A 260,332-nucleotide genomic window follows, 5' to 3' on the forward strand; every position below is an offset into this window, starting at 1 on the left:
TATTTTGAGGACTTGCTTATTTTTAATGTTTGTAAATTTTGTGGTTATTATTGGGTTCCTCATGGCTTTTCATTTCTTTAAATTGCTGTTGCTCTTTGTATCACCTATTAGAAAATAATTCTAATCTCTTTTAGCTGAGTATAAGGGAAACAAATTTTTTTTTCATAGTTAGGACAAAGAGAAAAACTGAACTATAAAGGTCAAGAACTGTAGGAGTCAAAGTGATAGCTGTCACAAAGAAAAGCAAGAACTCAGGAGGAAGTTTATAGAACATTTAAATGTCATGCTTGGACATCTGCAACCAGAGGCTTTCTTTACTCAATCCCAAGAGAGTTTTGTATTTTTATATGAGCAACCCGTTTGGGTGCTCCACGCTTCCTTGTTCCAGATCAGGTGTTTCCAGGAGGGAAGGGTACATTTCGTTGTCTCAAACTCTTAATATGTAGAGGATATGGTCTGTAAATACTTGTGTACTAGCAAATTGTTCTATTTGCTGGATATGTTAGAGCAGGAGGCATAGAATTCCCTCCACCCTCAAAGAGCTTACAGTCTAGTGTGGCCCATAAGCAAGTGAACAAATTGTTAGCAATGGTTTGTTAAATGCTACGAGAGAGTGATAGGAGAGCTAGAAAGTAAACACGTGGAATTTCATGTAAGGCTTTGTAGAAGAAGTTCAATACCAGCTGAAAGGGTAAGGCAGAAAGAAAAGTGTACCCAAAAGCCCAGCAGTGAATGATACACATGAACTGAAAGGAATTTAGTATAACCAGAATGCAAACCAGTGAGGTGTTATAAGCCAAGCAACCATATACATTAACAACAATGATTTAGGGGCGCCTGGATGGCTCAGTGGGTTAAAGCCTCTGCCTTCGGCTCAGGTCATGATCCCAGGGTCCTGGGATCGAGCCCCCCACATCGGGCTCTCTGCTCCGCAGGGAGCCTGCTTCCTCCCCTCTCTCTCTCTGCCTGCCTCTCTGCCAACTTGTGATTGTTCTCTCTCTGTCAAATAAATAAAATCTTTAAAAAAAAAAATGATTTAAACTGAGATATATGGCCACTCTAATTATGGTGCACACTAAGAAGCTTGGACTTATGTTGAAGACACAGGAAGTCCTTAGGAGAGTTATAACAAGAACACGGCATGATCACATTTGTATTTTAGAAAGATAATTGTGGCATCTCAATAGGTTGAAGATGCCACACTGGGAGAAGACAGAGCAACTGATAACTGTTCAATAGTTCAACAGGAAATGAAGGTTAATTAAACTAGAGAGATGCCTTTAAAAAATGGAGGTCATGATGAATTCCAGGGCAACACAGAGGTTGACTTGAAGTCTATCTGGGTGGTATGGAAGGTGCTACCAAGGCCCAAGAGGGAGAGTGCTATCAAAAAGCTGTGTTAGACTTATGTCACCTTCAAAATCTGGCAATCCATTCATGGTCATAACTTTAATTAAGGAGAGTTGATTAGCTTATGTTTTAAGTAAGTAAGAATCGACCATGTTACATATTGAAAACAGAAATAACTCTGTTACTAACTTCTGAGCTCCTTCAGAAGTTTAACTGATACCATAATAAAATAATATACTTTATACAAATTGGGAAGACTAGATGTCTCAAAGTTCTAATATCAGTTTTTATTTCATTTAAATTCACCCTGATCAATCTCAGTTAAAAATCAGTTTCTTTGACAAAATAAAGGAAGAATGACTCATAGAAGAAAAAATTAGTATGTTGAAGTTCATCAAAATTGAGACTTCTGTTCTTCACAACATTGGGGTTTTTTTTTTAAGATTTTATTTATTTATTAGAAAGAGACAGAGAGTATGAGTGGGGAGAGAGACAGAGTGGAAGGGAGAGGCATGCTCCTCTCTGAGCAGAGGGCCCAGTGCTGGGCTCCATGCATGGCTCTATGTGGGACTGGATTCCAGGACTCCAGGATCATAACCTAACCTGAAGGCAGATGCTTAACTGACTGAGCCACCCAGGTGACCCTTCAAAAGACACTGCTAAGCAAATGACAAGAAAAATGAGACTTGGCCGGAGGTCAAGATGACGGAGAAGTAGCAGGCTGAAACGACATTGGGTAGCAGGAGATCAGCTAGATAGCTTATCTAACCATTGCGAACATCTACAAATCCAACAGGAAATCGAAGAGAAGAAGAGCAACAATTATAGAAACAGAAAATCGACCACTTTCTGAAAGGTAGGACCTGTGGAGAAGTGAATCCAAAGCAACGGGAAGATAGACCATAGAGGGAGGGGCCAGCTCCCAGCAAGTGGCAGAGCAATAGAGCACAAAATCAGGACTTGTAAAAGTCAGCTCCACTGAGGGACATCATTCCAGAGGCAAAACTGGGGGGAAGCCCACACGGGGTCAGCATAACCCAAGGTCCCACGGGGTCACAGAAGGACCGGGGGTGTCTGAAGGTCGCAGAGCTTGCAGGTATTAGAGCAGAGAAGCTGGCTACAGTGACAAAGCCAAGGAGTGAGCTCTCAGCTCGGGGTTACCTTGAACCGGGCACAGGCTGGGTGAGCTCAGAGGACAGCTGGAGGCCAGGGAAACTGAGTGACTGAGCGCTTTTCTCCAAGCGTGACCAGAGGCCAGGGAGACAGGAGCAATTGGGCACTTTTCTCTCAGGGCACACTGAGGAGCAAGACCCTGAGCTCTCAGATCCTCTAGTCCTGAGATTGGGAGGCCACCATTATCATTCTCGTCCTCCGAAACTCTACGGAAAGTGTTCAGGGAACAAAAGTTCCGGAAAGCAAACCCGAGCGGATTACTTAGCCTGGCCCCTGATAAGGGTGGGGCAATTCCTCCTCCAGCAAAGATACTTAAGAATCACTACAACAGGCCCCTCCCCCAGAAGATCAACAAGAAACCCAGCCAAGACCAACTTCATTCACCAAGGAGAACAGCGGAATTCCAGAGGAGGAGAAAGCAAATCCTATCTGGACAAAATGATAAGGCAGAAAAACTCACTACAAAAAAAGAACAAGAGGGAGAGGAGTCAAGATGGCGGAGAAGTAGCAGGCTGAGACTACTTCAGGTAGCAGGAGATCAGCTAGATAGCTTCTCTAAAGATTGCAAACACCTACAAATCCAAGGGAGATGGAAGACAAGAACAGCAATTCTAGAAACAGAAAATCAACCACTTTCTGAAAGATAGGACTGGCGGAGAAGTGAATCCAAAGCGATGGGAAGATAGACTGGCAGGGAGGGGCAAGCTCCCGGCAAGCGGTGGAGCAACGGAGCACAAAATCAGGACATTTAAAAGTCTGTTCCGCTGAGTGAAATTGCTCTAGAGGCTAAACTGGGGTGAAGCCCACGAGGGGTCAGGGGGCCTCAGGTCCCACAGGGTCACAGAAGGATCTGGGGTGTCTGAGTGTCGCAGAGTTTGAAGATATTAGAACGGGGAAGCTGGCTACAGAGACAGAGCCAAGGAGTAAGATCTCAGCTCGGGGTTACCTTGAACCAGTCGCAGGCTCAGTGAGCTCAGAGCGCAGCCGGAGGGCAGGGAGACAGGAGTAAGTGGGCGCTATTCTCTAAGGGCGCACTGAGGAGTGGGGCCCCGAGCTCTCGGCTCCTCTGGGCTGGAGACTGGGAGGTCACGATTTTCATTCCCATCCTCCGGAACTCTACAGAAAGCCAGGGAACAAAAGGTCCTGAAAGCAAACCTGAGCAGATTGCTCAGCCCGGCCCCTGGTTAGGAGAGTGCAATTCCGCCTGGGGCAAAGACACTCAAGAATCACAACAACAGGCCCCTCCCCCAGAAGATCAACAAGAAATCCAGCCAGGACCAAGTTTACCTACCAAGGAGTGCAGTTTCAATACCAAGGAGAGCAACCGAATTCCAGAGGGGCAGAAAGCAAAGCACGGAACTCATGGCTTTCTTCCCATGTTTCTTTAGTCTTGCAGTTAATTTAATTTTTTTTCTTTTTCATTTTTTTCTCTTCTTCTGCTAATTTTTTTAACTTTTACCCTTTCCTTTTTTAACTTTTTTAGCTAGTATATCTAATATATATTTTTTTGTTTTTATATTTTTTCTTTATTCATTTTCTTTTTTTAATACTTTTTTTTTCTTTCTTTCTGAACCTCTTTTTATCCCCTTCCCACCCAACACCATGATTGGGGATCTCTTCTGATTTGGTTAAAGCATATTTTCCTGGGGTCTTTGCAAACCTTTTAGTATTTTACTTGCTCCTTCATATACTCTTATATGGACAAAATGACAAAGTGGAAAAATTCACCACAAAAAAAAAAAGAACAAGAGGAAGTACTGAATGCTAGGGACCTAATCAATACAGACATTGGTAATATCTCAGATCCAGAGTTCAGAATGACAATTCTCAAGGTACTAGCTGGGCTCGAAAAAGGCTTGGAAGATATTAGAGAAATCCTCTCGGGAGATATAAAAGCCCTTTCTGAAGAAATAAAATCTAACCAAGTTGAAATCAAAAAAGCTATTAATGAAGCTCAATAAAAAATGGAGGCTGTCACTGCTAGGATAAATGAGGCAGAAGAAAGAATTAGCAATATAGAAGAGCAAATGACAGAGAATAAAGAAGCTGAGCAAAAGAGGGACAAACAGCTATTGGATTATGAGGGGACAATTCAAGAGATAAGTGACACCATAAGACGAAACAAAATTAGAATAACTGGGATTCCAGAAGAAGAATAAAGAGAGAGGGGAGCAGAAGGTATACTGGAGAGAATTATTAAAGAGAATTTCCCTAATATGGCAAAGGGAACAAGCATCAAAATCCAGGAAGTGCAGAGAACCCCCCTCAAAATCAATAAGAATAGGTCCACACCCCATCACCTAATAGCAAAATTTACAAGTCTTAGTGACAAAGAGAAAAACATGAAAGCAGCCTGGGAAAAGAAGTCTGTAACATACAATGGTAAAAATATTAGTTTGGCAGCAGACTTATCCACAAAGACCTGGCAGGCCACAAAGAACTGGCATGATATATTCAGAACACTAAACGAGAAAAACATGCAGCCAAGAATACTATATCCAGCTAGGCTATCATTGAAAATAGAAGGAGAGATAAAAAGTTTCCAGGACAAACAAAAACTGAATTTGCAAACACCAAAACAACTCTGTAGGATATATTGAAAGGGGTCCTCTAAGCAAAGAGAGAGCCTAAAAGTAGTAGACGAGAAAGAAACAGAGACAATATTCAGTAACAGTCACCTTACAGGCAATACAATGGCACTAAATTCATATCTCTCAATAGTTACCCTGAATGTTGATGGGTTAAATGCCTCAATCAAAAGACACAGGGTATCAGGATGGATAAAAAAACAAAACTCTTCTATATGTTGCCTACAAGAAACTCATTTTAAACCTGAAGACACCTCCAGATTTAAAGCGAGGGGGTGGAAAACAATTTACCATGCTAATGGACATCAAAAGAAAGCAGGAGTGGCAATCCTTATATCAGATCAATTAGATTTTAAGCCAAAGACTATAATAAGAGATGAGGAAGGACACTATATCATAAACAAAGGATCTGTCCAACAAGAAGATCTAACAATTTTAAATATCTATGCCCCTAACGTGGGAGCAGCCAACTATATAAACCAATTAATAACAAAATCAAAGAAACACAGCAACACTAATACAATAATAGTAGGGGACTTTAACACACCCCCTCACTGAAATGGACAGATCATCCAAGCAAAAGATCTACAAGGAAATAAAGGCCTTAAATGACACACTGGACAAAATGGACATCACAGATATATTCAGAAAATTTCATCGCAAAGCAACAGAATACACATTCTTCACTAGTGCATGTGGAACATTCTCCAGAATAGACCACATCCTGCATCATAAATCAGGTCTCAACCGGTATCAAAAGATTGGGATCATTCCCTGCATATTTTCAGACCACAATGCTCTGAAGCTAGAACTCAATCACAAGAGAAAATTTGGAAAGAACCCAAATATATGGAGAATGAATAGGTCAACCAGGAAATTAAAGAAGAATTGAAAAATTTCATGGAAACAAATGATAATAAAAACACAACGGTTCAAAATCTGTGGGACACAAGAAAGGCAGTCCTGAGAGGAAAATATATAGCGGTACAAGCCTTTCTCAAGAAACAAGAAAGGTCTCAGGTATACAACCTAACCCTACACCTAAAGGAGCTGGAAAAAGAACAAGAATGAAACCCAAGCCCAGCAGGAGAAGAGAAATCATAAAGATCAGAGCAGAAATCAATGAAATAGAAACCAAAAAAACAATAGAACAAATCAACAAAACTAGGAGCTTGTTCTTGGAAAGAATTAATAAGATTGATATACCCCTGGCCAGACTTATCAAAAAGAAAAGAGAAAGGACCCAAATGAATAAAATCATGAATGAAAGAGGAGAGATCACAACCAACACCAAAGAAATACAAACAACTATAAGAACAAACTATGAGCAACTCTACTCCAACAAATTCGACAATCTGGAAGAAATGGATACATTTCTAGAGATATATAAACTCCACAACTGAACCAGGAAGAAATAGAAAACCTGAACAGACCCACAACCAGTAATGAGATTGAAGCAGTCATCAAAACTCTCCAAACAAACAAAAGCCGAGGGCCAGACGGCTTCCCAGGGGAATTCTACTAAACATTTAAAGAACTAATTCCTATTCTCCTGAAACTGTTCCAAAAAATAGACATAGAAGGAAAACTTCCAAACCCATTTTATGAGGCCAGCATTACCTTGATCCCAAAACCAGTCAAGGATCCCATCAAAAAAGAGAACTACAGACCAATATCCTTGATGAACACAGATGCGAAAATTCTCACAAAACTACTGGCCAATAGGATCCAACAGTACATTAAAAGGATTATTCACCATGACCAAGTGGAATTTATTATAGGGCAGCAAGTTTGGTTCAACATCTGCAAATCAATCAATGTGATATAATACATTAATAAAAGAAAGAACAAGAACCATATGATACTCTCAATAGATGCTGAAAAAGCATTTGACAAAGTAAAGCATCCTTTCCTGATCAAAACTCCTCAAAGTGTAGGGATAGAGGGCACATACCTCAATATCATCAAAGCCATCTATAAAAAACCCACTGCAAATATCATTCTCAATGGAGAAAAACTGAAAGCTTTTCCGCTAAGGTCAGGAACACGGCAGGGATGTCCATTATCACCACTGCTATTCAACACAGTACTAGAAGTCTTAGCCTCAGCAATCAGACAACAAAAAGAAATTAAAGGCATTCAAATCAACAAAGAAGAAGTCAAACTATCACTCTTTGCAGATGGTATGATATTTTATGTGGAAAACCCAAAAGGCTCCACTCCAAAACTGCTAGAACTTGTACAGGAATTCAGTAAAGTGTCATGAAATAAAGTCAATGCACAGAAATCAGTTGCATTTCTTTACACTAACAACAAGACAGAAGAAAGAGAAAAGAAGGAGTCAATCCCATTTACAATTGCACCCCAAACCATAAGATACCTAGGAATAAAGCTAACCAAAGAGGCAAAGAATCTATACTCAGAAAACTATAAAGTACTCATGAAAGAAATTGAGGAAGACACAAGGAAATGGAAAAATGTTCCACGCTCATGGGTTGGAAGAACAAATACTGTGAAAATGTCAATGCTATCCAAAGCAATCTACATGTTTCATGCAATCCCTATCAAAATACCATCGATTTTTTTCAAAGAATGGCACAAATGATCCTAAAATTTATATGGAACAAGAAAAGACCTCAAATAGCCAGAGGGATGTTGAAAAAGAAAGCCAAAGTTGGTGGCATCACAATTCCAGACTTCAAGCTCTATTACAAAGCTATCATCATCAAGACAGTATGGTAGTGGCACAAAAACAGACACATAGATCAACAGAACAGAATAGAGAGCCCAGAAATAGACCCTCAACTCTATGGTCAACTAATCTTCAACAAAGCAGGAAAGAATGTGCAGTGGAAAAAAGACAGTCTCTTCAAAAAATGGTGTTGGGAAAAGTGGACGGCCGCATGCAGAAAAATGGAACTGGACCATTTCCTTCCACCACACACAAAAATAGACTACAAATGGATGAAGGACCTCAATGTGATAAAGGAATCCATCAAAATCCTTGAGGAGAACACAGGCAGCAACCTCTTTGACCTCAACCGCAGCAACTTCTTCCTAGATACATCACCAAGGGCAAGGGAAGCAAGGGCAAAAATGAGCTATTCGGACTTCATCAAGATCCAAAGCTTTGGCACAGCAAAGGAAACAGTTAAAAAAAAAAAAAAAAGACAACTGGCAGAATGGGAGAAGCTATTTGCAAACCACATATCAGATAAAGGACTAGTGTCCAAAATCTATAAAGAACTTAGCAAACTGAACACCCAAAGAACAAATAAGCCAATCAAGAAATGGGCAGAGGACATGAACAGACATTTCTGCAAAGAAGACATCCAGATGGCCAACAGACACATAAAAAAAATGAAAAAACATCACTCACCATCAAGGAAATACAAATCCAAACCACAATGAGATACCACCTCACACCAGTCAGAATGGCTAAAATTAACAAGTCAAGAAATGACAGATGCTGGTGAGGATGCAGAGAGAGGGGTACCCTCCTACACTGTTGGTGGGAATGCAAGTTAGTGCAACCATGTTGGAAAACAGCATGGAGGTTCCTCAAAAAACTGAAAACAGAGCTACCCTATGACCCAGCGATTACACTACTGAGTATATATCCTAAAGATACAAACGTGGTTCTCCGAAGGGGCACGTGCACCCAAATGCTTATAGCAGCAATGTGCACAATAGCCAAACTATGGAAAGAACCTAGATGTCCATCAACAGATGAATGGATAAAGAAGTGGTATATATATATATATATATATATATATATATATATATATACACATTGCAGCCATCAAAAGAAATGAAATCTTGCCATTTGCGATGACATGGGTGGAACTAGAGGGTATTATGTTTGGCAAAATAAGTCAATCGGAGAAAGACAACTATCATATGATCTCCCTGATATAAGGAAGTGGAAATGCAATGTGGGGGGCTTGGGGGGTAGGAAAAGAAAAAAATGAAAGAAGATGGGATCTGGAGGGAGACAAACCATAAAAGACTCAATCTCAAAAAACAGACTGAGGGTTGCTGGGGGGAGGGGGGAAGGGAGAGGGTGGTGGGGATATGGACATTGGGAAGGGTATGTGCTATTATGAGGGCTGTGAAATGTGTAAACCTGGCAATTCACAGACCTGTACCCCTGGGGATAAAAATACATTATATGTTTATTTAAAATTTTTAAAACTAAATATAAAAAAGGAAAAAGAATGAGATTTGGTGAAATGTTTTTATGTCACATATCTGAGTAAAGACTTGTTTTCTAGGGGCTTCTGGGTGGCTCAGTCAGTTAAGCAGCTGACTTCGGCTCAGGTCAAGATCTCACAGTCCTGGGACTGAGCCCCACATCCAACTCTCTGCTTAGTGAGAAGTCTGCTGCTGCCCCTGCTTGTGCTCTCTTATTCGTACTCTCTCTCGCTTTCAAATAAATAAATAAAATCTCTTAAAAAGAAAAGACTTGTGTTCTAAATACCATTTTTTAATACTCTCATAGCTCAATAATAAGAAAGCAAATAATCCAATAAACAACAAAAAATTTGAACGGGAACTCCACCAAAGATGATATATAGGTGGGCAAATAAGGACATAAAAAGATATTTGACATCAGTAGTTGTTAGGAAAATGAAAATTAAAATGGATTCACATTTATTATAATGGCTAAAATTGGACCAAAAAAAAAAAAAAAAAGAGTGACCATACCAAGTTTTTGACAAGGATGTGAAGAAATTAGAACTCTCATGCACTTCTCATAGGAACATAAATCACTTTGGAAACAGTTTGGCTGTTTCTTAAAAGTCAAGTCTTTCATATATTCATTCTACTCGTAGATATTTATCCAAGAGAAGTGAAAATATATGTCCACAAAAGGATGCATACACAAATGTATGGCAGCTTTATTTGAAATAATTAAAAATCAGAAAAAATACAAATGGCCATCAATAGGTAAATGTGTAAAAAATTGTAGAATATCCATATGATAGAATACAACTCAATAAAAAACGGAAAGCAACAAATATGGAAGAATCTCCAAGAAACCATATTTTTAAAAAGGATAATATACAGTATGATTCCATTTATACAAAGCTCTAGAAAATACAAAACACCAGATCAGTGGTTGCCTGGGGATGTGCAGGGAGCAACAGATATATTGATTATGTTGTCTCATAGAAGTATACATTGGTCAAAACTTATCAAATTTTATGCTCTAGATGGCCAGTTGTTGTATATAAATTCTACCTCAATAAAGCCCTTAAAAATAAAAAAAGAAGAAAAAAATCAGTCACCAAGAGTGCTGGGACTTACTGATGAGTTGAAAAGAAAAGTCAGAAAGTCTTTTGTGACATCATCACCTACACTGCAACTCACTATCTATTTTTACTCCTACATACGAGCAGAAAGTACAAGAATAAGCCTGAACAAAAATGGGCTATTAAGTAAGGTGATCATACCTCCCAGTTTGCCAAGGGCAGTTCCAATTTACACCTATTATCTGGTATAATTATTAATTAAATGGCCTTGCATTCTCAAAAGTGTCCTGATCTGTAAACAATCTAGTACAGATATTCTCCCACATTCCAAAATTCACATTACGCTACTTTGCTCTTATGAAAGGCCTACGTCAGTACCTGTTTTCAGTAACCAAAACAAATCCAAAGAGGATTTTAACATTTGGAAAAAGTGAAAATAACATTCAGCATTTGTGTTGCAGTGAGCCGGTAAGAAAACTCCTGTGCACCACAAGCAATGAGGGTGGCGCCCCCAAGCGCCTCCCCCGAGAACTACACTAAGCTGCTCTGCATTGAAGGGCCACAGCTTTGAACTGTTATCTGTGAGCATCTGTGCTTTACCTTGATTAATTTTATGCAGCCGTTAGCAAGATGGGCCATAAGGCATAAAAAAAAAAGGCCTAAGGTTTGAGGATCTGAGGATGTATAAAAAAATTTCCATGTAAATGAATGATAATAGCATAGAATTTGGTTTCCAAATGCAAATAAAATAAAAGCAAGACATAATCGGAATTTAAATGAAAAATCAAAATATGAACAGAAGGGGCCTGCCACTTGGGTTTTCAGTCCCTGAAGTTCTCTCAGCTAAGTCTTCCCGCCCCCCTCAAGGGGGTGGGCTCTGAGGAAACTGGTTTTTTCAGGCTTTTGTTCTCTGGAGGATTTTATATTTGTTCACTTTTGTTTTTCTCTCTCGCCTTGACCGCTTTTGATGGTTTTTGTAGGTTTAGAGGAAAGCAAACTGCACCCTGACCTCCCTCTCAGAGAGAAGCCTCAGTCCGACTTCAGAGCCCATATAAATCCCCCCTTGGCCACTGGCAGAGCAGATTCCCAGTCTCGGTCCCTGGGGACTCAGGATTTTTTGCTTGTACCCAAAACCACAGCAGCGGTGGCGGCTGTCTGGGCAGCTCCAGACTGCCAGAGAAGTTCCAAGCAGCGATCGCACACTGAGATTTTCCCACTGGCCCGGGCTGGGAGTGCCTGGTCTTTCCAGTCCAAGAGCACCCGGCTAGCGTTTTTGTGCACCTCTCTCAGGGGAGAGCTCGGGGCACGACTCAGACTCTGATGGCACAGCAGGGCACTCGCGTGGGGACTGAAAAAAGGCTGTGCTTCTGTTGACTGGCGAGGCTCCCAGCCCCTCACCCAGAGCCTGCACCACACACTCTCAGGCAAGCTTGTGGTTCAGGGACCAAGACCTGGTTTCTCTGCCGCACTCTCTCTGGCTCTGCGCCAAGGGTGGCTGTCCTGGGTCTGGGGACTTAAGCCCCAACCCTAACACCCTGATTCCCGCAATTTTTCCCCTGGTGATCCTTTGCTCTTTTTGAGTGCTTTTTACCAGACTCCCGAGTTAATGCTGGTGCCCAGGTGCAGGGCACTCTTGTATTGGGATATTACTTTCCAACGGGTGGCCTCAGGTGGCTCCCTCCCCCTTTTGTTTATCTTCCGGTATCAGTCCGACTTTCCCACTCCACTTTACCTGCCCACTGGCATCTTCTGTTCCAGTAGAGATCCAGACGTGTATAATTCTGATCTCAGGCTGATTTCGTGGGTGACTAGAGATCTTTGGAAGGTAATCAGCTCACTTTAGGGTGCAGGTTGAATGGGCGCCTCCTCCTACTTCTCCGCCATCTTGTCTATACAGCCTAGAGCAATCTATATTTTTAATGCTATTCTGATCAAAATTCCACTGGTATTCTTCAAAGAGCTGGAGAAAATAATCCTAAAATTTGTATGGAATCAGAAGAGACCCCGAATCGCTAAGGAAATGTTGAAAAACAAAAATAAAACTGGGGGCATCACGTTACCTGATTTCAAGCTTTACTATAAAGCTGTGATCACCAAGACAGCATGGTACTGGCATAAAAACAGACACATAGACCAGTGGAACAGAGTAGAGAGCCCAGATATGGACCCTCAACTCTATGATCAAATAATCTTCGAGAAAACAGGAAAAAAATATACAGTGGATAAAAGACAGTCTTTTCCATAAATGGTGCTGGGAAAACTGGGCAGCTCTATGTAGAAGAATGAAACTCGACCATTCTCTTACACCATATACAAAGATAAACTCCAAATGGATAAAAGACCTCAATGTGAGACAGGAATCCATCAGAATCCTAGAGGAGAACATAGGCAGTAATCGCTTCGATATCAGCCACAGCAACTTCTTTCAAGATATGTCTCCAAAGGCAAAGGAAACAAAAGCGAAGATGAACTTTTGGGAATTCATCAAAATCAAAAGCTTCTGCACAGCAAAGGAAACAGTCAACAAAACAAAGAGGCAACCCACGGAATGGGAGAAGATATTTGCAAATGACAGTACAGACAAAAGGTTGATATCCAGGATCTATAATGAACTCCTCAAACTCAACACACACAAAATAGACAATCATATCAAAAAATGGGCAGAAGATATGGACAGACACTTCTCCAATCAAGACATACAAATGGCTATCAGACACATGAAAAAATGTTCATCATCACTAGCCATCAGAGAGATTCAAATTAAAACCACATTGAGATATCACCTTACACCAGTTAGAACGGCCAAAATTAGCAAGACAGGAAATAACAACATGTGTTGGAGGAAATGTGGAGAAAGGGGAACCCTCTTCCACTGTTGGTGGGAATGCAAGTTGGTGCAGCCACTTTGGACAACAGTGTGGAGATTCCTCAAGAAATTAAAAATAGAACTTCCCTATAACCCTGCAATTTCATTCCTGGGTATTTACCCCAAAGATACAGATGTAGTGAAAAGAAGGGCCATCTGTACCCCAATGTTTATAGCAACAATGGCCACGGTCACCAAACTGTGGAAAGAACCAAGATGCCCTTCAATGCACGAATGGATAAGGAAGATGTGGTCTGTATACACTATGGAGTATTATGCCTTCATCAGAAAGGACAAATACCCAACTTTTGTAGCAACATGGACGGGACTGGAAGAGATTATGCTGAGTGAAATAAGTCAAGCAGAGAGAGTCAATTATCATATGGTTTCACTTATTTGTGGAGCATAACAGAAAGCATGCAGAGAGGGCATAGAGAGAAGGGGGTTGGGGTAAAATGGAAGGGGAGGTGAATCATGAGAGACTATGGACTCTGAAAAACAATCTGAGGGGTTTGAAGTGGTGGGGGGGTGGGAGGTCGGGGTACCAGGTGGTCGGTATTATAGAGGGCATGGATTGCATGGAGCACTGGGTGTGGTGAAAAAATAATGATACTGTTATGCTGAAAATAAGTAAATTTAAAAAAATTTATATAAAAAAATAAAATAAAAATAAATATATATATATATGAATAGAAGGGCCAAGAGCCATCTCAAGGATCAATAGCATGTTCATTTGCTTAGCACCCACTAAGTATCAGGACTATGCTGAATGCTAGGAATACACATTTTGAATAAGTACCCTGAGCAAATAAGATGGTTCTAAAGCAATATTTCAAAAACATGCACAGACTGGACCAGCCAGTTCTTTTTTTTTTTTTTTTTAACATATAATGTATTATTTGCCCCCAGAGTACAGGTCTGTGAATCGTCAGGCTTACACACTTCACAGCACTCACCATAGCACATACCGTCCCCAATGTACATAACCCCATCAAACTCTCCAAACCCCCTCCTCCACTAACTCTCAGTTTGTTTTGTGAGATTAAGAGTCTCTTATGTTTTGTCTCCCTCCTGATCCCATTTTATTTCATTTTTTCCTTCCCCAACCCCCAAACCCTCACTTTGCCTCTCAGATTGCTCATATCAGGGAGACCATATGATAACTTTCTCTGATTGACTTATTTCAATCAGCATAATACCCTCTAGTTCCATCCACATTGTTGCAAATGAAAAGATTTCACTTCTTTTGATGGCTGCATAGTATTCTATTGTGCATGCGTGTGTGTGTGTGTGTGTGTGTGTGTGTGTGAGAGAGTCTGTGTGTGTGTGTGTGTACACACCACATCTTCTTTATCGATTCATCGGTTGATGTTTGATGGACATCTAGGTTCTTTCCATAGTATGGCTATTGTAGACATTGCTGCTATAAACATTCAGGTGCATGTGCCCCTTCAAATCACTACATTTGTATCTTTATGGTAAATACCCAGTAGTGGGATTGCTGGGTCATAGGGTAGTTCTATTTTCAATTTTTTGAGGAACCTCCATGCCGTTTTCCAGAGTGGTTGCACCAACTTTCATTGTTGTTGGTGCAACTTGTGTTGCACCAACAGTGTAGGAGGGTTCCCCTTTCTCCACATCCTCGCCAACATCTGTCGTTTCCTGACTTGTTAATTTTAGCCATTCTGACTGGTGTGAGGTGGTATCTTATTGTGGTTTTGATTTGTTATTTCCCTGATGCCGAGTGATGTGGAGCACTTTCTCATGTGTCTCTTGGCCATCTGGAAGTCTTCTTTAAAGAAATGTCTGTTCATGTCCTCTGCCCATTTCTTGATTGGATTATTTGTTCTTTGGGTGTTGAGTTTGCTAAGCCCATTATAGATTCCGGATACTAGCCCTTTATCTGATATATCTTTGCAAATATCTTCTCCCATTCTGTCAGTAGTGTTTTGGTTTTGTTGACTGTTTCCTTTGCTGTGCCAAAGCTTTGGATCTTGATGAAGTCCGAATAGCTCATTTTTGCCCTTGCTTCCCTTGCCCTTGGTGATGTATCTAGGAAGAAGTTGCTGCGGTTGAGGTCAAAGAGGTTGCTGCCTGTGTTCTCCTCAAGGATTTTGATGGATTCCTTTATCACATTGAGGTCCTTCATCCATTTGTAGTCTATTTTTGTGTGTGGTGGAAGGAAATGGTCCAGTTCCATTTTTCTGCATGCGGCCGTCCACTTTTCCCAACACCATTTTTTGAAGAGACTGTCTTTTTTCCACTGCACATTCTTTCCTGCTTTGTTGAAGATTAGTTGACCATAGAGTTGAGGGTCTATTTCTGGGCTCTCTATTTATTCTGTTCTGTTGATCTATGTGTCTGTTTTTGTGCCACTACCATACTGTCTTGATGATGATAGCTTTGTAATAGAGCTTGAAGTCTGGAATTGTGATGCCACCAACTTTGGCTTTCTTTTTCAACATCCCTCTGGCTATTTGAGGTCTTTTCTTGTTCCATATAAATTTTAGGATCATTTGTGCCATTCTTTGAAAAAAATCGATGGTATTTTGATAGGGATTGCATGAAACATGTAGATTGCTTTGGATAGCATTGACATTTTCACAGTATTTGTTCTTCCAACCCATGAGCGTGGAACATTTTTCCATTTCCTTGTGTCTTCCTCAATTTCTTTCATGAGTACTTTATAGTTTTCTGAGTATAGATTCTTTGCCTCTTTGGTTAGCTTTATTCCTAGGTATCTTATGGTTTGGGGTGCAATTGTAAATGGGATTGACTCCTTCTTTTCTCTTTCTTCTGTCTTGTTGTTAGTGTAAAGAAATGCAACTGATTTCTGTGCATTGACTTTATTTCATGACACTTTACTGAATTCCTGTACAAGTTCTAGCAGTTTTGGAGTGGAGCCTTTTGGGTTTTCCACATAAAATATCATACCATCTGCAAAGAGTGATAGTTTGACTTCTTCTTTGTTGATTTGAATGCCTTTAATTTCTTTTTGTTGTCTGATTGCTGAGGCTAAGACTTCTAGTACTGTGTTGAATAGCAGTGGTGATAATGGACATCCCTGCCGTGTTCCTGACCTTAGCGGAAAAGCTTTCAGTTTTTCTCCATTGAGAATGATATTTGCAGTGGGTTTTTTATAGATGGCTTTGATGATATTGAGGTATGTGCCCTCTATCCCTACACTTTGAGGAGTTTTGATCAGGAAAGGATGCTTTACTTTGTCAAATGCTTTTTTCAGCATCTATTGAGAGTATCATATGGTTCTTGTTCTTTCTTTTATTAATGTATTATATCACATTGATTGATTTGCAGATGTTGAACCAAACTTGCTGCCCTATAATAAATTCCACTTGGTCATGGTGAATAATCCTTTTAATGTACTGTTGGATCCTATTGGCCAGTAGTTTTGTGAGAATTTTCGCATCTGTGTTCATCAAGGATATTGGTCTGTAGTTCTCTTTTTTGATGGGATCCTTGACTGGTTTTGGGATCAAGGTAATGCTGGCCTCATAAAATGGGTTTGGAAGTTTTCCTTCTATGTCTATTTTTTGGAACAGTTTCAGGAGAATAGGAATTAGTTCTTTAAATGTTTAGTAGAATTCCCCTGGGAAGCCGTCTGGCCCTCGGCTTTTGTTTGTTTGGAGAGTTTTGATGACTGCTTCAATCTCATTACTGGTTGTGGGTCTGTTCAGGATTTCTATTTCTTCCTGGTTCAGTTTTGGTAGTTTGTATGTCTCTAGGAATGCATCCTAGATTTCTTCCACATTGTCAAATTTGCTGGCATATTGTTTCTCATAAAATATTCTTACAATTGTTTGTATTTCTTTGGTGTTGGTTGTGATCTCTCCTCTTTCATTCATGATTTTATTTATTTGGGTCCTTTCTCTTTTCTTTTTGATAAATCTGGCCCAGGGGTTTATCAATCTTACTAATTCTTTTCTTCTTTTTTTTTTTTATTTTCAGCGTAACAGTATTCATTGTTTTTGCACCACACCCAGTGATCCATGCAATCCGTGCCCTCTCCAATACCCACCACCTGGTTCCTCCAACCTCCCATCCCCCGCCCCTTCAAAACCCTCAGATTGTTTTTCAGAGTCCATAGTCTCTCATGGTTCACCTCCCCTTCCAATTTCCCTCAACTCTCTTCTGTCCATCTCCCCTTGTCCTCCATGCTATTTATGTTCTACAAATAAGTGAAACCATATGATAATTGACTCTCTGCTTGACTTATTTCACTCAGCATAATCTCTTCCAGTCCCGTCCATGTTGCTACAAAAGTTGGGTATTCATCCTTTCTGATGGAGGCATAATACTCCATAGTGTATATGGACCACATCTTCCTTAATCATTCGTCCATTGAAGGGCATCTTGGTTCTTTCCAGTTTGGCAACCGTGGTCATTGCTGCTATAAACATTGGGGTACAGATGGCTCTTCTTTTCACTACATCTGTATCTTTGGGGTAAATACCCAGGAGTGCAATTGCAGGGTCATAGGGAAGCTCTATTTTTAATTTTTTGAGGAATCTCCACACTGTTGTCCAAAGTGGCTGCACCAACTTGCATTCCCACCAACAGTGGAAGAGGGTTCCCCGTCTCCACATCCTCTCCAACACATGTTGTTTCCTGTCTTGCTAATTTTGGCCATTCTAACTGGTGTAAGGTGGTATCTCAATATGGATCTCCCTGATGGCTAGTGATGATGAGCATTTTTTCATGTGTCTGATAGCCATTTGTATGTCTTGATTGGAGAAGTGTCTGTCCATATCTTCTGCCCATTTTTTGATATGATTGTCTGTTTTGTGTGTGTTGAGTTTGAGGAGTTCGTTATAGATCCTGGATATCAACCTTTTGTCTGTACTGTCATTTGCAAATATCTTCTCCCATTCCGTGGGTTGCCTCTTTGTTTTGTTGACTGTTTCTTTCCTGTGCAGAAGCTTTTGATCTTGATAAAGTCCCAAAAGTTTATTTTCACTTTTGTTTCCTTTGCCTTTGGAGACATACCTTGAAAGAAGTTGCTGTGGCTGATATTGAAGAGGTTACTGCCTATGTTCTCCTCTAGGATTCTGATGGATTCCTGTCTCACATTGAGGTCTTTTATCCATTTTGAGTTTATCTTTGTATATGGTGTAAGAGAATGGTCGAGTTTCATTCTTCTACATATAAGCTTGCAGCCTTCCCGTTGAGATCAGAAACACAACAATGATGCCCACTCTCACCACTCTTGTTCAACATAGTATTAGAAGTCCTAGCAAGATCAGACAACAAAGAGAAATAAAAGATATCCAAACTGGCAATGAAGAAATCAAATTCTCTCTCTTCGCAGATGACATGATTCTTTATATGGAAAACCCAAAAGACTCCACCCCCAAACTACTAGAACTCATACAGTAATTCAGCAACGTGGCAGGATACAAAGTCAATGTACAGAAATCAGTGGCTTTCTTATACACTAACAATGAAAATACAGAAAGGGAAATTAGACAATCGATTCCATTTACTATAGCACCAAGAACCGTAAGATACCTGGGAATAAACCTACCCAAAGAGGTAAAGGAATTGTACTCGATGAACTACAGAACACTCATGAAAGAAATTGAAGAAGACACAAAAAGATGGAAGACCATTCCATGCTCCTGGATCGGAAGAATAAACATTGTTAAAATGTCTATACTGCCTAGAGCAATCTATACTTTTAATGCTATTCTGATCAAAATTCTACCAGTATTTTTCAAAGAGCTGGAGCAAATAATCCTAAAATTTGTATGGAATCATAAGAGACCCCGAATTGCTAAGGAAATGTTCAAAAACAAAAATAAAACTGGGGGCATCATGTTACCTGATTTCAAGCTTTACTACAATGCTATGATCACCAAGACAGCATGGTACTGGCATAAAAACAGACACATAGACCAGTGGAACAGAGTAGAGAGCCCATATATGGACCCTCAACTCTATGGGCAAATAATCTTTGACAAAACAGGAAAAAATATACAGTGGAAAAAAGACAGTCTCTTCAATAAATGGTGCTGGGAAATCTTACTAATTCTTTCCAAGAACCAGCTCCTAGTTTTGTTGATTTGTTCTATTGTGGGGTTTTTTTGTTTTGTTTTGTTTTTTTGTTTCTATTTCATTGATTTCTGCTCTGATCTTTATTAATTCTCTTCTCCTGCTGGGTTTAGGCTTTCTTTGCTGTTCTTTCTCCAGCTGCTATTTAGGTGTAGGGTTAGGTTGCATACTTGAGACCTTTCTTGTTTGTTGAGAAAGGCTTCCATCACTATGCACTTTCCTCTCATGACTGCCTTTGGTGTGTCCCAAAGACTTTGAACTGTTGTGTTTTCATTTTCATTTGTTTCCATGAATTTTTTCAGTTCTTCTTTAATTTCCTGGTTGACCCATCATTCTTTTTTTTTTTTTAAGATTTTTATTTATTTGACAGACAGAGATCACACATAGGCAGAAAGGCAGACAGAGAGAGAGAGGAAGGGAAGCAGACTCCCCGTTGAGCAGAGAGTCCAACGTGAGGCTTGATCCCAGGACCCTGAGATCATGACCTGAGCTGAAGGCAGAGGCTTAACCCACTGAGCCACCCAGGTGCCCCAAACCATTCATTCTTTAGAAGGATGCCCTTTAGCCTCCATGTATTTGAGTTCTTTCCAACTTTTCTCTTGTGATTGAGTTCTACCTTCAGAAAATTGTGGTCTGAAAATATGCAAGGAATGATCACAATATTTTGGTAAAAGTTGAGACCTGATTTGTGACCCAGGATGTGATCTATCCTGGAGAATATTCCATGTGCACTAGAGAAGAATGTGTGTTCTGCTGCTTTGGGGTAGAATGTTCTGAATATATCTGTGATGTCCATCTTGTCCAGTGTGTCATTTAAGGCCTTTATTTCCTTGTAGACCTTTTGCTTGGATGATCTGTCCATTTCAGTGATGGAGTGTTAAAGTCCCCTACTATTATTGTATTATGGTTGATGTGTTTCTTTGATTTGTTATTAATTATTTTATATAGTTGGCTGCTCCCATATTAGGGGCATAGATATTTAAAATTGTTAGGTCTTCTCATTGGACAGACCCTTTGAGTATGATATAGTGTCCTTCCCCTCCTCATCTCTTATTATAATAGTCTTTGGCTTAAAATCGAATTGATCTGATATAAGGATTGCCACCCCAGCTTTCTTTTGATGTCCTTTAGCATGGTAAATTGTTTTCCACCCCCTCACTTTTAATCTGGAGGTTTCTATGGGTCTAAAATAGTTTAGACCCAAAATAGTTTAGTTTATTGTAGTTTGAGTTTATTGTAGACAGCATATTGATGGGTTTTGTTTTTTTAACCATTCTGATACCCTGTGTCTTTTGATTGGGGTATTTTGCCTATTTACATTAAGGGTAACCACTCACTGAAAGATATGAATTTAGTGCCATTGTATTGCCTTAAGGTGACTGTTACTGTATATTGTCTCTGTTTCTTTCTCGTCTACTACTTTTAGGGTCTCTTTTTGCTTAGAGGACCCCTTTCAATATTTCCCATAGGGCTGGTTTGGTGTTTAAAAATTCTTTAAGTTTCTGTTTGTCCTGGAAACATTTTATCTCTCCTTCTATTTTCAATGATAGCCTAGCTGGATATAGTATTCTTGGCTGCATGTTTTTCTCATTTAGTGCTCTGAATATATCATGCCAGTTCTTTCTGGCCTGCCAGGTCTCTGTAAATAAATCTGCTGCCATTCTAACATTTCTACCGTTGTATGTTACAGAGTTCTTGTCCCGAGCTGCTTTCAGGATTTTCTCTTTGTTACTAAGACTTGTAAGTTTTACTATTAGATGATGGGGTGTGGACCTATTTTTATTGATTTTGATGGTGGGCCTCTGTGCCTCCTGGATTTTGTAGCTTGTTCCCTTTGCCATATTAGGGAAATTCTCTACTATAATTCACTCCAATATACCTTCTGCCCTCCTCTCTCTTTCTTCTTCTTCTGGAATCCCAATTATTCTAATATTGTTTCATCTTACGGTATCACTTATCTCTCGAATTCTCCCTTCATGGTCCAGTAGTTGTTTGTCTCTCTTTTGCTCAGTTTCTTTATTCTCTGTCATTTGGTCTTCTATATCACTAATTCTCTCTTCTGCCTCATTTATCCTAGCAGTAAGAGCCTCCATTTTTTTATTGTACCTCATTAATAGCTTTTTTTATTTCAGCTTGGTTAGATTTTAGTTCTTTTATTTCTCCATAAAGGGCTTTTATTTCTCCAGGCAGGGTCTAATATCTTCCATGACTTTTTCAAACCCAGCTAGCACCTTGAGAATCATCATTCTGAACTCTGGATCTGACATATTACCAATGTCTGTATTGATTAGGTCCCTAGCCTTCAGTACTGTCTCTTGTTTGTTTGTTTGTTTTGTGGTGAGTTTTTCTGCCTTGTCATTTTATCCGATAAGAATATATGAACAAAAGAATAAAATACTAAAAGGGTGACTCCAGAAAAATGTACATTAACCAAATCAGAAGAGACCCCCAAATTTGGGGGAGAAAAATGGGGGTAAAAATAAATTTTAAAAAAAAATCTATATATATATATATATATAGAGAGAGAGAGAGAGAGACAGGGAGAGAGAGGACTGATGACCAGAACATAGCCACCCTCTTGATTTGGGGTATATTTTGGTCTCTTGGAAGAAAATACCTCCCACAATTTTAAAGAAAGAAAAACTTATATATATACAAAAATAAGGGCAAAGACAATGAAGGGATGTAAAATGACTGTAAAAATGAAAATTTAAAAAATAATTCTAAAAAAGTAATTGATAAGGTAAGTTGGTTGGCAAAAGAAAAAAAAGAAAGTGGAGAGAATTTGCTCAGGCTGGAGACTAGAACAAAGCCCTTTGCTAGATTTACAATTAGAAGAAATTGTATCCCAAATTTTTTTAGAAGAAAAAACCCTATATGTATACAAAAAATAAAGTTAGATGGCGATTCATGGACCTGTACCCCTGGGGATAAAAATATATGTTTATAAAAAATAAAAAATTTAAAAAAAAAGAAAAAAGAAATAAATAAAGTTAGATACAACGAGGGATAGAATATGACTATAATAACAAAGGTTTAAAAAGATTTTTCTTTTTCAGAAATGGGCCAGGTAGTTCTTAATAGTAAATCATTTCTAACAGTGTCAAAAAGTCTTGAGGACAGGGGTAGGACTCTTCTGCAAGAATTCTGAGCTCAGTGCCTTCCATTTCTTTCAAGGAACTTTTTGTTTTGGCAATATTAGGCACTAAGTAAATAATTACTAAAGAACAAATTAGTTAATTAATTTTCACTCAATGTATTTTCTTAGGCTAAATTAACAGCTTTTGCCAAAGGCAAGCATTAGCTTGCTATGTGGACAAAGCCTCCTTATGAGGTCTATGTACAAATACAGTAATAGGTATAATCAGTTTTATTCTCCTGGTTATTACATCATCGGGTTTGTGGGAAAATTAAATTATATGTGGAAAAAATAGATATTAAATGCACAAAATAAAACTGAGTAGTGTTGGTGAATTTGTCAGAGTGTTGGCAGGAGGCCAAATCAATGACCTTGGGCTTTGATCTCTTCATACCCACCAAAAATCCTTCACAGCTGAGGATGATAAAACATAGGTACTGCCCTTGGGTAAGGAATGCCTTCACCCCAGGTACGCACCCATTTACTGCTCAACACTTTGCCAGGAAGAAACCTTGGACCACAGAGGTGTATGATGCATATGCTGTTTGTTTCTGTCCTCATGACATTCAAATTTGTCTGAAGAGATGAGTTTAGTATTATGTCAAATTCTCTTAACTCTAAAATGTCAAAAGGCCTATTTACCTAGCTGTTATTAGAGACACTCATTTTCAACGAACTAAACCAGATATGATTGTGAAAGATGATGGCAACAAATATAAACCTTGTGATCAGTCCATATATGATAAAATCTGTGCAGTAGCTTTTTAGAAATAACAAAAATAAGTGCTAAGGGATAACTCTGAATGTCATAAATTGGCAAATTAATTTACCTCGTCTCATCCATAGTGATGGGGAATTCCATGCCTCTAAAGAAGCCATGGCAGCACAGGTGAACTGGTCTCATTCATTCTGCTTAACTTAGAGGTACAAGCAGAGCTTTTCAGGTCTTCTCTGAATCTTATCAGGATCCCTAAAAGACCAACCACATATGAAAAATAGAAAGAAAGAAAGAGTGAAAGAGAGAAAGAATACTCAGAAGGAGCCTGATCAGGCCAGTCAAGAGGTACAAACACTAGCATACTTTTCTCATAATTTTGGAAAGTGAGCGCACATGTGGAACTGCAAGCTTTTCAATGGAGTTTATGATCATCTCAAACATTCACAGCAAATACCAGGTGGGAAGTGCTGATAAACATGAGACACTATCCCCCAAGTTCTCTCAAAGAGCCCTTAGACACTGCAGACAAAAACTGTATTTCACTCCATTGTTTTAAAAACAATTGTTCGACTTTAATTTGCATATTTTACTTAAGAATTGTGTAATTTCTCCATCTCTCTGAATAATGCATTTCTTCTTACTGTAATTTACTTAAATCCCCATGGTAGGTGAGGACACCATTTATGGTTTAAGAAAATTGGGGGAAATAAAAGGTCAGTCTAGAGTTAGTTGTGGTAGTGGAAAAATATCTGGCCAGCATATTTCATGGAATGTTTGCAATCACTTTTAAAATCTCTGGAAAGCTAACGCTCAAGAACTTTATAGAAATTAAGGAGTTATTGGCAAGCCCTGTTGACTGAGACAGCTCAATGGAAATATACCAATCGCAAAAAATAACCATAATTCTCGTTCCCCTTTTTCTTTTTCTAGCAATCACCTGCCATCTAGTGGATATAATGCAATCTAGTCATAAATCACTTTCTTTAAAAACAAACAGCAGTACTCATTGAATAGTGTACTAATGTTTTTTAAAATAAAAACAGGAGCAGGAGCTTATACCACTACACCCCCCAAAAATAAAATCTATCTGGTAAGGACATAAAAGAGCCATGGTGGGGTCCTTTCTTATCAAGTCTTTCAAAAAACATATTTTTCCATGCTTGACTAATTAAAAGCCGATTCCCATTAAATCCAAGCAAAATCAAACTAAGTTTTAAAAAAAGGAAAGAAAGAAAGAAAGAATTGCTATTGGGGTGCCTGGGTAGCTCAGTTAGTTAAGTATCTCTTTTTTTTTTTTTAATTTCTTTTCAGTGTTCCAAAATTCATTGTTTATGCACCACACCCAATGTTCCATGCAATACATTCTCTCCTTAATACCCACCACCAGGCTCATCCAACCCCCCAAACCCCTCCCCTCTAATACCCTCAGTTTGTTTCTCAGATTTGACAGTCTCTCATGGTTTGTCTCCCCCTCCGATTTCCCCCATCTCACTTTTCCTTTCCATCTCCAAATGTCCTCCATGTTATTCCTTATGTTCCACAAGTAAGTGAAACCATATAGTACTTGACTCTCTCTGCTTGACTTATTTCACTCAGCATAATCTCTTTCAGTGCCATCCATGTTGCTACAAAAGTTGGGTATTCATCTTTTCTGATGGAGGCATAATACTCCATTGTATTTATGGACCATATCTTCTTTATCCATTCGTCTGTTGAAGGGTGCCTTGGCTCCTTCCACAGTCTGGCGACTGTGGCCATTGCTGCTATGAACATTAGGGGACGGATGGCCCTTCTGTTCACTACGTCTGTATCTTTGGGGTAAACACCCAGTAGTGCAATTTCAGGGTCATAGGATAGCTCTATTTTTAATTTCTTAAGGAGTCTCCACACTTTTTCCCAAAGTGGCTGTACCAACTTGCATTCCCACCAACAGTGTAAGAAGGTTCCCCTTTCTCCACATCCTCTCCAACACTTGTTGTTACTTCTTGTTTATTTTGGTCTTTCTAACCCATAGGAGGTGGTATCTCAATGTTGTTTTGATTTGAATCTCCCTGATAGCTAATGATGATGAACATTTTTTCATGTGTCTGTTAGTCGTTTGTATGTCTTCTTTGGAGAAGTGTCTGTTCATGTCTTCTGCCCACTTTTGGACGTGATTATCTGTTTTGTGTGTGTTGAATTTGAGGAGTTCTTTATAGATCTTGGATATCAGCCCCCTGTTGTAGTGTCATTTGCAAATATCTTCTCCCATTCCATGGGTTGCCTCTTTGTTTTTTTTTACCTTTCCTTTGCTGTGCAGAAGCTTTTGATATTGATGAAGTCCCAAAAGTTCATTTTTGCTTTTGTTTCCTTTGCCTTTGGAGACACATCTTGAAAGAAGTTGCTGGGGCCAGTGGTGAAGAGGTTACTGTCTATGTTCTCCTTTAGGATTTTGATAGGCTGTCTTAGTGATCACAGTTTTGTAGTAAAGCTTGAAATCAGGCAGCATGATGCCCCCCATTTTGTTTTTCTTTTTCAACATTTCCTTAGCAATTTGGGGTCTCTTCTGGTTCCATACAAATTTTAGGATTGTTTGTTCCAGCTCTTTGAAAAATGCCAGGAATTTTTATCGGGATGGCTTTGAAAGCATAAATGGTTCCAAGCAGTATAGAAATTTTGATAATGTTTATTCTTCCAATCCATGAGCATGGAATGGTCTTCCATCTTTTTGTGCCTTCTTCAATTTCTTTCATGAGTATTGTGTAGTTCTTCAAGAATAGATCCTTTACCAGGGTGCCTGGGTGGCTCAGTGGGTTAAAGCCTCTGCCTTCAGCTCAGGTCATGATCCCAGGGTCCTGGGATCGAGCCCCGCATCGGGCTCTCTGCTCTGCAGGGAGCCGGCTTCCTCCTCTCTCTCTGTCTGCCTCTCTACTTGTGATCTCTGTCAAATAAATAAAATATTTTTTAAAAAAAAGAATAGATCCTTTACCTCTTCGGTTAGATTTATTCCCAGGTATCTTATGGTTCTTGGTGCTGTAGTAAATGGAGTCAATTCTCTAATTTCCCTTTCTATATTTTCATTGTTAGTGTATAAGAAAGCAACTGATTTCTGTACATTGATTATGTATCCTGCCATATTACTGAATTGCTATATGAGTTCTAGTAGTTTGGGAGTGGAGTCTTTTGGGTTTTCCATATAAATTTGATTTTAGCTCACGTCTTGATCTCAGGATCCTGGGATCAAGGCCCACCACCCCCATTCCCAGCCCCACTCCCTCAGTGGGGAGTCTGCTTTCAGGAGTCCTCTGCCCTCCCCCCATAAACACAACACAAGAGCAGACTCTCTCCCTCAAATAAATCTTTTTTTTTAAATCGCTATTTTCACATTTTTGTGTTATTTTTGTGTTTATTAAATAAATGAATTTATTTCACTTTAAGGTACTATAATTTTAACATTTGTACCAAAAATCATAAAATCAGTAATTATTTATTGAGCATCTCTAATGATGTATGCTATGGGGAATACAAAAAAGTAAGAGACGTAAACCCAGCTCTTACATTTACAATCTAGTCAGGGAGAAAAAAAATAACCTAAATGGAGTAATTAGCTACCATGTCAACTTACTTGGTCCAAAGGAAGGAAAGATCAGTGAGGACTGGAGTACTGGGGCAAATGAGATAGTGACACTTTAGGTAACTTTTAAATATATATTGGAGACAAATGATCAAATCCTTGGGCCGATAGACAGTGAAGATACTTCTTTTTCCCCATGGGAATCGGGAATTAATATTTTAATATAAAGGAAAGTAAAATGGATCTGTAATGATATAGACTCATGAGTGGCCTCATATGTGAAGCTGTGTCATACAGTGCACTGATCAGGTAATCAGTTATCACCTGAGCAAAATCTCCAACATCAAGAAGATATGTATGAAAGAGTTAAGTTATATTGCTACTGCCATCTGAGTCATTAGACCCTTCCTTACTTGCCCTCAGCTGAGCAACTACTGGATGATAAATGGAATCAAATTCCTGTAATTAGTAAAAATACTCTTGCAAGCCTTCCCATTCATCAAAGAGAGGCTCCTCATTGCCAGACTCTTACAATGTTCAGAAAGGGAAACTAGAGTTCATAAAGCCCATGCATTAGTGAACTCCCTACCTACCCCTCCAGGTGAGGTGTTCCCTCTGTCAAAGGGTGGGGCCAGCCTGCCCTTTGGAGATGCAGGCTGCTCCCTGGAAGGCCAGAGTGGGAGCCCCTCACCCTAATCAAGGACCACCAACTATTCTCATTCCCCACTTAACACCACCATCACCATGGCTTTTGTTACTTATAACTGCTATTGATCTCACCATAACATGAATTTTAATGTGCTTTACATTTTAAAGAAATTCTTGATTCTAGAGTTAATTTCTCTGTTCTTATCTACCTATTCTTCGACTTTGGGGCCCTATGTATTTATAGCCCCGATATAATAATAATTAAAATTACCATTTGTTGTCTACTATATATTCTCACTTGTGTTCTTTGATATTAACAAAAGTCCTAGAAGATTATTATAGTCTCACTTCTGTAGACAGGAAACTGATGTTCAGAGAGCTTCTGTAAACTGCACAACATTACACTGAGAGAAACAAAATAGAGATTTGATTTTAGATCTTTCTGACTTCAAATCTTGTCTGTGTGTGTATGTGTTGTTTATTTTACTGGACTCTACTGCTTCCTGCTACAGAATGTATTTTTAAAAACTATTTTATCTTCTTTTGCTCTTTCTCTGCTGGAGGTATCATCTCTAGAAACATTTCCTCACAATTCACAGACCTTGATTTAATCAAATGAATTAGATTTGGAAAAAGACCTTTTGGGTCAGGGAGTACAACTACCTGCCAAGAACATGATTTTCCCCCACAAAGCATTTATTGCTCAAACACATTTATAATAAATATCATATTTTTCTATTGCATACCCCCTAGGAAGTCATCCCGCCAATACCTAAGATTACCATGTAATAAGTACTATCAAATATTCGCCATCTCCCATCTCAAGCTTCTTGCAACTATAGTTTCCTACCCTCCAATGTCTCTACTTCCCAGATGGAAATATTCTGCCATTTCTACCCAAGAGAATCATTTCTTCAGTAAGCTAAGCTGTCATTCGATTCCAGTGGAGGAAAAAGGTTAACAGAAACAAGGTTTCTGTTACAAGCTAAAGACGTTCACAAGGAATAGAATAACCTAAACTCACACCTGGTGAGCAGCTAGATATTCCCAGAAGCCCTGTTAGCTGTCACATTTCTGGCAAGCACTTGCCTCTAAAGTTCTTTAGGAAAGAAGAGTGGGGAAAGAGCCCATATGAGTTCACAGGCCTTGGAATTACTTGATATCCCATGGAAACATGAGCCAGTGAAGAGTTCTTAAGGAGAAGAAAGTCCTGGTTCCCTATTGAGCTCAAACCACCCAATTACACTGAAAAGAACTTTTATTATATCCCAAACAACTTCTATCACGATCAAAGTAGCTCAAGATTTTTCTAGTTAATGAACCCAAAGTCAAAGTTGCAGATTCTACCACTAAATTCTCCTAATTAAGCAAGACATTTATAAAAAGGTACTGGAGATTTAGAAAACCTTTTTAAAACCTACAATAATGTCAAATACATACTTTAACTCAATAAACTTGAAAGGGACACTAGGTCAACTTGGTGGGGGGTTAATTACTCTGGTAATGCTGGTCTGAAGGGAGATCGCACAAATCATGGAAAGCAGAAGCCACAATTGAAGTATAGAGGGAAAAGTTGCTACCTCTCCATTAGCACAAGGCATATCCAGGAAAACCAAGTATTCTCTTTACTGAAAATCTATATTGCAGTTAACAAAAGTTAAAAGATTTTTCTGAAGGATAACTGGGGCAGGGGCAGGAGATAAGATAGAACACATACTTTGAAATCTGCCATACTTGAAGCAACTGAGATTCTGTAAAGAAAATTTAGCTTTTTCTTTAGGGTAGCTAAGAGCACAGAGCCAGACAACCCTGAGTTCAAATCCTAACTCTGCTACTTACTACCTAAGGAGATGTAACGTGACCTTGCCCTACCTGAAAACTGGACTGTTGTAAGGATTAAATGGCATAATGTCTAAACACTTGGCACAAGGCCTGGTATATCTACCTGCTCAATAAATGGAATTTACAGAAATAGAGAGGGCTTTTAGTGTTGTGGTCATCACTAATGGTCTGGTGACCAAAAGAGAAAAAATATCTAAAAATTTTAAGCTAGTAGAGCAGTCTTTGTCCATCTTGACCAACAAAATCACCCCCTTCAGACACTCCAGAGGGCTGCTTGATATCTCACTCACCTACCACCTCCAGAATCACATCAAACAGGCCATTTCAACACACTCATCCACAAAGTCAGCTTGAAATCTCTAAGCCATAAGATGTCCTACTTGTAAGAGTTGCTAACTCCTCATCAGGTAACAACCACCTGGGACACACCTGTGGTCTGACAAAGTCAGATATATTGACTGGATCCAGCAAGGGAGGGTGCTCCAGGGCTACCACGGAATGACACACCACAAAATGAGGAGGGGTACATTTTATCTGAAGTCTGACTTCTGTGAAGGGTTCTGAGAAATATATAAGGGAAATAGGGGCTATTTTGGTGGCTGTTTCTACGACAAGATTGGGAAAAATGGAGATTTAACAAAAGACTGGGTGCGGTCATGTGGTAAATACTGGATACTTCCATTATTAAGTAGGTATAAAAAGCCAACTTGGGAGCATCATTCAGAAAAATGCATTTACTCAAAGAGTGGGTTATTACAGCATTTGGAAGCTGTTGCATGACCTTGGGAGCAATAATGTATCCTGTTAGTTTTGCAACTAACTTATCTGGATCCATAAGAGGGCTGCTTTTTCCTTTTCCATTCTGCGTTGATTCTGACACTCTCTCCTGGATAGATTTTTCCTCTTTCTAGGTGGCCCCCTAGAAACCAGGTGTGGGGTTGACTAGAAATCTGTTCTATCTCTGCAACTTTTCTGTAAATCTAGAACTATTCTATTTTTTTAGATGGCCCCTCCACAATCACTAACGGATGCTTACTCAACCTTCCTACATGCACCATTTCACAGGTAAGTAACTCCATTTCATGTTTTAACACCTAAAATTCTTAATTTTCATTTTCAGCCAAAACATGCTTTGTCCAAAGCTACCCTTCCAAGGTCCAAGATAGGTTTCTGTAAAGCTACATGGAATAAGTGTACTTCCTTTTCCAAAAGTTGGTGTTTGTTTTTTTTATTATGATTTTGTCCTTCAAATTCTTTTCCAAAGTAAATCTCTACCTCAACCCCTACTTGCCCATCTCTGGTTTCACATCCAGATGCTAGGAGACCCTCTTGAAACTAGGCACCCTACCAGACAGAGCACTCTATGTGGTCTGACCTTGCTGGTTTGGGGAATTCCACTGTGGTGGTAAGGTCCATACCCACGTCACCCTTTTCAGTAATAAATTGTGCCATTGGCTCATGTTGCACTTGTGGAAGTAAAAACCCCTATATCTTTCCCATATGAACTGGGCCAGAGCCAACTTTCCTCTCCACATTTCTAACCAAGCTATATTCACACAGTTTACTTTTTAAGCCAAGCACAGAACTTTACTGGTAGCCTAAGTTTCTCCTACCTGTCAGAACTGCAACAGAATTGAAAAAGACAAGGAATCAGAAGTTCTGGGTACAAATTCTACTTCTCTAACTACTTGCAAACTTTAAGCAAGTCATTCTATCCCCCTTGGTCTCATTTCCTTGCCATTAGACAATCTCTAAGATTTCTTCTTTCCCCTCCTACCCCTGTCATACTAATAGTCTGTTGAACTATGTTTCATCTTCATTTCACTGAGGAAAAAAACTGATTCAGGGGGGTCAGTTAACTTGCCCAATATTTATAGTTCCAAGATTCTAGCAAGCACAGCCAAAGGCTAAAGCCTGTGCTCTTTACATCACTGATCTCTCCTCTGCTTTGGCACACAAGAGTATCAAGAAGCTTCTTAGCCTGGGAAAAACTGTCTATCCCCAGCTAACCTCCACTAGCTGCTCCATCCTATTCCCCACTCTACCATACACCTGCTCAAGTGCCATCTGTACCCCTGTTCGCATCTCACTGTTCACTTGTTTCTTTGTCCTCTGAAACTCAGGATTGTATTCCTACACACCACTGAAACTGGTCTCTCAGCCAGTACGCCCAAGGCCTTATCTCAGTCACTATCACGATTGACTTATCTAAGCCCACTTTATTCCCCCCTACCCCGAGTTTCCATAAGGTTTTTGTTTGAACTTTTCTCATTTCCAGAAAGCTTCAACTATCATCTCTACCCAAACAACTCCCAAATCTGCATTACTAGCTCTGACCTTCAGACATATATGACAGTTTCATTAATTGTGATACTAACTTTAGATGGACTGTCCCTGTATTTTCCTTTTCTGCTATTCCAAACAGATAGCTTGGCCCTTAGAGAATTCTACTATGTGGAAATGTGAAGGCCCTACTGGATAGAAATTCTGTACAATGACTATAGGCAGGCTTGTGGTAGCTTTGTCCAAAGCACTATTAATAACTCAAAAGCTATAAAGCAGGTAAAAATCTACAGTGATATTTAGCAGGAGGTCAGAGTACTAACAGGCATTTTGCCAACCTCTCATAAAAGCACAAAGATATTCTCCTTTCAGCTAGAAGAAGAACAAGTGATAAAGCTTAAGAGGAAGTCTGGTTACCTAGATGTGTAAATAAATATGGTTTGTTTTAGGGCTGAGAACATTTTTCAAAATCCTTGTCCATTTGCATGTCATGGAAACAGTCAAAACAATCCATATGACAACCTTTTAGTGCAAACAAGAATGTGCTGCACACATTGCTGAAACAAAACAGAAACACACCAGGAAAAAAGTGAGAGACAAGCTCAACTGAGGGCACACCATGTATTTAAAAAGAAAGAGAGAGAGAAAAAAATGTCCTCTTCATTCAATGATGTACTTATGAACACTAATTAAATGTCCTTCAATGTTGTGTGAAACAGATGGGAAGTTTATTTGGTGTGAAAATTTAGAGATAATATGAAATAGAAGAACAAAGCCAAGAAACCCAAAGTCCCCACCACAACCACCCATTCCATCCCCCAAAGTTCATAGTCAATAAAAAACTAAATTTAGACAGACATTTTTAAGAGACTACAACAATTTAATTTTATAGTACAATAAAAGCTAAAGATTAAAGATTAGGATATTTCTATAATCCATCTATAAACTCTCATATAAATCTTAGACTATTTTCTGAAGAGCTTCTCATTTATATTTTCCAGAATATTCATGCCAGCATGAAGATAGATCAGTTTAAAATCCATACCACTTGTTGCAATGGAATAGATTTTTTTCTTTTTTTAGTTAGATCATGTAAGGATTATTTAAAGACAGTTTTATTTTTCCTTTCTCTTAAATCCTTTTTTTTTTTTTTCATTAAGAAAACACATTCATGGTAATAGTACCATATTAGTAAAGAATTTCCAACCTTGGCCTGCTGGTTTAGAAATCTTACTACCTGAGGTGGGCCCATTTTTCAATTATGTGAGTACATAGACTTCAGGTTGGCAAATTGAAAAGAGTGTGTTATGTATATGAAAATATTTTTAAACTAAGTAACATCACATAGTGAAAACTAAAAAATATGGTTCTGACCATTCTGGAGAGAAAAAATACATTAATGGTGGTAAATTCGAATTAGCAAAGTAAGAAATAATTTTTAATTGCATTCAAGCAGAGAAACTAAGAAAGAGGGCATGTGGGGACATTCAGAGATTACAGGTTGCCCCTAATATCCATTTTTCCTCTTCTTTCATAGTTGACTTTTATGTGCTACCCAATGAGAATGTAGTAGAAGTTCCTGTGACAGCTTTCAGGAATCCTCCTTAAGAAAAATCAGTATTAGTACCATCCTGCTGTTGGAATGCAGATATAATGGTTTGATCTCCATTTCAATCTGTGAGAACAAGTGGCACAACCTCCTCTGAATGACAAAACAAAAGGCTAGAGATCAAGTCTTGAGAACTTTGTGGAGCCAACTGCTATACTAGCCATGGATTACTATAGCCATTCCCTAGGGCTGCCTTAACAAACTACCACAAACTGTGTGGTTTGAAACAACAGAAGTTTATTCTCTTCCAGTTCTGGAGGCCAGAATGGGAAATCAACATGTTGGCAAAGGATGCTCCTCCCAGAGCCTCTTGCTAGCTCTTCCTAGTCTCTGGTAGTTGCTCATATTGAGGAAATGTAACTTAAAACAAAATCTTCTCTCAACCCAGGAAACCTTTACATAAAGGTAAAAGAGAAAGAATTTTATTGTTGAATAAGCATTCAACCAGAATGTGATGCACCTCACTAGCAATCCACTTAGAAATGGCAAAAAAACAGAAAGAAAGCTCACCAAGCAGACCAAGTCATTCCATGCATGTTCTTGAAATAAACAACAACTGGTCCTCAAGTAAGAAGACTTGACAACTCCATTTGTCACACATACCACCTCAGATCCACCCGGTGGTAGCTGAGGTGGCCATCTATGTTTGTAAATTGGCTTTATCCAGAGGAAAAATATCTCACACTTTTATGGCAGGAGGTGGTTTTAGAGGAAGGTATTTACTCACCCAAGGAAACTGGGAAAAGGAAATGCTGTCTTAATGACTGCATCTCAAAGAGATGGCACTCAAATCCTTGAGAAAGACACTACTGTGGGGCATAAATCTGGCAAGAGGTTTATTTAGCTTTTAAAGAGATTGACAGGGGTGCCTGGGTGGCTCAGTGGGTTAAAGCCTCTGCCTTCAGCTCAGGTCATGATCCCAGGGTCCTGGTCCTGGGATCGAGCCCTGCATTGGGCTGTCTGCCTACTTGTGATCTCTGTCAAATAAATAAATAAAATCTTTTTTAAAAAAATAAATAAAGAGATTTACATACATTTCAAAGAGATAAAGAACATAATTAAAAGTTTTCTAAAGTAAATACTGTAATAAAAAGGAGGAGCAGGGAGTCTCTTATTTTCATATGAGGCCTCTTATTTTTAATTTATACCTGCCCTTACATTGGCAATCTTTGGCATTCCTTATCTTGCAGACCCATCAGTCCAATCTCTGTCTCCAGCTTCACTTGGCATTTCCTTGCGTGTCTCTGCATCCAAATTTTCCTCTTCTTACAAGAATATCAGTCATTGGATTAGGGCACACCCTAATCGAATATGACCTCATCTTAACTTGATCATATCCACAAAGACCCTACTTCCAAGTAAGGTTACATTCACAGGTGCCAGGGGTTAGGACTTCAAAATATCTTTTGGGGGGACACAACCCATAACAATGACCTTTTCACAGAATTGTACGTTGCAGAAAAATTCTAACATGGTTAAGGTACTATTATTTGTGGTCTTTGTTACAGAAGAATAGTTCTGGGTTCTGGAAGAATCTGATGACAAAATGAGGTCTTGCAGAATCCTTTATTAAACCAGGTCAGCTTCTATCCCTTGGAGCGCAGGAAACACTCTTGAGAAGATGCCCTGGGCCATCTCATGTCACTTACCCCCTACCACCCCAACCCCCATCCTAGTTACCCTTAAAGCACCAAATCAGTTGCAACCTTGAGGTGTTGTCTACATTTTATCTCACCTAGCTGATACCTAAAATTGTTTGAGAGGAAAAATAAAAACTTTTAATTTCTTAATTAGCATAAAATCCCTAGCAGACATATGCTACTTGTGGCAACATTTTACAGTGAATGAGTTTCAGTCAAAAGGCAATCAAGCCATCAATCAAGAGATATCAATTACTTGAAGTGAAAATCTTGGCTCTTTTTCTAGGGAGAAGTAAGTGTTGAGAGCAGGAAAGTTCTGTTTTCCAAAGGTCATATCCAGAATAATACAATTAAAGCAAAAGCAATTTTTTAAAAGATAAAATGGAAACTAGATTTAAACTTCAAAAATATTTAAATATTAAAAATGTATTATTAGACCAGCTAGTGAAATTCTGAACATGCCATCACAACAAAACAAAAACTCCCTTGTTTTGGTCCTGTGGTAATTCCAAACTGCCTGAGGCAGAGTTACTCCTCTTTGTTGCTGTAAGACTGTGGAACAAAATTTACTCCAGGGCAGAAAAGTGAAGAATTTAGAATGAAACCAGATCTGCAGAGGTAACATATGTGTGCAGATTACCCATCAGGAGGTCACCTACAGCAAGCATGGGGGATGGAACATGTCAGCTGGGCTCTCCATTGCTTAAAAAGTCTTTTCACAAGCCCATACATTTAAAGAAAAAGAATCTCAGAATTCTAGACCTACACTGGGTTTAATATCACCCATGTAAGGTCCAAAGTAGTACAAGCAATCTTCCAGAACTCATATATCCCAAATGCACAGGGATGTGAGGGAGCAGACAGGCTGGTCAACAAACCCATGAGCAATAAGACAACACACGGCCATGGCAGAGATGGCAAAATGATATGCACTCCAGATAATTTTTTTAAGCTTTTATTTCAATTCCAGTTGGTTAACATACAGTATAATATTAGTTTCAGGTGTACAATATAATGATTCCATACTTCCAAACAACACTGGGTACCCATCACAAGTGCACTCCTTAACCCCCATCACCTATTTCACCCAACCCCCCACCCCTTTCCCCTCCTGGTCATTTTAACCTCCTTATAACATGTTCTCTGAAGCCTCCTGATGTTTCTAGGGTCCCCACAACACAAAGCTATTTTCTAACCTACAATGTTAATAGGTATCTCCATTTACATAACATATGCAGTACTGAAAAAAAAAAGGCTTTGAATTCTCTATTTTATTAGACTGAATTACATTTATTAAATTTGCTAATATGAGAATAATATTCTAAGTCATTTCACAATGCAAACAACACTATTGGAAAATATACGGTTACCTCCTACTTTCTTTTCTGTGTAGACCTGGACTGTCATATTTGCATTTTGCTCAGTAGACAGGAGACACATAAGAGCTTCTCCAAAAAAGGCATCTCACATGAAGAGATCTAAAACTCTTTGTGGCAAAATAATGAGATTATTACTGAACAACAGAGATTTGCTTAAAATTCTCTCTTCCCCTCTTTCTCTGCTCTTCCCCCTCCCCTCTGTCTCTCTTTAAAAAAAAAAAAAAGAAGAAGAAGAAAGAAGAAAACAAAAGGATTGCTTGACAATTACAGAACCCACACTACTAAATGCATTATGGGTATTTTCCAAATATCTGATATTCAAGCAAATACTATAAAAGCAACAAAACAATATTTATACATGCCTATTAAAGGCTGGTGTTACTAATTCTTTTTTTTAACATTTTATTTTAAAGTAATCTCTATGCCCAACATGGGGCTTGAACTCACAACCCCAAGATCAAGAGTCACACACCCTACCAACCGGTAGAGCCCCCCTCTTTATAACTGGAATATCAATGAGATCCTCAAAATAAAAGAAGTAAAGAATGTCCTAGACCTATTCAGATCCTCTTCTCACATCATCCACGTCATTACCAACCTCCAAGGATAGGTCATTGAAACACGTTTGCCAAAAAGCAAACTATCAAACACAGGAAAAGAAGTCCAAGAAACTGCAAGCTAGAGGTCCTAAGCCAAGGACAAACGAAATAGCAACAGGAGGTCAAATGTAGGGGGAGCCAAAAGCTAGAGAAAGTAAGGTCAAGATTAGAGATGAAGACTACTTGGTGGTAACTGTGTGAATGCCAACCGTATGATCAGTATCTGTGGGTCAGCATGTGGCACTGGAATAAAGCTTGACTCTTCAAGGAGTTAAATATGCTCAGACACCATCTTTGCCCTCAGACTCCCTACCACTATACAAAATGCCATAAAGACAACAGAAGGAGGCTGATGCCTTCCCAACTTCATTTTTTGTAAAACTCTCTTATAGTCCAGGGCTCATTTATATTCAGCCAGAGGCTCCCATATATGCTTCTTCAGTCTGCATCTGTGAGGTCCCTCAAGCCCCACTGGACCAGTTCTCTTCAAACTACTGCTCCCAGACACTGCATTTCCTCCATGGACAAAAGGCCATTGCTAGCATCTCTGATTCTGGCTTCTCCACCCTGATATCTGGGAGTGGACGGGAGATTAAGCAAGTATCTGCTGCTGGCCTGGCTAAAGGCAGTAGACCCATGAATAGGGAAGGTGAATATCATAAGCTGTAAGAATGACCCCTTGTTTCATGGAACCAAGGTACAGGAATTGTCCTCTCGATCACAAAGGACTAGGGCATCGAGGTACAACAAATAAAAGACCCTAACCTGGCTCTACTCCCAATTACTGTCCTGTTTCCTGATCTTGATGGCCAAAGCCTAATGGCAAAAATATTTCATGGAAATGTGAATTTTTCACCAGCTAGCCTACTTTATAGTCTTCCTTAATTATAAGTTTAAGTATAGCAGTCAATAATGATGACAATCACAAATACTCGAACCAGGATGACAAGCCCTTCTATAAGGAACTTCATGATTTCTGCACATTTTAAGCTTCACTTACTTTTTTACTCCTTTCTTGGGTACCATTTGCTTTACCTCAACTGCAAAATAAATGAGTTGGAAGAACATAAACTTTCCTGTCACCTCTAGGTCATTTCTACACATCCCTCCCCCTATTTTCTCCCTTGACCACTGCAAGGCACTATATCCTCACCTAGCCAGACCCCAGCCCTGAGCTGTTACATTCCAGTGCTCTTCTCTCCTATACACCTTGCTGTCACATTGCATTTTTCTGTTGAACTTACTCTTCATAAGTTCTCCAATATGGTGCTCCAATATGGAGTCCTCCAATATGGTTCATTCCTCCACTTTCCATGTTTCTTCCCTATTTACTATAACCATCACCTAAAAAATCCCTTTACTAAAACCCTAAGTCCCTTGCCATTTGCTATTCCTTTTTGACTTCTAAAATATCCCAATGCTGGACCAATCCACCTATCCATCTTCTTCATTCCATATATAAGTTGGTAAGTGCCATCAGCTGAAAAGATTTCACAAATGACCTATGAGAGAATTTTAACACCTACATAATTGTGATCTAGAACCCACCTGGATTTTCAATGCTAACAGACAATTCTCTGTCCTTGAGAGGATTTTTCCATATTCTATCTTAAGGATATCCCAGATCCTTATCAGTCTAATTAAGTACTCAGTGCTGCTACTTCTCCCTTACTTTCCCAGTTGATGAACTTACCTACTGCTCAAAGAAAATAAAAGTCAGTAACATTAGCTGCTATCAGTGGGTTTTCTGGTTCTACCCAAGTTGATGCCTATGCATAAGCAAGACAGATTAAAGGAATATCCTAGTCCATGACCTTGCTCTGCATGGCCAGTGTTTGAAGTGAGAAAATCTATCCTATTTTTCCCCTTCATCTTTATACTATTGTCTTCCATTCTGTTTGTAGTGAATCCCTCTGCTTTATTCTATATTCCTACCCCCTCATCCTCTTCAGAAGCCCTAGCCCATCTAAACAATCTCATACTTCTTCCTCACACCGTCTTTTCTTCTTAACCTATACTCATGAGCAAGGCCATGTTTAAGACTCTCCTCTTGACTCGAAACCTCCCCCAAACAACAGTCTGTCTCTTCTTCTCCCTTCTTAGACAGTTTTTTAAAAGAGCAACCAAGAAAAAAATATTTATCATATTTTCATCCTAATAGTAACAGTTATGTCTTCATTTTTAAAACTCTAAAAAACAAAGGAAATAAAAATCACTCTTAACCAACCGTATAGAGAAAACCACATTTAATATTTTGATGGAGTCTTCATCAATCATTTACATCTCTACATTCCCAGCATCTAATCCTATGCCAGATGCCCAATGCCCATTTGAAGAACAAATTAATAAGTAAATGAATAAACAGATGAATCAATAAGCTCCTCTTATTATTAAAAGGAAATAGAATTTTTACTATTCAAAATTCACAACACATTCTCACTGCCAGCTGATTGTCATTTTGCCCAGTTGGAATAAATTTCTCTAACAGTCAGAGCAAAGACCACCCATGGGCCTGCTGTTCTCAGAAGGGAAAAAAAAAAAAAACAAAAACCTTGTACCTCCCCATTTCCCTCAGCCCCTAAAGATGGTGGAAGATGAAGAAATATGAAGTATGAGAACAGTTGGGCTCTTCAGGGTGATATAATATGACTATTTGGGAAGTAATACAGCTCATTTCCACAAAACTTCTAGAAGAGAGACATTTAGGCCCAATTGGTAGTTATATTCTTGCCCATGATTGGCCCTCAAAAAGTAGAGAATATGGGTTTGAGACTGAAGTGGGAGAATTTCATGAAATAACACATTGTCAGGAAACCTGATTGTCACAGAATGGCATTCACTCTACTAAGGAGAGTCACCTATCTTAAATTTCTCGCCTTGCACTGCTCAGAATAATTGAACAATCACCTGTTGAAGACTAAGCATTACAAAATTCAAATGGAACAGGATACATGAAGGATTGTTTTTAGCACACTAAACGTGATATCTGAAATGGCATCTTCTACTTTCCTTCCCAATGATCACCCTGCATAAACTGCTGAGGGTAAAGATACTAGAATGTAAAATGTTGGTTTCATAGGACACAGTGAGAGGTGTGAGGCAGGGTAAGAGGTAGGAGAAGTAGGCAAATCCAAAAATGGGGCATTCCCCCCTGCTGTTACAGAAGGAGATATAAAAAACAAATGGGAGAGGAAGCAGGGGACTTATAGAAGAGTGTCAGAAGTGTGAAGGGTTTGTCCCTGTTACCACTGATCATCTCCACTCCCCACTTCTGAAGCTGATTGAAAGGTGGGTGATTCAGAGAAGAGATGTAGGTACAAGTGTGTTTCCTATGAAGTTTGGGGCTCTATGGAACAGGGGGAGCTGTATTCTAAAATAATCTCAAAAGTTTCTCCCACCATCAAATTTGGTATAGGGAAATCTGCATTTATTGTGGGCCCAAATTTCACCAAGAATAAGCCAACAACATATCAGCAATCCAGTCGGAAGAGTGGTAGGGATCCTAGTTTTTAAGGCTGGCGCGGGGAGTGGGGAGGATCAGGAATGCTACACCTATGGGAGCTAACCTAAATCATGTCAAGCAACCATGCAGGGGTCCCAGAGGAAACCCGCACATAGTGGAGCCTTTTGGCCACATGGTGGAGCCTATATGGAACACCACCTCCCACTCAAGAGATCCTAGTTTATGGTGACACCAAGCAGGGGACAACAGCAGAAAAGCAAACACAGACATCAAACAAATGACAAGCCTGTGAGACCAAGGAGATAAATCAAAACCTGGTACAATGGGACTTCAAACCATGAAGTCACAACTCCTCTGAAGTATTTTACTATAAATCTAAATATATTAAATTGGATTAACAATTAGAATACTAAAGTTTTTTAAGCCAGTCATAAAAAACATGATCAAATTATAAGAAAACAACTAAAAAATCAATCCACCTACTTCTCCAGTACAGTTACTGTGTTAGCTGACTGCATTGCTCATTGACAGAGGTGGACAAGACAAAGTCCCCAAATTCCAGTAGGTTACTCAACCCCTTATAGCACAAGAATGCATAGTAATAGCAAATAACAACACTCTGGCAAAATTAAGAATTATGTAAAAGATTTTGACAAGGGAGACATTAATCAGGTCTAAATAGCAAGGCAAAACTTCATAAAAGACACAGGAACCAAGCTGAATCTTGAAAAGGTGGCTTAGGATAGTTCTGGCACAGCCAACACACTACAGAGAAAGAATTAAAATCAAGGATGTCATCTCACTGCTTTCAACTTTATCATGCATGGCTATTTTTATGTAAATAAGTGGAAAATAATAAAAAAAATAGGATATATTTGACATTTTAGCTCCTACCATGGTTCTACAGATGTTAAATAAAAAATAAGAAGGAAAAAAGAAAGAGAGAAAGAAAAGCAGGATAGTTGCATGTAAGGCAGAAAAGTTCTAATCCAAGAGCATAGAAGAGAGTTTATTCAATTTAAAGTCCTAGAATAAAATTCTTAAAATAGGAACCAAGTCAAAACATTACTATGTATATCTATTTGTAAGTTTTTTGTGTAGGGATTATGTATGTCTTGGAAAAGAAGAGAATTTTCCTAAATGAAGCCTCTTACTCTGTATTATACCCCAAGGGACTATTATAAATGCTAGTGCTTGAAACATTTTAAATGAACCAAGATTATCACTGGCAAATGCATTGTGGGAATAGCTCTGGTGCTAGGCAGGATGAAATCAGATGATCTAATGGTGGGTCTTTTCCTGTCCAAAAATGATGAGTCTGTAAAGTGGGCTAATCATTTTTAAATGAACTTTAAAAAAAAAAAAAAAGCTGGAGAAAGAAGAATGAAAGCAGTTCTTCCATTATAATGCAGATGACTTCAAAATGTACACAAGGGATAATTATACTCCAATAAAAGGCAAGGTCCCCAAGTTGATTTTTTTTTTCTTTTTGCCTGGGAAAGAAAAAATGGAAATATCCAAAAGGAGTCTGATTTACATGCAGTCTACTAGCATTTCAGTTAGGATGGAGACAGGAAGGAGACAGTTTGGGGGAAGATTAAACCATGAAGTACACAGGAAACAAAAGAAATTCCATGGATGTTTCTATCGTCAGTAACAGATACGTGGACTTAATAGAAAGTGAAGTGTAAGGCTTGTTGTGCAGATGAATACAGTACAAGAAATATAAGTTAGCCTTTATGTATTTGAACATGGTCTGCATGAGTATTGGGGCTGAACTATTCTACAGAGAGCATTCTAGCAACAGAAGCAGTCCTAAAACAGAAGGGGACAAGGCTCAGTGCATACCTGTTGAAAATGCCCATAAGTTCAATGGTTTTGTTTGGTTTGGTTTTCTACCACCTGCCTCTTTCTTAGATAGATGGTATGCAGTATGTGCAGCAACATGACTTTTGAAGCATAATTCATACAGAAATTATACTCTGTCACATCTGATAGCTGATCCTTTTATTATACGACCCTGAATCAGCTTCAGCAGTCACCACTCCCCTGACTTGAGGATTTAACACCCAGGCAGTACTAGCTGTCCATGCTAGGGAGGCAGCTTGCCCTCCCAGAACTGAGAAGACTAGCCATTCCTTGCTTGAAGCTCACGTAGTATTTCACCAAGGGCAGATGTCCTGCAAGGGTGTCCATTCTTATCAAGACCCACCCCAACTATCCTTCGCGGCCATCACACACATAAGTAGGGTCATATCTCATCATGTTCCAGAAGGGAAGGACAAAGTTTGACCTAAAAGGAAATAATAGCACATATGCCAAAAGATTGCAAAATTCTACTAATACTATATATGTATTCACACATGCACTCATACTTACATATACCTGAGACCAAAGAAAAGAGACTATGACCTTGGATCAGGCGAATGTTTTAGTATGGGTGCACTCACCTGAGAGTTTGGGTTAAAGGCTATAGGTTACACAGCTGGAAGGGGTTCCAACAGCAAGGTCAATCAAGTCACAATTAAAGTCTGAGTCTAAGGCCTTCTCATGGACAAAGTCTATAAAGATTCTTCTGAATCACTTCTGACTATCACTCTTTAGCATACGCTACAGGTGACCTCTGCTCTTTACTACCCAGGATGATGATTTTAACTTTTTAGCATCTTAAGTACATAGGATTTCAAATCATAGAGAAGATATTGGTTCTATTTCCTGTTTATTTTTCCCTTAATTGATTTTCTCATCCAGTGAAGTTAAATGATCTTTCCTTAAAGCTAGACAGGTTTTTGACAGGCAAGTGTGGCCTATCTGTGCAATAATCCCTCATAACACATGAAAAGATCATAGCAACCTCTTCTAGCTTTGAAAATTCTGTGATCTACTGGGACATTCTCGGCAATTTCTGCAATTTCTCATTGCATTTCCTATAGAATAACATTCATTCTTTGGCACAAATAACTTTGTGCATTGCTGCTTCATTTTGGTATGAATTTTTTCCAGTACGTGTGTGTGACAATGAAGGATCCAGATTTAAAACTCAACCGTGTGTGTAGGTAATCATGGCATAATTATGCTGAAGTGATAATCATAAGAACTGAGGACATCTCTGCATAGCACAGTCCCTGCGATGACTAGGTTATGAGTTCTTCTTATTCCTGGCAGATAACTTTCCACATTGCATTCTAATTGCAGATCTGTTAAGAAGAGGGAAATGCACATCTTGGAACTGTGGGAATTTGATACCTATATATATATATTTTTTTTAACCTAGATACAATCTATTACTGTATACATAGTATACATAGATCTATCTACACATTCTTTCTAGAAGGGTATTTTATAAAATGGATATATTGGTGCACCTGGGTGGTTCAATCAGTTAAGTGTCTGACTCTTGGTTTTGCCTCAGGTCATGATCTTGCATTTGTAGGATCAAGCCCCTTGTCAGTCTCCAAGCTCAGGGTGGAGTAGGCTTCAGATTCTCTCTCCCTCTCCCTCTCTGCCCCTCCCCCAGCTCATGCTTGCTCTCTCCAAAATAAATAAAATCTTGAAAAAAAAATGGATATATCATATTTACTTAATATCCAAAAGTATGTGCATTTTATTGTTTTAATTACAGACAATTCCAAAATGAGCATCCTTATGCAAATACAATATAATAAATTTCTACAACTGACATTACCGGTTTCAAGAATCTTCATGTTTTTAATCTAAGTTGGAACTGCCAATTTGCCCTCCAAAGATGCTGTATTAATTTACTCTCCAGGGGCGCCTGGGTGGCTCAGTGGGTTGGGCCTCTGCCTTCGGCTCAGGTCATGGTCTCAGCGTCCTGGGATCGAGCCCCACATCGGGCTCTCTGCTCAGCGGGGAGCCTGCTTCCTCCTTTCTCTCTGCCTGCCTCTCTGCCTACTTGTGATCTCTCTCTCTCTCTGTCAAATAAATAAAATCTTAAAAAAAAAAAAAAAAATTTACTCTCCATCCAACAGTCTATGGACAGTTTATGTTTCCCCATATGCTTGCCCTTATAACTATATCACTAACCTTTCAAATGTTTACCAGTCGTTAAAATGGTTACAATGAGGAAAAAGGTATTACCTCATTTTACTTTAATTTACATATTTTTCAAGTTTCTTAGCCATTTATATTCCATCTGAATTATCTATCTTTCACCATTTTGCTATTATATTGACAGCTTCTTTAAGCATGACATCTGTATATTTTCTGCATATTAAGCTTTTACTTTATATGCTACAAATATGCAATCTTGAATCTCTGTCAGTTTCCTAACACTGATTATGGTGTCACTTGCCAAAGTTTTAAATTTCATATAATTAAATCCATCAGTATTTTTCTTTGTGGCTTTCAGTTATCTAACTTTTCTAAGTCTTCCTTAACCAAAAATTATAAACATGTTCATTTTGTACTAAATCCCTTTAAGACTGAAACATTTAATGTTATTTAAGTAATATCTTATAGGCTTTTTGTGGTATTAAGGCATCTAATTTTCACTTACTTCTAATAGATGATTATTTTAATTTTTATAGAACTCATTAGTACTCTTTAAAATATATTGAAATATATTTTTTAATTTCCAAATGTATACGTTGTTTTAAATCTTTCTACATCAGCTTTTACTTTCCTTTCTTGTGTTGAGAAAATATAGTATGTACTATTTTTACTTTACAGAAATCACTGAAATTTTTGTGTAACTAACACAAAGTTAAAACTGTTTTCTGATAAAATTACATTCTGCTTGTTCTGAGTCAAGATTTTTCAAAACACTTTTTGAGTTTATATTCAAAGATTTGGAAAGAATCACTATTATAGTCTTCCTATTTTCCCAATTTAATAATTAATGGCTAAAGTCATATCAGCTATTTTGTTGAGAAATCAGGTGAATCTGAAAAAATACTTTATCAAACACTTTTTTAAAAAAGATTTTATTTATTTATTTGACAGAGAGACAGAGATCACAAGTAGGCAGAGAGGCAGGCAGAGAGAGAGAGGAGGAAGCAGGCTCCCTGCTGAGCAGAGAGCCCGATGTGGGGTTCGATCCCAGGACCCTGAGACCATGACCTGAGCCAAAGGCAGAGGCTTTAACCCTCTGAGCCACCCAGGCGCCCCTATCAAACACTTTTTAACAAATCATTTATATTACTAAATTTTGTCTAATCATTTATAACCCTTCTTTGCCTATGCCTTAGCAGTAGTTTTCATGAAACCATGCGATCTCATAGGACAAGGCTAGTACAGTCAGGAGAACAGGATCTCATCCCTAGCTCACAAATATTACAAATATTACAAATATCACAAATACTACATGGTCTTTGGCAAATCATTTCACCTCCTTAAAGTTTGGTTTTCTTACCTGATATGGGGGGAATACCCACACAGAATGTCTGTGATTATGATCAACGAGAAATTATATTATTGTTTTATTTAATGAATGTTACATTCAATAACAGTTAATCAGTGGCTGATCAATACTAACTGGTTAATAATGAAGACCACCTACTAGACCACTAATCAAGTTTCTTACTTAAGTGAACACAGAGATGGCTCCTAGTTTCATTTCTTCTGACTTTGTCAAAGTGACATCCTATCACTACCTTAATACACTATTTTACCAACTGATGATCAAGACAGAAGAGGAATAAATCATGGGTAGAATTTTTTATAATTCTGTTAGAATAATTTTTATGTGGGCAAAGAGTCATCAAAATTACCAATCTTTACGGAAATATTGCTTTCTATACAGTATTTCGTTCCCTGATGTGTCACTAAGTCTATGTAATGAGTGATCAACACACTTCAGATGATGAATTTCTTAAAACAGTTCTCCCCCCAAAAATACTCCAACCACAAAAAATAAACTAGCTTCTTGCACTGTCTTCTCTTTTTGAAATCTTTTTCAGTAGTCCCATAAACTCTACTGATTCCAAACAAGCACACTAAATTCGGGAACCATGTCTCACAAACTGTATTTTCATCCCTAAGCAGAATACGCAGTACACTGTCAAATTCAGTGGGACTGAGCAGCATTACAGCAGCATATAGTCTCTGGAAGAAAAGAAAGAAGGAAAAAGAGAAGGATAAGGAGAGAATTATCAGCCAATAGTGGAGGTAGTTCTTCCACCCACTGTAGCACATATCTGTATCTATCTACCCATCCAGAGAAAGAGAGAGAAAGAGAGCGACTGAGATTTCTAAGTGAGTCTGGAATGCAAGGTGTGAACTTGCTTTTACCCCCCGTTCTCGGTTTCTGGCAACCTTTCAAGGTTTGAGCATGTACTGAACTGAGTGATTTTAGCATTGAAATATTCATATTTTTCATACAAGATGACTCCAGAGTAAAGCCAAATATGTCATGCAGTTCTCAATTTTTTTAAAAAAAGCACTATCTGTTCCAATACCAGAGGTAAAACTGGTTGTGCTAAATTTCATAGAAGATGTGAGTTCATCCCCAAGGTGGCATTTTGGTCTTCACTGCCTAGCTTTTCCTGTTTGTTTTTAAATCTTTGCCAGTTGGCCGCTTTTTTGTTCCCCTCTCATGTCCATCCTACTCCCCTCTCCTACTGCGGTCTGTATTTCAGGGAACTACAGCTCCTAGAGTCTCTTGCCCTATGCCTTCCGGGTAGGTCTGGCCAATGGAAGGTCCTGGCAGGAGATCAGAATGCTTGAGTAGTGAAGCCAGAGTCTTTCTTTTCTCTTTGCCTCCTTCTATCTCTCTCTCCCTATTTTCAGTGGTGCCACTGGAAATGGCTGTTCCTCCAGTGTGGATCTAGCTCCCACAAGACCTTCCACCATGGTTCAGAGAACCTCAAATTTTAGGATATGGAAACCCCATTTCTGCCCCCTCCCTCTGACAAGATGAGGGGAGCAGTGTGCTATTCTTGTTCTCTGGTTTGCCTCCCCGTGACCTGCTTGGCCGCTGAGTTCTTTCATCCCCTGTGTGACCAAAGGTTTTGTTAAATTCCCTCTGCTGAAAAGTCTAGATTGTTTCCTAGCTGGATTCCGATTGATACAAAACCTACCTCATATACAAAATGAGATTACCCTGCAACTTTTATTTCTCATTATGATTATTTTTAAGTAACTAGGAAAGAAGAGATACTGAGCAAAAGAGTGAAGGAAAAAATGAGTGGTAACATAGCAGCAGGAATCACTCTATCTTTTCACTTCTGAATATCTTATAAACAAGCATTAAGAATCTCATCTGGGAATAGGCAATCCCATATGGGACCCAGATTCTCTTCAAAACTTGAATGCCCAAATATGGAAATGTGCTTTTCTTTTTTTTTTTTTTAAGTAACATATGTTAATACTAGAATACTAACTTGAATTGGACTGAAAAAGTACTGTAAGTCTAACTTCCACTAAAAACTGCATGATTTTACAATTAAAGTCGTTTGGCTTCTCAGAGACTCAGTTTCCTCAACTCTGTAATCTAGGAAAATTAGACTTGATCAATGGTTCTTAAGTTTCTCTTTTTTTTTTTTTTTTAAGATTTTATTTATTTATTTGACAGAGAGAAATCACAAGTAGACTGAGAGGCAGGCAGAGAGAGAGAGGGAAGCAGGCTCCTTGCTGAGCAGAGAGCCCGATGTGGGACTTGATCCCAGGACCCTGAGATCATGACCTGAGCCAGAGGCAGCAGCTTAACCCACTGAGCCACCCAGGTGCCCCGGTTCTTAAGTTTTGGGGGGATACTGACTCACTTGAGAATCTGATGAAACCCATGAACTCCTTTCCCTGAAAAATGGACTTAATCACAATATTCTGAATACCATTTCAGGGATTTTCAGATGCTATGAAGTTCATCTGTGGTTCTTCAAAAAGCTTATGGACTGATGTTTTGAGCTTATGGACTAGATCCTAGACATCTCCAAAAGTCCATTTATCTTTTTTTTTTATTTATTTTTTTCAGCATCCAAAGGTCCATTTAATCATTAAGGTTTGTTAAGATGACGTTTACTGTCTTAATTCTAGATGCTGGAAGTCTGAAAGCAAGATGTTAATAGGGCCATGCACCCACTGAAATCTGTAGAGGTAACTTCCACGTTCATTTCCCTGTATCAGGTCAGGAAAACTGAAGAAAAATGATGAGAAGACTGTCATGGTTATCTTCGATGTTTCCTAATAGGATGGGCTGACAAGGATTTTCCCGGTCCTAAGACATACTCTCTCCCAAGAGCCTGAGGTGAGATCAGCTTCTTGGAGTTACAAACTTGCTGGCAAGCATGGGGAGCAGGAGGGTGGAGATGCAGGCTCACTGGGACTGACAATGGAGCAGGCTGCTTGCCACTGCCTCCCTAGTCTGTAATAGGCAAGGATAAATGCCTAAGGTAAGTGCAGAATGCTAATATTTCCAAATAACAGGACAGAAATAGCTGTCCCATATCGTTCATCTAGAAAGCTCTTTCTCTGTTCCCATTCTTCCTCTCTACTCACTCCCATCCATAGATCTCCTGGTCTCCAGCTATTTCTGGATTGCTTTCTGCATGGACAGAAAATGTCAAAATCTAATGGCAACACTTCCCTTTCCTGAAAAGCAGATATAGTTCCAATCAAAAAGAAAATGGTAACAATTCTAGAGAGTGTTATTCAGGTAACAGAAAGAGCACTGGTTTTACATTTAATTTAACCTTCTAAAACACAGGCCTAATTGCTTTGTTTGGCACAATGAAAACATAATTTTAAAAGCCTTTTTTTTTAAACAAAAGTTGTATAAAACAGTTGACAGAAACCATGTTCAGCTTCAGAAGACCTGAGCTTTAAGTTTAGGTCTGCCATTAATTATTTGACTTCAGGTTCAGCTTCAGAAGACCTGAGCTTTAAGTTTAGGTCTGCCGTTAATTATTTGACTTCAGGTAACTCAAAGGCTCAAAATTGGGATAAATCATCTCTGAATTATATTTCAGCTCTAAAAATCCTACCATTCATCTAGCGTTTCTCTAAATATGTTCTGGAGAACACTAGCCCGCAGGAGGTTTCCTCAAAATAAAAAGTGTACGTATATAAATAACCTTGGGAGACCCCATAAATCTCTATCTCCATCCTGTCTGTTAGAGATTACCTATATATGTGAACATATTAAGACTATAGGAAGTCTTGCAAGGAAGAGAAACATGCTTAGCTTTGTCTATTTCACCATTTCCCAAACGTACTTGGCCTCAGAAGTCTTACAGTAAATCATACCTTTTGACAGCTCAGCGTATACACTTTCAGAAATAATGTTAATTGTATTATCAAAACATTGGCATTTAAAAATTATGCTCAAGAAAGTGGAGTTATTAAAAAGTAGGAGGTAGAGGTTTTAGATAATGTGTAAATAAATAGGAAAAGAACTAGCATTTTGTGACTAAAAGTCAATGCTAATCAAGCTAAAGAGCTTTGAGTAAATCCCTTGGTAAAGTATTAAACTTAATGAGGGACAAACTTTTTTGAAACTGGAAGGATTGGCTGGGAGGGGAAAGCATGTCCAAGAAATGACCCTGCTACCTCCCACCAAACTGTTTGACCTCCTGCACGTAATACCTTCAGACCGCATAGAGCTTAAAAAAAAGTCTTAAGAGGAGACAAAATATAAAAATGAAGGAATGAAGAAACATTGGAAAAAATAAATGGAGATAAATGTCTTAGTATTTAAAAAGCTGAAATATCTTATATTGGAAGTGTCAATTCTGTGCCAAACAGAAGAACAGAAGAAGAAGGAAACCACACATTGATATGTTAAAGTGAAATTAGAATATTAAAGACGGGCAAAACTTTTAAAGATTCCAGAAAAAGCAGATCACCCGTAAACGTACAAAGGAACAAGAATCATATTGATACTGACTTCCTCAACAGCAGAATTAGATGAATTTTAAAAACTGACATTATCTCTTAAAGTATTAAAGAAGCAAAGATCTGAACCTGGAATTTTATATCCAGTCAAAATGTCATTCAAAATGTTTTAGTAGCACTATTGCTGTTTCAGCATCAGCATTCATGGTTCTATCAGACGTTCCTCCTTTTGTCCTTCTTTATCAACTAATTCTGTACCCATCCATGAACAAAAGTCTCTCCATGTAGTTGTGGGACCCAGCACCACACTCCTAGGAGGAGGCTCACCCTCCTGTGCATTAGGTAGAGGCAGGCAGACCCCAGTAGAGGCTGCAGAACCAGCAGGAGTTTGTACACTGTCCACAGCCCCTGTCAGCTGCAGTTGGGGAAAATTAGGAAAGTGATGACTTGGGTAGACACCTATGGATGACAGAGCCTTTGCAGAAATCCAGCCTTTCCAAGGAGAGGTAATAGCATTCCAATGGAAAAGAAAAGTATGAGTCTGGATGCACTGGAGAGGGAAAGGGGAACTTTGCCAGTACTGCCCCTCTTCCAAGGTAGCACAGTGCAGGGCTGAACTAGCCAGAGACATTCTATTCCACAGGGGAAAGGCAGAGTGATGAGTAAATGCTCAGCTGCCCAGGGCTTGGGACACTGCTGGATAAACCTGTATCTTTCCAGCTCCCTGTCATGATTGGGGGGAGGACGATAAGAAAAGAGGAAGACAAGAATACAAGGAATACAAAGGACACGAAAGGCACACAGTTCTTGCTAACTCTCAGGGGGAAACCTGCCCACAAGCCACTGGTATAACCTCACCTGAAGATCCCCACACCTGCGGGTACCCCCAATGTCCTCAGAGCTAAACCCACACCTCCCCACACTTCTATTCAGCCAGCTCTTTGTGTATGCCTCCAAGTAAACAGGGAGTCCCCTTAAAAAAACAGCCCAGGGTCTGGGGGCAAGGGAGAATCCACAATCTTGAACTTCATTGCCACTTTCTGAAAAAAAGAGAGAGAGGAAGAGACAGAGAGATTCCCAGCACCAGCTGGATGAGTTGTAAGAACCAGAGACAATATACAAGCTTAAAAATTCTGCAATAAGCAGAAGAACTGTGAGCAGGTGTATCCATACAAGGTTGGAGAAAGTCTAGATATAAACAGGACCAACGAAAAATATGTCTCACCCAAAGACAAGTAAAGATTTCACGAGGTGTCTGCTATTTTAAATGAGAAAACTCCAGGGGCACCTAGGTGGCTCAGACAGTTAAGCATCTGCCTTTGGTTCAGGTCATGATCCCGGGTACTGGGATCAAGCCCCACCTTAGGCTCCCAGCTCAGCAGAGAGCCTGTTTCTCTCTCTCCCTCTGCTGCTCACCCTGCTTGTGTGCACTCTCTCTCTCAGCCAAATAAATAATCTTTTTCACAAAATTATTAATAAGGGGCACCTGGGTGGCTCAGTGGGTTAAAGCCTCTGCCTTCAGCTCAGGTCATGATCCCAGGGTCCTGGGATTGAGCCCCGCATCGGGTTCTCTGCTCAGCAGGGAGCCTGCTTCCTCCTCTCTCTCCATCTGCCTGCCTCTGCCTCTCTGTCTACTTGTAATCTCTGCCTGACAAATAAAATAAAATCTTTAAAAATTAATAAATAATAATTAAAATAATAATTAAATAAATGAATGAATAATAAAAAATGAGAAAACTCCAAAGAACATGAAGAAACAAAGAAATATATCAACAGCAAAAGATAACAATAATCTTCCATTAACTAAATTCAAAGACACAGAATTCTGCAATTAGGTGACAAGTCAAAATACCTGTTTTGAATAAACTCAAATTTTTCCAGAAGTTGGTCTATCTTATTAATCTGTTCAAAGAACCAACCAGCTTTGGTTTTGCTACTATTCTCATTACTTAATATTTGTTCTCCATTTTACTGATCTTTCTGTCTTTATTATTTCTTTGGTGTTTGCTCTTTTAAGTTTACTCTGTGGCTCTTTCAACAACACCTTGAGTTGAATGATTTGCTAATTTATTTTAATCTTTCTTCTTCCTTAATAAACGTATTTAAATTTCCCTTTAAGTACTCCTTTAGCTGTCCCATGGATTTTGAAGAACAAGGTTTTCCATCAGTTCTAAATATTTCTTGACTTCCTTTTAAAAACAAGGGTAATATGGCAATATATATTTCCAAACATACTTTTTAAACTATTTATAATTAATCTTTAACTTTATTGTATTATGATAGAAGATGTGGTATGCAAAATATTTATACCATGAAATGTACTAGGGCTCAATTTAATATTTAATTTTTTAAATGTTTATAGTATGTAAAGCTTCGATATTCTCTGTTAAGTGAAAAGTTGTCTATCTAATAGTTGAGGCTTATTTTTTACATTGTTTAGGTCATAGACATTACTGTATATTTTTTCCCTGCTTGGTAGGTATGTTAGTATATTAAAATCTACCATTAAAATTATTGATTTATCTATTCTTATGGTACACTTATTCATTCACATATTTCTGCTATTCCTGGGTTTTTTTTAAGTAATATTTCTCTTTGTCCCCTATGATTGTTTTAATAATACATTTTAATTTTAATTTTTTAGATATAATGTTATTCCATTGTTCTTATACTTATCTGTATAATATTCTTATCCTTCTCAATTTTTCTGCATCTTATTTTTCATATATTTCTTACTGACAAAACTATATTTTAAATTTTCAACCTAAAGACCTGCCTTTTTATTTGACAAGTTTAACCATTTGCATTTATTATAATTACTGTTATAGTAGGTATTTTTCTATTATCTTATTTTGTATTTTTCCATTAAAAATATTTTCTACTTTTTTCATAGACTTTTTTCTCCTTTCCAGTTGTCAGATTGATCAAGTGTTTTTCTTCTAGTTTAAATATTATGTATTTTCTAATGAATTACTGTATACTATATCAAAAATTAATGATGTACTATATGCTGGCTAACTGAACATAATAAAAAAATTATTTATTTTATTTTTATTCTGACAGTGATTTTCTTTAACATAAGATTCATCCATGTTTATTAATTTCTATTGGTTTCTTAAACTTATCAGTATGTTTATCTTCCCCTATTACTCGTTAGTAACCACCCACTCAGGTTCATTTGATTTTCAGTCTCTTCTCCATCTTTCTCCAGATAGTAACATTTTCTAGTATTTGTTTCTTGTTTTACTTAATATATTTTCTTTTTCTTCTCTTGGTTTTAGATTTTTTTAAGAGGATTCTTACTTCCCATATATTTCTTACAGATCACATGCATTTTTCTTCTTTCATTTGAAAACTATTTTAAAAAGTCTGCAATGGGGATATTTGGTTAGCAAATTTTTTAGGGCTGCATGGAAGAGAATATTTTTAGGATACAAAAATATTTTTTTAAAATTTGAGATATAACTTACATATAACATTGTGTTAAGGATGTCCAATGTGATTTGATACATTTATAAATTAAAATTACAATAGGATTACCACCACAGCACTAGCTAACACCTCTATCATGCCACATAATTATCATTTTTTTGTGGTGAAAACAATCAAGATCTAGTCTTTTAGAAACCTTGAAATTTTTAAAACAGTACCGTTGACTACAATCACTGTGCTGTGCATTATATCTCCAGAACACATTTATCACTTGTTACAGGTTTGAACCTGTAAACATCTTCCCAGATCCCCCAAGTTCAGCCCCTGGCAACTACCATTCTATTCTCAGTTTCTAAGAATCCAGCTTTATTCACATATGATACCACACCAATTTGTCTTTCTTTGACTTATTTCACTGAGCATAACGCCCTCAAGATCCGTCAGTGTTGTCACAAATGACAGGATTTCCTTCTTCCTTGTAGCTGACAAGTATCATTCATCTGTTGATGGATACTTATGTTGTTTTCACGTCTTGGCTATTGTGACTAATGCTGCAATAAACATGAGAAAGCAGATTTTTTTTTTGATATCCTGTTTCCATTTCCTTAAGATATTTACCCAAAAATGGGATTACTGGATCATACAGTGGTTTACTTTTAATTTTTTAAGTAAACTCCAACTGCTTTCCACAGTAGTGGAACTGATAAACATTCCCACCAATAATGCACAAAGATTCTTTTTCCACATCCTTGCCAACACCTGGTGTCTCTTGTCTTTTTGATGACAGCCATTCTAACAGGTGTGAGATGATATCTCATTGTGATTTTGATTTGGATTTCCCTGATAATTAGTAATGTTGAGCACCCTCGAATGTGTACCCCTGGTGTCATATCTAAAAAATCATTGCCAAAAAAATCACTGCCAAGTTCAAATTCAAGTAGCTTCTTCCCTATTTTTCTTCCAGGAATTTTACAGTATCAGGTCTTATGTTTAAATCTTTAATCCATTTTGAGTTAATTTTTGAGAGTGGTATAAGATAGAGGTCCCATTTCATTTTTCTGTCTGTGGTTATACAGTTTTTCCAACACCATTTATTGAAAACACTATCATTTCCCCATTCAATGTGCCTGGATCTCTGGTCCAACACAAGCTGACTGTATGTGCATGGGTTTATTTCTGGGCTCTCTATTCTGCTCCATTAGTTTATGTGTCTGTTTTATGCCAGTACCATACTGTTTAAATTACTATAGCTCTTTAGCATAGTTTGAAATAAGCCACAGGCTATGCTCCACATTGGAGAGGTTGTTGGCAGGGCTCCCTGGTCAGACGGGGCCCTCAGATACATAGCTGGATGAGGCTGGAAGCTATGCTGCATCATCTAGTGGGGTCACTTTCCAGACTCCCTGGTCAGGTAGGCTGCAGGCTATGTTGTGGAAGTAGCTGTTGTCACTGGCTGAGCTTCACCCATTCTGCTTCATTCTGCTTCACTCCCTTCTCTATTTTCCTCCAGATAGTAATATCTTCTAGAATCTTAGTTTCTTGTTTTACTTAATATATTTTCCTTTTCTTTTCTTGATTTTAGATTTTTTTTTAAGATTATTCTTACTTCCCATATTTTCAGAATAGGCTTCATTCCAAGGCTGCCCCAGGTCACTGCTTCCCAGGTCAGGCAGAGGAGGAATTTATGTTCCACAGCTGGGCAGGGTTGCTGACTTAGTTTTTTGGCCTCAGTGGAGCTGTAGAATGGGCTCTGCAGCTGCCCAGAATCTCTAGCCAGCCTTTCCAGTCCACAAGGACTAGAGGGTATGCTCAGCAGTTGGGCAAAACTGCCAACTTGCTTCCCTGTCCGAGTGGGGACACAAAATGGTCTCCACAGCCAGTTCAGCCCATTGGCTGGGAACCTAAAACAGACAGAAGTGCTGACCAAGTTCCCTGTCCAAAGGGGACTGCAAATGGGTAAAGCCACTGACTGAGATTTCTGCTCAGGTACCACCACCCATAGAAATGTGGTCCACCAGAGTCTACAGGTAATATTAAGGGTAATATACAAAATATATAAAGACCTATAGCTTAATAGAAAAAAAAAACCTAAACCTACTAAAAAACAGGCAGAGAATCTGGATAGATATTTTTCCAAGGAAGATATACAGATGGCTTACATGTAAAGGTGTTCAACATTACTAATTATCAGGGAAATCCAAATCAAAAATCACTGCTGTAGCCCCTCCCCACTTTTCCATCTCTGTCTGATCCCTGATGGTCCAGCCCCTGGTGATCCCTGTAGGGCAAGATCCAACTAGGCTTTCTAGAAAGTATGCAGAAGAAAATGATATCATCTTGGGCTTTTATCCCTGGAGAAACCATAGGCCCCATGGGGTCTTATCAGTGTAGAGCTTTGTCATTCTGGGGGAGGGAAAATGCAGTCAAAATGAAAACACTCTTAGTGCCCTTCTAACACAGCCCTTCTTGGTCTCTGTGGTCCATTGGGTGCTTCAGTCTCACCCCTAGCTCTGAAATATTCACAAAGTTGTCTTGTCTATAGATAGCTTGCTAGCTGGTCTTTCTACAAGAGGGAGGGTTGGGGATCATCTATTCTGTCACTTTGCTGATGTTCTGTATTTTGTTAATTTAAGGAGAATGCCAACAAATTAATAAAAATACCAACTGCAAATCACACAACTATATCATTTTGATTTGATGGGTACTGAAATGACCTTATATAAGAAACATCTCTCCAACAACTTTGAAATTCTAGGTAAGTGCAAAAACCAACAAGCTATTTTATTACACAAAAGTATAATATACAGATAACATGTACGAATGAAAAGACTGCTTTATTACATTCATTTCAGTTACTCAATACCATCCACCTTCCATGATGTAAAAATCCAAAGAAACAAAATATCAAAGGGCAACTGATAGGGGCAGGCTTTGTTCCCAGCAAGACTGGATGCTGCAGCCAGGTCAGCAAGCCTGTACTAGGTCCCTGGAGTAACAACCTTGCTGACTCTATGCAGACTGACCCTGCTTACATTCCAAAAATGTTAAAACACTAAAACATGTTCATCACCTCTACCAAAATGGCTCCTGGGGGCCAGGGAGTGCTTAAAGGCTAGGGCTAATTTTGTATTCTTCATCCTGGTCTGAGTAATTCTAATTTTTAAAGAGGAGAGAAAGCAGTTTTCTAAGAAGTTATTCCATAACAAAGAAGCATTGTTAATTCCCTTCCTTTGTGTCCAGAAAAAAGTGGAGCAGTACTTAGACTAAATATCAGACCACATCCTGTGTCATGGGGAGTGGTACAGAGCAACGCCTGATCGCTGGCACCAAATGGCAACTCTTTGGCAATAAATCTTACTCATTTGTCCTTTTTCAGGCATAATTACTTTAAAATTTTAATGAAGCTAATTCTCCAAGAAAGAAGGCCAGACCAATCTATCCTGCCAGGCAGACAAAAATGAATTCCTCAATCCCTTAATCTCCTTCCACCCTCCCTCTACACACACACACACACACACACACACCCTAAACCAGGGGCACTATACCAAAGCATCACGCTCCTGGCACAATCACAAGCCACACAGCACAGAGTACAGAAGGCACCAAGATTCGGGGATGCCAAATCACAGCTCAGGATTTCCTTAGTTCATTCTCATTTCTTTCTGCATTTCAGGTGGAGGCCAAAGGAAGACCAATCTTTAGTTGAATGCTGTTTCTAACCAGGTGCACTGCTACCAGGGTGAATCAACTCTACCTCTCACCTAAGTAGAAAAAAATTTTTCCCTTAAAGTTTATAGGAAGTTTGTGTTCCCTTGTAAAAAGATGAGGCAAGAATAAGAAAATCCTAATAAAAAAAACACACACGGGGCACCTGGGTGGCTCAGTGGGTTAAGGCCTCTGCTTTCAGCTCGGGTCATGATCCCAGGGTCTTGGGATCAAGCCCCACATCGGGCTCTCTGCTTGGCAGGGAGCCTGCTTCCTCCTCTCTCTCTGCCTGCCTCTCTGCCTGCTTGTGGTCTCTATCTGTCAAATAAATAAATAAAATCTTTAAAAAAAAAAAACACACACACACACCACACAATGGCAATCTTAGGCCATTTGATATCAATTTCATTTTCATTTCCTCAAATTTGTTTTTACTAAAATCAATATAATTTTTACATATATCTTAAAATCCGCAGGATTGTATGACAAGAAGTCCAAATCAGGACCTTTTATAAATAAGAAAGCTGCAGAGAGACTCAAAAAGTCCCTAGCGTTAAGGACAGAGCCGGGACTGGAACCCGTATGTTCTGACCACCAGTCCAGAATTTTTTCTACTCTATAAGTTTCTTTTCTGATAATGATGCATATAAATATTTTTTAAAGTTTTTTTTTTTTAAATTTATTCGAGAGAGAGAAACAGAGACAGAGCACAAGCAGGGGGAGAGGCAGAAGCAGACTCCCTACTGAGCTGGGAGTCAGATATGGGAGTCTATCCCAGAACCTGGAGATCATGACCTGAGCCAAAGAAAGACATTTAATCAACACAGCCACACAGCCACCCCCATACAAATATTTTCTTTAAGATTTTTATTTATTTTTTTGAGAGACAGACAGTGAGTGAGTACCAGCAGGGGGAAGGATCAGAGGGAGAAGGAGAAGCAGACACCAAGCTGATCAGCAGGGTGCCCTACATGCGGCTTGATCCCAAGACCCCTGGATCATCACCTGGGGTGAAGAAGACAGATGCTTAACTGACTGAGCCCCACATATACACCCCACATATACATATTTTTGAAGATAAATTTTTAAAGAAAATCTCATTAAAGTCATCTTGTTTCAATTCACAAATAATTTTGCTTAACAATTAGAATACATGTGTCTCCCTATAAAACCATCAGTGGTATTTACAGATTTATTTAAATAAACACAACAGGAATAAATTACAGCTAACCAGAATTTCGTGCCTGGGATTTGTACTAAATAGGCCAATTATTCTTTCATTTATTTGGAGAAAAATCACCTTAATGCTTCTTAACATTTAGAAATATAAGAAAAATAAAAATTCATTTTCTTAAATGGTGAATATAATATGTTACAGAGAAAGTAGAAAAGATCTAGTGTCTAATAAAAGTGACTTATACCTGCCCATGTAAGTTACACATCATGTTACATCTTCATTTGTCAAGCTGCTGCCACAATCCACAAAGACACTACTGTAAGTGCTTTTCCAACTACTCCATTCATTAAGCACTGCCATTACTTTGTTTATTCATTTGTGATAGATTTAAAAAGGGAAAGAGGGGTAAACTGTCAGCATCTATAAAGGAAGCATTGCCTCCTACTACCTTCTATTTGCAATTCTTCTGTTAACCTGCCTACCAAGCCTAGTGACCCCTCGAAGATTACAATCAGATAAAACTAAAAGCAATGGCCTACGGCTAGAAAGAAGAGAAACAGCCATACATTCTTTGACTTAGAGGGAAGAGTTCTGCCTACAGCATATGATTAAAAAAAAACCTTCAAGTCTGGCTCCAAGTTTCTCAGCCGGCTTGGACTAGCCAACTTAAGTCATCAACTAGGTCCCAAATTAAAGGAAAATTCCTGTATTGACTAGACAGACAGCTGTCTGTTCAACAATGAAAGCTGTTGGAAATTGTTTCCTATCTCAAATTCCCTCCAAGCTCTTCCTATAAATGACTGAGCGTAATCAGTTCATCAATTAACATGCCACACAATGGCTTAAAGGATGTCCTGTTTTTTTTCTAAAGATAGGTTTTAACATGTCTGTTTATATGCACACATTACACACTCTCTGCTCTGTATTTCCTCTTACATCGAGCTCACAGAATTTCAGAAGTCCCTTGAGACCATCCAAGTTATGCCACCGGACAGATGAGAAAATTGAGATAAAGAGACCTTTAGACTGGCCCATTTTTTGCTCCCTGACATTTTATTGAGTTTACCCATTCTCATAAGTAACCATAAGAATGTGCAGTCATCTAACAGTAACATAAAAAGTGTTACAATAAAAACAGTTCATTTCATTATCCTACATTAAAGTATACTTAGGTAGTTCCAGTTCTTATCCAAATGGCCCAGGTTTTTTAAAGATCGCTTGATTGATGAGAGAAAGAGAGAGAGGGAAGGAGGGAGGGAGAAAAGGAGAGCATGAGCAGGGGGAAGGGCAAAGGGAGAGGGAGTTAATCCTCAAGCAGACTCCTTGCTGAGTACAGAGCCCTGCTCAGAGCTTGATCCCAAGGACCCTGAGATCATGACCTGAGCTGAAATCAAGAGATGGATGCTTAACTGACTGAGCCATCCAGGCACTCCCAAATGGTCCAATTTTAAAGAAATATTTGACCATAAAATTTTAAGTCAAAATATTTGGGTGTCTCCTTATAACTAGTTGTGATTACATGTAATTTATTTATTTATTTAACCACCACTTTTTGAATACTAGCCACTATTCCAGGAGTTACAAACAAAATGCAAGTTGGTGCAGCCACTTTGGACAACAGTGTGGAGATTCCTCAAAAAATTAAAAATAGAGCTTCCCTATGACCCTGCAATTGCACTACTGGGTATTTACCCCAAAGATACAAATGTAGTAAAAAGAAGGGCCATCTGTACCCCAATGTTTATAGCAGCAATGGCCACGGTTGCCAAACTGTGGAAAGAACCAAGATGCCTTTCAACGGACGAATGGATAAGGAAGATGTGGTCCATATACACTATGAAGTATTATGCCTCCATCAGAAAGGATGAATACCCAACTTTTGTAGCAACATGGACAGGACTGGAAGAGATTATGCTGAGTGAAATAAGTCAAGCAGAGAGAGTCAACTATCATATGGTTTCACTTATTTGTGGAGCATAACAAATAGCATGGAGGACATGGGGAGTTAGAGAGGAGAAGGGAGTTGAGGGAAATTGGAAGGGGAGGTGAACCATGAGAGACTATGGACTCTGAAAAACAATCTGAGGGGTCTGAAGCGGCCAGGGGTGGGAGGTTGGGGGAACCAGGTGGTGGGTATTGGAGAGGGCATGGATTGCATGGAGCACTGGGAGTGGTGCAAAAACAATGAATACTGTTATGCTGAAAATTAATTAATTAATTTTTTTTTTTTAAGTAACTCACCGAATTTTTTACAAAAGTAAATCACTGAGAATGTGAGGTAAATTTATAAAGGAATTTGTATCAGTTCAAGTAATGACAAGGACTGCATAGAAATAAATTAGCAATACAACAGAAAATAATCAAGCAATGTGGAAGATGGGATAACCTTAGATTGAGTCAACAGAGAAACCCTTTCTTTCATAAAAATGGAATCTAAACCCAAACCTGAATGACAAGACGGAGATAGAGGAGTATTCTAGAGGAGATACCAGGGTAGATTTTTATCTATGAGATAGCACACATGTCCTCTCAAAGTAGCTTTTCTTCAAACAGCGGGTCATGAAGCAAACTCTATCTCTAGGCCTGCTTCTGGGCATTGGATTAAAGCAAAATTTTCCTGGGAGTCTGAAATCTTTTTACCCATCCTTTTGTTCTCTCTCTACCCTTTATGCCGAAGCTTTTATCAGGCTCTACAGCTATTGCTACGAGGAAGATATGGAACCTATAAATTATAAGTCAGTCTCTGGAGAAATAGAGAGTCTGAGTGGTAAAATCTGTGCACAAGTAACCATTAGAGAATCATCAAGAGGTACATTAACCATATGGTAGAGACTAAACACACAGTTAAACCACATTAATATGAGTTCTTAAAAAGGAGACATTGCCACAGATAGAAAAAAGATGTATTAAACTAGGTACATTATTTTGACCCTATGTTTTATAGCCTTCCCTCCTTCCTCAAAAGAGAGAATCGCATCTCAAATTTCTTTATAACTCTAAGCCCCTCTTAGTGTTTTCAACATCCTGAAGGCTCTTATTTCTTATTAACTAAATAATTTTGAGCAATACTCTATCTTGCCATTGTAACAAATTATCCAAAACCTTCACCAGTTTCACCTAAGATCCATACTTGATCTTAAATAATGAGGAAGAAGGAATGAGTGTATTAGGTCATAAAATATTCACACTAGCATTTTTTTTTACAAAGTACTCACATAGCATTACCTCATTAATCCTTAAAGAAACTCTTAGGTAGTCATTATCATCCCATTTTACAGAGAGGGTAGTTGAGGCTTAGAGAAATCTGTGATTGCCCAAGAAAAAGGCACACTCAGGCCTTCTTGTTCTTCTTCTGTCCACTGAATTGAACCATGACTTACTACAACTTAACTTCCTAAGTACAATTACACAGAACTGGTATAGTATCATATAACCTTAAAAAGCAGTTGCTGAGGATGGATAGGAAAAAATGCCTCATAAGATTTAATCAAGAAGAATTAGGATGAAACCTCAAAGGCACAGAGTCAGAGCCACAGGGACTGGCGACAACACACACAGCTCAGAACACAGCCTGAAAAGGCAGATTTTCCAATTGTCCAAACTTACTTGAAGGTATCATTGACATTCTCAACTGCACGAACTGAAAAGTTGCCAAACATAGCTATGGACAGTTGTGTGACCATGGGCAAGGTCTTTAACTACTCCAAAGGGAGTTTTATGATTGGATGAGTGAGGTGAGCACACTGAATTCAATTTTACCTCCATAATTTTATAATCAATCAATGTAGTACCACTGAGTATCAGAATGTTCCCTTAGAAAGAGGACAGTAAAAAAAAAAAAAAAAAAAAAGGTAGAAACTGTTTTTTTTAAATGCACTCAATGTACCAGAAGTCAAAAAACCAATAGGTGAGTCATAAATATTTATGGATGCTGGAATTACACATGATCTACTTTCCTTCTCTCCTTATTCTTTCTCATCATCATTTTCTTTATACTCTATATTTCAATAATGTGCATTTATTACTTTTAAAATACAAAATACCTTCTTAAAAGTGAAGGGTTAAAAAATAATAATAAAAATAAAAATAAAGGGTTAGGTGATGACTATGTATGGCAATAATGGTAAGACCCTCAAGATTAGCTGTTCTTTGTGCCTCATGAAAGCCCAGAATCATCAGAGGTGTCCATTTCTACCAAGAAGGCTATTTGCCTCAAATCCAACTTCCACCCTCACATTTAAGACAAGCTTGCTCCTTGGTCTTCATTGCCTTCTGGGATGGAGAAGGGTGGGACCTCTCTGTCCTCACAAGGGCGAGCCATTCTGGTTCTGCCTGATCAGGACTGATGCCAATACTCCATGGCTTGCTCTGAAAACCAAGTGTCAGAGCCCCACTCCACCACTTGGTTTTACTACAACTACTACTACTATTATCATCATCACTATTAACATTTTTTTTTAAAGATTTTATTTATTTGACAGACAGAGATCACAAGTAGGCAGAGAGGCAGGCAGAGAGAGAGAGAGGGAAGCAGGCTCCCTGCTGAGCAGAGAGCCCGATGCGGGGCTCGATCCCAGGACCCTGAGATCATGACCCGAGCCGAAGGCAGTGGCTTAACCCACTGAGCCACCCAGGCGCTCCACTATTAACATTTTTGTAATAAAGTTTATACTTGGGAGTTCAAAAAGGGCTTGAAGCATTTCTAACCTATTTGAGGTACTTCTGCTAAAATAAATATACTGAAAAATGCAGTAAGTAATGAACAGGGTGATAAACTGTTTACACAAAGAGCATTAAGTGGTAGCCTCACCAGCGGCTGCGTTTCTTTAGGATTTCTTCTTTAGGAGTTCAGAGGATCCAGTGACTGAAGCTTAGGAAGGAAAAGGGAGTTTAGGAAGAGAAGCTGTGTAGTCTATTCCCCATGGAAGAAGTCAAGGGCCCTGGATCCCAACTACCCAAATGCAAACCTGCAAGCCACACACTCCCAGGGAGCATTTAAAGTTGTTTACATGTGCCTGGTAAGGAACTGAACTTTGAAAGAGCCTTTGATGAAACTTGGCCTGGCTTTCTCAGGTCTGAGACAGTGGCATCTGGGGCTTGTTTATGCTTAGTGGGATAAGGAGCTATTTACATTTCAAATACATATTTGCTTTTAAAAGAATCAACTTCAGATGGTTTGGAGGTTTCATTTGGAGACCCAGCCAAAGGGGCACTACCATCCTCCAGCTTTGATTGTACAAGGCATTGAGTGGTGTTTCCACAGGCATCTCAGTGTTTGAAAATCACTCACGGAGCCAACCAACATGCAAGGGAGAGTCACACAACCAAGAACTATCCCACCCAAAATACCAGTGAAAAAAAGACAGACACTTACGATTCTACTCATATGAGGTACCTATAGCAGTTAAACTCACAGAGATAAAAAGAATGGTGATTGCCAGGAGGCTGGGAAGAATAAGGAGTTATTATTTAATTATTGTTGAACCGAAACAGAGTTTCAGTTTTACAAGATGAAGAGTTCTGGAGATAGACAGTAGTGATGGTGGATGTGAATGCATTTAATACCACTGAACTGTACCCTTAGAAACAGTTAACATGGTAAACGTATGTGTATTTTATCACAATTAAAAATAATGTTTAAAAATGCAATGGCACCTCCAGCTGAGGTATACTGAATCTCAGCCCAATCCCGAATCTACTAAAGTGAACATAAGAGCCAAAGAACAGACTCTGTTCTCTTGATCACTTAGCACTAACCAGGAAAAGAGTTCTAGGAATCAGCTGTCATACAAGGCCTGAAGCCAAACGGGCTCACGTCCCGCGAAATATAAACAATTAATAAGTGAGCGCCCTTCAAACCCTTGTGAGCTACATGAAGAGACTTCATTCCATTTGGTCTAAGAACTCAGAGAACACCTCACTTGGTACCAAATGTGAATATGTGTATAAAATGTCCTTTTAAATTGTAAAACAATACATAAATAAGGTATGCTTTTTATTCAATACAGATTCTCCATCCTGTTCCTTCAAATTAAGACATTCTACCACAAGCAGAATTGGAAGGGCTTTATCTGGCCTAAGTTTCTCAGAGCACAAGAGTTACTCTATTAGGGACAGAACACACATTAATTTTGCATGATGGCATGCACTATCAAATTTGGTGTTTACACTCTTACAAATCAGTAAGGAAAGTATGACATGTCTACAGGAAAATGGGAAGGAACCCGAACAAGCAATTTTCGAAAGATACACAAAGTAGCAGACAAATGTACCGAAAAGTGCTCAATTTCATTAGTAATCCGAAAAGTGCTAATTAAATAATTAAGATATTCAGGCTGGTTGGCAAGATCGGAGATGATATAACTGGACTGGCGGCCCTCCTCTTGCCCTCCTCCAGATGAAAGCAGAGAATAAACTCCTTTTGCTAAGAAATAGCCTCTCTAGAACTGTCATCTCACAGACCAACTTTGTATATGCAAGGAGACAGAAAAGTGAATTCGATCCTTTCCTACTCCTGCAGTCCCTAAGGCACATGATCTGAAAACAGGAATACAAAGAATACTTGCCTGCACAGAAAGAGAGATTGCAAACTGTAAGACAAGAAAACGATTTCTTCATAGGAGTTCAGACGATCCAGTGCCTGAGAATGAAGCTTTACCTTGGGAAATATGTGAGTACCTGCGGCCTTTCCACACGAGTCATCGTAAAGAAGTAAGGCTGCAGCTTACTCACCACCCACACAAAGGCCACACAGGCTAGAGAAAGGTGCCTTCACTTACCCCAAACCCACGGAGAATCTTGTGCTGCACACCCTTGTGCTCGGGCAGGGGAGGGGGGAGGGGTGTAACTTCTTCTTTATATTTACTCCTGACCAGACGGAATAGGGAAGCACCGGCTATTTGCAGGAGGACCATACACCGAGGAACCGAGTCTGACCCCCAACAAACGTGTGACACCTCTGAGGCTTCTCACCGCCACAAGCAACGTGCAGCTGGTACGGAAGTCCATGACACGCATGCGCACAAAGACCTAGTTAGCCGGAAATCAGAGTGCGCCTACGCATAGTAGGAACCGTAAAGCATGTGTAACGTAACGCAGAGCTCCTAGAAATCCTGCCAATTGCTCCAGGGCCTTTCCTAAATGCTTTACGCCTCAATGATAACTTCCCATAAAAAATCAGGGTCTCTCATCCCCAGGTTGTGACTCAGATCCTCTTTTGGAGTATATGGGCACACTTTCGCCCCGCATTTGCAGTGTGTGGTCTTGCTTTGCAATGAAGTTTCTTCTGCTATGCTTTACTCTGCTCCTTGAATTTTTTCTCCCGCAAAGTGAAGAACCCTGGCACCGGTTGACGTCGCAGGTCCCCAGAATTCTCCCAGTCTCCGGTATCACTGACTGTTTGAGAAAATCTTCCTAAGTGCGCTGTTTTACTTTCTTCTTCCTTTGTTTAGATTCCCTTCTATTTAAAAGATTGCCTGGGCCCTTAGATAAAGAAAACGGAAAACACCTGAACAGCTAGCCGGTGGTTTTAGCGAGACTGAGACACACAGGATTCACATGAAGAGTCTCCACTGAAGCTTGTGGGGTACGGAAGGGGATCGGTGATCTAGCAAACAGATCATGTACTATAAAGGTCCAGCCAGTAGCCAACAGTGGGAAGGCCTCACCTGCACTATAGATCTTCCACTGGAAGAGAGTAATCTCCATTTTTGTATCTTGTTCAGGATTAGACCCAATCAATGCCTTATCCATAAGCAATGCTCAATTCTTCCTAGATCCACTTTGATGGTAACTATCAAGTGGGATTTTCCTCTAAACAACACAAAAACTCTTAGTTTCTTCCAGACATTTCCCTCCTAACTGGGAGTTTATTAAATTGTTTTATTAATTAAAATATTTCAGTGATGGGTTACAAAAGATCCTGAGGACAAGACTAGGAAAGTCCCCTGAAACAAAAACATCCCATCCTCATTTCTTCTGGGGTGAATTGTACGGGGGCCCAGTTTTGGTCAGGACACCTTACATCACTTACAGATTGTAAAGCTGTGTTTCATTAGGAGATGGCTGGGAATTTATGTCAATCTGGATTCTGGTCAGGTTCTGGAAGCCAAGTGCTGACAGTGGGTGAGACACTATATGCCCAGCTCTCCTGGAATGAAAGAAGACAGCTGTGTTTGTAGAAAACAGGTGGACATCATTAACATGTTGGCCAAATATTCATTGGATAAAAAACAATTTCTCTCCTTTTACAGGAGGCAAAAAGATGAGTGTATCAGGGAATGCTCTTTAAATTGGGGTTTAGAAATTTGGAGAACCTCTCTTCATTACTACTACCTCCCTAGAGTCCACTTTTAATAATGACACATCTAGTGGCTCCAGTGCCATTTAGTTTTGAGAAATAAGTGGAATTCCCTGATGTAATATTTTCCTTTATTTAAAATGTTAGCCATTTGTCAAGAGCATGGTCTTAGCACCAGATGTCTAAAACTAGCTTCAGGATGGATGGTACCTCAGGCCAGGAGCGCATCTTTCAAGTACTTGAGAGGGGAAAACAGACACACATTCCAATGCCGTACATCAGAATAACTCAAGGCATGCTAAGAATCTTCCATGACATCTGTTACAACCACTCCACTAATAAATGTCGCCTAATAAATGTTTTCCCTTTGGCCCCTTAGGTGATGCATCCCTCCTTGTCAAGAGCCATAAAGGCAGAGAGAACGGAATGGGGAGTATTCATAAGCACATGGCAGGACTGCTTTGTAGGAATTGTCCCACTGACCCTGTCACCTGTTCATTTTAACTCTTGTAAATATCTCAGGAAATACGCCTTTTGTCCCTGGCACCTCCCTGGCCTAGATTACTGGAATAACCTCCGCAAAACCCTACACCCACTCCAAATAGAGCCTTATATCTACACCAAATCAGCCCACCTACCGCATTTGCGTTTATTTTTGAAGAAAAGTTTACAAAGGTTCAACACTCTCCAGCTCAATAATGAATAATTCACTAATTAATTAAATAAATAACAACAATAAAGAACAGTGCTTGTAAAGTCCAAATGCATCACCACAACATCCAGGTGAGCTACCCTTCCTATCCTAAAGGCCCACCCATAGGATATTTGGGTTGGATCACTAGACAGAGCTCACCTCAATGGTGCTAAACACAAAGTTTGGTCTGACTGCCTCAAGGGGGATTGGATATCTTTAGGCATTGGTGGGCAATCGGGACTGCAACAGAAGTAAGGTCTCCAACAAAACTGGCCTTCAGTACAATGGAAGGGCAAATGGGGAGCAGCATGAGTAGGGCTGTGAACCCTCTGTGAAGGACTTGGGTGAATCAAATGGTGAGTAGTGAAATATAAGGGATAAGCTGATCCAAGTGACAAGTGAGCTTTCCTAGGCAGCCTAGGGACACAATAGAAGCCAGTGATCTACTAAGGCAGGATAGGGTAAGGATTCAGTCATTGGTAGAATAGATCCTTCTCTGGTCCTTTAGCTTGTTGTGTCTCTCAGCCAAGTCGGCAAGGCAGCAGAGTCCCACCTGTGCTAGTGAGCCCTCTCAAGTTTCTGGATTTAACTCTTAGTGCTGGGACTAGGTAAGCAGCACTAGACTGGCTGCACAAAATTTCATTTTGCATGTCCAAGGAGCAAGCCATGGCATGACCACCCTCAGAGTTTGTCAGTATGTCTATAGTCACCCACAGGCAAGAGCTATCAAACAGGTTCTGAATTGAAGCACACATGAGAGAGAAGCTTTCCCCAAGAGGCAGACTTTACATGCCAAAGCAATTCCACACAAAGAAGTAGTGGGAACAGCTACTGGGGCACAGGAAAAAAATGGCTGCCAACGAGAGAGTGGTAGGGCTGCCACACTGCAAATTTCTATAAACTTCACAAGAAGAAAACAACATCTCAAATACCACTTTCTAAGAGTGGGAGAAAAGATGGATTTTTCCTCCAAACAAAGTGGTGAGAAATTTCTCCCAGCTGACTTTAAGTCATTGTGGTTTCTGAACAACAGGCATTAATTGACATCCCCAAGAAACTAGAATCAAGTGTTTGTTGGTGTCATTTGTTTGGTTGGTTGGTTGGTTGGTATTGCTTTGTTTTGTCTACATTCTTTGCCTCAGATACTATTGGGTTTCTTTCATGACCTTTGGCAATACAACACAGCGGACTCTGGGAATATAACTTTGCATAGGTTATTTGCTGAAGTTCTTGGGTTAAGAATCAGTACTATGAGGTCCTATCGACTCATTAGACCCCCTTTTTAAAGGAGGTTTATCAGAGAGTTGGCATCAGAGCTTCTGAAACCCTGAACCAACTCTACTCAATTCATGCAAATGACACACAGATCTAGATGTCTACACGGTGAACAAGTGCTGCTTCCCTCTGTCAAAGCAAGCAAAATGCAGTGACTTAGGTGATTACCAAATGTGGGGAGTATGCCCAACTCAGTCCTTTCCTTTTTTTTTGGAATAAGCTCCTTATGGACATCATCTGCTGTGCTACCTTTCCAGAAGTCAAGTAGCAGGGATTTAGGCTCTCATAATGAACTAAAATCTCAGGCTTAGCCTTTATCTGAGTTCAAGATGTCGATATCATGGTTTCTCATCTACTCCTTTGTTTTATTTGTTTGTTCAGTAGGAGGGAGAGAAGAGGCAGCACAATTTATTGAGACTTCTGCTCCTCTTCCAACATGCCAAAGGCAGGCCTACTGTTGATTCTAAGCTTTTTATTAAACAGTTCCACCTTCCTCAATAGTATTTCCTTTTCATTTTCCAATTCAAGACTCAACTCTACACATCTTCTCAAACATTCCTACACCCAGTACCCCACCTAATTTCCACTCTAGCATTTACATTAATGCAGAGCCATTATATATGGGTTTTTTTTTAAGATTTTATTTATTTATTTGACAGAGAGAAATCACAAGTAGATGGAGAGGCGGGCAGAGAGAGAGAGGGAAGCAGGCTCCCCGCTGAGCAGAGAGCCCGATGCGGGACTCGATCCCAGGACCCTGAGATCATGACCTGAGCCGAAGGCAGCGGCTTAATCCACTGAGCCACCCAGGCGCCCCATTATATATGGTTTTATCTTCTCTTCCCAGATGTCCAGTTCCTGAGCAACTGATATCTTGCTTACATCGACTTGTAATGCCTCTATGTGTGTGCACTTAACACAATGTATGCGTGTTGAAAGCACTTGTTGAATTATTTTTTTAAATAAGTGAATACTTACTTTTCATTTCCCTAACATATAAAAAAATGCTGAAAGACTTCCTTTCTATGTAACAGAACAATAATAATTTTAGACATTTGAATGTTTGGACCACAAAAAGCAAAATACATTGCTTTTTGCAATATGTATAAATTGTGTGTGATAAGTCAAAGGAATTATATATTTCTACAAACTGAACCCTGGAAATTTTTTGCCATTCATCTCATATTTATCTACTGAACACCCGCCATACGCCTAGCCCCATTCTAGTAGAGGGAATGCAAAGAAGAAAGTTAGAGCCTGGCTCTCAGAGAGAGCACTCTTGACATGAATGAGATTTCAAAGTGTGGTCCAAAGGCTATCTCATCAGAATCATCACCCTTTAAACATTCAGACACTCAGGTTGCAGGACCTATTGAATCAGAATTTTCAGGAGAAGGCCTAGTAATCTCTTATTAAATGAGTTCCCTGGATGTATTTAAGCATGTTTAGAACCACTGCTGCAGAGCAAGATGGAGACAAATAAGTGTTGTACCTGAGTTATGAATCTGATACTGTAGGAACACAAGGAGGATCTGGACTGCTTTTGCGGGGAAACAGGAATCTTCTGGAGGGAAGTGATGCCTAAAGCAGAGGCTGATGCTGGATAAAGAGTTAACCAAATGGCAAAAGGGAGAAAGTAGTTCCAGCAAGCAACAAAGTTTGTTTTATTTATTTATTTATTTATTTATTTTATTTATTTATTTATTTATTTTAAAATTTTATCTGCAATGGTTCTTCCTCAAAATAAATTCACCCAACAGGATGTTGTTTTTGTAATTGTGGTGGTGGTTGTTAACACCTGCTAGCTGGATAATTCAGCATTCCATTTAATTCTCACAACAACCCTCTAAGAAAAGCAGAGCTAATATTTTTTCAACTTTTTTTAGTTAACATATTATGTATTAATTGCTCCAGGGGTACAGGTCTGTGAATCATTGGGCTTATATATTTCACACCACTCACCACAGCACATACCCTCCCCCCTGTCCATAAGCCAACCACCTTCTCCCTCCCCACCACTCCCCAACAACCTTCAGTTTGTTTCCGGAGATTAAGAGTCTCTTATGGTTTGTCTCCCTCCGGATCCCACCTGTTTCATTTTTTCCTTCCCTTTCCTCAACAACCCCCCACCCTGTCTCTCAAATTCCTCATATCAGAGAGATCATATAATAATTGTCTCTGATTGACTTATTTCACTTAACATAATATTTTTAAATCTATTTTATAGACAAAGAAACTAAGGTGAATAGTTGATGTGTCATATACCCGGCAAATGCCAAAGCCAGGGCCAGAAGAACTAGTTTTCTTATCCTAATACCTGTGCCTTCTACTTCACCATGACATGCCATCTCTTCAAGAATTTATACCAACTATAAAATGCATTCTATCAACCTGTCTCTCCCCTCCAATTAGGGATTCAAAAAGGATTTATGCATGCTAGATTACCTTTGATGTCCACCCAAGCACTAAAATTCCACAGATCTGTGAAAAGTTTTAAACCTTGTTAAAATGAGAGACTCATTCATGAGACACTGACCTTAGTTTCCAAGCATGTGTTTATTTTCAGGCAAAAGCCAGTCAAATTGGGAAATGCCAGCTGGTGTTTCAAAATTTTGAAATATCAAAAATTAATGTCATGATTCAAGTAAGAAGGCAAAGATAAAAGAAAAAGGCCACCGTGACTGAATATTGTGACATGACATGATATCATATGAATATTATCCTAATGCCAGTAAATTTTTAAAAGGAAAATGTTTAGCTCCTTGTCGAGTTGGTTCTGATTTTGAAATCATTTATTGGACTTAAGACATTGCCTTTATTATTTTGACCTATTTCAATCTGATAAATGAATAGTGCCAAAGACATACCTGGGTCCATCTTTCAAAGAGCATTGGTATTTGCTTCAGGTATGAATATTTTTAATTTTTAATATGGACTAATTCTTAATATTCAATTTGTTTCAATAAAGTGATCTTTAAGACTGAAGAGTGGGAGGAAGAAAACAGGATAAGGCAAATCATTTAATATGCTTTTAACTTAAGTAACTGAAAACTTCACTTCAATTGATTCAATCAATGAGGAATTTATTATCTCACATAATAAGAAGTCAAACTACAGGACTGATCTATTCAGCAGCTCACTCGTATTATTAATGATCAGTTTCTTTCCCCTTTTTTGTTTAGCCTTCTTTAGCAAATCACCTCATCCACAAGAAATTGGAAACCGCAGTTTGTAGACATCTTATTTTCACGAGAATGGTCAGACACAATTAACTGTTCCTTCTCATTTAACAATGTGTTAAAATTTTTCCAGAAGCACTCCAGCAGACTTTCTCTTTCATCTTATTGGTCAGAATTGTGTTAGATCCCCATGCCTACATCATCATTGGCAAGAAGAAAGGGACCTCTGTGATTGTCCTAGATTGATGGTTCTCACATGGGACTACAACTACCCAACCCCTCAGCATGACTTTTTAGTCTCTCCTTCCATTCCCTGCTCACATGGAACATCTAGAAATATTTTGGAGCATTTCTAGCTGTCACAGTAATGGAAGATACTTTGGAATCTAAACAATGAAGACCAAAGATGTTAAATGTCCTGCAGTGCCTAAATCAGTCCAAAAAAAACCAAAGAATTAGCCTACCGAAAAGGTCTAAAATAGGCTCCTTCCAACTCTGAAGATCACCAGCATTGACCACTGGGGCGGAATATGGAGCCCGCCTTCCCTGAAATACATAGGCCTGTGAAGGGTGGGTCCTAGACAGAAGTTAGGTTTCTGCTGTGTGAGCAGGTACTATCTGTACCTGGTATGGAGTATGAGCTAGTAAAACCATTAGGACAGTGAGAATACTGGAAGTAAATTCAAGGTGTTCTCTCTTCCCAAGCTCTTAGGTTTATACTTCATGTCTTGCAAAGTTTTTACACAATCAGCACTCCAAACATGATATTGTGGAAAAGTCAATGTTCTAACATAACGAAACAATGATCATAGTGACCTCCACACTTAGTCCCTACAATTTTGACAAGAATGATAATTACCAGTGCCCTGCTTAGTTGTGAAATAGCAAGTTTTGCTCATCCCTAAATTGCTACAAGAAAGTATATATTTTATTTACCCACAAGAGCCAACGTCTTTCCAATAAAAGCAACAAAGCACTGTAGGCTATGGAATTTGGACTATACCTGCACTAGGCTGACTAACAATAGGAGTTGCATGAGGCAGTGGGATGGGGAAGCTACACCTGGCTGGTAGAACCAGCAAACCTTGTTCTGCTTTATGGCATGGGAGAACAGGTCCTAAACTCTGCCAGTTCTCCTTGTTTGCCTTTTCTGCCTCATTCTGCCTTTTGAATTGAGCCTTGGGTTATAGTGATGAAAGATTCTAATTTATGAAAATAAAATCATAAATATTTGAGGGCCAGTTTTTAAATATTTGAAGGCCAGTCACATGGAAGAAAGAGAAGACATTTCTCTATAGTGCCAAAGGATGGGACCAGCATAAGTAGGTGATGATTTTCTAGCAGATAGAGCTTTCTAAGGATGGAATGATAAGCCTTAGGTAAGAATGAGGATGTGGGTTTGGCAATCTTTGTAAGAGAGAGTTAACAAATTTTGGACTAGACGAAATTAAACATGCCAGGGACCTTCTATTCTAGCCCAGTGATTAAGTAGCCTAAATGAAAACTTGATTTGGGACACCAATTTCCACTCCCCACTGCCTGGTCCCATATTCTACTCTGAATTTCATCAAATCTCTTCAGTCAAAATCCAAAAGATAGCACTAATTTATATCACTTTAAAGAACTAATACATTGTAATAGAACTGTAAAGTTTAGCTACACAGAAAGAAAGGATGTGTTTAACTCACTGAGCCACCCAGGTGCCCAGAAAGGATGTGTTTAGAACATCTTGCTTATATTTACCTGGTAAGTTCAAACAACATTCACTATTACATATACATAATTATATATACATATATATATATATAATTATATACATATATATATAATTATATACATTACACATACATAATACATATACATAATTATATATTACATATACATAATCATATATAATATGTTAAGAAAAATTTTCACAAATAAAATCCAAATTTGTTCAAATATTCTGCCTAACACAGATTTTGGGAAACCATTCAAAATTCTTATGAATCACATGTAGTTCCACGGCATTCATCTTTTATGGCCTTCAGTAATTTTTTACTTCTCTAGTCAGTTATTAAAAGCATCACCTCATTGTCTGCCTTTGGCTCAGGTCATGATCCCAGGGTCCTGTAATTGAGCCCCACATGAGGCTCCTTGCTCAGCAGAGAGTCTGTTTCTCCCTTTCTCTCTCTCTCTGCCTCTCCCCCTGCTTGTGCTTTCTCTCTTCCTCAAATAAATAAAAATCTTAAAAAAAAAAGTATCAACTCACATATTTGAAACATTCCCTTAGAATGTTAGATATTTAGCATTCCAATACATCTATCAGAGCTACAGATAGATATGTAGATATACATGGTATTTCTTTAAAAGTGTTTAAGTGACTTGTCAGTGCTCTGGCTAGAAAAATATAATATAAAATTCATGCTTATCTGAGATAGCTTAGTAACTACTTATATAAATTCATTTTACGTTTTCCTATTTAAAAGGCATAGTTCTCAAATAATATTCTCTTTTCTAAGTACTCATACAATTCCAGAAGAAAAAAATACTAAGTGTATTCAGGAAAAGTAGATGTGATTCATATTTTACCAAAACCAAGCATTTAGTATTTAAAGAAATTGACAAATATTTAGATACAAATACTTGGTCAACACCCTTAACTATAAAAAGTATATCTGGAAGCTTCATTTATTTCTAAAATGGAATTTTTCAAAAAAAATTCTGACAACTTTAATAGAAATCCATGACATAATGTTTCAAATATACTCTTACTGAATTCGTGATTAAAAAAGAAATCTAAAGTTAAATAAGCCAGTCACAAAAAGAGAAAAACATATGATTTCACTTATATGAGGTACATAGAGCAACATATTCATAGAGACAGAAAGCAGAATGGTGGCTGCCACAAACTGGGGGAACAGGGCAGTGAGAAATTGTTTAATGGGTGAAGTTTTAGTTTTGCAAGATGATAAGGGTTCTGGAGATTAGTTTCACAATAATGCAAATGTACTTAACACTATTCAACTACACACCTAAAAATTATTAAAATGGTAAATTTTACATGTATTTTGCCACAGTTAATAATTTTTAAACTTTAAAAAAGAAATCAGGGTGCCTGGGTGGTTCAGTCAGTTAAGGATCTAACTTCAGCTCAGGTCATGATCCCAGGGTCCTAAGATCAAGTTCTGTATTGGGCTTCCTGCTCAGTAGAGTCTGATTCTCCCTGTGCCTCTGCCCCACCTCCGGCTCATACTCTTGCTCGCTCTCTCTCTCATAAAGAAATAAATGTCTTTAAGAAGGAAAGAAGGAAGGAAGGAAAATATATTCCTAATTCTGTTAAAAGGGCCTAGAAGCAAAGACAACACAGTAGTAGTGAACACAACTGACATCCAGTTTTTTGTTTTCTAAATCCCATTTCCAACTAAAAGGAGAGAGGCCAATAACAGGGAAAGTACATGTCGAACCCTGGAATATCTTACTGTGCCAGCCAGCAAGGTAGAACTCAGAAACTGATGGGAACATTGCAAAAGGTCACAAGAGCCACTCACACAGGGTTCCCAGTGCCCAAACATAGAATAATTTTAGTATAAAATGAATCATGAAAGTCATGGATTATAGCACAATGAATAAAAATAATCTGTGAGTTCATACTGATACCAAAACAAACAAAAAGTTACCAAAGAAAAAAACTTTTTTTAAAGTAAATAACCAACTATTAAGTGTACAGGGAATCATAGAGCTAGAAAATTATTCTTTCATAATCATTATATTAATAATTGGTTCAAGCAAGAACCATCACTGGACACTAAAATCATTGGATACAAATTTATGTGGAACAGATTATTTGCACAATCATAAAATGTTCCCCCATAGAGAATTTATTAATTACCTAGAGGGGAAGTGATGCCTTTATGTGGAGGAATCTGGAAGCTAGCACCCTAACCTTGTGATTAAAATGATCATCAAGGGGTGCCTGGGTGGCTCAGTCCTTAACTAGCTGCCCTTGGTCCAGGTCATGATCCCAGGGCCCTGGGATCGAGCCCTGCATGGGGATCCCTGCTCAGCAGAGAGCTTGCTTCTCCCTCTTCCTCTGCCTGCTGCTCTGCCTGCTTGTGCTCTCTCTCTAGCTCTCTCAAATAAATAAATAAAATCTTAAAAAATAAAAAATAAAATGATCATCAATAATGGTACCAACTGATTTTGGGTACTTCCTGGTATAATGCAGTGAGAAAGACACAGCACCATTTACATAGCAGTCCCTCTACTGAAGATGTACAACCTAAGGCAGAACAGGAGTACAAATCCAAAGTGAGGGAGAGTCTGCAAAACAACTGGCCTGCCCTTTCCCCAAACATCAATAATAAGGGACAAAAAATACTGAGAAAATATTCCAAATTAAAGGAGAAAAGGTAGATACAACATGTTATAAATAGCAATATTGGCACAATTGGCAAATTTTGAATGAGGACTATATTTACATGATATTGTATCGATTTAAATTTCCTTAACTTAATCATTATACTTATTATGGCCATAACTACTGTTGACTTCTGAGTTAAGGTGATGTTTTGATTTTTGGATACATGATGAAATGATTACCACAGTCAAGCTAATTAACATATTTATCACCTCACTTAGTTACCTTTTTTGTGTATATGTTGAGAACTCTGGAGACCTACTCGCTTGGTAAATTTCAAGTATACAATAAGACATTTTGTTCTAAGCCTTTTCTTAAATCAGGATATTTAACAGGGAAAAAAAACAAGAAAATAATAGAGAATTAACAAACACCTGCCCCCCTTCTCTCTCTCTCTCTCTCTCTCTCTCTTTCTTTCTTTTTTGTTTTTGTTGTTTCTGGTGTTGTTGTCTTTTTATTTTTGGTCAGTCAGTCCACATCATGTATTCTCCAATGGTGGTTATGGTTATATAAGAGAATTACTTGTTCTTAGGAGGCAAAGAAAATAAGTAAGCATAAAACATGTAACACATACATGTTAAAAATAGAAAGAAAATGTTAACAGTTTGTTAATTTAGTTGAAGGGCATACAGTAATCACTGTTCTCTATTGCAAGATTTGAATATTTTTTCAAAACAAAAAGGTTAAAAGTCTTAAATCTGAGGACAAAGTCACAGGTCTTAATGCAGGACTCAAGGTTCTCCTTTCTAAAATGTGAATGATTTCAAAATCAAATACATCTTTAGACGGACTTTCTAAGAACATCTTAAAAATATGATCACCGCTTCTTACTGCTTTTTAAATTATTAAATTTTACCCTGAAAAAATAATTAACCTTATTGGCTAAAGCAAATATTATATAATTTTTAGGCTATTCTTCCATATAAAATTCAACCACTCTGTGGCACCCCAGTAGTACCTTTGACATGAGCTATTTAACTAATGATCATTCACTATATTCATGTGTTTTATTTCAGAAAATATGACTGAAAAGAAAGTATATCTGAATAAAAAGAAGAGCTTCTATTAATACCAGATGTTCTGAAAACTTAATTTCAAAGTACATTCTATGATGAGAAAAAAAAGCACATTCAGTGAAATAACTATCCCTGATGTCATGGGTGTCAAAAGAAAATACAAATAATTATTCAAGTCCCTCAAAGAGCACAGGGGATTCACACACTTAGTTCATGCTCTGCCAAGAGTATGCCCTCAACATGTGCACCCCAGGGTTTCTCCAACTCAGCACTACAGACTTTGGGGGTCAGATAATTTTTTGTTGTAGATGACCATTCCATGTATTGTAGGAAGTTTAGCAGCATTCCTGGTCCCTACCCACATGGCCAATAACCACGAGATGAAGTAGCACCTTTCCCAGTTACAAGAGGAGTTGTCAAATGTCCTTTGGAAAGACAGGCAAAAGAAACTCCCTTTTTAAAAACCAATTATCTAGACTGATTAAAAAAAGAAAAAAGAAAAAGAAAGCTATTTACTAATTCTCTACTTTTTTCTTGGTTTTATCCTGGCAAATACCCTGACTTTTGTTCAAAATTTTAGAATATAAAATACACTTGAAATTTGCCAAGAGTGTATCTCAAGTTGTCATACCAGCAAAGAAAGGAAACTATGTGGAGTAATGCATACATTACTCCAAATTAGTTTGACTGAGGCAATCACATGTATATGTATATCAAAATATCATCTTAGATATAGACAATTGTACATCTTAAGTATATATGCTTGCATACCTTAAATATGTACAATCTGTTTCAATCATAGTTCAATAAGCTGAGAGAAAATTTTCAGAACAAAAGTCAGATCTCAACTATTATTCAAGAAGAATTTGTACATTGAAGTAAATGAAAACAATTGAAAACTTAATCAATCTTCCTAACCCAACCTTCATTTTGTATCTCCTCTACTCAAAGCCAGCAACAGTTCCTGCCAAAGTAAGTTCAAATTCCTAGTCCTGCATTTGAGACTCAAGACAATTTCATCAACTTCCCTTTCTAGGCTTATCCTGAAAACCTCCTGCTTGGATCAAATCCCTCTCAAAGGTACACACAGAGGCCATGTTCCAATCCCAAATCCCCAAACAATAACTTTGCAGACAGAAAGGGTAATTCTTCTCCTCTTGGTTGTGTGGGTAACCTTGCAACTCCAGCAAAGGATAAAAATAATTATAGAGATTATGAAGAAATAAATCAATCACATTGTAATTATTGGGGGTGGTGAATTAAATACTAGTGTTCATAAATTTTGTAATTATTGTGTTACTTTGTGTATACTTCATTTTTTAAAGAATTTTGAAAACACTAAATGTGAACTGATATACCAAGCATATGAAGCTTATAAGCCTGATTCATAATATTTATAAGATACTTACAAGCCTACTCTAAGTGTATAAGATAGATTATGCATTTTAACTGTATATGTCACACAAAGGAGTGTAAAAGTAGTATGCTATATAAAAAAGCACATGTGCTGTAATAAGCAAATGAAAGGAATTCTTTCATACTAAGCACTCAGTAAATTTCTCTGATGATTACATAATACTTAACAGTAGAGATTCATCTTGTTATGTTCACTTTTCCTATATATCACAGCCCACATTTTCAGTATTAATAGTTACACTACAAGCATTTAATTGAAAATGTCAGCTTTGAGCTAGAATCACATCTAATCAATCTAAAAAACTAATGGGCGTAATTTCCAAAAGATGTATCAAACCCATTTTATGGAAGGCAGATGATCTGCATGAACGTTAACTGCCAAGTTTAGCCTTCACAATTCACAGTTTCTTATTTTTGAACTAAGCTGAATTCTTTGATGTTATAGTTTGGCAGCCCTTGACTAAGTAAAGACTTCCTAACTTCTGAATCAGACTCCAAAACGGCCAAATTTAAATAATCAGGAAGGAGCCCATCATTCTTGGATCGAATAACTTGGAAAAAGTAACCTTTGAGATTTTAAGTGTAAATTAAACCCCTGCCAACTCTAAGATTCTCTGTTATGTGAGTGAAAAATATACAGAGTCTATTTCTCCTTCAGAAGGAAGAGAATTTGTTTAGAATTATGGGTTTTATCTCCACTTTAACATTTGAAAAATTGAACTAATCCTTTAGAATCTAGGTTCATCAGCAAACTGTTGTGGCATGTGCTATATAGAAAAGGATATCTTATTTAGGAAGTGATCTAAATTACCCCCTTTCCTATAAAAAAGAGATGGAAATATTAGCTCTAAAAGTAGAAGACATTCTCTAATTTTGGCTTATTTTACTATGGTTTCTCATAATTGAAATGTGTGTAGCCATTCTATTCTTTACTTTTTCCACATAAAAAGTAGAAAAACTTTACAAATTAGATGAGTAATAAAATTAAAATTAATGTGCTCTAGACAAAAATTTTATTTTACTTGCATGGAGCACTAATTTCATTTCCAAAGTCCAAGTATTTGGAATTAATTCATAATATTTCCCACTCTGATATCATTCACAAGCTCTGGGGACTAAAGAAGCCAAATATAATTTTGACAAAGAATCTTTTCTAGGACTCCAAAAACATATATTCAATACAATTAAAAGAGACCTAGCTGAAAAAGAATGAGATTAATTTAAGAGATGTAGCATATGAGAGATTTCAGATAACCTTAAGATAACGTGACAATATACAATTTCATTTAAGAAACATGTATATGATTTCTCCTTTAATTAATCTGATATAACTAATTTTGCTCATTTGGAAAGTACATAATGGTCAGTACCCTATGCTACATAGAAAGTGACACATCTGTTATAGAAACGGCTCCTTATAAAAATTTAAATAATTGAATATAGAATTTGGAACATATGCACTTGATTATATGTGCCTTGATAACGGCCTATATACTTTTATTCTTTCCTTAATATACAGCATTAAGAGCCACATTACTTTTCTCTAGATGAAACCTCTAGAAGCAATATGTTTAACATAATTATTATGGAATTATAACCATTTCTGAAGGGAATTTTAAAAGATAAGTATTCTATTTCAAGTACTTTGAAGACTAATTTTATGATCTTGGTTGAACAGATCTTCTAAATTCTGTTGTAATATCAAGGAATCTACAAGGCTTAAGATAGGACCATCTCTATAATATAAATTCACCAACCTCTTCAATCATCTGCCACATCTCGCAACTTTATATAAGGCAAAATGAACACTTGAGATAGCTTTGAAGGGAAAAGTAATCACAAAGAGAAGCATAAAAGAAGGGTAGAGCTGGAAAAGGAAAGGAAAAAGTCCCACCTATTTTCTTAAAAAAATGTTTAATGGACTAAGTTATGCCAACAGCTAAAAGAAAGAACCCACTGCTTCAGTGAACCTCTATCTTGTCACTCCCCTCAACACAGCACTTCGATACTACTCATGAATGCATTCTGTGGAGCACCTTGTCCTAGATACTATCACTGCAGGTGCCAACTATCATCCAAGCCTCTCTGTCACACTACCTCTCTTACGATGTCACTCTTTGGCTGACCAAACACTATTGTTATCTAAGCATTTCTAATTTCACATGGAATACATACCCTTATTTATTCATATCTGATTCCAACTTATATCTTGAATATAAGGTACAATTATAGATTTCTTATCTCCTCTTCATAATTTCAGTTACAACAGCCATAATGGAAACAAATTCCAAACTGTTCCCCTGTCACACGCACATCACCTTGAAATTCCAGAAATCCACATAGTCCACTAAGCAGATACATGTTGATTAGTAGTAGAAGGAAGGAAAAAAAGACAACAGGGTCAATGGACTACACAGTACAAATAAGAGCCACAAATAAGAGTATGAAAAGCCTTTGAGCCAGGAATTTAAAGGTGGAAACACCAAATGACAATACTAGATTCAAAAACAAAATCTGAGAAATACACATAAGCCTAAAGCAGAGATCTCCAGAGCACCCTAAGATTGATTATGAAAGGCAATGGCAGCTAATTCACATCAGTTCTGCATTCCATGTGTTGTCATTCATGCAGATCACACAGGTGTCTTTACTTAGCTAGAATTCACCATAAAGGAATTGTTTGGGATTCTGATATTATCCAACCTCCTCACATTTCTTGCTCAAGAAGGTCAACTTTCTATGATTGTTATTTCTACAAGCTAACGTTCTTGTCTCACAGATTCATTGTTGGAAACTATAAGGCTTGTCTCTTCTCCTTCAGGAAGTAACCCAAAAACAACTAGGAGAATGAGAAACAGAAAGCTAAGCTCCACTTTTAATAAAATTCAGAGACTTTTGTAATTTCAAAACATAATATGTGAAGATGAGCTGCCAAATGCATTAAAGGTCAAATAGAGGTATGGGAAGACACCCAGAGAGGAAGTCCTTAGCTAACAATCTCAAACAAAACAAGCCTATCAGAACACAGGCCTCCAGGACCAGTAGGACAACCTGTGAGGGTATATAGTCTGTATCAAGGAGGAACAAGGAAGGTAGGGAACTAGGAATCACTCACACACTCCATATTTTTAGGAAGCTTTCAAAAAGTAAGGCAGAATGGAGTACATTATGGGCAGTGCTGTGGCTTCCAATCACAGGTGGTTGTGAAGAAATAAAAGCTAAAAGAATTTACCCACACAACCTTATATCATAAGGAATTCCATTGTAATAAAAAATTTTTCAAAAAAAAATTTCTACAAGCTCAAAAAATTCCCTTCTTACACATAACCTTCATGTAATATATAGTACAGAAAGAATTCTACTCATTATGAAGAAAAATTTAAAAGGAATCATTAAACAAACTTCCCCAAATTCCACCAAAAAGTTTGTGAGAGAAAGATGGAGAAAGAGAGAGAGAGGAAGTTGGAGGAAAAATGGAAGAAAAATAATCACAGGAAAAATATTTTTGTGGAGCAGATAAAAGCAAATTTTAAAAATTAACAAACTACATCTATAAAACAGGGACTCAAAGCAAAGATCCAAGAGTTCAAGCAAGACAAAATCCCAATGACTTTTTTTTGCAAAAATAGAAAAATCCATCCTAAAATTCATATGGACTTTCAAGGGACCCTGAATAGCCAAAAACAATCCTAAAAAGAAGTAGAAAACTGGAGTCCTCACACTTCCTAATTTCAAAATTTACTCAAAGTTATGGCACTAGAATAAAGACAGACATATAAATAAATAGAATAGAACAGGAAGCACAGAAATAAACCTTCATATATATGGTCAAATGATTTCAATAAATGTGCCAAGACTGTGCAAAGAGGAAAAGAGTCTTTTGCAGCAAGTGGTATTAGGGAAACTGGTTACCCACATGCCAAAAGAATGAAGTTGGGCTTTTACACCATACACAAAAATTAACTAAAAATGGATCAAAGATTTAAACATAAGAACTCAAACTCTTAGAAGAAAACATAAGTGAAAAGCTTCATGACATTGTATTTAACAATGATGTCTTAGATATGACAGTAAAAGCACAGGCAACAAAAGCAAAGTAGAGAAGATGGACTACATCAACATTTTAATAATGTACCTCAAATGACACTAGAGATAGTATGAAAAGGCAACACATAGAATGGAAGAAAATATTTGCAAGCCATATATCTGATAAAGGATCCAGAATATATGAAGAACTCCTATAACTCAATAACACAACCAACATCCAAAGAAAAAGTTGGTGCTTGTAAATTGTGTAAGACTGATGAATCACGGACCTGTACCCCTGAAAAATAATACGTTATATGTTAAAAAAGTGGATGCTTGTAGACATTTCTCCCAAAAAAGACTTAACAAATGACCAATAAGCGTGTGAAAAGATGCTCGATATCATTAGTCCTTAGAGAAATACAAATCAGAACCACAATGTGATATAACTTCACATCCATTTGAATGGCTATTATCAAAATAACAGAAAATAATAAGTGTTGGCAAGGACAGAGAGAAATTGGCATCTTTGGGTGCTTTAAGTGGGAATGCAAAACGGTGAAGCCACTATGGAAAATGATATGGCAATTTCTCAAAAATTTAAATCACTGAATTCTCATATATTCCAGCAATTCCACTTCTGGGTGTATACCCAAAAAATCTAAAGCAAGGACTCAAATAGATATTTGTATACCCATGTTCATGTTCATAGGAGCATTATTCACAATAGCCAAAATGTGGAAACAATTCAAGTGTCCATTGATGGATGAATGGATAAACAAAATGTAGTATATGCATTTGATGAGATTATTTAGCCTACAAGGGACAGAAGTCCTGACACATGCTGTAACATGGATGAACCTTGAAGACATTACATAAGTGAAATTAGTCAGTCACAAATGGACAAACACTGATGATTGCACTTATAAGTAGTCAGAGACAGAATTCAGAGACAGAAAGTAGATTTGTGGTTAGGGAAAGAGGAAAATATGGAGTTTAAAATAGTAAGTCCCCTATTTAATGGGTGCAGAGTGTCTGTTTAGGATGAAAAAAGTCCCAGAAATGGATGGTGGCCATGAATACCCAACAGTGTGAATGTACTTAATGCCACTGAATTGCACACTTTAAAAATGATTGAAATGGTAAATTTTATGTTTTATATATTTTGCTACCATAAAAATGTGACTATTTACAAATGATCAGAAGCTCAATAATTGAGCAAAAAGGCAGAGGAGTCCATCAATGCCAAGGGCAGAGTTATAAAAATCCTAGGGAATGGATGAGGAAAGGTGATGACTAGAACACTGGAGAGAACTAAAAATTTCTATTTCTCATCTCTGCCACTCTTTAGCATCTGTCTCATTATTCTCTTTCTCCAAAGTCCCAGTTTAAACCTTTGTTTCGGAAAACATCCAGCTGTCTAGAATCTCTTGGTTTCAGAGATTTGAGAAGGGACATATCACCCCACCTTTACCCAGTCAGCTGTGAAGGCAAATACATGTTGTGTGAATTGGCTTCTCCCCACTGTGAGCCAGAAGGGCAATTGCATGAATGTCCATTCCGAGTCTACATACATATTTAGACTTTCCACTTTTTCAAATTCCACCGCCACCAACACTTACTCCTATTACCACCCATTTTCTTCAAGATTTTCCCACCCTTCAAGCTCATTGACCTACCCATTCGTACTTAAAGTGATATGTCTGCACTGGAAATGAATATACCTATCCCAGAACCCTTTCACCATGGGCTCTGCCCCACTCTCTGTAACTTGAAAGAACTCATTTGGCTAATATGGCACTCCTACTAAATGATCATCATCCAGGGATGACCTTATTTGCATTTTCAGAGAATTTTCAGATATAATACTTTCTTTCTCTATGCCATTAACAAGCATTTTAAAGCTGCTATGTCCTCAGATCATGCCATGTGGAAAAAGTGACACTGGCAAGGGAGTTTGGATCAGTTTTGTTTGACAAATCCACAAGGATAATTGTAGGGCCAAAAATTTATCATTTTAAAGTTATTTATCCATATATATCATTTTCCTGAAAATACCCATCATAGTGCTATATAGCTTCCATTATTGTAGTGAAAAAATAAGACTTCAAAGTAGTAAAACATGTATTATTAAATTAACTACACAAAAATTGGTTTCCATAGGAAAAGAAACTAAAACAATAAAAATCTCATAGAGGAAAGAGTTTGAGCAAATCAAAGCCAGATGATGAAAGCTGAACACTGAAGAAAGAAAGAATGGTACACAGATGGTTCAAGAGCAGAACAGAATCAGCAAAACAAAATTCAGGAACAGAGAGACCAAGACTATACCTCTCCCAGTTTTTCAGGAAAGCTAACTAATTGGAAAGATGTCTATCTTGAACTACAATAGGATATCAGTATAACTCATTGGTTAAGAACGTGGGCTTTGGGGTCATACAGTGTTGAGTTCAAATCTCACTTCTGCTTTTTAAGAAGCTGAACAACACTGAGAAATTATTAAATAACCCTAAACTCATCTGTAAACAAGGGACAATAATATTTACCCCATTTGGTCACTGGGTGGATTAAGAGGTACTAAATAATGTTTCAATAAATATTAGCGGTATCATTTGAAAATGATATTGATGAGTTTGATATAAGGAATGATTTCCCAGGTCACATTATTCTTGAGTTGGTATTAGAATGATTTTATCATTAAACTCTAGTTTTCACTTTGGACTACTCTCCCCAAACAAGAGTAGCTTTCATGTATGTGATCACATCAGAACCTAAGGGACTGTGGATTAAAATCACCAAGACTTAATCCAGATCCATAGGGTTTCACGGAAGTCCAATGAATGCCACCAGGTGACAATACAGTGTAGTAGTTAGGAGCACATGCTCTGGAACCAGAACGCTAGGATCTGAGTGCAGGCTTTCTACTTCCCATTATCATATATACTTCTCCTCATTTTGTCAGCATCTTCTTCTGGAATACTGCACCTGTCTTACAGGGCATTTGGAAGAATTATTTGACATAAAACATGTAAAGAACTTAGAACAATGCCAGGCACAGAGTAAATAGGCAATCTGTTGTCACAAATGACACACGCTGGCCACAGAAAGGTGTCATGCAGGAGGACAGATGTTACGGAAGAGCAACCAACAATCCCACACAGTGATTTTGCTTTTTCACAGGAACACAGGGGTTCAATAATACATATTACTAAGTAATTGTCATCAACATCTTGGTGTTCCTTTCCCACAAGATGAACTGCACTGAGGAGGAGAAAATGGAACACCCTGGAGCTCCCCCTCAATGGCCCCTTGCTTGGAATTAAGGTGGCTCACTGCTTTCACATTTCACAAATTAACAATAGAAAGGACTTTGCGCTTCAGTGTACTGGATGAAGAGTGATGATTCCATGTCCCCTGGTCCAATATTTCTTTCCCAAGGAGGCAATAAAAGGAGTCTCTCTCTCTCTCTCTCTTTCTTTTTCTCCCTCTTTCTCTCTCTCTCTCACACACACACAGTCACATACACACCACACACGCACACTCCTCTAAAACATTCATCTTTTCACAGTCTCAGGGTTTGGCTGTGGTAATCTAGGAGAAACTTCTGCATCTGTCCTTTCAACCAATGAGGCACACAGCTCAAGATCCCAGAGTCCTTAGAAGAATTCCACTTTCAGTACAAACCTGAAGACCATGCAGTTAATATCTGATACTGTTTAGCACAGCCGTGGGTGGGAAAAAAAGAATTAGTAGAAGCCTTCTATTGGACTGCAGAGTAAGACCTGGCCAACAAAGTGGACACATCCCTGTGTGGGGCAGTGTCCCTGACACTCAACTTCCGGTTTTCAATGCCGCTGTTTATTAAAGCCATCACCTCCACACTGGCCTCACAGGGAGGCATGGTTCTCACCCTACAGTTTAAATTTTTTAAAATTCCCTTTAGTGCAACTAAAATAAGGCCAAAACATTTAGAAATCACTAGCATCTAAAAGTTAGCAGGAAGAGAGTAAGTGGGAATCCAGTTTACATAGTATAATTCACTCATCTGTAGCCTCCTCCATCTCCTAGCCTTCCTCTGTCTGGCAGAGGCCATCCTAAACCCTCCTGAGAGCATCCTCAAGCATGTCTAAATAGCCTCCAAGTCCAAACCCAAGAAAGTACTATCTAGAGAAAAGCAAGAATTCCCTCTCCCAATCCTATTATCCCTTTTCCTGTCTGAGGACCCACAGCTTCTCCTGACGATGGCCCCTGGGAATGACAACCCCCTTCCAGGGAGATGCAAACCCCACCCTAGGATCCTCTCACCGGGAAAGTTGTATGACAAACAAGAATGCACTCTAGGGAAGGGAAGAAGAGAGTAGATGGGCGCTGTGGAGGGGAGATCCCATCAGTACAGTATCAAACTGATAAAGCTCTTTCTCATTAGAAAATTTCTAGACTATTCTCTCAGATGAGAGGGGTTTCCTGGATTCTCATGAAACATTTTTATTTAGATAAGCTAGTTCACTATGAAAAAGAACATGTGGGAGCCTGGTGCTATAAGTGAAGACAGCCTTTGAGAAGCTCACCAGGCAACCAAACCTCCACTAACAAGCCCATTTTGTTCTCCTGTTGGTTATATTTGTTCTTCTCCAGCTGTGATTATGAAAGAAGCAGCACTGGGAGGAGAGAAAATACTTCAAGTGCACAGCAGAAGTCAGCAGAGAAAGAAAGTAATAAATATATGCTAGAGGATTAATGGAGATTCTTTGATTCCAGTAAGAGATTAAAATTCCACAAACTAGGTCAAACTTGAGTTGCCATAACTTATTCCTTAACCAGAATAGGCTAGAAGAATGATAGCAGAATATGGCAATGGTATTTCTTTCTAAATTTCCAAAAGCTAATGCTCTCTTAGGTTTTTTAATATCAGGATTTGTTTTCATAAAATCAAAAAGCAGCTCCCACTCTGGATATGTTTTTTACTCTAAAAATAATAAATTATTATGCATAAATTACATGCCAAAGAACAAAATGCATCCTCAGACGTATACGGTAGTAAGCAGAATATCTTAATAACTTAATTCTCTGTTTGCACAAAGAAGAGAAAAAGCTCAGGATCCCATTCCATTTTTAGTTCACAACAGGAATTTTTAAATTAGGCAAATTGGGGGTTTTCTTTGTTCTAATCCTCTTCTGCCCCCTAGTGGCAGCATATTTTTATGTAATTTTTCCAGCTTCATTGACGCATAATTGACAAAAATTGCATATATTTAAGAAGTACAACGTGATGATTTGATATACATAGAGATTGTGAAATATTTGCCACAATTAAGTTGTTACATCGATTCCCTCATACAATGACCATTTTTGTTTTTTGTTTCATTTTGTTCTTTGGTGTGGGGAGTGCCGTGAATATCTAGTCTCCTAGCAAATTTCAAGTATACAATGCACTATTATTAACAAAACCACTATGCTGTATGCTAGATCCCCAGAACTTATCCCTCTTATAACTGAAAAGTTGCCCTTTAACTAATATCTCCCCATTTCCCCCACCACTAGCCCCTGGTAACCATCATTCCACTCTCTGGTTCTAGAAATTTGATTTTTTTTTTTTTTTTTTGCCATTAGGAATATTTGATTGTTACATTTCTGCCATTAAAGCAACTTTGTCTTTTATACCTATTATAAACCTTTAAATCAACTTCGTAAACACATTTGACCATGTGATAAAACTTTATGATAAAGTTTCATGATCATTTTGGAACTTAAGTATTGTATATTAATTTACAACAGCTTTTCCCAAAGTATTTTCCCTGGAAAACTCTCAGAAAGAAATATTCTGAGAAAAATGGCATTCATGTACTTGTTTGAAGGTCTGGAAAGCACAGAATATCATGTCCTCCTTTTAGAATTCAAAATATACATGACCAAATTAAAGATAAATCCTACAACTGTGACACTTTTTTGCGATTGCCTGAACTTTGCCATTAAACACTTTCTCCACATTAGAGCTGTTGTCATTCTGTAAATTACAATTTGGGAAGTGTTGGTATATAGGCATTGTTCCCAACCCCACTGTTTCCTCCTGAGCATGGCTAAGAATTTCCCTTTTTATGATTCTCTTCCTTTGCCACACTTATTATTCCTATTGTATCAACTTGAATTCATTTGAACATTTTACATCGGGTTGGCAAGGCTATGCACACTCCATACCTAGAAGTCCCACAGGCTCTCAAAATCGAATCTTGTGATCCTAGTCAGCAGTAAAAGGGAATGAATGTTGATACATAGAACTGCTTGGATGATCTTAAGAGTGTGAAGCTGAACAGGGAAAAAAAACTCAAAAGGTTTCATACTATATGATTCCACTAACACAACATTCTCCAGATGAGACTTACGGAGACAGAGAACAGATAAGTGGTTGCCAGGGATTAAGGAAGGAGAGGAACAGTAGGACTCTAAAGTCACAAGAGGGAGTTCTTTGGAGTGATGAAATGGGTCTGTGTTTTCTTTGTAATAGCAGTTATTCAAATTTGTAAGTCTTAGTCCAGTCAAGCTTCTCTAACAAAACACCATAGACTGGGTAACTTATACACAAGAAGCATTTATTTTTCACAGTCCTAGAAGCTGGGAAGTCTAAGATCGAGGTGCCAGCAGATCTGGTGTCTGGTAATGGCCTGCTTCCTGGTCCATACATGGCTCTTTTTTTTCCTCCCTGACCTCACATAGCTAAAGAGAGTAAGGGATCTCTCTGGTCTCTCTGATAAGGGCACTGATCCCGTTCACAAGTGCTCTCCCCTCATGACCTAATCACTTCCCAAAGGCCCCCATCTCCTAATAACATCACCTTTAGGGTTAGGTTTCAACATATGAATTTGGGTGAGACACTTTCAGACTATAGCACTATAAAATGTCCTAGGATTATAAACAAAAACACATAAGAAAATAGTGCATGTAGAAAGATCAAGAAAATGAAGTAAGGTCTGTTGTCCAGCTAATTGTATTGTGTTGATCAATGTCCTTACTCTGATAGTGCACTATAGTTAATGTCACCACTGGGGGAGCTAATGTCACCACTGGGTGAAGGGCATACAGGCCTTCTGTGCGGTATTTTGCAACTTGTGAGTCTATAATTATCTCAAAATAAAAAGTTTTTAAAAATCAAATCCTATGGTTCATACCAATGAGTTTGCTATATGAATTCTTTTGGATTTTTCTAAATTTCTCTGGATTACAAAAAAAAATGGGAGTAGATTATTTTATAGGAATAATTAGGTAATATGGTGCTGTTATTCTTTGCATTGGTAATATTAGAAGATAAATCTGAGGCATATTTTAAAATTTTAAGTGTATTTGTATGAAAAATTGATTCTAATTGGGCAGCATCTAATCTAATAGAAAGGTGACCAGAAGAGCTGTACAAAATGAAAGATTTTATAGCCAAGAGGGAGCAGGAACAAAGTAATCATCCTGATTTTAAAAAACAATAAAGTAGGTTGGTTATTGCAAGGTTTTTTCTTAAGATTTTATTTATTTATTTGACAGTGATCACAAGTAGGCAGAGAGGCAGGCAGAGATAGAGAGAGGAGGAAGCAGGCTCCCTGCTGAGCAGAAAGCCTGATGGGGGCTCAATCCCAGGACCCTGGGATCATGACCCAAGCCAAAGGCAGAAAAGCTTTAACCCACTGAGCCACCCAGGTGCCCCAACAAGGTTATTTTTCTTTAGGACCTGGAAGGGGTCTATCATGAAGATTACTTAACTAGTATTGACCAGAAAATTCCCGACTGATTGGTTTAAGAGTCCATTTGGAGAGTCAATGCTGTAATTAAGCCTTGGTTTGGGGACATGAGGCTTAGCACAAGCAACTCCATTTGGAAACTGTTCTCTTGTTTTTGTTGTTGTTGTTGTTGTATTTTTAAAGATTTTTTTATTTGACAGAGAGAGAGATCACAAGTTGGCAGAGAGACAGGCAGAGAAAGCGGGAAGCAGGCTTCCTGTTGAGGAGAGAGCCCTATGTGTGCCTTGATCCCAGGACCCTGAGATCATGACCTGAGCTGAAAGCAGAGGATTAACCCATTGAGCCACCCACCCTGCTGTCTTGTTTTTAACAGCAAATCGCTAAGGATCATAAATATATGTAGTTCCTCTTTGCTGGGAACGGAATGAGGTATAATGCCACAAAATGGAATCTTTGAAACACACACGCACACACCTTCCTTTATCCAGTCTTTTTTTCTTCATCTCAGTAAATGCCTCCTCTTAGCCCCCATCACCTAGTTGCTAAGGCTAGACTTTTCTGACCCCCTCTTTTCCTCACCCTCTATGTCTAATCTATTCCAAAGTCTTCCTGTTAATACCTCCAAAATATCTCAAGTCTGAATTTCAAAAATATACAGAGGGAAATGGGAATTCAAAGGATAAAAATCAGGAAAGTGTGCAGACAAATAAGACAAAGGGCAAAGAAGACCCAGGAGGGAGAGTTGTCGGAATGTCAGAGGCTCCTAAGATGTCAAGAAGAGAAGGAAGGAGAATGTTCATTAGATGCAGAGAAGAGAGCAGATCAGTTGATTCAGAGCATCTTCTACAGAGTAAGACGGAGGTTCAGAGGTTTGAAGAATGGATACAAAATTACAAAGTGTAAAATAAATATAGAGAATTCTCTCAAGAAGTTTGGCTGGGACAGAAGAAATAGAGCAGGACAGAGTTTTTAATATGTGAGAGCCTTAAGATTAAACTAAAGATTCTCCTAATAAGGAGGCATGATTACTATTCTTTCATAGACTTTATTTTAATATACTCAGTACTTTCAGTATATTCAGTGATGCATAACTATGACATTCTTTCCCTAAATCAGTTAAAATTAAGAAGAATCCATCTATAAAGAAGATGTGGTATATATACACAATGGAATACTATGCAGCCATCAAAAGAAATGAAATCTTGCCGTTTGCGACAACATGGATGGAACTAGAGCGTATCATGCTTAGCGAAATAAGTCAAGCAGAGAAAGACAACTATCATATGATCTCCCTGATATGAGGAAGTGGTGATGCAACATGGGGGCTTAAGTGGGTAGGAGAAGAATCAATGAAACAAGATGGGTTTGGGAGGGAGACAAACAAGTGACTCTTAATCTCACAAAACAAACTGAGGGTTGCTGGGGGGAGGGAGGTGGGATTATGGACATTGGGGAGGGTATGTGCTTGGGTGAGTGCTGTGAAGTGTGTAAACCTGGTGATTCACAGACCTGTACCCCTGGGGATAAAAATACATGTTTATAAAAAATAAAAAATTAAAAAAAAAAAAAAAGAAGAAGAATCCATCTTCCTCTTGCACGCCTGCGCAAGGACAGCCAGAAATTAGCTAATGCAGTAACACAGAGAGCCACAGTTACTCATCACTTTATAAATGAAGGTTAACTTCTTACTCAGCACTTAAAACACACGACTTCAGTATCTATAGTGTTTGGGAATTTGCCAAAATTCTCCAAATCCCCGTAATTGAAACTTAGTAAGTCAAATAATGATTATGCCTAGAATTATTTCCTTATTTCTCCATCTCCTGCATTTCTTTCTTTCTTTCCTTTTCCCTCTTTACTTCCTCTGTCTCTAGGCCTGTATCTTCTGTTTATTCACATGGAAAGTCCTTAACTGTAGGTTCTTCAAATTCTATTTTTCAGTTAAACATTTCTGAGTATCTACCATGTCAAAGGTAGTGTTGGACGTTGTGAGATAAAGCACAAATATGATATTATACTGTGATTTGGGGATATTGTGATTTATAAGAAAAATACATATTTGATCTTTCTCCATAGTTCCTAGTTCCCAGGTTCCCCAAACCCTTGGAATTTCTTAAGTGCTGGGAGTGAGAAAGGTTTCTTCTGTTATGTTAATAACGTGCCCTTTAGCACACAGAGCAATGAGGCCTAGTTGCCAGTGAAGCCAAACATGGGGTTAGAGAATTGGAACCTTCAGTCTCACCCTCACCCCCCCACCTAGGGTAGGTGAGGAGGGTCTGGAGATTGAGTTCAACCACACCAATGGTCAGATTTATATCAGTCATGCCTGTGTTATAAAGCCTCCATAAAAACGGAAAGGGCCAGGGTTCTGAGAGCTGCCAGGTTAGGGAACCCACGTAGGTGCTGGGAGACTGACAGGCCTGGGGAGGGCTGGGCAGCTCCAGATGCTTGCCCTGTATCTGGCCCTATGCCAGTCTTCCATCTGGCTGTTTCTGAGTTTTATAATAAACCTTGTCTAATAAACCAGTAATCTAGTAAGTAAACAGGTCTTCTGAGTTTGGCGAGCCTTTCTAACAAATTAATTGAACCCAAGTAGGGGGCTACGGGAGTTTCCAATTTGTGGCCTGTCAGAACAGGAAACAGCCTGGGCTTAGACTGGCCATTGGCATCTGAAGTGGCTTGTGGGACTGAAGCAGGAACCCTCGAAGTCTGATGCTATTTCTGTCAGAAGTGAGTTCTAGACACCCAGCTACTGACCCAGAATTGCTTGGTGGTGTGGAGAAACCCCTGACACACACTGGAACTGGTGACCAGGACATTTGGTCTCTAAACAAATTCAGTGAGGTCCTGGAGGAAATCAGGCAATGAATGGGCCTGAAAAATAAGTAATATTGTCTTTGTTCTCAAAAAAAAGCTAATATTTTGCTGCCTCTCATATTGAGTAGCTACCATTTGCCAAACTGTATAAATGGTGAAAATTAAAAACTAAGTAAGGCATAATCTCTGCCCTTCAAGGAACCTGCTTCTCATTGCTTCTGGATACATGGAGTAACGATTAAGGCAATATGAGAAGTGAGCATAGGACTTTCTGAAGATACTGAGAAAAATGACACAGAGCTAGTTTAAATTTCCCAAGAATTGAGGAAAAAAATCTGGTATGCTTCTTTAAGATAAATGAGAAAAATTAAAACCTTCAAATTATGAGCTTGTACTTGCCCAATTTACCAAACTATCTTCTTTGCCTGAGTAACTCCTCCTGTTTTTCAACATCTGTTAACCAGTTCCTAAGAAAACAAAATCTGCAACTTGCAGAGAAGAAAAACTACTAAACCTGAAAAAATCAAAGCCTTAAAAAAAAAAATAAATTGTCCACTCTCTGGGGTGCCTGCGTGGCACAGTGGGTTAAAGCCTCTGCCTTCGGCTCACGTCATAGTCCTGGGGTCCTGGGATCAGCCCCACATTGGGCTTTCTGCTCAGCAGGGAGCCTGCTTCCCCCCCCCCATCCACTCTGCCTGCCTCTCTGCCTACTTGTGATCTGTCAAATAAATAAATAAAATCTTTTTTAAGAAAAAATTGTCCGCTTTCACTTGTTTAGAATGCTAGGACCTTTATTGCTTAACTTTATTATTATTTTTGTTGTTCTTTCTGTCTTGATAAATCTATAGTTCAAATCCTACAGAATGCACCAAGTACATCCAAAAGCACTTACCATAAATGTGGCGAAAGAGGTGGATGATAGAGACATCAAATATATATAGACAGTCTATGGTATGGGGTAGAAAATTCTAAAAATTGAGTTTTACAATGTAGTAAGTAATCAAGATCTGTACCAAGAAAAGCAATCAGCTCACAGTGCAGGACAATGTAATTAAATGCTACATTGTACAGTACAGTCCCTAAATCAGGAATGGCAAATTCCCAGCTCAAGGACCCTGCATTCTCCTACCTACACATTAGCTAAGTGTGGGTCTTGTTTCCATGAGGTTCAGAAGTGGCCTCAAAATCCCTGTAGAATCCCCCCAGGCAATTATTTCCAAATGAAGTCAGCTGGTATTCATGAAAAAATCTATTGGCCATGACTTCCATAAGGGTTGTTTGTTTTTAAGATCTCATCTATTTGACAGAGAGAGATGGTAAGAGAGGAAACACAAGCAGGTGGAGTAGGAGAGAGAGAAGCAGGCTTCCCGCTGAGCGGGGATCAAGACCTGAACCAATGACCCCCAGAGCCACCAGGCGCCTTGCCATAAGGGTTTATACAGAAGACAGTAAGTACAGCTATAACGGAGGGCAATTCCAGCCCTCCCACCTGTGAGTGAAGGCATGGAGGGAGGAATGCCAAGAGTAGAGGGTAAATGTTGGGGGCTTAGTCACCAGCACCAAGCCCACAAAAAGCAGGAGCTAGGAAAGCCATCACCATAGTAGAATCCAAACTCAAAGTAAAGCAGTGGGTTAATTCATGCCACAATATTTATTTAGTGCCTGATACTCACCAGGTAGAAGTCCCAGTTTTGCTCTTGAGAGCTTGGGGTGTGGGGGGACGGAGAAGCTGTAGAACCTGTGTAAGCATTTAACATCTCAGGGTCTTAGTAATATTGGGAAGCCACATCTGTTTACGACTGCTACAACAAAGTATCACAAACTGGGTGGCTAAAAACAACAGAAATGTATTGTTTCACAGTTCTGGATGCTGGAAGTCTGAAATCAAGGTGTTGGCAGGGCCAGGCCTACCAGAAACCCTTCCATGCCCTTTCTAGTTTCTAATGTCTTGCTGACAGCCTTAGGCATTCCTTAGCCTTTGTCATCACATGACATTCTCCCAGTGTGTTTCTGTCTTCCCTTGGCCATCTTATCTTGTAAGGACACCAGTCATACTAGTATAGGAGCTCTCCTTCCTCTAGTGTGACCTTATCTTACTGAATGACACCGGCTACAATCCTATTACAAATAAGGTCACATTCAGAGCTACTGAGGGTTAGGACTTCAACATTCTTTTTTGGGAAACACAATTCAATCTAAAATGGGAGCTCAACAAGAAAACCTCTTGACTCTTAACAATTTTAACACTCAATGCAAAAAAAAAAAAAAAGTAATGGATTCTGTACCATTTTATAAAGTCCACCATTACTGATCAGCTTCTGCCAAACCTGTGTAGTGACCATGTAGTCACTGTCTTCTGAAATAACGAAGTTCTGTTTAATTCCTCCCAATGTTGTGCCAAAATCTAACCACTTGCAACAATTCTGCAACGTGAGCTTGCAGGTGACAGCCTTTCCCGTATTTAAAGAAAATGTTGAGTCCACATTGTTTCTTTCACCAGCTGAACACTCCCAAACCCAGGGAGGTTTCATCTGACACCGTTAGGGCCACTCTGCCCCACGTGGACCCCAGGTGCTCTTACCTTCTTAGACTGTGACCTTAGTATTGGGTGCAACACCCTGAAACGTGCAGGCTACCACAGAACCAATACCTCCCTTGCTGAGCAACTGGAGGCAGTAGATGTCTGGTCACTGACTCATACTTTGCTTAACCATCAAGTTTTGTTCATGTATTGTGCCATCTAATGTCTCCCTCATCCTGAATTTATGCAGTTGCCTGACCTTTTAGATCATCATCAGGATAACAGAAAAGGGAATAAAAGCAAACTACCAATCAGAGCGGAGAATCCATAGGGTCTTCATCACTCCTCCACTCCAGGGACCTGACCCACCGGCAGAACAGGCAGAGGACAGAAAGCTCTCGCTGGCCGTGCACTCCAGACCAAGAGAAAACTGAAGACAGGAGGGAAGCCTTGTACTTGCAGATTTCTGAGAGGAGAAGTGGATCAGGTGGGAGCTTCAGGATGAAAAAGAGGGATAAAAATGGGGAGAGAAGGGGCAAGGGGCTAGAGAAAGCTTCGAGAATCCACCCACTACTTCCTTTGCTGACAGCGTCCCTTGTGAGGATGCTGCAAAAGTCTGGGGGTGATGCCACATGTGCCTGAGCAGCATGACTAGATCAAAGGCCACAATACCTCCACCTCTGAAGCCCCTTAATCTGAAGTTATCATCAGTGACTTCAAATAAATTGTTACTTGAACCTTATTCAGGTCCATTTGTAGATCATCTTAGCAGAAATGATAACCCAAGCCATAGTGGGAGGAAAAGAATCCAACAGCCCCAAGCCAAGGACCACCTCTACTGTGAGAATCAGAAAGTAGCTCAGACTCAAAGGGACCCACCCAGAGACAACAATCCATGCCTCTGCTTTCCTGTGTATGCAAACTCTGCATTCCATATTTCTGTATCATTTCCACAAGCTGAGTGAGTCCTCACCTCACATTCTTTACTGGTCTGTCATCTACCTCTCCACAGACTCCACTCCAGCCCCAAAGCAAAGCATGAGGAGGGAGGTGGAGCAGGTGGGCGGCTGTTCCCTTCACCTCACTCATGTCAGACTCCTGTAACAAAGAAACCCACTCTCACAATTAACAGGTGTAGGTAAAGGGGATGTGTTAGAGACATGATTGAAACTAAAATAAAAGAACACTGATAGTAATAGGTGGGAATTTTAATTTTTATTGATAAACCATGATTTCCTACTGAATATATGAGAATACAATTCACAACATAACATTCTAACATTTAAAATTTAAACTTTCAGAATCACTTTGGTCAACATGTAATGCTTTAATTGGGGGGAAAATAATGTTTTATTTCAACAGTATTCTTCTCATATGCAAAAAAGATTCTTAAAATAGGGGATTCGTGAGTAACATTTTATTAAGCTTCCTGTGTAGAAAATAAATTGACTCTATCAGATCAGCTACCAACGACCCTACTAAAAATCCAAAACAGAAAGGTAAGAAGAATGAAAATAGAGCCACATTCTCCCGAAGCTATCAAAGATAAATCTTAAAGACCAACAAATGGAACATGATACTACCCTCTACCACAAATTCAATGCACTGGGCAGAAGAGTGTTAAATCATAGCATCATGACAACATGAGATAAAATTATTCCTAAATATGAAGCCACACGTCTATCGATATCATTCATCCCTACTACAGAGATAAGCACATACCAATGTATAAGTGTCCTTTGAAGTGAAAAGCTCCAAAATCATCTTTACAAACTATCTATTTTCCTGGGTGAAGACTGAAATGAAAATAACATTTTATGGAATGACACAATGTGTTTGGATGAGGCAGCTGAAAACACACTGGCTAGAAATCGTTTTGAAACAAGCCTACTCTCACTAATGCATACTTCATTAAAAATGTATATTTACTGCTTAGTTTCTGGAAGAAAGTGGGATAACAATCCTCTATTCAAAGTAGTGATAAAAATAATTACACCTCAGATTCTCCCAATGTAACTTAAGATATTTACTATTAACATAAATATCATTTGAATAGGTGATACAAAATTTTTAAGTTCTTAAAAGTGCTATGCTTTCTTGGAGTCTGAAAACAAAGGAAAATGAGAAATACACACTTTTGTCTAACAGAAGCCTCTACTGAGGCTAGAATAGTTTCTGAAGCTAACCCAAGAGCAAGTTCAGTTACTGTAAGTGTCTCAGACTTCTACTGTGCCAGAAAATGATGCACTTTGCCACTTGGCAAACTCAAATAAGTACTGTCTTCGTCTTAAGAATCCTTGTCAAGTAGGTACTTACAACATATTTCTACAGAAATCAGTATTAAACTTCAATGGAGCAAATGAGAAAAAAGTAAGGCTCTTACAAAAAACTCCAGATGATATGCCAGAGGTAAATAAAATGCTTTGTTCTAAAAATTAAAAAGAGAAATGATAGCTCCAATTTTCTTTAAATGTCATCGGACAGCCAGAAATGTTGAATTAAATAACTAAATTATAGCTAAGATAATTGGTATTCTAATGCCAGACTATTTATAACTATATTTTACATAAACAGAAAATAGGGCTCAATATAAATTTAAAAAAAAAAAAAAAACTATGCCCAGGCTCAAAAGGATGGGAGCAGGGAGAATTATGCTATCTACACTCCTAAAGATCCCCATGTGTAGGATATGATATTGCATATTTAAGTAACAAGTTGTTAGGTAATAGACGTGTATATGGATTTCATATATGTACGTGGATTTCATATTAGCACAACACTCTTCAGATTATACTATACCCAAAATTCTAAACCAAAGATACTATTGTTACAGTGTTTTGAAAAACATAAAGTATAACAGAGTAATACAGTCAAAAAAAGCATTTCGGTAACTGGGCATTTTTCTTTTCTGAACTCATAGAGCAAACAAATCGTTAGTTGCCTTCATTTCTTTTTCAGAATTCTACCTGAAGGCGGTAGGATGGGGAAACTGAATATAAAAGTGTTGTTCTGTCTTTGAATTGTTTGGCCACTAGTGCATGGGTCAGTGTCCAGAACCACTGGTCAGTGAAAACTGCAAATGGGAGGTGCTATTGTCTAAATAAGGTTCCCACTCGGTGAAAGAGAAGTGGAGATGTCAGATTAGTTCCAACTTTGGAAATGAGATGGACAGCATTCTAAATGGAAGAGTCTCAGCGCAAGCAAACTTACAGGTAAAATGGGGGTTTTTAAATATAATTATTCATAATATGATTATTCATAATATAATTATTCATAGCATATGCAGTCTATACTATTAATTTTTACTCCTACACGGCTTCCTATTCCCTTCTGCCTGTGGCTTTCTCATCACTTCTAATGCAACCCCACTGCCTGCAGCAAAGCCAGTGTTCGAAGAAAGATACGGAGGACGACGAGAATGCAGCCCATGCACTGGGAAGCACAGCTGACGGACCTTCTCCTCCTCTTCTTCCTCCTCCACTTTTAATAAACTTATAATGAAAAGAGATGCATTACAAGAAGAGTTACTGGATGACTTGTTAATCTGAAAACCTCAAGTACTTCCCAAAAAAGTATTAGAGTTCTAGTTTTTAACTGAGGGAATATGGCCTGAGAATGATACAAACTGTCTTCCACTGGCCTTTCCAGTCTAGCTGTTTCCCAATTTCCTACACTCGAAGTTCAGAGTAAATTATTTACTGAAGAATCTAAGGTACCGATGGTCGGGCAAGGTTCCCTGGGCAAGCAGGCGAGGAGGACTCCCTGTGCCAACACCCTCCCCCGACTTCATCAGAAGATAATTTTCATCTTAAAGAAGTGCTAGGATGTAAAGGCCAGAAATACCATACCTGAAGGCCCAAATATGACAAGTGCTATTTTTCGGTAAGATTCTTTCAAAGCTGTAACAGAACTACAAACTTACACCCACCAAAAGTAAATACAAGAAGATTATTTATTTGATATTTAACTTCCCCGCCTCTATAGACCACTCTCTGAGGATCTACTTTCTACATCTAGGTTTCAAGTTTTAAAATACTGAATGTTGGTAACTCCTACCTTGGTATTCAACTCAAAATATCCAAAAGCAATATATGAATATCTACTTCAGTACAATTTCTTAAAATTCACTAAGACTTTTTTTAAAGTTTTAAAAATTCCTCTTAAAATATATTATTTGCATCCTTTATTTCTGATGGATTTATTTTTAAATGATTGAAATACTGTAATGCAGACTTTCTGGAGCTTGTGGCAATTATTTTTTCCATGTTCACTTGAGAGGAATGCCATGGAATTAAGCAGCAAAATTAAATCATTTCTAGATTTAGTAAGAGATCTTTAGTTGACTTTTGATATACCTAAAATATTTCAATGTAGGAAAAGAAGAAAGGAAGAAGGGAGGAATGTAAGAAAGAAAGAAGAGAGAAAGGAGGAAAAGGAGGAAGATGGAAGGAAAGGAATTTTTCTTTAAAATTTTCACCCAGATAGAAGAATATTACCCTTTAGAATACAGGGTAACCAATTATCCAGGTGCTCAAAGTTCAGAAATCTTAAAGATTCACACAAGCATTCACGCCAGACAGCCGGCTGTCTGACGCTCAGACTCCTGAGCCTAGAAGAGCTTTTACAGGACCTGGTAACCCCCAACCATACTTGAGGTCATCAGTCATGTTCACCTCTCTCAGTCCCTGCTAAGGCCCAGCTTCTTGCCCAGACCACAGGGAGTCAGCCTGTCCGTCTTCGATAGTATCGTGTGCCCTGGTTAATCGTCCCCCATTGCTAACACAAAGCTGCATCTTCTGGTCTCAGGCACATTCTGCCATGGCCTCGGACTCTCATCCCAGAACCAGAGCCAATGTGTGGGGCTGAGGGAGAGGGAAGGCAGGGCACCCATGACTCCTTAGGGCAGTTTTCCGTACACTTCTCCAGCTCTGAATCACACATTCCCTTTCTCCTTCTCTCCAGAAGAAAAACAGGAAGGGTAAAGGTTGGAGGATGAGATTACAATTGGAGTGAAATAAAACAAAACACTTGGCTTAAAAAAAAATAAATTCACCCCCTACTAAAAGGAAGAAGAATATTATTCATGAAGGATAGACTGAGACCACTGGGGGTGAGGCATGGGGGAGGGCAGAGGTGGGTGGATGTAGGAAGGGAACAGAGCAAGCTCCTCCTCTGGTTGGTGCCTCCCAGTTCCCAGACATCTGTCTTTAATGCTAAAGCCAACACCGCTGTATAGTAATGCTTAAGAACCCAGGCTCATTTCTTCTAGAAAATAAAAAGAATAACTAATCTAAAATAACGCATTTATTCTGGGAAAACAACACCTCCATGAAACACACCTGAACGATTTTTAAGAGGGGGAAATAAAGACACACGACTGCGAAACTCTGAGATTCTGTTCCACACAGAAGTCAGTGATGACATCTATGCCTCTAGGACCTGTTGTGCACCACCCCCCACAACCCCACAAAGAGAAAAAAAAATTGTTTTTCAAGAACAGAGGCAATACTTGATAACGAAAACAAGACGTGTGACTTCTGGAAATGTCCATGTTCCGTGGAGTCCTTAAAAAATGAATCACAGCCCACACTGCAAAGAGAAGAGCAGCGCGACCCCGAGCACCACGATGGCCGAAGCGGGATAAAGGGAGGCCGCAGCTCCTCTCTCGCAAGGACCGCAGCCGTGAACGTCCGCACAGAGGTCACAAGAGGACAGCTTCACTTCCGAGTTGTAACTCCTCACCGTGTGTCTCCCTGTGCAGAGGCAGACACCAGTTTACACAGATCCCTTGTTTAGAAACGTTGACTCCACCAAACCTTACCACCATTTCAATACACATCTCAGAGTTTTCCATTCTTCACAGTTTTATTTTTCTTTACAAGAAACAACTGAAATGCTCAGGAGGGTCTCACGCTCCTAACCAAATCCAAGAGAGAAACAATGCCTTCCCTGCACTGTGGCCCTCTCTGGGAAGATGGTCAGGGGCGAGGTGGGTGGGAACGGACCACAGCTGCACTCTGCGACTCCAATCTGGAACAGGAAAGACTTGAAATGGAGGCTTGTTTTACCTTCTTGGAGTTTATTTTCTAGTGTCATTTTCTCTGCATTCAAGCAAAGCTTATTAGAACTCCCAAAAAGAGATTTACTGTGGGCTTTATTAAAAAAATATAAAAATACAGAGTGCCTGAGTGGCTCAGTGGGTTAAACCTCTGCCTTCAGCTCAGGTCATGATCTCAGGGTCCTGGGAAAAAGCCCCGCATCGGACTCTCTGCTCAGCAGGGAGCCTGCTCCCCCCTCCCTCGCACCCCACTTCCGGCCCCACCTGCCTCTCTGCCCACTTGTACTCTCTCTCTGTGAAATAAATAAATAAAATCTTTAAAAAATATATATATATAAAAATACAAAGGGAAGCCTGCCTTTGTAACAAGTTTCAATGTTTTAAAACGTTGAGCATATAGCATCTAATTTTATAGTACAAGCTAATATTTGGGGGTGAATTTTATAGCATAAGCTAATATTTTCTAAAAACTGCATAAAGTACCTGCAGCACTACAGTAAACTTACCGTACATCACAAATGATTTTTATTTTTACAGTTTTAAAAACATATTCTATTTTCAAATTTCTTCATGATTTTTTGATATTGTGTTTTTAAATATTTTTATTATCATATTTTTTTAATGTTAGAATCTTTAAAACTGGGTTGGTAAGGTTTTTACTATTTCTGATCTTTCCCATATTTTCATTTAAAAATGTCCCCCTCCTAAGTAAGTTGCTTCCCTCACATACACACACACACACACACACACAAATATACAAACTGTATCTTTTTTATTTTTCAAATGTTTAAAATATTCTCCATTTGCGGAAGAAACATCAGTTGGAGACTTCTGCAACTAGTCTGAATTCCGAAGTTGGATAACTGGGCGCTACCATAAAGTCTCTACCATATATTCCCGCCCTTCCACAGAAAAGAAGGGCCACCCTCAGTGTTTCCCCAAACCTCCCATAAGAACCTGAGCAAATGCTTTTCCCCAATTCCACCAAGATGCAGAAGATGAGAGGAACTGATTTGTTGACTCAGAAGGAGAAAGAACTGGTGTTCTTTTTTTTTTTTTTAAAAGATTTTATTTATTTATTTGACAGAGAGAAATCACAAGTAGATGGAGAGGCAGGCAGAGAGAGAGAGGGAAGCAGGCTCTCTGCTGAGCAGAGAGCCCGATGCGGGACTCAATCCCAGGACTCTGAGATCATGACCTGAGCCGAAGGCAGCGGCTTAACCCACTGAGCCACCCAGGCGCCCCAGAACTGGTGTTCTTAACCTTCATCTTCTATGATACTCTATCAAACACTACTGACCACATGAACAAGTTCATTTCACTTTAGAGTGTACCTACAACTCCTAAGTACATCAAAACGTTAATGATTCTCACACATTCTGATGATTCTGAGCCACCAGGAGTACCCACTCAGAATGAGATCTATTACAATTACAGAGACCATATTCTCAACAGAACTTCGCTCTGTGACTGAGTGTAGAAGTAGTCCTAATTAACCTGGGTGATCTACAAACCAGATGTCTGCTTTCACAACCTAACTTTTTAACATTTTATAAAGTAAGAAGTGACCAGTAAAATCAAAGAAGCTCAAGTTATTTTTCAGACAGACTATATTTTTCTTGATCTGCTAATCAAAAAAACCTGATATAAATATATAAATTTTAGCAAAACAACAGCCTCAGCTAAACCCATCCCAGTCTTTCATACTGCAAATGAGGCTCATGTTCTCTCCTGAAGAAATCCCATTTTAAAACAGAAAACAGATGGAAGGGATGCTTGGAACGGAAGCAAAATCCCGGAAACTGCATATAACTAGACTCACGGTTAGGTCACTTTTTCTTTGTAAATTTTCTAAGTGCGAGTTAAAAACCTGAAATATGAGGAAAAACCTAAAAATATTAGGAAAAACATCACTTTTGTATTCATCTGCTCAATGCTATCATGGGACTTTTTAAAATTATTAATTGTCTTCAGTTAATTGAAAAGGTCACCTCCTACGCTCTCTTATACTTTCCCCACACCTATGATCTCCCCAAGAACACTCCTCACACACAAGATACATGGCCACGGTAAACAAATGAATGAAGGAACAAATGAATAAATGCCTGACTTAATTTCTAAGATATCAGAAACTCTAGAACACACTTACTCGGTTCATAGTAATCTGTGATGGACACCAAAGCATCTTGCGTATTTGAAACTTTAAAGTTTCTGACAGCAGGAATATCCACACAAATCTGGGTTTCATTTACCTTGAAAAATACAAAAGACTTAAGGGGGTGACAGACAATGTGTTCATGATAAACCAAACGACATTTCTTTTTCTTATCATTTATGGAAACTAACATTTAGGGAGGATTTCTACATTCCCGGTGTTGTGGTAAGCCCTTTATATAAATTATCTCATATAGCTCATAAAACAATTCTTACAAGATAGGTACTGTTCTCACTTCCATTTTACCAGAACAATATTGAGAATCAGAGGGTTAAGGAAGCAGCAAGTCCAAGGATGCACATTCCTGGCCCAGGTGCCTCACTCAGCAACATACCCACAACATACCCACCCTGTCGCTGCTGATAGCTCCTGGTAGCCCCCCTCTCTGAAGAACTGCCCTCAGCTCACAGAAGCAACCTCATGGGTTACTGTGAGGTAACCCCATAGCCAAAAATTTATATGGGGTGCAAAAGGTAAGCTCCTTGCCTCCAGGAGGGGCCAATGTGACAACCGATATTGTTAAAGGAACCTGAGAATTGATAAATTCCTTCAAATATTCCATTACGGGCCAATAGCGGTAAATGAAAAGTCAAATTAATCAGTCAGAACATACTGCACACTCAAATTAAGATAACCATCAAATAAAAACATATGTAGATACACACATACATACAAGTACATCATAGATACAGGACAAACTCCAAAACCAATTGCATTATTAGATACAAACCTCAAACTTGTTTTTCAAGTTCGAAATCAAACCCTTGGTATTCAAGCAGTACGTAATAATACATGAAAACTCCTGAACAGAGAAAGAAGCTAGAGACTTTGGACAAGTTTTAACAAAGTTTTGGCCAAAGTGGCTTTTGACGTCTTAAGACAAATGAGAACATTCAGAAACTAGTTGTTTTTAAAGTATATCTATTGCGAACGCAATATATTTCCGATTCATACCTGGCAAAACTGCAATAAGAAATGTAGGGGATTCCCCCAACATAACATAAAAGCCTAAAAAGACTTAAAACTCTATTTTGATTCAACCTAAGAGTTTCATATAGATGTTTGAAAAAAAGAATAAGTTATATGCCAGGAGTTTTGAGACATAAGTACGGTCAAATTTTCACGTAAGTCTCTCTTATGCACCTTATTCTTGGATCAGTAAGTTTCATATAACAATGAGAAGAGTATATGAAAATTATATAATAATTTGTGTGAAGACCAAACCTCTGAGAATATTCTTCTATGATTTAAGCACCTAATATATTCATTGCAGGAATATTAACCCTATTGGGATTTATTAAAATTTCTATGAAAGCATTGTAGAACTTGTAATTAAAGCTTTCATTATCAGCATTTAAAGAGATAATTTTAGGGATGCTGAGTGACTCAGTCAGTCAAGCATCTGCCTTCAGCTCAGGTCACGATCCCAGGGTCCTCAGATCGAGTCCCACATTAGGCTCTGCTCGGCAGGCTGCCTGCTTCTCCCTCTGTCTGCTGCTCCCCCTGTGTGCGCATTCTCTCTCTCTCTCTCAAATAAATTAAATTTTTTAAAAAATATATAATTATGGGGTGCCTGGGTGGGTCAGTGGGTTAAAGCCTCTGCCTTCAGCTCAGGTCACGAGCCCAGGGTCCTGGGATGGAGCCCCACATCGGGCTCTGCTCAACAGGGAGCCTGCTTCCCTTCCTCTCTCTCTCTGCCTGCCTCTCTGCCTACTTGTGATCTCTGTCAAGTAAATTAATAAAAAATGTAAAAAAGATAATTTTAGCAATTCCCTAAGGCAGAGGGTCCTCAAACTGCGACCTGGACTGAATTTTTGAAAATACAATGTGACAAGTTTCTATAGAGTTTACATCTGGCAAGAAATAATAATTTAGTTGTCAAGACTTTCATCAGGCTCATCATTAACAGTATTCTCTTTATGTTGATTTTATAGTGATGTCTTTTTAGTGGGGATAAATATACAATTGCCACGTTAGGATCATTCGGGAACACAAAAAGCTGAAATAAAGACAAAGGAAATAGGTCTAGCATAAGGCAGTCTTTCCAAGACAATAAATGGCATCTTGTCACCAGTCACCTACATGAAACTTACGTTTTACTACTTACAGAATCTAAATATAGGTTGACTTTTCCATGATCATGTTCCACTTTCCTCACAGTCTCGCTCAGAGGAATTGCGTCCGAAGGCACGGTGAAACCACTGAGGAGGTTCACTTCCATCAAGGCCATGCCGCTTCTAGCTGGGCCCAAAAACCTACAGTAAAGAGGAAAGGATGGAAGGGAAAAACCCTTTAGGAAAAACCTCAAGCTGTTGGCAAACTCTCATCGCATAAATATTAAAACTGCCAAGTGTTATTCCAAATACTTGGGGTTTAGTTGAGGTTAAAAAAAATCTCTATAGAAAATTATTATAAAACCGGTAATCCTTTCCTTCCAGGTAGGTATGAAATTCTTATACTTTTCAACCATATGAGGAATAATAATTTAGCAATGCATTCACATGATGCGAAATGCCTTCAGAGTGTCAGCCTTGTGCCCACAGAGTTGTAACAAGTACAACCAGGACGCCCTCTCAGTGGGCAATGATGTCTTCTCGGGGTGATTCCAAACTGAATCGCATTTTTCATTTTCTCAGAAGTTGACAGCTCTGAGCTTTCCAACTGAAAGCCAGGACCCAAAAAAGAAACTGAAAACTTGACCACTTAAAGCAGGAGACGACCGCCAAGTCTTTACCAATCTTCTCATCTGGTTTTAGAAAAAGAAGACCAGTAGGGAGGGTCCTTCCCTTTGTTCTCCAAAATGTACTCGGAGCCCATTTTGTGTTTTCTTTGGCCACCTGGCGAGAATGCCAAGCCTTGGAAAATTCTGTGTCACCACCTTGTTCTCTCACCCTGTTGTACACAACATGAGCATCAAAAGGATCTGGGCGCCAACGGGCGTTTTGTCTCCTTTAAAATAAACGGTTTTCGGCAATGAATAGGTGGCAAGAGCTTTTTGCTTGGAGCAGTTAAGAACCCAATGTGGTTATAGAAAGGAGTCTGCCTACAATGTGAAAGGATTGCAGCACTGTTAGGTGAGTTCCTGTTGTCCTTGCAGACGGCAAAAGCAAGAAGGGCTGGTAGAGAATCTTGCTTCTGAGAGCAGCAAAGCAAACCAAGGGCTGCCAAACCCGTCTGATTGAAAAGCCACACAGCACAAGGGCCGACGACAGCTGGCTCAGCAATCACAAACAAGGGAAACCATCTGCAGAGTGATGCACTTGGCCAAGAGAGGTGTCGTTGAAAACCAAGTGCCTTGCAGTTAGAGGTGTTTGTGTCAGAGCAAACACTGAAGCAAACTTTAAGCCAATCGGCTTAAATACAATGACTTTCTCGGACAGCATCAAAAGCGCCTCTGCTGACCTGGTCTTTCTGTCAGCCCCTGGGAGAATTTGTTAAATGTCTACACCACACACAGAAAACCTCCTCTAAATTGATTAAGGGCTTGGACCCTATGGATGGGAATAAAGCACCTAAAATATCGTTTTTCTTTTTCCACTAAAAATTTTCACTAAAAAATGTTAATTGTTTCATATCAGATTTTTCTCAAAAGACTAGTAGAGCATCCAAATCCTTTTTACCAACTGCTACTCTCACATGAAAACAGTTCCCTTCTCTAGTTTCTCTCCCCCCAAAAAGGAAAAAAGATATATATATCTTTATCAGACTCTGTCACCCATCTGATTCCTGATGACAGGTTAAGAGTTGGAATCCCACATCCTTTCATGAGCCCTCGTAAGCAATGAGGCCCCATCCTGATAGGAATTTTGATTTCACCTAATTTTCCTCATCTGTTTCTTCAATTGACCTCCCTAAGAGGTAAAATCCCTCTCACAGTTCCAAAGACCTTTTTCTTTGCCCATTTCAAAACCAGAATTTTATACTGATTTAGAAGATTTATTTTTATTAGTTTCTCTCTGTCTCCCCTCCAAACAGTAAGCTCCATAAAGACGGGGCCTCTGTCTTTTTTAGATCACTGTTATATTCCAACATCTGACACTGTGCTGGGTACAGAATGGAGACTCAACAGATATTGAATGAATGAATGAGTGAATGACAAAAGCAGGGATAATAATGCCACCTACTTTATAGAGTTAGTGTAACAATTAAATGAGATGCATGTGAAAGTGATTGATACGATGCCTGGCATGTAAGTTTGTGATAAATACAGCTTATTATTACTTGAAATAATAAAAACTTGATGCTGTTATTCTGGAAAACAACCTAATCATAAGCTTCATAAAGAAGAGTGGGAGTCCTACTTTCTTCTCAGCTGAAAAGGAGGCCACTGAAGGAATCCTGCTCTCCCCCTGCAGTGCGTCCGAAATGCCCAGGAAGGGAATGAATGGGACAAACACAGGTGACATTTTATATCAAAATCATGAACATGCAGGCCCAAAGGTAGTAGAGATGTTAGTAGTAATGGAGGACAGTGTATTCATGCCATGCCTAAAGAGGTTGGCCCCCTGGAGAAACACCCAGTGATGACCTTGAAGAACATCTGGGGGGTACTTAAGAAGAGCAGACAGTGCTCCTCAATAGCAGTGTATCTTCATAGTAACTCCCAACTTCACAGCAAATCATGTAGAGGTAAGAGGCCAGACCGACAAGGAAAAAATTGTAAAGTCTCCTGGCTCAAGAACCTGTTACAGGAGTTGCTCTGTTGCGCCCCACCCCTTTTCCTTTTGACTTAACAAGATCCTCAGATATTTTGGATACAGACTAAATTTAAGAATTAAATTTAAGAATTCTTAAGTTGAAGAATTAAATTTTATTTAATTTCTTAAAATTAACTTCTTAAATTAAATGTAAGAATTCTTAAGTTGAAGAATTAAATTTTATTTAATTTTTTAAATTAATTTCTTAAATTAAATTTAAGAATTCTTAAATTTAGGAATTAATAAGAATAAACCTTATTAAGTACTCCCAGAAGCTAAAAGTGCCTATTTATCTAAGGTGAACACCTTCTAAACTAGAATATTCTCACTGTGTCTAAAACTCTATTCTCGGGGTTCCTGGGTGGCTCAGTGGGTTAAAGCCTCTACCTTCGGCTCAAGTCATGATCCCAGGGTCCTGGGATCGAGCCCCACATCGGGCTCTCTGCTCAGCGGGGAGCCTGCTTTCTCCTCTCTCTCTGCCTGCCTCTCTGCCTACTTGTGATCTCTGTCTTCAAAAAAATAAATGAAATCTTTAAAAACTCTATTCTCTTCATTAAACTTGCATGTTCTTATAAAGTCTTGGTTTAAAAGCATAACACTAAAGGTTGAATATAAACTTGGAATAATTACTTAACAGAAAATTACTAACCAAGTAATAATGAATTTTAGAGTATTAAACATGATTGGTTAATTTGAAGTTTTCATATATTAAGACCTACATTTTATTAAAATTTTCTATTCAGTTATTATAAATATAAAAAACTTGTAAATTATTTTGAGCACATTGAGAAGTACTTAAACTTAATTAAGCAGTATTTCTAGTTTATAATCTGAAGTACATTAAATAACTGAAATATTTGTTAAATGTAACTCTTTATATATGTATTTTTAAGATTTTACTTATTTATTTGACAGAGAGACAGAGCGAGCACAAGTAGGGGGAGCAGCAGGCAGAGGGAGAAGCAGGCTCCCCACTGAGCAGGGAGCCCAAGATGAGACTTGATCCCGGGACTCTGGGATTGTGACCCAAGCCAAAGGCAGAAGTTTAACAAACAGAGCCACCCAGGTGCCCCTGTAACTCCTTATATCTATATAGTTAGATAACTACATATATATAATTTCCAAATCTGGGATGTAGATGGCCCAGTCAGTTAAGTGTCTGACTCTTGATTTTGGCTCAGGTCATGATCTCAGTGTCACAAGATCAAGCCCTGTCTCAGGCTCCAAATTGGAGCATGCCAATTGGAGCATAGAGCCTGCCTAGGGTTCTCTCTCTCAGTCTCCCACGGCCCTTTGCCCCCCCCCACAACCCATCACATGTGCTCTCTCTCTCTCCCTCTCTTTAATTAATTAATTAATCTTCAAATCTATTTAAAAGAAAGAGAAAGAAAGGACTTAAAGCAATACCAACCTTGTGCACACATTCAAATTCAAGTGATTAGTATCATCTTTATTGTCTTTTACAGCAACGTCTAAATCAAAAGCTTCTTGGTCTTGAATAGATCTCCGTCTTCTTGGGGAACCCGAATCTTTCACATTATAAATAACATTAAACTGTAAACAATAAATTAGCATAAATAATAAGCTAGTCATAAATTATTAGCAATAAATTGCTATCACCATAAATTCTAAATATTAGGTACTGATTTTCTTTGGGATAAACACAACTAGATTTGTAATCTTCAACCAAGAAAAAAACTAGTTTTACTAGTCAAAAAGTATCATTATTAACAAAAATTATAAAAGTTTATAAGCAATAATTTTTAAAATTGAGAAAAGTTTTATGTAATACTCCAGAGCAGGTATAGACCTTCATGATACTCATAGGTATTTTTTTTTTCAAAGAATGTAAAACATTCCCTTTAGGGAAAAAATGAAACTACTGCCTATTTCTTTCTTGAGACCATCCACTAATTTCTAAGCTCTGCTGCCCAAGTGATGTCGTTTTTCACAAACCGGAATCTTAGAAACTCATTTCAAGCCCTGATTGAACAGAAACTTGTTCAACTGCTCAGTGTTCTTTTGGTTGTACAATACTTTCAAAACATGATAAAATAAATGATGGATTTTAAGACAACTGGGTCTTTTTCAGCTAATTCTCTGTGCCTACCACTAGTGAAAGGTACTATGGGGACACTGGGCAAGTGTGAGGAGAAGTTTTTTGTTGTTTTTTTGTTCTTTTGTTTTTTTTCCCCAAAGGGTTCCTAAGATCAAAAGCTTGGAATTTACTCAAAATTTCCTACACTTGCCTCATACCAAGCTGAATTGGAATCTATTTCTTCTTCCTTTTTTGATACCAAGTTTCATAAACTTTACTGTTGCTATTTAATGTGTTTTTTTTTTTTTCTTTTTTTTTTTTAAGATTTTATTTATTTATTTGTCAGAGGAAGAGAGAGCACAACGAGGGCAGAGGCAGAGGGAGAAGCAGACTCCTCACCTAGTAAGGAATCCAATGTGGGACTTGATCCCAGGACCCCGAGACCCGAACCAAAGGCAGGTACCCAACCAACTGAGCCGCCCAGGCATCCCATAATGTTGTATTTTCTTATACTTAAATCATACTAACACACACACACACACACACACACACACACACACCAGAACTAAGCATCCAGTACCCTCTGTAGATTTTCACACTCTAAAAAATCATCTTTCTGGGGTGCCTGGGTGGCTCAGTCACTTAAGGGTCTGTCTCTTGATTTTGGCTCAGGTAATGATCTCAGGGCCAGGGGATTAAGTCCTGATTTGGGCTCTGTGCTCAGTGTGGGGTCTGCCTATCCCACTCCCTCTGCTTCTCCCTGCCCCCCACACACTCTATTTCTAAAATAAATAAATAAAAACTTTTTTAAAAAAAATAAAAAACTTTTAAAAAGATGGGAGTTCCCAACAACTCACATTAATCCTATCTAAAGAATTTAATATTAACTTCAAAAAGCTTATAATACTCAAAATCTTCTTTCTAAGCCTTCATCTTTCAAACCTAAGAGTTACAACTTTTCATTCTTCTATACCTAGCTTGTATAATCCCTTCGTCCCCTTGATCATTCTGGTTGTCTCCAACTCTTCCTTAAACTACAATTAAAATTTTAGAATATTCTTGGAGGAGGTGAAGAATAGTTTCACGTAACTGGAGAGATGGTCTCTGCTATTTCCATCATCCCCTTTGCAGGGGCATGCAATCGTCCTTTACAGACCAATGTCATCAGGAAACAAACAAGAACTACTAGATTTTGTCCTCTGGGTCATAATTAATACTTATCTCTAATGAAGCATTGGGCTTAACGTTTGACCCATGAAAAGCCCAACTGCTCATTCGGCGAACTCTCAGACGTCTTGCAGTTTATTTCCAACAGCTTAGTATTTCAGTACTTAATATGGGGTTAATCTCTGCAAACCTCAGAGATTTCTTTCCTTTCTTTATCTAGAACACTTAACAAAAATATCAACTAAAAGAATCTCAGTACCCATTCCGAGGTGTCCAACTTGTTAGCAATTTTCTCCATCCTAACAAGTGCCTATCGGTCCCTCCTTTTTGTTTTCTGGAAAAGGTTCGTTTGGAGTCTTCTCCAAAAAGCCAAAAGCCTTCGTTTGGAGTCTTCTCCAAAAGCCTTCTGACCAGTACGTACCACATTTACACTGTGTCCTTCAAAGCTCAAGTAAAACTCACTTGGCTTCAGTAATTTATCTACATTTGCTTTAATCGAGAATGAATTCCAACCAATTAGTGATATAAGTATGTGTGATTTTTCAGTTGAATCTAAACTATCCTGTGTACTTACTTTTGGATTTGCTGTTTGCTTTGAAAGACAGTTTGAGAGTGAGAATTTTCATGTGGCCTTTGTTAGTAAAGACAAATAGAAATTATTCACTCTTCTTTTTCTATTCTTTTTGTTGAATACTGTTCCTTTCAACTGTGATAATTTTCCTTGATTTTTAAAAAAACATTTACTACCATGTTTTGAATATTATACAAAATAATCTTAGAATTACTTGGAAGTTTTGAAATGATACCTGACCATCTATCTGCAATACTTAGCAAGTATACTTATTCTTTTAACTATAACAGTTGTACTGGTTTCTGGAAAAGTACTTTTTCCGTATAACAGCCTTTTTTTTTTTTTTAACTTTCTCGATAAATCTTTCAGGGTTTGTTTGGTTTGTATATTCTAACCAAGCACGTAAAGATTTTTGGTCCTATAACATATGATTTTTGTTTGCAATAAGATTATGTCAAGTCCTTATAATTTCCAGTGTATTAAATATAATAACTATTCCATTCAGGATTTTACATACTACCTCCATTTTATTCTAATGCTATTGCACAATTAAAAGTAAGTTTATTTGGATTTTTCTTATACCAAAGCATTGGATATATCATGCTCTAATTGTTTTATTTACTATTATGTAAGACTTTATTTTTTAATTTAAATTCAATTAGCCAACACTTACATAAGAATTTACATTAAAGGGACACATTTCCTATCTTCAAATCTATTCCTTATAATACCATGTTGAACTTTATATTGTTAAATGAATATTAAGAAGTTATGGGCAAAAAGTATTGTATTATCAAGTCTTAGTAGAAACTCTACCAGCATTACAATTTCTGAGCTGTATTTTCACAAAAAGATGGGCATTCCCAACAACTCACACAATCATATCAAAAGAATTTAATTCTAACTTCAAAGAGCATATAATACACAAGGAGTATTTTTCCAAGATTATCAATCCATTGGTTGCTTTCCACTAACTAGTAGTGACATCTCTAATACTTTTTATTAAAGAGAGTGATTTATCTTACCTAAGTCACAGATAGAGATCCTTAAGAATTTTATGCATTATCTGTTACAGATTTAGCAGTACCCCAAATGAAAGAACTGTTCTAACATTTAGAATTATTGAACTAAACAAAAATGAAAATCGTTACATACCTGACAAATAGCAAATCCAACACCACTTGCGGAAATATTAACAGCAATTGGCTGAGCCACAGCAAGCTGAATGAAGATGGGGGGAAAAGTGAATAAGACTAATCTTCCATACCTCCATCTTTCTAGCAAGCACAGGATATCAGTGTCACCCCTCACTAGGAGTGTAAGCCATCTGTGAAAAGCTCTAAGAATTCACACAGCTTCCCATGTCAAAAGCCAACCAGGTAAGAGAGGTGAAGGCAGAGGAAGGGTCCACTCTCCACACCCCCCCACCTCTGCCTTTGAGAGAGGAGATAGGGCTGCCCTCCTAGAGGTGCAGAAGCGAGAGAGACAAGAAACAAAAGTCCTGGGGCGCCTGGGTGGCTCAGTGGGTTAAAGCCTCTGCCTTTGGCTCAGGTCATGATCTCCGGGTCCTGGGATTGAGCCTCACATCGGGCTCTCTGCTCAGCAGGGAGCTTGCTTCCCCCTCCCTCTGCCTGCCTCTCTACCTACTTATGATTTCTGTCAAATAAACAAAATCTTTAAAAAAAAGAAAAGAAAAAGAAACAAAAGTCCTCTCACTCCTCCATCTCCCTTAGTGCCTAATCCGACTGATCTGTTGGCCTTCCTATGAACACAGAGGCACATGATCAGGGACTAGGAGTCACACTACTCCTTTTCTTTTGCCACCAGCGCTCTTCCTCAGTTTCTAGCCCTGAAGTTATCACTTTCATCCATTACTCTCAGCTTCCCACAAGGTTAACCCCAGGAATAAAGTGGGTGTATGATAAGTCTTTATTCCATTTTAAAGTAAGGATTTAGTCCTGATTCTATCAATTCCCCTAAGAGGCCATGTGGTACAGCTGGAAAGAACACAGTCAGAAACACAGGTTCATATCCTAGCCCTGCTATTTCTCCCAACATGATCTTGAGCAAGTTACTTAACCTTCCTCAGCCTCAGTTTTATCATGTGCATGGTAGAGATGAAATATTTTCTTAGTGTTGGTTTGAGAAGCAAATGCAATAGTACATGTGAAGAAATCTGGCACACTGCCTGCAGAGCACAGGAACTCAGCAGGTGTTCACTCATTTCCCAATATGATAGAGCCCGTATTTTCTCCTTTTCCAAATCTTTCCAAAGTTCCCATCCCCCGCTCTCCCCTCTTCCCCAGCTCAGCAAATTCAACCAAAGGAGGGCACTCCTTCCTCCCAGTCTCTTTACAGGGTTCTAGGAACAAGCTTCTGTTGAAGTTAACAGAATGGAAATAAATAATAAAACAACATTCCAGCATAAGGAATCACCTGCACATAATTGTAAATAACCACCCCCTTGTCCACACCTCTGATGTCTGGAGGAGAAAGCGGTTCTGTGTGTCAATCCAAAACTTTACAGGACTTGGTGAACTGGGCCCCGTCACAGTCACTTGGATGTTGGTCCTGTCTGTGTTCATTAGGGCTGCAAATTCAGATAGGGCCTTCAAGGCTACAACGGTGTCCTATTGAGGAAAGAAAAACATGTGTGCATACAAGCTTATATCAGTGTCACTGAAGAGTCTTTAAAGTGGGTAATTAGGAGACCTGCTATGTAGTCATCCACCCTCCTTGGGAGTGGAGTTCTCCTTTATTCATTTCTGAAGGTCCGAGACATACAGTACAGGAAAGGCTCGGAAAGTATCTGCTGACTGACACTGAGTATCTGCTCCATCAGTTACCACGCAGGAAAGATGGCCTGGATACATGGGGAACTAATTTTTCCCACATACATAGCACAGATGATGTTTACATCCGTGATGAGAAAAAGATGAAAATTAGTAACTTAGACCTTTGACTTACAGTACTAAATTTTTCAATTGCCAATTTTATGAAGTCATGAAGAAAGCAACCACCTACTTCCTTTAAAAAATTACATTTATATTTAAACTATATTTAGTTTAAAAAACGAAAAACTATCATCACTCACCTGGGTAGATGCAAAACCTCCCAAGCTATTTCTTTGGCTGCTGAGCCACCTCATAATTGGGATTCCCTCAGACACCTGATACTGCAGGAAGTGTGAGAGCAGTGCGTAGGCCGCAACCTCAATATCCAAGGAACGTGGCTGCCAGGATTCAGAAAGTTTAGGCTCTGATGATACCCAGAATTGCATGCCTCCTGTAAGAAACAAATGGTAATAGTCTGACCAATGGAGCAAAAATTTTATTTTATACCATTAAATATTCCTACACTGGTCCAAGTCCTACTTTACAACATATATATATATTTCCAAATATGAATATATTTATGCCATGCAAATATATGTGTATTCACAAACACAGACACATATGTAAACATGTACTTATAGGTCAGTTTCTAAACTAATGCAACTTATAAATTTTCATCCATTTCCTTGTATTTGAAGATATTTTGATGAAAATAATTTCCCAAGGGAAATTCCACATGTTTGGCTCAAAACTAAACAGCTATAAATAAAAGAAAAACATACTATACTCCAGAAGATAATGTACATAACTTTTCCGACCAGGCCATCCTAAAAATATTTTAGGACACATTAGAAAGAATCCCGTTCTGGGAATCTGCCATTAACCAGCTCTAATGTTCCCGGAAACCTCTCCTTTTTTTCATTATCTGAAATTTGGTGTTATAAGTTCAAAAATCCAAGCCCCGAAGGAAAAAAGAAAAAATGAAGGACCCTGGCCAGCTCAACAATCTTCCTAGAGATATTCCTGTTACCCTCAGAGGAACATCTTACTGGGCGTCCCCACTCCCCGCTCAAATATTATTCTTTAGATGATCACACTCAGGTGGAATAATAACTACCACTTAAACAAGCAGAGAAGAAATATCAAGACCTACAGTCTCCAGGTAACAATCTAGTGCCCAGCACTGCAAAAGGCAGTAAAGATAATAAGAATGCAATCTAAATTACTGCTAAAAATAATGCAATGTTTTTTACAGTCTTAAAAAAAATCTCTAAGCACTTTCAACATTTATCCTTTCTTGAATTAACAAGGCTTCAAATCAGTGGACATTACTTATTTCTGCCCACTCATCCCCATCTCTGTCTACCCTTGTTTCTCTCACACGTGTGTGCACACGTGCACACAGACACATACACACCTGGATCCCAACCATAGAGGTCATCCGGGAAGTAGCAACACCTGCACTTTTTTTCTTGTTGTAGCCCATTTAAAAAAAAAAAAAATTAGGGCACCTGGGTGGCTCAGTGGGTTAAGCCGCTGCCTTCGGCTCAGGTCATGATCTCAGGGTCCTGGGATTGAGTCCCACATTGGGCTCTCTGCTCAGTACTTATAGGTCACTCTCTGCCTGCCTCTCCATCTCTCTGCCTGCCTCTCCGTCTACTTGTGATCTCTCTCTGTCAAATAAATAAATAAAATCTTTTAAAAAAAAAGTCATCCAACTCACTAACAGCATTTCTCAGCATTTGCATTTCTATTAAATAGCATTTTAGTTCAAATTTTGAACATTTGCTAGTTGTTATTCCCATTTTATAGTTAGGAAAACTGAAGCTCAGAAAAGCAAGTAGTATTAGAATTTGAACCCAAGTCTCTCTACAACTTTTTGTCCTAATGACCACTCAAGGCCACCAAACCAGAAATGGTATCAAAGAGCTCAAAAGGTAACTGACATGGGGCAGAACATATCTAAAACAAGGAAACACACAAGCCCTGAAATTCTCTAGAAAACACAGGGAGAGCAGAAGCAGCCATGTCAGACTCATCTGATCTCATCTGCATTTCATTTATCATCCCATTCAGAAGAGGTAAATGTTATCAACTTCCTATCTGGCTTACAAAACTTTCTCACATACTTTGTATATTTCATAATGCATAGTAGTCTAACAATCTCAAACAACCCCATGCATTACCTTCTTGTTCTGCTCTCCAAGTCAGCATATTCAAAGCTTCCTTGGCTTTAGGGCTCCCCACGGATGACAGTGCATAAGTTATAAGAGCTAAAGTATAATTGTCTGAAATTCCTCTATTAAATTCAGACTCCAAAAAGTTGATAGACTCTTGCACATCAATATTAGGCTTGAAAAAAAAACATATGTTTTACTATACAAAGTAACCCATTACCACACATTTTTTAAACAAAAAGTATTTCCAAACATTCATTCAAAAAGTAATTTCAGAGTGTGTTTACGTATCTGACTTTGTCCTGAGCAATGGGAATCAAGGATGATCACTGACATTTAAAGATTTGCTATTCATTTTGAAAATAATACTGCATTTGAAAGAAAAATGAAGGAATCATACCTATTTATAATTGCACCAAAAAGAAGAAGATACCTAGGAATAAACTTAACCAAAGAGATGAAAGACATGTACTCTGAAAACTATAAAACACTGATGAAGAAAACACAAAGAAGTGGAAAGACATTCCATGCTCACATGGAGTAAAAGAACAAATAATGTTAAAATGTCCTCGCTACCCAAAGCAATCTAGATATTTAGTACAATCCCCATCAAAAGTACAATCCCTACCAACAGCATTTTTCACAGAGCTAGAACAAACAATCCGAAGATTTGTATGGAACCACAAAAGACCCCAAATAGCCAAAGCAATCTTGAAAAACAAAAGCAAATCTGGAGGCATCACAATTCCAGGCTTCAAGTTATATTACAAAACTGTAGTAATCAAAACAGTATGGTACTGGGGGCGCCTGGGTGGCTCAGTGGGTTGAAGCCTCTGCCTTCAGCTCAAGTCATGATCTCAAGTCCTGGGATCGAGCCCTGCATGGGACTCTCTGCTCAGCAGGAAGGCTGCTTCCTCCTCTCTCTCTGCCTGGTTGTGATCTCTCTCTCTGTCAAATAAATAAATAAAATCTTAAAAAAAAAAAAAAACAGTATGGTACTGGTACAAAAATAGACACCTAGATCAACAGAAGAGAATACAAATCCCAGAAATAAACCAGCAATAACAATATGGTCAATTAATCTCCCCAAAGCAGTAAAGAATATCCAATGAGAAAAAGACAGTCTCTTTCACAAATGCTGTTGGGAAAACTGGACAACCACATGCAAAAGAATGAAAGTGAACCATACACAAAAATAAATTCAAAATTTATTAAAGACCTAAATGTGAGACCAGAAACCATAAAAATCCTAGAAGAGAACAAAGGCAGTAATCACTTTGACCTCGGCAGTAGGAACTTCTTTCTACATATGTTTCCTGAGGCAAGTGAAACAAAAGCAAAAATAAACTACTGGAGCTACATCAAAATAAAAAGCTTCCACAAACCAAAGAAACAATCAACAAAACTAAAAGGCAGCCTACAGAACGGGAGAAGATATTTGCAAACAACATACCTGATAAAGAATTAGTATCCAAAATATATAAAGAACTGATTCAAATCCACACCCAAAACCCAAATAACCCCATTAAAAATGGGCAGAAGAGGGGCACCTGGCTGGCTTGGTCATGGAACATGCACTCCTGATCTCAGGATTGTGAGTTCAAGTCCCATCCTAGGTGAAGAGATTACTTAAAAATAAAAAGGCTTTAAGAAAAAAAAGTGGAGGAGGGTGCCTGGATGGCTTGGTTGGTTGAGCATCCAGCTCTTGATGTCATGATCTTTGGGTCTTGGGATCAAGTCTGTACTTGGGCCTGTGCTCAGTAGGGAGTCTGCTTCTTTCCCTCTCCCTCTGTCCATTCCTCTGCTCACATGTTCTCTCCCTCATATAAATTTTTTTTTAAATGGGCAGAAGACGTGAATAGACTTTGTTCCAAAGAAGACATACAGATGGCCAACAAACATGAACTAAATATCACTGATTATCAAGGAAAAACAGATCAAAACTACAATGAGTTATCACCTCACACCTGTCAGAACGGGTAAAGTCAACAACACAAGAAACAACAGGTGTTGGTGAGGATATGGAGAAAGAGGAACTCTCACACACTGTTATTGAAAATGTAAACTGATACAGTCATGGAAAACAGTATGCAGGTTCCTCAGAATATTAAAAACAGACCTACCGTATAATCCAGCAATTGCACTAAGAATACAAAAGTACTAATTTAAAAGAATACGTGCACCTCAATGTTTATAGCAGCACTGTCTACAACAGCCAAGATATGAAAGCAGCCCAAGTGTCCATCGACTAATGAAGGGATAAAGAATATATGTGTGTGTGTGTGTGTGTGTGTCTGTGTGTGTGCACGTGCATGCGTGTACACAATGGAATATTACTCAGCCATAAAATAAAATGGAATCTTTCCATTTACAGTGACATGAATGAAGCCAGAAAGTGTTACGCTAAGTGAAGCAAGTCAGTCAGAGAAAGACAAATACCGTATGATTTCACTCATATGTAGAATCTAAGAAATAAAACAAATGAACGAAGAAGAAAAAAAGAGAGAGGCAAACCATGAGCAGACTCTTAAGTGTAGAGAACAAACTGATGGTCACCGGAGGGGAGGTGGCAGGAGGATGGGTGAAGCAGGTGATGGGATTAAGGACTGCACTTGTCATGATGAGCACAGGGTGATGTATGGAAGTGTGGAATCACTATGTTGTATACCCGAAACTAATATCACACTGTATGTTAACTACCCGGGATTTAAATAAAAAGAAAGAAAAGATTTTAAAAGGAAAGATTTAAAAACAAAGAAAAAACACTGCTTTTCAGTTTTTATGAGTAAATAGGCACCATTTCCTAGAAGGAATAAGAAATAAAAAGTAGAACATTTGCCAATGCTTCTACCACTGAATATCATGAACTTGGAGGTGAGCACAAAATATAGTTTGAGAAAAATATTATTCATATCTGATCTCATGTTTTGAACCTCTAAGCTTAAGGGAAAGTTTATCTTCCATGTGTCTAAGACTGGACTAGGGAAACAGTAGGAGCTTACTATGAAGAATGGCTGTTTTTGATCATGTGAAATGTTGTTGCCATTAAAGCAGTAAAGGCATCAATCACTGAAACAGTTCTGAAGCAAAAATAAGTTCATTAGCATAACTTTCCATGCATACTCATTCTCATCCAGAATTCACGCCCCTTTAACATGATTTTTAGAGTGTGGGTATACTTTTGTACTAAATTAGCAGACATTGTCATCGCTCCATGATATTTTAGAAATAAAAAAAAATTCTTCAAAACCTAAATCTGCTAGCATACGTTCCCAAATTCTGAAGGATTTTCTGTCCCCTAAGAAACTAATCTTTTCAATGATAAATACAGACGAGATCGGGCGCGTTCAGGGTGGTATGGCCGTAGACTCAATGATAAATACATATTGATTTATCTTACCAATAGCAAGTATGCCATTTATACAAGAAAGCATTCTTAGTTATTCTGAAAGAGCAGGTTCATATTTTCATTCTCAGATTTTAGAATATGGTCACAAAGGCAAAGCAAAAAGGTACCCAAACTCAGACTTCAAATGTGATGTAAAATTGCAGAACTCTTTTGGTTTCCAGACACATTCTTGACTCATCAAGACGTAACTTGCTTGTGATTTCCCATCCATCATTTATTAAAGATTAAGTACCTGATACTTTTTATATCCCAGGAGAGAAGTCACAATATAAGCTGTAAGCGTTACTGGACTTTTATTGCCACCTTGAAGCTCACTGTGGATCACTCTTCCTGGCTCCCAAAATTCACCATTGGATTTCTGACGTCCTTTAAGCCACGTATATGTTCTGTGTAACACATTCTGATCAATATCTATGTAAGGATCAGCTTCAAGGAAACATCTTAAAACAAAAGCTGACAACCTAGGTGAAAAAAGGAGAAAAACTGCATAAAATACACTTTATAAAGTCCTCTAAATAACACTGAGCAAGAAAACACCAACAGTAACATTTCTCCCCAACCAAAAGACTCACAAAAGGATAATCATGGAAGAAGGAACAAAGGGATAAAAGGCAACAAGGAGGCAACATAAACATCTCAGCCGAGCTGGTAGACATGGTTCCCACTTGAGGATGGCCAAGAAATTCCAGGTCAACTTCTAAAATATCAGATTTGGAAAGGAATTTAGAAGTCATCTAATTCCATGCGCCTCCCCCCTCACTATTTTATAAGTTGAGAATTCAACATTCCAAAAGAATTAAATTGTCCAAGGTTATCATTTTTGGAGTGTTCTAGGTATTTACCAAGGAAGATCCCATTACACACTTGGCTTAGCCCTAAAGCCATGGATGAAGTACATATAGTTCACAGTCAAACTGTAGCACTCTTAACTAGAAATAACGGATAATTTCTCTCCGGCAGGACAGGAGTCAGAAAATTACAGCTTGCAGACCAAATCTGTTTTGGTCAAATCTTGTCCTTGTGCCAAATCCAGCCTAGTGTCTGTTTACATGTGTGTCCCTTCCACTACCCTCCACCTGAGAATAGTTTGGGAAGGGAAGAGAGAAAGGAAGGAAGGAAGGAAGGAGGAAGGAAGGAAGGAAGGAAGGAAGGAAAAGGAAAGGAAAGAAGGAAGGAAGGAAGGAAGGAAGGAAAGGAGAGAAAGGAAGAAGAAGAAAAAGGAAAGGAAAGGGGGGGAGATAAGAAAGACAGACAGACGGACAGGAGGGGAATTAGCATGCAACAGAGACTCTATGTGGCCTGCAATGCCTAACATATTTACTGTCAGACCTTTACAGAAAACGTTAGGCAATGCCTGCTACAGAACAATAAATATTTAGGTGAAAAGATCATCAAGCAATAAAACACTGAAACCTTTCTATTTATGGATCTATATCCTGACACAGGCCAAAAGAGAATTTGAAGTGAAGCCAATATGTCTCATTCTATGAACTGTTGAGGTGTGATAAATATTACTAGTATTCAGTAACAGCTGATCCTCTTTTACTTTGAGTATGCAGAGAAGTTCACTTTTCCACCCTTTTGAAGTTAAGGACGGCCATGTGACCTGCTCTGACAATGACTCAGTGAGGAGAAATGCTGCACCCAGGCTGAAGCTCCTAATTACCGGTGAGGGGTCCACCAGCTTTCTCTTCCCAGACTCGCGTAAGCCCGGAGCGTCCTGGGAAATGGTGTCGGCTGAGGAAGAACTACAGCGCCCCCCGCTGACCAATAGTGGACTTGCAGCATGAGCAAGAAAGAAGCTCTTGTTAAACTACTGAGATTAGGGGGTTGTTATCACCACGTGCCTTGTCCAACCTGACTGCTACAGTTAGTCAATCTTCTGGGTGAAATGAAGAACTGACAATAGTACAAGGAGAGAAAATAATCATCCAAAATCAGCCGCACAGAAATTCCATTCTGGAGGAAATCTGGTTGCTTATTACTTAATTCCATCACAGTTTTTCACAAAAAATAACCTTAAAGAAACCTATGTTGACTGTGTTAATACAAAATTTGTATTGATCATGTATAACTAAGAAAAAAACTACATCGGGGTGCCTGGATGGTTCACTGAGTTAAATGTCCATGCACACTGGGCGTGGAGCCTGCTTAAGATTCACTCTCCTCCCTCTCCCTCTGCCCCTCCACCCCTGCACTCGAGCTCTCTCTAAAAAAAAAAAAAAAATTAAATTAAATAAACAACAACAACAAAAAAGCTATGTAATAATCACTCAGTATTTCTAACCAGTTTTTCTTGTCAACTGCACCATCATCATAAAGTATTTTTTATTACTTTTCCCACAAAAAAAGGATTTATAGCTTATCTTTTCTAAATAAAAACATTTTACTTGTTAGTGTTTTAAAACCATATTTAAAAAAGAAAATCTCCCTTAAAGACAGGCTATAGGAAAAGCAACCTATGAGCCCATATACATAGGGACACATCTGTCAGTTTCATGGCCATTTTGCCTGAATAAGAGCCCACTCCTGAAAGATTTGTTCTATTAGTAAAAAACACTTACCAAGTGGGGGTCCTTGGGTGGTTCAGTTGCATAAATGTCCGACTCTTGGTTTCAGTTCAGGTCATGATCTCAGAGTCTTGAGATCAAGTCCTGAGTCAGACTCCAAGCTTAGCGAGAAATCTGCTAAAGTTTCACTCTCTTTCCCCTTGTGCCCTTCCCCGGACTCACTGGCACTCTCTCACTCAAATAAATAAATAAATAAATCTTAAAACAAAAACAAAAACACACTTACCAAGTGCTCCCGGAAGGGTCATCATTCCCAAAAGCACTGAAAGAGCCATCTTCCCTCTGATAGAGAAGTTCTCTCTGGTAACCTGTCAGACAAAAAGGGCACAGATGATCGATGTCATCACAACTTGAAATGAATGGAAGTTTCTAATCATGATTTCATATTACAGAAACATAAACAAAGAATGGGAAAGAAGATATTAAATCAGCAACTGATACTGAATATTTTCTATATTAAGTGCTGTGAGAGAGTAAAACTATCAAGACTTTTCAAGCAGAATGTGTAAAATAAGAACTGTGATAGCTCCAACTAAATTCAGAAAAATACCAAAACAGAGACAACAATTCTAGCCACTTAAAGGGAAGCAAACTGGTCTCTTGATTTTGGCTCAGGTCATGATCTCAGGGTTGTGAGAGCAAGTTAAGATTCTCTCTCCTGGGGCGCCTGGGTGGCTCAGTGGGTTAAGCTTCTGCCTTCGGCTCAGGTCATGATCTCAGGGTCCTGGGATCAAGCCCCGAGTTGGGTTCTCTGCTCAGTGGGGAGCCTGCTTCCCGCCCCCTGCCTGCCTGTCTGCTTACTTCTGATCTCTGTCAAGTAAATAAATAAAATCTTAAAAAAAAAAAAATTCTCTCTCCCTGCAGCAGCTCTTTCTACCTATCGGTCCTATCATTGTGCTTTAATAAAATCACCTTTTTGCACCACACACACACAAAAAAAAGGTAGGGGGGGTGCCTGGGTGGCTCAATCAGTTAAGCATCTGCCTTCTGCTCAGGCCATGATCTTAGGGTCCTGGGATCAAGTCCTGCAACAGGCTTCCTGCTCAGCATGGAGTCTGCTTCTCCCTCTGACCCTCCCCACTGCTCATGCTCGTGTGTTTTCTCTCTCTCTCTCTGTCCCTCTCACAAAAATAAATAAATATATCTTTAAAAAAAAAAAGATTCTCGGTCCCTATGTCCCTCCCCAAACTCGTGCTCTAAATAAATAAATAAATAATAATTTAAAAGTAACAAACTAAAGGCCAAGCTTTATTTAACTTTGTAGGGTTGACTACAATAGTTTCCATGCTTAATCATCTAAAATTGTTTGCTACCTAAGAAAAATGCTATCTAGAGTATCAAAATCAAAGTTTTGGGCTAAAATAAAAAGTAAAAATAATTTCTATTTTTAGGCCAGCAACAGAATGGGAAAATTGTTAAATAATCTAAGACAACAGCTTTAAAATATTTTGGCAATGGCCAACTGAAGTAAACCAAAGAACCAACCTCTCTGCCACCACATCAATTCCAAATTCTCAAAAAAAAAAAAAAGAGAAGAAGCCAGCAATGGTAATGAAGTCTCACCTTAGAAGTAAATTGAGAAGGGGGTTAAGGCTCATATAGTGACTTTAATAAAAGCAGATGTTTCATATTTGCAAATAAATGGCTGCAAATAAGGCAGGTGTTTCATATTTGAAAAGCAATGGACGTAGGTCTCAAAGACCAATGACTGAGATCACAACAAGATTCACCAAACAACCCACAACAAACTAAGCTGCTAAAAATGAAATTGAAATATCAATAATTAATCATTAGAAAGCAAGCAGAAGAAAAAGTGAAAAGTTGTTCCAACACAAGGCATTATCAATGATTCTCTGGTAACCAAGAAGTATTCCTGAAAATTACAAGATTCTAGTATAGGCAGGTGACATCACACAGTATGAACTTTGCAGCATGGTCACATAAAGCCTGGCAACCATAAGCATTTACAAAATGTTGAATTCAATCTCTAGTAAACTCTAGGAACAAAAAAAGTTTTACTCTATGAATACCACATTTTAGAAGCATCAATAACTATAAGAAATTAATTCATATTTAACTAACAAAACATGAGCACTGATGGTTTAAAATTACAGTTGATCTGCTCTTGCCATGTCCCAAACTTTCCTCCTTAAGCCCTTCCCCAGAAACTCCAGATCTAATTAAAGCTGCAATAAGACAAAGCATGTAAAAAACAAGACACTGTGTCATGGTGATCTTTAAGACCTACAGGAAAAGAAATATAAAAAAAGAAAGAAAGAAAGAAATATAAACAACATTTAGGTGATGTCAGAATTCTGCTTTAATTTAAAGAATGGGGTTATAATCTTGATATTTAAAATTGAAATATTATGGTACAATAATTAAATATCAAATCTTGATCCAACGGTGATTGTATGTCAGGAACTGTTCAAAACCCTTTCACATGTATGAACCCAGGTAATTCTCACAACTCTAGGATGTAAAGGCTATTTAGAGATAACATCATCAGAGATGAGGACACTGGAACTCACAACACACCAAGTGCAAGGTCATGCAGTTGGGAGGTATTGAAGCCAGAAACTAGTCAACTTCCATAACCAGACATAGCCAAGGTCTAGGTCTCCAAAGCTGCTGTTTCCCGCTAACTCACAGAGCTCCTTCAGTTAATGTATGAAAAGTCCTCAGCACAGAGCACAGCACCTTTTATGTGGCAAGCCCTCAGTAAAAAGAGGTATCACTCCATACCACAGGCATGGGAAAAGGCTTTCTAACTCCCAATTTTTAAGAAAATATGTAATAAATAGGACCATAAAAAATTATTTTAAAGTTTTCCATGGCAAAACACAGGATGATGAATTAGAAGAAAATATGTGCCACACACAGAAAAATGGCTAATGTCCCTATATTAACATATAAATTATATATATTTATATATTACTACTACATGGCTATACATATACTTATATAAAGTACCTTTTAAGTTTAGAAAAAAAAGAGTAAAATCCTATAAGAAAGAAAATGGACAAACGACAAGAAACATTTCACAAATGAAACCAAGGGAGATGGACTTCAATATATGGAAAAATGTTCAACTTCATACTAAGTGCAATGCAAATTAAAACTACACTGAGATACCATTTATCACGCATCCTGTTAGCAAAGATTCACGTCTGACCACCCATTCTGTTGGGAAGGCTGTAAGAACACCAATACCTTGTTCGATGCTAGAGGGAACTCAGAACAGTACAAGTGCTGTGTAAGGGAGTGTCTATGTCTTTTGACCCAATAATCCAACTTTAAGGATTCTACCCTGAAGATATATCTCTAACAATATATAACGAAAAAATGTGGGGGAGGAGTCAAGATGGCGGAGAAGTAGCAGGCTGAAGTACTACTTCAGCTAGCCGGAGATCAGCTAGATCGCTTATCTAAAGATTGCAAACACCTGAAAATCCATCGGCAGATCGAAGACAAGAAGAACAGCAATTCTGGAAACAGAAAAACAACCACTTTCTGAAAGGTAGGACCGGCGGAGAAGTGAATCCAAAGCGACGGGAAGACAGACCCCGGGGGGAGGGGCCGGCACACGGCAAGCGGCGGAGCAACCGCGCACAAAATCAGGACTTTTAAAAGTCTGTTCCGCTGAGGGACATCGCTCCAGAGGCTAAACCGGAGCGAAGCCCACGCGGGGTCAGTGTGACCTCAGGTCCCGCAGGGTCACAGAAGGATCGGGGGTGTCTGAGTGTCACAGAGCTTGCGGGTATTGGAACGGGAAAGCCGGCTACAGAGACAGAGCCGACAGTAAGCTCACAGCTCGGTGTTACCTTGAACCAGTCGCAGGCTCGGTGAGCTCGGAGCGCGGCCGGAGGTCAGGCGCGGTTCTCTGAGGGCGCACTGAGGAGTGCGGCCCTGGGCTCTCCGCTCCTCCGGGCCGGAGACCAGGAGGCCGCCATTTGTATTCCCATCCTCCGGAACTCTACGGAAAGCACTCAGGGAACAAAAGCTCCTGAAAGCAAACCCGAGCGGATTACTCACCCCAGCCCCGGGTAAGGGCAGTGTAATTCCGCCTGGGGCAAAAACACTTGTGAATCACTACAACAGGCCCCTCCCCCAGAAGATCAACAAGAAATCCAGCCTAGACCAAGTTCACCTACCAAGGAGTGCGGTTTCAATACCAAGGAGAGCAGCAGAATTCCAGAAGAGGAGAAAGCCGAGCACGGAACTCATGGCTTTTTACCTGTGATTTTTTTTTAGTCTTGCAGTTAATTTATTTTTTTTTTCATTTTTTGTTGTTTTTTTTCTCGCCTTCGGGTAAAATTTTTTTTAACTGTTACCTTTTTCTTTTTTAACGATTTTTTACTAGTTTATATAATATATATATTTTTTCTTTTTTACATTTTTCTTAGGTGTTTTCTTTTTTTTAATTCTTTTCTTTTCTTTTCTTTTTTTTTTTTTTTTTTTTCTTTCTTCCTTTTTGAACCTCTTTTTATCCCCTTTCTCCCCCCTCACGATTTTGGATCTCTTCTAATTTGATTAAAGCATATTTTCCTGGGGTTCTTGCCAACCTTTTAGTATTTTACTTGCCCCTTCATATACCCTTATCTGGACAAAATGACAAGACGGAAAAATTCAACACAAAAAAAAAAAACAAGAGGCAGTACCAAAGGCTAGGGACCTAATCAATACAGACATTGGTAATATGTCAGATCTAGAGTTCAGAATGACAATTCTCAAGGTTCTAGCCGGGCTCGAAAAAGGCATGGAAGATATTAGAGAAACCCTCTCGAGAGATATAAAAGCCCTTTCTGGAGAAATAAAAGAACTAAAATCTAACCAAGTTGAAATCAAAAAAGCTATTAATGAGGTGCAATCAAAAATGGAGGCTCTCACTGCTAGGATAAATGAGGCAGAAGAAAGAATTAGTGATATAGAAGACCAAATGACAGAGAATAAAGAAGCTGAGCAAAAGAGGGACAAACAGCTACTGGACCACGAGGGGAGAATTCGAGAGATAAGTGACACCATAAGACGAAACAACATTAGAATAATTGGATCTCCAGAAGAAGAAGAAAGAGAGAGGGGAGCAGAAGGTATACTGGAGAAAATTATTGGGGAGAATTTCCCCAATATGGCAAAGGGAACGAGCATCAAAATTCAGGAGGTTCAGAGAATGCCCCTCAAAATCAATAAGAATAGGCGCACACCCCGTCACCTAATAGTAAAATTTACAAGTCTCAGTGACAAAGAGAAAATCCTGAAAGCAGCCCGGGAAAAGAAGTCTGTAACATACAATGGTAAAAATATTAGATTGGCAGCTGACTTATCCACAGAGACCTGGCAGGCCAGAAAGAGCTGGCATGATATTTTCAGAGCACTAAACGAGAAAAACATGCAGCCAAGAATACTATATCCAGCTAGGCTATCATTGAAAATAGAAGGAGAGATTAAAAGCTTCCAGGACAAACAAAAGCTGAAAGAATTTGCAAACACCAAACCAGCTCTACAGGAAATACTGAAAGGGGTCCTCTAAGCAAAGAGAGAGCCTACAAGTGGTAGATCAGAAAGGAACAGAGAACATATACAGTAACAGTCACCTTACAGGCAATACAATGGCACTAAATTTATATCTCTCAATAGTTACCCTGAATGTTAATGGGCTAAATGCCCCTGTCAAAAGACACAGGGTATCAGAATGGATAAAAAAAACAAAATCCATCTATATGTTGCCTCCAAGAAACTCATTTTAAGCCCGAAGACACCTCCAGATTTAAAGTGAGGGGGTGGAAAAGAATTTACCATGCTAATGGTCATCAGAAGAAAGCAGGAGTGGCAATCCTTATATCAGATCAATTAGATTTTAAGCCAAAGACTATAATAAGAGATGAGGAAGGACACTATATCATACTCAAGGGTCTGTCCAACAAGAAGATTTAACAATTTTAAATATCTATGCCCCCAATGTGGGAGCAGCCAACTATATAAACCAATTAATAACAAAACCAAAGAATCACATCAACAATAATACAATAATAGTAGGGGACTTTAACACTCCCCTCACTGAAATGGACAGATCATCCAAGCAAAAGATCAGCAAGGAAATAAAGGCCTTAAACGACACACTGGACCAGATGGACATCACAGATATATTCAAAATATTTCATCCCCAAGCAACAGAATACACATTCTTCTCTAGTGCACATGGAACATTCTCCAGAATAGATCACATCCTCGGTCCTAAATCAGGACTCAACCGGTATCAAAAGATTGGGATCATTCCCTGCATATTTTCAGACCACAATGCTCTAAAGCTAGAACTCAACCACAAAAGGAAGTTTGGAAAGGACCCAAATACATGGAGACTAAACAGCATCCTTCTAAAGAATGAATGGGTCAACCGGGAAATTAGAGAAGAATTGAAAAAAATCATGGAAACAAATGATAATGAAAATACAACGGTTCAAAATCTGTGGGACACAACAAAGGCAGTCCTGAGAGGAAAATATATAGCAGTACAAGCCTTTCTCAAGAAACAAGAAAGGTCTAACCTAACCCTACACCTAAAGGAGCTGGAGAAAGAACAAGAAAGAAACCCTAAGCCCAGCAGGAGAAGAGAAATCATAAAGATCAGAGCAGAAATCAATGAAATAGAAACCAAAAAAACAATAGAACAAATCAACAAAAGTAGGAGCTGGTTATTTGAAAGAATTAATAAAATTGATAAACCCCTGGCCCGACTTATCAAAAAGAAAAGAGAAAGGACCCAAATAAATAAAATCATGAATGAAAGAGGAGAGATCACAACTAACACCAAAGAAATACAAACTATTATAAGAACATACTATGAGCAACTCTACGGCAATAAATTTGACAATCTGGAAGAAATGGATGCATTCCTAGAAACATATAAACTACCACAACTGAACCAGGAAGAAATAGAAAGCCTGAACAGACCCATAACCAGTAAGGAGATTGAAACAGTCATTAAAAATCTCCAAACAAACAAAAGCCCAGGGCCAGACGGCTTCCCGGGGGAATTCTACCAAACATTTAAAGAAGAACTAATTCCTATTCTCCTGAAACTGTTCCAAAAAATAGAAATGGAAGGAAAACTTCCAAACTCATTTTATGAGGCCAGCATCACCTTGATCCCAAAACCAGACAAGGATCCCACCAAAAAAGAGAGCTATAGACCAATATCTTGATGAACACAGATGCGAAAATACTCAACAAAATACTAGCCAATAGGATTCAACAGTACATTAAAAGGATTATTCACCACGACCAAGTGGGATTTATTCCAGGGCTGCAAGGTTGGTTCAACATCCGCAAATCAGTCAATGTGATAGAACACATCAATAAAAGAAAGAACAAGAACCATATGATACTCTCAATAGATGCTGAAAAAGCATTTGACAAAGTACAGCATCCCTTCCTGATCAAAACTCTTCAAAGTGTAGGGATAGAGGGCACATACCTCAATATCATCAAAGCCATCTATGAAAAACCCACCACAAATATCATTCTCAATGGAAAAAACTGAAAGCTTTTCCGCTAAGGTCAGGAACACGGCAGGGATGTCCATTATCACCACTGCTATTCAACATAGTACTAGAGGTCCTAGCCTCAGCAATCAGACAACAAAAGGAAATTAAAGGCATCCAAATCGGCAAAGAAGAAGTCAAATTATCACTCTTCGCAGATGATATGATACTATATGTGGAAAACCCAAAAGACTCCACTCCAAAACTGCTAGAACTTATACAGGAATTCAGTAAAGTGTCAGGATATAAAATCAATGCACAGAAATCAGTTGCATTTCTCTACACCAACAGCAAGACAGAAGAAAGAGAAATTAAGGAGTCAATCCCATTTACAATTGCATCCAAAACCATAAGATACCTAGGAATAAACCTAACCAAAGAGACACAGAATCTATACTCAGAAAACTATAAAGTACTCATGAAAGAAATTGAGGAAGACACAAAGAAATGGAAAAATGTTCCATGCTCCTGGATTGGAAGAATAAATATTGTGAAAATGTCTATGCTACCTAAAGCAATCTACACATTCAACACAATTCTTATCAAAGTACCATCCATCTTTTTCAAAGAAATGGAACAAATAATTCTAAAATTTGTATGGAACCAGAAAAGACCTCGAATAGCCAAGGGATATTGAAAAAGAAAGCCAACGTTGGTGGCATCACAATTCCGGACTTCAAGCTCTATTACAAAGCTGTCATCATCAAGACAGCATGGTACTGGCATAAAAACAGACACATAGATCAATGGAACAGAATAGAGAGCCCAGAAATAGACCCTCAACTCTACTGTCAACTAATCTTCAACAAAGCAGGAAAGAATGTCCAATGGAAAAAAGACAGCCTCTTCAATAAATGGTGCTGGGAAAATTGGACAGCCACATGCAGAAAAATGAAATTGGACCATTTTCTTACACCACACACAAAAATAGACTCAAAATGGATGAAGGACCTCAATGTGCGAAAGGAATCCATCAAAATCCTTGAGGAGAACACAGGCAGCAACCTCTTCGACCTCTGCCACAGCAACATCTTCCTTGGAACAACGCAAAAGGCAAGGGAAGCAAGGGAAAAAATGAACTATTGGGACTTCATCAAGATCAAAAGCTTTTGCACAGCAAAGGAAACAGTTAACAAAATCAAAAGACAACTGACAGAATGGGAGAAGATATTTGCAAACGACATATCAGATAAAGGACTAGTGTCCAGAATCTATAAAGAACTTAGCAAACTCAACACCCAGAGAACAAATAATCCAATCAAGAAATGGGCAGAGGACATGAGCAGATATTTCTGCAAAGAAGACATCCAGATGCCCAACAGACACATGAAAAAGTGCTCCATATCACTCGGCATCAGGGAAATACAAATCAAAACCACAATGCGATATCACCTCACACCAGTCAGAATGGCTAAAATCAACAAGTCAGGAAATGACAGATGCTGGCGAGGATGCGGAGAAAGGGGAACCCTCCTACACTGTTGGTGGGAATGCAAGCTGGTGCAGCCACTCTGGAAAACAGCATGGAGGTTCCTCAAAATGTTGAAAATAGAACTGCCCTATGACCCAGAAATTGAACTATTGGGTATTTACCCTAAAGATACAAATGTAGTGATCCAAAGGGGCACGTGCACCCGAATGTTTATAGCAGCAATGTCCACAATAGCCAAACTATGGAAAGAATCTAGATGTCCATCAACAGATGAATGGATCAAGAAGATGTGGTATATATACACAATGGAATACTATGCAGCCATCAAAAGAAATGAAATCTTGCCATTTGCGACAACATGGATGGAACTAGAGCATATCATGCTTAGCGAAATAAGTCAAGCAGAGAAAGACAACTATCATATGATCTCCCTGATATGAGGAAGTGGTGATGCAACATGGGGGCTTAAGTGGGTACAAGCAGAATCAATGAAACAAGATGGGATTGGGAGGGAGACAAACCATAAGTGACTCTTAATCTCACAAAACAAACTGAGGGTTGCTGGGGGGAGTGGGTTTGGGAGAAGGGGGTGGGATTATGGACATTGGGGAGGGTATGTGCTTGGGTGAGTGCTGTGAAGTGTGTAAACCTGGTGATTCACAGACCTGTACCCCGGGGATAATAATATATGTTTATAAAAAATTAAAATTAAAAAAAAAAAGATTGAAAAAAAAAATGTATGAAGATGATAAGATTATGCACTGCAGCATTATTTGTAATTGCAAAAGTACAGGAAGTACCTAGATGCCCCCAGATTGGAAACTGGTTGAGTAAACTGTGGTGCATAAACAAGTGGAGACTATGCAAGTGTGAAAAAAATGAGGATGTCCCTCTAAACTTATACAGCATGATTTCCTGCATGCACTTTTAAGTGAAAAAGGCAGTCTAAAATAGTATGTATGGTATACTACCTTTTGTGTAAGAAAAAGAGGAAATAAGAAAATATATATGCATATGTTAATTTCTGCACAGAGAGAGAGGAAAAAAAACTAGAAATTAATGAAGTTACCCACAAAGGGTTGGGAGAAGGGGTACAGGAGGGAGAGATAACCCTTCACAGAACAGAGTAAGTTGGTTATTCACAAAAAGAGTAATAAGTTGCTCTTTGGGAAGCATATTAATGTTCTACATATTCAAAAAAGGAAACAAACAAGAATAGAAAAAAATGATAGGCATTACTAAGACTAGATCATTTCAACATGTTTTAGTTTTCATAAACCTTGAAAAAAAAAAGCCAGTATATAATCTCTTCCTTTTTCAGAGGCCGTCAGGGTTCACGGAGAAGCAGAAAAACTTTCTAGTGTTTACAAAGGAAATTAGCGAAAGAGTCCAAGACATTCTCCTTCAGTTTCCCGTTCAGGACTAAATCCACCAGATAGAATTTAACTGTGAACTCAATCTGACAGAAAAGGGGAAGAGAGAGAGGGGTGGAGAGGATAGGAAAGGAGAGAAGAAAGAAGGAAAGAAAGCTTTCAGGACCCCCCATCACTACAGGAAATGTCTCTGTGAGAAGGACGACCAGCTTCTAAAGAGAGGACCATGTGCTTCCAAGCCCCCAAATCACGTCAACAACTGCAGTTCCAAGTATGAGTTATTGTAAAACCAGAGAGATGAGATCATGCAGATGAGATCACTGCTTATGGAAATTACCCCTCAGGTGGCTGACCTCCAACAGTCCCCATTAATATCAACAACTAACACCATTCCTCTACCGGGGGCAGCCAGCCCGGAGGAGGGGGAGGACTCAGACAATCTCCAGTTGTGGAGTGCATTTCTTGAGCTGGTTTAGATGAAACAGAGACTCCAAATCTCCAGCTCTGCTCCCATGGCAAAACAAAGGAGAGAATCAGGACATAGAGAAAGGAACTTATATGAGTCTCCCAGTAGGAATATCCTGTGAGACAGCCTTCCTCACCTAAATCAGCCATGCATCGTTAACCCTCAGCTGCTTCTCCTGCAACTCAACCACTCCACAAGCAGTAAAAGACACCGTTGACTCGTGACGTTTACGGTTAACACAATTCAACATTCAAGTGTAGTCACCTCAGCTGGAAATTTTCATAATAGGTGGAAAAGGTATTAAGATGCTTTCCTCCAAAAGTTTATGAGGAAATAAGAGTATTGCCTGAAGATCATAGTTTCGTGAATAGCTCTTGAGTTAGAAAGCAATAGTATAATAGGAATTAACAGACACTTCTGAAAATTAAAATACAGAAGCCGTCAAGAGACTGTTGGGATAATGACCCATGAACTGTTGTTTATAAAAGGCCAAAAAAGCTACACATTTCCTGGGTCATGAATTTTCTTTGGAGTAGCCATGGATGTAAAATAGTTACTATTTATCATAATAAATATGAAAATACTGTCAACAGGGGCGCCTGGGTGGCTCAGTGGGTTAAAGCCTCTGCCTTCAGCTCGGGTCATGATCCCAGGGTCCTGGGATCGAGCCTCACATCGGGCTCTCTGCTTGGCAGGAAGCCAGCTACCTCCTCCCTCTCTTCCTGCTTTTGATCTCTGTTTGTGAAATAAATATATAAAATCTTATATAATATATATATTATGATATATAAAAAAAGAAAATACTATTGATAGAAAGACTAGAAAGACATAAAAAAAAACCCTGAACATAATTTGATTTGGTTTACCTCAAGTGTCAAAATTACATATAAGTAAAAGAAGTAAAATCAGCTCCTTGTGACTCCATCACTCACTTTCTCTGATAAAAAGCTGATAAAAATAGTTTCTGTACTAAAAGAAAAGTATCATTATCAATGTCCTTACTCTGTATGATATGGAATACGGAGATCGAGAACTTACTTCCCCAGGTTTTTTAGTTTTTCAGTAATTTCACTATTGCTTCTAGCCATTCTTGTGACTCCCAGAGCAGCATCAGAATTTTGAAACCTAGGGGCACCTGGGTGGCTTAGTCAGTTAAGCACCTGCCTTTGTCTCAGGTCCTGATCTCAGGGTCCTGGGACTGAGTCCTGTGTTAAGCTTGCTGCTCAGCATGGGAGTCTGCTTCTCCTTCTCCCTCTACCACCACTCCCCATATACTCTCTCTGGTTCACTCTCCAAATAAATTTTTTAAAATCTTTAAAAAAAAAAATTCTGAAACTTATTTTTCCTGTTTTTCTTTTTTTTTTTTTTAAGATGTTATTTATTTATTTATTTATTTATTTGACAGACAGAGATCACAAGTAGGCAGAGAGGCAGGCAGAGAAAGAGGAGGGGGAGTGGGCTCCCTGCTGAGCAGAGAGCCCAATGCGGGTCTTGATCCCAGAAATCTGAGATCATGACCTGAGCCAAAGGCAGAGGCTTAACCCACTGAGCCACCCAGGCACCCCTCCTGTTTTTATTTCAACAGAAAATAAATATAATGTGTTTTCAACAAGGTTCGGTCTGAGTCTCACTTCAAAAATGGAGCCACAGGTTCCATTTTTAAATATTCAAGGAAAACAAGGGGTTTAAATCTCTAATTAACAGCATTTCCAGTCCTTATCAAAAACAGTTTTCATTTTACAGGTTTTCTTTTTGACAGCAAGAGAGACTTCGTTCAATGATGAAGCTGTTGTTTTGACCAAAAAAACAATGGGTTAGGTTACAGGGCTCCTGGGCCAAGCATGATTTAAGTAAAACAATGCGCTGTTCATAAATGACATTTAAATAATATAATCATGACTCATGCCAAAGCCACTTTAATTTCTTAAAAAGTAAAAACAACTACAGTGTATTTAAAGGACTTTGGCAAATGTGATGGCAAAAGAAAAAACAAAGTCTCTGAAATGAGAAACTGATTTCATAATGAAAATCATTATACCAAGAAGCTTTTGTCCACGACTTTGAAACATAAAAATTGAGTTCAGCGGGTGAAATGATGTATTTGGGGGAGCACCATTGTGTCGACTTCCATCAGCCACCTCGCCAGCTCGGAAAGTGAGTCGAAACCACTGACCCCTGTGCCTAGCTCCTAAGAAAAGGCCCAGGCCAGATAGAACCTTGAGTGTTTAAAACAATCATGGCATTGTGCAAGTACCTGAGAGATGTTCTGGACCCAGCCCCTGCATTAGGATGAGGAGTCCGAGGCCCCAGGAAGTGAATACTGACAGTAACTCCTTCATCCAGGCTGCATTTAAAGCAGGGCTCATATGGCAATATGATGGTGAGAAGCTTAAACACGGAGCTTACACAGGTAACAGGCAACTTAGAACACTGCACATAATGCTAAGTGCGGAAAGAAAAGGAAATGAGAGCTCCTAAATGGGAAGCGAAGGCCACTGCGAGGGAAAACACTACTTAAGTGATGAGAAGGAGCCAGCCATGGGAGGGTCCCAGGAGAAGGAAGAGCAAGCTTAGAGCCCTGAAGCACCATGGAGGCAGGGAGTGCTCCGGATCGAGCCGAGGGGGCCAAGACGGGGCAGCCTCAGTGAGGTGAGAAATGGAGGCCAAGGCCAGGTCACCCGCTGCAGAACCCACTAGAGAATTTTAAGCAAGGAAGTGACCATATTTTAACATTTTCAAAAGATCCTTTTTATTGGGGCCCCTGGGTGGCTCAGTCGGTTAAGCTCATGGTCATGATCCCAGGGTCCTGGGATCCAGTCCCACACTGGGATCCTTGCTCAGCAAGAAACCTGCTTTTCACCCTGCCTGCAGCTCCCCTGCTTGTGCTCTCTCTCTCTCTCTCAATCTGACAAATAATTAAAATCTTTTTTTTTTAATCCCTTTTAGGGGTGCCTGGGTGGCTCAGTGGGTTGAAGCCTCTGCCTTCGGCTCAGGGTTCTGGGATCAAGCCCCGAGTCAGGCTCTCTGCTCGGTGGGGAGCCTGCTTCCTCCTTTCTCTCTCTCTCTGCCTACTTGAGATCTCTGTCTGTCAAATAAATAAATACTTTCAAAAAAAATTTTTTTTAAATCCCTTTTATTATATGTGGAGCTTGTATTGAAGGGGAATGAACATAGAAGCAGAGAGGTTTTGTAAAAAGAAGCCACTGGAGTTGTCCAGCTGAGCAATGATGGTATGTGAGTAGAAGGATTCGCCATGGGATGGAAAGAGCAGAACCTCACATCTGTTTCTGAGGCAGATGGACAGGGATTACTTGCTGACTGCGGACCCTAACTCCCCGTCAGATGCAACTGACTGTATACACTCCAGCTAACAGTTACTGGGCATTTGTTGCGTTAAAGTGCTAAAATGTCTTATTTCATCTTCAAAACAAATCCCGTGAAGTGGGTACTTTATGACCCCTATCCTATAGGTGGGAAAACAAGGCTAAGGGAAACCGGCCCAAAGCAGGAGGCAGGATTCAGAGCCCAGGTATGACCGGATGCACAGTGGGAACTGTCACCACAGGGTTCTCCTGTCCCCCAAGGTGAGGCTTGCCTACTTCACAGCAGTAGTGTTCTTCAAGCCTACAGCAGCTTGCAAGACTATACGGCCTTCAGAGAACCATGTTTTTTCTGCCCCCTGGCCCTCTGCACCTTCAAACAACCAGCAAGGGTGAGGAAGGCTCTCAAGCATCAAGGAGATGCAGCCCCCAGGAAAACAGCTTTGAAATACAGCAGGCTGGCGCTTAGCCTGGCTAGGGCTGGCCTGAGGGACGAGCGCTCCTTTTGGGAAAAACAAAAAAACCCATACAAAGGATTTGGAACATTCATTTTTTAGGACCTCTGCTAACCCAGAGCAAAGTATCTAGAACACAACTCAAATTAAGGGATGATTTATCATTTTATCATTCCTTAAGGAGTTCAAACTAGAAAATTCATTCTGTCTTTTTAAAGCACTGATACTTGGCTAGACAACATTATAATTCATAAAGCATATAAAATACAGAATTATGGGGCACTTTCTAAAATATTTTATCTTATTTTATTAAATTATTCCAAAGAATGTGTATCATATTATAAAGCAACAGCCTAGTTCCTACCTACTTTCTACTTGAAGCCAGTCACCCCAAATCTTGAATACAAGTCAGCATCTTGTTTTTAAAAAGGTGCAGTTGAATTACGACAATCCCAAATATTTTTCAGCTCCTTAAGTATAACCATTATGGCAACGTGTGAAATCTCAGTTTTCCTTTTTAGCATGGCACACTCGGTACCACTTCTTAAACCTTATAATAGAACTTGAAAAAAGCAGCTCTTGAATTTATACGTTGAAATATGACTGATCCACAGATACATGTATGAAGGAGGATAATTTTAAATAGGCAGCTCTGTATGGAAAGTTCCAATTGGTAGATCTCTGAGAATTTCCTGAAGACCTAACCACATTGCAGGCCTGCGGGGCCTGGCTCGAACCCGAGGGAAAATATACCGCTCTCACCTTCTCCACGGCAACACTCAGTTTCCCCTCAGCTCTGATTCCAATCCCTGGTCTCCCCCAGTTTGTCCTCTCATGCGGTACGTGGTTCCTGACTCACAACCCCCTTCCTCACTCTCAGCCCTTGTTCGTGCCGGCCTACCCCAGAGAGAGCTTTCGACCCTCACCAGCTCATCCTCATGGATCCCACATCTTACAGCTCATTCTGCTCTAACTGGACACTTCAGGTGTCTCTGCTGTCTCCTTCCTGATAGAAGCCCATGTTCCTCCCTTACTATTTTTTTTTTAAGATTTTTATTTATTTATTTGACAGACAGAAATCACAAGTAGGCAGAGAGGCAGGCAGAGAGAGGAGGAAGCAGGCTCCATGCTGAGCAGAGAGCCCGATATGAGGCTCGATCCCAGGACCCTGGGACCACGACCCGAGCCGAAGGCAGAGGCCTTAACCCACTGAGCCACCCAGGCGCCCCCTCCCTTACTATTTTATCAGAAGCCCCTTTGAGACTTCTTGCACACTGGCCATACTCAATCACCTTGGCCAATTCCTGGACATTTTCCATCCTGTTATGGCTTTTAACAACCTAAGAATGTTACAAAGTAAACTTATTCCAATTGATCTGAAGAAGAACATGAATTCCAGAACCAGATCACCCAGGAGTAATCATGCGTAAGTTATGTAACCTCCCTGTGCCTCAGTTTCCTCACCTGTGAAATGGAAATAATATCAATACACCCATCTCCTAGGGTTTTTGTAAGAATTAAATGAAAACATGGGGCACCTGAGTGGCATAGTCAGTTAAGTGTCTGACTCTTGGTTTCAGCTCAGTTCATGATCTCAGGGTCATGAGATTGAGCCCCTAGTTGGGCTCCATGCTCAGCTCAGAGTCTGCTTAAGATTCTACCTCCCTCCCTCTGCCCCTCCCCCAATCATGCACACACTCGCGCACACGCACATGTGTGCGCTGTCTCAAATAAATAAATAAATGGGTAATCTTAAGGAGAAAAAAAGAACTAAATGAAAACATTTGGAAAGCCTTTAAACAGGGTTAATTATTACCATTATAATATAAAATTTAGTTTAGGATAAACAAGTCCCTACACAATGAGGGAACCTGGAAGAAAAGCTCACATCAAAATAGTGTCTTTAAGCTTTCTAATTCTTAGCTGTGGAGAAGTTAGCAAAAACACTAACAGCTTGCCTCTATTTGCATGTAACCCATTCCTTCCAAAAAAATAAATAAATAAAACACTTAGGAGTTGGGAAGTATTGACCTGATTTTTAGATTACACTGAACAAGGGGTTATTTTTTTAGCATTTTACATAAACCATTCTATTCCTCATGAGTTTGAGGGGCAGCAGGTATCCCAAACTGTGTGCAGATAAACTCAGCCACATAGAGATTTTGCTACAAGTCCCCTAACGTGGAAGTGCAAAGCCGAGCCTGTAACTTTGGAGTATTTGAGGAAATCAAATTCACATTATTATTATTAAAAATGCTTTTGTTTTGGGGGTACCTGGGTGGCTCAGTCATTAAGCTCCTGCCTTCGGCTCAGGTCATGATCCCAGGGTCCTGGGACTGGGCCCGCATCGGGCTTCCTGGAAGCCTGCTTCTCCCTTTCCCATTCTCCCTACTTGTGTTCCCTCTCTCTATCTTTCTCTCTTTGTCAAATAAATAAATAACATCTTTAAAAAAAAAAAAGTTTTTGTTTTGTCTAAGTATGGACATGAAGTTTATGAACTCTGAGGTCAGGGAATGGTTCCATGTGTAATGGTGAGCACGCTGGACTCTGAGGTCAGGGAGTGAGTTCAAATCCCAGCTCTGCCACTCACTTGCTGTGTGACCTTGGGCAAGTTAATTAACTTTTCTGTGTCTCAGTTTCCTCATCTGTAAAAATAGGAGGACAATACTAACACTGTGAGCATTAAATAAGACATCAGGTATAAAGTTCTTAGAACACTGCCCGGCACATACAAGGTCTCAGCTAATGACAACTGTTGTTACTTACACGGCACAAAGCATCTGGTGTCTGCAGACGGTGTCAGTCTCTCTAGGTGTTGGGACAGTAACCACCAGTGTGGCATCATCTGGGGGGCCAGCAGGGCCTCCCCGTACAAATGTGCCCTCCTAACTCCCACCTACCTGACACTTCAAATGCACTGAGAAGGTGCGTGCCCCACTACACCCCATGTGTGTATGTACAAACAGTCTTTCCTGACAGGGAATTCCTTGAGAAGAAATGCCCTGACCTCCTGTTTCCTCAGCAGCAGAGCTGACGCAGGCACCAACAGGTACTCCATGAATGGTGTGATGAATAAATGAACACTCAGTCCTCTAGATTTTTAAGTAGCTTTAAATGTCAGGTCCCTTATGAAAATAAAAACCCCTTGAGACAATAACTCCTTAACGTGTTAGCAGCCGTTATTGACAATTAGCTGCAGGAAGAATGGTGACAGCTTCCCACGGCTTGAACTTGTAGCACTTTTCAACACCATCTAGTCCTAAAGTCACATAGCAAAGACAAATTGGACTGACTGAAATATGGACTCTGCCAAGGTAGAATGAAAGGAAGGAAGGAAGGAAGAAGTGAAGGAAGAAGTGAGGGAAGAAGGGAGGGAGGGAGGAAATGAAGGAGTGAGGAGGGGAGTGAGGGAGGGAGGAAGAAATTAACTTATAAATGAAACTATATTTCTAAAATGCTTACCTTGCCTCATAAATGAAAGGGCTTTTTCTTTTAAGTCTTCCGTCAGTTGTCTCTTTTTAGTCAGGTAATCCAAAACATAAATATTGGGAGCAAAATTTATCATGTTCTGTTCACCACAGCCGTAAGGCATCCGAATCAGTGAGGCTAAGCCATTGATGGAAGAACCGAGGATGTCTCCTGAAAGCACAAGATACTCCATACATTCAGCACATAGTCCTGGTGGCCAGGACACTTCCACGGAGGACAGAAGGCAGCTGACATTGAAGTGATGAACAGAGTACAAAGTCCACGTCGAGCTTTTAGGAAGACTGGTCAAATAACTGATAACACAGTGGCAATGAACTCACATAGATTACAGGACAAATCAGATGTTTACCGCAGGTAAAGATGTGGCATACACTAGGCAAAAAATAAGTTTAAAAATCACTCTCTTTTTTTTAAGATTTTTTATTTATTTATTTATTTATTTATCTGTCAGAGAGAGAGCAGAAGCATGGAGAGCTGCAGGCAGAACAGGCAGAGTAGGCAGAGGGAGAAGCAGGCTCCCTGCTGAGCAAAGATCCCGATGTGGGACTCGATCCCAGGACCCTGGAATCATGACCTGAGCCGAAGGCAGACACTTAACTGACTGAGCCACCCAGGTATCCCTAAAAAATCATTCTTGAACAAAAATGTCAGGAACTGATTAGGAAACCATTATTTTTATATAGGAAAGAAATGTTTTATTAGTAGTATTCTTCACAAAAGTAGAATTTCACTCTGATTTCTTATTAATACACTATAAACACTTGAAAAATGATTTTTTTTTTCAGGGCAATCAGCAAAATGCCTGATTGTAGTATTTTTCAGTGTGTCATTTTTCAGTGTGTTCTCTTTAGCAAAAACAAAGTAGAAGTAACATGCAAAAATATGTCAATGAGGGGCTCCTAGTGGCTCAGTCGGTTAAGCGTGTGCCTTCAGCTCAGGTCAAGATTCCAGGGTCCTGGGATCAAGCCCCGCATCAGGGTCCCTGCTCATTGGGGAGCCTGTTTTTCCCTTCAGTATTCCTCTGTGCTCTCTCTCTCTCTCAAATAAATAAATAAATAAATAAAATATTTAAAATATATATATATAGATATTTCAATGAATCTCAGGATCAAAAAGGATTATTACTATTCTTCAAAGTTAGTAAAATAAAATTAGACAAAATCCCTGCTTAAAAGACACCTCTACCCACATTTTAACACTATGACTCGGGGAAATAAGTAAAACTTCAGAAATATAGAGGCTGAGTTCTAATTCTGACCCCACTCTGAGGGAGGGCTAGGTGGCCAGTAGGTTAAGCACCTGCCTTAAGCGTGTGCCTTCAGCTCAGGTCATGATCCCGGGTTCCTGGGATCGAGTCCAGGACCCGGCTCCTTGCTCAGCAGGCTGTCTGCTTCTCCCTCTGCCTACCGCTCCTCCTGCTTGTGCTCTCTCTCACACACACACACATAAGTAAATAAATAAAATCTTCAAAAAAAAAAAAAAATCAAACCTCAAGAGTATTTCAATAACCAAAGACAGACTCATTCCAACGTAGGAAGGAGTGGTGGTATACATTTGAAATTCAAGGCTTCTTCCCTGTGTGTGTGTGTGTGTGCACGCGCGCAAGCCTGTGGACAGTATCGCCCTCCCCCCCACTCCCCCCACCCGCCATGTATGCTGCACCTCCCAGCACCCGAACACTATGAGAGAATTTATTCGCCTAAGTAGAGGGCTTATTTAATTCTTCTTAAGAATTACACCTAAGGCTCCCAAAAAGTCTCCTCCAGAGGGACTGGTTGGTTGAGTTATATTGGAAAGCATTCCACATACAGATGAGATTTAAAAGAACCTCTGAAAAAGTGCCTTAGGTCCTGACAGCCTGAAAACCTAACGAACTATTTAGATTCATTAATCTTCATTAATCTAAACATTTCCTCCAGTTATTTGTGAAGCTCAGCTATATAAACAAAGCGCTTGTGTGGAAGCTATGTTTAACAGCTGACGAAAAAGTACTTTCGGGTTGCCAGAAGTTCACAAGGAGAGGGTGAAGTCAGGGGGCCGCTTCCTGCTCTGAAGGTTATCTGCACACAGAGATCTGCTCTCGGCAAACAGCGCTCAACCTTCCATCCTCACAAGGCTTGTGAAACCTTTTCAAAATATACGCACCATAGCCATAGCTAAAAAATTCTGATTATGTAGGTTTCAAGGGGAGCCTGTGTTTTTATGAAGCTCCATAGAAGATTCTGATTATGTACCAGTGGTTGAGAGCTTCAGAGGGCAGAAGCTCTTGCTCTTAGAACTAACCCCTCCCTCCAGCCCCATTATAGTGGGCCCTACTACCCAGAGAGTGGTCTATCTACCGGAAGCATCGGCATCAACTGGGAGCCTGTTAGAAATACATACCCCAAGGCCCCACCCCAGGCCTACTACACCAGCATCTTCCTTTAGAAGAGATCCCCACGATTCATATGCACACTGTGATTAAGAACTGGCCTAGGACACATATCTGCTACTCTTTCTATTGTAATCATCAGTTGGTACCAACTAAAAATTTTGGCAACATCTTCTCATTAGGACTAGATAAGAAAATGCATCCAAAAATAGATATGTATGTAGTCACATACAAATAAACCAGCAGTGATGGTGATATACTGTGTTCTTACCAATAGCAGTGATCTGAACTCGTTCACTACCACTCACTGTGTTGGGAGGAAATGAGAAACTCAGAGTTTTCAGGAGAGTTTGTAACTTGTTGTCAGTCAAGTCTAACAAGATGGATTGTGAATATGATTTTTCTATTCCTTCAGCCTGTAGGAAAAAAGGAACACGATTAATATCAATTGACATCATCTCAACTCCTCTGTTTACAGAGAACTTTATGAAAATAATAAGATAAACATCTTGCCTGCTGTGTTCACAGTATGTATACAATTAGATAAATACCTACTATTTTTTATTCCTGCTTCAAATCTGTTAATAAATGTTTACTTTCTAGTTAGAGTAAACAAAACATTTCATGAAATGGCAAAGAAGAAGATGAAAAGGTGATGAGAAAAACCCTCTGAGTAAATCCTATTCTTATCCAAAGACAGACTAAATACCTTGTCCAAAGTCACACTTGACAGAGCTGGGATATGAACCTAGGGCTGTCTCACCCCAGAACACAAGTGCTTATCAACAAGGCTGAGTTGTCTTTTTCTGCCTTCTCGGAAAAAAAAAAAAAAAAAAAAAAAAAAAAAAAGAAAAAAAAAATTCTATCGAGCGCCTGGGTGGCTCAGTTGATTGGGCAGCTGCCTTCGGCTTGGGTCCTGGGAATGAGTGCTGCATTGGCTCCCTGGTCAGCAGGAAGTTCACTTCTCCCACTCTGTCTGCCCCTCCTGCCCCACTCATGCTCTCTCTCTCTCAATAAATAAAATCATTAAAAAAATTTTTTATGAAATCTCTTCTAACTGTATTAAGGAATTCCAAAATTCAAAATCTACATATCAACTTGGGGTCATTTAACAGGACTCCAACATAACACAGTTTTTAAATGTAACTGACAGCAAAAGAGATTTGCTGTAGGGGCATACCATAAAGCTAAAGAGGTAATTGGCAATTACTTCCAAAACATATTATAGATCTTTACACACAGATGAGAAAACAATCACACAATACCAGGAGGGTGGAGGGGATGACCTACTAGATCTTGACAACAAATTTAACCATGAGAAAAACCATCTTCTGTTTCTCTTTTGATTATATATTTCCATCTCACTTATTTGAGACTTCAAATATTTACCTTGACTAAAATCCTCTGGGTGACGGCATCAGAAGCAGCAGGAGAAATGGCTGTGACTGTGATAGGAATTTCCCCCAGATGTGTGGGTTTGACCGGAAAAAGAACAGTTGCCCCATCCTCACTGGGAACCAGAATGGTCTGCTGGTGTCCTGTGGCATTTATTTCATTTGAAGTCATTAGAATATCAAATTCGTCACTTTTCTCAATGATTACTTTAACCTGGAAAGAAAATTATCAAAGTTTTACATAATAAATGCTCCTCAGGAAAGTGTTGCTTTATTACTACAGTAAAGGTTATTAAATCTGCGAGGCTCAAGATGAGAGGAAAGTGAGACAGATGCAGCCAAGAACAGGACAAGAGGGTTATCAGGGAAAACGTCATTTCTCTATGCTCTCCTCCTCCACCTCAAGATGTATGGAGAAAGGGCACCCTTCAGTTCCGTTTCTAATATTAAACTCCTACTAACATTAAATTTTGTTATTATCCGAAGACTTTGAGGGGAAGGATGGCCCAGAAAGGTTATTTCATGTTATGGTATTGCCACAAGCCTGGTTTAACTGTGTCATCTTAAGACATCGGTCCCATTAGAAAAACCTAAGACACACATGATGAAGTGTTACTACATCCACTGAGAGTCTCTGCTAAAATTATCCCAAGGTGGGCACCTGGGTGGCTCAGTGGGTTAAGCCTCTGCCTTCGGCTAAGGTCATGATCTCAGGGTCCTGGAATCGAGTCCTGCATCGGGCTCCCTGCTTGGCAGGGAGCCTGCTTCCTCCTTTCTCTCTCTCTGCCTCCTCTCTGCCTACTTGTGATCACTCTCTGTCAAATAAATAAATAAAATCTTAAAAAAAAAATCTTTAAAAAAAAAATTATTCCAAGGAAAGAATGATGTAGACATTAGTCCTGAAGCATATGTTGGTTGTAAAATTTAGTAAAGTATGTCAAAGTTGCAAATCTTACCAAGAACAGTATTTATCTAGGACTTACACTTTATGAACTGTTTCCCATTTATTTTCTCATCTGTTTCTCAAAATATCTTCTGTAGGGATAATTACTAGTCCCATTTTGCAGGTGAGGAAACTACTATTAACTTATTTTCTGGTAAGTGTTAGAGCAAGACATTGAATCTGGCCTTCTGATTCCAGATCTTTTGCTCTTTACAATGTTACAATTGTTGACTAGGTAAAAAAGTACAATTTAGAGGCCGTGGATGGCTCAGTGGGTTAAGTGTCTGACTTTGGCTCAGGTCACGATCCCAGGGTCGGGGAATCAACCCCCACATTAGGTGCTTGTCCTTCTCCCTCTCTCCACCCCTCCCCCACTTGTGCTCTGTCTCTCTCTCTCAAATAAATAAACAAAATCTTACCCCCCCCCAAAAAATTTTTAAGTACAATTTTAAAGTAACAGTTTATAAACATAGTGCTTAAAGACATTGTACCATTTTCATATAATGAGATTAATAATCCCTATTTACTCTGGGGGGGGTGAAATCAGTCACTTGGTTAGTACTACAGGGAGCACAACACCAACAGTGGCCTAATCCTGCCTTCCAGGGAACTAACTAAGGAAACATAAAGCACGTGACTCAATAAACAAAGCCTTGTTTTGAACACACGGTATTCAGAATCAAATACACTATATAAACATGGGAACAACACATAACAGAATAGGTGAGGAAAGGCATCCTAGCTTCAAGCCAGGTCTTGAATAAGTTCTTGCCAACCGCAAGGAGCACAGAAGGGCAGTGAGAAGAAGCAACCCCTTCCAAGAGCAGGGAGGACGAGGAAAAAGTACAGGGAGGCAGGAAAGAGAAAGACCTGCCTCAGAGACCTCAAGGAACTTATGCGGCTAAAGCGGAAAACCTGTGCTGGAAATAAAGAGAACGTGTAGATGCTAAGACTCACCTTTGACATTAATTAAGTAGAAGAAATCACTGAAAAAATATGTATAAAAAGCTCAGATTCCCAGACATCCAAACATTAACAACCCAATCCCTGTGTGTTTTCTCTATTCTTTCCTGAAGTGTGAATGATTAACAAAACCTTAAATATATTACCTCAGTGGCTTCTTTCAAATAATTGAATATGGTTACTTCCAAAGCAAATTCTTCACCTCTGATAACAGAGTAGGGAAGATTCAAAAATATGAAAAATGGTTGGAAGGCTTGTAGCTGGAAAGAACACAACAAATACATACTTTATTCAAGTCAAAATGCTTCACATTTCATACAATTAAAAGCAAATCTCACAAAACCTGTGAAGCCTATAATTCCACATGGAAATGTCCACTTGCCTATCAATGGAAAACAAACAGCCAACTTATTCCAAGTCAATGTTGATGAATTAATGTGATTTATGTTATTTAACATAATTTAACTAGTTAATTAAGTGCCTACTCGGATCCAGGGTCTTTATTTTTTTTACCTTTTTATTTTATTTTATTTTCATCATGGTAAACATACTCTTTACTCCCCATTCCCTATTTCCTCCATCCCCCCACCCATCTCCCCTCTGGTAACTACCAGTTTGTTCAATAGTTAAGAAACTGCTTCTTGGCAGGGGGGGGGGGGGGGGAGCTTTTGGGCGGCTCAGTGGGTGAAGCCTCTGCCTTCTGCCCAGGTCATGATCTCAGGGTCCTGGGACCGAGCCCCACATGGGGCTCTCTGCTCAGCAGGGCGCCTGTTTCCTCCTCTCTCTCTGCCTGCCTCTCTGCCTACTTGTGATCTCTCTCTCTGTCAAATAAATAAAAATCTTTTTTAAAAATAATACATAAAAAAGAAAAAAAAAGAAACTGCTTCTTGGTTGTCTTTTTTTTCCTTTGCTCATTTGTTTTGTTTCTTGCATTCTACATATAAATGAGACCATATGGTATTTGTCTTTCTTTAACTGACTTATTTGACTTAGGATTATACTCTCTAGCTCTATCCATGCTGTTGCAAATGGCAAGATTTCATTTTTATGGCCAAATAATATTCCATATTTTATTATTTCTATACTATATCTCCTTTATCTATTTATCTATTGGTGGACACTTGGGCTGCTTCAATAGTTTGGCTATTATTGATAGTGCTGCAATAAACACTCAGGTGCATGTATCCTCTGATTTAATGTTGTTGTATTTGGGGGATAAATATCCAGTAGTGTGATTCTTGGATCATAAGGTAGTTCTATTTTTAGTCTTTTGAGGAACCTCCATACTGTTTTCCACAGTGGCTGCAAGAATTGTCATTTCCACCAATGGTTCAAGAGGGTTCCTTTTTCTCCTCATCCTCACCAATACTTGTTGTTTCTTGAGTTTTTTATTTTAGCCATTCTGACAGGTGTGAGGTGGTATCTCATTGTGGTTTTGATTTGCATTTCTGTGATAATGAGAAATGCTGAGCATCTTTTCACGTGTCTGTTGGCCATCTGGATGTCTATTAGGAGAAATATCTGTTCGTGTCTTCTGTCCATTTTTTAATTGGATTATTTGGTTTTGGGGTGCAGAGTTTATCAGTTTTTATATATTTTGGATACTAACACTTTATCGGATATGTCATTTGCAAATCTCTTCTCCCATTCAGTAGGTTGCCTTTTAGTTTTGTTGGTTGTTTCCATCACCATTCAGAAACTTTAATTTTGATGTAGTCCCACTAAAGTTTATAGATACTTTACACAAATTATTTCATTTAATCTTTACAACTCCAATGAGGTAGGTTCTATGTTCATACTTTACAGAAAAGAAATCTGTCCAGAATCTCTGTAACTAGTACAAGGTCACATCAATAGTAAATGGAGAAGCCAGAAAAGGACCCCAGCATGTCTGATGCCAAAGCCAAGCTTCTCACCTACTATGCTATTATGACTCCAGCCATCTGCTTGAAAAGCCACTTGCCAAATCCAACATCCCTGTTTGAGACTCATGTGCAAAGTCTAGATGATGTGCTGCTTACTACCTTCTGACATATACACGTGCATGTACTTTCTCATTGGTGACCCAATTCTGAGATTGTCAGCCGCCAAATGCTATAGGGAAGCTGAACCGCTACCCCACCTCTGAAAATAAATCTTTATTAGTTTAGGCCAATGGTTGCCACTGGCAGCAGTAATTCCCTCTAGAGGTTTACGTAGACAGTTGTGGAACTGTCTTAGATTGTCACAATGATTGAAGGGTAGTGGGTGAAAGTCTGTGACGCTCAGGACAGTCTCAGACAATGAAAAAGTGTCCCCCATCCCTCATGATTCCTGAATATCTCTTCAGACATTCCCATAAAGTACCTGCTTATAATGATCTGAACTTACAAGCTATTTCCACCTTATATGTAAACCCAAAGCATTTTTCAATACACACTGAATTTTTTGCAAATACAACTATGTTGTAAATCAACAGAAGACCACACTTTGTTTTGTTTGTGACTTTACCAAAAGTTGTTCATGGTTTCAAAGACTGACATCACCACAGGCAGCACCACTCAAGGTTTTTGAGATGCTAAAACAATACATACATATCAAACTTCACTTGCAGCTGTTACACACAGGGTGCTTCTATATGCATGGAGTAAATATTTGAAGATTTATGCCGTCTAGTACAGCTACGTCTGACCACTTATATACTGTAATATATATATATATATTTTTTACTACACATTACTTTCCTTTAATTTTTCCTTAATATTTCACTTTAGGCATCATATTGATTTTTTTTAACTAAGTATATAAGTATACCATATTTCCCATGACTTTCACTCCAGATGGGGAAGAGGAAAACAAAGTATCTGTTATAAAAAGGGGACTTTAGTTATGACAGAGGTAAGAGCTACTGGTCTAAGACCAGACATGCTCATAAAATTCTTCTTGCCAGCGACTGGTTTAAGAAGTAACATGTGTATGCTGAAAAAAATTAATTAATTAAAAAAAAAAAGGAAGAAGTAACATGTGATGCAATTTGACCAGAAATGGTGCCATAGCACATCTTGAGAAGGTCTGCCCATCCTTTGCAGAGGGAATACACAGAAACTACCTCTCTTCTGGCCTTTGGAAATAGCTGAATTCAGTCAATAATGAAGTTTTATCCAAATCTTAATTCGGACGTAGCACATTTAGGAATTTAATACAGCTCGCATTCTAAAGTATAAAACCAACGAAATACAAAAAGGAAAAGCTAAGGAATCGCTAGACAGTGATCAACATCATAAGGAATCATATTTTGAAAATTCATTGAAGAGTTGACACTTTCTTTGCTTTGGGAGCTTTAACATTTGCAAGTAGGTCTTTAATACACTACCTCCACTGGAGAACTTGTTAGTCCAAGACCTAAATCTTCAGAGATCACGAAAGCAGTGGCCACCCAAGAAGTGATAGAATCAGGCACAGTAAACTCAAATTCTTGGTAAATCCTAGAACTGAAGTCAAGATAAAAATAAAAATCACTTGTGTAAGACTGAGGATTCCCAGACCTGTACCCCTGAAGCAAATAATACATTATATTTCAATAAAATTTTAAAAACTAAACTTAAATAAATTAATTAATTAAAATCACAACACCAAGGACTGACATATTTCAAAAAAAGTCAACATAACCTAAACCACTTTTAGAAGTTTTAATTTTCCAAATTATTTACATATCTAATTTTTTTAAGTAACCATGAAAGAGAAGATCCTAAATTCTTAGGAATAGTTCAGTTAATAAGGCTATAACATTGCATCCTTACCCAGAGACCACTAAAAATTTTCTACAATGTTTATACCTTCAGAATGACCATAATTTTCATAAATGTTGTATATACAATAAGTATCTATTTTCTAATTTAACTCAATTTATTTGTCAATTTGCATAGAAGTTTCCCTCTGTATCTCAGTCAGTGCTATTTTTTTTTTTTTGAGGTTTGACTTGTGTCTTATTTCAAGTTTCCATAAATGGCTGACCATAAAATATGTGAAGATTGCATGATTCATCTGCTCAGTCATCAGGCCAGAAAGCTCAGGGTTGGTCAACTAAGCTGAATCCTCCCACCACCTGTGCTCCTTCTTCCTGTGGCTTATGGGGGTGTTTGACAAAGAGCCACAAGGTAGAGAGTAATTACAAGTGCTTCCCACCCTAAGGCAATAAGCATACTCTCAGCAATTTACTCAAACAAGTACCATGAAACTTGAAGGAAGTTAAAAACACCCTTCATTAGAAGATGGTCTATCTTCTTAATGATACTCTCAATGCCCCAATTTGCCTGTGGCTTTCTCAAACATTACATTTAAATATAATAAAGATTCTAAAATAAAAACCTCTTGGTCTATTTAGTTGTTCATCACAATACATTTGTACTTAAAACATTAGAAAGAACACAAAATTTATTTAAAATGAACACTAAACAAAAGAGGTATGAGCGAAGAACATTATAAATCTTTACCCCATGTTGGTGTCTAGCCAAATCCACGTCTCTGGAAAATGCTTTCTGATACGTGGGTTACTAACCGAAGAGAAGTCATGAAAATCTACCAAGTATCCTTCAGTTTCCTCCGCAAACCTCTCAAGAAATTCAACACTGTCATCTAAAAATCAATATTGACAATGGTTGGGGAAAAAGTCACTGTAGCAGATGATTATAAACTTAGTCCACAGGACTGCAACACCTCTCAGCTGAATGGGACTTTAGAGTTCATCTTATTCAACCTTCTCATTTTACAGATAAGACACCTGAGACCCCCTGAAGTCAAGTGACTTACCCAGGGCTCTGAGGCCAGTTACAGCAGCTCAAAAACTTTCAAAAAAAAAAGGAAAATGTTCCCTGCCTGTACAACCAATACCTGAAAAACTACTTACAGCTGAAAAAAAAAAAAAAAAAAAACAAATTAAATCACGTTTTTAAAGTTCCCTCCAATTTTTCTCTTCTCTTTTTAGTTCCCTAGTGATCATTACCATTGGTCATACCAGCCCCAAGATGCTACAATCATCTAGTTAACTAGCTTAAAAATAAAGTCATGTTGCCTGGCAAAATGACACATTTCCAGAAAAGTCAATATAATCTAAACCATTTTTGGAAGAGTTTTCATTTTCCAAATTGTTTACATAACTAAATTTTGTTAAAGTAACCATGAAACAGTAGATTCCAAATTCTCAAGGAAAGGTAATCTAGTAAGGCGATAACACTGCATCCTGACCCATATTCCACCAAAAGCTTTCTTTCTGTTTCTATCATCTACTTCTATTTTTTTTTCAACTTTTCTGTAAGTTTAAAACTATTTCAAAAAAAATGCAAAATAGGGGCACCTGAGTGGCTCAGTCATTTAAGCATCTGCCTTCAGCTCAGGTCATGATGCCCGGGTCATGGGATGGAGCCCCTCATCAGACTCCCTGTTCAGCGGAGAGCCTGCTTGTCCCTCTCCCTCTGCTCCTCCCCTCTGCTCATCGTGCTTTCTCTTTCTCCCTCTCTCAAATAAATAAAATCTTAAGAAAATAAAATAAAATGAAAAATATTCAATAAATGAAAGGGAGCAAAGGAATATACAAGGTATAAGGATAGGCATTTGAATTCTAAAAGTAGAGCAGAGTTCCAGTAATAAAATGGCCTTGAGTAACTACTGACAGCCATCGTGGTGACTGCAAGACAGTACACATTAAATGGATCAACCACACAGACGTCAAATCCTCAGGATGACAATAAGAGTAAGACTTCGAATATCTTGTGAGAGTCTTCAATGCACACAGAAGGAAAGGGAAAGTAGGGGACCTAAATGTTGGCTGAAGGATCTATAATGGAAATTTTTGAGCTTCCAATGATAAATGGCTCTTAACTGAGGGTTGCTGAGCAGTGACACTGAAGTACTCAAGAGAACACCGAACACTAGGGACTTAGGAAACTTGATCCAGAAGAGAAGCAGAAAAATTAATGTCAGTCACTTGAGAAGGTTTCTAAGGACACAGTATCCTAGTAAGAGTATCAGGTTTCTTCTGTTATGTTGTGGGGGAGGTGGAAAGGTAGAAGAAAGTTCTCAGGAAAAGGTAAAGGATACGATGAGTATAACTAACAACAGAATGAGTATTACAGTGGAAATCAGGATTTCATAAGATGAACAAAGATAGGTAAAAGCTGATACTGGCAAAGAGAGAATGGAAAAACATTGCTTAGAAGATGTCCAAGATGGATGATTATAGGAAGAAAGTAACTGTACCATATTGTCTTTAATACATAGAGATCATAATGACTTCATAAAAATTTTAAAGCTATAAAATTATCTTTTTAGCTTCAAGACAGAGGCTCAGGTATCCAGTGGTGTTGAAAACCAACCCAAAGCTGGACAGCCTAGGGTCAGTATGGAGTAACTGAGAACAACCGACAGGCATAGGGAACTCAGAGATAGAAACTATGACATTAGCATGAGGTTTCCTGAAAGAAAAGAGAACAACTTCTAGAGTTAACCATTCTCATTTATGCACAGTTTTCAATACAAATTGGAAGCACTGGATCTTCCAATATGTCCAAAAATATAACCATCCCAAAGAACTACAGAGAGAAAATAGCAAGCATTCATTTCAAAAATCTAGATAGAAGCCCAGACAAACATTCCATGTCACGGCTCAGATGAACATTAAACACCAAAGACTTTAGGGTAAGAGAACAGAAAATGAAAATCATGATATCCATGTCCAACCAGAATGTATTCATACCTATGTGAATAATTTTAAATACCTAAAAGACTTAAATACTTAAAAGCACACTGCCAGGTTTTACTTACAAACACCATCAATGTAATCCTTCAAAAGGTTTGCATCCGTCAATACCCAGAGGCCACATTCCTAGAAAGAACAAGTTTAATTTTCTTTAAAAATAAGTTTAAATGCTCTGTAAAATGTCCCAGCTGTCTCCCATACTTTTAATTCACTCTTGTGCATTCATTTTTATGCACATGTGAAAGGGTTTTTTTACTCTATCTCATTTTTGAGAATTTACATATGTACATGAGCATTCTCTCTCCCTTTCCGTACACAGAAACACACACACACACACACACACACACACACACACTTTTTCCATTTGCTTTTAAAATTGGAAGGATAATTATCTTTCCATTTCAGATTACACTTATATAACACTCCACTTCAGCAACACATTTAAGTAAAAGGTTAACATTTCATAATCCAGATAATTAATTCTGAAAGTGTTTGCAATAGTAAAAGATATTAATATCTTTTCAAAGTCTGTAACAAATTAAACATACCTGAAAAACGGCAAAAGAATTCATGAACATGCCTAAATAATAGCCAGTGTTATAAAGTTCCAGCTCATGGACCACCTAAAGAGAAGATAAAATACATGCAATGAATTGAATCACAGCAACCTGTTCTACCCCTGTCATATTTCTTGTATGTTGCTTAGACAACACAGGGCCTACAAGCTTAAATGAAAATGACATAAATGGAGGAATAAAGAATACTTGAATGCCTTGTTCATGATTCAGTCAGTTAAAAATACACAAACCATAAGTGACTCTTAATCTCACAAAACAAACTGAGGGTTGCCGGGGGGAGGGGGTTTGGGAGAAGGGGTTGGGATTATGGACATTGGGGAGGGCATGTGATTTGGTGAGTGCTGTGAAGTCTGTAAACCTGGTGATTCACAGACCTGTACCCCTGGGGATAAAAATATATGTTTATAAAAAAAAATATTTAGGTAAAGTATTACATAAATATCTGCACTAAATCACCCAAAAAAAAAAAAAATACATTTCCTCTCTTAACTTATTTTTACTCTGTTCAGTGATAGAGAGTTCCTAAGAGGTATATGCTCAGGGGCACTTGGGTCATTCAGTTGGTCAAGCAGCCGAGTCTTGATTTCAGCTCAAGTCACAGTCTCATGGTCCTGGGATCAAGCCATGTACCAGGCTCTGCACTTAGCTGGGAATCTGCTTGTGGATTCTCTGTCTCCCTCTACCTCTGTCCTTCTTCCTGCTGGTTTTCTCTCTCTCTCTCTCTCTGTATCTCTCTCTTTCTATCAAATAAATAAATAAATAGGCATACCTGGGTGGCTCAGCTGGTTAAGTGTCTGCCTTCAGCTCAGGTCATGATCTCAGAGTCCTAAGATCAAGCCCCAGGTCTGACTCCCTGCTAAGTGCGGTGTCTGCTTCTCCTCTCCCTCTGCTGCTGCCCCCTGCTTATGTTCTCTTTCTCAAATAAACAAATTAAATATTCTTTAAAATAAAGACATAAAATAAAATAAAATAAACCTTTAAAAAAAAAGAAGTGTATGCTTAAGTTTTGCCCAGGAAGAACTTAAATATCACCCTTGACTAAACCAACACATAGGGGTCAGCATTGAAAACAACCCATACTTTTGGCAGATAAATGGGTTAAATTTGATGGATAATATAAGTTCTGCAAAATGTCAGTTAACTATATTTTTTAAAATAACAAAAAGAGGCAATTCACAAAAAAGAAATAAAAATTATTAATAAGCAGAAAAAAATATCCAACCTCATTGATAATCAAAATAATGCAAATTATAACATCAATGAGATAGCTTTTTCAATACCGAGATATTTGCATTATCACATTAGCAATACTATTTTTTTAAGAACAGCACTCCTTGCTAGCAAGAGTGAGTAAAATAGGTTAAAAGAGTGAGTAAAGGGCACCTGGGTGGCTCAGTGGGTTAAGCCTCTGCCTTCAGCTCAGGTCATGATCTCAGGGTCCTGGGATCGAGGCCCGCATCGGGCTCTCTGCTCAGCAGGGAGTCCGCTTCTCACTCTCTCTGCCTGCCTCTCTGCCTTCTTATGATCTCTCTCTATTTCAAATAAATAAATAAAATCTTAAAAAAAAAAAAAAAGAGTGAGTAAAGTTGGCAGCTTCTAAAAACACTAAACATAGGGGTGCCTAGGTGGCTCAGTCATTAAGCATCTGCCTTCACTAGGATCATGATCCCAGGGTTCTGGGATGAAGCCCTGCATCAGGCTCTCTGCTCTGCGGGAAGCCTGCTTCTCCTTCTTCCACTCCCCCTCCTTGTGTTCCCTCTCTCACTCTCTCTCTCTGTCAATAAATAAATAAAATTTTAAATAAATAAATAAGCTAAACACAGATTAGAATATAACCTGGCAACTCCATTCCCATGTACATACTGAAAAGAATAGGGACCCAAAGAGTCTAACATGCCAACAGTCCATTGCAGCATCAGTCACAATAGCCAAAAGTCAGCAAGTTAATGTCTATCAACAGAAGAACGGATACACAAAATGTGGTAAACACATGCAATTGTATACTATGCAGCCATAAAAAGAAATAAAGTTCTGACAGGTGCTACTACATGGATGAACCCTGAAAACCTTAAGCTAAGTGAAAGAAGACAGACACAGAAGGACAAATTTTATATTATTCCACTTACATGAAATATCTAGACTAGGCAAACTCATAAAGACGGAAGTAGATTAGAGACTGCTTGGCGGGGGTGAGGAAAGGGGGAAATGGAGGATCATCACTTCATGGTTACAGACTCTCTGGAGTGATGAAAAAGTTTGGGAAACAGATAGTGATGATGCTTGTACAACATTATAAATGTAATTCACACCAACTGAATTATCTTTTTTTAAACAGTTAAAACGGCAAATTTTATGTTATCTATATTTCACCACAATAAAAAATTAAGATATGATACCCTTTTTGGTAACTATTCCAATACATCTCCTTTATTTACATTAGCATTAACCAGAAAACTTAAGACAAAGGCAGGAATAAAAACCATGAAAGATTCTAAGTCCAAGTTTAAAAAACACACCCGTTTAAAATGAAACACGTGCATCCAGTGTTTCTGCCGTGCTAAGCACCACCACTGCTACATGCATGGTAACCAAACATGGTGCCAGAAGAGGCACCAAGAAGAAAACAAGTGAATGAGAGAACAGGAAATGTCAGATTATCTCAAGAAGTTGGCAAACAGGCAATGGACCCAGAACCAGACATAATAGAGAGAAGGTTTTAATCCCATGACTCAAACTCTGCTACAGAACACAAATGCATGCAGGATCACCTTCTGCTGACACACCGGCATGAATCATTATCATGGAATATCGTGGAATTATCGAGAAAGAATCAACTACCTCCAAAAAAGAATCTCCTTTTCTCAGTGGCTCAACAAAAAGGAACTGCCAAAGCTGCAGCAAAGGCCGGTGTCTGAAAATTATTTCCAGAAGGTCTAGCACACTTAAATTTTCTCAAGGTGTTCAAGAGTCTCTCAGCACCACTTATAAATTTAACAAGAACAAAAGAAACCAAAATGGCCTGTCACTACAAGCTCCTGACACCCTCCCCCAGAGCCAACTCTGGACAAACAATAAAAGCAAGTAGGAAACTTGGATGAGTGGGATGAGAAGACCCTGGGAAGAGTGAAGGATATCTTGAATTGGTGTGTTGGGAGGAATTGGGTGGCAGAAAGTGTTAGAGGCAGACAGTCTGGGGAAAAGGTTCTGCTCTGACTTCTTTCCAATGGGTAGCCTCAGGACAATCATTCCCCGCATTTTCACTGCCGAAATCAGTAGCTGCAGCAGCAGCCTACACTTCCTGTTGCAAGGTGTCGGGAAAATAAGTCAGCTCCTCTGCCCTTCTGGTGTGAGAAACAGGAGAACCTGTGGACAGACCCATGGCCCCAAGCATTCTCTTCCTCTTGTCCTCCAAACTCTCAGGGCAGCTGAATCATAATCTCAAGAGATTGTCTCTTCTTGGTGATGCTTTTCCCTAAGAGCTTTAAAGTGAAACATGGAATGAAACCCAACATCACACAGGGAGGATCAAGAGTAGTTTTCTAGTCCCTGGAGCTTAACCCCATCCTCTCTTTAAACTCACAAAACACACAGATTGGAATGGGGCATTGAGCCTTCCTCAACAAGACATTATCAGAATAGCTGCCAACCGAACTACATCCAAAGAATATGTCTTCCATAAAAGATATCCAAATAGACAACACATAACATGTGAAGCAAAACACTGAAAAGTCCAGTTCAAGAATTTAAAATAAACATGGTAAATATACATAAGGAGATAAGGAAAAATATGGATGATATAAAAAAAGAACAAAAGATAAGAACCAAATGAAAATAATAGATATTAAAAACATAATAGCTGACATAAAGAACCCAATATAAGAAATCAAAGTAGGATAGATACAACTGAAAAATGACCAGTGAGCAGAGTCACATGAGGAGCTCTCTCAAGAAACACAGAAAAAGACAAAGAGATAGAGAACATAAAACAAAAAGCTAGGAGATATGGAGAAAGAAAATAGATATGCCAATCTCTGAATAATGAGAGTCTCAGAAGAAAAGAAAAAATTTAAATGGAGAAGAGGGAATATATGAAGAAGTAACAGATGTAAATTTCCAGAATTAAAAAATGAAGGAAGAGCATAGATCAAAAGGGCAATCAATAATGACACAGAATTACAATCCCTCACAAAAGCAACATGGTCTGGCCGGGGTTGGAGAAGAAGATGGCAACAGGTGAAAGACAAAATGTATATGCAAGAAAATGAGAGGATGCGAAAATGCTTGTTCTGTTAGATAAAGATACAAATATTGATAGCTGTAAGAAATCAACATGATAAATAAATATGCATGGTTCATGAATTAAGGGCATGTATCATAAGAACAAAAACAGAATGTAAAACTTCAAAACCAGAAGAACAAAATTTTATCTAACCCATGGAAAGAAGAAAAATGAAAAGATGAAAAGAGAGGGGGAAAAAAGAAAGTAATCACATTTAAAAGTATGAAATAAAGTAGAAATAAATCCTAATTAGAATAAGAATTACCACACTTGTAAATGGGTTAAATAAGCTTATTAAAAGACATGGACTACCAGACACTAAAAAACAAAAGCAAGGGGCACCTGGTTGGCTCGTTAGTTAGGTGTCTGTCTTTTGCTCATGTCATTATCTCAGGGTCCTGGGATTGAGCACCACATCGGGCTCAATCGGAGGGAAGCCTGCTTCTCCCTCTCCCATTCCCCCTGCTCTGTTCCCTCTCTTGCTGTGTCTATTTCTGTCAAATAAATAAAAATAAATAAATAAATAAATAAATAAAATGGATTTTAAAGAATTAAATAAATAAATAAATAAAATGGATTTTTTAAAAGTATCTTTATAGACTGAAAATTATATATAATTTTTATCAAGTGGATTAATTTACAACAAAATGATCAAGTCAACCTAAACATTTATATCTTTCCTCCTATATGTACTTAATCAATTAATGGATATAGGTTATACAATCTAGATTTCAACTGACAATGGCACAAAAGAATATATCAAGAACTTACAAATTAACATGGAATGATTAATGAATAGGGAATTAATTTATGTAACACTAGATGTTTCCATATTTCTTGATATATAAGTTTTCTGTAGATTAACATGATTTCACTCCCTCAATATACTACAAATTCCAGATTCAATAAGACTATACTTATATATGACACTTAGGTATAACCAAAAGAAAAAGTATTTCAAAATTATCTAAAGTTCTCTTCTCCAATGTCATCCACAATTACACAAGTAAATTTCCTAGTACTTTCTCGAGAGTCTTAAATTCAAATACAGTATGAAAATAAGAGAAAACTTCAGATGGCATCTCTCATGTAAAACAGCAAAGACTCTTCACCATATGAAGCCCCTTTCCAACAAAACAACCAGAATCCAAATCCTTTTTATTTGGAAACTTTACTGATTACTGACTTAAGAGGAACTAATGAAATTTCCTTTAGATATTTGAACTAAGGCAATAGGTTTCCTTTTTGCTCTTTAAACATGTATTTTGTAAGGAAAAAATTGCTAAACTCACATTTTCCATTGTAATATCATTTGAGACATTCATCAGATTCACACTTTTGTCAACGGCTACAATCCCAACTGTTGAGTCTGGCTGTGTCACGGAGATCCTAAGAGAGACTCTCTCAGATGGTTCAGCCTGAGTTTTACTCCAAAATAGCTTTATCTAAGAAAGGGAGAAAAGAGGACTGATTTATTTGACTTTTTAAAAATCATTACTTACATGTCTTACTAACTCAAAATCTAGCAAAGATTTTACATTTGCCTTAACTCAGGGATAATTCTGAAACCATACATAAGCCTTCTGCAGGGAAAGAAAAATTTTTTAAAAATTTAAATATATCCTCTTCAAATTTGTAGTTTCTTCATGAGTAATGTAATAAAAATTATATAAAAAGAAAAAAAAAGAACGGTGCCTGACTGGCTCAGTCAGTAGAACATGCGACTCTTGATCTCAGGGTTGTAAATTCAAGCCCCACATTGGGTGTAGAGATTACTTTAAAAAAAAAATGTAGAGATGCTTTGGTGGCTCAGTCGGTTAAGTGTTTGCCTTCAGCTCACATCCTGGGGTCCCAGGATTGAACACATCGGGCTTCCTGCTCAGCGGGGACCCTGCTTCTCCCTCTGCCTGCCGTTCCCCGCTGCTTTTGCTCACGCTCTCTCTCTCTCTCTCTCTCACTCTGACAAAAAAAATAAAATATTTTTTTAAATGTAGAGAAAGCTATGTCTTCACAAATATAGCTAAAACTATACTTCTTATCTTTCATAGCTAAGAAATTTCTTGGAATTGTGCTTTTATACCTAACCCCCTGAGTGTCTGGTAAGCTTATTTAAGCCATGTCTTTTAATAAGCTTATTTAACCCATTTACAAGTGTGGTAATTCTTATTCTAATTAGGATTTATTTCTACTTTATTTCATACTTTTAAATGTGATTACTTTCTTTTTTCCCCCTCTCTTTTCATCTTTTCATTTTTCTTCTTTCCATGGGTTAGATAAAATTTCGTTCTTATACCTTGGAGTTGTGCTTTTATACCTAACCCACTAAGCCACCCAGGTGCCCCTCAGTCAAAGTCTTAAAGCCAAGAATCTTAAAATAAGACCCACACTGCCCAATAATTCCACATGTGAAAATATACATGTAACAATATGAAAAGGTTCAACCATAGTTCTGGAAATGAATATCAAGAATATTCATTTTGTTTATCTGGGGCGCCTGGGTGGCTCAGTGGGCTAAAGCCTCTGCCTTCAGCTCAGGTCATGATCTCAGGGTCCTGGGATTGAGTCCCGAATCGGGCTCTCTGCTCAGCAGGGAGCCTGCTTCCCTCTCTCTCTGCCTGCCTCTCTGCCTATTTGTGATCTCTCTCTCTGTCAAAAAAATAAATACAATCTTTTTTAAAAAAAGAATATTCATTTTGTTTATCAATTGAATAATTGATTCAATTTTGAATCAATTTTTTTAGTGATACTTTTTTTTAGTGGTACTTTTCTAAAGAAATAGTAACATTTCTCAGACTTCACTAATATGAAGTTTTCTTCTAACATCATTCATTACCTTTAATCTTACCTTATTTTTAAAAACAAGCTGAACATGGAGTTTTAGAACATCATTTATAATTTCCCCATCATCCTCAATATAATACACAATAATGCAGGCTTTTGGAGCCCAAGAATTTTCTGGTGTTAAAGAGAAGGTTGTTGAATTTTGCTTGCCTACAGCCACCAACCGTCCCCTGGATACGACCTGAAAAGAAGAGTAGAACAGTTTCATTTTATGCCAAAGCTGGTAAGAATCTTAGCTGCAGCTATAATCATCATAACTTTAACCATACACACAAATTGTTTACTTAAACCAACTTCAAAGCCTTTATGAATGCAAAGAAACTTCCCTGACCAACACAGAGAGGATAAGCTAGGAGACAGAAAAGGATAAAAGAAATACTGATTGAGACAACAGTAGCTTCACAGTCAAGAATCTGTTTTTGAGTGGGAAGAATATAGAGCACCACTGGGGAGGCCAGAATGAGCAAAATTCAAGGTATGTGTAGCAATTCTTATTTATTTATTTTGTTTTTCTCATATTTTATAATTTTCTACAATAAACTCAGATGGATTATCTCAAAAAAATTAAATTTTAAACATAATGCAAGATTTAATTATCCATCTTAAGTTGGAAATGCAAATACAGGTGAAGGAATAAAAAAGAAATTTTGACTGTAATATGAAAAGGGCAGGCTAAAGGATATAAGACTGAATTTTAAAAAATTAATGAGTTTAGACATAAGGTAGATATCATTCGTGGTGATCCTATAAGAGATAATAAATTCAAGGGGTGCCTGGGTGGCTCAGTGGGTTAAAGCCTCTGCCTTCAGCTCGGTTCATGATCCCAGGGTCCCGGGATCGAGCCCCACATCGGGCTCTCTGCTCAGCAGGGAGTCTGCTTCCCTCCCTCTCTCTCTGCCTGCCTCTCTGCCTGCTTGTCATCTCTGTCTGTCAAATAAATAAATAAAATCTTAAAAAAAAAGAGAGAGAGATAATAAATTCAGATTCTATAAGAGATTACCATGTAGCTTAACTCCTTCAATTGCTTATTGCCACTAACCACCAACTCAAAAGGTGATCCCACCTAGAAAAAAAAATCTTAATTAATAAGCACATATGAATGGCAAAAGAGAACAATTATATTGTAATTATAAGTGACTGTAGGCTTTACCTTTACATTCTCATCTCTTGTCTTTAGCTGGATGTATGTTTGACTGGGAGACTTAAACATACCATGAACTGCCATGCTACTCACACTATTAAGAAAAGAAGCCTATAATAGAAGAAAAGGGAGCTATAAATTTTCATCTTCAGTAACACCCTGAGAAAGGATACTATCTGTTGAACAATTCCTGAAAGGCAAATTCACTTTTACTCTTTTTTCTTGCAGAAAGAAAAAGTGTGTTCTCCAGACATTGGATCTTCACTTTATAGTTTATAAAGAAAGTGACAGCTTTAAAACACAGAAGGGGGGGCGCCTGGGTGGCTCAGTGGGTTAAGCCGCTGCCTTCGGCTCAGGTCATGATCTCAGGGTCCTGGGATCGAGTCCCGCATCGGGCTCTCTGCTCAGCAGGGAGCCTGCTTCCTTCTCTCTCTCTCTCTGCCTGCCTCTGAGTGTACTTGTAATTTCTCTCTGTCAAATAAATAAATAAAATCTTTAAAAAAAAAATAAAAAAAAAATAAAACACAGAAGGGGTCTTCATCACCATAATCTATGAGGAAAAAGCATAGTCCTAATTTATTTCAGAAATGAAAGTACATTATCTAGAAACACAATGAGAAGAGAGAACAAAATGAGAAAGGACTCCTTTCCTTCTCTCCACAACACAGAGTTTATTTACAAGCAAAACATCAGACCAACTCATGTATCTACCACCAATAGTCAGAGTAAAACTCAAAGGACCAAACCTGTGGCAGGGTTGAGCAATGAAAAGAAAGATAGCAGGAATGGTTGAGGTGTCCCAAATGACACCCTCTGAGAAGAGTTCATCAAAGGAGCATAGGTTTAAAAAAATGTTTTCCTCTTCATTTCAGCTCCTGCCAAAATACACTTTTAAATGATTGAAAACCAACCTAGGCCGGGAATCTGAGGAGTTTGATCATATCTTCAGAGCACTATATTTTACTATGCTCTTTAAAATAAATTTACAAGGAAGTACTTGGTCCATCCCTCAAGCCGCTGTTACTAAATTGTTTATAACGTTTTCCTCCATTTTTAAAAATAGAAACATGTGTCTACTTCCTACTTCCTGTGAACTTTGACCTCTAACGGTTTGAGTACCTACCATGAGATTACAATTTTAATGATCTTATAGTAACATAATGATGAAAAACAAATGGTACCTTCAACTGTAGCTCATTGGAATCATCCAAGATTGGGAATTCAATCTTAAAGATTCCATTTTGGGGGAGGGTATAATTTATGATCTGGACAGCTCCTGTTTCCTGATTTCTGCTATTCCATCTGTTCCAGTACTCAGAAGAATTTTTCTGTGTCACTGTTATAACTACATTATTTCTTCTTTCTTCAAAAGTCAGTTGATTGCCATCAGCACGGGTTACCTTCACCTAATTGTCAAAACACAACATTTTAAAAACAGGTAACAAGAAAAGCAAAGCTTTTAAGTTCAAATGAATCCAGTCCCCATCTGTGGTATTCTGATGAAAATGAATTCTCAAAAACTGATGGCAGTACCCTAACTTCCAGATGAAGTAGTCTCTCCCTAGGCTTCCAACACCACTGACCATTCCCTTCTTATTAGTATGGCTTCTCTTGCCTTCCATGGCTCCACAACAACCTTCTTTATTTCAGAGCCCTCTTTCTGTGTCCTCACGTGACCTTTTGGGTTCCACGTCCCTCTTCCTAAATGTGGAAACTTGTCAAGGCTAAATTATCAGTTACCTGTGCTTCTCTTTTTCTCAAAGGTCTCAGCACTCCTACTGCTTTCTTCACCTTCCTCTGGAATTCATACTCAACACTTCCAATTTCCACTTGCAGACAACTTCTACTTAAGTATCCCTGTCAACTCGAATTCAGTGCATCTATCACTGAGCAACCATCCTGCCTCTCCTCTTTTTGCTAACACCACAATTTTGCCAGACTTCCCATCTCTCAGTTACCCCTCCCTTTTCCCACCTCCCAGATCAAATATACACTAAGTCTTGTACTTCTGTCTTGCATCCTCTCCATTAGCACATCCCCCCCTCAAGCTTCCTCACCACCTCCCACCTCTGAGCTGCAGCCATCCTCCTACATACAGCCCCATCCGTCTCCCTGGAATACGGCTTTCTCCATACCCTTCCCACACTCGTAAGGCTCCTAGGCTCTTCACTGCCTAGAGCATAAAGTACAAAAACATGCATGTGCCATTTAGGATTCTTGACAACTTCCCACACTTTGCCTCCTGTTTTCTGTCTCACCACCCCTGGACACAACTCCCTGCTACAACTGTACCCATCCAGGTGAATGCACCTGAACTTGGCAAAGAGGGGCCTTTACTTGTCTCAGCTCACCTTGTTCCCCACCTTTCACCTCCACACTAAACATTTACTAATATTGGGCACCTGAGCGGCTCATGGTTTAGTGTCTGACTCTTGGTTTTGGCTCAGGTCACAATCTTATTTAGGGTCATGGGATCGAGCCCCACGTCAGGCTCATACTCAACATGGAGTCCGCTTGAGGTTCTTTACCTCTCTCCCTCCCTCCCCCTCTGCTCCTTCACCAGCTCATACTTGCACACTCTCGCTCGCTCTCTCTCTCTCTCTAAAATAAATAAATGAGGACGCCTGGGTGGCTCAGTGGGTTAAGCCGCTGACTTCAGCTCAGGTCGTGATCTCAGGGTCCTGGGATTGAGTTCTGCATTGGGCTCTCTGCTCAGCAGGGAGCCTGCTTCCCTCTCTCTCTCTGCCTGCCTCTCTGTCTACTTGTGATCTCTCTCTCTGTCAAATAAATAAATAAAATATTTAAAAAATAAATAAATGAATGAATAAAATCTTTGAAAAACTAAAATAATACCCTTCTGATATTTTAGCAAATAGCTTAAATCTTCCCCTTCCATAAAGCATCCTTTAATGACCCTCCTCCCTATCCCAAGCCAACTCCTCCTCCCAGACTCTTACTGTCTCACTCTACTCATTTGGAAGTTACCATTTGCAGCCTCAAGGGTTTTTTTCCTTACTTTTTCAAACTAAATTATGTGATCATTGAAATCAGAAACTATCTAAAACTTTTCTTGATCCATTCAACAAGAAGTCATACCTTCCTTCTTTAAACCAGAGGTCAGCAACTATGGCAGGCAAGAAAGCCGAATCCAGGCTTTTTGTAAATAAAGTTTTACTGGAACACAGCCACCCTGACTTTGTTACAAAGTAGTTAAGGCTGCTTTCATGCTATAATGGCGGAGTTGGGTAGCTGTCACAGAGACCATATGTATCACAAAGCTAAAATTATTTACTGTCCAGTCCTTTGCAGAAAGTTTGCCAACCCCTGCTTTAAATCACTAGAGAAATGTATGCATGACACTGACCTTATCCTCCTTAAATCATACTTGTGTGTATACTTTCTTGTCACCATCACAAAAACTGTAAATCCGGGGTAGGGACTGGATTCTTCTTAGTTCTATAAGCCCCACCCAGCATCCTGCCTTGCACAGTGTCAAAATTCACTCAATAAGTGTTAAATTTTTTTTTTTTTAAAAAAGAGTAATTGTTGATAATTTTTAATGCAACATCTTTGCTAGAACTAAAATTAATCTTTATGGAAAATCAAACTGAAATTGAAATTTTTTGACTGGCACTTAATTCTTTCAAGTAATTTATAAAAGCTTCAATGTAGCAATCCAAATCTAACTTAAATTCCTTATTAAATACATTTTGAGGAAAATACGTTTGTCGGAAACTACTTTTTTAAGTAAACTTAGACAAAGGTCATTTGGGAACAATTCTACATACCTCATATATCTAAGAGGGAAAAAGTAATCTATCTACTTTGAGTTTAATATTTTTTTGAAAAGCACCAAAAATATTAACTGCCATTCTGTTTCATTAAACTGAACTTGCTGCTTTAGATCATTAATAAGCATGCCAACTTACAGTGGCTGTGAAGTTGAGAGATGGCTTCAAGACAGTAGCATAATCAAAAAATTCAATGATGTAATCATGTTGCTTGAAAAATACATTAGAACTTGCATTTCTTGAGATACCTGTTTTGGAAATTGCACCATTTAGAAACCAAATGTTATTGTTCACCAACAGCCTCTATTCATCCAATTTTTCTATCTAAGCTACGTCGCCAAGAAGTTAATGGGGCACAGAAGCCTCATTCCCACACTGGTTTGGTCATAAAGAGAACCATACGGTTCTATTACAGCTTCCAGGGACCCGTTCTAAGCACTGTTACTGCTGTGCCCATCCGCAACATGGACACTGAAGACTAAGGCCACAGACTGAATCATTTTTTGCTCCTTCGAGGTCTCGTGAAAGCTGTGGATAGCAACAGAAAGATCCAAGCAAATTAACCTTTATTTTATTATTGAAAAGAACTGTCCATGAGCAGACAAGAGCTCAGAAGATGTTAAATGATTAAAAACACACCCACATACACACAAAACAGAAGGTGGTTAGTCGGCTGAAAAAACAGGCCTTTCCATGTGGTTCCCAGGTTGAAAAGAAAGGAGAAATGGAGAAAATTACAAATACCTATTACATGTGGTTGAAGCACAGACTGTGGTAGAAAATAGGTAATCCCCCCCCAAAATTTAAAATGAAAATGGAAAGAAAGAAAAGAAGTTTCTCCTTCATAATGAAAACATTCTGCAAGTGACACTAATTAACAGATATGACAATTTCAGAATTAAGTAGCATCTTTAGAAAGGCTCCCAAATGAACGTGCTAGTCGTAACAAGAAAGGAGAGAGAGCAGCACCACATAAGCAGCTTTACCTTCACTTCAACGTCTACAAACCTGTAAGTGATTCTGTCACTGTGGCTAAAATTTCTACCGGCCCAGGGGAAGACAGATACATGTGTTCAGAAAGCCCTTCTGAAAAATCCATTACTTTTTTCATCTCTTCATCATTAAAAGAGAAGTTTGCAGATCCATTTATCTGTTTTGTTTAAAATAATTCAATTTTATTCTTCACTTTAGCAATTCAAATTTTAGAAATAAAATTCAAACTGAGTCACAAAATATGATGGCTCTGGAGTATAAATGGGTAGATTCTCATCTGTCCAATTCTCAAAAAAACTCTTTTCTTACACTCAATCTTTGTTAATTCAGTATGAAATCTTATTTCTAGTAAAAGTATACGTATAGTGTTTCCCCATTTGAGGTCATAAGATCTCTGTAAAAGTTACCTTAAAATTTTTTGTAATATTTTTCTTCATGCCCCAAAAGGATAAAGGTAAAAATGTAAGTGTTACATCTCCTTTCACGGGCTTCCCATACGTATACCTGAAAAATAATAATTTTTTTACATTTTCAACTTGACAGTATCAAAACAGCACATAAAAATATGACTTTCCAAAAAAGAAAATATTACTTTTCAATAACATCACTAGCAATCCAACTTAAAAAAATTATATTTTAAAAAATACTCTCACTGCAAATTTTTAAAACTAATCACAACTAGGAATATCCTTAATCAATGGTGATCCTTGAAATTAAGTCTCTGAAATGAGAAGACTTTTAATGACAATACTTCAAAAACAGTTCATAGCACCTACTTCACCTCTAACCATTTTAGACACTGCAGAGAAAAATCTGATTATAATTGCAAGTGCAGTTTCCTGTCCAAAGATTTTTTTTTTTTTAAGTTACGAAAACGTTTTATTCCTAGAAATCTAGACTGGCCCATTAACTGCATGTCCAGGACACTTTGCTACTTTGCTACTTTTGAACATTTTTAAATGGTAGTTGAAATTGCAATCACCAAGGCCCACTGTTGCCCGTTCCAGTATTACCCAGAAGGGTTTATTAGACCAAACACACTGCGGGCACCAAATGTGCTCAGGGTTATCAAAACTTGGCTTTGTGCAGAAAAATATAAAAGAAGAGTAATTTTTTACCCACAGTACCAAAATTATTTTCTGGAGTCATATCTCATCTCTGCTGCTTTACATTTTATGTATTAATTTTTAATCCTCTCTCATGATGGGAAAATCTCTTCATGTGAAAAAGAGAGGCAATCTTTGGTAAACCATTTTACTGCCAGAAAGCCTTTTTTAAATGTGTTTCCTGGGTTCCTTCCATTTCTATTGTGTAATAAATACTCAGCCAAACGTGGAAGTCAGTGTTGCTCCGCACTCTATAAATCTAACAGTAAACTCCTGTTTCCTGAATCCATTAGTTGAACACAGAAATGCCTCCTCATCTGGATCAACTCAACTCAAAAGCCAATGGTGAAATGCAGTACATTCCAAATTGAGGAGAATGAAACAAATACATTTTCAAATGTATCACCTTCCAAATGAAAACAGTCAAGTCAGCTGCAACCCTGGTCAGCAACTTCAGCACAAAGTTCATTCATTCAAAAGAGAGTCCTCAAAACTTAACAGTTCTTGCATCTTGTTAAAAGCTTAAATAAATGCATAAGGTTACCAAAACATTATATTTTAAAAGAGTTCTATCACATGAGGTACTGGGGGCTTGAAAATCCAGACATCATTTAATGTATTCTCAGATACAAATATTTTTTTATTTTTGTTTAAATGTGAAGCAGATTTAGCCTTCTTTGCCTCAAGCTAATTATAATAATTATGAAACAAGGATACTGATAATTATTGTCCTAAAGTCGGGAAGCATTTGGAATAAACTAATGACTTAGAAAATAATAGTTTGACAACATTTTAAAAAGCAAATGGAGCATATTCTAGGGTAGTGCCATTAACAAAACAAGGATTTTTTTAATAGCCATAACCAAAGGTTTACAAAATGATACCTAAAAAATTGAACCGGCCAGTTATAGTTCATGTTTCTCCCACTCTTTTTTTCATGTCATTTCAAAGACACATGTCTCAATTTATCAAATAATAAATACACTTAAATAAACCTTAGCCTAAAAAATATGTTTTTCAACTTTACTATCTGCAGAATATATAGAAATAACTAGATGTGTGCTATGTTATTTTCTTTACAATCCTCTAGAACCCTCTGTGGTCAGTGGGGAAGAGTCTACTATTTCTTTTAATGAGGTGGGAATAGTGAGCAGATGTTCACATCAAACCCAATAAATAAATGCAGATTTTTATTCAACTCAGTTAAAGATTTCTAATCTAGGGGCTCCTGGGTGGCTCAGTGGGTTAAACCTCTGCCTTTGGCTCAGGTCATGATCTCGGGGTCCTGGGATCGAGTCCCGCATTAGGCTCTCTGCTCAGCGGGGAGCCTACTTCCCCCTCTCTCTCTGCCTACTTGTGATCTCTTTGTCAAATAAATAAATAAAAATCTTTTAAAAATTAAAAAAAATAAAAATAAAAAAGATTTCTAAGCCAAAAAGAGACTGTTAACCTTCTTCTCTGGGAAATTCCCAGCAATGTTCCTCACCTTAACCATGCCTTGATGGACAGATGGCTATGACCAAAAGAAAAGCCCAAACTGTTTATTAACCACTCATAGGATCATCATCTTCATCAACACATCTCGATTTTTTGCGGGACACAGTATTTATAGAATAGGTCTACACCAATTTTTATAGACTGATAAAATACTCTGCTGGTCAAAAGATTTCCTTAATCTGTTGCAAAGATGTAAAGAATATCCTCAGTGTGAATGTACGCCAGCCCCCCCACAATCATGTAAGCCCGTTCCTGACAACAACCTCTTAATATGTATCTCCTACTGGCTCTACTTCTGCGGAACCTTAACTGCAGGCGTCCTAAGGAAAAGGATGCGAGTAGGATGTGGTGAATGCTAAAAAAAAAAAAAACCAGGGGCCATCACAATGGCCATGTTGTTCTCAGACAGTGGTATTTCAAAGAGGCTCAACAAATGAGAATCCAGATGAAACTAGAGGAGTTCTTTTTTCTTTTTTTTAATCTAATTGGCTTAACTAAGCAACTCCTAAATCGGCAGCATCCCTTCTAGCACCTAAAGAGATACTCCTATAAGAATTCTTACCGCAGGGAGGAGGGTATCAGGGGATCCTCACATCCCACCCCCCAAAGTTATATATAAAACTTTCTGAAGAGTTACCAGAGCTCAAGAATCACTGTTCTAAGTGATTGTACTGAATCCCTGGCATAGCCCTGAAAACCAAAAACCAGAAGCGAAGAAGGTTTCCACACAACCTAATCCACAAGGACGCTGATGGTTTGTGTGGATTTGCACTCACTGTTCTAAAAACTCTCGTCAAAGAACTCAAAATAAAACTCAGAATCCTTAGCCTTCAGCTAAGATCAAGGACAGGATAATAATTTTGTAAAATGCAGGCATTTACTTGTTTTCTAAACCATAAATCCATCCACAGTACCCAAATTCATATTAGAAGCCACCTCTTGGTTGAACACAGGCAGAACACTAAGTTGGTATATAAATTGTAGACACATATTTGCCTTTGTGTCACAGGATTTTCACATGGATTAGTTTTTGTGTTTTGTTTTGGTTTTGTTTTTCCAAATAAAATCTGAAGCGGAAGTCCTCAGAACGTTTTGTCTGTGGGTTTCTTCCACCAGGAGACTGACTGCCCGTCACTTGCCACCGTCACAAACCCTCACCAAGAGAAGATGAGAAGTCAGTGAGAGGGAGTCCAGTATTTATCTGCCATTACAAATAAATTCTGAAACTAAATAAATTTCAGGAACCAAAGCACAGCTAGTCACACATCAAAAATGAAAGCTACAGGACGCCTGGATGGTTCAGTGGGTTAAAGCCTCTGCCTTTGGCTCAGGTCATGATCTCAGGGTCCTGGGATCAAACCCCACATCGGGCTCTCTGCTCAGCAGGGAGCCTGCTTCCTCCTCTCTCTCTCTCTCTCTCGGCCTGCCTCTCTGCTTACTTGTGATCTCTGTCAAATAAATAAATAAAATCTTTTTAAAAAAAAAAAAAATGAATGCTACGTAAGATCAGTTCTGGAATAACTCTGGTAGGCTGGGACTCTCGGGATGCTTTCTGCCGCCCCAAAATGAAACCCTCTGCTGTTCGAGCCAGCGGATCAAAATAATGAGCGCCATGATACACCTATATATGGATGGGCTGGAGTCTCTCTGTGTTCATCCACTGAAACAATGAGGAGGGAGAACTTCTTCCTTGTTTGCTAATTGCATTAAGACAACCAAATTCCTCCCTCAAGATTCAATCTCCATTACTGACAGAAAAAAAATTAAGATCGAAGAAGACCTAAGTAGCCTCGATCCATGTCAGCTGAATGAGGGATAAAGATACAATCTGGAACAATCAATAATGTAAATCCCCCGACTAGTCTCAGAAAGATCCTCGTCTGTGGGAAATACTTCAGGATTGGATCAGCGTGGAAGCAGGCAGGTGGATACAAAGACCTGTACAGACAAGTTCCGTGCTTAATTAGTTATTACAGATATTTGTTTCCTGCTCATTGTGGTATTTTAATAAACAGAACATGGTGCTAATATTATGGAGTATATAATGAGCTCTTGGTCAGTTTTATAACAGGATATAGCCATTTTTTAAAAAATGATACTTACTTTGCTGTGACAGTACCATTTAAGCTCCTAGAATTCAAAGAACAATATAATGGTGTCTGCAAAGTAACTTCAAATTTGGGTAGTACTGAAAAAGAGAAGCAAGCGTAAATATCTCAAAGAATCTATTTTACTATCATTTTTAACTTAACAAAATAAAGACTAAGTTGTTCCAAAGAAGTCAACAATTGGTACTATTTGAACTTGGATTCTTTAGACTCCAAAGACACGTTAACACACAGATAGATGAAAAGCACTTCATTTCAGCCAAAATGAGAAACCCTTATGAGGCTGATGACTAGACAGTGACAGTGGGGGCCAGTTGCTCTGGACACTTGTGTCACTGGAAGTTTCTCAACAGTAGAACCTGTGTTGTATCCAGAATCCTAGATGCTAAGGCATCTGGATGGTGGGAGACCAGGCATCTCCCATTAGTGCTCCCTTACTGCTTGTTAAAATACTCCCATGCTAGGTGTTAAATAGTTGCGTCTAGAGCAGCCCTTTCCCTAGGAGCATTCTCCAGTGTGGTTACTAAAAGCACATCCTAGGGCCCTAAGACTCCCCGTCTGCATGGTACCATGTATGCAGTCATACAGAATCCTTATTCTTTGAGACAATCAAAGAATCTGGGGGCAGTTAAATGTCATGGAACGCAATGAAGGGAAAGTTGTGTAGTAGGATTTCTGAGTTAATCATTAAGATGTGACTACAAAGTAATGATGCTTTTCTTGCATGACAGTGATTTCTGAGGGCAATCTCAAAGTAAAAAAAATCCCTACTTTGGTCAGCATTTATATAATTAGGATGTGAAATATTTTATAAATATGAACACTATTTGATATAAAGCATACCACCAGAGTAAAAAAAATATTGTATCCTTCCAGTCTATAGAAATTTTTTTCTCAAACTTCACTAGCTCAACAAATAGATCAGTCTCATTACGAACCACCCCACCATTCAATTAACACAAGAGAAGTGTCAAGAAGGTCAATGCGTCAACAGTATAGATCAAACCTCCAGCTCCAGACCAGACCAGGCCAAAGGCCATTAGTACGTCAAGATAGTCCTAGACAAATCTAGGACTGGCGGGCCAAGAAAGCCATATGATCCACTCAGAGGTGGAATTTCCTTAGAACAAAGAATTCAAATGTCCATTCCTCAAACTTCATAGGTTGGCAATCAGTTCCCCACCTCCACCATATCCAATTCAACAACATATAACCACCCAGCACCACCTCTATATGAAATGAAAATAGCCTAGATAAACCTTGGCCACCTCCAATTCCTTCTTCTAGATCAGGGTAATCCAAAAGAAATAAAATGTGAGCCACATGTATGATTTTAAATTTCTAGTAGCCACATTTAAAAAGTAAGAGGAAGCATGTGAAATTAATTTTTGTAGTATTTTATTTGATGCCATATACCTAAAATATTATCATTTCAACATGTGCTCAATACAAAAAATTACTACTAATGAGCCATTTTCCTTTCTTTTTTTTTTTAACTAAGTTTTCAAAATCTGATCATTAACCCACTTAGAGCACATTTCCACTTGGACTAGTCATACTTCAAGCACTCAATAGCCACATGTGGTAAGTGACCCCCAATTTGAACAACACGGTTCCAGATCAGGGGTCAGTAAATGACAACCAGCATGAGCTAAGAAGAGTTCATAAATTTTTAATTCATTGGGGGGGGAAATCAAGGGAATATTTTATGACATGTAAAAATTATAGGAAACTTTCATTTCTGTGTCTCTAAATAAAATTTCATTGGGTCACAGCCACATTCACTTACATATTGTCAACGGCTACTTCCTACAACCATAGCAACACTGAGTGGTTATGACAAAAATATAAGGACCACAGAGCCTAAAATTTGCTGATCCCTATTCTCGTGGATTATGAGACTTAGGAGTGACCAGTGCTATATGAGATATGTGGACTCTGAGTCACTGAGGTGTGAACAAACCACTTTCCAGAATTTCTATTGCCTGAATGAGACACAGTGTCAAAAAGCGACACAAATCAAATGAAAAAGTTCATGTGTAACCTCAAAATAGTTATCCAAATTATAACGAATAGTCAGATCCTATACTAACAAATGAGATCCTAGTCTTATCTTTCCTTCCTCTCCATCCACCAACAAACTAGTTGGGCCATGCTATTTTTATCTATGTATATCTAACTGTTATATAAATGTGACTCCTGCAAGAAAAGGATTTGCCCAAGTCAAACAGACCATCTTTACCAAAGCAACCAAATGAAAAATAGGGGAAATAACTGTTATGTCAAAAACATAACATGGGTTAATGCCTCTTAACATGGGTTAATGCCTCTTGCCTTCAGCTCAGGTCATGACCTCAGGGTAGTGGGATCGAGCCCCACATCGGGCTCTCTGCTCAGCGGGAGCCTGCTGCCCTCTCTCTCTCTGCCTGCCTCTCTGCCTACTCGTGATCTCTGCCTGTCAAATAAATAAATAAAATCTTTTTTAAAAACTTGCAAAAACTAAAATATGTTAAGATCACAATGAAGTAGAAAAACAAAAAAAATATGCATAAGAGAGACAACATAATGGGACTCCAGGTGATCTGTTCTGCATATTTTTCTTTATAATAACCTTTTATATCTTTTACAAAGGAAAAATGTGTTTAGGTAGGCCTATAAGAAACATCAGGAATTCACCCTCACTAGCATTTGTACTTTAAATAACATATCTCTTGGAAATTTCTCTTATCTCTGTGGAAAGTAACAAATGTTTTTTTCTTTCAGAATAAATTGAAGAACTCTTACCATATTCTGAAACCTGAAATGATTGATAATATGTCTGGTCCTATTGGGAAGAAAAAAAAAGACAAGAAAACATGTGAGTTCTTATTTAATTATTTTGCTTGCTTACTTACATAGAAAGATTAAGGTAATTATTTTTAATTGCATTTATAATGATTTAATGAGCAAAACAGTTAATTTTAACTTGTAGAAGTTTACTCTTAGTCATCCGTGACATGAAGCCTATGGGATTTCATTTAGTGTTTCTTGTCAATTCACTAACATAAAAAGGTGACCTGTCTCTATATTTCACTGCAGGTCATGTGAACAAACTGTTTAATTTGACTTCCATCATTTGTGAAATGAAAACTACATTAAATTAGATGTTTTATAAATATATGAAGCAAGAATACCACATGCCAAACTATGACTTCAAATTTGTTTTGAATATCACTCTCAAAAAAACCAATGGATAAAATAAAGTTACACATATTTTAAGTATTTATACATAATCAAAAATACAAAATCATCTTGGACGAACATCTTATACCTTTCATTTTCTTGTGCAGATCTTAAAACAATACAATATATCCTACCCTATTTTAACAAATATTGTTAACTGTTTCCTTTTCCAAGATCAACGAGAAAATATGTGGCCTCTTGTTATATCATTTTTTCTAGTTTCCCATATTTCTGTCCACCCTAAGTCCATAAGTAACATTAACTAGAACTTCTTTGATATCACTAAGTAGTTCTACCAATAAAATTTGTATTCTAAATCTGATTCCCTATGTTTATCAAAGCAACTACACAGATCCAGCTACAGAATATTGGTTTTTAAATCATCCTTTGTTAATCTAAATCAACTGAACAAGTTATTTTTAATCCTAAAAGGATAGAGTACAATCAAAGTACGAAACAAAGGTAACTGCTTATATACCAACAAAATAATTGTCTAAAACTTGATCTCGATGATGTCATTTAAAGTAGATCCCAAAGAAATTGTGTTGATCATAGTCATAAGAATCTACATTTGTGGCTTCTATCTTAAATTGTTTTCATGTCCTATATAGGAATGTTACAAATTACCTATATTAGGTTCCTTTATAAATTCTAATTTGTTTCCAGTTTCATGCACTGTGCTTTGGCTCCTACTCTCCCCTAAGCTTGACCTACACATTACTTCCATCCCTACTCATCTTCCAAGACTTAGCTCAAAAATTACTGCTTCCCCGAATCCCCAACTTAAGAGCAATCTCAGCACTCTGAGCCTCCATGCTCTTCAGTTCTTCCTTCTTTCCCTTCGCACCCTGTAAAAAGTGTATCATAAATATTTAGGGATGTAGTTTATCTTGCCGCAAGTTCTTTGAGGGCCAGGTCCTTGCTTGACATTTTTACCCCTCATAGTTTATCCCTTGAGCTGCCAGCCTAAGAGTGTCTAATACCAAAAAAGCACTCAATCAATATGTGTTAGGTATATAGTAGTAGATTTGACAAATGCAGGAAATCAACTAATTCGTTTGGGCCTACATTAAACAACAGCCTTGAAACCAAGTTTTCGGAAATTATTTAACAGATACGTAGTTATATGAATTACATTTGCAATGAATTCTCCTTTCGTGCTTCCTGCATTATTCATCATCCCTGATAACTCCTGATTTTCCATCTCTCTGTTTACTATCTCCTCTTTCATTCGGTCTATAAAATTTTCAGCTCTTTTGTTCTCCTGATACTCCCAAGTATCTTTCTGACTACTTTCTTGTTTCTTTAGTGGTCCTCTTTTTCTGCTCCCAAAATGTGGGCCCTACCAACCCCGAGCCTGAGGCTCTTCCCATTCTTCAGACCCTTAAGTGAGCTCATCAACTCTCCTGGTTTTAACTGCCATCTCTATACTCAAGACTCCTAAATCTTTATCTTTGACCCATACCTCAGCCCAGAGATGCAGACTCAAGTCCACTTTCTGTACATCTCCTCCTGAACGTCCTACAGAATGTGTTGGACTTCTTTAACAGGATTTAGCCTCACCCAGGGACCTTCTCTTATGTGCCTTTCCCCCTACTGATTAGATACCATTCCCTCCCATAATAACTCATGTATAACTCAATTATTGTACTTAACACAATATATTATAATTATCTGCTTTGTATCCATATCCTAGAACAGACCATGAAATCAGTGGGGACCCAGCACCTAATGAAGCATGCCTTCAATGTTTGTTGAAAGAATGTATGTATAAACAAATGAACAAAAGGATTCTTGACTGCAGGCTGGTTCTTACAGGGCTCCTCAGCTTGGCCTCAATTATCATACAACATCTCCTACCAGAAATTGAAATAACCTTCTCATGAGAAGAATCAGACAACCTTGAAGAGACATGGCCGTTTGGCAAATGGCCCACAGAGTAACCTTAATTCTCTGCCCTGTACTTGGAAGGAATATAAATGTCAAAGAGTAGAAGACGCCAACTGCATACAACACTAATGGGCAGCAAAGAAGTGCTTCTTTTCACTGTCAGTTTAAATTGTTCCAGTAAATCACGAAATCATTTTGTAACTGAGCGCTGACAGGATGCTTTGTCCTGGATGAGGTTTTCCCAGGGTGTTTATAAGTGGTGAAATGCAAATCAAGAAATAAATTCTTTTACTTTCCAAGGGGTTTCAAAAGCAGAAATGAGTTTTGTAATTTCCAACATATTATCCATTAGGCAATCGGGTCATACCAATTCCCACAATGAGTTTAGTGATTTTTATTAAATATGTTTACAAAACCTATCATCAGGACTGATATAAGATATTGAAATACTTGAAACTAATAATAAATCAGAGAATTCGTAGCAATTTGTCATATATAAGCATAAAATATTGATACTGAGTACTTTCATAAGCCTGAACAGGTATTTGTGAAGTTTTTCCATAAAAGGCTAGATAGTAAATATTTTAGGCTTTTCAAGCCCATATGGTTCCTGCTGCAACCACTCGACTCTGCTTTGAGACAAGAGGTAAATGAGACTGAGTGTGTTCCGATAAAACTTTATTTACAAAAACAGATGTAGCTGTTGGGCTGGATTTGGCCATTAGGCCATAGCTTGCTTAACCCTGATCTAAAAAATAAAATGTATTTCCAAACTGTTCTATGTCAACTCTAGCTGATTAACCTTAGCTAGAACAATGGAGAAGAAAGAAAAAGGGGAAAAAAAAAATACAGCGCTTTTGTAGGAAGCATGATTTCATTGGCTCAACAATCTTCCTTCAGTTCCACAGAAACAACCTGCCTCAACATGAGTTTTCATGTTTATTCCAGCTCATCAAATATGGTTTGGGCTCATTCACTCTGCCAGCAACAGGAGAAAGGCTGACCTGAAAGAGTAAATACTTGAGCAGCATGTCTTGCAGGCCAACCCCTTTCCAGGGGCAAGAATACATGACTCATCAACATCCTCTCAGTTCTGCTTGTCCCAGGTGGTCACTCTTCCATGGGGAAAGTGCTCCCTCACAAAGCCTGCTCTTACCACATACATTCCCCCTTGATTCGTATGAGATGGAAGCCTGTCTCAACGAGCCTTTTTTTTTTTTTTAAGATTTTATTTATTTATTTATTTGACAGACAGAGATCACAAGTAGGCAGAGAGGCAGGCAGAGAGAAAAGGGAGGAAGCAGGCTCCCTGCAGAGCAGAGAGCCCGATGCGGGACTCGATCCCAGGACCCTAAGATCATGACCTGAGCCGAAGGCAGAGGCTTTAACCCACTGAGCCACCCAAGCACCCCCTTTTTTTTTTTAAAGATTTCATTTATTTATATGACAGAGAGAGATCACAAGTAGCAGAGAGGCAGGCAGAGAGAGAGAGAGAGAGGGAAGCAGGTTCCCTGCAGAGCAGAGAGCCCGATGAGGGACTCTATCCCAGGACCCTGAGATCATGACCCCAAAGGCAGCTTAACCCACTGAGCCACCCAGGCACCCAACTAGACTTTCAAAACAAATTCTAAAGGAGAAATGGAGAAGACAAACCAGGAAGTATTCTCAGTAATCTCTGCAATTTCTTTATTCCCCTTATCTCTAAACCAACAGTTCATTGGGACAGTATATGTTCAAAACATCAGTCAAATGAAAGAGAAAAGAGAAAATAAACTACTTTTACTAGTTCCTAAAAAATATGCTATGACTGGATGCAGATTAAAGACATGTGAATTGCTAAAATCATCTATTCCAGCTACAGACTTTCTCTTCTCTAGCCACAAAGCCATGCAACTCTTGAGAGAATTCCTATTTTTAATAACTTGAAGGAATATGACATGCTACATGACCTTTTAAAATATATATATGGTAAAATGCAGGTCAGCAACTTTGAATTCTTGCTTCTGGAATAAAAAGAAATGCTAGAAACAGAACTAAAGGTGCTGAGTGGATTTTTGCTCGCACATTGATGTTCATTCATGATCGTTTCAATTTCCCAAAAGTCTGCTTCAGCACTGATCTCCGTGTCTGGATTTAATTTGTATTTAAAGATGAAGAAACACACTGAGCTTTTTTAAATCCACACATAACAAATACGGAATTATTTCAAACTCAGTTTTGGCTCTGTCCCCCAAGACCACAGATGCCAACTACATCCACATTCCCAAGCCAGGTGTAAGCTAGCCCACAGGACTTACAAAGGAGGTTTCCAAAAACTCGTCTTGCAACTCCTAACCAAAAAGGTCAAGATGGAAATAAACTAGAAAGGAATTTTGGGAGAAAGCTTTTGATGTGCTTTCACACATCAGTGGCTGTAGGCAGGCACTTGACATGCCTGGACAATCTAAGAGCAAAATACTGGTATTGGCCAGCTGTACAGACAGCTAAGCCAAGACGCAGTGCTGTACTGGGAGTGGCCTGTGCCTCTGGACTTGCAAGAGGCTAAGAAAGGATAAGCAATTTCCCTCAACTAGAAATGCAAAAAAAAAAAAAAAGAGAGAGAGAGAGAGAGTCAGCATGGGGCTGTCTTCTTTCCTGATCAAAAACACCTTCCAGATGGGGAGCACCTCTGGGGGGGGGAAGCAAGCTAGAGGTATCCTATAGATGTCCAGGTGCTGAAGACAAAGTTGAGAGCTGCCAGAGGAGGAGACGGGTTCAAAACCATCAAAGACACTGAATGCGAAGCCTCCCAGCAATGGCAGGGGAGCTCCAAAGAGCCCACAGAAGAGTCTGATGAAGGAAAGTGTTAGTTTTTAATGCCTGCCAAGCCCTAAGAACACTAATGCCAGATGACAACAGTACGACGTTGAACCATATTTTTTCTACTTTTTTAATTTAAATTCTAGTTAGTTAATATACAGTGTGATATTGGTCTCAGGAATAGAATTTAGTGATTCACCACTGATATACAACACCCACTGCTCATCACAAGTGTCCTCCTTAATGTCCATCACCCATTTAGCCCATCCCCCACCCACACCCTCCATCAACCCTCAGTTTGTTCTGTATCCTCCTAATGGTAATGTCCATAAGCACCTTCATTTAGCGTCCTGGGATTGAGTCCCCATCCCCCACCTGCTTCTCCCCCTCTCCATCAACCCTCAGCTTTCGCTTCTGTATCATAAAATCTTAAAAAAAAAAAAAAAAAGACTCTCTAATGGTTTGTTTCCCTCTCTCTCTTCCCCCTTCTTCCCATATGTTCAGCTGTTTTGTTTCCTAAATTCATCTGGTATTTGTCTTTCTCTGACTCACATATCTCACTTAGCATAATACCCTCTAGCTCTATCCACATCGTTGCAAATCAAAAGATTTCATTCTTTATGATGGCTGAGTAATACACACACACACACACACACACACACACACACACACACGTGTAGATATATGAATAACCACATCTTCCGTATCCGTTGATCAGTAGATGGACATTTTGTGCTCTTTCCCCAGTTTATCTACTGTGTTAACAATGCTGCTATAAACATTGGGGTGCATGTATCCTTTGAATCTGTATTTTTGTATCTTTGGGTAAATACCTTGTAGTGCAATTACTGGATCACAGGGTAATTCTACTTTTAACTTTTTGAGGAACCCCCATGCTGTTTTCCAGAGTGCCTGCCCCAGTTTGCAATCCCACCAACAATATGAGTGTTTCCCTTTATCTACATCCTCACCAACATGTTTTTTTCCTATGTTGGTAATTTTAGCCATTCTCACTGGTGTGAGGTGGTATCTTATCGTGGCTTTGATTTGTATTTCCTGATGATGAGTGATTTTAAGGATCTTTTCATGTGTCTGTTGGCCATCTGGGTGTCTTCTTTGGAAAAATGTCTATTCATGTCTTCTGCCCACTTCCTGACTGGGTTATTTGTTTTTTGGGTTTTCAGTTGGTAAGTTCTTTATAGATTTTGGATACTAACCTTTTATCAGATATGTCATTTCCAAATATCTTTTCCCATTCTGTAGATTGCCTTTTAGTTTTGCTGACTGTTTCCTTCTCTTTGAAGCTTTTTATCTGATGAAGTCCCAACAGTTCATTTTTGCTTTTGTTTCCATTGCCTCTGGCAGCATGTCAAATGAGAAGTTGCTGCGGCCTAGGTCAAAGAGGTTGCTGCCTATGCTCCTCCAGGATTTTGATGGTTTTCTGTATCATATTTAGGTCTTTCATCTATTCTGAATTTATTTTTGTGTATGGTATAAGAAAGTGGTCCAGTTTCGTTTATCGGCATGTAGCTATCCAGTTTTCCCAACACCATTTGTTGAAGAGACTGCCCTTTTTCCACTGGATATTCTTTCTTGCTTTGTCTCAAACTAGTCGACCATATAGTGTAGGTCCATTTCTGGGTTTTCTATTCTGATCTGTTTGATCTATGTGTCTGTCTTTGTGCAAGCACCTACTGTCTTGATTACTACAGCTTTGTAATATAGCTCAAAGTCCAGAATCATGATACCTCCAGTTTTGTTTCTCTTTTTTAAGAATGCTTTGGTTATTTGTGGTCTTTTGCGGTTCCAGAGACATTTTAGGATTGTTTGTTCCAGCTCTGTGAAAAATGCTGGTGCTATTTTGGTCAAGATTCCACGATTATGTAGATTGCTTTGGTAGTATAGACATTTAACAATGTTTTTTCTTCCAATCCATGAGCCTATCTTTGTATCCTCTTCAATTTCTTTCATAATTGACATTGAACCATATTAAACTGTAGGACATATATTGGCAAATTGATCAATACCCCAATTTTTATAGCAGCAATGGCCACGGTCGCAAAACTGAAGGGCCCAAGTCGCCCTTCAACGGACGAATGGATAAGGAAGATGTGCTCCATATATACACTATGGAGTATTATGCCTCCATCAGAAAGGATGAATACCCAACTTTTGTAGCAACATGGATGGAACTGGAAGAGATTATGCTGAGTGAAATAAGTCAAGCAGAGAGAGTCAATTACATATGGTTTCACTTATTTTTGGAGCATAACAAATAGCATGGAGGACAAGGGGAGTTAGAGAAGAGAAGGGAGTTGGGGGAAATTGGAAGGGGAGGTGAACCATGAGAGACTATGGACTCTGAAAAACAATCTGAGGGGTTTGACGCAGCGGCGGGTGGGAGACTGGGGTACCAGGTGGTGGGTATTCTAGAGGGCACGGATTGCATGGAGCACTAGGTGTGGTGCAAAAACAATGAATACTGCTCTGCTGAAAATAAATAAAAAATAAATAAATAAATAAATAAATAAATGATTAAAAAAATCAAGTAGGGATTTTTAAAAATTATTTTCATTAACACGTGTAAGTATTATTTGCCCCAGGGGTACAGGTCTGTGAATCATCAGGCTTACACATTTCACAGCACTCACCATAGCACATACCCTCCCCAGTGTCCATAACCCAACCACCCTCTCCCTACCCTCCCAACCCCCAGCAACCTCCAGTTTGTTTTATGAGAGTAAGAGTCTCTTATAGTTTGTCTCACTCCCGATCTCATTCTGTTTCATTTTTTTCCTTCCCTACCCCCCAAACCCTCTACCCTGCCTCTAAATTCCTCATATCAGAGAGATCATATGATAATCGTCTTTCTCTAATTGACTTATTTCACTCAGCATAATACCCTCTAGTTCCATCCAGGTCATTGCAAATGGCAAGATTTCATTTCTTTTGATGGCTGCATATTATTCCGTTGTATATATACACCACATTTTCTTTATCCATTCATCTGTCGATGGACATCTAGGTTCTTTCCATAGTTTGGCCACTGTGGACATTGCTGCTATAAACATACTGGGGCAGGTGCCCCTTCAGATCACAACATTTGCATCTTTATGGTAAATACCCAGTAGTACAATTGCCGGGTTGTAGCGTAGCTCTGTTTTCAACTTTCTGAGGAACAACTGTGCTGTTTTCCAGAGTGGCTGCACCAGCTTGCATTCCCACTAACAGTGTATGTTTAGCATACTCTTTTGATGATTACAGGTTTGTAATAGAGCTTGAAGTCTCAAGTAAGGATTTTTTAACCCCTTGCCTCTCTTCCCTCCACCCTGTTCAATCCTGGAGTTATCAAACACAGTGCAATGAGCCAGAGAGAGATAGCCAGACCAGAGAAGACCCAAACTGGGAGAAGACAGCACTTGACTTTATTGGACTGGCCATATTAGTTATTGAACATAGACTCTTCTTTGTGTGTAAATATAACCAAAAATGACAGAACCTTTATTACCAAAAAATAACCAGGAAAATGGTAGGATTTGGCCTACATTTCAACAAGTAATAGGGAAGAATTGTTCCCAAAGAACAAGACTAAATGGCAAAAGAATAATGCTGTGGTTTCCATATTGTACCTTTCAGTTATACATGTTCAATGTCAGAGTCCCACACAAATAATTGGACATCCCAAACTGGCCACCTGTTCATGTTAAGAAAGGCTGGGGTTGCAGAAGGTATCAACAATTTGGACTCCTAGTTTTCCACTAGAACCGTATGGTTAGATTTCTCGACTCTTCCACAAATGTCTACTTTACCATAATATGAACAAAATCACATGGTGTTTTTGTTGCTGTGCCCACAGCATACTATATTAATTCTCTCCTTAGAAACAAAAGTTTTAAATGAGTTGTCTATACTCTTTATTGTCACCTGGACTCTGCCTCTTCCATGTCACTGGTCTGGAAGGGTGCTCACTCAGTGATGGGCTTGCCTCTGCTAATTGCCCATGGCCTCTCTCTTAGGCTGGGTTCTCCTGGAGGCCTGTGCAGCACCTAACTCTGTGGCCACCCTCTCTGAATCCCGTCTCCTCTGCTCTGTGCCTGCACTCTGGGTTTTGTCATTCCAAACCTGGCTGTTCGTTCCCGTGCTCTGGGTGGCTCCTCCGTTTAGCTGCTAAATGTAGTGATTTCCCTCTGATCAGCTTGCCCCCTCTCTCCCCGAAACCAAGCTTCTGGCCCTGACTTCCCTTGTAACAGATGATTCTCCCAGAGATCACCCTTGAAATTCCAGAGTCAACTCATCAAAAGGTAAGCTGAGGCACATTAAAGATTTTAAAGAGTTTATGTGCACAAAAATTGAGTGGCAGTGGGCAGTTCTGAACCGCAAGGGGTCAGGCATCCTCTACCAACAGGAGCTCAGGGAGAAACTTTCACAGAGAAAAGATGGAAGCAAAGTAAGGAAAGTATTGACTGGCTGTAGCTTGAAGCTTCTTTGGTTGTTTGTGACTGGTTATCCCTAGCATTTTGATTTCGTAACCTTGAGGGATTTGCAGACTTAGATTCTAGTTTGCTTAAGTAGTCCACCATGGGAACAGAACCACATCCGTCTAATGGTTTCTTTAGTTAACTTAACACCTTTTACTTCTCTTTCTCCCTTTCACAATCACGATCCAATTAGTACCTAAACCTGATGAATCATCCTTTCAAGTGTCTCTTAAATTCACCCATTCTTCTTGAGTTCATGCTGCTCCCCTAGAGCAACCCTCTGTTACCTTCAGACTAGACTACTACCACCTAACACAGAAGGTAGGGTATATAGGCTGTATTTGCAAAGCAATGATACTAAGCCCCTGGCCCTCTCCCTGCCTTCAGCTCCTCTCCTTTTAATCACCTCCACGTGCTGCCATCTTCCTAAAATACTACTGCAATCATGTCATACTACAGAAGTCAACAAGACAACAAATAATGATGACATATTTTTTCGTCCAGGGGTTTCTCGTAAGCACGTCATTCTGTCCACTGCATAATTATTATTTCGGTGTTTGTTTTTGTTTGTTTGTTTGTTTGTTTAAAGATTTTATTTATTTATTTGATAGGCATAGATCACAAGTAGGCAAAGAGAGAGGAGGAAGCAGGCTCCCTGCTGAGCAGAGAACCCGATGCGGGGCTTGATCCCAAGACCCCGGGATCATGACCTGAGCCAAAGGCAGAAGCTTTAACCACTGAGCCACCAGGCACCCCATATTTCAGTGTTTTTATATTGAGCATGCATTACTTGTATAATTAGAGGAAATAATAAAAGTGTAATTTTTCTATCTTTTATAATAGAGACTCATTCACACATAATTTTTGCTTTCCTTGTCCTCAGAAGTCTTACATGAAATTCATAACATTAACACTCAAAGTAAAATCAAGTTTTTAGAGCTCCCCTCCTCCCATGCACATAATGAAATCTAAAACATGAGCCTGATATCCAATATGTTCCACACCTCAACCCACACACTCTTCTCACAGTCCTCTTTGACTATTACTCCCTGCAGGACCTCCACTCCAGGCAAGTGTCTGCTCCCAACTCACCCAGCCCCAATCCTCAAGCCACCGCTACCTCCATGGTCCCCATCTGACTTCTGGAGTGTCATCTACCTCCACGTAGTTGAAGCACAGAATTTTAATGGCATGAAGAGGCTTACAAGTCCTCTGCCCCAAGAGGACTTTTTTTTTTTAAACAGGACTTATTTTCAGCTGAGGAAACAGATCCATGGCTGACACCACCTGTCCACAGTCCCTTGACTACAGCATAAGGCCCCATGTCCCATAACTCCCAATCTAATGCTCTGCATTTATTACATGAAGACTTCCCTGACTCTAAGCTCCTTCATAGTAGGGCCTGTGTCTTATCGTCTTTAGATGTTTACTGAAGTGTTTCTTCCCACCATACACATAATAGGAAAATTCCGTATTTTTAGTTTTATGCAGATGCTTATTAATTTTCCTATGCTTTATCATAACACTTAACAGAACAGCAATTGTGTAGTATCTCATCTTTTTCCCTCGTTCATTTTTACCACAAAATTAGCAAAGAAAAACTATCAAGAAATCACAGTGAAAATACCATCCATGAAAGTGTCAGTGGATACTGACCTACTGGGAGAAATGACAGATGTGTGAAAGAACGAAAACGTTGGTTAACATCCACATGATCCTTGCTTTTCCTGTTGAGAGTCTAAACATCTGTGGTCACACTGTAGTTGCAACATATTCCTCCCGGGGTTTTCAGCCCCAGGCATCAGGATCAACTGTGGTAGATTCAAGAAGCAGAGATGCCCCATTCCCACCCCAGAGCTGCTGATTCAGAGAGAAGAACTGCAGCCCAAACAGAGCAAAAGTATTCATTCATCCACGAAACAACAGAGAAGTCACGCACCTAAGTACACTTAGCATTGTGTACAGTGACGGAGATACACTTGCATAGGATGAGGCTTCTAATCTGGTAGAAAGAAGATATTAATCAAATAATCACACACATGAATATATAATTATAGACAATGATAAAAGCTGTGAATTAAATTTATAGGAAATTATGACCTCTGAAGATGAGGCTGGAAAAGTAGTCCGTAGCAGGGCCTTATGTCAACCATGGTGAAATATATGAACTTTATTCTGAGGGCAATGGAAAGCCTGTGGAGAGTTTTAAGCTGAGGAAGAACACGATCCCATTTAATGTTTACATTACTTTCGCTGCTGTGCAGGGAACTGGTTGCAAGGGGAAAAGAGCAAATTTAGGGAGATGCATTAAGAGACATCACAAATATCTAGGGAAAATATGAGGGAGGCTTGGACAAAAAAGGTAGAGGTGGAAATAAAGAGAAGCAGAAGTAGATGGATTTGGAATATATTTAAGCATACTATCTATGGGAATTAGTGAAGGTCTGGGTAATTAGGATGGTGACAAGCATGAGATGACAGGAAAACTCCAAGTAACTCCAAGGTTACCAGCTTGCACAACTGGATAGAGTAATTCAATAAGCTAGAGAATGCTGGAGAAGAGCCAGATGTGGTGAGGGTAGATTATGAGAATGAAATATCAGATGTGAGGAGATTAGGAAGCCTTTAAAACATACAAATAGAGATGTTAAATAGGTTGATTATTATAAAGGTCTGGAACACAGAGATCTGGGTTCTCTCAGACAAATCTGAAAGTCATTGGTGTATAGATGGAAAATACAACCATATCTATGGATGACATGGTCTAGAGTGAGAAATGAAAGAAACTAAGGCCAAACCTTACGATATGCCCATATGTAAGAAAGAATAAATGACAAAACAAGATAAGGAGAAGAACTCAGACTAGCAAACCTGTAGAAAGAAACCTAAGTCCCAAACAGCTGAGGAAGAGATTAAGACAACCCTTTTTTTGGTGGATTGGCTAGAATGGGAAAGACAAAGAAAGTGAGGTTACTAGAAAGGAAACTAGGGGCAGAGTTCAGTGACCCTTCCCAATCTCTCCCTGTTCCACTCTCACTCTCTCTCTCCCTTTCCCTTAATCATGTAAGAGATTTGAACAGACTAGACTTTGTGGAAAGATCCAGGAGACAGAGAGAGAGAGATCCAGGTAGAAGATGGAGAAAGAAGAGATCATAAATACTGTTAAGATTTCTGAAAAAGGGGATGCCTCGGGTGGCTCAGTTGGTTGGACGACTGCTCAGGTCATGATCCTGGAGTCTCGGGATCGAGTCCCACATCGGGCTCCCAGCTCCACGGGGAGTCTGCTTCTCTCTCTGACCTTCTCCTCGCTCGTGCTCTCTCTCACTGTCTCTCTCTCAAATAAATAAATAAGTAATCTAAAAAAAAAAAAAAAAGATTTCTGAAAAAGTAGAAAGGAGAAGCCAGGGAAGAGGTTGAGGTTTTGGTCTTAGGTATGAAGAATTACATCTCTTCTGGAAAGAGGATGACCCTGAGATGGGCACATACACAGGTAGACACATAGATCTGGCAGAGGAATTTAAAAAATTCCTATCTAACAAGTTCCGCTTTGTGTATGAAGTAGAAAGAAAGATCACCTACTGAGAGTGAGGGGGTGGGGCAGAATCTCTCCCATGAGACAGCATTTTCCTGAATCCCTTCTCTCATTAGAAAGAATGACAAATATTCTGGTACTCATCAAGACTGGAACTAAACTAGTCTATACCTAATAGTTACTCATAGTAACAGGACTTGGGGAAAATAGATCTAACCAATAACAAAGACATAGACCATGTAAGACTCCATGGCAGTCCAGACACCCAATACCACAAGTACATGTATACTTCTAAAAGGTTTCTCCATCTGCAGCACAAATTTATGCTGTACAAGAGACAAACTGGTTTCCATAGCAGAAAAGTGCTAACTAGAAGCACACTCTTTAAAACAAGCAAGCAAACAAACAAAAACCATCCACTTAACCTTGTTTCTCCTGAAAACTGAAAAAAAAAAAAAAAGTTTTTAAAGATGTGCCCCATGATCCCCTTTCTTGGGCACCTATTTCAAGCAAGATGAAAAAGCAGAAATGTAGCTACAACTTTGTATTGAATGGGAAAGTTACCCTTGAAGCAAAATAATTCCATTTCTTGCTCATTTCTCCTTTTCTCACTCTACCCGACAGGCATAGTACTCATTTTAGTGACCTACCCTGGTTCCCAGGACTGCCATTAGCAGTGTCCAATGAGTTGTGATCTTCCAAAACTCCCTCTGCCATTGAAAACTAAGCATCTTACAGAACTATACACACATATCCTATCAATGTAAGTTTACTGTTTTGATATTGAACTATAATAACATTAAGATATAAGTATTTGGTACATTGCATACTGGAACTAAAACAGACACATAGATCAATAGAACAGAACAGAAAACCCAGAAATAAACCCACAACTAATCTTTAACAAAGCAGGAAAGAATATCCAATGGAAAAAAGACAATCCCTTCCACAAATGGTGCTGGGAAAACGGGACAGCTACATGCAAAAGAATGAAATTCAACCACTTTCTTATACCACACACACACACACACACAAAATTCAAAATGGATGAAAGACCTAAATATAAGACCTGAAACCATAAAAACCCTAGAAGAGAACATCTGTGTGGTTCAGGTGGTTAAGCATCAAGACTCTTGATTTTGGCTCAGGTCATGAGCTCAGGATCATGGGATCAAGGTCCATGGAGGGCTCTGTGAGCAGTGGGGAGTCTACTTGAAATTCTCTCTCTCCTGCTTCCTTTGTCCCTCCTCCCACACACTCTTTCTCTCTCCCTCTCTCTCTCAAATAAATAAATCTTTGATGAGAACACTGAAAGTAACCCCTTTGACATCAGCCATAGAAACTTCTTTCTAAATAGGTCTCCTGAGGCAAGGGAAACAAAAGCAAAAATAAACTATTGGGACTACATCAAAATAAAAAAGCTTCTGCACAATTAAGGAAAGAATCAATAAAATTAAAAGGCAACCTACTGAAGGGGAGAAAAGATTTCAAATGACATATCCAATAAAGGGCTAGAATCCAAAATCTATAAAGAACTGATAAAACTCAACACTCAAAAAATAAGTAATCTGATTTTAAAATGGGCAGAAGACACGAACAGACCCTTCTCCCAAGAAGACGTATAGATGAACAACAGACACATGAAAAGATGTTCATCATCACTTACTGTCAGGGAAATACAAATCAAAAATACAATGAGATATCACTTCATACCTGTCAGAAGAGCTAAAATCAACAACACAAGAAACAACACATGTTGGCAAGGATGTGGAGAAAAAGGAAAACTCGGGCATTGTCGGTGGGAATGCAAACTGGTGCAGTCGTGGAAGACAGTGTGGAGGTTCCTCAAAAAGTTAAAAATAGAGCTACCCTGTGATCCAGCAATCATGCTACTGGGTAATTACCCAAAGGACACAAAAATACTAATTCAAAAGGATACATGCACCTAATGTTTACAGCAGTATCATTTACAATAGCCATACTATGGAAGCAAACTAAGTGTCACTAATGGATGAATGGATAAAGAAGATGTGGCAAATATATATGGCGTATATACACATGCACATATATAGTGGAATATTATTAAGCCATAAAAAAGGATGAAATCTTGCCATTCACAACCTGTCGTTCACTCTAGCTCTGGACAGAGCTAGAGTGTTCCAGAGCTAGAGTGTATAATGCTAAAGCAAAATAATTCAGCCAAAGAAAGACAAATACCATACAATTTCACTCACATGTGGAATTTAAGAACAAAACAAATGAGCAAAGGAAAAAAAGAGAGAGAGAAATCAAGAAACAGACTCTTAACTACAGAGAACACACTGATGGTTACCAGAGGGGAGGGCGGTGGGAAGATGAGGGAAACAGCTGATGGAGGTTAAGGAGGGCACTTGTCATGATGAGCACTGGGTGATGTACGGAAGTGTTAAATCACCATATTGTACACCTGAGACTAATATTACACTGTATGTTAACTAACTGGAATTAAAATAAAAAGTTAAAAAGCCAGAAAAGAAGCAAAAAAAAAAACAAAAAACAAACAAGCCCATGTGTGAAGGAGTGATTGTTGGCACCCGTGAATCACGTCACAGAGGTGGGCATCTTCTCCACCAACGTGTACAGCAAGCTCTGTTAACATCTAAACTCAACCAAAAAGGTGACCACCTTTAAATAGCAATTGCTACACATACTAGATAGTTTAACGTTCTACAGATGAAGGTGTCAGGAGATCTGGCTTCGAGCCCTGATGCTACCACAATACCATGTAAGCTTAACCACCAGGTCACATCCCTTCTCTCCAGTTCCTACCCCACAAAATGAAGAGATGGATCTGGAGAAACTTGCTACAGGCTGGCAGGCTCCCAAGATCCTCCATTTCACTGAGGACCAGGACATGCTAACGTCTGATCTCAGAGTTTCCAACTAATGCCAAAAAGAGGTACCTGAAGAGAGCTGTAGGTAAGACATACTTTAAAGGAAAGGCAGTCCTAGGGTAGCTTTTGGAGAGGAAGAACAAGACAAGGAACTTCTCAAAAAAATTAAGTTGGGATCCAGAAATTAAAATGCACACCACTGAGATCTGGGTGGCTCAGTCAGTTAATTGTCTGCCTTTGGCTCAGGTCATGATCCCAGGTCCTGGGATCGAGCCCCACATCGGGCTCTCTGCTCAGGGGGGAGCCGGCTTCTCCCTCTCCCTCTGCCACCTCCTCCTGCTTGTGCACACTCTCCCTCTCTCTCTCTCTTTCAAATAAGTAAATAAAATCTTAAAAAAAAAAAAAAAAAAAGCAAAGGATAATAACCAATGGCAATAGCCTAGGAGAAACTGTTCATTCATTCTTTCATCCTTCAAGTATGAACGAGTTCACATAAAAGGTCAGATACTCCATTAGATAGAATAAACATGAAAATTAATAAAACAGAACTCCTATCTTCAACGAACTCACAGTCTAATAAACAAGGCAGTCATATTTTTAAAAACTACACTGATCACAGTTTGGAAAGATGAAACAAATTCTGGAAATTGGCAGTGGTGATGGATATAAATGTACTTGATGCCACTGAACATGATACACTTAAAAATGGCTACAAAGGTAGGGAGAGGGGGGTGGGGTTATGGACATTGGGGAGGGTATGCGCTACGGTGAGTGCTCTGAAGTGTGTAAACCTGATGATTCACAGACCTGTACCCCTGAGGCTAGTAATACATTATATGTTTATTAAAAAATTTAAAAATTATTAAAAAATAAATTTTAAAAAGTGGCTACAAAGGTAAATTTTATGTTATTTATATTTTGCCACAATAAAACAAGCAAACAAGGAAATAGCTACTCTGATCGGCAAGTGCTGTAGTAAAGATGTGTATCTGGGCCCAGAGAAGAATGGAGAAGGAGGTGCTAACCTCTGCCCACTGCTGCTGTAAGAAATCAAGATCCTCAAACCGACTCCCCTCCCTGCCTTTCTCACTGCACATGGAAGGAAGGACTTGAAGCTTTTCCCAAAAAAAGCAGTCTTCCTTCAAGGGGAGGCTAGTGAAAGTATTTTGGAAGCCCCGTCCACATTCCAGAGGATGCCACTGTTTTCTGAGCTGTCACAGATCTCTCCATGCTTTCTGTTAAGCTGTCAGCACAAGCCAGGAGCGGGGTCACCAGATGCTACTCCAGAGAGCTTCAAGGACAGGAACTGTCCAAACAAAGACACGCTCCTTTGCAAAGGACAAAGGGCTCCAGCGGAAGCCAACCCAGCCAGGCAGCAGCTAGGCAGCAAGGCAGGAAAGATAAGGAGCACGCTGCAAGGCTGTGGGAAGCCGGTGCCCCTAGCAACCCTTCCTAGCCCTGCCACACAACAACTTGCAAGAACGGACGCAAGCGCTATGAAGAAAGGAGCAATTCAAGGCGGGCTGCTTCTGAATTCCCATTATCAGCGGGGCAGGATTCTCTCTGTGACTTGCTCTCCCTTTAGGTTCTCAGAGGAACATGAGCACCCATGCTTGGGTCACCTCGTTACCTAGAGGCCAAGTCCATAGCTCAGAGTCTCCCCGGTAGAAAATGAAAGACTGCGTCGTGGGCCCGTCTCCCGTTCTGTGCCTCTTACATCACCCGACTCTGCCTCTCAGCAGAATGGACGGGAAGGAGGGCTGCCTGGCTGAGGACAGTAATCAGCACTTCTCAAGATGTGGTCCAGAAGACAAATGGAATTTCCCAGAGTGCTTATTTAAAATGCAAATTCTTCGGGCCCACGCCAGCAATACTGACTTGTGATCTGGGGGTGGGGCCTGAACTGGGCATCTTAAATAAACTCACCAGTCTGCTGGTTCTCAGGCACACTGCTGTTTGAGAACCACTGGAAGGTTCTAGCAAGCGCAACCTCGGGAGGTCAGCTGAGCTGCGGGAACTCCTCTAGAAGAGAAGACAGGCTTCCACCGACCACACCGCGGAGAAGGGCAAGGGCTACGATTATCAACTGGGCAGGATTCTCTCTGTGACTCCCTCTCCCTTCGGGTTCTCAGAGGAACATGAGCACCCATTGGCTGTGCGTGCCTCTGGGGAGAGGGCTGGGGTGGCCAGATCCCTCCTCGCTCCAGGAGCCTGCTGTGCACACACCAAGGTTAGCAGTTCTTTGAAAGAACATCTAAGCCAGGAATACAATTTTTTGTATTCTAGTAACCTAGAACACAATTTTTTAAATCAGAGATGCAAGACCATTTGTAATGAATCCTGGCATACACATACAATGAAATATTTCTCAGCCTTAAAAAGGAAGCAAATTCTGACATGTGCAACCATCTGCACGAACCTTAAGGATATCATGCTAAGTGAAATAAGCCAGTCACAAAAAGACAAATACGGTATGACTGCACCTGTATGAGGTGCTTAGAATAGTCAAATTCATGGAGACAGAAACGGAAAGCGATGGTTGCCTCCCGCTGGGGGAGAGGAAGAATGAGGAGTTCGTGTTTAGTTACAGAGTTTCAGTTCTGCAAGAGGATACAAGTTCAGGAGATGGAGCCCAGTGAAGGAGGCAAAACAATATGAGTATGTTTCATACCACTGCCCTGTACCCTAAATAGTTAAGAGTAAATTCTGCATCTATTTTACCAAAGTTTTTAAAAATGAGGAAAAAATGTGTAACTCTTTGGGACAACCAAGGATCTGAGTCTAGAGATCGATCCCTAGAGAGATAAGACACCTAGAGAAGTACCACAAAAAAATGAAAATACAAGCAATGTCTAACTCTCACAAGTTAACTGACCAAGGAATATTTGTAAGATGATTATTAAATTGGAGCACATTTCCCCACCTGTCCTCGAATATACCTGAAATATAGCAACTCTGTAACACACACTTCTGTGAAGAGGTATTACAGCTAAAACTAACTTCTTCCTTCTAAGGAGAGGTCACAGTGTCCCCGAAGTTAAGGGAGAAAGGATGATGGGGGCAGGGAGCTGAAAGAGGTAGAAAGGGTGGTGATTCTTTTCAAAAGAAGCACAGTCCCCTTCGCAGCAAAGAACTATCCACATTCCAAGCAGGTATAGAAATTAAGTACATGCAGAAGTAGCACACATAAAAAATCAGTGCTCTTGAGAGCCTGGATGGCTCAGTCGGTTAAGCATTTGCCTTCAGGCACGGGTCATGATCCCAGGGTCCTGGGATAGAGTGCCTCGTTGGGCTCCCTGCTCGAGCCTGTTTCTCCCTCTGCCTGCTGCTCCCCCTGCTTGTGCTCCCTCTCTCTCAATTTCTCTCTCGCTCTCACTCACTCTCTCAAATAAATATATAAAATCTTTTTAAAAAATCAGTGCTCTTACTAAATTTTACTAACTTTAAAAGAGCTTAAAAGTTATCATCATCAGTCGGTTAAGCATCTGCCTTTGTTTCGGGTCATGATCCCACGTTCTGGGATCGAGCCCCATGTCGGGCTCCTTGCTCAGCAGGAGACTGCTTTTCCCTCTCCTCCTGGCTTGTGCTCTCTCTTTCACTATCTCTCTCACTCTCTGTTTCTCTCTCTCTCAAATAAATAAATAAAATATATTTTTTTAAAAGGTTATCATCATCAATTTAATTAAATTGGCATTGTAAAAAATGCAGGTCTATGAATATATAGGGAACTTCATATGCTCTACCATTAAAAACTGTACGATAGACAGATAAAAATAATAAAAGCTTAGAAATTCAACTAAATCAAAATAATTACTCATCATTAAAATCCTGAAAGTAAAATGCACTACTTGAAGGTCAAAAGCAATGTAAGTAATCCAGGTAGGCTAGCATATAGTAAATGACTCATTCACATAATGGTACATTTTATAATTGTAGAAATGCCAAGGAACCCACCAAGTGTGCTTCACCTAAAGGATCCTTTCCCTGACCTAGCTGAAAGTGTAATTTAAGAATGCCACACTGATACACTGATATCTGCACAGTCACTACAAATCAAAGCTCTGATAAGTCTAATACTAGGATCATCCCATATTTTTTCTAGAGACAAATGGAATTTCAAACATTCTTCTGAAATAAATATTTTCTCCTCCCTGAGATTTATACTGAGAAGGGTCACTGGCTTAGAAAAACAAAAATAGGGCACCTGGGTGGCTCAGTGGGTTAAAGCCTCTGCCTTCGGCTCAGCTCATGATTCCAGGGTCCTGGGATTGAGCTCCGCATCGGGCTTTCTGCTCAGCAGGGAGCCTGCTTCCTCCTCTCTCTCTCTCTCTCTCTCTGCTTGCCTCTCTGCCTACTTGTAACCTCTGTCAAATAAATAAATAAATAAATCTTTTTTAAGAAAAGAAAAAAAAAAAACAAAAATATAGTTTAACGTGGTGGACTATTTAAATAATAAATACATTTTCGCCAGAGTCATTATTCACTGCTGGGAAAAATAGAGTTTAATAATAAGCAATAAACAGTCTTTGAATACTATGCAGGAGTCAAGGAAAGATAAAAACCAGAGACAAATACTGACTCTGGGTTTGTGTCCCATAACATTTCTTTGATTATACTGACCCCTGGCGGCCTTTAAAAGACTTTTTTTTTTTAATTAAAGCGCTTATTTTCCTTTAGCGTGTGCCTTAACATTATATCACCTGGAAGGAATCCTTTCATAAAGTGTATGTATATCAAATAATCACACTGTAAACTTTAAATATCCTATCATTTTATTTGTCAAATGCACCTCAATAAAATTGGGAGAAAAAAACGTATCGCTAACAATAAGTACCTTATCAATATGCTTGTCTTCTAAAAGACGAAGATGCGTTATAGAATGTGGAAAAGGTGGAAATTACACTTAGTTCAATACAAATGATTATCATATAGCTTTAATAAACTCACCTAATAAATATTGACTAATACCCAAGTGCAAAATGTGCGCTAGGTCACAGAGATACAGATATGAACATGCCCCAAAAGACCACAGTCTAGTAGGTACTACCTGTTAAAAGTGACATGAATGAAGCAAGAGAAGCACAGAGTGCTCTGGGAATGTCTAGAGGGATCAGGCTATTTTAGATGATGCCCAAAGGGCAAAAGCAAGCCTCTAGAATTACAGGCAGAGGGAACAGCATGGGAAGGCTCTGGGATCAGGCAGAACCGTGAGTTTAAGAAACTTAAAGGATATAAAATGTCTAAAGCACAGGGTTCAAGGATAAGGGTGGCACTTAACAAGGCTTTAGAGGGCAGTAAAGGCCAAATCATGTCAACTATTTGAATTTCGTAAGCACCTACATTTCCTTGTGGTTTTTTCCTACCAAAGCAACATAATGGGTCGAGTCCACAAAGCACGGCATGAGAAATCCTGAAAATCTTCCAACCTACGACCTCACAACTTCCAAAATCTTCTCCACTGTTCTATCACCCTCTGTCTTCTGGTACATATTCTGGTCACCCCTCACTGAATAAATTACCCCTTGGAAGCTGCGACCCCACCTGGCCAGTGTGCAGAGCTGTCCCCAAATGGGCCAATAGTGGACACCTGACCCAAGGGAAGCCCGTCCACCACTTGCCAGCCACGGGTGAAGACGCTGGCTTGTCGGGCTCTGAGATGATGGCTATTTAGCAGAGCCTCTGTGACCAGTTCGGATTTAAAGGTTAACAGAAGAGCGAGAGGGAATGATACAGGACACAAGAGACAGAGGGAGCCGTGTCCCTAAACCCTCTTTAGAAACTTCTGACAGACCTCAAAGCTCGCTGACCCAGCACCTGGCGGTTTCCCGCTGCTGCACTGCCTTGGTTTTGTCACGCTTGTGTTAGTCAGCTTTTACCCTACTACATGTCAGCACAACAGCAGTCCTCAAGGACACAGATGTCGCGTGTTTACTTCCTTGTATCCACCACTGCCCTGAAAGCCCTCACCACATACCCAACAGAGGAGCAGAAGGAAAGATGTACAAATGGATGGATAAATAAGCAATTGATCCTAGAGAGTTTAAGGTGAAACCAAAGGTAGGAACTGAGAATAAATCCCAAACTCCTTCGAAGTGATGTGCTGTCTTCACCTTCAACTCCCATCCCTCTCCACACGTGTGAGGACCACCAAACTTCCCCCACACCCCCAGACCCGTGAGGCTCTCTTGCATTTTCCCTGCCTCTACACACAGCTTTCTCTCTCTGAAGTTTCCCAAACATCCACGCTCCTTCTCTGTAAGTGCAAATGTCTGGTCCCCCCAGGACGCATCACCCACTAACCCCCAAGCACCCCTCTACATTTTCTTGTTGCCCACGTGTCTCCCTCCACAGCACAACCTCTCCGCAGGCCGATGGCGCTCTTCGTCTTTCCGTGGGTGCTCAAAACACATGCTGGCGAGGAGGGACGAGTTCTGCCTTTAGGATATCACCCCAAAATACGTTAACCAAAAGGGGAAACTTTTTAAATTTTTATTGATGAAGTACTTAGTACTTTTATCCCACTAAAGGTCTGATGTTAATGAATGATTATTCCTTCTAATAAAGTGGTTCTCAGTGGTGGAGAGAGAGGGTATTTTCCCCTGGGGACCCTGACTGTATGTGTAGACGTGCATGGTTGTCACACTCGGAGGGAAGGGAAAGCTGCTCCCGGCATCTAGTGGGCTGAGGGCAAAGATACCGCTAAACATCCTCCAGCACACCTGACAAGGCCTGCAGAAAAGCGCTGTCACCAAAATGTCCACAGTGAGAAGCTATTTCAATAGAACTATTTTTAAAAGCTCATATTCATATGAGCTCAAAATTCATATCTGTACATTTTTAATAAATATCGAAGAAAATGGGAAAAAATATTCAGTGAGTCTTCAAACATCACACAGTGATGTGCAAGAGAAAACCTAAGGCAGAGAGATGAGGATGTTGCCGTGCACCTGCCCTGTTGGGTCTCAGAGCTACAAAAGTCGGCAGTGAACAAAGGAAGCATGTGGAAAAGCTGGAGAGAAAGAGGACTAGGGAACATAAAATTGCTGTGGTTATTTAAAATTACTGTGGTTTTCATTTTTAATTTTTTTATTTAAATTCAATTTAGTTTATACATTCTGTATTATTAGCCATAGAGTTAGAATTTGGTGATTTATCAGCTGCATATAACACCCAGTGCTCATTATTTCAAGTGCCCTCCTCAATGCCCATCACCCAATTACCCCACCCCCCACCTTCTCCCAAAATCACTATTTTTTAAAACAAAGATGAAGTAGGTTAATCCAATCTCATCACTCAGAGACATAAAATCTGCCAAATAATAACTATGTATTCATTGTTTAGTTTTAAAATCCTCAATGTGTACACTTAATAAATAAAATAAACATTATTTAATCAGTTTTACACTAAAATGCAATGTTTTAATGTTCAAACATTATATTACAGAAAAAAGCAGTAATGACTAGAACTCTAATATGTTACCATGAAAGCTAACCCATTGAAAAACACAGTAAATTAAAAATAAACCACCTAAACTGTCCAGATGTTCAGATTAACATTTTTCTGTTCACTGAATATAAATGACTTTGGAGCTCTTTCCCCACCTAACCTATTCAAATCATTTTAGCATTCCCCTTAAAAATACATTTATACTCACATTCACTTGAACTTGAATGGACCAGTCACCAAGTATTGGGTGGGAAGATAATTGAAAAGTTTTGGAAACCACGCCGAGATCACTTCGTTCTGACAACCACTGCTGGATCAAATTTGACTTGGGGTCCTACAATGAAAACCATACATGTTAACTGTATAGACTGCCGTGTACATGTGTACCCTATCTGGTTACGAATGATGCCCTGAAGCACTCCCAGGCACATCCAAAACATGGCCATAGAGAGAGTTTCTGGAAAATGTTGGCTGTATATTACAAGACAGAAGACAACCAAAATTCTTCCTTTCTCATACTCCTCTCATCTTTATTCTACTCCACTTTTTAATTCTCAGAACTATATTTCCTTCAACATGGAACAAAATGACGTGTACACCACCAAACCTGTGTTGTTACTGTTAACTGTAGAGATCACAGGCCTCGTGTATTCAAGGCCCACCATGTGTCAGGCACTGTGTTTTATCATTACAATCACACATCACCCAATCATTATAAGCACACATCACCCAATCAGGCGCCTGGGCGGCTCAGTGGGTTGAGCGTCTGACTTCAGCTCAGGTCATGATCCCAGGGTCCTGGGATGGAGCCCCACATGAGGCTATCTGCTCAGTGGGGACCCTGCTTCTCCCTCTCCCTCTGCCTCCTGCTCTGCCTACTTGTGCATGCTCTCTGTCAAATAAGTAAACAAAATCTTTAATAAAAAGTTTTTAAAATCTGTAATTCTCCCCCAGGGAAGGACTGTCCTCCCATTATAGTAGAAAACAGATTCCCAGAAAGCTTAGGTAAGCACTCAACTGTAAGTAATAAGTGAATTCAGGATTCAAACCCATGTGCCTTTAAATCCAAAAAATGTATCCTAAAGATGCTCACCCAAGGGGATACGTGAAAAATCCTTCATCCTAGACTCTCCCAGACAACAGGGGAAGGGAATAATCCCTTCACGCAGAATTCATCCAAACCAATCCAGCAGCCGTCCCGGATGCCTCTCCCATTCCCAGCCCTGTCAGCTCTGGCTATTTAACCTCCTCTCTCTCATCTTTCTCCTCCTTTCCATCCTCACACCCAGCCAGCACGGCCTGTTTTCTAACCATCACCACTAATCTCCCTCCTCCAGTGTCGCCCCTCCAAGACATCCTCCCCACCGCCGACAGTGCTATCCATCTGAAACATAAATCTCAGACAAGACAAAGGGGTCAACATGCTTGGTCCCGTTGCTGACACAACAGGCAGTGAAGACACACCGACTGTGATCGTTATGCTGGACCACAAGGTGATGCTGGCTCTTGTCTGCCTACAGAATGAGGTCTACACTCCTCTACACAGCATACAGAACTCAGGAGTCTGACTCCATCTACGTTCCTAAGCTCATCTTCCTCCAAACACACAGATCTGTTTGCAATTCACCTCTAAAAGCCTTTGCATCTAGGTCTCTACAACTGCTGCCTAGAGTGCCCTCCCTTCCCGTCCAGTCGGTGCAATAAGCTCCGGTACCTTGCCTCCTATCCACGCCACCAGCAGATGAAATGGCCACTTCCTGGAGAGCCCTACGATATCTGGAGTTTACCCCTTTTGAGAACATATTACTATATAAGGTCCTCGTGGTTAATATATGGGGGTTTTTGTTCCCAGACTGTGAGCTCCTAAGAACAGGATCAAATATTTTCCCTTATTCCTATGCTCTGTCCTTTGACTAGAGGTAGTGGGTTAGCCCAGTTACTACAAGCCAGAAGAAACCCCTCTTCCTGAGTGGGGTAGAACATGAAAGTCATAAGTTAAGTACCATGCCAAGAACTGAGTATGGCGCAGTCTAGTAAGCCAGAAACTCACTGTTAAAACCGAAAACCAAAAGCAAGTCAAGACTAAGCAGGTCACCACCCTTGGCCAACTCCTGGGACAGGCACTCTAATCAGCAGTCGGCTCTCCTGTGCCTGCCACAGACTGATGCATGCGAGGCCCACAAAGTCTAAACACTCAAAACCCAAGGAAAAAAACACAAACCAGCGAATAAATATATGCTGTCTAATAATAAAGGGAATGCAAGTGAAAATGAAAAAAAAAAATACCATTTTTCTTCTGTCCATCTGACAAAAATAAAAAAATAACAGTAATTCCCAGTGTCATTTAAACTGGGTGGAAAGGAATGTTCATACTCTGCTGGTGCATTATTTTGGTATACATTTGAGGGTACACATTTTTCTGGGGTGGGGCCATGGCCTCACAAGCAAAGGATGTCCTAAGTGAAGTTTTTGATGACTTTGTCCAGAGGATCTGGAGGGTTGGGAGTGAACGAGATAATTCCCCAGTTGCTCAAGCCTGTCTTAGACCTAGGCCTGTCACCAAAAACACATAGAGCGTAGAAACACCAGAAGTTTTCACACATCGGGATGTGAACAGGGCATCAGAGCAGAACCCCACATTCGAACATCATCATTTCCTGCAAGGTCACATGCAAGACTGCCAGGTACCATGTGAACCGTGTCCCTGGCACAGCCGCCACAGTCACCACAGCTGGACGTGCTGGGAAAGTGGCCCCTTGTGCCCTCAGAGTCATCTTTAGATGGCCCAGGATCTCTCTCAGGTGTCTCAGCTCAGCACAGTGTCTGCTGCCTGGGCCAGACTGTCTCCAGCCACAAGTTCCCTGGCTGCAGAATGTGTCCCCAAGGAGAATTTTGGCCACTCGTTAGAGTCCTGGATGATGCACCCAGGGTCTGTCTAGAGTGGAGAACTGGAGAAGTCAAGTCATTTAAACAAAGTGGCCCTTCACCTCACCAGGGATGAGGTCATGGTTTTGCCCCAGCTGCTCCAGGCTGCAGGGCCAGGGCACAATCACAAGATAGAACCCCAATAACACCCCTCCCCAGGCAAGGTCATTCACCTGGACAAGGAGCAACACCTTTTTCAAGAAGGAAGTCAGGGCAGAAATCCCCTGAGCCAGCTGCCAGGCCAGTGTCGAAGGCACTTATTTCCAAAGTGTGAGCCCAGATATTAGCTGGAGGAAGCCGGAATTACGGCAAGTTTTTACCACTGCTGAAAGGGCTGTGAAGGCCCTCTCATCCTGAGAAGGCCAGCTACTAAAGCAGCAAAATGAATAATATCCGTTGACAAAAAAAAAAAAAAAAAAACACTGATCACCCCTGTACATGCTGTGACAATCAATATTTTAGCTACATCCTACAGCCATTCTTTTTCTTTTACAACTTAGTGGTTTGACCAGTTTTACACTATGCTGTGTTCACAAGTGTAGCTACTGTCGGCCCCGTTACATTGCTATGACAGTATCACTGACTGTCTTCTTTTTTTGTTTTGTTTTGTTTTGTTTTGTTTTAAATGTTTTATTGTGTTATGCTAGTCACCATACAGTACAACATTACTTTCTGATGCAGTGTTCCATGCTTCATTATTTGTGTATAACACCCAGCGCTCCATGCAATATGTGCCCTCCTTAATACCCATCACCAGGCTCACTCAACCCCCACTCCCTTCCCCTCTGAAACCCTGTTTGTTTCCTGTAGTCCATAGTCTCTCATGGTTTGTCTCCCCCTCTGATTTTCCCCCCAGTCACTCCTTGACCCGGCAAGATGGGTCCTGAGAAGTCGGCCTCTCAGCCATCAGGTGCACTTCTCCACCATAGCCTGCAGGTGGTGCTGTCCTGGGGGGTACCCATGGATTCAAGTCCGAGGCTCTTTTGTTACAGCAAGTTCTACTTTTTTTCTGGGAAGTTTTGCCAAGAAACCAACTATCGCACACTGAAAGATGGAGAAAACATCACAGTCTGGCCCAAATGACTGCTGTCAGACGAAGGAGGACAGCCGTGTGGGCATCAATGCTCTGATCTGGCTTCCACAAGTTAGAGGGAAGGAGGCCGCTGGACCTGAGCTCCTACCCCAGCCCCACCGCCTGCTTGCACAGAGCAGAGGATGGCTTTCTGCCCAGGCACCTGTGCCCAAACACTCTGGGTTCCAGGTGGAATTCTAACCTGTGTAAATCCCCACCCCTGGCCAAGAGGGCCACATCTTGGCCACGCAACTAGAACCAGAGATTTCTCTGAGCACTTCTGAGAAAGTCAAATGTGGCAAGCTAAGCTCAGAATTGGAGAAAAGAACCCAAGAGTACAAATTGAAGGTTCCAAAGGTGATCCTAAAGTAGCGTAGAGAAACAAAATAATAAATGCACAGACCAGCACCACTCTAAATGCTTTACTTAAATTATCTCACTTAATCTTCACAAAAACTCCTGGGAGGTGTTTGTCCCTTAATCCAGTAGCTAGATTAATGCCTAGAGCAGGCAATTTATCCAGTGCTGACTTTTATTACCACAGGTAGAACAAGGCAGATTGGATAGAAACAGCCAGAAATAGGCAGATGTTGACTTGAAAGATGGTATGAATGTAGTCCATAAAACACTGCTTAGAAAGCTATTTGAATTCAGAAATGCTATTCTCTGGGGCACGTCTGCCTTTGGCTCAGGTCATGATCTCAGGGTCCCAGGTTCAAGCCCCGAGACAGGCTCTCTGCTCAGTGGGGAATCTGCTTCTCCCTCTCCCTCTGCCTCAGCTCCTCCTCACTGCCTGCGCGTGCTCTCTCTCTCAAATAAAAAATAAAGTAAAATAAAATCTCTGAAAAAAAAAAAGAAAGAAATGCTATTCACTATATCAACCTCCTTTATAAACATTCCAACACACAGCAAAGACAGAAATCCACAGAGCTAGAATTCTTGGAAATTCAAGAACATGCATCGAGCATCATGCCAACCAACGTTGTGCTTACTACAAACACAGACTGGCTTGAAGTTACACGTATACATGTCTGCTTCACTTTTGTTTGCTTTTTAGTTTAATTTAGAATGACAAAAAAGTTAAAAAGAATAGGAAGATACTGAACTAAAAAAGCCTGAACCTGCCTTCCATCCTATGGCATTCATTAGAACATTTAGGGTAACCAAAAGAGATCCCGGGACCAGGGACTTTCAGGTGTTATCAAGAGAGTCCCAGGAAAACAGGGATGGGTTAGTCGCCACCCTGTTTCCATGCAGTGATCCAATGTCTCATATCCTCCTCAGCGTAAGTGTAGAAAAGCAGGTCCAGCAGGATCTCAATTGTCCTCAACTTGGTTCTCACAGGAAAGCACTCAGTCTAACTATGTTGCCTCTAGGGCATCAGAGCGTTGGAGAAGCAGAGGCCAGATGACTTCCTGCCATAGGGGATTCCCATAAACATAAGAGCTAATGTTTAGTGAACATGTACTATGTGGCAGGCATAATTCTAAATGCTTTACTTGGATTATCTCACAAAAACCTTTGTGAGGTATTACCATTATTACTCATTTTAGAAATAAAGAAACTGTGGCTCAGAGAGGTGCATTTTCTCCAGGTCTCACAACTAGCAACTATTCTTCTTAGAGCAGACAGTGATCCTTTTATAAGCCAAATCACACCATGCCTGTCCTCAGAATTCTCCAGTGAATTCTCATTTCACTCAGAGTAAAATCCAAGGTCCCTATCATGACCCTAAGAAGATCCTGCACAATCCCTCCTCTAACCCACCTACCTGTATCTTACCTCATCTCCTATTAGTTGTCCCCTCACTCTCTGGGACACTATCAGCCTCTTTTCCCCCAGTGCACCTAACAAGTTCCCACCTCAGGGTCTTTATACAAGCTGTTCCCTCTCTAGGGGCTCATTCTTTTACTTCCTTTAGATCTCTGCTCAAATAAGACTTCCCTAACAACCCCAGAGAAAATAGCAAACACAAACACTCTTTCTCTCTCTCTTAACACACACACACACACACACACACACACACACACCAATTCTTTTATATACATTTTTTAAAGATTTTATTTATTCACTTAACAGAGAGAGCAGAAGCAGGGTGCAGAGCAGGCAGACGTAGAGGAAAAAGCAGGCTCCCTGCTGATCAAGAAGCCCATTGCGGGCCTCGATCCCAGCACTATGGGATCATGACCTGAGCCGAAGACAGATGCTTAGCCATCTGAGCCACCGGAGCACCCCTACACCTTTTTTTTTTTTTTTTTTTTAAGTAGGCTGCTTGCCCAGCGCAGAGACCAATGCAGGGCTCAAACTCAAAACCGTAAGATCAACCTGTTCAACCAACTGAGCCACCCAAACCCCAGGCTTCCCACTTCATACACATATTTATGTGTTTGTTTAGTGTCTGTCTCCACACTATTCACTGAAATACATGCTTGATGTGAGCAGGAGACTTAATCTGTTCTGTTCACACACCCATTCCAGGGGCCTGAACACAGAAGCTCAATAAAAGGTTTGCCCAATGAATTAATCAATGAAAAAGCAAGGACTGGAGCCCGAGTTGCCCAACTCCAGAGCCTAAGCTCTGAACCCATTGTTCTACCATCTCCCCTCCGAGAAAGAGCACTCTCATGTTGGGAAGGAAGCTTATCCATGGTGAGTTCTAAAATAATATGAACAGGACTTCAAAGAGAGCTTTAGTGAGATAACTTGAACTTACTTTATTTCTGTCTGGCACTTACCTTAATGAGAATGTTTAAAGAAGTTTTATAAGGTTTAAAATCTGAGAAGAGTGTAACAATACGAAACTTCACTTCCTGCTTTGGCTTGTACAGAGACTTGTCTGTTTGAATGAAGACAGTCATTCTCTTGGTCTCAAATGATAAACGCGTACTATTAGAGAATAAAATCTCATCCTGGGCCCATCCAGTTACACGCAGCTCATAGATCCCATCTGCACTGTTCAGAGGGAGCTGGGGAAAATAAAGAGATCAGACAAATGACATTCTCATTTTGCCTCAGAAGTGTTTTTAATTGTAAGTCAGACTAGAACATTTAAATCCATAGTATTATTAACAGCAAAAGCCATGTTGAAAAACTCCCTCCTCGTAGGCACCAACATTAAACAATTTGTATTCCCTCCTAACAGCCTGCAGTTTTCTCCCCAGCTAAATTGGAGGGTTCCTGGAAAGGAGGGCTCAGCAGCAGTGACTGTGTCATTTCCTATTCCCAGAGCAAATTCTTCCTCATGGTCGCTGTGGGTTGGGATATCTAATATCTTTCAACATTTTTTCCATGTCCCCCTAGTTGAGGCAGTCCACTGGTGAAAAGCACATTTGCACAAGACTTCTTTCCTTGCTGTACTCTCTCGAGTTCTTTCCTACCGTGCACACGCTTCCTGCACCCCGCACAGCACGAGTCGCGGTGCTGGAAAGGACCGACACACTACTGCTGCTCTCCTAAGGCTCTCACTGACAGAATTCCTACCTTCCAGCATGAACAGACCAGAAGCCTTACTCAGCAGTTTGCTTGACCTGTGGCACCTGACGACAATCCTCCAGATGGGTGCTCCTACTAACACCTGTTTTATAAACAAGGAAAGTGGGGCTTGGAGGAGTTTGGGAAGTTGCTCCAGGTCAGAAGCAAAGATGCAACCCACAATGAGCTGTGCTACTCTGCTAAAAGCCTCCATTGGCTGCCTCTGAAACATGTCTGACCATTCCTCGACTCTTGCCCCTCTGCCCTTCCAAATGTGGAGTCTCCTTCTCCAGAGTTAGGGATTTGCTTCTCAAGAAGAGAATGAAGCTGTGTCATAGAAAGGATAGCATCTGCCTGGTTCTCTCTCTCTCCCTCTCTCTCTCTCTGGCATTCTTCACTCTGGAGGAATCCAGCTGTGCCATGTGATGAAGATGCTTGAGACGCCTGCAGGGAGAAACTGAGGCACTCCCTCAGCACCAGCTTGATAGCCTTATGAATGAGCTCCCATACCAAGGATCCCCAGCCCTGGGGAATCCTTCAGGTGACTGCAAGTCTAACTGACATCTTGCAATATCCCAAATCAGAACAGCCCAGTTCCGTGGTTCCCCTATTCCAGACCCACAGAAATTGTGAGAAGCCATAAAAGCTTATTGCTGTTTTAATGCCAAAGCTTTGAGATAATCGGTTTACAACAGACGACTTAGCATACTTGACTCTCAGTTGGTTTTCATGTTAATAAACCTGCGATTCTAAAACTAAATTGTGATTCATTCTTGCAAATAAGTTTTGTCCACAGAAAGCTCAGAGACCTTCCAGTCATAGCAGCTACCTGGAAGCTAGCAAGATGCCTAAGAATACAAAGGAAATGTAACAAAGCACCAATAAAATGATCAACAAAAAATATTTAGGGAGAGAAATACTGATGTCCACAATTTACCTGGAGATACATTTAAAAAATAAGATGAATTAATGGACAGAGAGACAGAGAGACATGTTATAGAGCAAGTATGGCAAAATGTTAATGGGAGACTCGGAGTGGTGCGTATAAAAGGGTTCACTATGAATTCCTTCAAGTTTTGTGTATATTTGCAAATTTCTTAATAAAAAGTTAGAAAAAAAACAATCAGTAGCATCACATTCAAATAACTTCCAGTGCCAATTTCTGCTTTTCTTCAATAAATATTTCTTGAGCACCTTCTGTCTCCAGGTTGTTCTGAGTCTTTGGGATACAACATGAACCAAAGACGTGTGCCCTCATAGGGCTGGGAGTCTAGCTTGGAACCTGCATTCTTATATTCCATTTTCTCAAATGATACTTCAGCTCCCAGATTCTTTTAAATAGGTATTTTAATACTAAAAGCAGGACACGGTCTATGCCAGCCTATCAAAGACTTACACGTGGCAAAGATTCATAAATACTTCGTGTTTAAAATATGGTATTTGATAGGATTGATTTTCATGATCTGGAGACAGTTTGATCATTTTTAGGCCCCAGAACAGATAGCAGATTGAAGATTTATGGCAAATCCATGATGCAGCGGCCCAAAACTAAAGAGGCCCATTAACCACTAGAACACCAAAGAGTTAAAGAAACAGAAGTAACACACAATGTGTCCCAAAACCTTCTCTCCTATCCATCCTCCTTCAGGGAGCGCTGGCACTGCCTCAGGAGGAGACAGTACTATCTTCTGCTCCTCTCAGCTACACCTCGCCCCCCACATCCCCTCCTCCCACCCCAATTTGTTTTCTCAACTTCCCTGTTAGAAATCTCACCACCACCCCCCCTCCTGCATATGTAAGATTTACACAATTCAAGATGCTCAAAGCCTCAGTGTTCATCCCAGGGCTGGAAAGTCAGAGATGACAAGTGAACCTGGTGTATCAGCAGAGCAGGGGTGACTCTACAAGCCACAGGGCATCACTGTACGCCTTGGGGTGTCCCCACAGACTTTGCATGGCACCAGGAATCCTGTGACATGGTAGAGACCTTAGTTTTCCATTGCTAACAGTACAGGGGCAGAATGAGGAGACTGAAGAAAACACCATGGATTTAAGCAATCTCTATGGAAGTTTCTCTCTGTACCAGACCTAGGATGGGTTGTAACCTGCTCCCCACAGTGGAGAGGACACCAGAAGGTATTAGCTCCTGAATCTTCGCTGATCAACTGTCTCTGCCTTCTTGGGGTCACAATTATTGAAAGAGCTCCCAGGATTGGTAATAAAGAGGCTCCCTCATCAGAGATTTCCATATCTCTTATATAAGAACCAATTATTTGCCCACAGAGATTTGGGACCTCTGTATGTTGAGCCAAGACCAGATGGCTGGAGAAAGATACAATGCCCACAGAGGACACTGTCTAGCAGCAGGACAAGAGAAGGGGAGTGCACAACATCAAGGGGCTTTGATCAGCAAAGTATCGATTAGCATCTGAGTTGGGCATGTAAGATTCTCATTAGGCTAAGTCTATTCTGTGTATACATGAATGCTAATTTTCTAAGGAAATGATTACTCTTTGCCCAAAATATGGAAGGAAGGTATGCTCAAAAAGTCCTTGGTGGACAGGCACTTGGCTGGCTCAATCAGTGGAGCATGTGATGCTTGACCTCAGGGTTGTGAGTTCGAGCCCCACATTGGGCAGAGAGTTTGCTTAAAAATAAAATAAAAATAAATAACAATTTTTAAAAAGGTCCCTTGGTGGGCAAGGAACTAATTTGGGTTGACTAAAACCATCTTGTCCTCTCTAAAAGATCAGTTGTCAAGGAAACTGAGACAACACAATAGCATTGATCCTACTCTACTTCATTAATAATGCTAGTTATTAAGAGTAGTGGAGATTTCAAATAACTTTCAAAATAAGGTTTGGGAATTTAAGAGGATGGTTTCTATTAAAAAATATTTTTAGGGGCGCCTGGGTGACTCAGTGGGTTAAGGCCTCTGCCTTTGGCTCAGGTCATGAGCTCAGCGTCCTGGGATTGAGCCCTGTGTTGGGCTCTTTGCTCGGTGGGGAGCCTGCTTCCCCCTCCCTCCCTGCCTGCCTCTCTGCCTACTTGTGATCTCAATCTCTCGGTCAAATAAATAAACAAAATCTTTAAATATATATATTTTTTTAAAATATTAATTATACATAAAATAAACTTTAAAAACATTTCCAACTTTAAAAGCCACTTCTTCATTTAAGTTGGACTTCTTTACAGAGAGAATAAAAGAAATTTCTCCTAGCACATTCTCTGCAAAAAGTAATATTGGTATTAAGCATCAATTGTTTTTTAATTTACTTCTTATTAAAAGCTGACTGTAGTGTATCAAAAGTAAAAACAATAGGCTAATCAGATATTAAAAACACGTTTGTTTCAATGCAGTCAAAATATTTATATTGTACAGCAAAAACTTGAGAGAACCTTAAAAAACAATTCAAAATGTTACATTTACAAACATGAGATTGCAAGAGCACATTCTGAAAGTTGGGTCTATGTTAACTGAAAACTCGTAACCATACAGAACTTTTTATTTTTGCCAAGAATGATCACATTTTCCCAGACACTTTATGACTAGGTCTTTAAACTTCTGTTTTACTAGAAAAGGGATATAGTCCTAAATATAATCTCCAGTAAAGCTTTCAGTAGATAATTGCTATATCTACAACAATAGAAATAGCATTAATATTAAAGACAAATACAGGATGTTGGAGTTTGTATTTCACACAGTTAAGACTTAAAAGAGTCAGAGCAGCCAAATTCCAGCTTAATGATAGTTTGGCCAGGTACAGTTTATAATAAACTGACATTACCGGAACAGGCCCAGGTGCCCTCATCCGGCCTGATGCCTTCCCTGCTCAGCCCTTCTACTCTTCCAGCCTGTGCACCTGCAGGCTTCTCTGAAGAAACCAGACAGTTGTACTTTAAACTGTGGTTCCTGGGGGTGCCGGGGAGGCTCAGTCACTTAAGCATCTGCCTTGGGCTCCAGTCCTGATCTCAGGGTCCTGGGATCGAGCCTCACCCATGGCTCCCTGCTCAGCAGGAAGTGTGCCTCTTCCTCAGCTCCTCCCCCGACCCTCAGGCTCTCTCTCTCAGATAAATAAATTAAATGTTTTTTAAAAATAAAAACATAAACTGTGGTTCATGGACTTAAATCCCACCACCTTCTGCTGTAAGACTATTGTATTACACTGGATTTACTTTAACCATTTATTAGAAAATTCTTTCAACAGCATATGGCCAGCTTCTAATGTTTTAGGGTACAAGAACACAATGCGATATTTTATTATCACTGAGATTGGGTTTCCCCACTTCCACCTGCTTCGCCTCTTTTTCCCTACTTTCTATTTAACAGTAGAAAAGCAGTTTTATTTCTTAGTAAGGAAAGCAGAAGCATAATAGGTAAGAAATCATAGCCATGGAATATAAGTAATTTTTATAAAGCACTGTTTGGCCACACTGTGTTCTCTAGGAACAACCCCACTCCACTTCCAGTGATTCCTGAATATGTTTCATAAGTAACCTTCAGGAAGTAATGGAGGAAATGGGGGAACCTGGCTCATCAGGTGATGCTGATTCTACATTAAGTATGTAAAGTGTCAGGGCTAAAGTTGTTCAAAGGAAAACCACCGGCCCAAGGTGAACTAGCTTGCTCCCAGACGAGCAAACTGAGATTTAATGGCAGTTTCAACTTCTCCAGGAGTGGACTTTTAGGACAATCAATCTGGAACTTTCTGACAAGCACCCATGAGGTAATCTGTCACATGGGCCCTCTCCATCCCCACCCCTACCCAAAGGAAGATGAGGTAATCTACAGGATAAGACCCCAGGCCCTTCCCCCTAAGGGAAGGTGACCTTGTCTGGAACAATCCTTTCTTTTCTTTTGCTAATAACTTCCTTGCCCCACCCTCCTTCCTACAAAAATCTTCCACACGGTACAACTCTGGAGCTCCCCCTCTACTTGCTAGATGGGATCCTGTCCAATGGCTTAATAAGGCCAATTAGATCTTCAAATTTACTAGGCTGAGTTTTGTTTTTTTAACAAAGTCACCAGTCAACTATTCTCAGAAAAGTATACTAAATGGCATCTCTTGTTGGATGCTGTGGTCTCCGTTCTCTATTGTACATTCAAAGTGTGAAGCCCCAAAACAAAACATAGTCATAAAAGCACAAACTTCTAAATCAAAGCGATGACAAGTAGGATCAGTTCACAAACAGCATGTAATCATCAGGTTTTATGACTTTCTCAACAAAATAATAACCCCTTTCCACTTCTATAGGAAATTTTTACAGCACTTTCACATCTTACTTCACCTCTGGGGTATCCCCTATGAAACAGGAGGCAGTTTCTTTATCCCCTTTTCCAGGGCTGGGACAAGGGTGAGGTGGGTGAGGCCCTGTCCCAGGTGCAAAACTTAAAGAGGAGACAAAAAAAATTCAGCAACCAAGATAAATAAATTTGTAATATTTAAAATATTTCAAAGTAGAAATAATGTAAAAACTTAAATTATGAACAACAACAACAACAAAAAAGTTTCAATAAAGACAGGATCAGTATCACCAATGCCTCAGCCTTCAGTAGAGCTCAGCGTGGCACTCCACTTTTCCAGGACAGAGAAACTGAAGGACAGAGTGATCATTAATACACCCTCAAAACTCTAAGGTTTTTTAAGGCAGATGCCTGTGTTTGTGGCAATAGTCCAGGCCAGGTTCCCTCAGTGAGTTCCCTATTTTACGTGAAGAAAATCTCTGCTATGGGTTTGAAAAGGCTGATAACCAATCTCCTTGCAGTAACAGTATTCTGGGTCTAAATGTGAAACTGAACTCAAGTCAAATTCACAAGGGGTGTAAACTGATATAAAGGCCAACAAAATATTAATTTTTTGTTTCATTGGTCAAAGCAATATATATTTCTGAAACCAAATTTTTTAAATGGATACTTACTGATGGAAGAGTAAGTGTCTTGAAAGAGCCTAAAAGCAAAACAGGGAAGAAAAGAGAGTCAGAATTTGAATACAATGATATACTACACAACTCCGAAGACTTTCCTAATACTCTTTCGGATGGAGAAGGAATCATAAGCTTACAGAATCATAAACTTATTTGGTCAAAACAAAACAATTATGTGAAAGCCCAGAATACCTGAGGGATTACCATAGAACTTCGTGCCAAAGAATTAAGGAAAGCTAAGCCAGACTTAAAAAGCCATCAGTGGGTGAACCCCACCCCCCAAAATTAGCTTAAGTTCTTCTTTTCTTTTCCATTATCATTTTTGTTGTCATCGTTGCTGCTGTTTATGTTGCTGCTTTAAGGTTCTAAATATTAGGGGTGCCTGGGTGGCTCAGTGGGTTAAGCCTCTGCCTTTGGCTCGGGTCATGATCCCAGGGTCCCGGGATCAAGCCCTGCATCAGACTCTCTGCTCCGCGGAGAGCCTGCTTCCTCCTCTCTCTCGGCCTACTTGTGATCTCTCTGTCAAATAAATAAATAAATAAATCTTTTAAAAAAAAAAAAAGGTTCTACATATTGGAGGGACATATGAATCTGTGTTGAGAAAGAAGTTGAGGTTTATTTATGTTCTCAGACCCTCGTGATAAAGGAAGAAAAGGAAGGCATTAGTCACATCAGGGGTGAGCTGGGACTCATCACTGAGTCACTGGTATTAGAGTGATGCAGACTTCTTTTCATGTACAGTTTCTAAACATAGGGCTGCTAATTTAACTCATGCCAATTTCTCATCAGATCTAATTACTTCAAGGGAAAAAATGTTTCAAGTTAAAAATAAAAGAGTACTTATCCAAAGGTCCTATTGAAGTGACATGAATTCAGAGGTGATGATGGACCCTCACAGTTCCTTCATTTAAGAAATACTTGTGAATATTTAAGAAGTATTTACCACCATGAATAAGACAGACATGGTCCCTGTCCTCCTGGAAGCCACATGTGTCTATCCTATAGAAACAGACAGACACCAGAGCAGAGCACAGTAGAGAGCAGGGGTTAAGCAAGTGGCCTCTGGAATTAGACTCCACCAATTCTATACTCATCAACCATGTACTAGCCCCATCCTTGAAAGAGTTACCTGATTGTCTGGGTTCAATTTCTTCACCCATAAACTGAGCATGTTAATAATAGGACCAATCTCATAAAGTGGTTGTGAAGAATAAGTATGTTGATACCTAGAAAGTGTATAGAACAGTGTCTGGCACAGAGGAAACACTTGAAAAATGTAAGTCACTGTAGCGCCAGAAAACTTGGAAGAGATCTCCTCTGGGGATGTCCGTGTGCCTCTATAGCAGGGTCTTCCCATTTTCATAATAGAGCACTCAGTCGATCAGTACATATCACCAATGTCAAGTTAGATTATCAAGTCATATACATACATGCACTTTCTCAACCAAAATACTAAATATTAGAAAACCTTAGTTCCTTAGTTTTGCTCAATAAAATAAAAAAAGTAAAAGTTAGTACGTTTTCTGCCTACACCCTTATAAATGGTCTTGCACAATCCCCAATGTGTGCACACCCACCTGAAGACCACTGCCCCAATGGGCCTCCGTGAAATACAAATATGTTTTCAGAAGCAGATAAGCAATTCGTCAAAATCACTTATCACCTAGCACAGACCAGTTTATCCAGTGACTGTCACCATAGGAAGCAAAGAGCAGGACTCTTAAATAACAGGACACTGGACAAAAAGTGTCTTGAAAAGGTGACAAAGAGAAACAACTGAAGAGATACAGCGCCAACACGGGAGGGCGGCAATAAGAAAAGGAAAGAGCCCACCCCACAGGGACCAGGAAAAGGCTCCCAGAGAAAACGATGCCAGAAGTCTCAGATTGGGACGATAAGGAAAAATTAGCCAGATGAGAAAGGAAGGGAAGAGTTTCCAGGCAGAGCAGCAGCAAATGCAAAAGAGCGGAGCTCAGCATGAGTCTACAGAAGAAAAGAGCTGGCAGGGAGAGGACTAGAAAGATGAGGTTGGACCAGATCCTAAAAGGCCTTTTGCACAGAGTGAGTCCTGGCTGGTATTAAATATCCCAAGTTATGCCACTGTCCCAGCATCCTGATGCAGCAATTGTCCTGAATCGTTTTGGTTTACTGAAATATTGATAAGAGGTGGGTTTAATTTTCACAAGACTTAACTTTGAAATATTGGTATTATCTCAACTTGTGGGAAGAAACTTCTCCTCATTAAGTTCTTCTTTTAATGGGATAGCCATATTCCATACTGAATTGAAGTAAGATTTGAGAAGCCCTATGATATTGCAGCCACTGAACTTGGTCAGTCAAAAGAACCATAAATACAGACAATTTACTTGACAAGCTTTGTGTTGTAAAAATATTTGTTGAAGGGAGTCATAGTACTCTCCAGGCAAAAAGACAAACCCTGTAAAATATTTGGACTGAAACATTTAAATAGTTCAATATGCAGGAATAGATGGAATTGAGAACATCCTCCATAGAGCAGAATTTGCTCTGATCTTAACACGTACCTCAGCAGACGAAGAGAGTGTGTTCTCAATAAAAATATACTAACAATGAACAAATGCTCTTTGAAACTAAAAATAATACCATTTACCCTAGCATCCCCCAGAAAAGAATACTTAGGTATAAATCAAATGAAACGGGTACAAGATCTATATGAAGAAACTACAAAACTATGATAAATGAAATCAAGAAAGGATTAAATAAATGAAGAGATATTCAATGGATAAAAAGATTCAACACTGTCAAGACATCAGTTCTTCCCAACTTGATCAATGCAATCCTAATCAAAATCCCAGAAAGTTATTTTGTGAAAATCAACAAACTGATTCCAAGACCCAGAATAAGCATCACGATACTGAAGGACAACAAAAGCTGGATGGCCAGTACTAATAACTCCAAGACTTACTGCAAAGCTACAGTAATCAAGGCAGTGTAGTATTGTCAGAAGAATAGACAAACTGATCAATGGAACAGATGAAAGAGCCCAGAAATGAACCCCTACTAATATGGTTGAATGATCTTTGGTAAATGAGCAAAAACAATGCAATGGAGGAAAGACTGTCTCTTCAACAAATAATCCTGGAACGGACAACCACATGTAAAAAAAAGTGAACCTAGACATAGTATTTATCCCCTTCAGAAAAACTGACTCCAAATGGATCACAGACTTAAATATAAAATGCAAAACTATAAAACTCCTAGAGTATAACATAGGAGAAAACCTAAATGACCTTGTCTTTTTAGATATAAGACCAAAGATACAATCCATTAAAGAAACAATTCAGGGGAGCATAGGTGGCTCAGTCAGTTAAGCATCCACCTTCATCTCAGATTGTGATCACAGGGTCCTGGGACAGAGCACCATGTTGGGCTCCCTGCTCAGAGGAAGGTGGGTGGGGAGGGGGGGTGGGCCTGCTTCTTCCTTGCCACCCCCCACTCATGTTCTCTCTCTTTCTCTCAAATAAATAAAATCTTTTTTTAAAAAAACTCATAAGCTGGACTTCATCAAAATTAAAAAGTTCTGCTATGCAAAAGACAACGTCAAGAGAATGGGAAGAAAAGCTGCAGACTGGGAAAAAATATTTGCAAAAGTCAAGGACTATAGTCCAAAATCTACAAAGAAATCTTAAAACTCAACAATAGGAAGCAAATAACAGACTAAAAAATGGGCCAAAGTCATTAATAGACAACTCAGCAAAGAAGATACACAGTTGGCAAAGAAGCATAATAAAAAGATGCCCCACATCATAGGGAAATGCAGATTAAACAATAAGATACCAGGACACTTCTATCAGTCACTGACAATGTCAAATGCTGGCCAGGATAAGGAGCAAGAGGAACTCTCCCATACGGCTGATTTACAATGCAAAAAGGTACAGCCACTTGGGAAGACAGTTAAGCAATCTCTTAAAAAACTTAATATATTCTTACCATACAATCCAGCAATTCCATTCCTTGGTATTTACTCAAAAGAGCTAAAAACTTATGACCACCCACAAAATCTGCACGCAGGTATTTACAGCAGTTTTATTCATAACTGCCAAAGCTTGGAAGCAACCAAGTTTCCTTCAGTCAGTGAATGAAGAAATAAACTGTGGTACATCTAGACAATGGAATACTATTCAGCTCTAAAAAGAAATGAGTTATCAAGCCATGAAAAGACATACAGAGAAACCTTAAATGTGGGATGCCTGGGTGACTCAGTCAGTTAAGCATCTGCCTTCCGCTCAGGTCATGGGTCCTGGGATTGAGTCCCACATCGGGCTCCTTGCTCGGCTGGAAGTCTGCTTATTCCTCTACGTCTGCCTGTGTGTGTGCTTCACGTGCTCTCTCTCTCTCTCTCTCTCTCGTTGAGAAAAATAAATAAAATCTTTAAAAAAAAAAAAAAAAAGAAAGAAAGCGTAAATGTATATTGTAAAGTGAAAGAAGCCAGATCTAAAAAGGCTACATACTGCATGATTCCAAATAAATGGCATTCTGGAAAAAAAAAAAAACTATGGATATGATAAAAAGATCAGGTTGCTGGGAAGTGGCACAGAGAGATGAAAAGGCAGAGCACAGAGGGATTTCAAGGTAGTCAAAATACTCTGTATGGTATTATAATAATGGTTATATGTCAATATACATTTGCCAAAATCCACAGAATATACAACACCAAGAGAGAACCCTGATGAAAACAATGGACTTCCATTGTTTATGATGTGTCAGTGTAGTTTCATTCCTGCTAAAAAAAAAAAAAAAAAAAAAAAAAATGGTACCATCTGGTTTAGTGATCTTGATAATGGGGAAGGCTGTGCATGTGTGGGAACAGGGATAATATAGAAAATTTGGGGGAAAAAAAAGCCTTTATTTGACTGTTCAAATCATTGGATCACTCCTATATATTATATAAATTATATAAATGTATATATAAATAATATAAATAAAAGGTTATATATATAATAATATACATCATGGAATGGTCAGACAACTTGAACATTCAAATAATTTATGGATTATAACCTACTGAATAAAGGAAGAGTCCATGAGCGCATGCTGCTCTGTAATTAAACACATGACTAAATGATGGAGAAGAAAAAGTTCTTCTTTACTGTAGAATTCCAACAAGTAAATATAGAAGGAATCATGGAATTGGGAAATTTCACAGCTATCCTGGAAATAATTGATTCAAGCAACAATCATCAATCTTGTGTGTACAAGCTGGGTGAGTGAGATTCATGAGAAATAATGAAGTATTGTTGTTTCAAACTGCTACGTTTTGGGTGAATCGCTCACAGAAATGGATGACTGGAACACTCTTGAAATAAAAAGATTAACTAGCAAACCTGTAAAGGTGCACAGAGCAGTACAACAGCCTCCATCCACGTTGGCTACTGAAATGAGCAACTGAAATGTGCTCCAAACGCAAAATACACCCCATATTTCTAACACTTAAAGAAGTAAAAAGAATGTAAACCATCTCAGTAATAATTTCATAGTGAGTACATGCTGAACTGATTATATATTTATGAATTATTGGGTTAGATTAAAGTACACAATTAAAATTAATTTTATCTGGATTTTCTTTACCTTTTTTTAAAAGATTTTATAAGTAATCTCCACACCCAACATGGGGCTCAAACTCACAACCCCAAGATCAAAAGTCACATGCTCCACTGACTGAACCAGCCAGACACCCCTATATTTTACTTTTTTTTTTCAAAGATTTCATTTATTTATTACAGAGAGTCTGTGTGCACAAGCGAGCAAAGAGAGGGGGTGCGATGCAGAGGGAGAGGGACAAACGGATTCCATGCTGAACACAGAGCCCAACACAGGACTTGAGCTCACAACCCTGAGAGCATGGTGACCTGAGCCAAACCAAGAATTGGACGCTTAACTAACTGAGTGACCCAGGTGCCCCTATTTTTTACTTTTTTATTTTGGGTATTATAAAATGTTGTATTACATACATAGTAGAATCATACTTCTATTGGACAATGTTAGTCTGGAGGATGGAGGACTCCCATTTCTGCTTAGAAGCAATAAAACAACAAGCTAGATCTGATTGCCTGCAATTTTTAAATATGGTGAATAAAATAATATGTAAATAATAGATAATATTTATAGTGTTATAAAAGCATGACATATATTAACTGATCTAATCCACATCATAATCCCATTAGGTATTATTTTCCTTATTTTACAAATAAGAACCCTAAGTCATAGAGACATTAAGTGACTCGCCCAAGGTCACCCACAGAAAAGAAGTAACAGAGCCAAGATTCTAATCCAGGCAGCCTGGCTCTTGGGTCTGAGCCATAAATCATCATTCTGGGCTCCCTCTCAGCACAGAACCACCAACTGAACCTTTGTGCTTTTTTTTTTTTTTTTAAGATTTTATTTATTTAGTTATTTGAGAGAGAGAGAGCATGAGAGGGAAGAAGGAGAAGCAGAGAAGTGAGAGGGAGAAGCAAGACTTCCTGAAGCTGGGAGCCTGATATGGGACTCCACCCCAGAAGGGATCAAGACCTGATCTGAAGGCAGTCACTTACCCAACTGAGCCACCCAGGCGCCCTACCTCTGTGCTTTTATTCTACATACCCTTGATTACTGTAAAAGTTCCCCAGCCTAGAGAGCCTCTTTGTGCACATTCTCACCCCTCCGTCACAGAGGTTCAAAACCTCTATTATCTCAGGACTCTTCTCCTCAGCTCTATGCTAGTCATCAAAGGACCTAAGGATTCTTCTTTATCCACGTTGCTCCCAACCTTTCAAGTTCAGCTATAAGTACTGCGATGGCAGAACTAATTTTAAAATAATTCATGTTATACAAAAACTTCTGAAAAGGATACAAAAACTAGAAAATTTCCCAACTCTCATATCACTTCCTCATACTACAGTTCTGATACATTCAAAGAAAATTTCAAGATCTGAAAAATCCCTCTTCAAAGGAAAGTTAAAAATAACCACATATGTCTATAGCTGGGACCCCAGGGAAGCCAGGGGTTTTGTGGGAAGTGCTGCTGTATTCAGTACCTGGTAAAGGGAGGAGATAGGACTTGGGGGGCAGCGGTACGTGCACAAGACACGTACTCTCAAAAACAGCCAAGACCCTTGAGAACTGTCCTGAGCCAGGCGGATGGGGTTGGACCTTCACCCAAGGAGCAGTGCCTCTTGGGCAAAGCGATTCTCTTAGCAGATGCAAACCCCAAAGTGGGCTGGCTTTGAGGGCAGAATGCCACAGCACTCCCAGGAGCTGAGAGAAGTCCTTCTCCTCCGAAGGGCTCTACCTGGGTGCCACAGCACAGATCCACCACAATATCCCACACTGGGAGAAAATGGACAAAATTAGACTGCAGAAAGTGGAACCCCAACGACCAGTACCCTCGATTACGGAGAGGTATTTATTTTTCATTACTTTAGGATAAATCATCGGGGTTGGCCATTCTGTCAGGCCTGTGACTTGGAGGAAACAATGTGCTTCCTCTCCATCATGGCCTGACACGCAGTCTACCTCCCATCACTGGCAAATTTACAAAGACTGTGCGTGTGTGTGTGTGTGTGTGTGTGTGCGCGCGCGCATGTATTTTGGGGCAGGGGCTGGGTGTATTTATTTTTATCTAAGAGACACTAAACAAGGAGAAAGTAAAAAACAAAACGAAACAAAACAAACAAACAAAAAACCAGCTGAGAATCTACAATCCAAATAAATCCAATAGTTTGATTAATCGGAGGACAAGCATTTCAGCAACTCAGGACCAGCTACCCAGATTCGAAGTGCAGGAAACCCCAGTTCATAGAACTTTTTTTTTTTTTAATGTAGCTCTTTTGGGTCAAACCCTCGAGGGGCTTTCTCATTAGAGAAAAACTGGAAGAGGAGGTTGACTGCATGCCTGGCTCTCACTACTTTGACACATGACGGTGTCTGTTCACAGACCCAGGAAAAACAAGGCCAGAAACAGAAGCTGCTCCCAAAAGCCAGAGCATCAGGGCAGAGATGTCCCACCCAACCCTAATTCTTGCTACATTCAGGGAGTGGCTCAAAGGATGTGTAGAGAGATCCAGTTTAAAGCCCACTCACTGGTCTCATGTGTCATTATTAAAAGGTCAACTTCAAGTACTTGACATTTTTTTCAACTTGTGTTCTCTCCAAATTTACAAACGCAGCCTGGAATGTCCTAGGCACTTACTCAGCCTTATGTGAAAGTCCTAACATTCTAGCAATAATTTACACAACCAAAACCTAAAGCTGGGAGTGAACCGGTGGGAATGTAGATGCCCAATGGTCATCTCTTTCTGTACTGTTGCTAGGTTGAAGATTAAATAGACAGCATTTGCAAATTGCTATGACCATTTCTGCTCCCTCTGAGCAAGGTTCCACTCAGACATGGGAAACAGGCACCACCTCTAGAAACACTAACTCGTGTTCCTTTAAATCTCAAACAAAAGATCCGCTCTGGGACGAAAAGTCCTTCTCAACATTATTGTAGATAAGTCTGTAGGACTCAGGTTATTCTTGTGTGTAACCACAGAAAGTCCATCTTAGAATCCTTTCAGATGCTTTCTCCTTCCCAATGCTGCCGAAGCCACTCAAAAGAAACCTTGTTTTAAGGCTTCACACTTGGCACAAGCCTGAGAGCTGGCCGTTTGATTTACAAATAAAGTCAAACTATTTTTAAGTTGTATAATAAGCATACACAAAAACGAACCTTCCCTTAGCTTTTTAAACACACTCTATAATACCATATGCTGCCTCTTCTGACATCTGTGCTCACCAAATAGCTCTGTGGAGAACTGCTGAAGGAAAGGGGTGATGTGTAATGGGAAATCCAACAGATCCAGAAACAGTCCCTATGGGTAAAAAAAACAGCTTTTCCACTAAATGCATATAAATATATATGTGTATATGTACGTATGTATATGAATGTATATGCAAATATATACATACATATACATTTATATGTCTGACTTAATAGTTACTGCTTAATTATTTTTGGTAGTTCTCTGCTATTCAGTAATATAAACTAAAGTATATCACTATCCTGGCTGAAAACCTGGACCTCCTTATCAAGTTATTAAATAACTCTCTCATTGTTCAGCATTTTCTTTGATCACAGGGAGACAAACCGAGAAATAGGGTTTCCCCCTACAAATCCGTGGAAGACAAAACCTTAAAACATGCTTCTGCTTCACAGTTTACTGTCACTATAAAGCTAAGTAACTCTTCAGTGCATCCAATCTATACAGAAAAGACAAGCATTTTGAGTAAAACAAAACAAAAATATCTCCTTTGGCCTCTTACACATTCCTTTAATTTTTTTTTTCTCTCTTGCCTCTCCTTATTTACAAACATCCCAATAAACAGGAGTTTCATAAATAATGTGTTGCTCCAGTTAGACCACTGAGTATCAACAGGTCAAACAAAACCCACTAAAAGTAAAATAAATACAATGTTACAGTATAAACTAAATGTTGGGTTCAAAACAGATGAAAAACCAAGAGTCAAACAAGGTTCTGGGCTACTGAATGTCTGGGCATTTACGATAGTAGGGTTGGCAGTTTAAGACCCATGAGCCAAAGATGGCCCACACCAACTTTCCTACAGTTCATCAACTAGGAATGGTTTTGCATTGTTATGTAGCAGGGAAAAGAAAAAAAAATACTTCATGACACATGAAAATTACAAGAACTCCAAATTCAGGGTCCGTAACGTTCCATGAGCACACTCATTTACTACGCGCTGTCTCTATAGCTACTCTGCGCCTACAAGGACAAACACCAAAATCCATAAGGCAGCAGAACCTACCATGTTTACCATCTGGCCTTTTTGGAAAAGTTTACTGTCCCCTATGGGATGGTGCTCTTTTTAGAAAGATCTCCTCCTTTCTCAAGGGATAAGGAGTAAGGTTGAAGGCCCAGCTGAGTCACAATCAAACTGCCATCAACAGAGACCTGGCCTGATGCCACAGCTGCACGGCATAAATAACAATATGTGATACTAGGAAATGCTAGGTATGACACAGCAGACATTCTCCAATGTTTACCATATGCCAGACAATATGATAAATGTTCTAAGGCAATACACTTAAGAAAAAGAAATGGAGGGGCTCTTGGGTGGCTCAGAGGGTTAAGCCTCTGCCTTCGGCTCAGGTCATGATCTCAGGGTCCTGGGATCAAGCCCCGCATCGGGCTTTGGCTCTCTGCTCAGTAGGGAGCCTGCTCCCCCCCCACCCCCCCCCGCCTGCCTCTCTGCCTACTTGTGATCTCTCTCTCTGTCAAATAAATAAAATCTTTAAAAAAAAAATGGATAAAATTAAGTTTAATAATATATTTTATTTAACCCAATAGACCCAAAATATTACCCCTGAAGGTATAATCAATATTAAAAACTTATCAGTTTTTTAAAAATTCAGTTTTGTCGCATCTTTTGGTATTAAGTATTCAAAGTCCAGTGTGTATTTTTTACTTGCAGCCCATATCAACTTGTACAAGCCGCATTTTAAGCACTCAAAATCCACAGGTGGCTTGTGGCTACCATATTGCTCAGAACAGGTCTGAAGTACTATCTCATTTAATACTCACATCAGTGCTCTAACGTGGGTACTATTCTTATTGCCATCATACAGATGAAGAAACTGAGATTAGATGAAATGAAGTGACCTGCCCAAGGCCACTCAGGTAATAAGAAATAGTGCTAAGTGTTCGATTCCAGTGTGGTTCTAGAGCCCTGAGTCTGACTCACTATGACTCCCAAACTATACAGAAGAGACCTGGATATTACTTCCAAAATATTGGTCCCAACAAAATCTCATGTTTCCTCCCTGTCCCTCCTCTGTACTTAGTGCACTCTCACAGTAGTATTTTTTTTAAGGTTTTATTTATTTATTTGACAGAGAGAAATTACAAGTACACTGAGAGGCAGGCAGAGAGAGAGAGAGAAGGAAGCAGGCTCCCTGCTGAGCAGAGAGCCCGATGCGGGACTCGATCCCAGGACCCTGAGATCATGACCTGAGCCGAAGGCAGCGGCTTAACCCACTGAGCCACCCAGGCGCCCCTCACAGTAGTATTTGAACACACCCATTCTTCTACCTTTTCTCTCTCATCCATGTTGTGATTACCTCAAGCCCCATGTAGGCCTGTAGAAGTCCATCCCTCTTCCACCCAACAGCCGTCTTTACAGCATTCATAAAACTCTCCCCAGCCCCACGCCCATGGCAGACACAGCTAATCCATCTACTCTCTGTTCTGGTAAACCTCGGACTTCACCTTGACACCATCAACAGAGCACTCCAAGCAGCCTCTACCATCAACTTGAGATGGCAAATGAAAAGAAACTTACTTTGCATCCCCATGAAGAGCCCAATATTTATGCCACCCAATATTGTGCCATATATAATTTGATGCCTAATAAATATTTGGAATTCTCAAAATAATAATGCCCTGTCTCAACTACATTTCTGAGAAGATTTAACAAGATTACAGCAAAATTTACATTTATAATACTAAATCATTTCTGCCATCTACATTTCCATAAATGTAAATTCCCAGCATCGCCCTGCCAAAAGGAAGCTACCAAGTACTCCTAAGAGAATATAACTCCATTTATTTCTAAGCTCTTTACCATTTTGGTTTTTAGAGTAATTCATGAGTCACTTCTTCAAAACTAAAGACCCAAGGACCTCCCCACTACTCCCCACCGAACTCCCTCCACCAAATTTTCTTTGGCCAATTTCACCCTCACCCTTGCAAAGAAAGAAAGTCAAGTCATGGAATTTTCCTAAGAGAAATGAAGAGTAGAAAAGACAGAGTAAGACCAGAACCCACTATAATTTCCTTCTCCTCAAGTTTTGTCATTGCACCTTTGATCTGATGATCACCTTAGCCCAGGCCAAGAGATAATAAATTACAATTCCACTTCCTACTCATGCTGACAATCCCATGGCAATAATAAAGTAACTACCCAATCCCTTCAAGCTTCAAGTGGAAGCACACTACCACAACCAATGCCCCTTTCTCTTCTCTATTCTCCTGTGTTCCTTTCCTTGATACCAATACAAGTATCCGCCCTTGCATTCCAACATCCCACAAACCAGCAGGGATCCATTTGGATACCACAAGGGAGTATCTCCATTCTGTGTTTCTCTTTCCAATGGGCTACTACTTATTATGTATATCCCCACTCCCTATGAAGAGATGACCAAATGCGTAAAATTTAGAGGCAGGTAAATAACTATTGCAAACTTTTCCTGAAACTGTATTCCAATTTTATTCCTCATTGCAAGCCCATACCTCAAAATATTTCTTCCTTTATTCATTCTCTTCAGTCTCTTTCTTGCATCAAAACAAAAAGTACAAGTTTGTTTGTTTTAAGGATTAATCCACTTACCTGTGCTCCTAATCCTGATCCTAGGACTTCTTATCCATGAATTATCCACCCCCTTCTTTTGCGCCAACGACTTTTACCTCTCTACTGGGCATTTTAAGAAATATCTACCTCTCTCAACTATCAAATTTCAGTAAAGTGTAGTCTACACTCTTATATTTTCTCATTACCCATTTATTCCCTAAACTTGGCTTTTGGTCCCAACGTTCAACTTAAAACCATTCACTTAAGGATACCCAATGTCCTTTTCTCTGTCTTCCTCTTCTCTTCTCTGTCCCTCTGGGACACTCAGCTCTATCAAAACTTTCCTTCTTACAACTTTCTTCCCTTGGCTTCTGAAACATCTCACCATCTTCAACCTATCCCTGTCTCTGGCCGCTCATCATTCATCCATTTCACTGATTTCTTTTCCTTCTTCCAAGCTTCTGTCACCAGTATTGTTCCAGTAAGTTTTGTCTCTCTTATACATCTTATGGATTCCCACCAAGACTCCAAGAATTGTCTGCTTGTGTGAAAACAATGCTTTAGACTCTCTCCCTAGCTACAATTTCAAAACTATCTGCTGTACATCTCCACCTGGATGTCTCCCCAAATTTATATCTAAAGCAGAATGTAGCATCTTTTCAAAAAACAGACACACAAACCTCTATCCCCCCATGGCTGCCACTCCCAGCCGTCAGCTCTTTCCTCCGGGCACACCCTTCCCTCCCCTAGTATGTGAAATGACTGTTCCCACTAAATGCCAAATATATCAGCAGGAGTGGAACACGTATGAATGGACATTTGTATAACTCTGGATGTAAAAGGTAACACCACCAAGCACAAGGTCATACACAAGAAGCACTATTTACAAACCACACTGAATTCTTATATAAAAACAAGAAATAAAAAGTCAGACCTTCTGCACTTTAAAATATATATTATCCTTCTAGAACCTCTGAAACTTTTCTAACCCTTCCTTTCTCTTATTCCCCACCTGCCCCCATTCATCCACAATCACATACAACAAATAATCAGGAAATAATAAATTAGTGGAGGAAAATGTCATTGGGCAAACAACTAGTTGTAGCATTGTAAAGCCCTCTTGGCAACATAAAGGATCAAACGGTAACCCAGCCCGAATTCTTACAGGATCTGATTTCTATTTCCACCACAACCCCTCAGTGAGTCACTGGGACAGTGACTCATTTTGTGTTAGAAAAGGAGCAGCACATGTTTTAACTTGGAGTTTAAAGAATCAGTAAGTTTTCTTTCAGCTTCACTCAATCACTGATTCATAAATCAAACCCCAAAATAGGATTCTCCATTGCTTAAAACGAACACCCATGCTTAGAGTTGGGGGATGCTTGAAAGCCAATACAGAAGTCTGGGAGGGGACTTGGCTCAGCTACCATGAATCACCACAGACGTGCAAAGGCACGCCTCCCATTCTCAGGCTTTCCAACACTTGGTCAGGAGCCATTCATGAGATAGTAAAAAGCAGTCGTTTTCATTTTAATGTGGCTAAGAATCACTTGTGATGACTGCTTGAAACAAATGTAGATTTCTAGACCTTACCCATGTCTTAAAGGGGTGGCCCTGGCATTTTTTTTTAAGATTTTACTTTTAGCCAATTCTACACCCAATGAAGGGCTCGAACCCACAACCCCGAGATCAAGAGTTGCATGCTCCCCAACTGAGCCAGCCAGGCACCCTGAGTCTGTGCTGTTCATAAGCACAACTCACACAGTGAAAAACCCAGAAACAGGATTTAGCGTTAGAAAGATCCATGAGGCTCCTCGCCCAGCCCCCACTCCATGCAGAATCATTAGTCCATAAAGAGCAACTCCACCTTGAGCTGAAATAAGAAACTTGCACGAATATGCAGGTAAGCATTTTAAAACTCCTTAGTTAGCCTTATTTTCTTCCATATCAGAAAAATCAACATTTGCAAATATATCCTAAGGTCTTACACACAGTTCTCCATATGTTAGGAAAATTTCCTAGAGTGGAAATAGCACTGGCCTACAAACTTAGGGATGTGTGAGGTCTTCAGCTCTGCTACCAATAAGTGATTTCACCTTGGGCAAATCATCAAACACCAGGCCTCGGTCTCCTTGGACATAAATTAGGTGACTGAATTGGCTTATCTCTGAGGTCCTGTCCAGATCCTGCATTCTATAAAGCTCCAAGGAAAGTGGGTAGAGAGCTAGCACTGCATTGTGATTCTTCAGATCCAGACTGGATTTCGTTAGATCCAGGACTACATCACCCCAAGTAAATGTGATGATAATTTTATAGGAAGATGACTGATAGAACATTGTATCAATATCCCAAAGTAAGACAAACAAAAACTATGTCATACTCTTCCATCCAATCTCAACCTTCAAATTCGGAACCAACAGAACCAACTTCAAATGCAGGCTTCACTATTTAGCTTGTTAACTCTGGAAAGTTATTTTTTTTCTCTCTTAGCCTCAGTTTCTTCATCTCTAAAATGAAGATAATAGTGCCTTCCTCACAAGCTTATTGACGTTAAGAATTGTGCATTAAGTCCCTGGCACTATAAGGAAATTCAATATTTAATATGTTAAATCCCTTTCCCGGCCCCTCCTAGTGATGTGCCTTTTACAGGGTTCCCACTTCAAGATCACACCAACTGATGATTAATAACTGCCTCGGTCATGATTGTTGCTATTCTTTTCTAATAACAATAGCTAATAACAACAGGGTAACAACAGCTATCCTCTTCTTGAATAATTCCTATGTGTTAAGTGCTTTCAACATGTTACCTCACTCAATCTGTACAATAGCCTTGTAATTGCATAAGGCAGGAACCACTATTCTCCAGGTAATAAAACTGAAGCCCGGTGAGATCATGACTGCCCACAACCATACAACCACTAATGGACTCTCAGGTAGCCTGGCTTCATGACTACACTGTGGTCCTTTATCTTTCAGATAGATAGATAGATATCACAATACCAAAGACATGTGAATGAAGAGTCCACACCCTTTAAAAATAATTCTCACATACCTACAAGTTCAGACTTAGCTCTCCTGACAAAGCTGCCTGTGAAAACCTGTCCTGGGAGATCTGCCCACACACTACAGTAATTAATCTACTCTCGTAAAAACCACGGGACTGATTTTGATCTACAAGCCATGAAACGTATGTTCCAGAGCTTTGTTTCCACCAGAAAGCCATCTGAACTGAACTGGATGATTTTTTTAAGTCTTTCAGATAATAGCTCAAACTTAAGAAGCATTGATTTCCCACCCTTACTGGATCAAGATGGAAAATAAAATACCCCCTTGTCAATGTGGGAAAGAAAGACAATAAAGGACAAAGAAGAATTTTTAACTCTTAAAAAGTTAAACTTTTTGAATCTCCAAGATTTTAGAGCAAAAGAAAAAGCAATTACTAAAGGACATAGACACACGCCCTCATAGAGTATGCCTCATGCCAATGCATCAGTGGGAAGATGGAAGTAGGCCTGGCCCAATAAATAATTAAACAATGCATCCCAACCAGCAGGCACTCAACCACAAGATGCCCTGCAGAGCACCCACGGCCTCCGCTGACATTTTGTTTAGGGTTTTTTCTTAAATCAGGTTTACGTGAACCACCGACAATGAATTCATTAATGAGGGGAAAGGGTGAGTTCATATTCTCACTCAAGAGAAACACTGAAAGTTTACACAAGAACATTTCAGATTGTAGAAAGAGGAGGGCATAAGGCAGAAATAACAATTTCAAGGACGTTAAAAATAATTCAATCATTCCATATGGCTTCACAGATGAGAAGATAATTCCCATTTATGACCCATGAATTCAAACATTCTTCAACTTTTTTTCTTGATCTGGCATGGAACTCCAGAGCAACCTCTCACTAATGGAAAAGATAAAAACCAAGAAAAAAAGACATAAAGGAACAGACTCACTCTCCACCCAACATGCAGTCTGATTTGACTTCAAATCTGATTTGATTTCAAAAGTGACTCCATCATCTTTCCTCTAGTAATTTCTACCTGCTGAACTTTTACCATGTTTTGTTAATTAGGTCCACTTAACTATTTTATGTGACAGAAGACTCTGAACCTAGCTCTGTTCAGTATAAAGGTGCTGGTGGTGATGGTGGCGATGAGGGTGAAGATATTGGTGGTGATAATGGCAAGCACACTTCTGTGTCTGAATCTCTCCACTGAAGAGGCATTAATATACCTTGACAGATTGCCACAAAGTCTAGTAGAAACACTTTTCTAAAGGGCTGCCGTTCACCCAAGAAAACTCATAATTGATCCCCAATAAGTGGAGAAACGTATTTAAAAATGAATAAACTCCCCTGGGGCAAATAATACATTATAAGTCAATTTAAAAATTTAAAATTTAAAATACACAAATAAGTAAATAAATAAATAATAAAAATTAATAAACTATAATGTAATCAATGCTGCTGGCCTCACGGATGGAAATGTAAATAAAATCTTCCTTATATCTTTCAAATAAATAAATGAACTCTTCCTTGAGGACAAGCCAAACTTTTCTGTCTTCTTTCTTTTTTTAATTCATTTATCTCTTTTCATTTTTTATTTGAATTCCAGTGTAATTAACACACAGTGTTATACTAGTTTCAGGTGTACAATATAATGGCTCAACAATTTCATATATTACTCTGTGCTCATAAAGATAAGTGCACTCTTAATCCCCTTCACCAATTTCACCCATTCCTTTTTTAAAGTATATTTCTGACACAAACTAAGCTACCAATGCATTCTGGTTATGGTGAAACACTGCTCTGCCCCCAGGAATTTCTAAAACAGACTGTTAGAAACAGCCGCTTAGAAATAATACCTCTCTTTACCCAGCTCTACTGGATGATGAATCTTTATTAGAAGCAACCTTTTCTTGGAGGCCCTCATAAAAAAGTAATGACATAATCAGACCTAAAATGTATTTATTTGTTTGTGTTTATGTGGCAAGGGAGGAAAAAAAAAAAAAACGGATCCTAGGAGGATCTCTGGATTTAGAAGACCCATTGATTTAAAATGCTCATTTGTCTACATATTGCTGCCACTGGAGAAGTTAGATTTAAAAAAAAAAAGTGTCTTGGTCCTTGAGTCCTAACATTACAGGAAGCATCTGCTTTGAGAACAATGACTCACAGCCTCTGATAACGGAGTAACATTCTCCTTTGCAAGGGAGAGAGTGCTCCCAGAAATGGTATTTTCAATGAAACTCTATGTCAGCAGAGTCAGAAAACAGCCTCTAGAAGAAACACATTTTCTCTCTCTCTTTTTCAAAGATTCATGCTGCCCTCAGGATAGTGTCGTCTGACCCAGTCTTGAGCATTTTAGACTTCCTAGAGACATGGGACCACCTCTCTTCTCAAAAGATAAATCTAAGAAAAAAGTTTTAAAATGAGCCAGAGTCCTCCCCATCTCCCTCAACAGTGTTGGTACTATTTGCAGAAAAAAGAAGAGACTGATAAAGGAGATTACAGAAAGATAATGCAGTAGAAATTCTAAAATAAGAGTATACAAACATCGGAGCAAAGCCCAAATATTTATCAAAATCCGCCATGTTATTCTGGACCTCTGCAACGCAGTAAAACTACTGCACTAGTAGAGCCAAAATGACAACTCTTAGTGGATAAATAATGACTGTGCAACTACATTAAGTAATGTCTGCTCGAACTTAGTATTTCAGTATTTTCTTTAGCCATCATTGTAAAACCAGGATTCATTCATTCATTTTCAGAAATAATAGTTCAATACCAAAAACAGAAGTCTATTCTCATATAAAAGGAAATAATACATCCTGCATGTTCTTCTTCAGTATGATTATGGAAAATACTAACAGCAGGTGTTGAATTCCACATAGGCTGGAATACTAACGTTCACTTTATACCTGCTCTGGAATGTAAGTTTCGTTATCCTCACTTTACAGGTGAGGAAACCGAGGCTCAGAACAGTCAGCTAACTGCACACGATCATACAACCGGTGCTAGGACAATCTCAGGTCTTAAGCACTAAGCTACATTTCCTCTTCAGGGAAACAAGGCCTCTAACTTTCCTGACATAACTCCTAGGAAAGACAAAGAGGCTTGGCTCCCATACGCATGAACTCTTCTTAACTTCCATCCCAAACTTTACTCTCCTAGTCAGTCAACCTCCAGTGGGAAGAAAAAAAACAAACAAACAACAACAAAAAAAAAAAACCACAGATACAGATAAAATTTGATTTTAACTTTTTTCATGATGGTGTTAATTTATGTTAGTAGAGGATAAACATTTAGAAGATGAACTATTGTGTAATCTCTTCCACCTTTCATTATGTGCTCTTACATTAATTTTTTAAGATAACTCTTAACACTGTAGGCATTTATGCCACAATCTCTGCCCTCTGATGAAACATCTAAACATGCTTCTAGTTAACTGTGTTTATAGTTAGGAAGTAGGATTATGGGTGATTTGGGTTTATTTCCTTTACTTCCAAGGATGTAATCACTGAGTATACACTACTCTTTCAATTAGAGAAAAAAATATAATAAATGTTTATTTTAATGGAAAAAGGCTTAAGTATTTACCCCCAAAATTATTTTTCCCTCCATATTAAAAAAGAAGACATTCATTGACCCAATTTAATCCTAAACCAGATTTGAATCCAAATTTAAGAGATGTGGGTTCTTTTACAATGACTTCCACATTTACATCATTTTTTTCCTGTACTTTAAAAATTAAGAAATATTCCATAATACTGAACTTTTAACACTGTGTAGCTCTTTTCCTTTCCACAAGCCTACTTAATAAAATCCTTAGCACTCAATAAATATAAAAAAAACATGGTTACATATGGTTTATGTAAACTATATATAAATATGATTTTGCCTCAGCCTGTTAACCTTACCCATTTCCCCCTCTGGGCTGTCACTGGCCTACATTTCCCAGTCCCCTTTGCAGCTAAATGTGGCCATCAGAAGAGGAACAGAAGTGATATGAGCCTCCTCTAGGTCTATCCTATAAAAACCTCCCACATGAGAATTCCATGCTCCTCCCCTGCAAATGTGGAAGCCACATGTTGATGATGAGGGAGCCACAAAGTGGAAGGAACCTGGGTCTGTGCATCTCCAGTTGGGAAAGTATCCGGGAACACCATTTTGGACTCTCCATGAGCAAAAATTAAAAGCGTACTACATGAAACACTGCGACTCTGGGGTTTCTCTGTTACCCTACCTAACCCATGGCTCTATTAATATACCGCAGTTACTACTACAGAAGGGTAAGACTTCATGCTGTTTATCTTACCTTTTTCAAAAACTCCTTCTGCTTCCAGGACAGAGACCGTGAGGTTGGCTGCCATCTTGACCAACTCTGCCTTCACAGTGACCTGGGGGGGGCTGTGTTCCAGAAGATCAACCCCGATGGTTACATTTCCTCCAGGCCTGACAATCCCTGGGGCCGTCACCAGAAACCTAGGCCTAAAGAGTTCCCAAGAAGAGAAAAACACAGTTTCTTATCTTTACATCTCCATTCTTTTCCAATGCTCAAATTCCACAGATAGTGAAATAGACTTCATACTGCGCCAACTGCAATTGTTCCAATTATTCCAACATGGCCCCACTGCTCCATTTAACAACTGCACTGAAACCCTTCTGAAACAAGAATTCCCATAAGTCAACCTTAATACAGTAATTCCTGCACCACTAGAGGAGAGCATGTGTTATTATTTCCATTTTATAAACCACAGACAGCGCAGGATGAGCCTGTGTGGATGGCTTACGCTGACGCAGGCAGAAGTTATTGGCAACGTACAAGCTTCTAAACTTCTCCTTTACAGACAACCTTATCCCAGCATGATTTTTTTTTTTCTTGGCTTAAACACACACACACACACACACACACACACAATTTTGCGGTTTTTATTCAAACCTTCATCCATGGGCATCTGCCCCAGAAAACATCACCTAACAAATACCACTGACTGAAATATACCATCAGAAATTAACCGACCAGTGGTAAAACGTCCAGGTGTAGCAGTGCATAAAAGTCAGCAAAAACAGCACTTTCTCTGCACCAGCCGAGGGTTAAAAAAGGCTCAGCTTCAAAAAACCGTAGGATGGGGCACTTTCCATTAATGTGGGTGTCTCATTAGCTATCTTCCTACGGTGTCTGCAGCGGAACCACTTCGCCTCAGCCACACCTTGCCAACGCCGCCGCTGAGAGACCTCGGAGAGGAAAAACACATCACAAGCCTTGGGGGGAAAAAAAGCACGATCTTTGCGGGGGAGGTGGGGGGAATGTTGAGGGAAAGGCAGAGGCAACGTGTACTAGAACTAACTCGACTCCCTAGAAAGTCGCTACGGCCAGAAGACACTGCAACAACTTGCACGGGTGGAGAAAGTCACTGTCCCGCGGAGAACCCAGCTGCAGCGACAGCCGGTCTACCCTCCCGGCCGGTGCCCCGCTGCGCTGTGCTGCCCCGGGGCCGCTTTCCACCCGCGGCCGCGGCCGCACAGCCGCCGCCCCCTCCGCCCGCCGGGCCGCCCGCACCCGCACCCGCACCCGCGCCCGCGCCCGCGCTCCTACCCGGGGGCCGCGGCCAGCACCGAGGTCCACACGCACACGAGGTGGGCGGCGGTCAGGAGCCCCCAGCCCCGCATCTCGGCCGCGTCTGCCTGGGCCACCGTCGGCTCCTGGGGAAATTCGCGGGCGCCGCGGGGTGTGGCTTTCCACCTCCTCCCCGCTTTTTTTTCCCCCTGACTCTGGAGTTTAGCAATCTGAAATGGGCGCGCCTAAAAGCGGAGTGAGAAGTCTAAATTGAGACAGGGCTGGGTGGCTCCACCCCTCCCACCGGCATCACAATGGCGCTTCTCGCGGCTCCCGCCGGCATCGAAAATCCCGGTGGGGGGTGGGGGGGTCAGAGAGCGGTCTCTAAATGCGGGGGAGCCCGGCCCGGCCCCGGCATCCCTGCTCCCCGCGGAGAACACGCGCCGCCCACTTCCCCAGCCCACCGGGTTGCCGGGCTGTTTACACTAGCGTTCTACCAGCGATGCCCGGAGTGAATAAACAGGCCCATCCTTGTGAGGAGAAATTCAGAGCAGCTATGTGAAGTGGGGGAAAAATCAATCATTGTCCCCCAGACTGTGAGTCATAATTTTAGAGAAATGGCAAACACACACATATGCACACACACAGAGGCCAAACCGAGGTATTTTCTGGCGAGTCGTTTAATGTATATGAAAAGACAGGAGAAAAACTGTTTTTACTTAAAACGCAGATTAAGGTATTTCGTTTGCCTCTCCAGGAAAATGTTGTGGTTTCTCAGTTGAGAAAAAAAAAAAAAAAAAAAAGGCAAGAAAGGAATTCTGGCACACTCAACAGTTCGGTGTTGCTACTTGGAACTGCGATGAACAATTATCTAGGGTGATGCTTTATAATTTGGGCTGTCTCTAAACACGTTTCCTCCGGACGGTATTCATTAAGTCTGTAAAGCTGGGAGCAATTTGTAGAAAAACAATTAGGACTGGGGTGGCTCTCCTGTCCCAGCGGGACGGGAGCCGCAGTGCAGCAGTTACGGATCTTCCCCAGCTCCTCACCACCCTGGCTTGTCAACAGCTCCTTCTCCAGTTCTTTGGCACTGGCACCATCTTCAGATGACTCAGGTTTCACCATGACTACACCATAAAAGCAGAGAACTGCCAAAAACTGTTGGAGAACAGGCACATTCAGTCCTTGACAACTTAAAGTTTCTAATTCGTGGAGAAAAATTTTAGATGGTGACTTTTTCGTGTGGGGCAAAATGCACAAGGAAAAGAGGTCAGCGAAGGGATGTCACATGACAAAGCTATGTGCTAAATACGGGAGAAAGTAGCACCTAGACAAACTGTGGTTTTTGGAATCCAGGAACTTGCTTTCCTCCCTTTCCTGTTCCACCCTTTTTCACCCTGCTGAATGGCTTGCAGAGTCCTTATGGCTCTTTCAGGCAGCCTATCTTTAGTGCCTGGCTTCCTGTGCAGGCAGAGTTTGAGGATAGTGAAAAGTGTCTGAGTGGATCCTTGGGTACAGATCCTATCCCTGACATGGCTGTCACTGCTGATACAGTCTCCTTACCTCTGTTGTTCAAGCGGAGGAACAGGGTCAAGTGTAAACCAAGCCTGGAGGTCTAAACCAGTGCTTCTCAAACTCTAACATGTACGATAATCACGTTGGAATGCAAACACTATTTTGGGGTTAGGGGCTAAGATTGTACTTTACTTCAGTATACAGGGGGTCACAGAAGGCCTTCAAGTGCAGGCAATTTGGGGGTACTATGATTTAAAAGGGAAGTTGAGATCATGCAGAAAATTCTTTTCAAGCTTCACAGAGACACAGCAATAACTTTAGGTTTATTCTAGAGGCAAGCAAACGTAAGAGGGACTCTGAATGTTGCATTCCAAGAAGACCTATAGAACAGTTTAGAATGACCTAGTTATTTTATAAAATTAAATCTGTGCAGATCTTAAATTGGATGTATCTCTCTTTTTTATTTCTTCCTTCTCACAATACACACTTGCTGAAAAACTTAACCATATAGAAATTTAGCCGAGTAGATTTGCATAGAGATGAAGCTACTACATGCCTGCTATACAGTACTCAATAAAAATGTGTTAAAAGGATTAGTAAAAATGTTCATCTCAGAGGGTTTTTTAAATTTTTTTTATTTCCTTAAGTGATCTCCATACCCAACATGAGGCTCAAACTCACAACCCTGAGATTAAGAGTTGGATGCTCTACCAACTGAGCCAGCCAAGTGCCCCTCAGTCTTTTCTTAATTAAGAAAAATTGAAAATATGGGGGCGGGGGCGCCTGGGTGGCTCAGTGGGTTAAGCCGCTGCCTTCGGCTCAGGTCATGGTCTCGGGGTCCTGGGATGGAGTCCCACGTCGGGCTCTCTGCTCAGCAGGGAGCCTGCTTCTCTCTCTCTCTCTCTCTCTCTCTCTCTCTGCCAGCCTCTCTGCCTACCTGTGATCTCTCTCTGTCAAATAATAAATAAAATATTTATTAAAAAAAAAAGGAAAAATTGAAAATATGGGACACCTGGGTGGCTCAGTCGGTTAAGTGTCTGCCTTTGGCTGGGGTCATGATCCCAGGATTCTGGGATCAAGTTCCACATCAGACCCCTTGCTTGGCTGGGAGCTTACTTCACCCTCTGCGTGCTGCTCCTCCTGCTTGTGCTTTCTTTCTCTCTGACAAATAAATAAATAAAATCTTTAAAAAGAAGAAGAAGAAGAAGAGGAGGAGGAGGAGGAGGAAGAGGAGAAAAGAAAAGAAAAGAAAAGAAAAGAGCCATTAAAAAAAAAAGAAAAATTGAAAATAGTCTGAGGTTGACAATAAGAGATTGGGTTAAATAAATTATGGTATATCCATGCAATAGAATACTAGGAAGTAATTAAAAATTATGTTCTTGAATTGGAGATTAATTATTTAGAAATAAATATTCATGATATGCTGTTGGGAGTGTAGAGAATCTGTTTTCTAAAACAGAATTTAAATGTTTCCTTTTTTTTAAAATTTTTTTTTTCATTCATTTGAGACAGAGAGATACAGAGAGAGAGCATGAGCAGAGGGAGAAGGAGAAGCAGACTCCACGCTGAGCAGGGAGCCCTACATGGGGCTCGATCCCTGGACCCTGGGTCATAACAAGAGCCGAAGGCAGAGGCTTAACCATCTGAGTCACCCAAGAACCCCTAAATATGATTCCCTTTTTATAAAAATAAAGTGTATTTATGTATACATATACATTATAGATATATGCATGGAAGAAAGAGTTGAAGGATGCTCACCAAAATGTTGTCTCTATCCTGGTGATTACCTATATCTGCCAAGGTTTCTATAATGAATATAAATATCTTTTTCATTTATGAAGAAAATAATGAAACGGTACTATTTTAAGGTAGCATCTTGGAAACTCTTTTACATAAAATTCATGAATTTTAAAACTAAAAAAATTATGTGTGTTCCTCCCATGAAAACTGAATGGCCTTTGGCATAAGAACTCCACAGTTCCCATTCCCTCCTGACCTGTCTTTAGGGTGTGGTTCAATGAGAAAGCAGAACCAGTAAGAGACTGATCCTACCCAGCCATGGCCTCTGCATCTAGTGTAGAACCTGAAGTCTCCCAAGGTCAGCTAAATGTGGACAAAAAAAAGGAAACATGAGGAAGAACTGGAACCCCTCTCTCTCTTACCACCTCCAACTCTGATGTCTTGGGTAATCTGCAAGAGAAGCTGGCATCTTTCACCAGGAGCTGCATATGGACCTCGCCCGGAATTCAGAAAAGCTCTAGGAGGAAATCTTCTAAGAACTGGAGGAGCACAGGCCTCATTGCCACCCCACACCCACAAAGTGAGCTAGCAGATCAATAACAATGAGGGCCAGTGGCTCACCTGTCTGGCATCTTGTACTGACCTTCAGAGAGTAAGCAATACAGCTTCTGCTTCACTGCTCTCCTCCAAGTTCACACAAAATGTCTCTTGCGGCCAACACCAACTCAGAACCATACAGAGAGGGAAATTCTGAGACATTTAGCTCCATCTTAGATATGTTGCCATAGTACAAAACAACCAAAACTTGTGCCTCATCAAATTGACATTGTATATACCCTTTTAAACCATATTTAACTTAAAAAATGAAAAAAATAGACAAATCATGCTTTCACCTAGCATGATGCAACTTTTCCTCATATAACCAAACACAACCTAACCCTCTCTCCAAAAGGGGCTACAAAATTCCTCTGTCTTTGGACTTTGTTCATGCCTCTTCTAGCTGAATCACATTCTCCTTTTGAGATCCTATAACTTCAATACCAAGGTATAAGGTTAACTACTATTAACACATATGGTAGAAGAATGACAGGGAGAAAAATATATTGGTTAATAATGTACACGAATGTATTTATATCAAAACAAGAAGGAAATGCAAATAACCAGTACAGTCCTCATTTCTGCTACCAGTCACATGGAGGTAGACAGTATTTATAACTACCTTCTTCCACTACCTATTTCTCTGCCCTCAGTTCTTTGCATGGTTCTTTGTATGGTGAGATGACCCAGACGTTCATTTTGAAGGATGTGGGCCATTAGCAGTTCTCCCTGTATTGTATTGTTGTTTTCCATTGACTTTAGTCATAGAACCTGGGGAAAGAACTAAGAGATGTCCTAGTATATGTTCTGCATTCCAGAAATACTTCTTATTTTTGCTGTGAAGTGGCAACCCCTTGACAATCATGATCATTCACTCACTCCTGCCAATAGAGTAACCTCTTCTTTGGCTATTGATCCTCTGGCATGAGGAGCTCCAAGTGGCCGGGTGGCAATCTCAACTGCCAGTTGAATGGAAACATTGCCGTGTGTCCTCCTGGAAGCATTGCTGTCTTGGAAACCAAGACCTCTGCATCAGCAGAGGTCAGTGCTGCTCTTGAATGGTAAGCAAAAATTTCAGTAGTGGATCACTAGAGAAAATAGAGGAACTACTCTTATTCCACTCTTTTATTCTCAGACCAGTGAAGCTTCCTTTGGGAGAAACATCAGTTTTTGATTTAGAGCATATACCACATCCTAGAGTTTATTATTTGATTTTTACACAAATCTGTAACTTTTCAGAGATATTATATATGAAATTAGTGTCAACTTACATTCATCATCTATTTGAGAAATATTTTGATAGACTCCTGCACAGAACACCAGAATATCCCCTGAGAATCTTTTTTAACCCAAGAACAGAAGGAGGAATTCCCTGTCCACTGGATAACAAGGAATGATACGGAAATTAACAAGGAATAATAATATTCCTTAGAATAATAATAATAATGAGACTTATCCTGAACTTTCTGTATGATAGCCCAGAATTTAAAATTAGAGCTCTACATCCAAGCAAACTATCAAACAAGAGTGAACATAGAATAAAAATATTTTCAGAAATGGAATGGCTCAGGAACTTTGCCTTCCACAATTCTTTTACAGGAAGTCACTTTAGGAGGACGTACTTAGCAAACCAGTGAAAAAGAGCTACGACAAAAGATGTAAGAATCAGGAAAAAATATATATATATAACCTCAGAGAGCAATGAAGAAAGAAGTTTCAACAGGAAGAAGAATTCCAAGAATAAGCCCTCAAGGGGGAAAAAGGGATTTAATAGAGTGGATAAACATGATGGAAAACTGCGTGGTGGGGGGAGAGGATGAAGACTATAATAATGTAAAGCAGTGCAATAAAAGGGAAGGGGAATTAGATGCTCAGGGGGAAAGAATGCTGAATAAAAAAGGAAGTATAGCCATAACTCATCAGTTGGCTCTGCAGTAAACATTAATTACCTAATTATGTCAATGTAGGAATGGCTTATTGATTTATAACTTAGAAAATCAAACTCATTAAAGGGAAAAAACTAAGCTTCATTCTGCTTTTCCTGTATGAACTGTACCACTGGGTGACCAAAGAGTAGATATGAAGAAATTAATCCTCATTGAAGTTTTCCAGCTAATAAATGTAAAAATGAATGTTAAATTAGAATAACACCATACCACAGCCCTTAATTAATCAACAGATCTAGACCAGTGCTTCCCAGGAGAACTTTCTGTGATGATAGAAACACTTTATATCTGCCCTAAAGCCACGAGCAAAAAGAGACTATGAGCATTGTTGACATGTGGCTAGTGCAACTGAGAAACTGAATTTTTTTTTTAAGATTTTATTTATTTATTTGACAGACAGAGATCACAAGTAGGCAGAGAGGCAGGCAGAGAGAGAGAGAGAGAAGCAGGCTTCCTGCGGAGCAGAGAGCCTGATGCGGGGCTCGATCCCAGGACCCTGAGATCATGACCCGAGCCGAAGGCAGCAGCCCAAACCACTGAGCCACCCAGGCGCCCCGAGAAACTGAATTTTTAATTTGATTTAATTTGAATCAGTTTAAATGTCAATAGTGATCTGTGACTAATAGTCACCACAATGGATCGTGCAGACCTAAACACTCATCATAAATGACTGCTAGCATCACAAAAGGAGACATCCAGATACTGTGTCTCCCAGTAGAAGAACCCCTAGCACCTAAGAAGTGGTCTTGCCAAAAAAACTGAACACGAATCAGATCAAGCTTCTAGAATCAACTACCAATTTGCAAAGAAATATAAGGAACATATTAAGCACCACACAGATGTATTAACAAAATCCAGACCACAGGAAATTACCAAACAATGTAATTTCTTCAACAAATAAATTGCAAGGAAAATAAAAGAATGGAAAGAAACTATGCATTTAAAGGAACAGAAAAGACAATTAAAGCAGGGAGCCTAGGTGGCTCAGTTGGTTAAGCATCTGCCTTCACTCGGGTCATGATCCCAGGGTCAGGAGATGGATTCCTGAGTTGGGCTCTGCACTGGGCATGGAGTCTCCTTTAAATTCTCTCTCTCTTTCTCGAGTTAATAAATAAGTCTTTTTAAAAAATAAAGAATTTTGGGGTGGGTGGCTCAGTGGGTTAGGCTGATGCCTTTAGCTCAGGTCATGATCTCACGGTCCTGGGATCGAGCCCTGCATTGGACTCTCTGCTCAGCAGGGAGCCTGCTTCCTCCTCTGTGCCTGCCTCTCTGCCTGCTTGTCATCTCTCTCTGTCAAATAAATAAATAAAATCTTTTTAAAAAAATAAAGAAAGAATTTTTACTAATCGTTTACATTGGAGTTCTATTTTCTGAAAGGGTCTTCATCTTATGGAAAGACAGACTGAAATATTTGTGGATAAAATACTACATCTGGGTCTGATTTGCTTCAAAAATCATACAGGAACCAATTCAGACCCATTAGGATGGCAATTATAAAAACAAAAACAAAACAAAGCAGAAAATAACAAGTATTAGAGAGGGGTGTAGAAACCTCTGTTGAAACCTCTGTGCATTGATGGTAGGAACATTAAATGGTGCAGCCACTGTGGAACACAGTATGGCAGTTCCTAAAAAAAAATAAAATAAACACAGAATTACCATATGATCTAACAATCTCTTTCTGAGTATATGCCCAAAAGAGTTGAAAGCAGGGATTCAAACAGAAAACTTCTACACCCCTGTTCACAGAAGAATTTTTCACAATAGCCAAAAGGTGAAAGCAAGCCAAGTGTCCACTGACGAATGGAAGGAAAATAAAATGTGGTGTATCCTTACAATGATATAGAATGCGGCCTTAAAAAAGAAGGAAATTCACGCTACATGTTGGGACCTTGAAAACATCATGCTAACTCAGGGAAATAAGTCATGAAAGGATAAATGGCACATGATTCCATTTATATGAAGTACCTAGTGCAGTCAGGCTTATAGAGATAGAAAATACACTCCACTGGTGATTGCCAAGGGCTGAGGAGAGGGGGGAATGGAGAGTTATTGTTTAATGATTAGGGGGATTCAGTGTGGGAAGATGAAAGGTTTTGGAGTTGGATGGTGGTACTTGGTTGCACAACAGTGTGAATGTACTTAATGACAAAGAACTTTGCACTTAGAAATGATTAAAATGGTTAATTTTATGTTATGTGTGTTTTTCTATGAAAAATGATAATACAGGAAGGGCCAAGCAGTTGGGGCAAAGATGGACTTATATGGTTTGAGCTGATGACTGTTGCAGCTAAATGATGGGTACATAGGGATTCATTATACTCTTCTCTCTACTCCTGTGTATGTTTGAAATTTATCATAATGAAAATATTTTGGGAGAATGCCTGGGAGGCTCAGTCTGTTAAGCATCTGCTTTCTACTCAGGTCATGATCCCAGGGTTCCGCACTAGGCTCCTACTCAGCAGAGAACCTGTTTCTCCGCCTGCCTGCCGCTTCCCCTGCTTTGTGCTTGCTATTTTCTCTCTCTCTCTCTCTCTCTCTCTCTGACAAATAGATAAATAAAATCTTAAAAAAAAAATTTGTACCAAAACAATATTTATACAAGGAAACAAAAAAAAATCAGTTTAAAAGAAAAAGCTAAAACAAAACTAGCTAATAAAATTCATCAGAAAAATATTATCACAGAGGAAATGAAGATTATGACCAAAATTTGTGTCCCCAATTACCACAGCCTAAGGAAGATACTTACAAAAGTCTTCACTGAAGAGACGGAGAGCCAATGGAAAGATGAGACTCGAGCAAGAAATGCAAAGAAAGAAAATTCTCGGTTTAAAAGTTACTTCCTGGGGAGGAGGAGTCAAGATGGCGGAGAAGTAGCAGGCTGAGACTGCTTCAGCTAGCCGGAGATCAGCTAGATAGCTTATCTAAAGATTGCAAACACCTGAAAATCCATCGGCAGATCGAAGACAAGAAGAACAGCAATTCTGGAAACAGAAAAACAACCACTTTCTGAAAGGTAGGACCGGCGGAGAAGTGAATCCAAAGCGACGGGAAGACAGACCCCGGGGGGAGGGGCCGGCTCCCAGCAAGCGGCGGAGCAACAGCACACAAAATCAGGACTTTTAAAAGTCTGTTTCACTGAGGGACATCGCTCCAGAGGCTAAACCGGAGCGAAGCCCACGCGGGGTCAGCGTGGCCTCAGGTCCTACAGGGTCACAGAAGGATTGGGGGTGTCTGAGTGTCGCAGAGCTTGCGGGTATTGGAACGGGAAAGCCGGCTACAGAGACAGAGCCGACAGTAAGCTCGCAGCTCGGTGTTACCTTGAACCGGTCGCAGGCTCGGTGAGCTCGGAGAGCGGCCGGAAGTCAGGCAGACGGGAGTAACTGGGCGCTGTTCTCTGAGGGCGCACTGAGGAGTGGGGCCCTGGGCTTTTGGCTCCTCCGGGCCGGAGACCAGGAGGCCGCCATTTGTATTCCCGTCCTCCAGAACTCTACGGAAAGCGCTCAGGGAACAAAAGCTCCTGAAAGCAAACCCCAGCGGATTACTCACCCTGGCCCCTGGTAGGGCGGTGTAATTCCGCCTGGGGCAAAGACACTTGAGAATCACTACAACAGGCCCCTCCCCCAGAAGATCAACAAGAAATCCAGCCGAGACCAAGTTCACCTACCAAGGAGTGCGGTTTCAATACCAAGGAGAGCAGCAGAATTCCAGAAGAGGAGAAAGCCGAGCACGGAACTCATGGCTTTTTACCTGTGATTTTTTTTTAGTCTTGCAGTTAATTTAATTTTTTTCTTTTTCATTTTTTGTTGTTTTTTTTCTCGCCTTCGGATAAAATTTTTTTTTAACTGTTAACTTTTTCTTTTTTAACGATTTTTTACTAGTTTATCTAATATATATATTTTTTCTTTTTTACATTTTTCTTACGTGTTTTCTTTTTTTTAATTCTTTTCTTTTCTTTTTTTTCTTTTTTCTTTTTTTTTTTTTTTCTTTCTTCCTTTTTGAACCTCTTTTTATCCCCTTTCTCCCCCCTCACGATTTTGGATCTCTTCTAATTTGGTTAAAGCATATTTTCCTGGGGTTGTTGCCAACCTTTTAGTATTTTACTTGCCCCTTCATATACCCTTCTCTGGACAAAATGACAAGACGGAAAAATTCAACACAAAAAAAAAGAACAAGAGGCAGTACCAAAGGCTAGGGACCTAATCAATACAGACATTGGTAATATGTCAGATCTAGAGTTCAGAATGACAATTCTCAAGGTTCTAGCCGGGCTCGAAAAAGGCATGGAAGATATTAGAGAAACCCTCTCAAGAGATATAAAAGCCCTTTCTGGAGAAATAAAAGAACTAAAATCTAACCAAGTTGAAATCAAAAAAGCTATTAATGAGGTGCAATCAAAAATGGAGGCTCTCACTGCTAGGATAAATGAGGCAGAAGAAAGAATTAGTGATATAGAACACCAAATGACAGAGAATAAAGAAGCTGAGCAAAAGAGGGACAAACAGCTACTGGACCACGAGGGGAGAATTCGAGAGATAAGTGACACCATAAGACGAAACAACATTAGAATAATTGGGATTCCAGAAGAAGAAGAAAGAGAGAGGGGAGCAGAAGGTATACTGGAGAAAATTATTCGGGAGAATTTCCCCAATATGGCAAAGGGAACGAGCATCAAAATTCAGGAGGTTCAGAGAACGCCCCTCAAAATCAATAAGAATAGGCCAACACCCCGTCACCTAATAGTAAAATTTACAAGTCTCAGTGACAAAGAGAAAATCCTGAAAGCAGCCCGGGAAAAGAAGTCTGTAACATACAATGGTAAAAATATTAGATTGGCAGCTGACTTATCCAGAGACCGGGCAGGCCAGAAAGAGCTGGCATGATATTTTCAGAGCACTAAACGAGAAAAACATGCAGCCAAGAATACTATATCCAGCTAGGCTATCATTGAAAATAGAAGGAGAGATTAAAAGCTTCCAGGACAAACAAAAACTGAAAGAATTTGCAAACACCAAACCAGCTCTACAGGAAATATTCAAAGGGGTCCTCTAATCAAAGAGAGAGCCTACAAGTGGTAGATCAGAAAGGAACAGAGACCATATACAGTAACAATCACCTTACAGGCAATACAATGGCACTAAACTCATATCTCTCAATAGTTACCCTGAATGTTAATGGGCTAAATGCCCCTGTCAAAAGACACAGGGTATCAGAATGGATAAAAAAACAAAATCCATCTATATGTTGCCTCCAAGAAACTCATTTTAAGCCCGAAGACACCTCCAGATTTAAAGTGAGGGGGTGGAAAAGAATTTACCATGCTAGTGGACATCAGAAGAAAGCAGGAGTGGCAATCCTTATATCAGATCAATTAGATTTTAAGCCAAAGACTATAATAAGAGATGAGGAAGGACACTATATCATACTCAAAGGGTCTGTCCAACAAGAAGATTTAACAATTTTAAATATCTATGCCCCCAACGTGGGAGCAGCCAACTATATAAACCAATTAATAACAAAATCAAAGAATCACATCAACAATAATACAATAATAGTAGGGGACTTTAACACTCCCCTCACTGAAATGGACAGATCATCCAAGCAAAAGATCAGCAAGGAAATAAAGGCCTTAAACGACACACTGGACCAGATGGACATCACAGATATATTCAGAATATTTCATCCCCAAGCAACAGAATACACATTCTTCTCTAGTGCACATGGAACATTCTCCAGAATAGATCACATCCTCGGTCCTAAATCAGGACTCAACCGGTATCAAAAGATTGGGATCATTCCCTGCATATTTTCAGACCACAATGCTCTAAAGCTAGAACTCAACCACAAAAGGAAGTTTGGAAAGAACCCAAATACATGGAGACTAAACAGCATCCTTCTAAAGAATGAATGGGTCAACCGGGAAATTAAAGAAGAATTGAAAAAAATCATGGAAACAAATGATAATGAAAATACAACGGTTCAAAATCTGTGGGACACAACAAAGGCAGTCCTGAGAGGAAAATATATAGCGGTACAAGCCTTTCTCAAGAAACAAGAAAGGTCTCAGGTACACAACCTAACCCTACACCTAAAGGAGCTAGAGAAAGAACAAGAAAGAAACCCTAAGCCCAGCAGGAGAAGAGAAATCATAAAGATCAGAGCAGAAATCAATGAAATAGAAACCAAAAAAAACAATAGAACAAATCAATGAAACTAGGAGCTGGTTCTTTGAAAGAATTAATAAAATTGATAAACCCCTGGCCCGACTTATCAAAAAGAAAAGAGAAAGGACCCAAATAAATAAAATCATGAATGAAAGAGGAGAGATCACAACTAACACCAAAGAAATACAAACTATTATAAGAACATACTATGAGCAACTCTACGGCAAAAATTTGACAATCTGGAAGAAATGGATGCATTCCTAGAAACATATAAACTACCACAACTGAACCAGGAAGAAATAGAAAGCCTGAACAGACCCATAACCAGTAAGGAGATTGAAACAGTCATTAAAAATCTCCAAACAAACAAAAGCCCAGGGCCTGACGGCTTCCCGGGGGAATTCTACGAAACATTTAAAGAAGAACTAATTCCTATTCTCCTGAAACTGTTCCAAAAAATAGAAATGGAAGGAAAACATCCAAACTCATTTTATGAGGCCAGCATCACCTTGATCCCAAAACCAGACAAGGATCCCACCAAAAAAGAGAGCTATAGACCAATATCCTTGATGAACACAGATGCGAAAATACTCAACAAAATACTAGCCAATAGGATTCAACAGTACATTAAAAGGATTATTCACCACGACCAAGTGGGATTTATTCCAGGGCTGCAAGGTTGGTTCAACATCCGCAAATCAGCCAATGTGATACAACACATCAATAAAAGAAAGAACAAGAACCATATGATACTCTCAATAGATGCTGAAAAAGCATTTGACAAAGTACAGCATCCCTTCCTGATCAAAACTCTTCAAAGTGTAGGGATAGAGGGCACATACCTCAATATCATCAAAGCCATCTATGAAAAACCCACCGCAAATATCATTCTCAATGGAGAAAAACTGAAAGCTTTTCCGCTAAGGTCAGGAACACGGCAGGGATGTCCATTATCACCACTGCTATTCAACATAGTACTAGAGGTCCTAGCCTCAGCAATCAGACAACAAAAGGAAATTAAAGGCATCCAAATCGGCAAAGAAGAAGTCAAATTATCACTCTTCGCAGATGATATGATACTATATGTGGAAAACCCAAAAGACTCCACTCCAAAACTGCTAGAACTTATACAGGAATTCAGTAAAGTGTCAGGATATAAAATCAATGCACAGAAATCAGTTGCATTTCTCTACACCAACAGCAAGACAGAAGAAAGAGAAATTAAGGAGTCAATCCCATTTACAATTGCATCCAAAACCATAAGATACCTAGGAATAAACCTAACCAAAGAGACACAGAATCTATACTCAGAAAACTATAAAGTACTCATGAAAGAAATTGAGGAAGACACAAAGAAATGGAAAAATGTTCCATGCTCCTGGATTGGAAGAATAAATATTGTGAAAATGTCTATGCTACCTAAAGCAATCTACACATTCAACGCAAATCCTATCAAAGTACCATCCATCTTTTTCAAAGAAATGGAACAAATAATGCTAAAATTTGTATGGAACCAGAAAAGACCTCGAATAGCCAAAGGGATATTGAAAAAGAAAGCCAACGTTGGTGGCATCACAATTCCGGACTTCAAGCTCTATTACAAAGCTGTCATCATCAAGACAGCATGGTACTGGCACAAAAACAGACACATAGATCAATGGAACAGAACAGAGAGCCCAGAAATAGACCCCCAACTCTACAGTCAACTAATCTTCGACAAAGCAGGAAAGAATGTCCAATGGAAAAAAGACAGCCTCTTCAATAATGGTCCTGGGAAAATTGGACAGCCACATGCAGAAAAATGAAATTGGACCATTTCCTTACACCACACACAAAAATAGACTCAAAATGGATGAAGGACCTCAATGTGCGAAAGGAATCCATCAAAATCCTTGAGGAGAACACAGGCAGCAACCTCTTCGTCCTCTGCCGCAGCAACATCTTCCTTGGAACAACGCAAAAGGCAAGGGAAGCAAGGGAAAAAATGAACTATTGGGACTTCATCAAGATCAAAAGCTTTTGCACAGCAAAGGAAACAGTTAACAAAATCAAAAGACAACTGACAGAATGGGAGAAGATATTTGCAAACGACATATCAGATAAAGGACTAGTGTCCAGAATCTATAAAGAACTTAGCAAACTCAACACCCAGAGAAAAATAATCCAATCAAGAAATGGGCAGAGGACATGAGCAGACATTTCTGCAAAGAAGACATCCAGATGGCCAACAGACACATGAAAAAGTGCTCCATATCACTCGGCATCAGGGAAATACAAATCAAAACCACAATGCGATATCACCTCACACCAGTCAGAATGGCTAAAATCAACAAGTCAGGAAATGACAGATGCTGGCGAGGATGCGGAGAAAGGGGAACCCTCCTACACTGTTGGTGGGAATGCAAGCTGGTGCAGCCACTCTGGAAAAACAGCATGGAGGTTCCTCAAAATGTTGAAAATAGAACTGCCCTATGACCCAGCAATTGCACTATTGGGTATTTACCCTAAAGATACAAACGTAGTGATCCAAAGGGGCACATGCACCCGAATGTTTATAGCAGCAATGTCCACAATAGCCAAAACTATGGAAAGAACCTAGATGTCCATCAACAGATGAATGGATCAAGAAGATGTGGTATATATACACAATGGAATACTATGCAGCCATCAAAAGAAATGAAATCTTGCCATTTGCGACAACATGGATGGAACTAGAGCGTATCATGCTTAGCGAAATAAGTCAAGCAGAGAAAGACAACTATCATATGATCTCCCTGATATGAGGAAGTGGTGATGCAACATGGGGGCTTAAGTGGGTACGAGAAGAATCAATGAAACAAGATGGGATTGGGAGGGAGACAAACCATAAGTGACTCTTAATCTTACAAAACAAACTGAGGGTTGCTGGGGGGAGGGGGTTTGGGAGAAGGGGGTGGGATTATGGACATTGGGGAGGGTATGTGCTTGGGTGAGTGCTGTGAAGTGTGTAAACCTGGTGATTCACAGACCTGTACCCCTGGGGATAAAAATATATGTTTATAAAAAATAAAAAATTAATAAAAATAAATAAAGAAAGAAAGAAAGAAAGAAAAATTTAAAAAAAAAAAGTTACTTCCTGGGTGCCTGGGTGGCTCAGTGGTTTAAAGCCTCTGCCTTCGGCTCAGGTCATGATCCCAGAGTCTTGGGATCGAGCCCCGCATCGAGATCTCTGCTTGGCAGGGATCCTGCTTCCTTCCCCCTCTCTCTGCCTGCTTCTCTGCCTACTTGTGATCTCTGTCTGTCAAAAAAAATAAAATCTTTTAAAAAAAAAAAGTTACTTCCTCTGGAAATAGACAGTTGTAGGAGAAGGGGACTGCTGGTTTTTTGTTTTTCTACTAAGTCTTGTAGAGTTATTTGAGCCTTTAAACTAATAAGAGGGGTGCCTGGGTGTTTCAGTGGGTTAAGCCTCTGCTTTTAGCTTGGGTCATGATCCTGGGGTCCTGGGATCAAGCCTCACATCGGGCTCTCTGCTCAGCAGGGAGCTTGCTTCCCCCTCTTTTTCTGCCTGCCTTTCTGCCTACTTGTGATCTCTCTCTGTCAAATAAATAAGTAAAATCTTTAAAAAAAATAAACTATGTGCATATGAAATTGTTTTAACACTGTGTCAGACTCTTAGACCTCACCAACACTATATACAAACCAAAGGTTAATTGTCACATCAACTTAATACATCTGCTTTGTTCCTTTAACTTCTTGGCTTCTCCTTGCTTTTCATTGTCATTGTTCACTTTTGATTTTTGGACACCTTCTATGTAACCTTAGAATGAACACTGTAGACTGGCTACCAAAAAGCAATCCAGGGGCGCCTGGGTGGTTCAGCCGGTTAAGCGTCTGCCTTTGGCTCAGGTCATGATCTTGGGATCCTGGAATCGAGCCCCACATTGGGCTCCCTGCTCAGTGAGGAGTCTGCTTCCCCCTCTTCCTCTGTCCCTCTCTCCCCCCTCCCCACTTGCTCTCTCTCTCTCTCTCTCAAATAAATAGAATCTTTTAAAAATATATAAATATATAAACAAAAACAAAAGGGATCCAATTGCTTCCCTCTGCCATGTATTCCTTTGAGCAGTTGCAAAGCTAAAGTATTCCTCTCTAGGTTCACTCCAGCTGGATGTGGCCATGTGACATAATTCTGCGTGATGACACATAAAAAGAAGACTACAGAGAATGCATTCTCTCCCTGAATAAAAAAGCAATGCCTCAAGAGAACAGGCCCTTGCCTTGTCTGCTTCCATCCTGCCCAGAACACAGGCATCAGACCTTGCAACTCAGGGGATGAAAGCCACCTGAGAAGACCAGAAGGAAAGAAAGGTGGATGGTCCCTGGATCTCGGAGAGCACGAGTAAGCACCTGGAGGGCTCCAAATGCCCCCCTCCTCATTAGTTCATCTCCCTGTGGAGGGCACTCCTGAGTTATTGCCAGGCTGCCAAGGGGACTCTCCCCTTGGGTGCACTTGGCAAACTGTATGGCGACTCTACTGTTACCTCAAAGCTCTCCACTGCCCCTTCCCTCTCATTGCCTTTCAGGAACATGAAAGGTGATCTTTCCCATCCTGTCCTGCCCCCACAACACCAACATACCCTTGGAGTCAATGATTCTCAACAAGTTTAAGCCTTCTTGGAACAGAAGACAAGTTCTCCACCCATTCTCTAATATTTTTTCATTTGACTATGGCACACTGTTCACCATCACATTTTTATCATAAGTCTTATCCAATCAAGCTTCAGGGGCTGCTATAAGAGTATATCTGCTCCATGTGCTAGGATGTATCTCCTTGCTGACCTTCCATCACAGATTTTTGCAAAAAGGAATTGGATATCAGGGTGCCTGGATGGCTCAGTGGGTTAAAGCCTCTGCCTTCAACTCAGGTCATGATCCCAGGGTCCTGGGATTGAGCCCTGCATCAGGCTCTCTGCTCAGTCGGGAGCCCACTTCCCACCCCCCCACCCCGTCGCCGCCTGCTTTTCTAGCCTACTTGAGATCTCTGTCAAATAAATAAATAAAATCTTAAAAAAAAAAAAAAAAGGAATTGGATAACAGAAAGAGAAGAGAAATTGTATAAATAGAAAGAGTACTACATAAATCTGTTTCTAATATGTTTAGAAAATAAACCAAGTATTCAATGTACAAAAATAAAAATGACTTCAAATGGAAACAAATAAAACAGAAATGAATCATGAATCCACCCGTATCTTTGGGTTTGTGGTGCCCAGTTTTACTCTCTTTGCTGACTTGCCTCCAGGCCTTAGACACAATTCATCCATCATGGCCTGATTTGCTGGCCTCCAGACTCACCCTGAGCCTGTGTGCATTCATGCGTATGTAGCCCATTTGGGCTTCTCTCCCCTTCCCACGGTCAGCTCACGCCAGAGCCATGCACAGCTGCTTTTCTCAGTTCCTTGCTTTCACAGGCACCAAATATACACTTCGGTTCCTATAGGGCCTGTCACCTCCCAACCACCAAAGTAGTCTTGCATGTGGCCTCTCAGAGAAAGATGATGTTTTCATTTTCAATATGTTAAAAATCAGATTTAAAGAGGACTTCATTTCAGATGCATCTTTCCATTACTGAAATAATTTGTTATAGCATACTGCCTTTTTTTTCTTTTAATTTTTCCCTTTCTTTTTAAATTAGCTAGGCATGACCCACAGATCAGGACCATCGGATACTTCGGATACCCTGGATACTTGGGCTTTAGCTGGGAGAACAGCATGCCAAGAGAGAAAACGAATTGACTTAGGTATCCTAAATGCCCCCAAGAGTCAGTACTTAGTAGAAGCTTATTGAAGATGACAAGGAAAATGGCACATGTTCCTTTTGCAATATTAAGGAATGAGCAGGGATCTTCTTCAAAAGTCAAGATAGGATTCCTACATTTCCCTTCATAGAGATATGGCAACAAAGACAGCTAGAGCCACAGAAATTTGCACAAATAATGGGCCACCCTCCTCAGCCCCTTGTAAGGGACCAGAACTAAGACAAATTCAGGGAGAACTCTCCCCTCTACACTGTCATGTACACAGGGACTAATGGATAAGCAGACCTCAATGCTTCCCATCCAAGAGCAGGCAAATAAAGTTAAGAAAAACCCAACTGAGAGGGCTTTGTGGGGCGCCTGGGTGGTTCAGTGGATTAAGCCTCTGCCTTCGGCTCAGGTCATGATCTCAGGGTCCTGGGATCGAGTCCTGCATCAGGCTCTCTGCTCAGCAGGGAGCCTGCTTCCCTCTCTCTGCCTGCCTCTCTGCCTACTTGTGATCTCTCTCTGTCAAATAAACAAATAAAATCTTAAAAAGGTGGGGGGGCTTTGTGATTCATCTCTGTTCCTTTCTTCTTTTTTTAACTTAAAGACTAGGAATTATGTGACAACTCCAAACGAGTCCAAGACCTCTTTCTTCTTTTCTCCATTCTCTTCCTCTCCCTCTCTGAATATTTGGACATTGCCTGTCCAGAAGCAACCATCATTGTCATTTAGAATACATGCTTCTGGGACGCCTGGGTGGCTCACCAGGTTAAGCCTCTGCCTTCGGCTCAGGTCATGATCTCAGGGTCCTGGGATGGAGCCCCACATCCACATCCGGCTCTCTGCTCAGCAGGTAGCCTCCTTCCCCTCTCTCCCTGCCTCCCTCTCTGCCTACTTGTGATCTTCCTCTGTCAAATAAATAAATCTTTAAAAAAAAAAAAATACATCCTTCTACTCAGTACTTGTACTAGCAAGGTTGAGTACATTTTCACATATTAATTGCTATCCTGGTTTCACCTTCTGTAACTTGCCTCATGAGATCTTTTGCCCAGTTTGTATTAGGTTGTCTTTTCTCACCAATTTGTGGGAAATTTATATATTCCAGATTCTAAAATGTTATTCTAATATATAAATTACAAATATCTTCCTCAGTCTCTAGTTTTTGTTTATCGTCTCTTTTGAGGTAATCATAACATGGATAAATTTGTCAGACTTTTATTTAATGGGTTGTGCTCTCTGTAAAAAAAAAATCATCTCTTCCTACTGCAAACTCAAAAAGATATTCTCTTGTATTTTCCTCAAGTTGTCTTAAAGTTTTTTCACATTTATATTTTTAATCCATGTAAATTTTTCTTTATGTACAGTGTAAGCAAGGTATCTGATTTGACTTTTTCATATGAATCCACTGTCCCAATAAATGTGTTAGTGACTCCTTCAACTTATTCGTATTGCCACCTGAGCAGAATCTTCTAGTTCTTCAATATTGTTTCTCCATTTCCTTCTCTAGTAACAAAAATTTTATTTATTTATTTATTTTTTTTAAAGATTTTATTTATTTGTCAGAGAGAGGGAAAGAGAGCGAGCACAGGCAGACAGAATGGCAGGCAGAGGCAGAGGGAGAAGCAGGCTCCCTGCCAAGCAAGGAGCCCGATGTGGGACTCGATCCCAGGACGCTGGGATCATGACCTGAGCAGAAGGCAGCTGCTTAACCAACTGAGCCACCCAGGCGTCCCTCTAGTAACAAAAATTTTAACTGGAAGCCAGAGCACTCAGAATTATCTACATTTCCCAGCCTTACGTGCAACAGAACATCACCATGTTCTAGCTGATGGGTTGTTAGAGGAAGTAGTGTATGCAGCTTTCAGGAAATGTCACCAAAGGGAGAAGTCGTGCCTTTTTCCTTCCTAAACCGGCACAATACAGACAACTTGGTTGGAGCTAAAGAAGCCATCCTTAGTCATTAGTTGACTTTAGAGAAGTTGGCCATGAGCAATGGAATAAAAAGTTAGAAGGGGGAAGCTGGGTGGCTCAGTTGGTTAAGCATCCTACTCTTGATTTTGGCTCAGGTCATGATCTCAGGGTATTGAGATCAAGCTCTGCGTGGAGCTCCAAACCAAGCGTGGAGCCTGCTTGGGATTCTCTCTTGCCCTTCCCCCACTCATGTGTGCTCTCTCTCGCTCACTCTCTCTAAAAAAACAAAAAGTGTAGGTCCCTGACGTGCTCTGCATTATTGGTGAGAAAGAAATACGCATCTATCCTGTTTGAACCCTTGTCATACTGAGTGTTCTATCACTCATAGAAAGAAATCTTAAGGGGTGCCTGGGTGGCTCAGTGGGTTAAGCCTCTGCCTTCAGCTCAGGTCATGATCCCAGGGTCCTGGGATCGAGGCCCGCATCGGGCTCTCTGCTCAGCAGGGAGCCTGCTTCCTCCTCTCTCTCTGCCTACTTGTGATCTCTGCCTGTCAAATAAATAAATAAATAAATCAAAAAAAAAAAGAAAGAAAGAAAGAAATCTTAATATACTTATATCGATTTGCCATAAATGCTTCAATCTAAGTTCTTGTTTCTCTTGTATTGATCTATATATCCATCATTGGACCACATATTACATGCCTTAATTAATATAATTTTATAATAAGTTTTGATGTCTAATACATAAATCACCTTTCCGAGTTCCTCTTCAGAATTGCTTTTGGCAGTTGTTTGACTATCCCTCCTCCACATTAACTCTAGGATCTGTCTAGTTCCATAAGGGAAAGTGTGATGGCATTTTTATTTGAATTTCCTTTAACTTAAAGATTATTTAAGGAGCATCAACACCTTTATGAAATTGAATGTTCCCATACATGGCCATCGTATAGTTCTATATTTATGTTTTTATATCTTACAATAACATTTTTCATTTTTTCTGCATAAAGTTTTGCCTCTCCTTTGTCAGACTTATAATCCTTGATGTTATTGTAAAGGGTTTTTTTATTGCATTGCTTAATGGGTTACTAATAAAAGATACCATTAATTTTTGTATGTTGACTGTATTCAGTAACCCTGCTGGACTCTTACTCATTCTAAAAGTTTGTCTGCAGAGTCTCTTGCATTTCCTACTAATTAGCTTCCATCGGGCAACCATAGAGACATGGAAAAATTTGAGTGGAATTGACACAATGGTAACAGCAGGAAGAGTCTTGAAACAAAAGAGTAGCATAAGCAAGAAGTTTAGGTGCTAGCGGTACCGACTACCCGTAACATGGTGACAGGACCAAAAAGGCAGAGTTGGCATTCTGAGCAAGGATACAAGCTAGCACACTTCAGGGGATCTGCTAGCGCTGGAACCAGAGGTAGGGCCGTGAAACACTGGAGCTGAGGGAGAGGAGAGTAGAGTCTGGGAAGATTCAAGCACCAGAGGCAGTCAGTCACTGAACCAAATAATATTACTGCTATGGAGATCATTTAAGGCAGATCAAGTTGGGCCAAAAACAGACTTTGTCCAATCTGAAGAAACATGGGAGCAAAAGTTGCTTTGTCTTAGGGGTGCCTGGGTGGCTCAGTGGGTTAAGCCTCTGCCTTTGGCTCAGGTCATGGTCTCAAGGTTCAAGGATCAAGCTCTCTGCTCAGTGGGGAGCCTGCTTCCTCCACCCCCACCCCCTGCCTGCTGTTCTGCCTGCTTGTGATCTCTGTCTGTCAAACAAATAAATACAATCTTTAAAAAAAAAAAAAAAAAGTTGCTTTGTCTTCATTGAGACACTGAATGCCACTACTGGAGTAAATATCACGATACAGGAAGGAGTATGATGAAAGAGAGAAGAACTGGATCCCAACCAGGGATGGACCACTGGAAGCCACCTTAGACTGAAACCTTTTGACTTCTCATAAACACTGAAATGAAAGGCAATTTTGCAAGGGCTGCAGTGTCTTTCCAGTGATTGCAGTTAGCAAACCCTTCCTTACAATTCTCATCACCACTTCTGAATTCTGTGATGGTTTTACATTACAGAGTTATATGAGTTTTAATAAAAGGTTCAGAATGTTAGAACTGCGACCTGTGTCATTTCTAGATGTCTATCTAAGGGACCCTGAAATCACATTAAAATAGGAAATAGCTCGGGGTGCCTGGGTGGCTCAGTCCTTAAGTGTCTGCCTTTGAATCAGGTCATAATCCCAGGGTCCTGGGATGGAACCCCACCTGGGCCTCCCCACTCAGCAGGGAGCCTGCTTCTCCCTCTTCCACTCCCCCTGCTTGTGTTCTCTCTCTCGCTGTCTCTCTATGTCAAATAAATAAATAAATAAAATCTTAAAAAAGAAAGAAGAGAGAGAGAGAGAAAGAAATAGCTCTGTTATCTGGAATAAAACCCTTAAAAGCAGAAATCGGAAGGAATCATAGGTCCATAAAGTGACAGATGCCTGAATTCACTGAACTTGCATTCTGCATCTAGGAAAAGCCTGCTACGAAGGGTCATCAGCATCATGCCTGTGGCCAGGGAAGTCGCCAGACTTTTAATAATGTCGTTATCCAGGGTGCAGCCATTCTGCCTCAGCCTGCCACCTAGTGGTCAGAGCAGTTGATGCAACATGTTCCTGGAGTCCTCCCATGATCCATATACACCGCCTCATCCTTTTCTGGGCCGCTGAGCCTGCGCTTACTAGGTCAAACCAAGGGAGAGAGGGAAATAGACACTCCTGTTACAACGTGACAAGATAATGCAGTTGGTGATAAAATTATTATAAAAAGAATTTCCAATAATAAAGATATGTAATTCTTACACTTGTTACAGAATTTGGAGTTTCCAGATTGCCACCCTGTTCTTGAATAGTCTTGTGTTCTTCATCACTGTAGACACCACATGGACAAAAAAATTTCGATTTCCCTCAATAAAAATTGAAGATAACCTCAACTTAATGCCAAGCTCGATCTTAGGACAAATGCCACCCATCCTAAAAATACCTTTCACTTGTACTTCTTGGAGAAGAGTTTCTCCAGGACCTGAAAGTAGGACTAGGTTGTTAATTCTAAAATAGTTTCCATTGTATTTAGACCTTTGCTGTGAAAAAAGGTTACTCTGAACCAACACAAGAGCTCTCAGGGTGGACTTGAATGATTTCCCAATTTTAGGTATCTCCAGAAACAATAGCAGCTGTGGAGGGCAGACTCCAAAGTAGAGCTGAGTAGCAATTTCAGGCCCAAGCCTAAATTGGAGCCCAGTTTATACAAAGCCATCTGTGATAGGGACCATTCACAGCGCATTGGTAGCTTTACCTCTAGTTGATATGCATTCAAAAGGCATCATAACGGGTGCCTGGGTGGCTCAGTGGGTTAAGCCTCTGCCTTCAGCTCAGGTCAAGGTCTCAGGGTCCTGAGATTGAGTCCCGCATCAGGCTCTCTGCTCAGCGGGGAGCCTGCTTCCTCCTCTCTCTCTCTCTCTGCCTGCCTCTCTGCCTACTTGTGATCTCTCTCTGTCAAATAAATAAATAAAAATCTAAAGAAAAAAAAAAGGCATCATAACCCAAAACTCCATGATGATGCTAATCTCTAATTTGGAATTAATCAGTACTACCTTCTCATACATTAGGGTTTTGTCTATTTTTACATTTTTGTTTTGGTTTTAGATCATTAAAATTTTTTACTTCTTGTTGACTCTAAATAATTTATTAAAATAAGCCTATTTTAGGATAATGCTGAGTAACAAAATGATCTTAACACATTTAAGTGCAAAAAGGGGAGGAAAGGAAAATGCACATAAAGAGGACATACCTCCTCCCCATAATTTAGGGGGATAGGAAAGGAAATAAATCAGCATTCAAGGAACACTACCCTGCTTCAGATATTTCACCATCTTGTGCATTACTTGAACCTTCAGACAAACTTAGGAACTTGAGAAAATGTTACCTAGATTTGTATCCTTCCTCTACTGCTTTTTATCTGTGTCCATGAGCATATTGCTTACCATCTCCACACCTCAAAGTCCTTGTCTATCAAACAGAGAGAATAGGGCACCTGGGTGGCTCAGTGGGTTAAGCCTCTGCTTTCAGCTCAGATCATGATCTCAGGGTTCTGGAATCGAGCCCCGCATCTGCTCAGCGGGGAGCCTGCTTCCCCCTCTCTCTGCCTGCTACTTTGCCTACTTGTCTCTCTCTCTCTCTCTCTCTCTCTCTCTCTTTCTCCCTCTCAAATAAATAAAATCTTAAAAAAAAAAAGAGAGAGAGAGAGAGAATACCTTGGAAGAGCCATAAAAATTAAATGAGAACCTACCACAACCACATAACAAACTGTAGTAATCATTCAACTGAAGCTAGATATTAATTCCATTCTAAAAATGATAAAAATAATCAGTTCTAAATTATTTTAAACTCACTGCAACTTAAAAAAAAAAAGAATATCAAAAATCTACAAATAGAGCCATTTTCTAGAAACCATAACAGCTAACACTCCATTGATTACTACAGAAAATAAAAAGAAGTGCTAGTACATTTCTTTCTTTCTATATAGATTTATTTTTTTAAGTAATCTCTACACCCAAGGTGGGGCTTAAACTTGTGACCCCAAGATCAAGAGTCACATGCTCTTCCAACTGAGCCAACATTTCTAAAACCTACTTTCAGGAGACTCGGATTTATTTGTTTTACACATACTGGGCTTAGAACGAACTATCAGAAAGGAAAAGATTTATCTTTTCTCTGCATTTCCCCAGCTCCTATCAGAAAGTTTTAAAGATTCCTAAACTTTGAGGAAATAATTGCTAGTGCAATTTTGTTTCCTGAAGATAGCTAAATTCTCTCTAAATACCTCCACCAATTCCATTCATTCCCAAGGACCCAATTACAGGAAAGCAGGGTTTCCTTAAGCAGCACTGAAGTCCCATGAAGTCCCAAGTATGTTTCTGTGAGATGCTTTGGTACTGCACTTGTATCCCTTTTGAACTTACACAGGGCCCAATTATTACACTGTTAATAAATTAATTGATACACACCAACCCTGGTCAAGAGATAGCAGAATGAACAAGTTATCACTTTCAATGGGGCAAAGAACTTAAAAGACTCCTTATGTATAGTAATTGATCTGAGCAGCTCCAGAAAGTTTGCCTAGACTGAGGGACGGCTTCCATAGAAATACGAGGCATCTTGATAAAACTTTGTCAATTCCCAAAAATACATATGACATGGGAAGTTTGGTGATAAAAATATGCATTTTTTATGGTTATCATTAAATGAAATATTTTTTAAAATAAAGTAATTTTTTGCTTCCAATCAAATAAACCGTGTCCTATTTAAAACAGAAAGTTTGCTTCTTGATAATTCAATTTTCAGTCTATCACCTGCATCAGTCCATAGATCACCAACTATATGGGAACTAAAAGGTTAATAAGCCATAAAGGAGTAGTAGATACTTTTTTTTTTTAAATGCATTGATTGGGGCGCCTGGGTGGCTCAGTAGGTTAAAGTCTCTGCCTTCGGCGCAGGTCGTGATTCCAGGGTCCTGAGATCAAGCCCCACATCTGGCTCTCTGCTCAGCAGGGAGCCTGCCTCTCCCCCACCTCTGCCTGCCTCTCTGCCTACTTGTGATCTCTGTCAAATAAATAAATAAAATCTTTAAAAATAAATAAATAAAAATAAAAATTACATTGATCAAGAGAAATTATTGCCTCAAGGGACAGAAGCATCATGGCCAGGACACGAACTATAAACCAATAAGTAAAACACTCTAAAAGAACAGCCTTGAGTCTATTCTTAATCAGATATTTCCTTTGAGTTCTGATTATCCTTGAAAAGAGCTAGGACACAGCTTCTTCAGAACAGATAGTCAGCCTGAAACAATTTTAGAAAATTATATTTTCAATATCCTGGAAATAGCATTGAGTAGAATTGAAAAGCATTAACTCTGCATTGGCCAGGGATTGTTTTTTATCCTACTAGTGAACATAAAATCAGACAAATTATATAATGAGAAACCTACCATCTGAAACGTGTGAGAGATTCCAAAGGATATTATGCCTGTCTATTCTATGTAGGCAAAATATTTTAAAATATTAAATTTTAAATGTTAAGATATAAACTATTGTAGAATCTTAAGGTTTTTCCATCCAGTATGCTTTTCCGTGTGTGTTCTCTTGCAAACATGAAGATGATAATACTAAACCTCTATCAAAAAAAAACTCTCTATCATATACCTTGGGGGGCCTGGGTAGCTCAGTGGGTTAAAGCCTCTGCCTTCGGCTCAGGTCATGGTCTCAGGGTCCTGGGATTGAGCCCCACATGGGGCTCTCTACTTAGCAGGGAGCCTGCTTCCCCACCCCACCCCCACTGCCTGTCTCTCTGCCTACTTGTGATCTCTGTCTATCAAATAAATAAATAAAATCTTTAAAATATATATATATATGTACCTTACAGTCATGATTCTGTCAAACTGGAAAATTCTACAAAATAAATGTCTAGTTTCTTTAGCAAATAAATGGCATGACAAGAGAAGAAAGGTACAAAGTTATTATGGGGTGGGGGAGGAAGACCTAGAAGACTCAACATTATAATCCCCTTAGAGGATTGCAAAAAAAAAAATTTTTTTTTTTTTAATGAGACACCAGGGATTCCTGATTGGCTCAGTGGGTTAAGCCTCTGCCTTTGGCTCAGGTCGTGGTCTCAGGGTCCTGGAATCGAGCCCCACATCGGGCTCTCTGCTTAGCAGGGAGCCTGTTTCTCCCTCTCTCTCTGCCTGCCTCTCTGCCTATTTGTGATCTCTCTCTCTCTCTCTCTCTCTCTCTCTCTATGTCAAATAAATAAATGAAATCTTTAAAAAGAAATGAGACACTCTATAGACCGATTAGAATGGCCACACTCCAAAACAATGACACCGCCAAATGCTGGCACAAAACTAAACATACTCTTACCATGGGATCCAACAACACGCTCCCAGAGATTCACCCAAATGAGCTGAAAACTAATGTCCACAGAAAAACCCACTAGTAGTGTGGGATTGGGAATGAATAGTCAAGAAAGACTTCTTGAGACGTTTTATAGTACAACTTTGATTTAAGTAGCACAGGACAAGACCCATGGGCAGAAAGAGCTGCCCTTTGGCTGTATGAAGCTGGTGGTTATATGCTTAGTGCTCAGGGAGGAGGGGATGTGCAGGGAGTATTAGATCTTAAATTGTTCTTCGAATTTCTACTTGTAAAACCACTTTTGCAAGATTTCTTCGGTGCTTATCATTCAGCTCAATATTAACTCCCGGCAAGATGTACAGGCAGTCATGAGACCCTTTAAGAATGTAGCAGCTCACTCCTATTGATCCTTATCCAGACCATGCGGAGTCAGCCTTCTGGGCTAAAGGTGAAAATTGTTCTGCATCTATCCCTCATCAATACTGTATGTATATGATCAGCTTTATTCATGACTGCCAAAACTTGGAAGCAACCAAGATGTCCTTCGATAGTTGAATAAACAAATTGTGTTACAACCAAAACAATGGATTAGTATTCAACAATAAAAAGGAGTGAGTTATCAAGGCAAGAAAAGTTGCGAAGGAATCTTAAATGCTTACTGCTGAGTGAAGGAAGCCTGCATGAAAAGACTACTATGTGACTCCAACTATATGACATCCAGGAAAATACAAAACTATGGTAAAAAGATCGTTGGTTGCCAGGGGTTGAGGAAGAGGGGGAGTGGGAATAGATATCTGGAACATGGAGGGTTTTTAGGGCAGTGACACTGCATGATACTGAATTATATTCTCTATGATACTATAACAGTGGATACATGTTGACATGTTGACATTATGCTTTTGGCAAAATGTACAACACAAAAACTGTACAACACAAAAAGTGAACCCGTACATAAACTATGAACCTCAATGTAAAC

The 260,332-nt window shown here is 39.4% G+C and overlaps 1 protein-coding gene across 2 annotated transcripts; it reads right to left on the bottom strand.

The window, feature by feature from the left end:
- Positions 1 to 96,833: 96,833 nt before the first annotated feature.
- On the bottom strand, positions 96,834 to 233,193 carry CD109 (CD109 molecule). 2 transcript variants are annotated; one of them, XM_045074785.1, is made up of 33 exons: positions 232,794 to 233,191; positions 231,513 to 231,685; positions 211,818 to 211,846; positions 205,163 to 205,393; positions 198,639 to 198,764; positions 174,975 to 175,014; positions 172,186 to 172,270; positions 167,887 to 167,983; positions 167,495 to 167,636; positions 166,625 to 166,734; positions 163,877 to 164,101; positions 162,705 to 162,806; positions 162,555 to 162,617; positions 161,559 to 161,735; positions 160,006 to 160,158; positions 154,405 to 154,479; positions 153,922 to 153,982; positions 151,596 to 151,737; positions 150,476 to 150,593; positions 147,270 to 147,383; positions 145,213 to 145,431; positions 144,095 to 144,239; positions 141,426 to 141,602; positions 123,603 to 123,684; positions 121,039 to 121,267; positions 117,407 to 117,572; positions 115,481 to 115,671; positions 114,861 to 115,016; positions 113,542 to 113,607; positions 110,022 to 110,164; positions 106,021 to 106,168; positions 103,848 to 103,950; positions 96,834 to 101,393 (listed from the first exon to the last, which is right to left on the bottom strand). In XM_045074785.1, the coding sequence occupies exons 1-33, from the start codon at positions 232,865 to 232,867 to the stop codon at positions 101,218 to 101,220; spliced, it is 4,338 nt and encodes a 1,445-aa protein (XP_044930720.1). In that variant the 5' UTR covers positions 232,868 to 233,191; the 3' UTR covers positions 96,834 to 101,217. The 2 variants fall into 2 exon arrangements, with proteins under 2 accessions (XP_044930720.1, XP_044930721.1); XM_045074786.1 differs by lacking the exon at positions 96,834 to 101,393 and adding an exon at positions 101,452 to 101,670 and having other exon boundaries at positions 232,794 to 233,193.
- Between the last annotated feature and the right edge of the window lie 27,139 nt (positions 233,194 to 260,332).

The sequence above is a fragment of the Mustela putorius genome, unplaced genomic scaffold, assembly GCF_011764305.1.
Source record: "Mustela putorius furo isolate JIRA1106 unplaced genomic scaffold, ASM1176430v1.1 tig00000135_pilon_pilon_pilon, whole genome shotgun sequence".
Classification (NCBI taxonomy): Eukaryota; Metazoa; Chordata; class Mammalia; order Carnivora; family Mustelidae; genus Mustela; species Mustela putorius.

Bases quoted from the DNA above. Each gene is read 5' to 3' on its own strand.
- CD109 (XM_045074785.1), bottom strand. From the start codon at position 232,867: ATGCGGGGCTGGGGGCTCCTGACCGCCGCCCACCTCGTGTGCGTGTGG. The intron at 164,102-166,624 runs GTAAGTTGGCAT...TTTGACAATTAG, and splicing joins CTCTCAACTTCACAGCCACT to GTGAAGGTAACCCGTGCTGA. The intron at 160,159-161,558 runs GTAAGATTAAAG...TCCCTTTCTTAG, and splicing joins AGCTTGTTTTTAAAAATAAG to ATAAAGCTATTTTGGAGTAA.